Genomic DNA, 288358 nt, shown 5'->3' on the forward strand with positions numbered 1-288358 from the left:
CAAAGTATGTGATTTTAGATAAGGCTGGAAACACTTATTATTGCCCTCTTTCTAGTGCATTTCCTTCCAATTGACATGTGATAGGACTCATAACTGAATGATGATTGGTTTTTAAACTGAATTTGGATCCGTGATAAAAAGTTATAGTTGATGTTTATGTAGGCTTGCTGTGGTTTGCCTCCTGTTTCAGTTTAGTTTTATTTTCACTTTCAACCTTTACTTTCACTGGATGTTTGATTGGATTTATGATCCAAAACTGCATAGATGGCTTTAGGAAAAGGTGCATGTTAAAATATAACTAGTTGGGAGTGAGACTTGTTACAGTAATACCGTAACAGATGCCTCACATAATCAAGGCTAAAGATACACCTTGTGAACATCTCTCAGATACCAGAGGCTTTGGGAAGGAGGACAGACTCACTGACCAGTAAGAAAAAACCTTCATAAAAAAACAACCATTGGTTATTAGCGCTAGTTATTTATTTTATTACAGAAATGAATGTCAATTTAGTCTTAATAAAATGAATATGTACTATAGATCATTAAAAAGCAATCACAGTGTATAGAAACGGTTAATATAAAACACCTGTCAAGATGTAACAATAACTTTAAGGTGGCTCTTTGAAAGATTTATTTGAGGAACTTCAATGTATCATTCAGAATACTTAATTTCCGATTAATACAATGTATTACAATTTTAATAAAAGCTATATTATTACTTCTATAATGTGGTGCCAGTAAAGAGTAGTGGTACTTTCATACTGTGTAAACTCGCTCTTCTCATCATGTACTTTGTTCAAAGGGACTGCAGTCACACCGACATGCTTGTCAGTTTATTTATCGTAAAATGACATAATGATAATAATAATAATAATAATGATAATGTTGTTTGACTTTTGAGAGGTTTTCATACCTAACTGCTGCATGTGTTTGTGTAAAAGGTAGATTAATCACATTCCAGTTTATTTCCCATTAGTGAGTCCCATTGTGAACAATTTCTGTGACAAATCAGTTTAGAATTTGTCAACTTTATTCCCCAAATACAATAACAGCAAATACTGCATTCAAAAGGACAGCGTGTAATCAAATGCTAAAGTCTGAATGGTTTCTCTTAGAGAAGTGAATGAACATTCAGTGTTTTTAAATGATCTGTTCTGTATTTTTCAAGCAGTTTTTCACATCTTAAAGAAATGCAGTTTGAAGCCTTGATGGGAAATTACTTCAGAATTCCAGTGTGCAGACTTTAGCTTCTATTTACTTTTCTGGTATTTTCCAGTATAATCATTTTATAACAACATAATGGTTTTTGTACTTCTAACTACATTTAACAATACTCTAACTTTATGCTTCATTTTTCTTTTTAATTGGAAGCTGAAGATTTTCATACTTAAATTTTGTTCAAGGATCATATTCATGGTGATGTAAAATCCTGCACTGCATTTTTGACCACCTGTTGGGACCTGCTGCTAAATATTTCATAACTTTTCTCCATTTTTAGCCCTTTTTCTATGGCCCTTTGATGTTTTTGTTCCAATTCTTTCCTCCTTTTTCATCCTCTCTGGAGTAGCTGTGGAATAATCCTACAGTTTTCGCCTTTCATGCCTGGAACTTTGCATTGCATTTTAACATTTGTCGAGAGAACATCCTTTTTCTTGTGTCTGAAAGATCATTTCTAATAAAAGTGGAGGGCTAAGAAGAGCTGTAAACCTGTACTAAACACACAGCGCTGAGGTCTCTGGGAGACTGATTAGCATCTGGGAGTCAGTGCATCACTTCTTCATAATAAGAAGAAGAACTGGTTGGCTGCCATGTGACTCCTGCACTAGATGACATTTCCCTTGTCATTCAGGCATCATTACAGCCTTCAATTATTCCTGTGTCCACCCTGGCAGGCAGTCATCACATAACATCTTCACTTGAAAGGCCTTTTCTGATAATCTCACCACCAGAATGGAGATGTGACTGTGGCCAGGGTTGCTCCTGGTATCATATTTTCTACACATATCACACAGCATGGAGAATGGGAGGGGCTTTGTGCTTACCGTCTTACAATAACAAAAAATGTAAAAAGTCATATTTGGCAGGTTTTCAATATTATAACTGTCCAAGTGTAGTTTTAACTAACTCTTACATTAAACCATCTTTGACCATTTTCTAGGGGCATGCATATTACATATCATTGTAACCAAAAAGCAAGGTAAATGTAATTTTTTTTAGCCTTTTGCGTTAGCCCTTATCAGGGCTATCAATTAGTCTTCCTTCACACAAATATCTACAAAGATAAACTACATACAACTACATGCATATATATATATATATATATATATATATATATATATATATATATATATATATATATATATATTCTCAGTTAAGCTTTTATTTATTTAGTGAATTCACATTCTTCTTATTATTATTATTATCATTATTATTATTATTGTGCAGTCAAAAGCCTTAATACCTATGTGCACAGAGAAAATGCATATGTTATTCAGTACAGAGCTGTCGTACACTTTATCCTATTTGGAATATCTGGAAACGGGAATTTAACTTTGATAGGTAAACAATAATTTGCAATCCATTCGCTGTTCTGACATCAGCTTACATTTTAATATGTTTACTTTTATTTCAGTAGAATTAAAAGGAAGAGATATACACTAAAATTGTTGTGTGAAGCATCCAAGGAAACTATAGCAGGAAACTAATAGAAATAAACCTGAAACAAGATTATTTTTCAAAAGCCTCTTTTCTAAATCTCTAAAACTTACTGACAAACTCACACAGTGGCACAATAAATACAAGTTATATCAGATGCCAGATGCACTTTACACAGAGAAAGCTAGTTAAAGGAAAGAATTAGTGGTCATTAACTAGATCCATCTCGTTATCCTGCAGTCTGCATGGCCATTGAACCACAATTAAATTGTCAATATTATGAATTATAATAAAAATTTAAAAAGTTGTATTTTTGACATTTGTCCGGTGATCATTATAGACACCAGCTACATGAGATGAGCCAGAAACATTTAGTTTGGGACATGTTTTCTGAACAAATCAATATTCTGCAACACAAAAACACACAATACACACAAATGCAAAATTATGCACATGTTTAGATTTTTTAGTATAAAAGAATAAAAAAGAAAAATATGTTATTCCTCCTCTGAATGTTACGTAAGAAGCCTCCTATGTAATTATTGCTTTGTGTTGGCTTTGATGTCTTTAATTTGTAACCACTACTTATTGTTCCATTGTTTCAGAGTTGCACTAAAAACAAGAACTACAGTACTGAGGTATAATCTCTGTCATGATGATGACAGAGATTCTGATGCACTGTAACATATTCCTAATGAAATTCTCGAGTCTTCTGCCCTCATGTCAGTCGATCATGCGGTATATCCATGATTTTTCCTTTCTTTTTTTTAAATTCCCTGGACAAAAAAGGGAAAGATCTAAACCTTTCTCTTTTCTACTGAATTTACATCTCCGGCTCATTTCTCCTGCTTTCTTACCAAGAGAATTCTAATGAAGGGCAGAGTCAGATATCTACAGGGATACAAGAGGACCTGGAGACAGGAGAGAATGCAGACACTGATGGCAAGAAATTTCCATAAAAGTACAATCAGGTTGGAATTTTAAAAGTGAATGTTTAAGTAGTCTAAGAGATGGGCTTTGATTCACAGCCTGATCAAACCCAAGACATCTCATTCAGAGAATAATGATTTTTCCCCCGTAATTTTCTCTGTCTCTGTCTCATCTGTGAGCTTACAGGTAGAGCAAAGCCCAATGGTATTGTTTTCCCTCCAGTACTTGAGCACAGGAGCCTTTCTTCTGCCAGATTAGACATGGCCAAAAAGAATGGCAAATGTAGATATGCCACATTATTAGGAGTTGGCTACGCAGTGAAAATTCAGGCCTAATCCGCCAAATACATTGATATCCCATCCAAAATTGGACTGGAAGTAGGTAAATATGTATCTTTTATTTTAGATAGATAGATAGATAGATAGATAGATAGATAGATAGATAGATAGATAGATAGATAGATAGATAGATAGATAGATAGATAGATAGATAGATAGATAGATAGATAGATAGATAGATATTTATATATATAAAATATACAGTGTAAACAGTATTCCTTTTGTGCATATATTCCCACGAATATAAGGATGCGACTGAATATGAAATATCTATTGTTGTTCACAGGAACGATGGTCAAAAACAGCGCTGGAGAAAAATATTGCCATGTGAGACAACCAGTTATCTGGGCCAGAGTTTTAACCAAACAACCTCAACAACCCTCTAACACAGAGAAATAAAAAGCAACAAAGTTCATCAACCAAAGTATTTGTTTAGCTTTTACATTATTCACTGAGTATTTTCATTGAGTTAGCTTTTTCCAACTTAACTTCCTTTGCTTTTTGGATCCAGAGTTGCATTACTTTTTTTTTTATTTAAAAAAATCTGAGATAAAGATAAAAGATCACAAAAGGGAAGAAATTGTGTTACATCAGACTCAACTAAGAGCTACTTAATTAACAGTTATTTTAGCAAAAACACCAACAACTGCAAGATTTTCCTTTTTTTAACGTCACTTAAAAAAACATCCATATCTCACTAATAAAACAATACAAATTGGTATAATGTTGATTATTTTCATCCTTTAGGGTGTGTTTTTTAAATTACATAACATAAATTTACTTATTTAAAGTAAACACACACACACACCAAGAAAAACTCTTGGAGATGTCTGCTCGTTTTAAACCTCGGGGTGTTAAATGACATTTTCCACCTGCGTGATGTTGCTTAAGTCCAGGAAACTTTTTAAACTGGACACAGGGTTTGAACCGTGCATAGTGTAGGTCTATATTTTTTTTTTGTTTCAAATATGATCTGTCAGACATGTGTGTTTTGGCTACAAGATATTACTCTTTCATGGACTCTTTTTGGAGAGAAGGTTCCTGACCAATTATTTTCAGACAGATGCAGGGATGCAGAATGACTAGAAGCATCAGGTTTTTTTTTCCAGATGATGCCTAAGGTAAGGGGAGAATGGCCAGAGGCTACGGCAGCCCTCTGGGGACAGAGAGGGCTTATAAACAGTGAAACTGACATATCTCATCTATTACTCTTCCTAAGTAAACCTTTAAAAAACCTTGACAGTCCTCTGCATGCTTTTACCAGCCTGTATATATTTAGCATTTTATGAATTTGAAGTCATTTTTGAAGTATCGACTGTGTATAATTTTGCGAATAATCACTGATCCAAGGATGAATGAAAAGGCTCAAACTTAATACACCTCCTCATCTGCAAGCTTTCATATTTCTTTTAAGGCACCTTATGTTACTTTTATGTCATACAGCTTTCCAAAATCAATATACTGTACACTTTCAGGATGAAATATGTTTTATCTTATCAATCTACACTTCCTTTACAAACCGCATGCCCATCAAAGCCTAGCCAGTCACAGCGAGTTCTGGTGGTGCAGTTGAAGTGAGTTTGTCGATGTGAAAAAATTTTTAAAAAGCCACTCTTGCCGCTGCCATGCAGGTTCCCTTGTTGACAGGCCCTCGTAAACCAAAAAGCCCTGCAGGGTGCCTCCAGATATGTTCCTTCAGTCACAAGGAAACAAGTCACTAGTTTCCCCCACAAGGTCACCACATCTAATGCTGTCACCTCCACTTAAAGGCCGCAAATGCGATGGCCATCTCCCTGTAACTTCCTCCTAACCTCGCACAGACGTCATGTGTGTGTTATGTAGCCACAGCAGCCAAAGTATAATAAACAACAATGACTGTCTTATTAGAAAATCAGGTAAGTAATAAGAGAAGTTGGTTTACATGCCTGTACATATGCAAGGATATAAACTGTATTTAAAAGATGCATTAAGCAATTTGCTTGTGGACATTCATAGTCTCTGGTTGCCTAGGTCACCCTATAATGTATTCATTACGAGGTCATATGTCAATCACAGGTATTCTTCACTCTCATTAGCAGTCTAATCTCTCACGTGGAAGTTGACAAAACGTTTATCTCGGGCTCTGCCCAAGCCTCATAGTCACTTGAATTTGGGGAACATCACTCTCTCTTGTCTGCGGTTGGCACATCTCCATGTTGTTTCCACTGCATGCACAACTTTGGGGGCAGAAAAGTGACTTCTTGCTTGCAAGTTAAACCTTACAGCAGGTTTCCCTTAACTTCAAAGATATTTTATATTTTCCTTATTTGGTTGGTTTCAAGTTTTATTTCAAAAGAGCTAAGGAGGTAGAAGTGTTTTATGAGAAAGAGCTAGCATACCTGCCCCTGTAGTAAGAAAGAACATGTGGTATTTGGGATGAGATTGGAACAAACTTTTTGATCACCTGGAGCCTTTCTGTGGAGTTTGTGTTTTCTCTTAAAGATTCAAATGATCTGCTTGTTAACTGGTGATTCTAAACTAGTCATTAGTGTGAACTTGACAGCAAAATATTCACTCTCACTCTCTCCCTGGTTTGATCCCAGGGAAACTTCAAATCTCCTTGAAGTTGCATTAGGAAGGCAACATCGAACATTTACACCAAAGAGGTGACTCTTTGTGAATAAGGATATGTAGACCATTTTAAACATACCTTTTAATGCCGGAAACCTGGATATTTTTAATACGGGAGTGTGCGGGTATTGGCCAGTGGACACTAAAGGAACTACAATATTTGACAATTCCCCACTGACTTTTACAGCGCTGGAGGTTTCTGCTTGATTGAGATTTTTATACATGATTAAATGATGAAGAAATGCACCCTGGGATTTGTAGTTCATGTGTAGCGAGTTTGTATTAAATTCTTTCCATTGCTTTATTTTTAAGGTATTATGCATATTAGTTACTGTAAATGTTTCAGCATTAGCAAGAGTTCAACTTTTTAGACTGATTTTGTAACAGGTGTCACATCACATTTTCAATGGGGATTATAGTTTAGGTTTTCCTACTTTACAATACCTTTTCATTCACTATTATTTCTGTACTTGTTTTTTTGTTGTTGTTGTTGTTGTTGTTTTTACAATAAAAGACCATTGGTAATAAATTACAGCTACTCAATATTGGATCTCTGACTCTTTAGTTGCTAAACGTTCATCTTGTAATACCACTCAAAAGTATACTTTGTCTCTAGATCAGTCTTTGAGTGAAATGTAAATAGATTTATAGTTCAAAGTGCTTTGCAACATAAAAAAGAAAATCAATGTTCTTAAGGTCATTCTTATATCTGGGAATACAGTTGTCATTAGGGCAGTATTAATAATTCAGCACACCCCAAGGTATACACTGAATGTCTTGAGCAAAAGATGGACAATACAGGACAATACAATTCCCTAGTAGGCACAGTAGAAGACTGAATTTCACTTGGTAGTTGTTCTAATCAATTACTGTTTGGAGGTTCCCCAGTTCACCCTCTTGCATCTGCTGTCCTTTTTCATTTTGGTCATTTAGTTACAAGAAGTAATAATCCAAACAGAGGTAAACAGACTTCACCAATTCAACCTGACCTCTGGTACACAGGAGGCACTAATCAATATTGCTACTCTGGGTGCCTTGAGAAATACCTTCAGGGCTGGACAACCATTATGATAAGCATCCAAGAGAACAACGAGAAAGGAGTCGGTGGTGGTGGTGGGCGCTTTTAGTGCTGCAGTGCCAACATGTTTCAGGTACACTGAATACAACATTTACCAGCTCCCTCCCACTTCTAATCTTACACTAACAGTCTAGTATGAAAATGCATCATGTACACATAGAAACAAACAGAGGTCACAGACATTTTACCAATAAATCCTACATTAAATACATAAAAACACATTTAACCACATAAAACCAAGTGTATCATATTTGATACATGAGTTTTTGAGACCTCTACATCATTAGTGTGAATACCCCCCCCCCCCCCTCTCTCTTTTTTTGCAATTTTGCATGTACTGCTGGATCCCTTCTATCACACTACATTTTTAAGAAATCCTAGACCTGCCTGATCCCTTTTATTTCATTAATTTTCATTGACACCTTAAGTACTTATTAACTTCTAAACCTTTTGTGTGGTTTAATACAAAATAATGATTTAGGTAATGCTGGCACAAACAGACTACCATGAATAACTGTAAGAATGCAATGTTTGGGAGAACATGTAACACTGCCATCAACCTGAGAAAGAAATAGCCTTGGAGAGAAATGGAGCCAACCTGTAATGATCCGAGTGAGTATCTGGTGTTTTTCTGTGTCCGCCTACAAGGGCAGCGTCCTTGTTCCTTACCTTCTCCTGCCACCTGCGATTAATCTATAGCAATCAGCAGAGCAGCATTTAAGACTAGCTCTGCCTCGACCTTCGAAATGCTTAGCATCTTTTTCGCATCACATAGGGGGATAAATGGAAAACTGCATTCAAAATACCCAGGGGACATTTCAAATTTTTAGTAATGTCCTTTGGCCCCTGCAGTTTTCCAGGCCCCAGAGAACAATATGTTTAGGGACTATGTGAACATTTTCTTTTCATATATTTAGATGACATTCTGATTTTCTAGTTTCTAGAAGAACACAGAGTCCATGTCTGCAGCATGCTGCAATGCCTCCCTGGAAAACCGTTTGGAAGTCAAGGCAAAGAAATGTGAATGTCAGTCACCTTCCTGGGCTGCTTCTTGGCAGGAGGGCAGGTGGAGACTGAGCCGGTGAAGATTTGGGCTGTGAGTGAATGGCCCACTCCCACGTCATTGAAGCATCCCCAACAGTTTCTTGTTCTCAGCATTTAAGACCAGCTCTGCCTTTCACTCTTCACATCTTGGTTTTTCCTCACCAATGCTCAGATTCTACTCATCTGCCATGTAATTACCTGGATTCTGGTCACTCTTGTGACGACTCACCAAGTCATCTTGCAAACTCTTTTCAAAACTCAATTACACACCTCTTGGCACCTGCCTGGCCTCCTGCTCGCCGGGTCACTGGAAATACAAGGTTGGAACCTCATTTTCCTCAGAACCTCACATCATCTATCTGCAAGTTGCACATTAATCTGTATTATGACACTGATGCATCTAATTTCCCTCCTCTAATTCTAGCTGTCCATGACTATAGGTATAAAAATTAGGTAAAGTGCAGTCTCCACTAATTTCAATTAAAGCGTTCACTTGCAAAAAGAGTAAAAAGTTTTTTAAAAAGTCAATGAAATTATGTTTGTCATTCTTAGCGTATGTGAGGAGATAGTTCAGCATTGAAATACAGCCCTTAAAGCTAGACAGTGTGTGTGAGCTTCACTGACTATGGGTAGCTCCATTAATATTTAGTTCTTCACCACCTCACTTCTTCTACAGATAAAAGCAAGCAGAGGCCAGAGTACAAGGAGACGCCACCTCTCCCAGTGATGCTAATTATCCCTGTTTGCTATCTGGGTAGCTTCCAGGCATTCTGATTGGATTTACTTCACAAAATAAATAAATGATCATCATAAAAGCGTAATGCCATCTCTCTGACCTTACTGAGGCCGTGTTAGCAAAGGTATAGTGAAGCAAACATTGTTAGAATCTTTTGTTCCTGTGTTAGATACTTTCTCCCTCTTAAACCATTCTTGATACCTGCCAGGGAAAAATCCTTGTGTGTGTTCCTCACTCATATTCTGCCTGCTGATTCTTGTCATTGCTTCTGTCTTTGAAGACACTGACATGATAAAGCTACGATGAATACAGTATATAAGATGCACTTTTTATACAAGAGCAAAAATTGTTGGCTTGTGTAGCCATCACACCATGTGTCATCATGGTGTGATGAATGAGGTTTTATCTGGTTTTATATAAACTTCTGATAAACTTGATTTTCTTAGTTGAGGGCAGCAGACAAAAGATATGAACGGTGAAACGTGCAAGAAACACTGCTGATTTAAACACTTTTCTTCTTCTTCTGCTTTATGGCTCACATGAATCTTACAGGTGGTTTTATACATGTAAAAATTATTTACCAAAACAGCAGGCTAATATAAAGTATATACTTGTGATGTGACGGTCATCTGGCAAGCAGAGTGTGGACCCACACTCCCTGCCTGACCTTCTGCAGATGGAATTAAGCTCAAAACCAGAGCTTTCTTAATAATAAAATTATTATATAATCACAAAACAGGGCAGGAACAAACTAACTGGAGGTAAAACAGACTAACACAACACAAGGGAAGACACAACAAAGAACAGAAGGAGACCCACACAATATATACAAGGGGGATTAGGGCAAAGTGGGTACTCCTGGGAACAAATCTGAAGAGACTCTATCTAAAAAAAACAGGGAAAGCAAAACTTAACATACCACAGATAACACATGGGACTATCAAAGTAAAATAGGAAATGGGAAAACTGAGACCAGGACTGTGACACGCCAACTTGACAGACAGGACATGGAGAGACCAGACAGACGTGGGGACATGGCTGGGGAGACAAACACGGAGATGAGTCTAAGATACACGAAAGGAACAAGGAACTAGAAACAAAACTCAGAGGGACTAGCAAAAAAGACCCTCAAGACTAAATAAGACAGAACTAGAACATAATTTGCATTCATCTCTTAAATGCAAAAACTCAAAAAACTAGGTTGAAGCTCCAGCGCCATGGAAATGTTAATCTACTAACTTAACAGTTTCATTATAATCTTAATGTTTGTAGTATACTGGTGTGTCTGCATTTATAAATTAAACAGCTGTTACTTGCAAACCTTCATCAATCTGTCTGATGGCAGTCAATCCACATCAGACCACGATTGTTTGGAGACAAGTTGGTCACAGCAACTAGTTGCAATCATTCTCTGACAGCAAAAAAAGAAAAAGAAAAAAAAGTCAATGCATGACTGGGCATCCACCTTTTTTTAAGAGTCCCCAACCATGTGGGTGCACATAACTACATCATAATATGAAATACAGCTTTATTGTGTGGATTTAACTTCTGCTGATGCTCTCACTCCACTGAAGCAAGAAAAGTAGTGGAAAAATATCAATTATGTTTGGAGCAATAAGAATAGAAGCTGAAGTCACTGCTTGGTAGCACTGATTCGTGGGGACTGAAACAGCTGACTTTCCAAAGTCACAAGTAAAATTTTACTACTCCAACATTTTAGTCAGGTCACGCTGGTGAGGTGTAGGTAGTAAGTAAAGATGGCAGGAGTAATCTATTTCTCTCTGGATACGAGTGCAGGTTCCTGATCCTTAATCTGATTAAACTAATGCCTCATTAGATAGTAACTAATGTCCTCTTAGTAAGCCGAATTGGCTGTGCAGCACATCTATGAAATCCTGCACTGATATCACTATTGAGTGCATTGATATCACCTGTCATATACAAATGCAGAAATTATGCTCTCTGTGGGTAAAGAACAATTTAAATGAATCACTTATGTGTTAAATTAGGTGAGTTCACACCAACAGCTAATCAAAATATCTACATTACATGGAATAATAACATGAGTGGAAGACTAATAGACAATATAACACCATTAGGGATTTCCTGGCAACTATTATACAGTAGTTACTGTGTCTCATTTCATGGCAGTTTTAAACCTTTTTCATACTCTGGGATGAAGTACATGAAGTTTTGTTGTGATTTATTTTACAGTGCTGCTGTATAACCTACAGTATATACTATGTTGCAAGAAAATGATGATGTAAATGCAGAAAATGCACAGAATTGTCCCATATTTCCTTCTAAAGGGCTTGTAATAGGAGCTGAGTGGTTACTATGTAACCATATTATATCCACTCGTGCCTCCTTTCTTGTCTCTTGTCTATTTTTCCACATGGCGTTGAATGGTGCCTTTCCGAAAGCCAGTGCTGTGTCATTTATGTACCTGTGGCTTTTGAAACTGTTTTTATTTGCTAATCAAAACCCTTTGTTGCTTAGCATGAAAGGTTTTGATGATCAGGTTTTGACTGGAAGAATTTTAGTGGTCTGAAATGAATGATGCACAGAAGTTGCAGTTTGCATCTGAAAAGTCATCTATTCATTTCTTCTACTCGCCACTGATGTCGGTAATTGGCCCCTCCAATTTTATGGTGCCATGCCTGCGTCAGTATGTTGGAAATACATTCAATACCAGCACCTTTTTCACTGGTAAAGGTGGCAACAGAAGTGGAGACAGGAGGCCAGAAGCAGAACGTCACCAGCTTAAACAAAGTGGCACAATACTTCTTTTATCCTTAAAAGCAGTTAACTGGTTATCACAACATATTAGTAAAGCCAAACCTCTTAAGAAAGAGGGTTTGTTCAATATAAACAAGGCAATCTTATTCAGGATGCTGATGCCACTCTATATCCCTCTCTGAGCAAGCACCTCCTTGGGGTTTTGAAGAGCCTAATAGTGTGACTGCCCAGCTGATCATGAGCAATGTACAGAGGACATGCCTTTGTTTTCCTGTGTAGTTTTTCTTATGAGCAATCCCTGTTACCAGACCTCCCGCCTCGTCTAATCCCCTCATTGGCTCAGCTCGGCTCGAGCTCCCTGAATCTCTTCCACCTGACTCCTCTCAGCATTTTCCTCTGCCCTGCTCAGCTCAGCTTCCAGCCAAGCCACAGCCCCAGGCTCCGAGCCATCAGTCCAAGCCATAGCTCTAATGTTCCTACTACCAGCTTAGCTCTTTTCAGTTCATTCCCCTGCTTTCTGTGTCAGCTTGTGAATAAAACTGCCTTTTAACCAGTTCCGCTGCCTCCAGCCTTGGTGCCTACACTTGGCTTCACTTGCCAAGCGATACAGCTACAGCATTTGACATTTCAATTTAAAATCAGATTTGACAGGAGCTTATCATGGCCACCTACTAGATGCATGCACACAACCTTGATGTGAATAAATAATGTTGGTACAGGTATACACTGCACATTTTCTATTATGTATCAATATTAAAGCTCTTTCTTTTTGAGAACTTTTTACAGAATAAGAGTAATTTAGAAACAGTGACATCACAAAGTTTGTCAAGCGCAACTTCCTAACACCATAGTTTTAATAAGTAACAGCCATATGCGTCACAGTTGAGCAGAAGGCAGTGCAGAGTCAAGCGTTATCACCACAGAAAGCTGCAAAGTCTTCCACTTTATACCTACTATAGGCCAAAAAAAAGATATGTAAATAATATTGTACAACATGCACAATATGGTTATTTTTAAGAGCATTATTAACCTTGCATGCAATAGCTAAGAGCCACCGGGGCCCTTTTCTGCAATATTTCCTGCTACATTGTGTTCTTACATAAAATGGCTGTTTGAACAGTGGTTTCTCAAATGCTTAAACTTAACTTGAAAGTCCTGCTTGTCACTTCTGTCTTCTAGCAAATACATTCATGATGTCTAAAATCTTTGCGCTGGGATGAACTTCCAACAGGAAGGAACCCAGAATTATGTTCGGGTTTTTTGCAAATTTTAAAAAAGTGAGCATTTAATGAGAAAATGGCAGAATGTTGCCAAAGGGTGTGAAGTGCTAAAAGCAAGAAGATGGAGAAAATGTAGGATCCTAACATTTAGTATGCCTGTGATGCTGCAAAAAATGTGTGTTACATACTGCTATTTGTTACACTACACTTATCTTTACTCCATAACGTGGCCTGGGATCCATTATCATATAACTTCCAGTTAACAATAGGAGCCTTTGGCTACAGACCCACGCAAAAAACTAGTTTGCTCATACTAAGTGCAAACACAATGCTGACAGCACACTTTTAAAAAAAAGAGAGAAAGAAGAAAGAAACACAAAGACAGCCCAAAGAGCACTTCACAGTGATTGCTATTCATTCAAAGAAACAAAGATGAGCAAAAACTGAGGCTACAAAGCCACAAGTGTAGCTCCTCATCTCTGGTTCTGTTACCTGTTGAAGATCAGACCTTTATGTTAGCTTGTTGGCTTTGCATTGTATTTGTTTGCACAGTCAGTGTTGTGTTATCAGCAGTCATTTCTGGCATTTGTGTTTCACCATCACGTTGTTGTCTTTCTTGCACCATGAAAATAAAAGCCATGTCCATATTTCCACTCAACAAAAGCTGTAGATCACTCAACAATTTTTAACCCCCCTTTCCACACAAACCAAAATTGTCTGACTGAAATGCAAGTGTACAGAAAAAAGACACATTTGATCAGAAAAAATTCTTTCCGTCTGCCCATCACACAGATAAATGTCGACCCTTTGCAATGTAAGTAAAGGCATGAATGCAACTGTAATATGATTATTGAATTATTACATTGCAGTAATGCATTACTGTAATACTGTAAGATAATTACTCCATTACAGAGCACTGTAATGTGATTAAAACACCCAGTGCTGGTTATTAAAATCTATATTTCTGTTAGATAAGTGAAAAGATGTTGACAGTGGGATGTGGTCCATTAGAAACCTGTGAGTAATGTTATATTTTCAAGGGCCTTAGCTGAATAAGTTTGTTAGCGCAAGGCTAAAATTAGTATATATAGTTTTATAAAGGCCTTCAACACACAAGTCTACATTGAAGAGGGCTTGATAACCACTCCGGGCAAGCACAGCACCAGTTTTATGGCCAGAATAGAGGTCCTTGATATAAATGGTAATAGTAAATGATAAAAAAAAAAAGAGAGAGAGAGAGAGAGAGAGAGAATTGATGAAGACAGTGGGATCATTTTAGGGGGAGAAAAGTTTTTGTCTGTGCCATGAAAACAGGTGAGGGATGTGATCTTAATATAGCTTAATATATAATAATTTCTCCATTAACTCTTAATTAGGATACCCACCACAATCGTGACTTAACACAGATTCATACTCATCACGGAGCAGGAGGGAGGGTGGAAGAACCAGATTGGATTTTGGCCCAGCTTAACACTTCAACTGTCTTGACTGATTATTAACCGTGAGACCAATAGTGTTTCATTACTTTTTTACAACCATTTTTTAATTTGATACAAAGTTTTTAAAACTGACTTTTTTCCCCTTTATTTTTAAATGTTCTCTCAAAATGTATTAAAATCATAAATTTAACATTCGGTCCTTGAGAAACTAATGTAGGCTACTCAAGTAACCTGATCCCTACAACATGTGGACAAAAAATGCCTACTGGCCACTGATGTGAATTCTAGGTAAGTTCAGTTAACACAATTATTTTTTCTCAGTACCCAGTTATCTTCAGCTCGCAGCCCAGAGCATATTTACTGGCACAGGTAAAAGCAGTTTTCAAAAGCTTTTCCAAATTTTCAAAAGTCAAAAGAAACCCTGGAGCCTTACAGCTTTCCACAAGTTGTGGCATTATTAAATCATCAGGACCAGCATTAACTTCTTCAAGGCAGTGATCTAAGGTAAGGCATTGATTTCATATCGGCAGTAGTTCTGTTTGTTTTTTCTGTAAGAATGAACCCTCTTATTTTACCATCCATCCATTTCGCACAAGACCTGTTTCTAGGGCTCTAACAGCTGTGCTATTAGTAGCATTTTTTCTCATTTTATCTGTAATGCATTTACATACAGTTATGATAACAAATACATACATAAATAATGAAGAATATATCTACAATAATAATTTCTTCAATATTTAAAATACCCAATGTACTCTGATACATTAAACCCAAGCTAATTCAGTTAAAAATACACAGTTTAAAAAAATACCTTAAATGAAAATTTAAAGAATAGCTTTATAGTAGTATAATAGTTGCTCACATGACCAGACCACAATTTGTTTTTATATTTAAATAATGTTTTTATTCTGAGCACCAATACTTTCTGGTTATTGTTGCCATGAGCTGATTTTTAAGTGGTTTAAGTGTGAAACTAATGCATGTTTTTTTAAAAAAAAAGGGATATGTTTTTACTAATGTTTTGTATAAAATTTTCATCCTCATCCACCGGATACATTAATGGGATCGGATATAAAGCGTTTTAAATACGTGAAGTGTAGTTTAAAGAACACATGTATTAATGTTTATGTAGCACTAATGGTGGCATATTATTATTTGAGATCAAGCACATGTTTTGAAATTGTAATGGGTCCAAGATATCTCAACTTTCTATCCCGTCTCTCTATCAATATGAGACGGGATGGTGGCTGTGGCTGTGCAGCTTGCATAGGTCACAGGAAAAGCCCCTAGAAGAAGCAAGCATTCACATCACCTGCCTATCTGTCACTCTCTTTGCCTCTGTCTCAGAGGCTCACTTTATTGTCTATGTCAGTCGTGAGCTGGTGGTTTGCCTCCACTCACTGTCACCCCTCTGTCAGGCCCTGACCGATAAAACTACCACGAGCACCAATCTCCGTTCTTCAGCTCTGTTGGCTGCTCCTGGACTCCATTCCACCACTAATTAGCTCTTCAGAGATTTCTCTTCATGGAAGTAGGGGGTTGGTGGTGGGGTGTTGGGGGCTTGACGGGCGGAGTGGGGTGGGGTAAGGAAAGAAGCAGCAGAATGATGCGCAGAGTGATGAGTCCTTTTGGATAGGATGGCTCAGATGACGGTGCACTAGTTGTTGTACTGACAGGTGTACGAAGTGAAGCATAGACAGATAGGTGGATAATCTTAAGGATTTGGTCAAATACAAAGCAATGTGAGAAGTGTCTCGCTAATGTCCATCCTGCCTCTACCGGGCCAACATGACCACTTCAGGTCTTTGGGTGATTAACATGTTGGCAGGGGTTCCTACATGAAAAGACCCCTGTTTCTTTGTCCTCTAGTGTGTAAATATTGTGCTAGCAGAATATGAAAGTAGTGCAACTATAAGGTACAAAAACATAGGGAAAAAAGATCAAGAGTGGGTCTCACATCAAGGAGGACCCCGAGGATGTCTTTGTTGTCAACTTCAGAAGGGGGGAGAGAGGAGCAGAGGAGGAAACTGGCAGAAAGGGGAAAGATGCCAGAGAGAGCTCAAAGGATTCGGTCTGGGCAAGGTGATCGGTATTCCTCGGCAGTCTGCCTTCTGGCTCAGATCAGTGGGAGTAAGCTGGCAGCCAAGCCAGAGGGCATAACAGCACAAACACACCTTCAGCACTACACTGCTAGAGGCTTGGCTTCACAATCTGGAGGGGCGGGAGTCGAAGGGAGAGAAAGAGGGAAGAGCAGGAGAAAATAAATACACTGTAATTATCTTCAAATCATCACCTACTGACATCCATTGTAAATATGTGCATGTGTGTATGTGTTCATATGGCAGCAAAAGCCATCACCTTTCATTGTGTCAAAACAATAGTTCATTAGATGAGACTCAGACGGGTTACGCATGGAGATACCGAGGTCACCAGTCAGGCAGGCTGATCCTCAGGCCAGTGATGTCGTATCTACTTAGATAATCACCTCACTCTTGGACAAAATCCAAAAACCCTCAATGTGTGATGATTGAAGAGACTCCTCTTCAAGGACTTCCTAGCATCATGCTGGGACACAAGCCTAACACACTCCTTGCATTACACACCTACATGGCCCTAGCTGATGTTCTGTTACAGCTCTGACTAAAGGTCTAAACAGGTACCTGATGGGTGGGCACAACTGGGCAGGTCACGCCAATGAAGAGCTCATGCACCCGCAAAGTGTGTGACGGGTACCAGATGTCTTGGCAAGGGCCAACTGTCTCCATGGATGACAACTCCCCCCACCCCCACATACACACTACTGCACATACACACAGCCGCTCACCCACATGTGCGCACACATTGCGTTTGGCTATGATGCGGATCCTATGCAGCCCAAATGACCTGTGGTCTGACATACAGTAAGTGGATTGCCCACATTAGTGTGTGCTATCTCTCTAACTCCCTGCTGCAAACACCTACCTTCATGTAACAGCGCAAATATATTTTGGAGTTATGACAAAGATACGGGATGCAGACAGTTCATTCATCCCTGCGTGCAAAGACAATCCTGCTGGAAGTCAGTCGTTTGATTTCAAGGGGTTTGTTCTGTATTACATGCCACAGCTTGTGATATAATTGCAGGCCAATTTAATGACTTTCGTCCTCAATATAGTTGCACTTGTGTAGTATTTTATAGTGTTATAGTAAAATCGCCCCAACTTTTATGCTAAAATGTTAAAAGCAAATTAAATCTTATAGGCTACTCCTACACTCTGGTCAACTACCATGACACAGTCCAAAAAGGTTTTCTCATAATTTCTGATGGTTAAAATATCCTTGCAAACATGTAAAACATTGATAACTAATCGAGTCTCATTACATGGTCGGCATTTTTCAGTGAAAATAATCGATAGAAAATAAGTTTTTTATGTAAATGTGTAGACTAAACGTGTTTATATAGTCTTTAAACTTAGGTGATGGATTTTGGCCACAAAAACAAAGATTAAATTCTAAAACTATTCTCCTGTTTTATTATTTATTCCAGCTATAATTACATACACATGAAGCCAGACCTTGAGTTTCTGTTACAGCCAACGTGTAGAGAAACTAATTTAGGAGCTATGAATACATTTTTGATGCGTTAAATCCAATACTGCCTTAATGATGAATAATCTTCATCATTATTCTATATCTCTGATAATGCGGTGTTGTAGTTGATCAATATGATGCCATCTTGAACTATCGGTAATGTCCACGGAGGCTTTCAGGAAGATCATCAAGGCTGCGCTGGAGTGAAACTAACGTATCCTCTGATGCTCAACTCAAATTGCCATTCAGCTTGTGCTCGTCAGCCTCGTGAGATCCAACTTCTCTCCTTAGGATGGGGAAAAAAAGAGAAAAGTCCTTGCTCTTTTAAGGTTTTAAGTCGAATCTTAACGTGTGGGGTTTCTTTCTCTACTCAACATCCCTTATATTTCCTGCTGCACAAGGTCAACACATTCACGTGGCAAGAGATGGAATTAAATAAATAAAACTGCAAGAAACAATTAGCAATGCATCAATAGTCAGATCAATAGTGATGTTGGTAATTATCACTTTTGGGATAGGGGAGATGGTCTTTCCTTATTGATGTGCTCTAATTCACGGGTATAACCTGAGGGCCTGCAGAATAAATCAAAACACATGAAGGTAAACCACATCCCCAATTCCTTTATGACAGATGAAAATAAATATTGCCCTGTAACTTAAAATATTAAAATCTAAACTTGGCTTGCATAAACACGGCGTTACGGTCATCACGAGCAGTTTTATATTTTGACACCAGCTTTGATTAGGTCTTTATGTTCCAGATAGATTTGTGATTTATATTCATTAGAAGTGTGGAAAACGTATTCAGCTGAGCCCACAGATGTAATAGATTCATTCGAGAATCTTGTTAAAGATAATTAGATGTTCAGGGAAAATGTTGTCATTTGTGAAGGTTTTTTCTTACAACAGTGAATATTACTGTTAAAATAATGCATTCATTCTTGAATTAATCCTTTTATGTGTTGCCAGATCAGTATTAGTCCTATCAAATTACTATAAGTCAATAACAGAAAAAAAAACAAATAGTTTTTATTTTTTAAACTGAATTCATATTTATTTAATAGCCACTCATTTAAAAACTTCCTGCCTGTGCATGCTATCAAATTAAATGTGAAATTCTATTTAAATTTTAGTTTAAATTTATGTTTTCAAGCTAAAAGAAGATTCCAAATTAACCCTCATCTAGCCAATCACAGTCACACGAAATCACATTAGCCCAGTAAGTAAGAAGTGTGCCCTGCTCTGCTGCAGAAGCATCTAACCAATCACTTGTGCTACAGCTAATTGTTACAGGGTTTCACTAAACTACGCATTAATTAAAAATGTAGCCTTGTGAGGCTGAAATGCTGTGAAAAGAAGTTTTTAAAAATTTGTTTTCATCAGTTGACTTTCTAATGTTAAATGTTTGCTGAATAAAATTAGTACGGTTGCTGCGGGAGTCCAATAACGAAAGGAAAAAATTAAGTCGTGAACTTTTTGTCGGTCATTATATCAATCACTCGTGTCACTTCTGTACATGATATTGTAAAATTAATTATTGATGGTGTAACTAATTGTTATTATGAATGATTCATAATTTCTCAGTTTTTTTTTTAAATTTATGAAATGTGTTTAAAAAGCTAAAATTGGATCATTTTAGGCTTAAAATGTAATTTGTCTTTTAACTGCTCATTAAAGATGTCTCACGTAATCCACGACGAAGGTTTCTAATAATTAAGAGTAATTATTTCCTTCAGTATGCGATTAGGGGATAATACTAGTGCTAAAACTGTTCTATATGACAGCATTGATGGGTCCTATGTATTATTAAGTGATTATCAGGGAGGATTGAAAGAAAGACTTTGAATCAAAATATTGATTTCTCTTCATCTTGTAACCTATATTCGTTTTCTGCATGGTCCCTTTCACCCTCTTCCTGTACAGGTAGCTGACGTGATCCCCGACTAATACTTCTTCCTAACCCATAATTTTAGTTTTGTCCAAACCTGCTTCTAAACTCTCAAAAGAGTCAAACCCTTTGCAGACACACAGGAGAACAAATGTGAGCCTGTGTACCATCTCAGCCTGGGCCCTTCAGGCCCCGTACTGTATCAATAATGCAAACAGGACCACACTGATTGGATGAGACATCGTGTTTAGACGGAGTAAATCCCAAAAAAAGGGCTGTAGCTCTACACAAGTTAAATCCACTCTCTGCCAGTGATTTAGATGTACAACCGGTGGAACGGTTGCTCCGCTTTGTGCAGCTTTGCCGACATTGACATACTACTGCAGTTATGGGTATAAGCATGTGAGTACACACACGCGCCTGCCCGCGCACACGCACACACACCTGCACACACTCAGTCACCCAGGTGAAGGAAGGCACACACAACACCACGGCTTGTTGATGGGTCCATTGATTTTTGAAGGCCTCGCTCCTTCTTCCCTTTTTCTTTGATTATTAATTCACAGAAGCAAAAGAGAACTTGCACAGCGCTTTTAAATCTTAACTGCTCACTGAAGTACCATCTATGGGTTAGATGAACCCTACAGTGGGTAAATACATGACTTTGATATGGGCAGGCAGGCCTTGTTTCACATCAGATGTTTTTTGACATGCACAATAGGGAAAGGCGCAAGTGTAAAATGTGAGCACGTGCGGATATAACAGAGACGCTGTTAATGTTACAGCGATTTTGTCAAAAAAAAAAAAAACACTAAAAATATTCCTTCTGTTACATTATTGTAAAATAGTGGCGTAAAATGGAAACTATACAGAGGCTGGATTTATTATACTTTCATATATGACACACACCTAACCATAAAGTTTAAAAAATGGAGATAAATTATTTAACAAAGAAAAATTAAATAGTGCACACTTTATGAATTTCTCTATCTATCCATATATATATATATATATATTTGTGTGTGTGTGTGTGTGTGTGTATCGGAAATGTTTTTAAAAAGTGCATGTTTAACAGTTTGACATTCCCCAATTACCTAAGTCCAGGATGATGATGAAATCAAAGTGAAAGTGCTGGGGTGCTGGGTTGTGGCCAAAGGGTAAGAAGTGCTGGGTGTTGGGAAATAGCTGAGCTGACCCGCTGAGCTCTCAGGATTTAAGATGTTCTCTGACTGAAGGAGTTTTTGGAAGGAGTTGCCAGAAAATACAGGATAATATTTTATTTTAGCTTAATGAAGAAAACAGCACGTAAAATACAAACACGCAGAGATCCAAGACACTGTCTCGTCTTTTTTTTTTCTTCTCATTCACAAACAATTCATGATATTTCATGATCAGCTGTCCAGTCTGTCATTGCCAAAATGATTCACTAGAGGGAGCAAAAACAAAGCTCCTGAGTCTTTCTCCACTCAGGAGATAAGAATGGATTGTTTGTATCCTTTTGGGTTTTTTAGGTTTGTTTTTTATTAAAATTAAATACTCAGTAGGAAATGATTAAATATCTTTCTAATTCTATTTTTTATAGAAGGCCTGATGCTCCTATTCCTATGCTCAGCTTTTCTGTGCAGTACTTTTTTTATTCACTCGCACTGACAGTTTGAAAACTTTTCATTTTGGATGAAGAACAGTCACCAGTAGCAAAGGGTTAATGAGGGATTTTTTTTCCTCCAAAGCACAGCTGAAGGATGTTTGTGCCTCGTGTGCTTCAGGACTTCACACTGGGCTGTTTTTGATCCGTTGACTTAGCGGTGTTTATTTGTCCGATGTTGGGATGCTGCTGATTAGTGAAGGTGGATTAATGAATCATAAAAAGACTTGTCAGAAGTGTCTTCTCCGAGGGACGCGTCCATTCATCTGAGGAGAAACTCGCAATGCATTTTTCAACTTCCCACTGCATAATTAGACATATTGATGAATATTAACAATTAAGTCTTTCAAATGTCTCATTTTATCTGATGCCAGATAAAGACTGCCGCTCTTAGTGAATTAATGCCTGAGATGCTCCTTGCCGAAACATCTAAGATTCACCCAGAAGGCTGTGCTCTGCTTGCTCCATGCTAGTTGCTCTGGGCTCCCTCATCCACCCCCCCATGCCTGCATCCCCTCAACTAGCACCCACTCTTCTACACTTCCTCCCCCCTCCCATCTATTTTTTTTTCTTTTTGCTTGTTTGATATATTTCTTTCCACCCCACCACCACCACCACAATATTCAAAGACTTATACAATATACATGTTCCATCTGGTCAAACTTGGTGAACTTAAATATACCTGTCAAGTGCAACTTTAAAGTTTCCCTCGCAACCTCTACTGGGTCTCGCCCAATCCACCAAGGCTTTAATTAAAAAGCAGCCCCAGTTCCAGGATGTGCTTCTAAATGAGGGAGTTTGCGCTGGCAGACGAGGAGCTGGGGTCTTGCAGTGGGACCCGGCTTGTGGCTTTCATCACTTCCACTCCACAGCTCTGAAGTTCCGGAGAGGCATCTGTCTGACTTGAATTGGAAAGATGGAGAGATGCACAGTGAGAGAAATTTATAGAGGGAAGAAATTGAAGAAGCAAGAAAGCATAGGGAGGGGTGGGAGGTGGGGGGTTTGTGGCCCATGTGGGGGCAGATACCCTGCTTTTGTTCTAACTGTGAAGAAGAAAAGTGAAATGTTAAAGGTAGAGCAATTTTTTTTTTAGCATTAATGCTGGAGTTTTGCAAATTAGTTTAAGTGAGCGCCTTGCTGTATTACCTTTTATTTGGAGATTGTATTTATGATTGATTTTAATGTTTTTTTTCTCACTACTTTCAGGTGTGGACGCTGTTCAGTATGTAGAGTCCCTTCATAAACCTTATATATTTTTCGTGTTAAAAACACATAAAGCAACACTCACATTTACAGATGTGTAAATTTACATTAGTGTTCAAATGACATTTCTGCCCCACTTATGTAAACCAGCAAAAACACTAACTGAAAAACTGTAACTCTTGGCAACACATGATGTAAAATGCAATATTAGTAATGTTTATATTTTTGCAAGCCTGCTAACAAAAGAACAAACCAGCTGATCAGATTTCTCAGGATATAGCGGATACTCTTTAAAGATTTGCAATCACGCTGCTTGACATCCCTGAAAACCAAGCAACTATGACATCTAGTGGTCATTTCCTTAAAACACAGTTTTACAAACTATCTTCATACCCACAAATGAGCAAAACTTGACCAACAATCTCACATTCCCAGCTTCTTCTTAAAAAAACAAAAAAACAAAACAGGTTAAATTACATTTAATCTTTCCCTGGCATTATAAATTTAAAAAACATTCCTAGAAGTGATCTGACTACCTAAACATTAGACCACCATTTCTAACAAGGTCCTCAAGCGGTTGTAGAATATGTAAAATGTTCAACTTTTATAAAAATCTCATGTTCACAAAGATTTTTAAATGTTGTTTTTCCTTCATATATATATGAAAACAAATCAAAATCCAGAAAGGTTGTTTCAACTCCATCATTTATTTGATATACTTTTTATATAAACTATCCTCTTATATGTTTTTTAATATTCAGGAGGCCCAAAACATCAGCCGCAGCTTGATGACTCCAGGCAGCGAGCCAAAGCAAACTGAACCCTGAGAGAGGTTAGAAATTTCTCACGCATGTTTGTAGCTGGTCTGCAAACATGCCTTTCGCTCAAAGTCTGCGCTTCGGTAATTTATTGCCAATAAGAGTAAGCAGCACAAGATCATTTCCAAAAGATTATACACGCAGCCTTGCTGTTCCCAGTTTGGAGCGGTACGAGTTGTTCTGAAGGGATTACCCAAAGTGTGATCGGCTGCCACAGCTGACTTTAACAAACCTGATGATGATAACCATGTTGCTAAATATACCTTTTTCTTTTAGCATGGAGACGGCTGGTGGATCTGCCATATGTCTTTCTCCCGTGTAGAGTCATTACGCATCAGCTGCTCCTGAAGTGCACAAAGAAAGGGTTCAAATATCAATCTATCTTAGGCAGTTACATCTATTTGTGGATATTTACATGCTCAGAGTTGTATATAATCCGTCTCGGCACCTTTGTTAATTTAGTGCCTTTTTAGGAGAAGCACAAAAGCAGGCTCTGCTCAGCGATATGTGCTAGAATTTGACCGCGTCTATTCCCTATCTTCAAAAGAGGTTAGAAGAAAAACTGTTTCACATGGCAGTGGATAGTTTACCCTGCTGTGGATTTTCTGTTTTCCTTTAAGGTCTTTTGATGTAACATTATCTTATAGACAATGAGGTAACCAGCTTCAATATAGCAAATTATGGTGTTAAACTGCTTTTTTTCATAGTGCGGAAATCAGTAACGGTAAGCTAAATAAAAGAAAAAGTGTAAACATCTATCACAAGTACTTAACAAAGTTTATCAGCAGATAAGCTAAATAGCCAAATAAATATTTCCAACATCAGAGGAAGGTCTCCCCATTTCCACTGCAGTCTTTTTCACATAGCCTTTACGTGATATCTGAAACATCTTTGAAACAAATGCAGCTCAGTCTAGCAAGGAAAACACAGTGTAGTCGTATTTCTTATTTGTTTGCATTAGTATTTTTTCTCTTTTTCTCCAAACTTGTATGTTCTTTCATCTTTAATCCTTCGACCAAGATCAAGTCTCTCCCAGTTAAGTGCCGCCATATGTAAAGTCAAGCAGTATTTAAAGCCGTATTAAAGCCTGTTTGTTAAAAGCCATCGAGGTATTTAGGCTTTAGTTAAATCAGCACTTTGTTGACAGGGGATACGAAATGCAAAACTATGGGAAAGTTGTGTGGAAATTCCCAATCTGGAAGATTTATTGGCAATGAATCTTCTCTCCAGAGATGCAAAAAAATGCTAAGGCTGCTTGCTGACAGATCTGTTGACTGGCATCTCTCAGATAAAATGATAGTTTGTCAGAACCTGCACTCTTCAACCCACGTCAGTCACACTATAGTAGTTTTGTTTTAATTTTTATGAACTCCAGGGCTCACCATATATATAATAAATCACAACAGTCACTGGAATCACTCTGTTTTTGGGGGGTTTTTTGGTCTGACTGGTCAGTATACACAGCCCTGTCTATGTTTCTACCCTCGTTTTTTGCACTGAGTATTTTTGTTATGTTCCTGTTTTACAGTATCTTTTCTCATTTGTTGTTTTAATGTGTATTGTTTTGCACTGAGAGGTTTTGTTTATAAAAAGGATCATTTGAACTAAAGTGTACTTTGGGGACTGCTTACAAGGCGATGGTGTTACTCATTCTGCGGACTGCTGATTGCTCCACCGCAAGTGTGGGTGATACTACAAAATATAACTTTTTAATATGTTGCTTGTGCCTGAGAAATAAATATGCTGGTTCTCATTTGCAGCGAGGGAAAGGCAGCGAACCTAAATGTGTATACGTTATGGTCCTGGTTTGTAATTACTGTCATTTAAAGGATTTTGTTTGTTTTGGCAGGGTTTAAAATGGTATCTGTTGTAAATATTAGTGTGATGCATGGGCATGTCTATAACTGAATGATATGATTCCAAAAAAAAAAAGTGTTTTTACTTTATCTCAATGATAAACAGGAACTGTTTCTTAGATGATACACCCATACGGAGAAACCTTCAGAAATTCTTTACAGTAAGGAAGTGATAATGAGTACAGGCCGTATTTTGACCAATTTAACCTTTTCTGATCTCAATTGGGTTCTCTGTCCTTAATACAGTGTTGTTCTGCCTTATGCACAAAACCCCAGGCCAATTTTCCACACACACACATACCAAAACCCACTCACACGTATCCTTTGTTTCCTTCTACAGTCCCTACAAACATTTTACTGCTGCATCATTCATGTAGTCCGGTGGACTATTTGGAAATTGCAAGACATTCGAAAGAACATTTAGTTCAAACAGTCTTTCAAAATTGCTATACATATATATATATACACACACACACACACACACACACACACACACACACACACACACACACACACACACGCATATACACTACTTTCCTAGTGTAATTAAAGCGCCCCATACTCAGCCCATGGGAGCTCCCTGGAGGATTTGGAGGCCCACACTGACAGTCCCTGCAGGTCACAGGGGTGGCTGTTTTTCTTGGACAAGTTTCATGAGAGTGCTTGTGTCCTCTCTGGGAACCGGGTCCTTTGTGGAGGAACAAAAGCACAACAGTGGAGATCTGGAGCATACACATGAGAAAAAAATGTTGAGAAAAGACTCATCCCGGTCTTGCACCCTAACACCAAGAGCAACTCAGATCTTTGATTGGAGAGCCTCCCAGTGAGTGGCCTTGCATTCACAATATGCTAGAGGGCATGTCAGGTCTGCTCGGGTTCTGTTTATAATTTATTAAGGAACTAACGATTGCAGTCTTTACAGGACACAATCGGTGAGGAGTTCTTGAATTTGTCAGTACTTGGATTAAAGTTGGAAAGCCAGTCAGTGTACAGCAAGTGTACTATGTTACAAAGTTACAAGTAATCCATTTTCACTGGGGTTTTTTCTGTCAATGAAAACAAGCATTGGTAGGCTTAAGAAGGTCACTGTTAGGTTGAGTAAAGTTCATTCTCCCTCCATTAAAAGTATAGTTTAGCATTATTTACTGAAATTTAATGAGCATCACATGCATGATTTACTAAATAATGCATTTAGTTCAATCAAACCTAAAACTTTCAGACTGGTTTTTATGGATTTCTCAGTATTAATCATGGGGTATTAAGAGTTATTAAAGTTTTGCATTTTTCTTAGTTTGCCTTTCGATTTATTTCTTAACTAGTGATTTTTCACAGTTCATATCAAGCAGGTTTGCTTGTTCCTGTTCTGAAAGCATTTCTCAGGAGAGCAATTGAAGACATTAAGAATATCTTTACCATTTTTTATTTTTCCTTTTACTTAACTATAAGGCTCTGGATTGGCCTTTTAATCAAATGATCATTACAGTGAAAGCCAGCATGTTTGAGATTAAGTGAAAGGGTGCCATTATTCATTAAGCCTTAGGAAGTAATATTTAAAGTTTCACAATTCATACCCAGCGTGAGAACCACTTCACCTCATTGACATTGTGAGGTACTGGTGGTTGCGTTTTTGAGACAATAGATGCTAGGTTAGTGAAAATAATGTGACAAAACAATATAAAGAAAGTTTACATTGACCCCTAACTAAAGTCACATGACAGGGTGAATTAGCCACTTTCTGTTACTGAAGAAATGCTACTTGCAGTCAATCAGAAGCAGAGTGTGAAGAAATTCATATAACTACCTTCCACCCTAATAGTTAAGTCAAGTACAGCTTTAAACAAATACCTAAGGAAGTCTTTATCAGAGGATGAAATAAAGCATTTATATACCTTTAGATGCTAATTTTACATTTTAAAATGCTAATTCTTCATTGCTTTTAGGTGTCATTGCTGTTCAATGTTTGAGAAGTAAATGCCTGTAAATACTGCGCTTCCATGGTCTCTAACGCCACATTTTATTCTCTCTATTGTAAGAAACTTTCAAAAATTAGACATCAGGAACAGTGGACCTCCTGCTGAGAAGCAGTGTCAGGTCCATCCTCAGGTTAGACATATTGATGACTGAAGCCCATCTGAGCCGAGATCATGACTTGGGTCATTATCTTGACTGCTGTGGATGGAGGTGAAGGTATGGCTGTAGGCTGCACTGTGATCCAAGACTTCTAAACATGTAATCTATTCTCCTCTGAGAGTCCCTAACCACATGAAGCCTCTCATGCAGCTCTACTGATCTCTGCCTCGTGGCCTCAGCGCACCTTCCAACATGTTCCACCCAGTTTCACCGATAAAGCTATACATCCATGAGATCTATCTTATACTTTTTATGGCACTGAAAAAGTGATAAAGATATGTCTAAATCATGGATCCAGCTTGCCTTCCTGTTGTTTATGATGTCTGTGTTGTGTCTGTAACTCGAGTTGGTCTATTGATTCTTTTTTATTTATTTTCATAGTTCAAGAAAAATAGATATAATCACATTAACTCAAATTGGACTGCGTAACATGAGAGATTTATGAGGTAAAGAATAGTTTTGAGAAGTACAATCTCAGTTGTAAACAACAGTTACAGCAGATGCTGCCGACAACTCAGGAGGGCCCACTACTGTGGCTGGCTTAATGACTAATTGTTGTCAATGCTATTTTATTATTGTTATTTTAATTTGATTCTAATTGTATTTTCTGTGTTTTTCATTATTTCATTATTTTTAATGTATTACTATTAATATTATTATTAGCAGCTGTAATATAAATATAATAATTATATATATATATATATATATATATATATATATATATATATATATATATATATATATATATACCTACTTATCAGAAGGTTGGTGGTTCAGTTCTCCAGTCTGCATGCCATCCTTGAACAAAACTTCCTAAACCCAGTTTGCTCTGTGATGCATCAGTTAGAGTGTGAATGTTAGATAGAAAGCACTTAAGCATAGTAAAAAGTGTTTATATACAGTGGGGCAAAAAAGTATTTAGTCAGCCACTGATTGTGCAAGTTCCCCCATTTAAAATGATGACAGAGGTCAGTAATTTGCACCAGAGGTACACTTCAACTGTGAGAGACAGAATGTGAAAAAAAAATCCATGAATTCACATGGTAGGATTTGTAAAGAATTTATTCGTAAATCAGGGTGGAAAATAAGTATTTGGTCAATAACAAAAATACAACTCAGTACTTTGTAACATAACCTTTGTTGGCAATAACAGAGGTCAAACGTTTACTATAGGTCTTTACCAGGTTTGCACACACAGTAGCTGGTATTTTGGCCCATTCCTCCATGCAGATCTTCTCAAGAGCAGTGATGTTTTGGGGCTGTCGCCGAGCAACACGGACTTTCAACTCCCACCACAGATTTTCTATGGGGTTGAGGTCTGGAGACTGGCTAGGCCACTCCAGGACTTTCAAATGCTTCTTACGGAGCCACTCCTTTGTTGCCCGGGCGGTGTGTTTTGGATCATTGTCATGTTGGAAGACCCAGCCTCGTTTCATCTTCAAAGTTCTCACTGATGGAAGGAGGTTTTGGCTCAAAATCTCATGATACTTGGCCCCATTCATTCTGTCCTTAACACGGATCAGTCGTCCTGTCCCCTTGGCAGAAAAACAGCCCCATAGCATGATGTTTCCACCCCCATGCTTCACAGTAGGTATGGTGTTCTTGGGATGCAACTCAGTATTCTTCTTCCTCCAAACACGACGAGTTGAGTTTATACCAAAAAGTTCTACTTTGGTTTCATCTGACCACATGACATTCTCCCAATCCTCTGCTGTATCATCCATGTGCTCTCTGGCAAACTTCAGACGGGCCTGGACATGCACTGGCTTCAGCAGCGGAACACGTCTGGCACTGCGGGATTTGATTCCCTGCCGTTGTAGTGTGTTACTGATGGTGACCTTTGTTACTTTGGTCCCAGCTCTCTGCAGGTCATTCACCAGGTCCCCCCGTGTGGTTCTGGGATCTTTGCTCACCGTTCTCATGATCATTTTGACCCCACGGGATGAGATCTTGCGTGGAGCCCCAGATCGAGGGAGATTATCAGTGGTCTTGTATGTCTTCCATTTTCTGATGATTGCTCCCAGAGTTGATTTTTTCGCACCAAGCTGCTTGCCTATTGTAGATTCACTCTTCCCAGTCTGGTGCAGGTCTACAATTCTTTTCCTAGTGTCCTTCAAAAGCTCTTTGGTCTTGGCCATGGTGGAGTTTGGAGTCTGACTGGTTGAGGCTGTGGACAGGTGTCTTTTATACAGATGATGAGGTCAAACAGGTGCCATTCATACAGGTAACGAGTGGGGGACAGAAAAGCTTCTTACAGAAGACGTTACAGGTCTGTGAGAGCCAGGGATTTTCCTTGTTTGAGGTGACCAAATACTTATTTTCCACCCTGATTTACGAATAAATTCTTTACAAATCCTACCATGTGAATTCATGGATTTTTTTTTTCACATTCTGTCTCTCACAGCTGAAGTGTACCTCTGGTGCAAATTACTGACCTCTGTCATCATTTTAAGTGGGGGAACTTGCACAATCGGTGGCTGACTAAATACTTTTTTGCCCCACTGTAAATATGCATAAAGCACTTTGACTGCAAAGTACAACAGCTAATTTACAACAGCTATTAAAAAAGGGTGCAGTGGTCCAGGTAGAAGTACAGACCTCTACCTGAATGAAATGCTATGTTGGGAGCTTAAGAGAGCTGTGCATAAACAAATGACCATAAATCGACTGATGCACATTGATCATGAGGAATACTACTAAGCACTGAAAAAATAAATGTGGAGTTTACATCAAAGATTAAGAAATTTTTCTTTCACTTAAATTCTAGCACTTTTCTTTATCTTTTCCCCTCCTTTTATTCTGTGCTCAATTCCAGTGCCTAAATTTTACAAACGTATATAACCCTTTAAAGCCAAGCATATCACATTTGATACATGTGTTTTTCTGAGTTTTGAGACATCTACATCATCTTTTTTTTAACCTCAAAAAATGATATAAATGGCATGACAAATTTTTTATGAATAAATTACATAAATATGGGTTATGTAGAAAAATGTGATACAAATTAAAACTCATATATGCAGATTAAAAGTTGACATCTTTTTATATAGTTTGTCTAAAGGTTCAACAAACACTCCATATTTAAAAAATTAAAGGTTTCTGGCAGTTATTTCATGGTTCGGGTTTTAAATGGATAATAATTACAGGTAAAATGTAGGTAGGTAAGTACCTATGGTGGTAATTTTAAAAAATGAAAACAAAAAATTTAAAAATAAAGCTAAGACTGTGGGTGCTAGTTTAGCTCAGTAGGTGAGTAGCCAACCGTATGCAACACGGCCAGTTCAGTGGTCCAGATTTGAGTCTGACCTGCGGCCCTTTCTGTGTATCTGCACTGCTCCACTACCAAATAATGGCAATTTCCAAAATAAATAAACAATATGTACACTGTAAATCTAAGAAACAGCAAGATGAAGGTTTAATACTGCGTCTGTGAAATCTGTCCTGACAGATGTGTTCAGCTGTCACAACAAGGAGAGTTGTTGCACAGTTTTACAGAGAAAGGGAGGAATGAGTTGGATAAGCCTTACACAACAAAGTTCTTAACAATTTTTGTTCCAGAATTACCGCGCATGCTTTGTTGATACTAGTTTTTGGCTACGGTGCCCACATGACTCTATGTGTACACTAACTCAACTTGCTGGGCAACCAAGGAAATGGTCTGCTTCACTCCAGGCTTGTCTTGGCACGGTCACGTATTAAATCTGAGCTGTTTTTTGATAAGTCTTTAACATTTACCGATAGTCATAGCAGCTCTGTCTTCTGCAAGAACGTTCTGCGTAAACAAGTACAGGAAATGGTGATGACGATGATGATCGCTCATAGTTTTTCAGGATTTCATTTTTGGCACTCGGCTAGTTTGACAGAGTTTATGCCCTTTGCGAATCATGAGGGTGTTGACACGCTGGCCCCCTGATAACACTTGTTCTTGTGTGAATATTCATAGTTGGAATTGAAAGTTTCTTGCTTCTCGGGCCTTAAATAGTCAGTATTTATACTACATTCAGTCTGCCTTTATGGTGAAAATAATTCAGTTTCACCATGTCAACAAATCTCTCAGTAAGGAAAAAAACTTACGCTTTCATCACCGGTTTCCATGAATGCTATTAGAAAACTAGAATAATAATACCTTTAAATAATCAGGTCCTATATCTCTCAATTCATTACTTAAAAAAACAACATTTTATTAAATTTTCTCTTCAAATAAGTGTTTAAATTTTGTCCATCAACAATCTTTATCAACCACGACCACTAAAAGACTCTCAGGGAAATCCTGGAAACTAAATGAACACACAGTAGCGTTATAAAGGCATGGCGCCTGTGCTTAATAACCCAAATCTCCAAAACATACAGCAAGGTACTTGGTAGCCCTGCCCAGGCAGTGCCCATTTCCCCTCATTTGATCATGGCACACAGGAAACATGAGTCAGTGTGAAAGACTGGGTGAGTAAAACTCTTTCTACGCTGAAATTAATTGCATGAGTGATAAGGAAAGAAGGCGGAAAGCAGCTATTAAGAGACTCTGGTACAACTGCATGGCAAAAAAACACATAGAAAAATGTGTCCAAAAGTACACAATTTTTAAGCTAGACATACTGAGATATGTTAATGATTTTCTGCTTTATTTTTTTTTTATGAATGACACACAGATTAATCATGTTGTGACATTTGGGTTCTCAACACTTATCGCTTACTGTAGGGTGCATCAGTTTATCTTAAGGATGCACTCGTAACTATGCAGGACTTTTCTACTTTATTTGAGTTCACTCTAAGTACTTTCTTATTAAAAAAAAGTAATCGTCTGCCATAAAGGGATTTCTGTGTGGGTTTTTTTTATTTCTAATATCTTTATAACCCTGCTCTATTGTACCTGCTCTGTGTCCTACACTCTAATCAATCCAGTCATTTTTGGCCACAATATCTTTATGATATATGTTATGTGTTATTTATGTTGCAATTTCTATTCACCTCTAGACCAGATCTTGGCATGTTTAACATTAATGACAGTTTTATTTGGATAAATGGATAAACATATGAAAGTCACTTTGCTAAAAACTAATTGCAGCTTCTGCATCACGACAGGAATTTACTTTATGCTTAAAATCACTTGATATCATTCACGACAGACATGTTTGACAGCTCAAATACCAGAACTCATTTTTTCCTGGCAGAAAAAATTAGATCTTTTTGGCGTGACACCGGAGATCAAACCACTAACCTTCCATCTAGTAGACAACCCCGGTCTTCCTCTTACAGACTTCTTGTATTGCACTGTCCCTAGCGCCATCATATTAGCTTCTTGCCATTTTTGCACTCCACTGTTGTGAGTTTGCTGTTTCGATTTACCATCACGTGTCACCTTCAGCCACAGCAGTGTTTTGTAAAGCAAGTAAAGCTAAAGGTAAAACTAAAGCGTGAGTATTGAAGCCGAGTCCCAACTGAAGCTAATGTTGCTGCTAGATGGGAAATTGCTAACATGTTTGCCGTGACAGCTTTATAGACCTACGCTGAGTGTTATGGTTATTACTACTGAAACAATCTAGTTTTGTTTTGATTGTAAATCACACATATTAAAGCAATTATAAATATTAATACAATTTAATATGTGCTTTGCAGACAATGAGGCATTCATTCACATTTATTGTCTGTATTTGTGCGTTGAGCCCCTCATGGAGAATCTGTGAAGTATTCCAAGTTAGTTATTAATAACTAATCAACTCACCAGAGAAGCAATTAAACCCTTTACAATATGCTATATCGTAAACTAATTCCACTGAAACGTGTAAGTAAATATTGAAGTGCTGCACATGAGCCGCATGTTACAATTATCGTCTCAGTGCTGGGTGTCAGTTTAAAAAGCAGCTTCCTGGTTTTAATTGTCTACACAGGTGGGCCTCTAAGTATCCTTTGACCCTCAGGGCTGAATAGGGGCCCCATTATGGAAGTCAAAGGTCAGTTTAATGCTTGAGGCTAATTGATTTGGCTAGTGCTTAGATATGCATATTCAATGAATCACAGCAATTATCGTGATTATCCTTGTATTTTAAAGCGAGAGGCCAACAAAGGTTTTATAATTTCTTTATAGATTTTACCGCAACAGTTTTTCACTTCCTGCTTGATAGAGTGCTAAAACAGTACTTTGCTCCAAACAGTAAATAAAGCAAAAATAAACAAATAAATAAAAAATCAGACTATCTTAGCTCAGGCTTTTATTTGTTATCAGAATACAGGACGAACATGCTTTTCATTTTCAGTACAAACACCACAAATAGACATTCACAGCACATCGGGAGTGATATCTCGGCTTCTCTTCAGAGACGTAATCACTGCCAGATGGTGTCGGTCTTGTCTCCCCCCACTAACCTTTGACTCCCCCTCGCTCTGTGCCTTACACATGCACCCGAGGGAGAATGACAAGATTCGGGGAGTTGCCAGAGGAGTAAAACTCAGAAGGAGGTCATAAGGTATGACGTGCCAGATGAGGCCAGGAAATCCCTGTGGTCTCTTAATCAACAGAAAGGAAAAACAAAATATAACCACAAATGGTAATGAATTAATGTGAGAGGGTCTTATGAGATAACTTCAGTCTGCAACACTGCAGCTGTTTGGCAGCATGATGACATGAGACGTCAGAAAACATTTAGAAACACTGTGAAACACAGTACAGACAGACGCCAAGCACACTTCTGCTTGGATGTTGAAGCTGGTCATTTTTATACTGTTCTTTCAGATAAAAGAAAAAATCAACACTAACAATATTCGAGCATGTTCTTAATTTTTTTTTTCTATCCTGTCTTTGGCACTCAGGCCCATTAGCTCCAGCTGAAAAAATCTTTAAAACAGATACAGTGTGGAACGAAATCATTTCCTGTAGTAGATAATGCATTTGTTTTGGACTGTTTTCACTTGTGAATGTGGTGCAGTATTGGATGCTTCCTGCAGCAGTACACCAAATGCATAATTATCATCCATATGTTTTTATTTTCTTTTGTTTTTGTAATGAAAGGAAATAACCCAAAACACTGGGGTTATTGTGTTTGATGTAGAGACTATGAAGATCTTTGGCACGCAGAAACGAGGTACATCAGACATTGGCTGCTTGTTAACAGTGGAAAAACACATAAACACACACACGCATCATCAGCTTTTCCCTTTAAACGTATTCATCTGTGGGGTATCATTTCACTGGGTTTCACTGCCACACAAAAGGTTTGAAAAACATAAAGCATATTTACATTGTATTGCCAAATGTATTCACCCACCCATCCAAATCATTGAATTCAGATGCTCCAATCATTTCCATGGCCACAGGTATGTAAAATCAAGCACCTGATGGATGCTGAGTTGCATAGTGTGCAGGTGTCGCCAACTTTCTGTAGAGTCAATTACTTCCAAACTTCATATGGCCTTCAGATTAGCCCAAGAACAGTGTAGAGAGTTTCATTGATGGGTTTCCAAGCCTCAACACCAAGCATAATGCAAAACATCAGATGCAGTGGTGTAAAGCATGCCACCACTTTACTCTAGAGCAGTGGAGGCGTGTTCTCTAATTAATCTCCTCCATCTGGAAATCCGATGGACAAGTCTGGGTTTGGCCGTTGCCATGAGAACGGTACTTGTCTGACTGCACTGTATGACAAGTATAAAGTTTGGTGTAGAGGGGATTATGGTGTGCGGGTTGTTTTTTCGAAGTCGAGCTAAGCCCCTTAGTTCAGCGGTCCGCAACCCCTCAAACCCTCAAGTCAGATTTCAAATTTAGAAAATTGGAGATGGTCCACCAACCTCAAGTTCAAAATCAAAGGTGGTAGCAGTGCCATTAGTAAAACTGTAAAACTCGGGATGTTTACTGCCGCTGTATTTGTGACTTGCTAAGTAAACCATGCACAGACCACTGACCAGGCACTCCCTTGTGAACATGCTGTGGTGTTTTTGCACAAAAAATGGAAACAGTATCGCAACTCTGAAGTGATGTACCTCCCAACACCCAACTTCTGAGGAAAAGGAAAGCAGCATTGAGTCGGGTATGGGATTACACTGCATTTTTATATGCACAATAAGAGCTGATATTGCTGCTGTGAAATCAGTTACATAGGCTAAAATGCTGAAAATCGAGTAGTGCACTACTCAATGGTCAGTGATTTAAAATGACTTTTCTTAAAGGAGTTCATGTTTAACTCTTTAAAGTCTAAACCATAAAAAAAAAAAGATTTAATGCTAATTTTAAAAAAATAAATAAAATATTCATTTGTATATATACATTTTAATTTACATCATATTTGGTACATTTCAGCATTTTTGTAATTTATTGCTTAAAAATCCAATGGGCAGTTTTATTTCGTTTTATTTTTTTGCTTTTTGTTTTGCTGTTGTGTGTGTGTGTGTGTGTGTGTGTGTGTGTGTGTGTGTGTGTGTGTGTGTGTGTGTGTGATCCACAATGACGACAAAGAGAAGAAGATAAAGTGGTTCTAACTTTAAATCAATACAATCAAAAAACATGGTGCCACTTTTAACCAGTAATAAACAAAAAACTCATATTGTTTCTAATAAAGATTTAAAAAAAAATTGAAATCATTTTTGGGAATGAGTCGCCATTATTGACTTATTTTTATGTTAAACTGGTGTTTATAGTAGTTTGCACCACAACAACCTTTAACTCACAAATCCATCTAAAAACCATCTATAAATGTTAAGCATTCACACACAAAAAATCCCCTTCAGTAGTTTCATAAGGCAGTATAACAGAGGAATACAAATGGGCCCAGTGCCCTACATCAAAGCAGAAAGCAACACTGCTAGCAATCAAGGGAAATGAGTGGAGGGATTAAGTGTTCTGGAGAGAGACGGAGGGCAAGGCAGGAGGTTTGTCTGATTGAAATAGCAACTGTATATATAATGGGCAGTTGGGAACTGATTGGAAGAAACACACGCACAGGTTTGGCAGACAGGAGGGCAGCTCTTGACAGACTGCCATCACTTACATATGTAAACTTACTAGTCGGTGTTTCAGATAGAAGTAAACCATTTTAGGCTCAACCACCTGTAGCTAAACGCACAGCCATTTCATTTTTCTGAGGGCCAGAATAGTTTCCTAAAAAGAAGCTGAAATTGTCGTCTAATATTAGATCATTATCAGGTAACTGACCGGAGCAACATCTGGAAATTCAACAAGTAAATCCCATCAGTCTTTCTTAACGGAGGTTTGTTATCTTCTGTTTGGCCACTTGATCTTTACAGCTGTGTTTACCAGTAGCGTGCCATGTTCAAATTGTCCGCAGATGTTTTTCAAAAGTGACTTAACTGAAGTATAGGCAGCAAACTGTTGATCGCGGCTTCAGTGGCTGTTTATACTGCATTTTGGTGAGACTTGCAGCGCAGTAGCACCACAGCTCTAGGCAAATGTGAAGATTTACAGAGAACATACACAAGAAATCAATAATTTAAAGAATACCAAAAAGAAAATATCTAATAGTCAATTTTATTCTCTAAAGTGTTTACTGGTCAGAGTGTAACGGAGTTATAATTATTCCTAGAAATTTTGAGCATGCACTCATGGGTTTTCTGATAGGGGAAAGCAAAGTGAGATGGGCAGAGACTGAGTTTATCAGTGCTTTGAGCCTCTGTCCAACAAGAGCCAGATTATAAACAGGAATGTGTCTAGGCTGCCCTGTGAGAGACTCCACTATCAGTTACCATGTTGTCTGAGAGCTCTATGTTTAGTCATCAGCACTGGGTTTGCATGGCGTGATGATAGTTTTGAAAATTCATAGCAAATGAAAAGTCTTGTTCAAAATACCAGGCTAAATTCTTGACATATCCAACTTGTTTCCAGATTGATTTTTAGAAAGTTTGGAAAGCAAACACCTTTCTGAAAAGAAGTGCTTGCAGAGTAGATTTATAAGAGGTCGTGATTTAGTCTGGATGCTCTCGCCAAAGAAGTTGGTTTGCTAAGGGGATTTTGTGTCACTTGTAAAGGAACAATTGTCAAATACATAAAAATGCAACTTAAGCAACCCACTTAACCGCATGTTTAACTTAGAGTCACAGGTTTGCTGGAGTTTGTCTCTGCTAACATAGAGTAAAAAGTGGGTTACACCCTGGACAACGCCAGTTAGCTGCTAATAACAGCGCACTATTTAATACTGAGGACTCCACCATTACTACAGCTGCCCATGCAGATTAGCTGCTGATGTCTAGACACACACACCCATACACACGCACACAATCACACTGTCCTAAAGATGTCCTGAACAAAAACTAATACATAAGAAAAAAAGTGAAATCTCTGTATGCAAAAAAAAGGCCAAAAAACAACACTGCATGGCTGTAACCTTGGTGCTCTGCATTATATAAAATATAAGAATAAAAAAAGACAGATTTGATTAAAATGTGTGTTTGTGGACACTTAGTTTCACTTAGAGCAGGTTTTTGCCACTTATAACTCTACCATATAAAAAATAAAACGTATAAAATCAAGCTCGAAGCAGAAAAATGTGCTGTAATGCTCTGACCAATATCTTCAGGTTTCTAAGCAACCTGTGCTGCCAAACGACATCGTTTTCAGAGACAGACTTGCTTATTTCAGCAAGACAATGACAAACCACATTCTGCATGAATCACAGCAGTATCAGGCCAGAGTGGGAGAGCATTTGGCTTTCCAAGCCAATGTCTAGTAATGTATTTCTGAGACATGAATCAGCAAAGCTTCAATATCCTTAAGAGCAAAACATGCTGCCACCTCACATTTCTAAGCTAATCTGAAGTATTCCTTTTATTTTCCTTTCTGCCATCTCTGGGTAAAGATGTACTGTGAGCAAAGTACGGAAATAATACACATATTTCTAGAAAGTGGCTTATAGTTTTATTAATGAGGCAAAAAATCTGGATTACTGTCATATTTTAGTTTACTGTTTTGAGGAAAATGTCCAGTTCCAAAAGATAACGAGCTCCCAGACCCCAACAATTTGTTTTTCCTGCAGATTTAGCATAGCCAAAGTTGCACAAAAACAACATACTGCCACTGCCTCAAGGCCACAGTGTAGAAAGTTTCATGAACTTTAAAACAGACGAGTTCTCACGAACAGATTTTTTCTACAGGCTCTTTTCATCAGCCATCATCATCATCGCCGCTTTGACAAAGCTTCCCTCCTTCTAATTAAAATAGTCTGTTAATATTATATTGATAAATTTCAGATGAAGTCAAGTGCTGGCACTAATCAGACTACAATGAAAATTTCTTCCATCCAGAGTCAAAATTTCTTTTGCTCTTGTGCTGTAACTTTTTGTTTGCGTGAGCCATATGGCCCAAATTAATAAAGCCAGGCAGTATACGGAGCCCTCTTCACTCTGTCGCTGCTTGTCACTGTAGGATTGGCCTCAAACCTATTCTCTCCCTCCCTCACTGCTTCGGTCCCTCTTTCCCAGTATCTCTCTCGCTCCCTCTCTCTCTCTCTGTTCTTTCTGTTTTCACGCAAGTGTCCCAGTTAAGAAATTGCTTACATCCCACTCAGTCTGGGGCTAGATTGAAATTTCCCATAGGGTATGTACCAATATGCAGAGAGCACACTTCGACAGATGCCATCAGAGAACAAGCATATGAATTACCAGGCAGCCTGCCATCTTTGAGTTCAGACAGAATGGCATTAATACCTGATTACGATCCAAACAACAACACAACAACAACATGAAAGCCAAAGCAACTGGGAGCAGGTAAAGGTTTCATCATTTATATATTAATGGATTTACTAACAAAGACTCTACCCCCCACCCCCCCTCCAAAAAAAAGAAGTTAAAAATGTCACAGAAGCTGCCAACAATCAGGGGACTTTGGAGGGGGGAAAAATAGGGGTACGAAATCAGATGCCGTCAGCAAATCACGTTCCAATAAATTAAATATTCGCCACTGCTGACCATAACTAATTCAGAAGCCATGATATATTCATGACTACAATTAAAGAAAACACGATCCCTTTAATTTCAGATGGCTGTAAATATTGGCATTACCCAATTAAGTCACATTTGACTGTAGGAAAAGTACTGGAAAATCAACCATATGTGCTGAAATTATAATTTATCTGAGGAAGCATATATATATTCACAAAATATATATATATTATTGTTAAACTATATATAAATTTGACACATAGTATTAATTTGCATTTGGTAGCAATAATATAACATTTTGACCTCATCTTGGAAAATAGAATATTTTTTTATTAGTTAAGGTTATCAGGACAAATATTTTATAGTGACATGATGCAAACAAGAAAACATTTTGTGACGTGCTTTCTCATAATAATAAAAAACCTTTACTTAACCCATAACTATAACACATTAGTGATGAATCACTTTTGCAAAGAGGTCATTCATCAATTAGTTTGGATGACCGGAGGTAGAAGGAAGCCTTTGTACAAACCTATGGCATGGAGCCTCACACGACAAATTAAAATTCTCAGGAGAAAACATATTTAAACAAAAGAGACTTAGTGGATATTCACTCAGCGCCCTTTGACACCGAAGGTCTCGGGGCCACAGCCAGTCAGTGAGTGCTTGCATATACCATGTGTGCATGTATGTGTACGTTTCACCCGGATTTCTCTTTCTTTCGTCATATAGTGTGTGCTTGATCAACAATAAATATATGATTTCTACAGCATGTTGGACAAAAAACTATTCTCTACTGCTTCTTAACACCTGCGTGTATATGTGTCGCTGTAACGTAGATACAGCTTAAATTTTCCAATAGTGCCCAATAAATAAAATACCTTTGACATAAAGTGCATTTTGTGGCTTATTTCTATGCAAAAGAAAACTTTGGAAAGTCCACAAATGCTCAGAATCAACATAAAACACAACTTTTTGTCGCCTTTTTGCCATTTAATCTATTGAGAAGACAGTTTTTCATTTTTAGCTTATATGCAACTGGTTCTGTATCAGGAATGGCATACAACTGAGTGGTGTTTTCCCCTTTGTGGAGTTGCTGCATCAGCTTTTTTGATATTGCAAAACAGAGATTGCGGTGACTTCAATAGCCTTCTTCCTGCTCTCAGCTCACATCATAAACTATTTTGAAATCTATAATGGACACTGATGCACAAGCACTCTTCTCGCTTGACATCGAAATGGCTTCTTCTCCCATCTCAGGCGTCTGGTTATCTCAGATAGCACTCAGTTTGTGAATTTTGTTTATTTTTCCTCTGTTTTGGGGTTTTTTCCCCTTAAAAAGGTGAAAGAACTTTCCAGTTGATTTAATATTCGTTCATTTAGAAGTCTGGTAATGGAGCAGAACGCTTGTTTAATGCTTTTTCCCTAACTTATCACTTATTCAACAGATATTATATATCTTTCACTCCTTAAATAAATCGAAAGTCAAGAAAGTGTGATGTGGCTCGGCCACCCACACAGCTCATAGTATGTTGATGTAAAGGCTGGCTGATGGTTAGCTCCCACTTCCCGTCTCTGTTTCCCACTCTTAGATGAAACAAACACAACATCACAACATGGACACTGACTTCCTCTTGCCTTCCTCCTTCCAGTCTAATCTCTACTGCCTTTTGTGTGAGGAAACAGTTGTATGTAATGTATACAAGACATATTGCGAGTCAGAGAGGATTGAAAGTGGAGGTGGGAGGGATTTAAGGAAAGGGGCAGATTGGAGGGGCGTTGGGCTCCCAGATGCCCCTGCCCTTGTGTGTGTGTGTGTGTGTGTGTGTGTGTGTGTGTGTGTGTGTGTGTGTGTGTGTGTGGGTGCTGCTGCGCCATGGAGATCACTGTCAGCAGGCGGTGCCTCTGAGAGAGAGGAGAGAGAAGAGAGGAGGGTGATGTTTCCGAAGGGGGCCCAGTCTGTTACCAAAGGGAGGTGGAGATTTACTATCCCACCCAGTCAAAGTGTCTCACTGGTGCTCTGACACGCACACACACACCCACACACATACACATGTAGAGGTACACAAAACCTCAGACTCACACGACTGAGCACGCACACACTCAGACGTACTGCAAACTCTCCACAGGAAACTCTGAGCCATAATGCGAAGGCACCTCAGAGCAGACGGGTGCATTGCTCAAACCAAGTGGGATACGCTGCGGCTTTGATAGTGCGTTAATTACTCATGTGATGTGATACAGATGTCTGGGGGCTTCAGCTGAAAGTTTGCCTGACGCTTTCCAAGGGGGCCAGGCAGACATTTTAGAAGCGGTAGGTGAAAACCAAATGTATTTATTATTTATGGATAGATCAGTTTGCGTGCTGTCACAGATCCCAGCAGTGTCATGCTGATGCTAAACTGTGATGCTACTTGAAGGGCTGGCTGCTAAATAGTTCTTTGTGTACTTGGTGACAGCTGGGACTTTGAACAGGAAGAACTCTGGGCTATAAGAGTTGCCGGTACTGTGACATGATGAAAAGGGCTTCACTGTGGATGTGATAGTTTAAAACTTTCTCTCTTACTCTGATTTTGTCCAGAAAGTTTGTTGTTGTTGTTGTTGTAGGGTTGTTTTTTTTCCTTTTAATAAGAAGAGGGATTCAAGTTATAAACTACTACTACTACCTCTGAGTTCTGTGGGTTTGGGTCTTCATCTGGTTTTTATTTTAACCTGGACTCTTGCATTACTCAGCTAACTAGAAATCAATCCAGCGTGTCTATAAAAAGCTCAGTACCACAAGTCTAAACTTTTTGAAATTAGAAACAGATGGAGAATAATGAACATAGGAAATCAAACTCACATGAAGGGCTTGTTGTCAAAACAGCACAAGCTGACAAAAAACCCCAACGTCCAGCTGCAACATTATCGATACAACCAAGTGCTGCTTCATCCAGGACTGACTGAGAGCAAAACAGATCCCCGACGTGTTCTGTTGATGCCTCATCCTCACTCTAACTACTCCTGGCATCATCCATCTGTGCCCCCTTGGCAAAACCTTTTTGAAGTCATAAAGATGTTGCTGAACTTCCTCATAGCTTTTGAAAGGGACATTAAGGCCATCAAACATTCTCGTCATCTCTGACTTCTAACATTACACTCCCGTCTTTTCAGATTTACTGTGAGCTTTCTAAAAAATAACCACGTCTCTTTTGCTTTTGTTTGTTTTCTCTTCCTACCAGTGATACATTGGGACCATCTTTCTGTCAGTGATATCAAAGCGCTCAATGCGTCCCATAATGGGCTCTCTAGCTGGACATATGTTTTTGCTAATGGCCTGTATGGCAGCCAGAGGAATCTGCCAGATAAACAGAGCTGAAGCGGACCAGGACCCTCTCTCCAGCTTTCTCGTCCACTCCACCCTCCAGTCCGGTCTCTACAGCACTGTCAGTCCAAGCACGGGGCCCAGCATCCACCAGCGGACACAAGCGGTGGTATCTGGCTCTGGCAACGCAACTGCAGTAAAGAAACCACCCAGTTGCACTGTAAATACCTCAATCAACGCACATTTTAAGTACATCAACACAATCATTTCCATTATAGTCTTTGTAGTCGGGATAGTAGGCAACGCCACCCTGCTGAGGATTATATACCAGCACAAATGCATGAGGAATGGACCCAACGCCCTCATTGCCAGCCTGGCCCTGGGCGACCTTATCTACATTGTCATTGATATACCCATCAATGTGTACAAGGTACAGTTTTTTTTTTTTGCTTACTCTAAACTCTTATTTTCACATCAAGGCTGCTGAGTGACGTGTCTCGCTGTGAATATGATGAAATGCAGGGACAGCGAAGGCGATATGCACAGATAAAGTGGAATATTACAGGCAGACTGGAGAAGAGGAGAGAGGGGGGTGAGTGGGAAAGGGCCTGAGTGAGTGTACAAATAGATGGGAAAGCCTAATCAGTCAGGTTGTTATTGTCTTCGTGTAGCGATGAGACAAGCAGTGGTATGGCTGACATAACTAAACATAAGAATCAGGCTGCAGTCACACACATCACTGGCCTTGCACTGACCTGAGACATTAGTCATGAACCCTTATCTGGAATTTGGTTTTTTTTTTGTTTTGTTCTCATCTCTCACTGCTCCACAAGTGATAAATAACTTTTGTACTTATTGTACTTTATAATCCAAATAAAAGTGAGGTTAAATAGGAACATGAGAGCTTATCGGTTGGTCATGTTTGAAATCGACTGGTTTTATTCTTGTCCTTATGAGCATTATAATAATCATTATTAGTTTTAGCCAAATAAGCAGCTGTTAAACATGTTAAACAGTCTTTTAATGATTATCAGCATCTTTAAAAGACACTGTCACGAGAGCACAACCGCAGCTCGTTTTAGTTTGGTTTGACTCGACTCTTTTGTTTACGCTGGGACCTCTTCAGAATGTGAATGACTATGTTAAATCATTACAGGCCCCCTGCCTTCGTTGGATTTCTTTCAGTAAACACTGTCATGGTTTTTTGCAATAATAAAGAATGATGGCAAAATGAAGCGATCAGTCAAGCTGATCCTTTGAGCTCATTATAGGATGTGGTTTAACCAAGAAAAAAAAAGCACCTGGTTAAAATTATCTTGGGACTTTGAGGGCAGAGTGACTTTGTAGTCTGAGCAACACATGTGCAAAGAGGAAACAACAATCCTTCTGCATGGGGGAGAAGTTTATGCATAAACAAAGAAAGAGCCACATCTACAATGTTGAAACCTCCTGTTGTCTTCCTCGGGGCAAAGACATTGTTTCCAGAAACACTGTCTTTTGTTTTGCTTTGTAAAACTTTTGTGCTGCTGAAAAACACTTCAGTGTCCAAGTGCTTACGTGACCCTGACTAATTTTACCAAAGGAAGAAGTAGTAGAAAACAACTGTTAGACACTAGTGATAAAAGTAGAAAGCCAATATTGAGATTTCTCCAATATTGGAAGTGGTCCCTGTCAGTAAAATCCACCAGGAAGGTTTTATATATGCAAAAGGATCCATTTGAGTCGGGAAAACAGTAACAACAGGCTTGTAAAACGCATGTGAAGACAAAGAAAATTATTTACTTTTTAATGATACATCAGGGAAGTGTGAGTTTTGCTGATGTGCGTAAAGAATACGTATTAAATCGGATTTACATCCTTTCCTTTTTTTCTATATTTTCCAGCTCCTGGCATCACGCTTCCCATTCGATGACAGCATTGTGGGCCTGTGCCTTTGTAAGTTTGTTCCCTTCCTGCAGAAAGCATCTGTGGGCATCACAGTGCTCAACCTGTGCGCCCTCAGCGTTGACAGGTCAGTGCTGCCACATCGCCACACTGCTCAGTCACATAGTAGAGAGCTCTTATATGAGGATCTGGCATTTAAAAAGCTCGCGCTGTACATCTGACATCTGTGCATGTATTTGCTTAAGTGTGAACGTCAGTTTTATTAACTAGTGAACCAGTTTTTGCTTTTTCCCCATTATTAAAAGCAGCAGCTTCCCACAGAGCTTACATTCTTTCACCCAGCCAGGTCTCTGCGCAGAAACATGCACGATCATCCGCGTAGGCTTTACTTAGATAGAAAAAGCAGAAGCTGAAAACAGCAGCCAAACAACTGGAAACAAAATTAAACAAATTCGATTTGGCCGACCAGCCGTGCCAATTAATCCATATTGTGCTCGGCACAAGAGAACATTGCTTTAGATTGGTTGCTCACAAATATTTTTTTCTAACATAAACAGGAGATGCTGGAATTAATTTCAACAAAATGTATGAACATTTCGATTGGATTTTAGGGTAATGGCAGGAATGCTAAGAGCATCTGTTCCAGGAAACTTGCTACACTACGTCAGAACTGATTGTGCATAATCACTCAAGAGTCGTCCCTTTACTTTCTTTTCTATCGCTTCACTGCAACCCCCTCAAAAAAGAGACTCTTTACTTCTTTTATGGAGTTGTATATTATATATAAGCTGCACACTTCTGATGTTAACATTAGTCTACAGTATGTTGATTGCAAGCATATTGACAAGTTCTTTTTTTTTAATAGCACCTTAATAGAATTTCCTTAATGAATAATTGATGATCATGAAGTGCTGAAGCTCACGGTCATCTCATATTATCTACTACGCTCAACTTTATAGATAAGAGGCTCACCTGGAGCACCGGGGCTCAGCTATAAGAAGACAATATTAATGACCTCTGTTATGAGAAAAGCCAGGCTGCAGCGCTGTACGGTTGTAGTTCAAGTGCAGATGCTCTCCATTTGTTTCCAGGAAATGTGTAGCATATCTTCATCTGTGTGTGTGTGTGTGTGTGTTCGTGTGTGTGTATTATGAAAGTGCTCGAGTCCCTTCTGTATCTTTTCAATGTTGGAGGAAGAGGAAAAGGTGGATACATTACCAGTTAGTAAAATATAAATGGCACCATGTTGTTCAACAGAGAAATTCAAATGTGTCATGAAAAATATATTGTTTTTGCTATAAAATCTTGATGCCCGATTTTACTAAAACATTTCGACAAGTGGTTTCCATTAATGAAACAAACAAGCAAACAAGTATTCAGTGCACGGGAAACACAAGCCAACACACAGACCCCTCTGCCAACATGGGCCAGTCTGTTTGGAGGCTTCACAAAAATATAAATATTAGATATTTAAAATAAACAATTGATCATCTCTGCTCATGAATTCTTAACATTTTGATAGTGTTTGCTGACTGAGCAGTTTGTTGTGCTTGGTGTGCTGCCATGCATAAGGAAGCTCTTGTTAGCTTTGTCAATCAGGAGAGATGAAGAAAGTGATGACTTTACTTTAATATTACATTTCTATCACACAGCTGAACTCTTGCTGACCTGTTTTAAACATTAAACTGACACTTTATATTCGTCTTACATTATTTGTATCCTAGGGTGCTGTGAGGATAACTGCAGTAATTACAGTCATTACTGCAGTAACTTAAAATCAGCCGGTGCTTTAATCTAACCACCTCATTGTGTATAACAGTTATGGCATGAATAGCCATATGCCAGGTGATAACTTTGTGTCCTGCTGTGTCACAGATACCGGGCTGTGGCATCGTGGAGCAGAGTGCAGGGCGTGGGCATCCCTCTGATCACCGTCATTGAGATCGTGTCCATCTGGGTGCTTTCACTCATCCTAGCAGTGCCGGAGGCCGTCGGTTTCGACATAATCACCTTCGACTATGCCAACAAAACCATGCGCACTTGCATGCTTAGACCCCGGAGTGCCTTCATGGAGGTGCGCTGTTACCACTTTGCCATCCCTTTAAAGAAATTGCATTTTGTGCCCAACTTTTTAGACTGCACTAAAGCCAGGATGTGCAAAAGAATTGTTAAATTCTGTAATGTAGAGACAAAATGATCTGCTGACATGACTGCTGACATGGGACACACACACGTGGGAGAACTACTCAGAGTGTAAGATCAGCATAATAGTTCCATCATGATCATTGCCATCATCTTAAAAGCATTGTATTGTTCGTTTGGAGTCGGTAAGTGGTTCTAATGGACAGCTGGTGCACTGGTGTGCTATTTTTATTATATATGGGCGCATGTTTTTAAAGCATCGGTGCCCCAGTAAAGCATGTTTAGACCTTAAGAAAAATAGAATACAGCCATGAATCCGCTCCAGTGAATATTAAAGGAATAGACCTGGCCGGCTTAGTCTTTCTTAGTGATTATGCCCTGTTTCACAATTTCGGACCACATAATTGATTGCAGGCCAAGTGCAATTACACAGACCTGGGGCCTCAGGCTCAGGCCACATGTGCATACCCTTGAGGTAATCTCTCCCAGATATCAATACAGTGCTAAAGTCTGTGCCATTGTTTAATAGCAATGAAATAGGATATTTTTGAAAGACACCAAATTCTGTTTTGTCCATAAAGCACAAGATACCAAAACCTGAAGTGGTTCTACGAAGAGTCCAGAAAAACTTGGTGTAATAAGGTTTGGTCTGGTTTGTAGGGTTTTGAAACAGTGCATATTTAGCATATTTTTTAGAACCACAGAAAACCAGAGGCTCTTATTATACACAGTGTAATTAGAACGGCTTGATTTCAGACTTGCTACACAGTCTGTGTACAGAGCAGCATTCACATGGACTTCATTAACACTGGAGTACAGGGGGAGGCTGGTAGTGGTGTGAGGAGAACTGTTTCGGTTACAAAAGCATAGATTCTACTATAGCATGAAGTCCAGTTTAATGATTTTCAGTTTACGTCCATAGCCCAACACCACATATGACATCTTATTTAGGCTTTTTTAAAATGTTAGGGCCACGTGAATAGCTGATGAAATGGAACTATAGATTATACTGCAGAAACTGCATAAAGTCTTAAACCCTTTAAAACCTGAACCATGAAATAACCACCAGAAATCTTTCATTTTTTGATAATGGAGTGTTTGTCGAACCTTTAGACAAAATGTATAAAAATAGATAAAATTTGAATCTGCATATATGAGGTTTAATTTGTATCACATTTGCTACATTGTGCTTATGTACAATATTTTTGCAATTTAGTCATTAAAAATTTGTCATGCAATTTATATGATTTTTTGAGGGTAAAAAAAAGTCACGCTGATGATGTAGAAGTCTCAAGACCTCACAAAAACACATGTATCAAATCTGATACGTGTGTTATAATCTGATACTTTTAAAGGGTTAAAAAAAAGTCTTCCATAGGAATTAAGAGGAGACTTGATTAACTGATCCTCAGCAAATGTGAGCACCTTTATACAAGCAGAAATGTCAGCAGTTTGCTGGTCTGGAGCATTCAGGTGTGTTTTAACGCCATGCGAAGGAGTACACACAGTGTCAGAGAGGCAAATTGTTGCTGCTCATTACTGTGGGAAGGCTATTTCTCAAAGAATCTCAAGTCCTTCATTCGCCAGAGATAAAGATTATTTAGAAGTGGAAAACATTTAAGACAGTTTCCAGTGTTTCCAGGTATGGACAGGCCAGCAAATTCACCCAAAGGTCAGATCATGCAATGCTCAGAGAGGCTGCCAAAACCCCAGGAGCTACAGGCCTCAGTTAGCATGTTAAACGTTAAAGTTCACGACAGTACGATTGGGAAAAGACTGTACAAGGACGGCTTGTTTGGAAAGAGAAAGGAAGTGGAGAAAGGAGAAAGTCTCTTCTCTCTAAAAAGAACACTGCAGCACAGTTTAGGTTTGCAAAGTTGCATCTGAACAAACCACAGGACATCTGGAACAATGTCCTTTGATCAAACGAGACCAAAGTGGAAAGTTTGACCATGTTTGGCAAAAACCAAACACGCGATATCAGCACACCTCATACCAATTGTCAGCACAATGGTGGAGTGGTGAGGACTTGGGCTTTTTTTGAAGCCACAGGATCTGGGCACCTGGCAGTCATTGAGGTCAGCACTGAACTCCTCTGTATGCCAAAGTATTCTCGAGTCAAATGTCAAGCCATCAGTCATACAACAGGACAATGATCCCAAACATACCAGAAAAAGCTATAAAAAATAAATGCTGCGGTGGGATTTTAAGAGAACTGTGCATCAACAAATTCGCACAGACCTCAATGCACTGAAGTAACATTGTAAAGGAGAGTGAGCCAAAATTCCTCCAACGATGTGAGAGACTGATAGTCTTCCAGAAAATCATTACCTCAAGTTATTGCTGCTAACAGTAGTTCAACAGGCTATTGAATCGTGGGGGTGTTTTCACAGGACTGTATGTAATCATGTGAAAAAGTACTTTTTCACATTATTGTATGTGCAAGGACAAGCTTAAGGGGCATTAATAAATATGTATGTATGGGAAATGTGTGGAGCTCAGCGGTCTGGAGTCCCAGTAGGTCATAAACCTTCAACTCCCGAGTCTCAAACTCCCAGGTCACAGTAAAACATGAATTTTGCGTCACTGTGTTTGTCGCTCTCTAGTTCTACAGAGATGCAAAGGACTGGTGGCTATTTGGCTTCTACTTTTGCGTACCACTGATTTGCACAGCTATCTTCTACACTCTCATGACCTGCGAGATGCTCAACCGCAGGAATGGCAGCCTCCGGATTGCTCTCAGTGAGCACCTCAAACAGGTTCAACAACATTTCTTAATAGCCTTTTCTCTCTAAATATAATCCCAGTGTTTATTCCATTGCTTTAATATTTGACATTTCATTACCTAAACATCATCTTCAGACTACACAGTAATCTGTTGTTTCCCTCTGCAGAGGAGAGAGGTGGCCAAAGCTGTCTTTTCCCTCGTCCTCATCTTTGCCCTCTGCTGGTTCCCACTGCACCTCAGCAGGATTCTTAAGAAGATGATTTACAACCAGACAGAGAAAATGCGATGTGAGCTGCTCAAGTGAGTTTCTAGAAGAATAGACTTCTGACAAACAAGGTCCTCAAAAATCTACTTGGAAGAAGTGAATGGGAGCGCACGGGCCAATTTAACTCAGGGTGTCGCTAGGCCTCCAAAAATGTTTGAAAATTATTTCATCAATATTTCTCCTGTTCTCTGTTTTCAGTTTCCTGTTGATCCTGGACTACTTTGGCATCAACCTTGCAACAATCAACTCCTGCATAAATCCCATTATCCTCTACTTTGTCAGCAAGAAGTTCAAAAATTGCTTCAAGGTATAGTAGGCATGGACGCAAAATCACTCTTTTTTAATTCCACACACCCACACTTCTTCTAATGTTTTTGGTCAGGCTGGGAAAGCAAACAACTCTTAGCTTGTGATGGCTTTTGGTAACCAATATGTAAAAGCAGCCTGATGATTTATGTACTAATTTTACTGGCCGAGGTCACGAGTTAGTTCATGTCGAAGGGACAGAGACTGAGATTAACCATGTTTCAAGCTTGCATGTAAAAGGAGTTGCAGGAGTAAACGAGAAATGTGATCTACACGAGTGAAAAATCCTGTCTGAAAACGCTGCCATGTTTAAATGTTCCCTTTCCTCTCTTCACATGTTCTCCAAGTCGTGTTTGTGCTGCTGGTGTTACTCCGACAATCAGCTGAACAGCACCGGACCCATGAATGGCACCAGTATTCAGTGTAAGAGTCCAGAGCCCAACAACTTCCATACTGACCGCGGTACCAGAAAGTACAGCAACTGAGGTCCCGGCTGAGGAGTGTCTTTGAAGCTTTTCTGTATCCCCATCAAGCACTTAAAATGTGACCAATACTCATATTATAATACATAAATCAAAAAAATGTACACATTCAGACAATAATCTACGTGGGACTGCAGAAGCAAAACATGAATATGGCGGGCATGCATTAGGAACTGGAATAAAAGGGATGAAAATGGATTGGGGAACTTCAATACGCTGGTGTTTCCTGAGTCTCTCAGCAGACTAAACTTCCTCCAACAAACTCTGTTCCCACACCCACGGACAGTGACTCTAGCTTGTAAGAAGAAGGAGGAGGAAAGCAGGAGGAGGAGAACTTTTAAAGGGAAGCAGCTGAGCCTCACTATAAATTGCTCTCTATCAGGAGCCAAGTGTGCTATTCCTGTAAAGGGCAGCACCACTGGGAAGGATGCTGCAGGAAGGAAAAAGCTGACTGTTCTCCGTCAGAGGGGATGACGAGTGACGAGTCCCCTGGAGTTTGCTACTTACTGATAATGAAAAACAGGAAAGCATGCTAGTGACAGTTGTTGTACAGTATATTTGGCTCATACTTATTATTCCCTGAGCTACTACGTGGTATAAACTAGAGGATGACTTTAAAGTTTATTTGCCTGATGTTTAAGTCCCACTGCTTTTTTTGAGTTATCAAGAAAGGGGTGCACTCTGGATGTATCTGAACAAAATCACTGACAAAAACACAATTTTTTTTTCTAGTTTCTAGTGAGCATACTGCACAGTAGACTTCACAAAAAGTCAGGTCCTCTGTTAAAGCAGCTGACACATCAGGAAACATAGGGTTGCAGGTTTTAGAGCAAACAGTTAATGTACAACAATGTATTTTAACACACGTCATACAAATGACTAACATGCGGTAGATTAAAGAGTAGCCACAAGTCTGACCATTGAACAAAGCAGATTCCTACAACACTGTGAATTTCAACATACAAATACAACAGTTTTCTTGACATCTCTGCTTTATAACCCAATGCAAATATATACTCATGTAATGACCAATTTTATAAAGTGTTAGACTGAAGTAACAATATTTTTACTCAGCCTATCTTACCTTTATAATGACATAGGTAAAGAATGTTTTGTGAGATGATGTGAGATGTGAGACACTCCACATTTAGAGGTGGGTTCGCATTTTGGGAAATGTGTTTACAGTGGTCCCTCGCTATAACGCGGTTCACCTTTTGAGACCTCGCTGTTTCATGGATTATTGTGTGGGCAAATTTGCGTGCTTTTTGTTTGTTTGTTTGGTTGGTTGGTTGTTTTTTTTTTTACAGCACATTGTGTTCTGCGTCCTGTAGATTATTGTCAATCGATCTCGTGCTGTGTCTCCTGCACAGTACAGAATGCGTTCAGCTTGTCAAATTTACATAAATCTTCTATCGCTAGCATTGTGCTGCGGATGCCTTTGGTTTCATTCTATAATACTGCACTTATTTTTCTACAAGGTTTGAAATTTGAGAGTGTTTAAACAACAGTAAAAAGTGTAAAAATGTTCATGCCTGTCTGAGAAAAGTGTATAAAGTGTGTAGTGGGGGGTTTTACAGCCATAAAACATCTATAATAGTTGTAAAAAATAAAGTTAGCTACTTTGCGGTTTTCACTTATCGTGGGTTATTTTTAGAATGTAACTCCCGCGATAAATGAGGGGCCACTGTACTTGTTTTTGCCCGTCACTGTGAAGCTACAGCCAGCACACAGTTAGCTCAGTTTAGCGTAAAGACAGGAAACAAGGGAAAACAGGGGGCCTGACTTGGTCCAAAACCAAAGGTCCACCTCCATTTTTACACATTTTGCCATTTATATAACACATCCATGTATACTTACATGCTTCACTGGTAGAACAAGACTAACTCAAAGGGGTCACAGAAAAGAACATTAAGCTAGCTAATAATACCTCTATATCTCCAAAACATGTTTTGACTTCTTGTTAAATCATAGTGTCTGTTTTACTTTTATAAGTGGTATCGAAAGAAAATAAGAGGTGTGGCTACACTGGCTTCAGATGTTTTCAAAAGCATATTTACTGAAGCTAACGACTAAAAAATAAACTGAATCATGTATCAAGTTTAGCCATGTTAGCCTGTATGTAATAGCTAATTATGTAAAGAACATTCTTGTTCAAATCTGGACTGTTTCTCAACTGTGTGCAGTTATTTCCTAGATGAACTCACTGATCCCACTGCCGATCACTGGTGCCAAAGCTGAGATTAGTTTGCAAAATTCCATTCATATTCCCAGAAATCCGAATCGCTGCTAGTTTCTTCCTGTGTTTACATCCGTTACATTTACAAACTGATGGCTTAAGCTTTGTACTGTATCTCTTTTCAACTCAACCATGCCAGAAGAGTGAAGAGGAGCATTTCCCAAAATGATGATCAAGTACTGTATGTGGAACCCGTGTCCCACCACAAAACAACTATAATGCCTTATTCTATTTGATGTGTGAACACCATTGATCTAGAAGGACCCAAAGACTGAGCAATAAGCTGTAAACTCTCTGCCATCTTACTCACGGGAAGTCACAAACCTTCAGGATCAATAAAGTTTTATTAAATCGAATTTGAATTGAAGGAGACAGGACAGAATAGCCCCTTTCTGATGTTCTACATCTATGAGAGATACCCGTAAACCTGTGTGACTTTGAATGTGCACTATCACGTGTGTGAGTGTGTGCTGTGTCTGCAAATACTACTTCTTTAGGTGGAGTGTTTTGCACACTTATGTATAGATCAGTTTATATCTGCACGGTGTTATTTTACCACTACTCAAAAGCTATTCATAATAATCTGTAGAAAAATGGATTTCGTATATGTTTGTTGTCACTGATTTAACGTGTTAACCTCATGTTAATGCTGCTGCTTATACCAATAAATCAATTTCCATCGTAGGAAACAAGGACGTTTACTCAGCCATTGTGTTGCTCTAAGAAGTCAAGGTCCCCCCTCCCCTCCTGTTTCTCATCTGCAACTGTGAGAAAGAGGTGTCTGGGAGTGATTTGAAACACACTGACCTGCTTGGCACTCAAGCCCTAAGGGTTGCGAATGTCAGGAGAGAGGATGTGGAACGGCTTGGATGGTGGGAATGTGATACTTATAATTCACTCTCTCAGAGGGTAGGGCAGAGGACTGAAAAGTTTGACCATTAGCGGCATAGTTTGCATAGTTGTGCAGTCCTTGTTTTAGTCTGTCTTTAGCATGGCTTTAATTGTCTAAATGCATCTAAGCACTGCTTCCCTAAATCTGTTTTTTTTTTTTTTTTTTTTTGACAATTTGGCTGTGAGCAAATGTGTCAATAACCCAAGATTACACTCCATCACACTCAACAGCAGACAGTTACCAGAACTGTGTAGCTCTATATACAAAGTCAAAATCATCCAAGACCAACAGGCCATTGTAGCAGTCACGGTTTATCAGACATTGGTCTGGTTTATGTTTCAGCTATTGGCGATAAATCTCAGCCTGGTCATGAACTTTATGACACAGTTTCATATTCGTAGCATTATATCACAACTGGTTTCCCATAACTCAGAAGAAATTCCTCAAAACTGCAGTCACTAAAATGTCATATGTTACAGTTCAATGAAGTGGAGACATAAATAAATAAATAAAGAATAAGCCAGGAGAGAATTTGGTGGGAATCTTGTCTTCTGCCAGCAGTGAATTAAATCAAGCCTGAAAACAAATAGAGGATCTGAAAGATCCAGAGTGCTTGTCCAAGCAGAGCTTAACTCTGATTTGGTGGATACAGTAAAAATATGTTAAAAACTAGTCAATTTTCAAGGCAAATATATGTGATGGCTACGTGTTATCAAGACCCTTTCATATAATCTAAAGAAATTCCTATTTTTGAAAGATTTTTCTTAGACAGGATGACACAAACAATGTCATTTTCTTTTAATTTGGAAAGACTCAAGAGTTTTAGTGTCAAGTCTGTGAAGCAGTCATATCCTATATAGTCATGGTAGAAAGAAATGCACATGCTCTTTCAGTCCTAAGGTTTTACAGATCACAAAATAACTTTTTAAAATCTGGTCATTGGCAGGTGTTAAACTTAAGTAAATAATACCTCAGAGGAACTGCAAATCACAGCTTTACACCCTGTTATTGTGTCATTAACAAAAAATAAACCGAAATGCAATCAATGTGTGAAAACAAAAATCCAGGAACACCGTTTGTATCAAGAACTTGACATTATTGTCTTCATCAGTCTCTCACATTCTTGTGGTCTTCTTTACAACATCAGTTCATTAGATTTTGCAGGCTTTCATTTATGCACAGCTCTCTAAAGGTCCCACCACAGCATTAGAATCCGGCTTTTGGTTTTGACTCAGCCATTGCAACTTGATTCTTTTTCTTCTTCATGTAGATTTTCTGCTGTGCTTGGGATCATTGTCTTGTTGCACGACCAAATTTGGCCCAAGCTTAAGCTGTCAAACAGACTTTACATTTGACTTTAGACTACTTTGGTATACAGAGGCGTTCAGTCATCAGTGACTGCACAGTACTCAGGTCCCATGGATGAAAACCAAGTCCAAATAATCACCACTCCCCCACCATGCTTGACAGTTGGTATGAGGTGTTTGTGCTGATATGCTATGTTTGATTTTTGCCAAACACAGTGTTGTCAAACATTTCCAAACAGCTCCACTCTGGTCTTGTTTGTCCAAAACCTAAACTGTGCTGCCATGTAAACTTGATCAGTCTTTTTTTTAATTGTACTGTTATGAACTCTAACATTCAACATGCTAACTGAGGCCTATAGAGTCTGAGATTTAGCTCTTGGGTTTTTTTCTTTTTATCTTTGCTTTGACCTTGAGTTGAATTTCCTGGGACATTCACTCCTGGGAAGAACTGCGTTGAATATTTTCCATTTGTGAATAATCTTTCTCTCTGTAGAGTGATGGACTTCAAATCATTTGGAAATGGCCTTTTAACCCTTCCCAGATTCATGGGCAGCAACAATTGGTTCTTTGAAATCATTGCTGATATTTTTCATCCTTGGCCTTGTGTTAACACACACACACACACACACACACACACACACACACACACACACACACACACACACACACACACACACACACACACACACACACACCTAAAAGACTTCAGGCTAGAAAACTGGCAAAACATCTGCTGATCATATGTACTCACACACATTTGATTATCAATCATTATGATTATCAGCACCTGCCTGCTACTTAGCCTCTTAATTCCGATGGAAGCAGTAAGGTTGTATTTAGTTTTTCATACACAATTTGGCTCAGTTTTTTTTTTAAAATAAATCATAAAATGGTGTCATATCATCTTTTGCTGTTCATCTCAGGTTTTCCTAATTTAAAGATCTGCTAAGAATCAGATTATTGTTATTATATCCTGACACGACAACTTTAAAATTGGAACAAGGTGTACTTCCTTTTTACCATTACTGTGTCCTAATCTGTTTCTTATTTTAACATATGGATATTTTTAAAATATGTTTTACAATATGTGTGATTAATACATTTTTTAAAATTATATATATAGTTGCTTTTATTGGTTCTATTAATAATATTTTCTTAATGCAAAAAAATAAGAAGAGGGATTAGTTACTTTCACAGATATTTATTTAATTATTTTATTTATTTATTGGCTTATGGGATCTATTTACGGTAAGTGAAATCTGTTTTAAAATAACTTTAACTACAAGATCCAACAATAAACATCTCCAACAACTCCAAACATAAGCTTACTGGTTGTATTAGAACAGAGTTTCTTAAAGCTTGAGACCAAGGTTGGATTACTAAACAAGCAAACAACTCCAGAAGAGCAATGTTGAATTATAAGTTGAATTTATTTTCATAAAAATCAATCAAAAATGCAAACAAATAAAAATACAGAGAACTCACAGCAATGTAGTACATGGAAATGAATAAAAATTAACTTGTTTTTGGTCATGTAGGAACACACACACAGACACACACGCACACACAGATAGATAGATAGATAGATAGATAGATAGATAGATAGATAGATAGATAGATAGATAGATAGATAGATAGATAGATAGATAGATAGATAGATAGATAGATAGATAGATAGATAGATAGATAGATAGATAGATGTTGTGTGACTTATAAGTGGTGAGAGTGAGTCTAAACATTTCCTGACACAAAGGCCTTTGGCAGACATATTAAGATAAATAAGTAATTGTTGAACTACTGCAGTCTTACGTATTTCTTTGACAAAGGAGGTGCACTTTGGCTGATGCATCAGCAACCAGACAGTATGTCTCCTTCTTTCTGTATTGATTATTATTATTATCATTCCGCAGACCCATCCATTCTGTTCATCTCATTTGCCATTTATACCGTACGAGATACTGCACTTATGGCTGCGATTCACTTTGACTTGATGGACGCCACATCCTTTATGCTAAAGTATGTTTTTGGGTTTGATCGAACACGGCATATGTTTATCTACCCTGCCCTTACATGGCGCTACCCTGTATGCCACTTTGCATGGCAATCCCTCCAAGCTACCCACCATGGCACTCGCATGCGCTACTTGTGGTAAAGACTATTTCTAATTCATAAAAGCCAAAAGGATCGATACAAAATTCATGAACAATCTGTCCTCCAACAGCCAGTGATTTCTGTGACTGTGGGGCAGTGTAGACATGGTGCGACAGAAAGGAAAGTTCTGCCTCCCCTCATTTTTACAGAGAAACACACTCATACGTCTGCACATACAAATACAAACAAAGAAGAAAGGATAAAAAGAAAAGAGGTCCTTTTAAACTTTTATTATTTAAAGAAAATAATACCCATAAAGCAACTTCCACTTGGTTTTGAAAGTAAATGGAATAAACAAGAGACAATAAATAATCCCAATTTAAAGCATCATTTAGTCCTCTGATATGTTGTAGTCCTGCCCAAATATAGACAGTGCATTTCTATGAATTTAGATAGAAATAGTTTAAAATAGGAACAGAAATAAACCAATAGTTTTGTTCTTAGTGTTGCTCTGGATCCTTTCTGCACAGCCTCATTTGGGAGTCAAACAAAATAAACTCTTTACTGTTCTACATACAGGCCTCTGTATCCAGTGGAAATGGGAATAAATCCCATTTGCCATTTCACTGACACCAATAACCCAAACGTTTCTTAAATAGGCCAGACAAAATTTATGTGAAAAAAATGCCACATATACTCAAGCTCTGTATGTCCTAAAAGTGACATATTTACTATCTCAGCATCAATATTTTGAATCTGTTTCACGTCTGATACCCTACATATAGCAAATGAGCCGGGATCCTGATAATTGTTAATTCACATTGCCATCTGCTGGCGAAACCACACATCATACGGTCATGAAGCTATAGCTCAACCAAACTATCCACGATTCCACCAATCAGGTTGAAGGGTTTAGGTGGAGCTCTTAGGTGAAGCAAAAAAACAGGAAGTTCACACAACAATAACAGCAGTTTGGAAACTTTTTTAATCTCTAAACCTCTCCCGGCTGTAACTTTTTATATTTATATTTTTTAACAACTCTCTTGATTTAGTGTGAATTATAATTTAATGATTTGTGGAGCCTGGTGTCCCGGCAGTATGGAACTATTCCAGCACCATTTGTTTACATGGTGAATCAGCTGACAAGCTAATGTTAGCAGCCTAGCTTTTAAAATTGGAGTCATATGAGCTGGTTGTTATCAAGTAGCTTTGTCCTCATGAATGAATCGCTACGTTAGAGAAGGAGTCGACATACATTTACACATTATTAAATAATTGTTTTAGAGTCGCGGTTAACCGATAGGAGGGTAACAGTATGCTAAGCTAACGTAAAGTGCGCAAAGTGTTGAAGACGTTGGTTCAGGTCTTTAGTAAAAGAAAAGGGTGCCCTGCAGTATCTCTGTGTAAGATGCCGTGTTCCTGTGGGAACTGGAGAAGATGGATCCGGCCATTGGTCGTTGTGTTGTACATCTTGTTGCTCTTAGTGGTCCTGCCGTTGTGCATTTGGGAACTGCAGAAGTCAAAGGTCAGTGCAGTTGTTGCTCATGCTTCTTTCTGGGGAGATCTGTTGGTTTAACACAGAGATAACACTGGTTCTCAAATACTGCATTTGAATACAGTTGTGAGTTGTTACAGTACTTATGTGGCGTTGTGTTATTTTGAGTACAACTGTGTATAAAGACAAACATGTTCCCCATCAACTGGCTACTTGTTATCATGTACATTGGCTGCCGGTGAGCTCTTCATTATTAAGCACTTATTAATGCATTTACAAACCTACCAGTTTGTGCAGTAATAGCAAAGTACAGTGCTGTGAGAAAGTAAGTCCCACCTTCCTGTTTACATCCCCACGTACGTGTTTCGGGTCGTCAAACAAATTTTAATATTAGACAAAGTTAAACCAAGTAAATACCAAATGCAGTTTTTCAGTGATAATTTAATTTATTAAGGGCAAAACTATCCAGATCGATCTGGCACACTGTGAAACAGTAACTTTCTCCCCTTTGTTAAATCTTAAATTAACTGTGATTAACCCCATTTTTTTTGGAACGCTGAGTTCATTTAAACCGACCTGTTAAATCAAGAAATCACATAAATTACACCTATCTGATAAAGCGTAGCAGGCTAAAAATCTCACCTTTTTAGCCTGCTTCATAGCATCATAGCTCGATACTATGAAACTCAAAACAGCTGAGGATAATTATCCAAAAATAGAGAATCTTTGGAGCCGTAGTGAACATTCCCAAGAGTTTTCAGCCCACTAAAATAAGACTGCATTGACATTAAAACAATTCAGCAAAGAAAAGGTTCGCCCAAAATTCCTGCACAGCGATGTGAAAGATTTATTGCCAGTTATCACAAATGCTTCACTGCAGTTCTTACTGCCAAGGGTGTCACAACCAGTTATTTGCTTTGGGGAGCAATTACATTTTCACGTAGAGCCAGGTAGGTTTGGATAACTTTTTTTCCCTTGAATTAAAGAGCTTGTTGTTTAAAAACTGTTTTGTTTTTTTTTTAAATTTACTCAGAATATCTTTATCCAGTATGGAAATTTGCTTGATGATCTGAATCATGTAAGTGTGACAAACATGCAAAATGCTAAATAAGGTATTAAAATATGTTTTATAATTGTTAAGACTGCTGATGTTTTACATATTAACAAGAAACTAGTCAATGACAGACTTTGAAGTCTTGTTTTTTCAAAAGTCATAAAATCTGCTAGAGTAATATAGATGACCTTTTTTATTTTATTTTTTTTTAAATAACTGCCATCTTCATTGTTCTTCTGGTGTGTTCTACTAAAACAGTCTTTCCTTAATTGTACTTTCTTTAAAAACGATCTTTATCCGAGTCATCACACTGCACTGCAATTTAGTTAAACACGTCTCCTTTATACGGGACTTGAAATGAAGTGTTTTTACATGGTTGTAATGTTTCTGTACTTCAGGACTAATACTGCTTTCACCATTGACTTTATATTAAATGATACCCTCCAAGACTCCAATGGCTAAATGACTTAAATGTTGACTGTTTCTTTCCATGTCCCGACAGGTTGGCACTCATAACAAAGCATGGTTCATCGCTGGGATTTTTGTCTTCATGACCATACCCATATCATTATGGGGCATCCTCCAGCATCTAGTGCATTATACTCAGCCAGAGCTTCAAAAACCTATCATCAGGTAAAGATCTTAACAGTCATTTTAGCCACAAATAGGAGCCCAGAACAGATGTTTAACGCTTTTGTGTTTTCTATTTAAAGGATATTGTGGATGGTTCCAATCTACAGCTTGGACAGTGTGAGTTATGTATTTTTTTTAATGAAAGCCATCGCACACCGTTTTATGAGTTTATATATCCTCATAGCTTTTCCTGTTAATGTTCCCTTTTCATCTTTTTTGTTTCCAGTGGATTGCACTGAAATACCCCAGTATAGCAATATATTTTGACACATGCAGGGAGTGCTACGAGGCGTATGTCATTTACAACTTCATGACGTTCTTGCTTAACTACCTGGAAAACCAGTACCCCAACCTGGTGTTGATGCTGGAGGTTCAGGAGCAGCAGAAACACCTGCCTCCCCTCTGCTGCTGCCCACCGTGGCCAATGGGAGAGTGAGTTCCCTTTAAAATTTTTCCTCTTATGTCTAACTGTAGCTGTCAGCAGGTTAAATTCACTGACCCAGAGTTTAGCTGCGCTCAAGTGTTGGTCATACCTTTGCTGTAAAAGCGATATTAGTTAAACATTACCATCTGTTTATACACTAAATGTTAGTTTTATGGACAATCTACTGACGTTTTACTGGAATTATTGGCCATAGTCATGTTTCCGTACTGTCTCAATGAAATGGCCACAATTTAGAGATTTAATCTGCATCGGTCTTCTTGCACAATGTTTTCTCTTTCAATGTATTTTCATTTCAGAGAGGTTTTGTAAATTTAAACAGATTAAACAGGTTCATCTTAATGTTGGAGCTCAAATCTTTTTTTTTTTTTTCCTCAAAGCAAACAAGTCAGTGAAAGTCACAAGCTTCAAATTAGCCTCAGTCACACAACATCTGTAATTGATAATTGGTCAAGTGTGCTGTTAATTTAGCCCAGATTTATTCGGGTGACCTTTGTATATAAGAGACTGGTGTAGATGTATAAAAAGAATTACTAATGGCCAGCATCAGCAACCTTATTGTTTAAATAGGAATACAAATACAATGTGGCTAAAATGGGCCATAACTTAGTTTGTGTTGAGGACGACACAAACTAAGTTCAATGTTAACTGTTATCATCAAGCCGGTCTCGGGCTTCTGCCCAAGTGATCCTGAGATACTTCTGCTCACCGGTCTTGGGCTTTTGCTTGGAATTTCAGACCAATTCACTTCTAATTCAGATGATCAAATTCCTCTGCAGGGTTCTGCTGCTGAGATGTAAACTGGGAGTGTTGCAGTACACAGTAGTAAGACCTGTCACCACTATCATTGCTTTGTGAGTACCTAGTACTTTATTCTTTAACTGTAGTCACATTTTGTTTGGTGTCTGTTGACGTCAGCTGTGTGTTTCTCTTCCTTTCTAGAATCTGTCAGCTGTGTCGAGTGTACGATGAAGGCAACTTCAGTTTCAAAAACGCATGGACATACCTGGTGATCTTCAACAATATGTCACAGCTGGTAATGGTGGATCTAAATCCTGTTAAAGATGGACTAAAAATTGTTACAAGCATTCCCTTCCTTCATTCCCATTCCTTTCTATGTCTTCTTTGATCTAGTTTGCCATGTACTGCCTGGTGCTCTTCTACAAGGCTTTGAGAGAGGAGCTGAATCCAATCAAACCAGTCGGCAAATTCTTGTGTGTGAAAATGGTGGTGTTCGTCTCTTTCTGGTAAATCTCAGTGTTAAAACTTCATGACATGACCCAAATATTTCTGAAAAAGTCATTTAAAACAAGCTCCTTTTTACTGTCCTGGATAAACTGTATAGGCTAGTGAAACAGTGATTGCTGTAAATCTTTTTAGGCAAGCTGTGGTCATTGCTTTGCTGGTTAAAGTGGGCATTATCTCAGAGAAGCGCACATGGGACTGGCAAAGTGTGGAAGCTGTAGCTACTGGCTTACAGGTACATGAGTATAGTTTAAACATTCTGACCAAGGTCAACAGAACTAATATATCCTATGGGACCTAATAGTGCAACACAATGAAGCTGTCCACTTTTTTTTCTTTAGGATTTCATCATATGTGTGGAGATGTTTCTCGCAGCCATTGCCCATCACTTTAGCTTCACCTACAAACCTTACGTGCAGGAGGCCGAAGAGGTGTCTTGTTTTGACTCTTTCATGGCAATGTGGGACATCTCCGATGTCAGAGCAGATATTTCTGAACAAGTCCGCAATGTTGGTACGTGTTCCTGCTGTTCTATAAGTGCTATAGTACCATAAACTAGTTGGTATCGTTGATTATTTAAGCTATTTTTCCGACTGTTTGTATGCAATGCTAGAGTTGAGATCAAAATGAAGAGCCAGTTCAACAATAAATATTGTCTGCAAGATGAGTGCTCGTTACTTATGTGTAACTACTCATTTCTTATGTATAACAGGCTATACTGAGAAGGGAGTGCCTCAGCAGCGACTTTTAAACACAATTTAAAATGAAAACATTCAGAATTTAAAAGACTGTGGAAAAGGTGCATGTTGGAGCCAGTACTTGCTTGACTTCTTTATTTTAGGTTCCCTTTACTCAGTAGTCACTGATTGTACGAAGTCCTGTGCAGTTTTCTGACTGTACAAAATGGTAATGGCAATGACCACGTGATGGTTGTGATCCCATCCAAGCAAAACAGAAAAAACCATCTACAGTACAAAACCATCTGTACTGTAGATGTACCTGTGATAATCTAGAACTGACTTCTACACACTGCTACATGAATAGCATTGTTACTGGTGTGAGCCATCATAACATGATCTTTACTGCATCCTCTCTAAAAAATATTTAAAAGTTTCTCTTTGTCCACATTTGCAGGAAGAACAGTTATGGGTCGTCCGAGAAAGTCCTACTTCAATGAGGCGCAAAGTGATGGTGAGCGATCCGGCCTGCTCTCTTCTGCGTCTCAAGATGCCATCACCGAAGCAGCTTGTAATCCAGTTTCTCCTAAGGGTCACTATCAGGGCCTGGGCAGAACCCCCGCACCGCACTCTTTGTCAGCACCCGCTGGGCTCGGCTCAGCCCTGTGGGAGGAAGGGTGTGAGGCTAGACCTGAAGAAACCCAGGATGAAGAAACTACCAACCAAACCAAAGACCCGACAGAGGCAGATCTCATTGTGATCACCTAGCTTAGGTGTCGCAAACAAACTCTGCCAGACATGGTTGGGCAGGGCCCAATTATAGCCTTGCCACATTTTTTTTCAAACGTCATTGATGCAAACAAGACAAACTCATTTAAAAGGGCACAATGACCATGTAGTAGTCAAAGTCTAACAAAAACATGCAAGACATAATGGACCGCTTCCAGTGACAGCTTCAAGAATGTTTGGTGATTTAATGGCACTAAAAGACTAGTAAGCAACGTCATTTTGCTGTTTTATGTTTTATTAGAGAGTAGGCTAAGCTAGAATTGGTTTTACCCAGGAAAGACACAAGATCAGACAAAACATGGCTCTCACCGAAGAATAAGTGAAATATGGAGAAATGTTTTCCAAAAATGAAACTATACAATTTTATGTGTCATTCATGCCGTAATCTCAGATGTGACAGAAGAGGGAAATATGCAACCTTTTAAACTGAATATCATGCTTTTACTGGTTTTTGAAAAACTGAAAACCTGCACTACTATAACTACAGATATCTGCTGTCGTTTCGTTCTAACTAGTCGATTCAGAGGGGAGAAAAGAGCAACACGATCTTGTACCACAGTTAACTGTGGTACAATGATGTGTACATCACTAGAAAAGGGGTCATAACTGACAATATCACACAGTATCAGTATAAATGTAGTATACTCCATTTCAGAAGAGTACGAATATATACAATTAAACAATCCTAGTATTATTAAAATCACAATTCAGTTTTAAAAAGTACAATCAGCACCTTCTGGTTGGCTCTTATCTATGCTTTAATGCGTACAGCTTACTCGACAGTTAATAGAATCCGCTAGTCTTCGCAGATGCCTTGTTCTGTGTGCTGTGTAACTAGTCTGTTTACACATCCATGTAGAATGTGTTTTATTTTATTTTTCAATCTGGGATCATTTTTATTTGGTGAGATGTTTTCTGTCTCTTGTAAACTGAAATAATTTTGCACCTGTTGCACTAAAGCCATTTGTTTTTCCATAAAGGATCCTTCTTTGTGAATTCACAGATTTGTTCAGGGATATTGCCATCGTTAATGTACAGTTTTGGGATATCAGTGTGTGGCACAGCGAGGGGTAACTGGCATCATGCCTGACTCTGGTATGTCGCACTGCCTTATGGGATTTTCTTTTTCTTTTAAAATATGACTGACACGATTGCATCAGATCCGTCATCCTGCATTTTGATTTAATTCCATCTCAGATATCCTCAATAAATCAAATTAAATATGACTTCGTTTTCCATGCCTTTATTATAAAAATGCAACATTTGTGGGTCAAGTGAATGATGTTTACAAAAAACAACGGAGTCAGTAATTAAGGGCTAATGTTTTTATTATCTACTTACAAATGTAAGTACAAGTCCTTGTGGATCTATTTTCCTTATACAGCAGGCTTTTTACTTAAACTTCTAACAAGGGTTTTTTCATGCAGGGAGTTGCTAAACTGTGATCCCAATGTTTTGAGACTAGTACTACATGAAAAATGTCAATAGAGAAAGGGCATTAAAAATACTAGGAATGTAATATTAGCAGCAGTGTTCTTTGAAATATACTCTCATACGTATTCTGCAGACAGTGCTGAGAGTATTGTAAACAGCAGGCTGTGAACTGCTGGGCAAACATGATGACACAATTTCTACATGCAATTTACCGCAAGCATTTTTTTCTGCAGTATGATCTGTAACAACAAAAATGGCCATCAGACAACAAGTACACCGACTCTGATACATCTGACAGACCAATACTGTTTTTGTTATCAGGCAGCCGATACAACGGTGGGCTGAAATGTATTACAAATAAGCTAAAATGTGAGCGATTATCACTCCATCTGCTGAGGTGTGCTTTCTATATGGGCCAAAATGGAGATGGTGCTTTTGTGAAGCTTCACGGCGAGGCGGACCCACTCTCCTGCTCGTACCTCCAGGGGCTGCTGCAGAACGACGGCGGCCTGCTTCCAGTGAGCAGCCTGGCCGAGGGTGCTCACACTGATCTCTTCGTCCAGGTAGATGTGATACCAGAAGGGAATTGCAGTTATCCTGCCTGTAGATGTAGCCTGGACCTGTTCATTCAGAACCAAAGAAGCAAAGTCAGAAAGTAAAGTGAGGTTAAAAGTTTGTGGGGGGAGACAAATACAGGTCTGACTCATTTCTACTTCTTTTTTCATGCTTGTGAATTTTAATCAGCAGATTTAATGTGTAAATTAATTTTCAGCACTTCAGCCCTGTTCTATCACAGGTGACATTTCTTTTTAAATTTATTTACTTTAAAAAAACATTTTTAATACATGTTCCAGTCATGATGCGATCACTGAAAGTACTGATGCACAACTAACCTTGACTTCTCTGTTAATGTAGTTTGCGTTGGCATCCATGAGGTTGAGAACAAAGAGCTCTACACATTCACTGAGGTGTCTGCACTCCAGTGTGGAAAAGTCCAGAAACACATGGACCGGTACCTAAAAAATATAATAAAGGAAAGGGAATAATTATGTTGCATTTCATTCACCCACAATTCAATCATAGCACTTCTGTTCTATCCTGAAAAAAGCCTTCCTAACATTAACAAATAGTGATCGTGTCAACAAATGCCATAACTACTATAAATACTTATAGGTACTCTAAATACTTACCCATAAATACTATTACCCAGTATGGCCCAGAACAGGCATTTATGCTTTGAAAATGTCACATAAACACCACTTTACCAGGTACATCTGGCAAGTACCAGGTTGGACCCATTTTTCTTTACTGTCATGCATTGTGGTCTTCTGCTGCTGTAGCCCATTAACATGTTATGTATTCAGAAGAAGTCATTTTTTGAAGTACAGTCACCTTCCCATCAGCTGACCTCCAGCATCAATGAGGCATTTTCACCCAGAGAACTGCTGCTCACTGGATATTTTCTCTTATTAGGACCATTCTCTAGAAACCCTAGTGATGGTTATGTGGGAAAATCCCACCAGATCAGCAGTTTCTGTCTGTCACCAACAACCATGCCACATTCATTTAAATCACCTGTCTTCCCCCATTCTGATGCTCAGTTTGAACTTCAGCAGGTCGTCTCCACCGTATCTACATGCCTAAATGCAACAAGCAGCTACCATGTGATTCGCCGATTAAATATTTGCCTTCATAAGCACTTAAAACTAAAAATAAAGTGGCTGGTAAGTATATAAGCTCTAATCTTGTGTGAATCTCACTCATTTACTGGCTCTGAAATTGGCACTTAGTCACCAAACTTTTAAGAAGAAATGTGAGAACCTTTGACATAAACACGTGTAAGTAAGCTTCAGGCAGAAGATTAAAAAAGGAGCTCTTGTTGAATCTTTCTTATTATTTCTTAAAAGAAGAAAAAAACTCTTTACTTCTGCTAAAGGTACAGTTTTATTTTAAAATTTAATAGCAGGCTAAGACTAAAAAGAATAAAGGAACAGCTAAATTGACTCACTGTTGTTGGTCTCAAAAATTAGTTTTTAACCACACAATGTTATTTTCAGCAGGGACCTCACTCCCTCACGGGTTAGCTCAAAAACACATCTTCCACCTCATCCAGACGGGCCGCAGCAGACCTAAAAACCTGCCAGAAAGTGGCAGCACAGAAACTGCCATAGTTTCCTTGACTACAGAACAAAAGAAGCTTTTCTCCTCCCTGTCGCAGTTGTGTAGACCTCAGAGCCCGCTGTTTGATGTGCCTGATGTAATGTGCACTGATGTATTCAGGTAGGAATGTCTTAGGGCCAAGCTATGTGCTGTGTCTTGTGTGACAGTTGTGTTAGGAAGTGCCCTCCGCCGAGGGCTTCAAAGACAACATCTGTTAAAACAAACGACCGTCCCGAGAGAGGCCTCCAAAATTAGAGCGCAAACATCATGCTAGGGAAAGAAAAAATATTTCCAGACCAAATAAAGAAGAAGAAATTCAAAGGAAATTCACAGCTTGTTTCACGCAGCACACTTCAAAAGAGGAGCACAGAAAACAAAGTCCTGGACCTTGGTATTCCAAATGAAGTACTTGTGTGTTTTCTACCAATCCGCCTGATTATCTCTGGCACGTCACATTCGATTGGAGATATTTTTTCTTATACTTTAATAACACCGCACCACGTGTCAGTCCTATTTAAAATAACCCTTTTGTACGATCTTTGTAAATGATGCAGGCTTACAAACATGGCATACTGTATGCGAAAACTGTCAATATTGACTGTTATTGCATCATGAACATGAGACAGAATATCAGATACAAGCAGCCAGAAGTACAAAAGCAAAGTAAAAACTGTTTTATGAAAACTGAAAAAGTCTTGGCTTTACAATCTGGTTTGATTGTGATTCCCTGTAATTTATTTGACCTAATTTAAAACCACTATAGATCGTAAGAAGACGCTTTGTAGCTGAAATTATTAAGCTGTTATAAGTAAAACAACTCATGTCATCCTCCTGTTTAGAAATTAAGTCTTGAAAAATGTTTGTGCCATCCACACTGAGAAGAATATAAGTCGCTTAATTTAAAATGCTAATATAGACAAGGAATCTGGTCTGCTTAAGCATGAATGAAGAAATAATACAAAAACAAAAGTTTTGGAGCATGTTTGAGTACTGATGGAAATGGTGGGGGGGGGTTTCCAAGAAGGAACAAATATGGTTATGGAATAACAGACCAATTCTACATGGCATAAATACCGGCTTGAGATAGTGACTGTGGAAGTCATCTGAGTACAGTGAACTCATTGTGATATTCAAGAAACCAGTTTCGGATGATTTGATCTTTGTGAAGAGGGTGGACATGGTCAGCAACAATACTCCTGTGAGCCTGTGCAAACTGTAGCTTCAGTGTCGTTATTAGCAGACATGTCTCCTCACTGGCGCTCTTCTGCATACCTTGGAAGGTATAAAAGTTTTAAATAATTATATACAAGTAATCTCTGTAAGCTAAAAGCTAAAGCTTCAGACTGTCCTAAATTTTTCTTCTATTACTGGGTCTGGCTGGTGTCAGCAAGAGGGGATTTCCTTATATGGTCATTCTCAGGCAAAACCAGAGGTATCAGGCTAAGCGTAGCATGCACACCTGCTCCATCTGACTCAGAAAGTTTAGCCATACGTTGCAGGTTGCAAATGTTTTGGTGGCTAATTAAAAAAATTTTTTAAAAAAAAGCAAGTCAAATCTACTTTTCAAATAACAGTCGATACTGATTGCCAGTGGGTTTGTCCTTTCACAGGTAATCCTAATTTTTATCAAACTGTGTTTTTTTTCCTGTGGATGTTCACAATGTCCATATTCCAGATTGGATTCAATGTGCAGATGGATCGGAGACACTGCCATTTTTTTTTTAAAACAACCTCCACACCGGCAAGTGGAAAAGATGGTGCACACAAGCACAAGCCAGCTGGAGGCAAATCAAAGAAAGTGGTTTTAGGGAAGGTGGTTTTAAAAAGACAAAAGCTGAAACTGAGTCTGTGCAAAGGTGAATGAACTGAAGGCTGGCATCAACACCCAGTGTAAGATAAATAAGGATTTTTTTTTATTTTTTTTTTACCTAAAAACCACTCTAAACTACATGGAAATAAATATAATTTTCACCCACAGTACATGGAAATTATGATAAATTGTCTGGTACTTACATAGCGCCATTCTACTCAGCACTCAAAGCTATTACTACCAAGTCTCATTCACCGTATACACAGTCATAGTGCTTTTATGTCCCCCAAGCCCTTTTTCTAACATTCACACAAAACTCCAGGTTCAGAAGCTTGCCCAAGGATACTTCAGCACATGGACTACAGAGCCAGATATTGATCCACTGACCTTCTGACTCTGGCCTGAGCCACAGCTGTCCCGAACGATGGAGCTACAAACTTTAACCGGGGCACTTTTGTCTGATTCTGATCAAACAGTTGTTTGAACTTTGCACTACTGCATGGTGCTCTGTACACAGCTTAGAAATCCATGTTAAAGGTGACACACACACACACACACACACACACACACACACACACACACACACACACACACACACACACACAGAGTCATTTACATGCAAAATAAAATACCATAATAAAGTGTTCTGGTAGATTTTGCAGTCATACTTACAGTGAACTGGTTGATGAAAGGAGCAATATTGAATCCAAGTGTGGGCTCCTGACCCTGGACAGCGCTTTCCAGTAGCAAAGTCTCAGACTCCACCAGCATACCATACACCACAATCTTTCCCGGGAAAATACGTCCTCCTTCCTCCAGCAGACATCTGGGATAATTAATAGAAATTAAGCTGACACGTCTAAAAGCAAAGCTCTAAAAACTGAATCAAAACATGCAAAAGCAAAATACTTTATCAGTTGCACACTCCTACCTGGCCAGTGACGCTTTCTCCATCAGCTTCTGCCGTATGAGGCCGCAGGTTTCTACACAGTCCAGGATGATGGCACTCCACAGCTTCTCCCTGGAAGGCCTTTGCAGCATCCCCTGCTCATCCTCCGTGTTGTTTAGCCAGAACTCCAAATGCTGTTCTGAGACATTATTGGAGCGAGCCAGTCTCTTAAGCACTTCCTGTTGCTTCTTCTTTTCCACCGAGCTGAAGGCTTTCACGTGACCCTGGCTGGCAGCGATTAGGGAGAGCAGAGAGAAGCCTTCCGATACGTCCAGCACATAAAACGGGCTCGCGCAGCGTGTGGCCACAGCGGGGCCGGGCTGAAAAGCGGCCCCTCGCTCTTGGTTTTGGCACTTAACCTTCAGCTGGGAGATGAGTTTGGCTAACGCAGTGCAAAAACTCTGATGGTAATCCTGATTGTTCAGGAGCGCCATTTCCGAACATTCCAGCATGCAGAAGTCTCTCGCTTGACTCTGATCAGTCTGAAGACATGCTAATGCACTGCACAGTTCTGCCTCTGGGTTTGGGTTTGAAACGGGATACTGAGAATCCATCAGTTTGTCTAAACTGATTTTATGGCCGTCTCTCAGCACAGCAACACTGCAGAGCCTCAGGTAGGCATCTCGACAGGAGACTTCAACAATCAGCTCATCTCGTGGCTTCAGGACAAAACCTGAGACAAAAAAATTCAATGAAGGAAAATGATCAACTTGATGACAAACAATTAGCTTCTGATTGATGCGATACTCAAGAGATAAAATTATACTGAAATATCAATGTAACCATTAGGCCTTACTAAAGATGCCTGTTTTTGATCATTTTTATTGGTTCGTGTTTGTGTATGGCTTCTCAAACAATCATGAACACCCCTGTGTACCAAAGTATTCTAAAGTAAATATAAGGTCATCTGTCTGTCATTCATTTACAATAATGAGAGACACTGATAAATTCATACGCAAAATGATCACTCCAAGTTCATGCTGTTGAAGCTGCTTCTACAAGCTACTGAATCATTTTTATTTATTTACATTTTATTAAATAAATAGCACCACGTTTTGTTTTTGTAACACTCTGATTCGAACTAAAAAAGGATCTATTTTCTGACTGCATACTATTCAGTACTTGCATCCTTCCAGATAAGGAAACGTCTGCTTTTACATGCTTTGTCTATTCCTTCTCAATCTTTTTGTGTTAGCAACGAACGTCACTTGTGTCAAATCCATTATTTTAAAATAAGTACACATAAACATGATTTATAGACACAGTAAAAAAGAAATAGTTAAAAACATCTTAAAAATATACTGAACACTATTTAGATGGCTGCTGAAATGTGAGAAATGGGCACGCAGGATGGAAAACAAAAAGAGCACAGAGGAGACGAAAGGAACCCAGCAGAGAAATTATAATTCAAGGGACCAGGCAGCGAGAGGATTCCTACAGGAATAACATCTGCTCGTGTCTTCGCGTCAACACGCGGCTCGTCACAGGCGTTTGAGGAAAATGCATATTTATTGCCTATAAGAATTTCATGAACACTAAAGAGTGTCACAGGCGATCAGGGCGCACGTGTCACGGCAGCGGGGAAACGGATGTTGGCGATCACCGGGAAAGGTGGCAGCACCCTTGAGGCTGCCTTCACCAATTAGCGCTGCAGTGAAATGCTGTAGAGGCCTGTCTCAAAGATGATGTACTGCGATGCCAACTGGAACATGTCACCTAATGTCGGAGGCTATTAAGTTCACGCTGGCCTGGGATGGTAGCAAAGTAAAGAGTACGCAGTGCCCTTAGGTACATTTGCCAAAGTTAATTTAAACCTCAGAAAGCAATTAAAACTTTTTAAAAGTCTTGACAGTTTTAATGTTTCATAGTATCCATTTTATGCTACTTTAATAGCCTTACTGTGAGCCTTAAAAATACAGAGACGTGTGCTATTTTTATTTGAGCCGATACCATATTTCTTAAATGGGTCTTACAATTTCACTAAATGTGATTTTTACAGTGTCATTAAATTACATGTTGTAGTGGAAAATTCCCAGAAAATAACAACACAGAAATTATTATTAGCAGCTAAAATGCTTCTTAAAGTTATCCACATTATTAAACAGAGAAGACTTTAACACACACTGCCCTCATCTGACGTAACACAGAAATGCAAGATAAACGAGAAGCAAACACAAGCAGATCAGATGTTTCATTTAAACATGCTCAATTCATGACAATGAAGAAGTGGACTGGTTATGTGCTTAAAATTTACCTTAAGACAAGGCTAACAAAAGTAATGTATGTAAACTACAATAAGTGACGAAGTGTCCACCTATCTTACCCTTGGCACTGTGGAAGGGGTAGATGGCTTGTTCCCAGCAAGTGTCCTCCTGGGGTCCAGTAGACAGACTGTTCTCCTCATCCAGGTGGAGCTGGAACCACACTGCCAAAGCATCCAGCTCTCCCTGCTGAATGACGGGCAGCCGGATCTCTTGAACCTCCCTGGAGCTCAGACCTTCCAGCTCCTACAGGTTACAAAACAAGTCACACTTAAAGCGGAAGCAACACATCTGTGAAGGAGCTAAAATCAAAACTCAATTCAAGCTTATACTCGGAAGGGTTGATAAATTTGACAGATGTTGCTGCTTTTAATGTAATTCAAAGACAATCTGCTTGTTAGACTGAACAATAAGCAGATGTTGTTCGGCACTTTCAGAAATTTCAAGTCTCCAAGACCATTACCACTGTTTTGCTATTAAATCTCTCCTCTCATGCTGCTGGCACGCACTGAAAGTTGCAGTGAGGCGGTTACAGATTATGGCATAAAGCGGGTTGTCTGCTAATCGGATGGTCAGTGGTTCAATAACTGGTTCCTCTAATCTCTAATCATGTGTGTATGTGTACGCTAGACAAAGGCATTTAAGAATTTAATAAAGCACTGATATGAATGGATGAATGAGGCTTGTAGTAATGAGCACTTTCTCCTCAAATTGAGTAGAAAAGCACTACATTAGTACCAGTCCATTTTCATCTATCGCAAAGAGCAGTGTAGTATGCAATACAGCAAACATCATCTGAGATGTTTCAATTCCACCTTAAAATAACAATATTTACTTTAGTGCAAGCATGCCAGTGGATATGTTAAAATAGTTCAAAATTTGAATGCTAACACTAGAAAAATACATTTCCAAGTTGCACTCATATCTATGAAAAGGTGGATTTGAAAGGGAATTAGCAGAGTTCCCTCTAGTGGATAAACTCTGCAACATCAACACTCAAACACAGCTGAAGGGTGTTCCTCCCATCGCTTCTTAATTTTTTTTAATGTAATTTATCAGCCAATATAAATGCCAATAACAATCTATCAGCCAATCTATCACCCTATGGATATATCGGTCTGGTTCTACACATAATAATCATAATCTCATACGCAAGAGGTTCTTAAAGGAACACCTTCCAAATGTTAAAGAACAAAGTGCAGCTGGAAAAGTTTCACTTTCTATAGTTTTCAAGACATCAGCTGCACGTTTCAGCATAAATCTAAGTATCACTTATCTGCTAAAGTGGCAGCGTTTCATCGAGGCGACAGCCCACTTACTACACGTGTATGAATAAATATCCTTTGCCTGTAACGAGGTCAGATCATTCTTTTCTCATTATTAAATTATTCTGGTCATTGCTATGGCAGACAAAGGACACACAAAAGTAAAGTCAAAACAAACTAATATCATACTGGCTATTTCTGAATATGCGTCAGCCCTCATCACCTGCACGTTGTTGAAATCTATGTTGAGGGCTGTGAATGGCTCTGTGAGAGGTTTATATCCTCCTGGCAGTCTGCTGAGTCTTTCTGTAGTGTACGGCTCCATGGAGTCGTCTGGTTCGGAGCTGCAGCTCACTGGGCTGTGGAGCTCTCCAGCTGCAGCCATGGAGAGACCGCCCACCTTTGTCACACACAGCCTGCATAAAAAGAAAAAAAAGACAGCTAGTGAACACAAGTGTTCTTTTTAAGGTCGCTCGAGGAAAAGTAGCCTATACGCTGGAACACAAATGGACTCCCGGGTCTACCTGTGATGCCGGCGGATCTCGCTGCACTCGACAGCCATACCAAAGACAGTGGCTCCTGCGGGGATGACCCGACCTGTGGCAGACTGCTCCCCAAATTCATTCTCACCCCTCTGTGGGGAAAAGGCATATTTGTGGCTAATGCTACTAAGCATTTAATCCTATTAATATTGTTAACACTTCACATGAAAGTCGACTGGATACATTTGGCTTTAACAGCAGGGTAAAACTACTTGTAAGTTACTGGATGTGCTGAACTGTCACATCTCACACTATGAACTCTGATTTTGCATGTGTTATTCTGACACTTAACAGACCGCTCTTTGGCTATACATTAACAGATGCTTGTGCTTACACTGTGTTACCACCCAGGCCAGTGTCGCCCGCATGTAGCTTTTTCTGTGCTTTTGTCATAGGCGGATCCTGCTCTGTAGTTCCTCTTACTCTGCCAACCAATCGGCAAGCTCGACCTGCTTTTGTTGCCTTATTTAAGAACTTCAGGTCAATACCAGGTGACTAGAATTGCATTTTTTGCAGCCCACCGCTGCACCTTTTGGTTGCTTCTTATAAGCTTAACTGATTCAGGCTGAGCAGGCCATAAGCATGCAATAAGTGCAGTTTATCTGCATTTCTGAGGTATTTCTTTTACTGGCTGCAGGCTGGGTCAGGCTGAGCTCTCTCATTCACACAGATACACGCACAAACACATAAACACCACAGCGAGACATTTCAAATGGTCACTTCTTAGACATAGTTATATCTTGAGTGTTGCTTTCATTTTACTTTTATTACTGAATAAGTCACTGTTACTTTGTTAGCCCACTTCTGTCTTTTTATTCCTTTCGCAGATTTGACCGGTCCTCTCCTACTTGCAGTTTTATTGCACCTTTTGTTTTTTGCAAAGCAATAAATAACTTTGCTAAACCAACAACAACTGGTTTTATGCCTGTACCCTACAAACTGGTAACGCTGAGTTGTGACGCAGAGATTACGTCAGAACTTCTTTTTTTGAGCTAAAACACGTGATCGCTGTCTTGATGCTTGTCCCATCAGTTCAATAGGAAGTGTTACTCACTAGAAGACTTTTGAAACCTTTTCTATCTCTGTATCACCTACCTACGTATGTCTTCTGAATTTATGTGATTTTTTTCAAATTAATTACATCCGTTTTATCCACATGGCTCATGTGCAAAACTGTCTAAACTTTTTATTTATTTATGTGGGATTTTTGAGCTACAAACATTGCTTCTTTCGTACATTCAATCGTTATTTTTTAAATCTGATCTCAGACCAAAGCCCCAACCATGGTTCAGTTTGTTTTGTTGTGTAAGATATGTATTAACTTTAAGTACTGAGCGCTCAAATGTGTGTGTTTTTTCAAATAATCTATTAAAGTACTTCACTTGAACATTGGAGAAACTGAACTTCACCCAAACCCAGTGTCATCCCTCTGTAAGTGCATGAATGCATTAATGATTGCAGCTAGACATCTGCAGTTTATTTAATAGTTTATGAAGGACTGCCGTGTTTACAGACTCATCTTTGTGTTTAATGATTAGGAGTTACCTTGGGCGGCAGCAGGAGGTGGTGCCAAGCATGAATCAGACTCTCTATGATGCCCTCTCCAAACAATCCTGCATCTACTGTCTCTGTCACCACCAGTGATACCCTTTGCAGGAAGAATAAAAGCATTTATGAAAAAACCTTATTTTTTAAAAGACTTCATAAAACAAGGATCATTACACCACTACACACTGAGACTGGCTAAACTACAACACCTGGAGGGTGATTAAAAAGTATTTGAGCTACAAAGTGCACCTGTGCGGTATGTCTTTTGGCACTTCCATCTCCAGGGACTTCATATGGAGGATCTTGATGCTGCCGTCCATTCCATTAGCACTCACCACCTCACAGGCCAGCTCATACATGGTCTTTGACAGCTCACAGGCGTACACCTCAGCAGCCCCTGCCTTCTTAGCACACATACTTCACAGAGAGAAACAGGAAATCAGGACAAGAATTCACCTTTGAAGCCACAATAAGAAGCATTTCAAATCACACTGGATAACTTAAGCAACTGAACAGGTTTCAAATTCTAATGGAAAATGTCTCACCCGAGGATTCCAGTGCCAGTACCTATGTCAAGTACAGTGTTGCAGCCCTTCTGAACAGCCTTCTGAATGGCTTGCTGGTACTTCTGGTTTCTCCCGTGGTCATTGAGCATGAAGAAATGCCAGCGCTCCACCAGCCAGTTGGCCACACGGTAGAAGTTCTCTCTGGCCTCTGGGTAGTCTGGTCTCATCTTTAGAGCTTTGTGAAAATAACCTGCAGCTTCATCTCTAAATCCCATTCTGGATGGTAAAGGGGGGAAAAAAGCATAAAAATATAATTTACTGAGAGAATGTAAAATGCTACAGAACTAAGAAACACAAGTGCTTAAAACACAAATCCTATAGTATAATATACTACAAGTAAAGTAATATAATAGAATTTTTTTTTTTATCCATCCATTTTCTTCCACTTATTCGGGTCCAGGCTGTGAGGTCAGCAGTCTAAGCACAGATATCCAGATCTCACTCTCCTCCACTACCTTCTCCAGCTTTTCAAGGTGGGACGCTAAGGCATTCCCAAGCCAGCCCAGAGATGTAATCTCTCCCATGTGTCCCGGGTCTGCCCTGAGGCCACTTCCTGGTAGGGCACACCCAACACACCTCACCTAAGAGGCACCCAGGAGGCATCCTGAACCATTGAGCTGGTTAATTTAGATGTTTAGTAGCAGCAGCTCTAGTCTAGCCTGCTCCCAAATGACAGAGCTCATCACCTTAGCTCTAAAAGAGCTAGACCGCTACCCTGAGGAATGACTAATATATATACATATATATACATAAATGTATATACACATATATACATACACACATATATATATATATATATATATATATATATATATATATACAGTGGGGCAAAAAAGTATTTAGTCAGCCACCGATTGTGCAAGTTCCCCCACTTAAAATGATGACAGAGGTCAGTAATTTGCACCAGAGGTACACTTCAACTGTGAGAGACAGAATGTGAAAAAAAAAATCCATGAATTCACATGGTAGGATTTGTAAAGAATTTATTCGTAAATCAGGGTGGAAAATAAGTATTTATTTTTTATAAGTATTTATTTATAAGTATTTATTTTCCTTGTTTGTCACCTCAAACAAGGAAAATCCCTGGCTCTCACAGACCTGTAACGTCTTCTGTAAGAAGCTTTTCTGTCCCCCACTCGTTACCTGTATGAATGGCACCTGTTTGACCTCATCATCTGTATAAAAGACACCTGTCCACAGCCTCAACCAGTCAGACTCCAAACTCCGCCATGGCCAAGACCAAAGAGCTTTCGAAGGACACCAGGAAAAGAATTGTAGACCTGCACCAGACTGGGAAGAGTGAATCTACAATAGGCAAGCAGCTTGGTGTGAAAAAATCAACTGTGGGAGCAATCATCAGAAAATGGAAGATATACAAGACCACTGATAATCTCCCTCGATCTGGGGCTCCACGCAAGATCTCATCCCGTGGGGTCAAAATGATCATGAGAACGGTGAGCAAAGATCCCAGAACCACACGGGGGGACCTGGTGAATGACCTGCAGAGAGCTGGGACCAAAGTAACAAAGGTCACCATCAGTAACACACTACAACGGCAGGGAATCAAATCCCGCAGTGCCAGACGTGTTCCGCTGCTGAAGCCAGTGCATGTCCAGGCCCGTCTGAAGTTTGCCAGAGAGCACATGGATGATACAGCAGAGGATTGGGAGAATGTCATGTGGTCAGATGAAACCAAAGTAGAACTTTTTGGTATAAACTCAACTCGTCGTGTTTGGAGGAAGAAGAATACTGAGTTGCATCCCAAGAACACCATACCTACTGTGAAGCATGGGGGTGGAAACATCATGCTATGGGGCTGTTTTTCTGCCAAGGGGACAGGACGACTGATCCGTGTTAAGGACAGAATGAATGGGGCCAAGTATCGTGAGATTTTGAGCCAAAACCTCCTTCCATCAGTGAGAACTTTGAAGATGAAACGAGGCTGGGTCTTCCAACATGACAATGATCCAAAACACACCGCCCGGGCAACAAAGGAGTGGCTCCGTAAGAAGCATTTGAAAGTCCTGGAGTGGCCTAGCCAGTCTCCAGACCTCAACCCCATAGAAAATCTGTGGCGGGTAGGGATGGGTATCGAAAACCGGTTCTTGTTGAGAACCGGTTCCCACTGTTTCAATTCCTTGGAATCGTTTGCCATTTTTGCAAACGATTCCCTTATCGATTCCAGTCGCCCCGAATGACGTCACCACGTTGCGGAGCGTCATTTACCTGGCAGGAAACATGGCGGCTCAAACGCTAAAAAGTTTGGTTATACTTTACGGGAACGGATGACAACAGCGCAACTTGCAATACTTGCAAAGTAGATATTTCATTTAAGGGAGGAAACACTACGAATATACAAAAGCATTTGCTCACAAAACACACGATAACCTTAAATAAATGTCGTGTTTTTAATTCCGCTCCGGACTCGTGAATCTCAACCCAGCAGCAGCGGTAACGTTTGCACGTCCTCTCCCGTTAATACGGCAGGTAAATAATCAACTAACAGTGCATATTATGTTAGCGCGATCTGCCTCATTACAAAACCTGCCATTACTGTGCATTTAGGTGACCATGATGAGACAGACAGAGTCTGGCTGGCTCAGATGCTGGCAGTTCTCGCTGCAGTCTACCGGTAGCGTCTCCTTTCAGGCCAGGATAGACGAACGTCACCGAGCAGTGACTAAGTTTGTGGTAAAAGGCTTGAACCCATTTGCCACAGCAGATGCCCCCGATTTTCGGTAAGTGAATGTGTTTAATTGTAGGCAGGGACATTATTGGATATTCTTGTGTAATTGCTACAGAAGAATATTTATTTTATTATTTTACATTCACAATTTTTTTTTCCTGGGGACCCTGTGACACCCCATTGAAGAGCCGTAGGTTGGATCTGTTAAGATCTCACTGTTGGGTTTGTAAGGCCATGTTACTCCTAAATTTCTATCTTGTTCAAAGAGAAGATATAAAACAAAGATCTAAGCTAATCGACCTTAGTGTTCTCCTTTTTTTTTTTAAAAAAATAATCGATAAGAGAATCGATAAAGAATCGAATCGTTAAACAGAATCGAAAATGGAATCGGAATCGTGAAAATCTTATCAATACCCATCCCTAGTGGCGGGAGTTGAAAGTCCGTGTTGCTCGGCGACAGCCCCAAAACATCACTGCTCTTGAGAAGATCTGCATGGAGGAATGGGCCAAAATACCAGCTACTGTGTGTGCAAACCTGGTAAAGACCTATAGTAAACATTTGACCTCTGTTATTGCCAACAAAGGTTATGTTACAAAGTATTGAGTTGTATTTTTGTTATTGACCAAATACTTATTTTCCACCCTGATTTACGAATAAATTCTTTACAAATCCTACCATGTGAATTCATGGATTTTTTTTTTCACATTCTGTCTCTCACAGTTGAAGTGTACCTCTGGTGCAAATTACTGACCTCTGTCATCATTTTAAGTGGGGGAACTTGCACAATCGGTGGCTGACTAAATACTTTTTTGCCCCACTGTGTGTGTGTGTGTGTGTGTATGTATGTATGTATGTATGTATGTATGTGTATATATATATATATATATATATATATATATATATATATATATATATATATATATATATATATATATATATATATATATATATATATATATATATATATATATATATATATATATACACGTGTATATATACATACATACATGTGTATATATGTATGTATGTATATATATATATATACACGTGTATATATACATACATACATGTGTATATATGTATGTATGTATATATATATATATATATATATATATATATATATATATATATATATATATATATATATATATATATATATATATATATATATATATACATATATATATATACACGTGTGTGTGTATATATATATACACGTGTATATATATATATATACACGTGTATATATACATACATACATGTATATATATGTATATGTGTATATATGTATATGTGTATATATGTATATGTGTATATATATATATATATATATATGTGTATATATGTGTATATATGAGTGTATATATATATATATGTGTATATATGTGTATATATATATATATATATATATATATATATATATATATATATATATATATATATATATATATGTATATATATATATATGTATATATATGTATATATGTGTGTGTATATGTATATGTGTATATATATATATATACACGCGCTCACTGTATCTGTGAGTTTGCAGAGTAGAGTACCTGAACAGGTGCTCGCCCATGCTGTTTAGGATCACCTCGTCGTCAGGAAAAAGTTCCAGAGCTTGTTCGTAGCAATCAAAAAGGTACTGAATGCGGCCCAGAGAGTCCAGTTCTTCTGCCCATTTGAAGAGAGTGAACCTGAAAGACTCCTAAAGAGAGGGAGAGATTTCAATGAATATCTTTGGATTTATTTATTTATTGATAAGATCATTGCTGCTAGGCCCAGTAATCATCTCTTCCTCTTTTTTATAGCCTTTAAAGGGAAAAGTTAAACCATTCTCTAGCTCTTCGGTTGTAATATGATCCTCTTCACTGATAAAGGCAGCTGAGCGTTTCCCCTTCTGTAGTAGCTATGGTTTCTTACTTGCCCACAGGCTGTATCCCTTTGTATTTTAAGCATGCTCCCTTCCAGCTCACTTTTCAGAGAAACCTAACTTAGAACCTCCTGTGCTCAGGAACTATGCATCTATATCCAAACTCACTTATTTGTCAAACATTTTGTACGCATTAAAGAAGCACAGTATAAAAACAAGCTCCAGTTTGGGTTTCATCAAAAGATCTCAACTCAGACGGCAATTCTAAAGCTTCAAATCGTCTTTGAATGACATCAGTTCTGTGACACTGTAGATCATTATATCCATAGAGGTCATGTGACTAGGTCAGTACTTCTGGCACACCATTAGATTAAAGCTTATCCCTTAATCAAAAGTTTCACCATCTCTGTAACAGTCTTCGAGATCTAATTTCCACAGCAGTCTTCTGGGGCTTGTGTAGGGTTTGGTTCTAGCACCCCTATTACTCTCTAAGTGCTCGCTGCTAAAGCATAAATACCATTTATCCACAGATCATATTCAGATTTTTTTCTCTGAAATACATCTGCCTTTTGTTATCTGAAACTAGATTTTGCTAAATTTCAGTGCTCAGTGCTCATCAAAGATCAGTCCTAGTCTTTATCTATTGTCTGGGATAAATCTAATTAGTCTTTGTCACTGACACCCATATTTTGTTTTGTTTGACTTCAAGTAGATGACCTGTGATGTGCTTTAACATTACATGAAACTGATGACTTACTAGACCACGCAGATGGTTTCACATCACACTTCTATTTATGTCTCTTTGCCGGCTCTCTGCTCAGCATCAAATTTCTCATTCTTACGTGCAACATGTGCACCTAAATTCCTTCATCTTCACTTCACTCACTCACTGTCTGTCCCAGTGACACCATACTTTCCAAGTCTGGTTGTATGCACTGATTAGGGTATTTTAATTCAGGTTTTTTACACTTTTTTCTTTTGTTTTTCTTTCATATTGCTTTTAATAACTGTGAGTTTTTGGTGATCCTCATTTCAGAAAAGCAGTGTATCAGGAAATCCTGCTCGCTTGCTGTAAAATTTGACCTCTGCGTGTATAATTGTGACTGGTTATCTGTGGACAGCGTTTGGCACAGAGTGCTGGCGGACTGGTTTTTAGCATAGTGTAAACAGTAATTACCCTTGCAAAGTCCTTAAACACAGGTGCGAGGTTGAGCACCAGGAGGTAGTGTGCAAACGCAGTTCCATAATCTTGGTTGAACAAGCACTGCTGGGCACTTTCCAGAGAACTGGAGACCAGCTCATTCCTGGCAGGATCGGCTCGGCGGCGCCTTCGAGTCCTCCTGCCGTGCTTCTGCCGTGTGCTGGTGTTAGGCATCCCTCAAATTAAGAGCAATAAATGGAAATTCTTTAAGAAAGATAATCATGATGCCATATGTACAATCTGAAGCCACTTTCAAGCCACCCCGCCCAAAGCACTACACCCAGAAAAGAAAAAAAAAAAACAAAGGAGCTTTTCTATGTCGTGAAATAGAAGATAAATGCAGAAGATAAATACTGCATAAAAAACACAAATTAAAATGCTATATATTTAATCAGCCATATGAAAAGAAAGCTTTAACAGAACTCTATGCAATCCTGTAAAAAAACTTGTGCATCTTTACAATTTTCGCAGGAATTAAGAGCATAAGAGCAGCCAGGTACAGCTAACTAAATACATTTGATTAACTGATCATCAGCAAGTGTGAGCGCCTCTATGAAAGCAGAGGTGTTGGCAGTGTGCTGGTCTGGAGCATTCAGGTGTGTGTTAATACAGTGCCAGGGAAGAAAAGTGTCAACAATGAGCTCAGAGAAGCAACTGTTGGTCCCTATCAGTCTGGGAAGGATTACAAAGCCATTTCCAAACAATTTGAAGTCAATCCTTCTACAGTGAGAGAGATTATTCGCAAGTGGAAAACATTAAAGACAGACGCCAATCTTCTCAGTAAGATTTCATCCAAAGGTCATAGAAGGGGTGGGGTGTGTGTGTGTGTGTGTGGGGTGTGTGTGTGTGGGGGGGGGGGGCACGCAGACTCTACAGGCCTCAGTGCAATTTGGAAAAAGCTTTAACAAGTGTGGCTTTTTTAGAAATGTTGTCAGGAGAAAGCCTCTTCTATCTAAAAAAGAACAATGCTTAACTTTGCAAAGACACTTGTGAACAAACCACAAGACTGATGGAGCAATGTCCTCTGGAAAGACAAGATTAAAGTGTTTGGTGGAAGCCAAACACAGCATATCAATACAAACACCTCAAACCAACTGTCAAGCATGGTGGTGGAAGGGTGAAAAAATGGGTTTGATTTGCAGCCACAAGGCCCCAGTACAGTGAGTCACTGAGTCAACCATGCACTCTATATACCACAGCATTCTACACTCAAATGTAAGGACATTAATCCAGCTGCTAAGGCTTGGTGCAATGTGGGTCATGGAACAAGACAATGATGCCAAGCACAGCAGTAAGTCTACAACAGAAAAAGAATCAAGTCGTTGCTATTTCAATCAAAGCCCAGATTTCAAGCCGGTGTTGTGCCAAAAACTGATTTTCGGTATTTGCCAAAAACTGATTGCTCGTATTTAAACTGCTATAAGTAAGTTGTTGGGCTATAATATGTGAAACATATTCACCTGCTTGCTGCTACTACTGCACATTCACTCAATGTATATACTATATATATATATATATATATATATATATATATATATATAATGTTCTTCCTCTACCCCCCCCCCCCATTTTTGCACATGTCGAGGAGCGTGTCAGGCTACATTTCACTGTGTGTCATACTTGTATAACTATGCATGTGACAAATAAAGAACCTTGAACATATGTAAAATGCATCCCTCATGGATGACAAAGTCATATTGAGCCACAAACAACATTCGTGTAACAAGGTAGAAGCCGCAATCAGTTTTTGGCAGTGACTTTTACATAACCTTTATTTATGCAGTTAAAAAAATCTCATTAACACTAAAAATGTCTTTTGTAAGAGTAAGTTGGCCAAGAGGACAGCAGAAGTGGCAGCAAATATTACAATAGTTTAGTAAAAATATTTTACGTGGGGATAAAGGACCGGATTGGTTATAATGTAAGTACAATAACACAAAGTAGTAAAGATGGTTGAAAAAACAGATAATTTTTTAATTCTACATATAACCCCTTTGTACATTTTAAATCAGTTTTTGGCAGGCGGCCAAAGAGAGGTGTGCATAAACGAAAGCCTTACAACCTCAATGAACTAAGGCAACTTTATAAAGTTCCTCGACAATGCGAGTCTGAATGATACAGAAACCATTACTCCAGGTTATTGCTCCTGAATCCGGGGTGCAGACCTGTGAAAACTTTCTTTAATGATTGTATATCGTACCTTTCATTTAGTCACACTTTTTAGATCTTCATTTTTTTTCTAGAAATAGGCATGCCAAGTTATCATTATTATTGCCAACATAATATCGGCTTTATAACAGCTATTTAAAAATACTCTTTAACTTGCATCACTAACGTTCACTTACTGTATGCTGGTTTTGTCCACAGGCTGATGTTTAGAAATAAGCTACGGGGATGTTTAAGTGGTGCTGTTAATTTGGCAAACACACAAACGTTAACATTGAATTCACATCCAACACAGTCGTTAGCATGTTTGTTTGACAGTCCGTCTCCCAGCAGCACCCTGAAGATATTCTAAAAGTTGCTAACAAATATTATCCGCAAAAAATGCACATAATCTCATATTCAGGCTCTGTGTTTGCTGATTCGAACGCCAAATTACATTTCTGCTATAAGTCGTGCATCTACCGTTCAACAAGACAAGTGTCCGCGCGCTGAATAGCCCCGAAGGAAACATGTCGCCAACTAGACCAAGGTTCCGAAAGTGCAGCCGTTACACTCGTTTAATTTGATTTGAAATTGTGAAGAGGACAAACGCATTGCAAAAAACGTAATGAATTTTTTTAATCAGTTTATTTGCAGACCGATGTACAAAAAGCGCGATTGCCTCGTACTTTATTCCCGCGGAACTCGTCACGGGCGGATTTTAAGGCAAAATCAAAGACCGTGACAAATCAAGATAATTCCCAGCCAGGAAAATCCCTATGGAAGTTCCCTCTTTGGGTCTTTCTGTAATTTGGCGCTTTTGGTGAATTAACCCAACTGAAACGTTTTATTTTACAATACGGGGGAAAATATAGTTATTGTTTTAAACAAGAATCGGGTACAGACTTTAGTCAGGGCTGCTATCCAATTATCTATGTGGTTTGGGGTTAGACCACACTATCTTTTGTGTTTTTTTAAAATGTTGTATTAAACTTACACATTTCCGACCGAAATACAAAGCCTATACAGTACTGTGTAAAAACCACCCCTCATTTCTTCATATTTTGCTGGGTGCAGGAATTTAAAGGACATTCAAAACTCTTCTTTGGATGTTGGCTGCCCTTTGTTCTGTTCTCTGTCAGGATGATCCCAAACCTATTCAATAATATCGAGGTACGGCTCTGGGGAGGCCAGACCATGACTGATAGTGTTCCTGTGTGTTTTTCTATTTAGATGTCTCACAGCATTAGTATGAGAAATGAAGCTGTTGCCAATTAGATGTTTTCCGCATGGTATTACATAGTAAATCAAAATCTGACTCTACTTTACTGTGTTCATAATTCCATCAGTTTTTACAGGATCCCCAAAACCACTGGCAGAAATGCAGCCCCAAACCATGACAGAGTCCCCACCGTGTTTTAGCCTAAAGATGCCTCTAGACCTATCCTGACCTTTTCTACACATATTGATGACCTGTTCAAATTTGGATTCATGACTCCATCAGACCTGTTGCTGCTGATCTTCAGTCGAGTCTTTGTGTAATTTAGCATACCTTGGTTCTTCCTTAAGAAAATCTTCTGCCACTGATACCATTTTAGTAAACAGTAAATGGATCAACTAAATGGCCAGATGTCAAGTCTCTGATGGATTCCCGCCCCCCCCCCCCCCCCCCCCCCCCACTCATTAAGGGCATGGCTTTCATATATTGATCATTTACAATAGCTCTTTTTTAAAAGCCTTCCACGTCTCCTTCTGTCATCCACTTGCACATTTTATTTTAAATTTTTTTATTTTAAGGACGTTGGTGCAAAAACACTCTACTCCCAGTCAAGCTGTTTTCTATGGCTGCCTCGAGAACATTTTCTTTTTGTTTGTAATGGGTTGCTAGTAACAAAGATCCTATAGATACAAACTGAAAGTGGTCCTTTGTTATATTTGTGCAGACACAACACCTTTTGGTCCCTTGTGTTAGATGTCTTTTATAGGCTTGAATGACTCAGGTCACTCTTGAATGGCTTAAAAAATATTTTCTGAAATTAATTCATTATGGCAGTCCTGGCGTTCCATAGCTACAAGGACTGCAGTTAAAAAACTTGAAAAAGCCTGCAGACCTATGGCATAAAACCAGCAAAAAATAAATAAATCAATAAATAAGAGAAAATGTGTCCCCTTAGAATCAAACTATAAAGAAATTACAGTGAGGATGGCAATCCTTCAATCCTCAGCCCACACAGGACCAGAGGAGAGCTTTGATTTTCCAAAGAAAAACCTGTAAAGTTAGCACCGCCTGATTCTCCAGCGCATAACAACCTTTCAGCCACGTTATAGTATACTACTATTCCTTTTAGTTAAATAAAACCTGCAATTACCCCATTGTTCCCACCACAAAACGAAAACAACGGTCATTGGGCACGCGAAGAAACGACGGCGGAAGTATCCTGACTAAGCTATCTGGCGCAAACCTCTGCTGGCAGAAGTTTGCAACACGCACGCAGATGTCAGTAGCGGAGTTTCTCAATCTGTCACTTTGGCTAGGTGGAGTACATTTGATGGAGGAAGGAAAAAATTGGACACAGCACACTCTGACTTTTTGACCACTGGTGTCAACCGACTTCCGATGAATGCTTCAGGCGATATCGTATCTTTATCACTTCTTAACCGTTATACTTGCTAGCCATTCTGGTTTTATTTGACAGGCGTGGAACAACACCCATGAGCCCGTGTCAGAAGTTACCATGCTAAACAACGTTAGCTGCTCCTGCTACTTCTTCACGTAGCTATGCTTTCTCAGCCCGACTCGAAGACTCCTAAAAAACGACCCGTCATTTAACAGCAGCGACTATTTATTTGCTCGAATTGCAAACTGAACCTGGATTTGTTGTGCTTCTTTTTTTTTTTCCGTGTGTGAGTTTTCCGTTGTTTGAAAACGAAGCTATCAATCTGTCACAGCAATGGGACTACACCCGCTGGAATTTAGTGAGTGCTATCTGGACAGCCCGAGCTTCAGGGACAAAATAAAGTCACACGAAGCAGAGCTGGACAAAACTAACAGGTTTATCAAAGAGCTGTACAAAGATGGGAAGAACCTCATCAATGCAACCAAGCGTAAGTTTGACGTTTTTAATATTCAAATGGCGCAAGAAAATCAGTGAGTCGCAGAGAAATCGAGCAGTCAGCATTGATTAGGTTATGAGCGAGGCTGTTGAGGTTAATTGAAGCTAGGTGTGAGGAATATAATGGACATGTAGAGGAAAAACGTTTTTAGATCTGGTCTGTCAGTTTGGCTCAATTTGTCAACACTTTGCAGTGCCGGGCTTCAGTGCAAATATTTCCTTAGACTTGGGGATGTGTACATGACTGAGAGTCCACTCCCTTCGCAGAGTGTAACGTTTGTGTTTTAATTCATCAAAGTTTGCTCCAGACATATCGCCCGTGTTTAAAAATAATGCTAATTAAACAAACAAAAAAAAAAAAGATAAAAATTAGCGGTGAGACGAATAAAGCTGAGAAATGAGCAAACACACTCGGGGAAAGCACCTGAAATACAAGAGAAGTGAAAAACGAAATCCTAATAAGAAACTGCAGAGCTTGTAGCATCTCTGTTTATGAGGCACTCGTTAGTAGCTGAAGGGTTATTGCAAGACGAGATAATGTGGAGGAAACAACTGTAAGTGTTTGTTTTATTTTATGGGGAAAGTTTTGAGTCGGTGTGAACCAGTGCTCTGGATTTTTTTTTAATAACACCTTACACTATTTGTTCAGTCACACACCTCAGCTGGGTTAAAAATGATTACATTATCTCCTTGAACTCTAATCTCATGGGCTGGGCTTGTCTGTAGGTTGCCCTGTGCTTAACGCCAGGACTTAAACACTTATAAAACAGACTGCTTTGCCTTGCTGGAAATGCTATGAATCATTTCTAGTTTCTGAAACACTCTGTCTGAAAGGTTTAAAATAATCCCAATCCTATTTTAGTGAACTTTTTTTTATGCTGATGGGGGCTAAATTTTAACCTCAGGCTTGCTTTATTGTCTGTCTGTGTCTGTGCTGCTGGTTAGTGTCAGGTATGACTTTCATACTTGCTTCAAGAAAAGCCTAAAGTCTCCCAAAGCTCACATTTACTAGTGTGTTTTTTCATGCTGACTACACAGCGCACAAGCACTGCATGAGCAGACTTTGAGGCAAAGGGTTAATATTGTAAAGTATTAGGTGTCACAAACATAAGATTATATGAATATGAGTTTGGTTTAGTGTTTCCTACAGCAACAAAATATTTTGACTGATTTTCAAAACTGGCTCTCTGATTTTGAGCTTAATGTTTCTATTTATGTCCTAAGCTTTTTTACTGGAAGGTCAAGGTGTGTGGTATGTGAGATATTTAAGTTTTCTTGCATGTACATGAAAACTGTACTCTTGATGCAAACAGTTTGTGGCGTTAAAGTTACCTTTGCATCTCGTCTTGAGATTCAGTCTTAGCCACACTCTAGCTTACAAAAAAGCCTTTGGCGCTTAAAATATTTTAACCTTTTATGTATTTTTAAATGCGTATGGATTGTCTTTTTATTTTAATTATGTTGCTTTAACATAAAGTTGAGGTCGTGCATTTTTTAAAATCTTTTCTTTTGGTTACAAAGGTGCATATTAACTGGTTGTTATGTGGTGTGTGCTTGTTTGTTCATTAGGTCACTTAAATGTGCTTTAATTAGAAAAATTATGTGTGACTCAAAAATAGGTATCACATCATATGTTCATGTTATAGATGTGTATTCTACATGGACTTAAAATCTGCAGTTCAAAATTTCCCTTTCTTTTCCCCCAGAAATTTAAAAAACTTGAAGATTTACATGCAACAAAACAATTTTCATTTCTTTTTACTTTTTTAAAAATTTTAACTTGAATTTTTTGTGGTTTAGTAATGATCCAAATACGTAAATAGGAACTTTTAGCAAGCTATTAAATGCATACATTAAAGGCACAGAAGTCACCAGATTTTGCTTTCTGACTGGGCGGGCCGCGCCCTATGTGTGGCTGCATTGAGCGTGAGTTTTTCCCCTCACAACTGAGAGGTTTGCTGGACAAGGGCTCCGCGCACAATAGTGCATTATTTGCACTTTATGTATAAGAAACTATTCAATAAATTAAATTATTGGACACAGTTTTGAGAAATATTTGCAGATAGTAAAGTTTTATGTTGGAAAGTCCATTTTAAAAAGGTTTTTCTTGATTGTGTCATTACTTGGCTGCTTTTTTGTGCACAGCCGGGATTGTCGGCCTGTTTCTTTGCCTTTTTGAATGTTTCCATGGTCTCATTGGAGCTCTTTGCTACTCTGACCCCCCTCATCATAGTGACTCTCTTGACACTTAAACTTTAAAACTTAGCAGATAAACTTAAATTCTTTCAATCTGAGTAAAGATCTTAGGAGGATAGTTGTGTACCCTCTAAAAGGACATTTTGGTTAAAGTTGTCTAAACATGTTTTATCTATACAGCTGTCACATTGATTGAACATGAAGAAACTGTTCTTATGTTATGTACGTTTAATAATGCCTGCTGTAATTTTTGTGACTTTCTCATGCCTTAGGCCAGAGTTATGGTAAACTGTGGACATGTACACGGACCCCTCAGCTAGGATTTTTACAATGCTACTTTTCAATCCTCTTGGAAAATGGGTCCATAGCTGGTGGCATTGCAGTTGAGGGTGTGCAGATGTCAATACAGTCACATATGCCTCAGACCTTTGCAGATGCTCAAAGTGAAATGTTGGTAGTATTATTATTTTACTTGCACCAACAAAAAATTTGAATAGCCTCCGCAGTGTTGTGGTGACTCACTGGCAGTTGATGTGATGTTGGTGCACTGCTGTGTTGGTATAAACTCGCACAGTGACATAGTGTCTAGTTTCAGTATGGCATGTGGTATCTTGTATTTAGCATCGTATTTGACTGTAGTTTTTTTTTTTTTTTTTTTTTGCTTTGATTTAAAGTAGAGTCTGCATGCTAGCATATCACTGCTTTCACTAAGTCTGTGTTGGTGTTTTTAGAAAATGACAAGAAATAGGAAACCCTGGTCATGCTCTCCCAATGGGACTATTGCAAAATCTGTTTCAGGAAGGAAGTGATGGTTATGTTATGTTCTGAAATTAATGAAGTTTGCTCAGCCTAATTCACTTGGCCTGTGCTGAAGCCTTTAATGGAAACTATTTTGTCAACAAAACTGTTTTTGGTGTATTTTTATCATTCTAATCAGGAGCCATTTACACTATTTGGTAGTGGCAGCAATAGAGCAATTTAAACATTATAGAGCTACTGCAGCAGATTGTTAGATATGGCTTGATTGCTTTAGATGTTATCTAGACTTAAAGCAGCACTTTTTGATTTCTATTTCTATTTTAGGCTGTTCTTTGTGCTGTGCTGAAGGTTAATTTAAAACAAAGCTAGTCTGTCCGGGGTGGAATAGGCTTTCTTCTATTGGTGAACAACAGATGATCAAGAAAAAATTAAGCATCATCAATTTTAATAATTTATCAGTGCCTCAAGTTTGATGGTTGTAGTTCTTTTTTTCTTTTTTGTCTTAAGCAAAATAATATTTTTGTTGTTAGGATAAAAAAAAAATTGTAAAGTAATTTTTGGCACTTAGTAGTAGTATTTTAAAAAGGACTCTTCCTCAGTCTGTAGAAGTTAAGAGTGAGTACCAGCTAAACAAATGAAGTTGATTAATTAATCATTAGCAAGTGTGAGCGCTATATAAAAGCACAAGTTTTAGAAGCTTGCTTGTCTGGGTATTCAGGTGCATTAAGACAATATCACAATATTCCCAGGAGTGGACATATCAGCAAATTCCCCCCCAAAGTCAGATAGTGCAATGCTCAGAGAACCTGGGGGGAAAAACAAAAACAAAAAAAAAAAGCCATACATCTCATTCTCTGCAGTAGGGCTGTTCGATATAACGATATATATCGGATGACGATATAAAAACATCTATCGTTTCATTTTACGTTTTCGTGGTGTCGCAAAATAAACTGTTTACGGCAATTTTTTTTTTTTCATCGTTTATGGTCATGGCAAGTCGAGCTGCCCGAGATTCACAGAATTTACAGAAAATGTTCAAGTTTTGTGATTTATATCGTTTATATCGTTATCCCGATCCCGATATAAGATAGATGTCTTATATCGGGATATGAGATTTTGGTCATATCACACAGCCCTACTCTGCAGCATGTTAAATGTTAAAGTTCATGGCAATACAATTAGAAAAACATGAACACATTTGGCTTGTTTGGGAGAGTTGGCTGGAGAAAGTGTTTTCTTAGATTTGCAAAGAGGCATCTGAACAAACCCTAAGACTTCTGGAACAATGTCCTTTAGACAGATGAGACCTAAGTAGAAATGTTTGGCCGTAAGATACAACACAATGTTTGATGGAAACCAAGCACACCATGTCAATACAAACACCTCATACCAACTGTCAAGCACGGTGGTGGAGGGGTATTGATTTGGGCCTGGGCACCTTGCAGTCACTGAGTTGACTACAAACTCCTCTGTATACCAAAGTATTGCAGAATGAAATGAGGCCATCTGTACGACAGCTAAAGGTTGGTCCAAATTTAGCTGTCAAACAGATGGCCTCGTTTAATTTCAAGGTTGATTTCAAATTGGGCTATGCCAAGCACAACGGTTAATCTGCAACAGAATGGCTGAAAAAGAAGAAAATCAGATTGTTGCAATGGCCAAGTCCTACACCTCAACTTGAATGAAATGGTGTGGTGGGACATTAAGAGAGATGTGTATTTACAAATGTCCACAAACCTTAATGTGCACAGTCTTAAAAGTCTATCTTACAATGATGTAAGAGACTGATAGCCATACAGAAAATGGTTACTTCAAGATATTGTTGCCAAGGATGGTTGTACAAGCTAAACTCATAACATTTAGTTTTAAGTAAACCTCACAATTAATATAGTCCTTTCAGGTTTCTGTCAAACTGTAAGTATGTGTCTGGCTGCTTAGTATAACTGGAAAAAATAAAATAAATTATTACAATTAATTGTAATTTAATGGGTTGTCATTGTAATGTCAGAACTGTCAGCTCAATAACTGAAGGTAGTAGAGTTTGGTGGCCTAAAATGGATTGGAAGCTCTATAGATAATTTTCTACAAATATTCAGATTCTTAAAGTAGAATAATAGATTTAAAGTCTGTCACCCTGATCTAAACTTTTGATCCTGTTCATAGCTGGCATAGCTATTTCTTGGGTGATTTGATCAAAGTACATCGGTTTTCAGTGGGCAGTAGAAAAGTCTTAAGATGCTTTCAAAGTGACAAAATCTGTCTTTCCCGCTCCTGATTTTTTTGCAGAGGTCCTTCATGGATCTACATGCCAGTTGATTAGGTGGTCATTCAGTGTAGTCCAGTACACAGGAAACAAAATGGCTATGGCTGAATGCATCCTAAGTGTCTTTACATCTGTACTGTGAAGCTGTCCACTTATTGCAAGACCACCGAAGTTAATGCTGGGTGTGAACAGGGCCTTTCTCTAAGCACAGGGGTATTACAAAGTTTACAGTATTTTGGGCTATACCTAAAGTTTAAGTAAGGTACAGTGTTGTTAATGTACATTCGTAGGGTGGAGCTCAATCACCGTCTAGCTCTGTTTAGGTGGATACACTCTGATAATAGGGTTACGGTCTCATGAGACACTGTGGTTAGTCTTTTTAGAGAGAATCCTACAAACAATCAGAAGTTTTCTTCTGCGTATGCTTTTTGTAGTTTGCAACTTTGAAGTTAAAAGGGTCACATATCTAGATGCAAGATTGTGTGCTTTTTCTTGATGCGTAGACATGATTTGAGGCCGCTAAGCTGTTTAATCTGCAGGATAAGATGAGCACTATCCGCTTCACAATAAGCTGCAACACTCGACAGTATTGTACAGATGTGAGGTCTGCAGTGAACACTAACATATTTAATCTTGAATGCAATTTAGGTATAGATTTCTGAGTTTCATGATAATTCTTTTTTCCTTTAGTGTTGCCCTCAGAAGGCTCAGTTGTTTGGGCAGTTCAAAGCACAGTTGTTGTTCTAGAAATCCATTCAGTTCTCAGCCTTTCAGCAACTCCCTTGGCTGCTACAGCTGGGAGGATGTGCCAGTATGGAAAGTCCTTGGTTCTGGGAGGAAACTTTGAAGCGGGGCCTTGGGCCAGAGAGGCATGACATGGAAGTGCCCATTAGAGGAGCAGCATGCAGATGTGCTTCTGTTTCAGAGGGTTTCCTCCACAGGAACTGTGTCCTGCCTGTACCCTCTCAGCTACACGTCACTGTTGTCTTTAGTAAACCTCCTTTGCTCCCCCAGGAGGTTTTGAGTTCTCAGTTTCTGAAGAACTTGTTATTTGGGCGTTTTGTCACTGCTCACTTCTCCACTGCCACTTGCAAATTGTGTTTTCTTGTTGTAATAATCTGGAAAACTGAAGTTAGACAAAGTTGCAGCAAGATCAGGCCTGTCTCTTCCACAGCTGGACTTGCTCTGGTAAATTGACCAAACAGTTCAGAAAAACAATTCCATAAGTGTAATTTTTTTGTAGTTTCACTTTTGGTTCCACGTTGAAAGCCCAGCGATGTGAAGGTCTCTTTCTGTCTGGCAGATAGGTTTAAGAGTAGCCTGCCATAGTGTGCTTTGGCTCACTGCTCGTCTCTGTAATCACATTACTGATTCTGCCAAAGAGCCACATCACAATCTTTCATTAAAATCGCATTAGCACAAGACGTGAAGTCATGTGGGAGGAACGCTCCTTATCTCTCTCTCTCCAAGGAAGAGGTCTACTATAAAAGTATATTACATTGCAGTGTTTCAAGGGCTCCTTTTTTGGTGAGGACACCTTTCACTGCATAATGAAAGAAAAGCATTTTTGGTGTCTGAGGGGGGAAGAATACCTCAGACACTGAAATATTGTGATCAGCCTCTTGGCTGTTACTGACAGCGTAGCCTCACCCAGCACACTTGTTTGAGGTTCAGGGATACGTAAATGAAGTAATGCATGCTTTCTGGTCAGGGAGCTGTGGGAGGGGTCGGGCAAGCTGGCTCTGGGGAGGGCAAAGGTGGAAGGCAAGTAGAGCTGGGATACAGCCTGGAAAAGATGGGAGAGTGGAACAGGAAAGACTGTGGAAAGGCGCGGCACGTAAACACTGTGGGCCTGCATTAGGCAACTCCTGACCTAAGTGGCACATCTGGTGAGACTATAGAAATCATAACAAGCAACTTTCCAACAGATGCCAATAAATCCACTGTGGACTTCTTCTGCAACTGACCTTTGACATGGACTTACATTTTATAGTCTGTTATGGAGAAAACCTTAGCTACTGCAGTCCCAACATGCATGTTAAACTTTCTGCTTTAAAACACTCAGCAAGTTAAAAAGGATTTGGGCTAACTGATGTTGATTATCAGTGATGTTAATCTGTAAAGCCCAGTGTAACAGAAAACATGAGGCCATTTTTTATAAAGAGCAGTGGTGAGCGTGCAACCAGTAACTCTACAATCAGTTTCATTAATATTCAACTTGTAAGTGCCAGTATTTTCCAACGGATAGGTTGCTCTGAACAGTTTAATAATATATGTTACAACACAGTGCTTTAAGCAATCAGGCTCCATTAACGAAGCTGTTTGCACTCTAACAACAGACCATTTTGTAGATTAATCAAATATCTTGACAGTACAATGACTCCAAGTTGTTGTTTTTTTTTCCTGGTGTTAGATTCATTATTGTCATTGACTTCATTTTTTTTGCTTTTGTTCTTGTGAATGCCAGTTCTTAAAGCATCTGATATTAATACAGTGTTTGAGAAATTAAATGGATTAATCAGTGATTTTTGGTGAAGGACCAGGCAGTTAGGGAACTTAATATTACTATTGTCCACCAGACCTTTGTCTGAAGTGAGTTATATAGCACAGTACAACATCGAAGTTATCAAATATATTTAAAAAACTTTTTAAAGCTCCCTTTATTTCCGAACTAACAGGACATCATCAATGTGTGATTTTGGTGATACTGTGTAAATTGTATATATTTTTGTAGTATTGGACTTTTTCTGGTGTTTTCCAGTGTTTCACTTTTTACTTGGTCCCAACAAAGTTGATGCACAGCTGGCTCTATAGAGATGAGTGCTTTGTGGCCCAGCTTCCAACTTGTTCACAGTTGGAAGGAGGGTTTTTTTTTTTTTTTTTAACAACAGTTTAGTCATGCTCAAATCAATGGTCCTTATATTTTTCCTCAGAGGCAAGACTAAACATTATTTATTGTCTTGTGTCTTTAAAGTCTTGCTGTTTACTATATCTTTGGTGGAATGGCAAGCCTAAAGTTAAAGTGATGAGCTAATGCATACAGCATCTAAATGTTCTGCTTGCACAGTAAGCACACACCCTTGAATAAGGTTGTGGGTTGCCAGGTTGCGCTGACAGATGTGTTGAAATTTTATTTAGTATGTGGGTTGTGTACATACACTGTGTTTCATAGACTGCCTGGTAAGTTGGGTAACATGTATTTCAATTATTAATTATAAAGCTTGAGGGACATGCAGATTACAGATGTTTCCTGGGAGAAGTGGCAATAGGGTTGATTGGCAGTTATGCATAGTACTTATCACAAGTCTAGCCACACAGCAGCCATCTAGGTAATGCTTAAGCATTATTTTGGGCTGACAATTCAAGACACTAGAAACATGAATAGAGAGAAAGTCAAAACTCTGATTCAGTGAGACTGAGGCATAAAAACTGACTGTCTGTGTAGACTCAACAGTCAAATCTGATTAATTTTTTTTTTTTAAGTAGAGAACTTAAAAAAGATTTTTTTAAGTATGCAAGAGCAGTGTTTCAAAGCATTACTCCATCATTTATGCTTTAATCCAGAGCACCAAGTCAAGCAAGGTCTCTGGTTTATCCCATCAGAGCACTAAACAAATGCCATGCAGTACAACATTCTACGCTATGTGCAACAGCACAATGGGCTTGTGTTTTTTTTTAGTTCAGCTGATATAAAGCAGATGATTGGCTTTTTAGAGGGTGTTACAGGACAACCACCATCTCTGGCTTTAAAATATTTTTTCCAGAGGTTTCTATTAAAGATTCTTCACTCGTTTTGCTCTTTCTTTCTTTTTCTTTTCTTAGTAGTCTTGCCCTTTGATCGGTGACACTCTACAATAACCAGAGTCCTTTAATTCACTACCCTTCACATTTTGTTTATCTTTTCTTCCTGAATGGGCATGCCAGTGCTAATGTCACATAGCTGGCCACTTATTTTCCTTTGCTTTCCGCTTATAGAACAGCATAGCCTGTGATATCAGATACAAGTAAGGTGGGGTCTGTATGACTCACACTGTAAATCCAGAAGAGTGGGGTCTCTGGTGTTCTGCGGAGAAACTAGCCAAGTTTGACAGTTCCCAGGTTTGCTCTGAAATGCCTTGCTTTAAAAGGCAAAAAGCAGACGAAGCTTTTGCCTTGGACTCTTGCGTGCCCTAGTGTGTGTGTGGTATGTGATAGTTGCTGTCCTGAAGGAAAGAAATATCGTTTCGGTCTCTTCTGCAGACCTCTCATCTGACATGTTGTTTATCACTGGACTGATTGTATCCAATTAATCTATGCTGTTGAAACTGTACAGGCAAACAATGCCGTTTTTTTTTTTGTTTTTTTTTTTGTTTGTTTTGTGGGACTGCTTTTTCCCCTTCTTTGAGTGTTGCCTGGTGTTGATTATGTCTGGAGCTTCATGTAACTGGATAACATTCATTCTTTGTGTTTTATGTAATGAAGTCCACAGCTTGGCCTGAACTGTCCACCCTGAAGTGTGTTAAACATGCTTGCAGCCTATGTAATCAGATTGCAGATGGGTGCGACCTGCACTGCACATGTGGCTCTAATAAAAACCATGCAAATCTGTCCGTTGACATCAGTGTTCTAGAGTGCATATTAATTATCCACAGTGTTGTTAGCCCCATATTACCTTTTTTTTTAATACACAAAAGATGTTTCATATCCTAATAAAGTAAAATACAAAAGACCTGTGTCTTTCCCCCCCCCATGATCTTTCTCTAACAGTACATGTCAACAAAAACAGGCTACAACCCAAAACATCTGGAACTCTGTAATTTCACCTTTTATTGTAAATAGCACAACAAGAAGATATTGAATTTCTAAAAAGGTTGTGGGCATAAAAAGTTGCAAACAGCTTTTTGTCTGTTTTTAGGCTAAATGTAACTTTCAAGAACAGAAAGTCTTTGTAATTTTTTTTTTAAATTACTGCAAATTATTGCACCCTGTTTTTGTTTGTATTTTATACATCGTTAGTTTTATAATTAGAAATCATCCCAACCTCTGTTGGAAACTTATTGTGTAAGTTGTTTAAATCAGAAAATGCAGAGAAGCGCGTGCCTCACTGAGAACTGAATCCCTGAGGCAACTTAAACACTGCACAAAAAAACCTCTGTAGAAAACCTGTGTATTACAGCATGCACATTACATTCTGCAGTATAACAGTAACTGCTTGAATGGCATTGATTTTTAGTGACATGTGATTCTGACCTTACGTCAGGTACAATGTAGTGTGTTGAGGCTTTAAGGTGTGGCAGTGTTCAGTGCAATGTTGTCACAACATCTTTTTACTGTGTCTTCCACTCTACATTTATGTTTCTGCATAAGTTGAGACCTGCAGGTGACCAAGGACTCCATAAAGGTCACTCATTACCTATTAAGTAAATACCTTAATGAAAGGTTGGTAATGAGCTATGCTTTTAAAACCTTACATTCTAATACTACTACTAAAGATGACAGCATATAACACTGACCAACACAAAGTTTGTAAGTTTAAAATTTGGGAGGAAAGGTTATATCTAACATTGACAACAAACAAGCAAAGCCAAAAGCAACAGAGGGGAGTGAGCAATAAAAAGCACAATTTTGGGAATAAAAAGAAGCAATGCACTCCAATAAAACTGCTTTTCTATAAAAGGTTTTGAGCAAGGATTTAATTGACAATGCTTGTTTTCCTTGTGTTCCTTCAGCACGGCTGCTTCAAAGCACAGAGACTCATATTGCAAACATTTTGTTGTTGAAGTCATCAAATGGGGATAAATGCATTGGGACGGGGGTTATCTTTTAAAGGATTTCCATGCTGATAAAACTGTTTTCTGGTAACGGCTCCATTCAAAAAAGGTAACTTAAAGACATTAGAAAACGGAGGAAACACCCATCCACTTAGGTGTGATTTCGATGCCTTGTAACCCTATGATGCAGCCTTCGACCAAGTTACATCAACTTGATGTTGCAGAAGTAAAACAGTGTGTGGTCTGTCTGTGGTGAGGGACTGCTTCATTCTGGTTAAACAGTTTAGAAATTACAATAATTAAGTAATAGTAAGTGTATCTCATTATTAAGAAGCTTCAATAAATCTGGCAAATCTCACATCTATATCGCCATTTAGATTTACTGTTACACTCATTAATATGAGAACCTTTTTACAAAAAAATGAGGCAGAAAAGATGCTTGGTAACTAAGAATCTGTGAACACTTTCTGCTTTCAGTGCTTTCAGGACTGTCTGCAGAGTACGTGACCATGGTGCAGTATCAATTGGTATCCTCACTCCAAGTTGCTCACCAGTTAGCTAAACTTTCCAGAAATGTATTTCATGTTGAGCCCATCTTCCAACCATCTGCAAAAAGTTAAAACGCCACCATGTGAAATCAAAATCTGGAAACCTCGTCTGGGCCCTGTAATGATGTATAAGAAATTATTTTTTTACATCTATATATGCTGCAGTTCAGAAGATGCCGTTTTCACCGAAGGCCTTGCTGATTTCAGCACGCCAGTGACAAACCACATTTAGCATGTACAGCATTACGGTGAAGGACAACTCAATAGCATTTGGGGGAAATTTCTGACTAATTGTTTACGCAGCTGAATCTCACTATCCCTCTCGTGGGCTGCCTAAACAGCCGTGCCAGGTCTTCACATCAGAAGACATTGCTTAAGGTTTGCAAGAGGCCAGATCCACAGAGAAGCATTGGATGTTATGCAGTACTGTGTATTACTCAATAAATTATCTATTATCAAAGTGGGTAGCAAATATGTCCTGCCTCTGTTGTTTGTAGTCATTCCATGTTCTGCCAATTAAGGATGAGAGCAGGCTGACCAGAGTCACCTTTTATGGACTTGCACACCCTGAGCTGAATTCTTGCTGTCGGTGTGGTTTAGATTCCTGCTAGATTTACGGTCCCTTCAAAAAAATAATAATTCCAACCTATAGCTTACATGTGTTTGGTTCCAAAATAATGACCTGGCAGTAGGGATGCAACGATACCAATTTTTTCAAACCGATACGATACCGATACTTGGATCTGAGTACTTGCCGATACCGATTACAAAAACCGATACTTCTACCACACACACACACACACACAAATGCAATGAATTGGAAGACAGGTTTTATTTTATTCTCTGCCGATAATAAATAATCTTAATAAAAATGACCACAAAAAAATTTCAAGTGAAAAATAAGCACTTCTCTTTACCTCTTTAGAAAGTTTTGGCACCATTATCTCCCTGATGTGTGTGCGGCTGGGAATTTCATATTGCAGCTCGAGTATGCTGAGAAGACGGTGCAGTCCTATGTTTTCCACGACCGGCATTGGCTGGTCATCCAGAGCAATAAAATGAGTCAGAGCCTCTGTTATTTTAACTGTCCGTGGATTTTCTCTTGACATTTTTCATCGCTTTTCCAAAACCCGAGTTAAAGTTGGCTGTTCCGCTCCACACTGCTGACATTTTGTTTAGCCTAGCTCCAGCAGCCTCCAGTTTCTCTTTTTTTATCTGGAGCCGCCAGTCTCACCCGTCTAACCCTGTGCCTGTTTAGCGCGGGATGTCCCCCTAGTGGCCAATCTAAAAAACTACAACAAAAATGACAATCCACCCTCTGATTAATGAAATAAGTTAGTATCGGTTCGTGGTATCGGTTAACTTTTACGAGTTAACCGATACCACATTTTACAGTATCGTTCCCGATACCAGTATCGGTATCGGTGCATCCCTACCTGGCAGGCTTATATTTGCTATACCTTTATTTTGAAAATAATACATTTTTAACCCATATTTAGAGCACTCACACACATCATTCACCAGGATGTGTTTCCTTCAGGTAGAAGTCACCTCTGAGACAGAATGAAGATTTCATTATAGTAGATTTACTGTGATTCAAGCAAGTTTATGACATCATTTGCCTTCTATAAATATTTGTCTAATAAAGTCTTACAGAAACTTGAGTGATTCTTTCCTGACAATAATAAGGCATCCCGAGCACACCTCCCTCTCGTTTCTTCTGGCTTTATAAAATAAAAGACTACAACCTTTAAAGAGGAGTCAGTCTTTGATACTCCACCGCTGTTCTGTGTTTGCATCTCTTAATGAAACTTGTGCAGTGTCCTATTTATATACATACAGAAAAGGATGACTATGGCTACGTTCACACTGCAGGTCTTAATGCTCAATTCCGATTTTTTGATCAAATCTGATTTTTTTTTGCCTGCTTGTTCACACTACAAATAAAATGCGACAGCAAAGGCGCTCTAGTGTGAACCCTCAAAGCGGCCCACATGCGCAAAAGAAGACGTCACGCACAACGTGCTCTGTTTAGACACAGAGCAAACAATATTGTTTGACTGATGGCCCTTAATACAAAGACTTCGGACTTTACGTTTCCCAATTTTTGCTTTAAGTTATTTTATTTACATAATAATGTAAATAACCTAATAATTATCCTTATTGCTGTTTTAGAGAGGAGCGGTGCTTCAAAGCATAGTTGCAGATTTCAGTCAGAATCTGCAGATTATACAGTACAAATAACATGTTCACGTTTCTCCAACGTTGTCTTCCCAACAGTTTCACTAACATCTACATTGGATGGCCAGGAAGCGTTCGCAATGTCTTCTCGGGCACTTCTCCGGAGCTGATAATTGGCGTCTGTCTTGTGTCAGTGACGCAAAAGACGGATTTAATGTGACATGACCATTCAAACAGCAGTCGCTTTCTAAAACATCGGATGTGTATCGGATTCAGTACCACATGCGAAAGTGACCCAGATCGGATTTGAAAATATCGGATTTGTGCCGTTCACACTGTCATACCATGATCGGATATGGGTCGCATAGGGTCAAAAAAATCGGATTTGATGCGCTTTCGCCTGCAGTGTGAACGTAGCCTAAAGCTCACTTCAATCTTCACGGTGTGACGTTATTCTGTTCTGTGTCTTGCAGTTGTTCAGGGGTCAGGCAATGATCTGTCATTTGCCACAAACAAGTCATGAATCCTTGTGTTTTAGTTATTGTTGTTATAGTATTTTTGCTAAAGAGGAATAAAGTGATTGTGCAAGTTCTGCTTGTATGCATTTCAGATGCTTCACTTTCTGTTTATACTTTTCTCTTACATCAACAATGATCTCACTCACAAGAAAATAAAGCATTTCCTCCAAATGCTATATGAAAAACTACTTAGAGCAAAAACAATACTATAATAAGAAGCTGCCCCATTGTCTGGAAGATCCTTTAAACTTCCCCTAGTTCCACGTCAACTGGCCAGAGGACCCAAACCACAGGTGTCTTGGTTTTAATGTGCCTCATGTGCTTCGGGACAGTACAGATTTAACACTTTTAGAGTGTAGAGTGACCAGCAGTGGGTTTCAGATAAACAAAACGAATAAAGTTGAGGTTGAAAGTGTTAACCTTTTAATAGCTGAGCCACAAGCAAGCCAGGAATCCAAATAACAGTGAAAGACTTTTATTTTTAGTTATCTGCATTGCTTAAGTTTGGTGTTGATTGAGGAATGCTTCATGCTGTTTTTAGGGTATGTTGGGGCAGATTACTATCCATCCGTCCTTCCATCCATATTGGAACCTATCCCAGCTGTCTTAGGGTGAGAAGCAAGTTACACCCTGGAACAGTTGCCAGTCCATTGCAGTGCTAACACAGGAAGAAAGACATTCACACCTCTGGCCAATTTTGCTTCCTTTGCACTCACTGTGATGCAGTAGTGTTAACTGCTGTGCTGTCCTGTTGTATGTGTGATGATTTTAAGTTTCCAGTAATCTTGTCACCTGTCTTTAGTCAGGCAGTAAAAAGCATTGCCAAACAATGTGCTGTAGAAACCAAACATTTTATTTTATTTTCCAAGTTTTGGGGTTCATATAATGTTATTATTTAGGAAAGGAAAATATAATACTGCATTGCATTTGAGAAATCGATATTGTAATTTGTGTATATTAACTTAGATGTATTGGCTTTACGGCTGTCTAGCTTTTAAGCATCACATTGTTAGCATCAAGGCATTTACTCGTGTATTGTGTCACTTGCTAAATATAGTTTGCCCTGTTTTGTGGCAAATGTGAAGCAGTGGTACCTGCACTGCTGGTGCACGAGGGTTTGATGTGCAACAGGATGTAGACAGACAGGATGTTTGCACTGTGGTTAACAGCTAAGAGCAGCAGACCTACTTTTCAAGACTATCTTTATTATGTCACTTTTCCACAGGGGATGCCCAGGATGACACACAGTTGTAGTGTGTCATGATTTATATTGTAAAACCCTTTTTTGATACAATGAGTCTGATGTTTACTATTTTTTTGACATTTCCTTGTAGAGCTTGGGATGGCACAGCGCAAGTTCGCCCAGTGCCTGGGAGAGTTTCAGTTTGAGTACATTGGCGATGCAAAGACCGATGATGAGAAATGTATCGGTAAGTGTGGGCTAACCACCTCATATTGAAGGCGCTAACCATATGTTTTTTGCCAACACGTGCTGTTAGATGAGTGCAACTGATAATTCTAATATCTTTAACCCTGTATGTGTTATTCTTTTTTTGTTTTTTCTTCAGATGAGTCTTTGCAAGAGTTCTCAGCATTCCTCAAAAACCTTGAAGACCAAAGAGAGCTGATGGTGAGAGTGACCAGTTAGAACCTAATTGAAAGCCAGCTGTACCTTTTGTGTGTTTGTGTGTCTAGTGCTATAACTCATAATGTAGGATACTTGTAGCATATTCTCCAGCTGTTGTTGCAATATTGTTAGCGTTTGCACATATCCTCCCCTTCTGGCTGTCTAAGGGTCACTGTCACATGCCCTGCCTGGGCGTGGCTAGAGAGAGAGCAAGAGTCCATAACTACATTACGCACAACACTCATCACACACCCAAACTTTAAGTACCAAACCAGATCAAATAAAGCGCTACCGCCAACAAGATCCACAACAATGCAAGTGTTTATGACCATATATTGCCATAAAGCTATTCTGCCACAGGTAGCAGTATTATAGCTGCCAGTATAACCACAAAAATCACATCTAATAGTGAATTGATACACTTGTCAGTGCTACTAGTTTGAAGCATTCTTACAATGCAGATGCAGACTTTCCAGCCATCCTTTTGTAATGCCTGTGTATGTAGTGTCTGGGGTTAGGGAGTGAACCCATCATCAGTAGCTTGCGGAGATGCCTATTACAGCATCATGCTCAGACCGTAAGCACAGACTTAGGAATCCTCGCAGGAATCCTCAGGGTAAAGTGCGATGACATCACCATGCAGCGTAAGGAAAAGTACTATGGCCAAACAAGTACAGACATGCTTTGTTCTCAGCACAGAAGAAACTCTGGAGTAAAGAAGTTACGTACAGTAACTTTAATAATGCACTACTGGAAGATAAATTTTTAGTATTTAGTAGTGTTTAGAGGTAAAAAACTAAACACTGAGCCGCTCAACTGTTAAGAAGCCACAATGGAGCTTCAGCTTTAAATCTCCACAAAGATTCTATTGATACTGTTTATATAAAGTTACAGCCATCTTGGCCGAGAATGATTGCAGTACAGTTTTTTTAAGATACTTATTTATGTTTTGGGTTGGTTTTTTGTTTTTTTTTGGGGGGGGGGGGGGGGATTGGCAGAGGATGAGCTGGGAATGAAGTCTCGATGTTTACACTTACAGTTCAATGTGATCTTGACTCACTTTGAGCAGAGAAGCTGCAGAGTGTGGCCTTATACTTTGTCTGTTTACCTTGCTAGCATGCTAATAGACAACAACTGGTGCAAAGACAAATATGCTCCAGGTGGTAGTCCACAGTTTTTTCATGTGTCAGTTCAAGTGTGTAAATATGGGCCAGTGCAGCATTATTTAAGTGACCTACGAAGGAAGGACAGTAACGGATAAAAATTCCACATGTTCTTGTTATTGTTTTGTAATGTGCAAATGTCTGAAAAGCATGGCAGCATTATTAAAATGAAAGGATGGATTATGCAACATGGTACAAGTGGCAAGTAACTACAGAGAGCCGCTCGTTCGTTAAGACTGGAAAGTTTTGAATGTCGTGAGTAAGTAAAGTAAGTAAAAGTTTTATTAATGAAGCATGTCACTGAAATGAGCACTAATGAAGGCATTTATTCTCCATAGATGAGGAACATCACAGAAACCTTAATGAAACCTCTGGAGAAGTTCAGGAAAGAGCAGCTTGGTGCATTAAGGGTAAGGGCTTCTCATTCCAAAATCTTTTTCCCTTAAACAGTCTGGTTTTTGTAGGCTTGATGCCCTTAATAACGATAAAAAATGCATTTGTAGTTTCTGTAGTTAATGTTTAATGGATTTTACTACACATACAGCTTCTTACTTTAATTCCCAAAAATAAGGAAGTATTTCTTCTCCTTTAATTTTACTGCTTTTTTTCCCTGTATTTTGTTAAGGCGGAAAGAAAGAGATATGAAAAAGAAACAGAGAAATACTACAGTTCTTTGGAAAAGCTTCTAAATATGTCATCAAAGAAGAAAGAGCCGCAACTGCAAGAGGTATCTTTATCATTGCCTGACCTCTCTATGTGACGTACATGATATGAATTTATTATGACAGTAAGATTATTCAAGCAGATATTTTGTTTAGTGTCCGGTTCTGGCTTTATCTTTCGGTGCCATGAGGCTGCAAAACCTGGTCGACTGCTTTGGGTTTCCACTGGCATGCCTTGCAGCAATAGTTTTCCTGGCTTGTTTGAAAAGGAAATGTGTGCGCTTTTGTACCGCACCTCCGAGGTCGACCGTGGCTGCTGCAGTTTGTGGATCAATCCCTGCTGCACTACCACAAGCTGACATTTTTTGAGTTACGACGAACTGAGCCACCTTTTACAAAACAGTGTTTTTGTCTGTGTTTTGTGATGAAACCCTGTAAAGCTTGCCCGTACGTTAGATCCATCAACCAGGGGGTGGTTAGAACTGTTAACATCATGACTGCAGGGTTTTGTATTCTTTGGGACTCTTATAAGACAAGAGTCTGTGGCACCAATACTGTTTTTTAGCAGACTTGTATAAATAGACCCCATATTTCATTCCTCGCTACAAGGGTCATGAACTCCATCAGCTGTTAGGACAACTCAGTGAACAGTTTATACTAAATATAAACCTGGTGTGTGAACTACAAGTGAGAACTTTGGTATCTGTAGTAATCAGAGCTGGATGTTTACTTGACAATATTGAAACAAACTTGCCGTACTATGAAAATATGTATACTCTATGGCACTTAAAATGTATTTCTAGTATTTCAAGCCTTGCTGCTTTGTAGTTTCTGGATGGTTATGATACTTCAGAGGTAGAGCTGGTCACCTACTGATCGGAAGGTTGGTGGTTCGATCCCTGGCTCCTCCAGTCTGCATGTCAAGTATCCTTGGGCAAAATACTAACCCCAACTTGCTCTCCGATGCATCTATCTGAGTATGAATGTGTGTGAATGTACTTAGAAAGCACTACGTATAGATAAAGTGCTTGTGAGAATGGGTGTGATTGGGTGAATGAGGCATGTTGTATAGAGCGCTTTGAGTACTCCGGGATAGTAGAAAAGCGCTATATAAGAATCAGTCCATTTACCATTTTTCAAATACTAGTAATCACAGAAATGAAATAAGTAGATCTTTTCTGTGTTCAAATTCCCTACTGGTAGAACAAATATATACAAGGTTAGAGTTCAGTGTCCCCCCTTGTTCCGTAGATATGAATACTGGTGTGTCTTTTCTCACCCTCAGTCAGTGGGGTTAGCTCTGGCTTGCAAAGCACAAGAAGCGCAGTGATAATGGCCAGATAGATGGATATCAGATAGATTGTGTTTCTCACTTTATCAACAGTTTGCACATTAAGCTACAAGGAAGGAAGCCGTGGTGTCCTGTGCAGTCTTTGTATGGTCTGAATGACATTTAAGTTCGCTTTGACTTGTACTGCTTTTGCCGTCCTTGAAGACGGATCCCTGCACTTCCTTCACTTTTCGTCTCTTTCCTGTCAAAGTTTTAGCGTGTGTTGCTTTTCTTTGTCCAAAGAGACAAAAAATGGAAGTTGATCACACAGCAAACCTGTTTTTTTTGGTGGGGGTGGTAGAAATTAGCTAAACATTGGTGTCAGATTTTGATTTACTAACTTCAGTATGTCTTCTATACCAATTTAAGGCCATACCAAGGTAGACCTCAATGTCCCAAATTGCACCAAAAAAACTAAAATTGTGATGTTTCGTCTTTGTTTCCGTGCTTCTGCCTGTAACTATAATTATGATGGGGTGTGTTCTCCACCTCTCCAGGCAGACACGCAGGTGGAAATCATGAGGAAGCACTTTCAGGAGGAGTCGCTGGACTACGTGTGCAAACTGCAGGAGATCCAAGAGAGAAAGAAGTTTGAGTGTGTGGAACCGGTGAGTAACTGACCTAAAATGGCATAAAAGCACTGGCGCGGTGTTTCATTCATATCACAATGAATGTCTTAAAACAAAACTGATGTGCTAGTGTATACAGTACATGGGATTAGCCTGATTTACAATAAGAAATGATGGATTAAAAGGTAGAGCTCTATTTCTAGGGGTGCATTTTCAACAACCCCACACTAAATCGAGTTGGTGTCTTTGAAATTTCCCCTTGTACAAAGTGTGCCTACCTTCTAATAGATGTGAAAATATTTGTAAGTAAGGATCTACTTTCCGGGGAAACGAAATCTGTAACTTTAATACTGACTCAGATTAGTAGATTTGTTACAGCTAAAACCACTATGGAAAATTACAGACCCCGGCACTTAATGTCAGATACAGATGGTCATAACAGTATTGCTTTATGACAGAAATCCCAAACCCCTTCCGTATTAAAACCAAAAGGCAATATGTGAAGTCCTACACGGTCACAAGTTTTTGCCTGACTGAAAGTTACTAAACAATTCCATCATATCGTGTCATTATATATATATACATTATAGTTTGCAAGTTTCTCTTTTACTTGCTGACCTTTTATCTCTGGTCTTTTTCTTTGTCTCATGTGTTTTCCTTGTAGATGCTGGCCTTCTTTCAGACAGTCTTCACCTTTTATCACCAGGGCTTTGAGCTCGCCAAGGACTTTGACCATTATAAACGAGAGCTGCAGATTAATATTCAAAATGTAAATAATACTTTTTTTTGCCTAATTGTTACCATGATAGCAAATGTTTATATATGTCATTTCCCTTGCCCTGTGAGAGGAACAGAAGAAAGGTCTTACGTGTAGAAAACAGAAGATTAAATTTTAACTTTTTGGTCAATAAATAGGGAAAAAGGCTTCTAACTAAACTGGAACACAACTCAGTGATTTCATATCACTCCCTTTATAAAAACATCAAATCACGATGAATCTGCCTTCTTTCTACCTTTCATGTTCCGATCTAGTATTTACTTAGATAAACTTACTGTTTATCTTCATTTGGCCATCAACTCCTGAGAAAAATATGTTTTGTTTTCTTTACCGCTTCAGGTCACACCTCTGTTGTTTCGATTTCTCCTATCCTGCAGGACACCGTTTCATTATTACCTTTACATTTATATACCGTAAATTAGCAGCTAATTTCAAAAAGTTGAAGGTGTTTTATGGAAGCCATAAAATACAAGATGTGACTTAATGAGGCCTCTGGAGGTCATCCCTACCAAGTGGCCAAAAGTGACTTCCTGGAGTGTGCGCTTGCTTCCTCTCCCTCTTAGACAAGGAATCGATTTGAGGGCACTCGGTCGGAAGTAAACGAGCTGATGAAGAGGATCAGAGAGGCACCGCAAGAGTACAGACAGACGAGTCCCATCAGTTTTGAAGGCTACCTCTATGTACAGGAAAAACGTAAGACTTGTATTGTTTTTGATCGTGTAATTATATGTGTATAACATTTTAGTTTATAAAGCGCAGCAGGCAGCCAAACTCTGAGCGACAAAAAAAAGCACAAATATAACTCTTCTTAATTAGAAAGGGATTTTTTGTTGTTGCTGCTAAACAAATGTGTAAATGGAGCTGATATATCAGATATTTTTATGTAAATCAGCAGCAACGTTGCTGTAGCGTGACACAAAGTTGAAACACAGGCTTAGTTCCTGAAGTTGCACTTGTTGCTGACACTGTAGATGTTTTAACTGAATTTGCTTGCTGCGTATTTTTTTGTCACTCGCTCGCTAAAAAGGACATTGCGAAAACTGCGATCGTTATCCGGGGAGAACCACACTGGAACTGTCAATTGTGTGTTAGCGTGTTGCAGCAGAACCCAAAAGGGCTTGTTATGACTTAAACCACGTGAAATGTTTACAGTATGTCGTTAATGTTTGTGCTTCATCTAGGGCCACCTCCTTTTGGTTCAAGTTGGGTCAAGCGTTACTGCACATTTGTTAAAGAGCAAAAGATCCTGCACATGGTGACTTTTGACCACCGATCAGGAGGAAAGATTGTGAGTGGCAGTGCCGCACACTTGGAAAAAAAATCTGACTCTATTCAGTCTTTTACTTTCCATTACAACGTTCATTTTGTCATGTATTTCTTTTTTAAATAACCAACCATATTTTGATGTTTTTTTTGTTCCAGGGGGAAACAGAGTCCATCACACTCAAATCCTGTGTCCGGAAAACAACAGATGTGTTGGACCGGAGGTTCTGTCTAGACCTCGATATAACAGATCGGTATATTGTCACTTACCATGTTCTCAAACACACTGTGATAAAATCTTGCTTGTATTAAACTTGTCATTTAATTTGGATTACTGGTGACACATTATTTGTTATTGCCTGCTGGATGACTTTTGCTTGAACACAATGTAAATGTTGTCCACAGACTGTCCACAGAGCATCATAGATCTGTTTTGCTAAAGGGCCTAGCTCCACACACACACTTGGTGTTTGTTGCTATGTGTTTTGGATAGCCGAGGGCAGCACTGCAGGGGTTGTTTTGGAGGACTGCCCTCACGCATCGTGCTGTAATATATATCCCATTTTGTCACAGAACTTAACCCTGCGCCGCCCCTTTTCTGTAGTATTAATAGAAGAGCAATACCTTAAATTTAGAATGGAAATGTCAGTGCACACATCTGTTCACCCTGTAATGAGTAACTTGATACCCATTTGTTCTTACATGATTGGAAGTGTCATAAAACCAGCTGGCCTCTTCTTTGTAGTACAACCAATCTAAGATGTATGTGGCAGAGGGTGTTTTTTTTTTTTTTTTTTGCTTTTTTGCAAATTCATTTCATGCACTCCTTAATATTTTACAAAACTGTACCTCTTATGCTTTTCCTAATACAAGTGTGGTATGGCTCTCTCCCAGGCCAGGAACGGTGCTTACAGTGCAGGCTCTGTCTGAGGATGACCACAAGTTTTGGATGCAAGCCATGGGTGGGAAGGAGCCTGTGAGTCAGCTTTCACAATGTCATCATCTACCACTCACTCATGGAGTTTTAATACATTCTCTTTAACTGCCATCTTGTAGAGAGCAAATACATGTTGCTTTACACCAACATATACTTAGAACTCCCCAAAAATATACTGCGTAAACTTTAAAACTCTATGTCTGTGTTTTGTGGTTGTTACTTTAACAGATTGGACATTATCTTATGAGGACTTATTCTAAAGAACGTGGAAGTAAGGATCCAGCTGTGCCAGACACTGAATCTGTAAAATTATATGATATCACAATTTTATAAGCATTGGTGTTTGTTTTTTTCATCTTCATTTTTTCCCTACCTGTAGTCGACGCTCAGTTGGATGATGTTGGTTTCAGTTTTGTGAAGAATTCCATCAGTGCAATAGAGAAAAGAGGTGAGCTATAAATATATTTAATAATGTAAATATCTGATGCTAGCATATGGGAAATTGCAGGATAAATTGTGGTGTGTTGGTGGATAGTAATAATAGTAGGTAACATGCATGCAAGCCTATATCTGTACACAAGGGGGCAGACTTTCTCCAGTATTGAAAAGGTAAAAGACTTCCCAGCATCACCTGCAGGCACCTTGTACTGAAGACATGCAACTGCCTTTTCACGGCATCATTCTTACTTATTAGCTCTTATCTGGCCACCTCTTCATAAAAAGTTCCTCTAAAAACTGAAATTTTTATGCATGTTGTTACCTCATAATGAACTTGGTTGAAATTGAAACCATGCCACAAATATATTATTTCAATAATTGTCATTATTGTATTGTAAGTAATATGCAAGTAGAGGTGTATTATTTTTATTATTGTTATATTCTAGGCATTAATGACCAAGGCCTGTATAGGGTTGTGGGGGTAAGCTCCAAGGTCCAGAAGCTCCTCTCATTAATGATTGGTAAGTTCTTCATTCTCCTCTTTTTCTCACATAGATTTTTAGTTTTTTAAGTAAGGACTGAATAAAGTTACAAATTTTAATTTAATGCCACTGCACTATCTCTGTGAAATTAGGTCGGCCCTAGTTAGTTGAATATGCTGATGTAATGGATGTGTCTGGATGTGTCTGTTAGGGGTGATATTAAAAAGATAGCGATTGGAAATCATCCCGTGACTCAGCCCACTGGTACCCGTGGCTCTCTGAAGTGCTACAAGTGCCAGTGTGTAGCTTGGCTTCGCTTTCATTCAGTTTTAAGTCCCCCGAGACAACCCGACGAGGTCCATCCTATTCACATTCTTCTGCTTTTTGGCTTTTCCTTCATTAACACGCCAGTAGGATGGCCTCTTGTGTGCTCGCAGATGGCTTAGTCTGTCAGTTGCCTTTCTCAATTACCTTTATGCCTCTTACTCATCTCGAATCCCTTTCACTCAACTCCCTTTCTATAGAACTTGTCCTCTGTCCTTTCCATTGCTCCCTGTCTGCTCTCTGGTTTCCTGCTGTCTCCAGCAGACACCAGCTCACTTTCAGCTCTGTGTTCAGAATGACAACAAACTCAGGCAGCCGCCAGCCTGTCTCAGCTTCCTCTCCAAAAGCTTGCAGCCTTCCAGCCCGCCGACTCATGCGGTAGACTCCATTAATGCTGTGCTGCGGAAGTTTCTTTAAAGCCTTAAAGTATAGAAAACTTCCATCACTAGTCTTGAGAATTTGCATGTTACTCATTTAAAGAAAAATAACGATTTCATCTGTGCCTAAATATTTCTATCTAAACGCAACTCGTATTTTATCCCTGAAATGACTAATATGTATGACAGCAGTTGTGTGTTACTTCTCCACAGACACATTCACAAACATTTCTTGCATACAACAGTTCACAGTGAGTGGGTGAAACAAGCTTTAAACCCTGAAGAAAGACTTTGGATCCTCCCACACCTCCTCCTTTTCATCTCTCACCCACCAACATGGCCACGGTCCAATCTGAGAGGACAAAGTGATACAAAATTCTCCCATCATATTACAGTACAAACAAAGAGAGCGGCACCTATTGAATGACAGACAACAATATAACAGGAAGAAACCTGTAAAAGTGAGCTCCGCTCCCTCTCTGACCTGTCTGTGGTTCAGACAGAACGGGTAGGGCAGCGTGTGGTGTCGGTGGTGATATGGTCATAATAGCTGCTGAATTGGAGGTTTTGGTCCTCCAGATGTAATTGCATAGGTAAATTTAATGAATGCACATTTCCAAGGAGCAAAGTCAGGCATTTAATATTTTACAGTTCAAAGCAAAAGTTGTTAAACACTGAATTAGACCTGAACAGATCCTGAAAAGGTTTATGGTGCACCTTCATTGGTTAAATGGTATCGCTTGATCAATGTGGCCTCTTTGTGCCCAAAAAACCCAGATGATAAAGGAGAGTCATCTGTCACTTGATAAACCAAGCAGGCGGTTAGGACATTTTGCAGTGTGAGTGTGCACAGCGCAAAAATAAACTCATGCAATAGCTGCTCTGAATAGCCACACCTGAAGTAAGAAGGAACTGTGCTGTTATTAAAATGTGAGGCTAATGAGGTGCTTTTTTGACTGTATAATTTACAGAAAATTAATAAATGAAAAATCTTGAGAGAAAATTTAGAACGTACGACTCCTTTCTAGTTTGAATGTCGGCTATTTTTGGTTTGAGACCTTTCAGGAAAGGTGGGGATATAGACGTTTCCTAAATCCACCGAGATAGAGTTATGGGTAAGTGGTTAACCGTGGGTCAGGCACTTTGGAAGAATTACTTGTGAGCTGGTTGTTTGAGAATAAAAGAACAAATCAGTCACGCAGGAAGCAAACACTGACAGGTGCTGCATGTGGTTGTTGCTTCATCTTAATCCTGAACAGCATTTGCTGCCTCCCTTCTTCTTTTTCCAGTTGGCATCAGTTGCACATCTTAGTCTTTACATTTTAGTGCCACTGAACATCCTTACAGCACATACGTCACACAACCATTGCTTCATTTCCAATTTCTGCACATCACTTGTTTGTTCGGGTTTGGGTCAGGATGTGGTATTTACTTATCTCATGAATAGGCTTACTTTCATACTGGTCCAGGCTTTCAATCAGCTTATCCTCAAATTTGAAAGTCTGTGAAGGAGAGTAAGTTCCCTATTTTTATTTAACAAACTTTTCCCTTCTTAATATTTTCTGTATGATGAAAAGTTTTTCTGCTGGTGTTATGTCACTCTGCCGTTGTGCTTATTAAGTCCCCACACAGCACGGTGTTGGTTGCCTAGTCTTTATTGTTGCTAACACAAAAGAAAATAATATAGAACTGAACCTCGGTGGGTGCTGTGTCGTTAACAGTTTTGCATTCAGTGCTGCTCCAACTTCTCCAGCTGTGTTTGTGCATACACCGACCTGGCCAAATCAGGCCTATTTGTGCAAGACTACAGCGCCTCTGCAAACTCCATCAGTCTCACATATGGAGACACACCTGGCTACACATGCTTCCTAAAAACGTTTGCTTTCAGAAGTTGACACTGGACAGGCAATTTTGTGGATTACGCAGACGGAGAGAGACACACGGTCCTCTTGCCTGCAGTGGATAGATCAAATAAAAAAATAAATAAATAAATACATTTCCTATTAACAGACCACCTAACACCCGTGAAGCTAAAGTCTGTGTGGTGGCTAAGACCCTAAGCTGTACATGTGTCAGACTCCAAACACTTCACTGACACATTGCACTTCCTCTGTAGTTCATCAGAGGCTACTTACGGTGTGACTAAAGCCACCCCCCCACCCCACCCCACCCCCCGCGAATTTTCAGCACAACACCCCCTTGGAGTCCCTGTGGAGTCAGTGAAGTAATAAGGGATTAATTAAACTTGTAATGAGTATAAAGCCAGCAGCCCTCTACAGATGCTGCAACTTCCTTCCATATCCTCTGGGGCGAAACTCGACCCCCGAAGGCTAGCAGGAATGCTTTTTATCCTCATATGGCTAATTACAAGTTACATATTTAAATCACATATTTGTTGTGCATAATATGAACAGGGTAGTTAATTGGCGCCTCGGTGCGAATACCTCAGTCAGTGAGTAATTGCAGTGATGCTAAGTTTGTGATTCTTATAGATGAGAAGAGCGACGAAGTGGGTTTGTCAGCCAGCGAAGACTGGGATGTTAAGACAATAACAAGTGCACTGAAGCTTTATCTGAGGTAAGGATTAGTGTGATGTTTTAATGTGAAAGACACGCACACACCTGTGAGTTATTTGTTTCACCAAGCAGTGGCAAGCATTGATACTAAAACATTGCAGCACAGCAAGTGTTTAAATAAGGTAATTGATTCTTCTGATCGCTTTTGCAGTCACTTCAGCTCTAGACGTTACACCTAAACCCTCTGGTTGAATTGTACCTATTAACAAACTTTTAATTAATTCATCTAATTAATTTGAAATATGACAAATAGAGCTTACCGCCATCCCTTCTCAGCAGCTCAAGAGTACAGTAGCTTTTTGTCTTCATTAGATGTTTATAGCTGCACTGGTATTTGGGGGGAAGGATGCTTATTTGGGGGGAAAGACGCTTAGTAGGTAATTTTTTTTTTTTTATCTTATAAACCGTCAAACTGTGCTGTTGTGTATCCAAGCAAGTCTATTTCTGACCCCACGACAACTCCTTTGATGAATGCGGTCCTTTCCGCTTGCTTGAATGCGAAACACTGCATCCAGCGTTGATGCTTTATTTTATAAAAATGCTACAGATTTAATTATGCAGAGTGCCTTTGTATAATTAACTCCTTGCGAACTCATAATGCTCATGATATGCATGTTCCACAGTCAATAACTCCTTCCAGGTTGGCAGCGAGTGTGGGTGAAGTTCAGAGATTAAAAATGTAGTTTGGCTGCAAGAAGATGAAGCGGTATAATTTTAAATGCCAATCTGATTTTGTCGACATGCTGTTGCAACAAATTGAGTTGGCTTTGCTTGTTGCTTGATTGGAGGAAAATTTGCATTTAAAGTTGGGAATTTGCCTGCTTTCTTTTATGCATATTAAAAATACTAAAAAGAAACTAATACAGTTTTTTGGAGTGGGGGGTTTCGATTACTTGTTTTATTTTGTCACTATGGAGGTCTTCAAACAGCCACTGCTATGTAATTAGGATGTAAATGATGAACCTAGTCAGGGGGGTTAAACTTGTGTGGACTGACCACTTCCAAAAAGCAGACTGATGGAGAGGACTGTGGACTCTGGGACATTACTTGGTTGAGAAGTTTTACCTCAGCATTTTAGTTACCATACCCTTATCATTATTGACGTGCTATATTAAATCAACACAGTGTTTTTCTAATTTGTCTTTTACTTCCATGACCTGCTGAAGTAAAACGGCCTCAATCTCCTCAGTTTCCTCTGAGGCTAAGTAGCTTTGGCCACTATCCAGCTGCAGTGTGAAAGTACCTTCAGATGAACTTGGTTATCTCAACGCGTGCACCGTCTAATTCCATCTCCTGGCCTGGCCACATTAATCATTGCTGTGTGCAGACCCTATAAAACAGTGTGCCAGCTATTTCTGTCCCTCTTGCTCACTTTAACTCTCCTTCTCCCTCCCACCGCCCCCCAACCCGTCTCTCTTTCTCTCACTATCTCTGCGAAGGAGCCTTCCTGAGCCACTGATGACCTATGAACTTTACAAAGAGTTCATTAGCCCCGCAAGTAAGTTCTACCGCCTCATGTACCAGCTCTTCATCTGAGCGCAGACCATACGCAAACAGAAGTGTATGTATGGTCCGTATCAGTGCGAAATGGGCATTTTATCAATTGAAGCAGCTGAGTTCATTACTTAGTTCTTCTTCGGGGGGTTATTGAAAAGGAGCAGTGAAGTGAGACACAGCAAAAACACTTTTAAATTAAATTTTACTAACTTTGTTTAAACTTTGTGCTTTTAAGGGAAGTTGGGCAACAGTGGTCACCTTGCTTATGTCTGAAAGCTATTGTGTGGTGTGTGCGTGTCTTGATTGCTAATTATCGCCTTTTTATGTCTTCCTGCGTGGTATCGGTGTGTTACTCGCAGCACTCAGTGCATTTGTTCTTGATTCTAACCCTACCAAAGAGGCTTTCAGCTCCCTTTGGCTTAGTTGCATTTGTCTTTTCATTGTAGATGAGCTTATTCCAATCTCCATATAATCTCTACCTGTTTAACATGGGACTAAATTTGTGGCCAAAAAAGCCATTAAAGATCCTGGATCAAAATCATCCAGTGACCTTGAAGAGGAAAAAAAATAAGGGAAAAAATAGGGTTTTTTTTTTTCTGCCCACTTAACATAATTTCTGTATGAAATGTTTTAAATCAAGCCAAACTTGAATCTTATTACAACAAGTGCTATAATTGGATCAGGTTGACATTTTTATCAGGCGCTCGCAATGCCCTCATAACGAGGGGGGAAAAATGGATTAGCAATGAATATTTTTTTTGATGGATGACAGCATCCATAAGAAGCTTTTGCCATGTTTAAATCCTTGTCGTTCCCATAGTAATGATATTTTGTGTGCCTGTGTGTGTTAGCGTGTGGGCGGTCAGATGCCCATGTGTGAGGAAGTGTTTAAGAGATGATCTTGGGGGTTTTAACACAACCCTTTATACGGTAGCGACAGTAACGTAAAGCTATCTTCTCCGCCAGCATAGTGGTCCCTGCTGCCAAATTCTGGGAGGCTTCAGACCGTATATCACCATCACACCTCTTCTTCATTTATTTGAACTGGGATGTATTTTCCTCTAATGCTTAATCCCATACACTTGAGAGGGATAGCCTCTGATTGTTGCACGCTTAAAGGTCCACCAACTTTTGCTCATTTTAAAACATTCCCAGACTTCCGATAAATACTTTTAGGCCTTTTTGAAGTAACATAGGGCTCTTTACCTTGAAACCTCACTCAAATCAGCAGCGACTAGAATTTTTCATCATCTATTTAAATTTCCTACTGTACAGTGTACCATCTGAGCTGTGCTGGCTCCTTGCCATGCGAGCAGCACAGAGAATTCCTTGTAGTTTAATATGAGTACACGGCTGTTTCTGCATTTGAACAGAGGGCGGTAGTCCCGAGTCTCGCATCCAAGCCGTCCACTGCCTGGTCCACAAACTACCGGAGAGGAATCGACAAGTCCTCGGGCTGCTTATGAAGCATCTGGCCAAGTGAGTGTTCATAGTTCCTTGGTCATAGTTCAGCCAATCTCCACCCCCTCTCTCTCTCTCTCAGTTCTCTCTTTCTGCTCTTCCTGTCTGTCTCCTTATTCTCACTCCACATGCTTTTTCTCTCTCTCTCTCTCCCTCACTCCCACTCTCTTCACTCCCCCTTCCCTGCTGTCACTCCATCTCTTCTCTGTCTACTCAGTGACTGCTGGGTAAGAAAATTGATGCCACTAGCGTCTCGATTCTTTTTTCTTTTCTTTTTTTTTGCTTTTTTCTAAGGTCATTTTGTTGTATATTTAAAGTTGTCGAGGGAGGATTGAGTAGCCTGCCGTACCTGTTCATCATGCTGTTTTGCAGCCCACGGGCGAAACGAAATGAAATAGACCACTCAAATTAAGCCCTCTCTTGAGATTACTGTATACACCCCTGGACGGACCACTATTGTGCATCATTCCATTTGCGAGATTAGATAGGAAGAAAGATTTTAAGAAATAATGTTAGCTAACATTACAAGGTTTTACCTCAGCAAGCTTTTTATAAACTAAATATGAGCAAATTGAAGATAAGTAAATAATCCCTCTTCCCTGAGGCAGTGAAAGTCTGGTGGATCTTATTTCATAGAAACCCGCTGCAGAATCAGGCTGTGGTAAAAAGGCAGCGCTATTGAAATTGAATTTGGATTATCCAGCGTGAAATTCTCCAGACTGGAGAGACTCGAATATTTTTCTGAAGTTGGCGTGTGTGCATGTCCTGCAGGGGAAAGAAGCAAAGCCAGAATTTCACACTCCTATCTGAAATGGTTTCAGAGATGTTATAAATGTGAGTTGTCACCAATGTTTTTGTCTTCAAAGGCATCCTTTGAAGCTATTTAAACTGTCTCTCTGCAGCTGCACTGCATATCATCATATTTGGAGTATGAAATCTCTTCACCTGTCCGTATAACTTTTTCTTCAAATAAAGGTTTTCCCAACTTTCTTTTTTTTCTTGACCACTTAATATAGTTGTACCTACTGAACTCCCAGTTTTGAAATGGATGTAGGTGACATTAAATAAAACTCCAGTCTTTCCTCAATGTAAATATCATTTGGTAAGGTGGATCATCCCCTGGCCTCTTTACATGTCAGTGTTGGCAATATGATGAAGAGATTAATACATACTCGCATTCAGAACACAAAGAGAAAGCTTAATCAATGGCCATGTTGTGTGCTTTTGAAAAGAAAATCTGAAAAAAAATCCCCCAAAATAATTATATGTGAACAAAAATATTAATAGAAAGTTCATAGTAATTAAACTTAATTGTAGTGTCTTTTAAGCGTTTTATATTACTAAAGTAAAAAGAAGACCAAATTATTGAAAGTGTGATTTTTAAACATATAAAATATATGCTTGACTCTGATGCCATCAACAAGTGACAAAACAATAAAAGGGATGTTGTTTAAAGTTTAAAAAAAACAAACAGAACTGATCAGTAATGTGATTGTGAATGCCACTGAGTCAGAGGAAAAGACTCCGCGTTACTTTCAGCTGCTCCCTTATTTCTGCTCCCAAAGGATCAGCACAGCAAATGTATCTGCATATTTGATTTGGCACACATTTTACATGAAATACCCTTAACCTCACATTTATCAGGCTTGGGACCAGCACTAGGAGTTCACGAACAAGCCACCCTTCTTTTAGACTAGCTTCGTGTCTCTTGCCCATCTCAAACCAGGGGTCTTTTGGATGTAAGGTGAATGTGTTAACCGCTGCTATGCTCTGAAAGACTACAGGAGCAAATATTTCGGCAGCAGTTTTAAAAATTCTCAAACTAAAATTGCAGAGAATTTGGGCATCTGAAATTAGTAATTACTTTTGGGAGTCACAACCAGAATCTGTAATGGCATGGGGTTACATTAATGCATATAGCAAGGGTGATTTTCATCTGTGAAGGCACCATAATTATTAAAAAGATGTGCACAGATTTTGCTAAACCACAGTCCAAAATGAAAGATTCAGGATGCTAAACTGGTTCTACCTCCATCCATGAGTCCTTTCCTGACATGGAAAACATTGTAGAGTACATGGATACTGGGTCATGTTTGCATTAGTATTTCCCCTGGGTTAATTGAGAAATGTAAGCATGACAAAAAGAGACACCATACGTGTGCATACTGTGCTTCAAGACTTGTTGCCCTTGTGCCCACAAGCATTGTCAACAGTGACGCTAGAGTAGTGTAACTTCACTCTTTAGTTCCATCTGTCACTGTCACTAGAAGCAGTGTCCCTGTGTTTTCGGGCCTGTGTGTGCTTCAGCTGCCCCTTTACTGAATAAGGAATGGCGATTCTAGATGACAAAAGCAAACATTCAAACCTTTCAGTGAGCTGAACAAAATTTGCAGTCTTAATCGTGTGTTTCTATCTGCTAATGTGACTGCATGCAGTTTAGACTTGTGTTGCAGAGAAAATAAGTAAAAGTCACACACGCCAAGTTGGTAAGATTGCAATCTCAACTGTGGCCAGGGCGCTCATACAAACACGAAGCTGACAAGTTCAAACACCATCAGATTAATGGGAAGGAGTGCATGTCTGAAAGGGCCTATTGGTGTCATAATGAAATTACAAATACAAATACAAATAAGGAGTAAGCTGAAACCCTATCTCAAGCGAGAAACGTTTTGCTTTTAAAACTACAGCAGTTGGTCTCTGTCCTAACTTTTTGGAATTTATTGCTGGCATCAAATTCATTATTTTACATTGGGTTTAAAAATGTCTTTGAACTAGCTGTTGCATAGGCCACCATCTACTAACTTAATGAGCTGGAAGATGAGTGCTTCCAGATCTGGGTGGTTTACCACCTCCAGTTTTGAAGGGTAGAAAAAACTTGTCTTGTGTTCAAGGGCTGTTTTTCAGCCAGTGACTAAGCCTTTATTCAACATTATTTTTGGATTCCCTTTCTCATCTGCTTATGTAACGTTTTTGGGGGGAGGGGGAAATAATGACCCATTACAGTTACGCTACTGGAGCTCTGCCCTTTTTTATTCTTGGACTACCCTGTCTTTGTGAAGTTAAGTTGTTTAGTTGAAATTAAGCGGCTATAATGTGAGTGGTTATTTTCCCCAGCGTGGCGGCACACAGCAAGCAGAATCTGATGACCATGGCCAACCTGGGCGTGGTGTTCGGACCCACATTAATGAGGCCACAGGAGGAGACTGTCGCCGCCATCATGGACCTTAAGTTCCAAAACATTGTGGTGGAAATCCTCATTGAACACCATGAAAAGGTAACACACAGACTTTATGATCTATCATATGCCTAGTGGAGTGCACTCTATAGACTGTATAAGTGTCTACTTATAACACTACCTTCTATATATACTGTGTCTATAGGAATATCCTTCTATTGTATTCTATTGTCTTTTTTTGATTGTACACACGTTAACTGCGTTGACTCTTCACATTGAATTCATCCTGCGAGTGCAACATTTTCTATACAACTGTTTTGCAATTCGCAGTCCACAACTATATTCACTAAAAGCTAAGCACTGTAGGCAGCGCCAGGTAACAAGTGACAGCACGAAATGAAATCTGAGGTGACATGACATCAGTAAGCTTCTCACAGCACCTTGTTGTTTACCTACCTGTGTGGCGCATAATTACTCAGAACTGACAGATTATAAATGTGCTAGTGCAGCAAAAAATGTGTTTGCGAGTCTTTTTTGGAACGGGTCGCTTTATTACTGTTAGAGGTTTTGTGTTTCGCTTCCTAAATTATTATTTGGTACTTCTCTGCTGGAACAGAAGTGCACGTACTGTACTATGTCTGACAGAAGAGTTTCATCTGGATCGAATAAGAGTCTCAATTAGGGGGGATGTGATGCTCTTTTCTTCTGCAGGTATTCTTGTTTTTGGTGAGGGTGGTTTATACGTGTACATTGAAAGTCTTTTTTTGCTTTCTTGAGTAAGTGTTCTGGCAAAAACATGCATCATACTAGATGATGGGGTAATTTGTGGCTATTGGAAGCTTTTCTGAGTTGACATAGAGCTCAGATAATGAAACATGCTTGGACATCCTTCACCCAGTTATTGAGGTGCAGAGAAGCTCGATGTTAGTTTAATTTACATATTTTTGTGTGGCTCTCCAATAGGGGGAGCCCTAAGTGCTTTTACCAGAATCAAGCACATGGTTTTCTCTTCAATTTCAGCCTTTTGATTACTCCGTAGATTGTTGCACACATTTTATTACATCCAGAAAGGCCTGTCTGAATGCATTTATTTTGGTTGTGAGTTGTTTCATAACCTGTAGTTCACAGGATCATGTAATCTCCCCCAGAATGTCATTAATTGGTGTCAATCCTCAAACGGGGATAATTCTCCGTGTCAGAAGAGAAAAAGGTTTGAGATTAGTTTTCTAATCTGTTTGGAGCAGAGCTGCACTCGCTGCATAGAATCAGATGAAACCGGGAGCTCGTCGTGTTTATTTTCCTTCCAAGCTTCATTAAAATGAAGACGAGGCGTGTTGCGAATAATGTCTCCACCCAAACTCACAAATCTAAAACGGGGTGTGAGAAAATACAGAAAAAACAACACCAGCAAAAACAACACCAGCCAGCCCCGCGCGCACCGCTAGTGTCCTTAGACTACCTAGAGGTATCCAGCACTGGCCGGCTGATAAAGGATGTAGTGTTAGAATGCAGCAAGAGCATTTTAGAAAGTACAGCATGTTTGAGCAGGGGAAAAGTTGAGCAGACAGACAGACGGGCATTAACTTCCCTCACAGCTGAGTCCCACTCCAGACTGTTGATACCCCCAGATACCAACAGTAGACTCTGCTTTACATTCACCTCCATCTGCAGAGAGAGGCGAGAGGGGAAGAGAGAGGCAGCACAAACTCTCAGCCATATCAGATTTCTCACTTTTTCTATCTGCCTCTCTCCTACAAACTTTTTCTCTCATGCCCCCACCCCCCTCCCCCTCCTCTATCTGCCTCTCCGTTCACACTCTCGCTCACTTTCTCTCTCTCTCTCCTCTCCTCTCCCTTCCCTACCTCCCTCCTCTCCTCATCTGTGATCCTTTCTGAGGCTCTGCTGAGACTTCCTCTTCTCTGCAGCCCTATTCTCTTTTAACTCCACATCTGAAGTTTATATGTAAACATGGGCCCGGTGTAAACAGGCTTTGCCAGTTGGCCAGTCCTCCTCAAATCCAAACCTTGTTTATTTGACTTTGGGTAAATTTTTTTCGGAGGAGAAACGTCACCTTAACTTAGCCCTGGATTTCTGGATGGGGGAAGTGATTATTTATTTATTTAGTTATTTTTTTAATTTTTTGGGCACACACACATGCGCACACACACACACACACGAATCTGTTCACATGCAGTTTTTAGGGTCCAATCAATGAGCAGCTCAACTTTTCCTAGGAGAACTTGCTGCTTCTGCAAATATCTTTTTCCATCTACAACTACATAAAGAGTGTGAGTTTTTCAAAACACATTGGTTCAGTTGAGGACATGCTGCAGCTCAACAGTCTAGGAGTATCTGCACTGTGTGTGCTGTGTTTTGCTACAGACTTATTCACATGTGTATTCAGATCTTTACAGATGCTCCCGAGTCGTGCCCTCTCTCACCTGCTGCCCCAGTGCTTTGTGCTCCCACGAGGCAGTCCAAGAAAATGAGTCGACAGAATCGGCCTTTGGCTGTCTACAATCCGCAAGCCCTTGACATTCAGAATGGTAAGAGATGTACAAATTTGTACCTGTATATTTTCACATTTCTTGGTGTGTTAAATGAAAGGTGTTGTGAATGTGTTTAGGAATTTATTTATTTTTTTGCTCTAGAAGTTCAAATGCTCCTCACTTTAGCTGTAAAGCACTATAGTGATCCAGCAAGCATCTCACTTAGCATTTATTCATTTGTAGGGCCCAAGAGGTCTTAAGTGGCAACAAATGAGTAATACCTGCCCTGAGACTTTTAGTAAGTGCAAATGAACTGAACATAAATCTGTTATGCTGGAAAATATTATTTTACTTTCCATGTGTGGATATGTGGATACACCACACAGCAGCAACTCAATACATTTAGGCATGTAGATATGGTGAAGATGACCTGCTGAAGCTCAAACCGATAACTTTGATCGTCGCACGGTTGTCGGTGCCAGACAGGCTGGTCTATAGAATATAACAGAGTATTTCAGAAACTGCTGATCTACTGGGATTTTCCCCACACAGTCATCTATAGAGATTACAGAGATGACACAAAAAAGAAACTATACAGTGAGGGTAAAAATGTATTGTTGATGTCAATGGAGAATAGTCATACTGTTTCAAGTTGAGAGGAAGGCAACAGTAACTACTGGTTACAACCAAGGTATGCAGAAGAGCATCTCGGAATGCACAACTCATTAAGTCATGAAGCAGATGGCCTGCAGCAGCAAAAGACCACGCTGGATGTCGGTCCTAAGCTACGAACAGGGAACCAAGGTTACTGCTGGACCAAAATGGAAAACTATATAGACTTTGCCTGGTCTGATTAGTCTAGATTTTTGTTGCAGTATTCAGATGATAGGGCCAGAATTTAGTGCAAACAACATGAAAGCATAGAGCCGGCCTGGCTTGTATCAGTGGTTCGAACTGGTAGTGGTGCAGTGGTACAGAGAATATTTTCTTGACACATTTTGGGCCAACTAGTACCAACTGACCATCATTCAAAAAGCCACTATTTAGCTTAGTATGGCTGCTGACTGTGTCTATGCCTTTATGACCACAGCATGCCCATCTTCTGATGGCTGCTTCCAGGAGGATAACGCACCACGCCACAAAGCTCAAATCGTCTCAAACTGATTTCTTTTACATGACGATGAGTTCACTGTACCCAAATGGCCTCTACAGTAGGGCTGGGCCATATCATACCATTCACGGTAATACCGGTATAATGTTGGGCAACGATAAGAAAATGAAATATCGCAATAGATTATGGGTAAAACGCGCATGCGCAGTGCCTTTGTTTTCATACGCACATGGCGGAAAAAGCATGGTGGCGAATGAGAAGGTCGAAAGCGGATCGTTGAATGAAACGGATGAACCAGAATTGGTTTGTAAAAATGCTGCAACTTCAGTGGTGTGGAACTTATTACTTCAACTTATTACCGTGTTTTTTGGAAAACACGGCACACTTAAAATCAATCCTTTGATTTTTCTGAAAATCGACAGTGCCCCTTATAATCCCGTGTGCCTTATGTATAAACTCTGGTTGTGTTTACTGACCTCGAAATGATTTTATGTCGTACACGGCGCTCAAAAATCTGTCAAATGTTTTAGTATGACTTTGCTAAGCTATGAAGCTGCACCGCTTGATGGATTGTCGGAGCATTACGGCTATTGTAGGCAGGAGCCTCGCGGAGTGATACGTACTGTGCTTCAACATAATATTACCGTATTGTGTGTGTATAACCTCTTTTTAAGTTTTGTTGATATTATACATGGTTATGCTCAGGATATGTTGGCCAATTTCCACTGGAAATGCCTTTTGGTTAAACTGTCAGCGAGGAATTTGCACTGTTACATTTTTATATAACTTTAATGCACATAAAAAACGGCTGCTTGTTTAAATGAAAATACATTGATGGGGGGTTTTTTTTGCACTAACAAAGTTGTGGAGTTGTAAAGTATTTTGTCTAGTGTCAATTATATCGTCAGTTATATCGTTATCGCAAATTTTCAAATGTATATCGTGATAAATATTTTTGGTCATATCGCCCTGCTCTACTCTACAGTCACCAGATCTCAGTTCAATAGAGCATCTTGAGGATGTGCAGCCAAAAGAATTTTCTGCAAATTTGTGACGCTATCATGACCAAAACCTCTGAGGAATGTTTTCAGCACTTTGTTGAATCTATGCAGCAAAAAATTAAGACAGTTCTGATGGAAAAAGGGGGTCCACCCTGGTTCTTTGTCTACACAAGGAAGCTGCCAGTTGAGATTCTGTTGGGGGACAATTTAAAATCCAACATGCATTGTCTTAAAGAACCTGAAAAGGGAAAACTTTAGTGCTAATTTATTTTAGTGCTAATTTGTACACTTACTCCCTAACATATTTTGTGCATTAATTATCATAATAGAGTGTTGCCAGGTTGTGAGGTGCACCAAGGAGGTTAGGCTTAGGCATGTAATACAGTGTTGTTGAACAGAAACACAAAGTCAATATCCAGAATTATCATGAAGTCGAATCAGCATCTTTCTAATGGGGGGTTTAAACAAAAACTAAACATTATCACTGTCGGATGCATTCATGCAACAATATTAGTATCCATTAGTTTGAGGTGGGTGTTACAAATAAACTGGCAACTAAGTGTATTTACCGCTGATCCCTGCTGAGCTCTAAATCACTCACTCTGTCTGTTCCCTTATGAGTGCTATGCAGAATAACAGTGTCTACAGATGACACACTAAACTTAATCACCTTCTTTCTCTAATACTGTTTGAAGGGATTTGCATCTGGGTCTTGTCTGTGTTTTTGTTTACTTAAAAATTTACTTTCTCTAAAGATTGACTGGGAGACTGCAGCATAAGAGAGTCCCACTCTGGTACATCAGGCCTGGTCACCTGACCCACTGACCCAAACACTCTAACTCTAGCAGTTTCTGATCCACAGCCAGTTAAATCTCCCCCCCCCCCCCCCCCACACACACACACACACACAATACCAAAGGAGTCTAAATCTGCTTACCAGATTGCCTCTCTTTGTCTCCCTTGTGCTAGCTTTTACTGTGGGGTATTTTAATATCAGGGATGAAAGGCATAATCCTTTTTTAACCTTTGTGTCTTTTATATGGGTCCCACATAATAAGAGTAAAAGCAATTTAAGAATGCTGAAGTGGGTAAGAGAGAGCAGTGTTTATGTATGCGTGTGACTCTTCTTATGAGTCTACATGCCGTGCTCGGTGTCTGATATCCTCGCAGATGTGACGGCACACCATGCGTAGAGAGGTGCATTAATCAGAGTATTTGTGTCAGGAAGCTTTCCAACAACTATAGTTTACAAGGCTCTTATTCTCAAGATGATTACAGATCACTTGCATGTTTGTTACTGATTTAATTAAAATGTAAAAGGTGCTAAAGATTTAGCTGCCAGTTTATTACTGTTGGGTGTGTTTTGCTTCTTTAATATTTATTTCATCAGATGTGATGTTTTTCTTAGAGCACTTTACAAAAAAATGTACTGTCAAAATCTGTAGATAAAATTATATAATAATGCATAAAATAAATTCAACTCATTCTCATTATAAAGTGGTCTAAAGTTTAATCAATAGATTTTTTTTAACTTTAACTTTTTTCCACTAGAGAAGCTTTGCATGATTTACAGTTCAAATTAATCTTTGGTGCAGACCCTCAGGCCATCTTCTGTCTCTTACAACCAGATTTCTATCCTGACATCACCACATTCTAAGCAAACTTTCTTTTTATGGGTTTCCACCTCTAAACAAAAGACTTGAACAGTAGGCTAGCAGAAATATTCTGCTCACATCAAGTGCTGCGTATAGGAAACAAGTTGTAACAACGACAGCTTCATTTTTCAGCATGACAATGATCCCAAACAGACTGCCGGCGCAGTAAAAGCATACTTGGGTAGAAAAACTCACAGTGTAACACTGTTGGTCATCGATTGGCCTCCCCGGGGCTCGGGCCTCAATATTATTGAAGCAGTGTGGGATCATCTTGAGAGAACAGTGCCAGCAGCCAACATCCAAAGAAGAGCTTTGAATGTCCTTCAAGAAGCCTGGAGAACTATTCCTGAAGCAGCTGCCTAAGAAAGATCAGGCTGTGTTCATACCAAATATTGACTTTCATGTTCATTAGAAATGTACAAACTCTGTTTTTGGTCTATATATTGTACTTCCATGTATGTTTGCACATGTTTCAATAAATCACTGCACACATTTCCTATTTTATTAGCAAAATATAAAGAAATGAGGGTGGCTCAAGAGTTTATCACTGTACTGTACATAAAGCCAGTTCTTAGACATTTTCATAATTGATGTATTTATTGGGGGAAAGATAAATGTTGTATTTATTGGTTTTGTTTTGTGGTTTTGTTTGGTTTTTTTACATTTATCCTTTTGTGCCTCCCTCATCTCCTAAAAGCACAATCTTTACGTCACAGTAAAAGTGAAAAACAAGAGCTCGGCTCTCCCAGCTGTCTCTTAGGTTCCTGTCTATGACTTCACAAGTGTAACACTACAAACAACACAAACTTGGTTGTAAGTCTCGCCTGCTTTGACAGCAGTTTGATTTACAAAGTCCCTTGTTGATGCAGGATTGTTTTCATGTGTTGATAAATTATTCATCTGTTTTATCGTCAGCGAGCTTGAGCAGACTGAACCTTTTACCGTTGACTAAAATGATTTAAAAAGATGTAATTAACTCAAACAAACACATGTTAATTGTTTATCCCAGTGTCAACAGTGGGAGACGGTTCCAGCCCAGCTCCAGATGAGACATCAATGGGCAGCAATGAATCTGTATCATCGCAGTCATCATCAGCCTCGGCCTCAGAGGTGAATATGGAGAAGAGTGACCACGCCCCTCTTAATGCCAGCCTCTCCTCAGGCAGCAACTCCGGGTGAGTTCTTCACTAAGTCTCAAATCGATATGTCACATGCGGGCGCTCAGAATGCATGTTTGTGAGGTGAGATCTTCAGCTAACAGGCCACAAATGAAAATGATTTCAAATTAGTAGTGGTTCACGTCAAGTTATCCCATTCTCAAAGGTAAACTCTGTTTTTAATAACTAATATTTGATTAGAGTGTTTTCTAATTAACTGGTCTTTGCTTCCAAAGCACAGCTGTTAGTCTGGTAATCAGTCTTTGGGCCAATTTCCTCTCACTTAATGTATTGATTCATTTAACATATGAATCGTTGAACTTCTCAGAAGTGTAAGGGATGATTCAGAGGAAAAGGCAAACTCCAAATAAGAGAGAAGGACATTTTAATTGTAGGCTTTTTATTCACTTGCATTTTGTATTGACGTGGTTACTGTGATTCTGTGAGAACCTGTTCTTATGTACAGTTGTGGTCAAAAGTGTACATACACTTGTAAAGAATATAATATAATGGCTCTACTGAGCGTCCCGTTATTTCTAAAACTCTGATTTTTCCCTGATAGAGTGATTGGAACAAATACTACTTTGTCACAAAAAACATTCATGAAGTTTGGTTCTTTAATGACTTTATTATGGGTCAACAGAAAAAAGTGATCACATCTGCTGGGTCAGAAATATACATACAGCAACATGAATTAGCAATTTTGGTGACTTAGAAAGTTGTCAGTGAACTGAGCTTCATAGCATGGCCTCTTAACTGCTTGTGAGTGATTATGAGTGACGACAGCTGGTGACTTCTCTCAGGCCAGTTAAATAGGGCTCATTGGATACAAACGCCCACAAACGCCACAATGGGAAAGTCAAAGGAGCTCAGCATGGATCTGAAAAAGCGAATTATTGACTTGAACAAGTCAGGAAAGTCACTTGGGGCCATTTCAAAGCAGCTGCATGTCCCAAGAGCAACAGTGCAAACAATTGTTTGTAAGTATAAAGTGCATGGCACTGTTTCGTCACTGCCAAGATCAGGAAGAAAACGCAAGCTATCACCTGCTGCTGAGAGAAAATTGGTCAGGAGGGTGAAGAGTCAACCAAGAATCACCAAAAAGCAGATCTGCCAAGAATTTGAAGCTGCTGGAACACAGGTGTCATTGTCCACAGTCAAACGTGTTTTGCATCTCCATGGACTGAGAGGCTGCCGTGCAAGAAGGAAGCCCCTGCTCCAAAAGCGGCACCTTAAGGCTCGACTGAAGTTTGCTGCTGATCACATGGACAAAGATAAGACCTTCTGGAGGAAAGTTCTGTGGTCAGACGAAACAAAAATCGAGCTTTTTGGCCACAATGCCCAGCAATATGTTTGGAGGAGAAAAGGTGAGGCCTTTGACCCCAAGAACACCATGCCTACAATCAAGCATGGTGGTGGGAGTATTATGCTGTGGGGCTGTTTTGCTGCCAATGGAACTGGTGCTTTACAGAGAGTAAATGGGATAATGAAGAAGGAGGATTACCTTCACATTCTTCAACATAACCTAAAATCATCAGCACACAGGTTGGGTCTTGGGCGCAGTTGGGTGTTCCAACAGGACAATGACCCCAAACACACATCAAAAGTGGTAAAGAAATGGCTAAATCAGGCTAGAATAAAGGTTTTAGAATGGCCTTCCCAAAGTCCTGACTTAAACCCCATTGAAAACATGTGGACAATGCTGAAGAAACAAGTCCATGTCAGAAAGCCATCAAATTTAACTGAACTGCACCAATTCTGTCAAGAGGAGTGGTCAAAGATTCAACCAGAAGCTTGCCAGAAGCTTGTGGATGGCTACCAAAAGCGCCTAATTGCAGTGGAAATGGCTAAGGGACATGTAACCAAATATTAGCACTGCTGTATGTATATTTCTGACCCAGCAGATGTGATCACTTTTTTCTGTTGACCCATAATAAAGTCATTAAAGAACCAAACTTCATGAATGTTTTTTGTGACAAAGTAGTATTTGTTCCAATCACTCTATCAGGGAAAAATCAGAGTTTTAGAAATAACGGGACGCTCGGTAGAGCCATTATATTATATTCTTTACAAGTGTATGTACACTTTTGACCACAACTGTATATTCATATTCTTTTTAGTCTCTTGTTAGTGTTTTTGGAGCAGAAATCTTCCATTAAATCAATTGGATTTTAGGTTTTTTGTCTTCCAGTTCAAACTGGTGTAGTTTAATCAGACCATCGGGGATTCGATGCTCCCCTCGTCCAGTTTGAAAATGTCCTTAGAAAAGCACATCTTTTAGCAACATGTTAGCGTTTGTCTCAGGGCACCGTTGATTATCCTCAGCTGACAGAAAATTGAAATTCCCTTTCACGCCCTTTCAGTTTTGCATCATCTGGCTCAACAGTAACTTTGACGCACACTTGCGGAGTAAAATGAAGAATGAAATACTTTGAATATTAGAGCACATATTTCAACAAGAACCTGAAAATAGCGTCTCTAAGCCAAAAGTCCAGCGACTTCTTCCTGTGGACATTATTAAAAAGGAAATTCATGTAAACACTTTGGGTTTCATTCATCATGGGAAGCAGTTGCACTTTTCTGCACTTAGCAGCTGCATCTCAGCTCCCTCTTTACCACTCTGGGCAAAAAGCATACTTGGCAAGATAAAACAATCATTATTAATAATGCACACTTACCTATTTTTGAACATTGTGAATCGTGGAAAACGAGCATCTCAGTTCTCGTGTGAATCACGCGTTTGCTAACCTGTAATGCACATTACGCAGTTGCCATTTTTGAGTTTAATTAAATAACAGATTATTCAAGGTAAAGTGGAATTAATTATTGGAGTGTCAGCCCCATTGTTCTTGCTATTAATCTTTTGTACTAGATGGGAAATGCGTTAATAGCTGGAATGCATTGCCATGCTTCTCTCTCTCTCTCTCTCTCTCTCTCTCTCTCTCTCTCTCTCTCTCTCTCTCTCTCTCTCTCCCTCCCTCCCTCGCTGGCTTCTCCTTTCTGTCCTCACTGCTAAGTCCTTGGTCCTTTTTGTTGTTTCAGCCTATGACTTGTCTTGAATGCTGATGTGAGAGATGAATTATTGGGTTATGCTGCAGATGTTAGACTCTCTGCTGTGTCATGTCTACACATTCACCTTGGAATAGACTTGTCTTTTTTTCCCCTCATTCACTGTCCCTCTCTCCTTTTCCATCAGCTGAAAAGAGTTGTAAAATAAAAACAAATCCTCCTCACACCTTGACAGAGGACAATGTGATTCTTCTCTCTGTGACCTCTGTGGGTGCCTGCCTGCCTGTGAGTGTAGGCATGTTTAGTTTTTTTTTTAAGTTGCAGGATTAGACAGACAAGGCTCTATAGCCCTTATGTAACCAACTCTATTTTTTTCCCCTGCGGGTATTTTATTTATTTATTTTTTTGTGCTTTCCCACATATGTGGCATCATGTTGGAGGACGGAAGGAGCAACCAGGAGGAGGTCGTAAATCTCGGCTCTTATTTGTTTGGGAGACAGGTGGCCGTGCGTTGGCCGTGTAAATCGTATTGACATTGGGGAGATATTCATCTTGTTTACCCTTATAGCCGCAGCCCCTGTCCCTTTATGAAGACTTGCGCCATATGTCACAGGGTGTCGCCCTGGCTTTGTTCGCTCATAAATCTTAGCATGTGAGATGGTAGAGACCTGTTAGCACAGCAGCTCTCTGGCGTGGAACCCAGGGATTCGGCGTGAGTCGTAGCCAAAAAGAGCAGTAGGGATGGCAATTGCTGCATTACTTCCAGCCACTCTCAGAAATGTGTTATCTGCTCTCTGGCGTGCTCAAAGGCGCACCTGGAAAGCAACATATTTTAGTCTCTGTCCTGCAGCATGGCAAAAATCTGCATGGTCATACAAAAAAAATGCATCCTGACTCACTGTATCATACAGTAACTCTTTGTGGGCAGTTGCACGATTTATCTTCTCTGTCTACTTCCATGTCTTGCCTCATTTCTCCTCTTCTTCCTGAATTCACTCACAGCTTCTCCCAACGGCTCGGTTGCCCGAAGTGCTGCCCAATGAGGTTACATTTTCTGGCCTTTTTTTTTCTTTTGTTTTTTTGGCCTCCTTCTATCTCTGTGCTGCTGCCCCACCTCCAGCCCTCCAAGCCTCCCACTGGCAGACAGCTGTGGATCATAAAATGGTGGATCAGAGCTTATTTCCTGCCCACCCAAACTGGAGATTGCTGGGCGAGCAGCTCGGCTATAGGTCTGATCCCACTTTCTACTAGAAACAGTACTAAATCCCACCGCTGCCTTTCGTCCTTTGGTAGAAAGACGGTCGATAGCCCTGCTCATCCCCATGTTAGCTCCACGCCAGGATCAACAAGGCTTGGATCCTCCAGGCTGAAATTCCTGCAGTAATGAGAAGCAGCAGCCCTCTGCTGTGCAATGCGTGATAACGTGTGATAACCCCGATGTTTATAACGATAAACCAGAAGACCTCCAGGTGCTGTTCACTTTGAAATTCCGTCTTTGCAATATTGTTTGAGTTTGATATAATGATGCCCTTTAGTTTTTACAATATGCCCTCTGCTCAATATAATATACATGCACATCCTCACAACTTGAAACTTAATACTCTTAAAGAAAACTCTTGTGATGAATATTACCGGCATCTGAAAGGGGATTTTCATCCAGGCCTTTCATGCACTGCATTTTCAAGTCCCTATTTACTGTATTTAATCATCTTTACAGAAAAAGCTTAGCTAGGCCTGTGACGGGTAAAAAACAACGACGAGCAATTCATGCTCGATGCTATTTTTGCTGAAGAGAAACGGCAAACGATTTCCCTCGCTTTGGCTTAGCTGTAATTGTGAAAGTAATTTTTGGATAAATCCATTTACCTCTGATGTATTTAACAAGTTTCTAGGGCAGCCATGTGGCGTTCCCTGATTTCCCTAACTGTTTATTCTGTTATTATTATTTAGATATCTGTTTATTTTAAAGATCTTCACAGAGCTGCATAATCCTCTTCCCAGCTGTGAGAAACAGTCAGACAGATCATTTAACTTTTCTGAAATATGTGGATGTTGACATTTTCTCCTTTCAATATCATCTAATTTTGGATATGGCATGTATGTGAGTGAGTTCACCTGCTGGTGGGTCAAGTGTTGGCGCTCCTCGGCTCTCCTCACTTTTGGCTTTGACCCAGGCGGACAGTGGTTGTGCCTGGGACCAGGTTAATGAGTGGATTTGCTGCACTGCAGCGCACTGTCCCCCATGCTGATGTGGAGCAGCTGAGCACCACAGTGGCCCCACACTGCTGCAGAGCTATAAATCACCCACAGTCAGGCCAGGCCCAAACAGAGCAGCCACCGCTGGGGATGGACAAGAGCACTGAGAGAAGTAGGGGAAGAAATGAGGGAAGAAAGCAACTACGGGAGGCGAGGGGGTGGCGTGGGACGAAAACGTGAGCACAGCGCTGTGTTCACCTCCACCTATGTCCACATAACATCCCCAGCCATGTTCTCCCTTAAGGCTATCTCTCCCCCCCACCCCTGCTAGTGCCAACGTAACCACTATTCACAACATCCTCTCAACCTCCAGCCCCTCCCCAGCTGCTCCCTCTAATTGCCTTTATTAACGTCTCTATGGGAGCGGCAGCTAGGAGCAATTTGCTCATTATGTGCTGTATTAGCACTGGCCCTGGGGCAGGCATGGAGCACAGAGGGATGCCTGGCTGAGACTCCTTCTCTCCTCTGCTGCACTCTCCCTTTATCAGGACCCTTACCTCAGTCCTTCAGGTTGGCCATAGACTTGTTGGCCCTGACAACGAGTGTAAAGCACAGCTACTACTGCAACAGATAAAACTACAGTCAACGTGTGACTGTGCAGAACCTGCGCTCACTACTGTAGGTACAGGTTTTACCAAGAAAAGAAACGCATAATGGCTTGAGAACATCTTCACGGGGTACACACACAAAAATCAGCTCAAGATGGTGATGTTAACTAATTAAAATTTTCCTTCTGATTTTGCTATATTGTATATCTAAATGTTATATTTAATGGAATCTGGCGAAATAAAATTTAATTGATCGGTATATGTTTAGTTTACACCAAGCACATTTTCCTCACGAAAAATTCGCATTTGAGTAAATAAACCTTTGAGTTCATATATTTCAATTGCATTTATATTATAATGCTGCGTGAACAAGAACATTAATGCTGGTATCGTGTTGTTTTCATGGAAATGTGACCCCATGCTACAGTGGGGCAAAAAAGTATTTAGTCAGCCACCGATTGTGCAAGTTCCCCCACTTAAAATGATGACAGAGGTCAGTAATTTGCACCAGAGGTACACTTCAACTGTGAGAGACAGAATGTGAAAAAAAAATCCATGAATTCACATGGTAGGATTTGTAAAGAATTTATTCGTAAATCAGGGTGGAAAATAAGTATTTGGTCAATAACAAAAATACAACTCAATACTTTGTAACATAACCTTTGTTGGCAATAACAGAGGTCAAACGTTTACTATAGGTCTTTACCAGGTTTGCACACACAGTAGCTGGTATTTTGGCCCATTCCTCCATGCAGATCTTCTCAAGAGCAGTGATGTTTTGGGGCTGTCGCCGAGCAACGCGGACTTTCAACTCCCACCACAGATTTTCTATGGGGTTGAGGTCTGGAGACTGGCTAGGCCACTCCAGGACTTTCAAATGCTTCTTACGGAGCCACTCCTTTGTTGCCCGGGCGGTGTGTTTTGGATCATTGTCATGTTGGAAGACCCAGCCTCGTTTCATCTTCAAAGTTCTCACTGATGGAAGGAGGTTTTGGCTCAAAATCTCATGATACTTGGCCCCATTCATTCTGTCCTTAACACGGATCAGTCGTCCTGTCCCCTTGGCAGGAAAACAGCCCCATAGCATGATGTTTCCACCCCCATGCTTCACAGTAGGTATGGTGTTCTTGGGATGCAACTCAGTATTCTTCTTCCTCCAAACACGACGAGCTGAGTTTATACCAAAAAGTTCTACTTTGGTTTCATCTGACCACATGACATTCTCCCAATCCTCTGCTGTATCATCCATGTGCTCTCTGGCAAACTTCAGACGGGCCTGGACATGCACTGGCTTCAGCAGCGGAACACGTCTGGCACTGCGGGATTTGATTCCCTGCTGTTGTAGTGTGTTACTGATGGTGACCTTTGTTACTTTGGTCCCAGCTCTCTGCAGGTCATTCACCAGGTCCCCCCGTGTGGTTCTGGGATCTTTGCTCACCGTTCTCATGATCATTTTGACCCCACGGGATGAGATCTTGCGTGGAGCCCCATATCGAGGGAGATTATCAGTGGTCTTGTATGTCTTCCATTTTCTGATGATTGCTCCCACAGTTGATTTTTTCACACCAAGCTGCTTGCCTATTGTAGATTCACTCTTCCCAGTCTGGTGCAGGTCTACAATTCTTTTCCTGGTGTCCTTCAAAAGCTCTTTGGTCTTGGCCATGGCGGAGTTTGGAGTCTGACTGGTTGAGGCTGTGGACAGGTGTCTTTTATACAGATGATGAGGTCAAACAGGTGCCATTCATACAGGTAACGAGTGGGGAACAGAAAAGCTACTTGCCTAGCCTACTTCTCTTTTGATTTATGACCTCACTAAACGCTAATTCTAAGTCTAAATGTTTCATTTTGTTCTTTATGGTTGAATTAAGAATTAAATAAACTATAAATTGTGCAATATTCCAGTCAGAGACGCCCCTTTCTCATAGTGTTCAAAAAACAAGTCGTCAGCGGCTAAAGATCCAAAGAGGGAAACCGATGGGTTACATAATGCTGACCATAATTTCAGTCAGTAGACGACACTATGGAATCTGTGGTGACTAAGCTGCTCTGTTTTATTTGCAGATCTGCAACAGCAGCAGCCTCCTGCTCTGCTCCTGGATCGTCAGGAGAGCGTCAAACTGCTGCTACCAAGGCTACTTCAGACAAAGAAAGGCAAGAGGAAAGGTAAGACAGGGCTCTTTGCTAGTTTCTTCTCTAATTTCGTAATTGCAGTTGGTCTCTCTTCCGTGCTGTTTTGTCTGAATTGTTCACTATCACGCTCGCATCATGTTTGAATGTCATGCGGAAAAATTCTTTCACTCTCTTTTCCTGTTTTAAATCACTTGCTCCGTTGCTAACTCGCTGGTCTTATCTTGCGTGTCTCAATCGTCTAGCATCAGCGCAGCTTTTCACATCAATATTTTCCTTCTTTTTCTTTTTAATGTTGTTCACTCTTTCTGTGATTTGGTTACCTTTGATGAATTGAATGCCACACAAGCATTGGCCATAGCAGCAACCTTCTCCTTTGTCAAGCCTCAAATGGTACCTTGAGAGAAGTGGATGGGACTGTGCACGCAGTCAGCCCATTGCACTGATCAATTGCCCTGCCTGCCTCCAAATAAATGCTCAGTTCATTCTCGGTGCCTTCAGATGTTGCTGAGGAGTATGCAAACAGCGTGGTAATTCTATGGGCAATTCATCAATGTTGTTTTCATCTAAATAAAAGTCTTCGTTTTTCCAAATGCGGTTCCACATGAGTGCATTCTTCCAAAATTCTTCTGAATTCAGGAACTTGGCTGAGCATTGTTGTATTGACAACTCTGTGACCACAAACTTTTTTCAGTTTGTATATCTTCTTTCTCCTTTCTCATCCTACATTGTTGCCTCTCTGCAGAAAGAATATGAAATATTTATCAGGGCATCGTGCGTTGAAGGCACAATTTCTACATGGTAATGTTGCTGGCGTTCGAGATAACACTTTGCATTGGTGGGCAAAACAAGCTTTCTGTGGAGACGGTTTTTATGTTTTTGCCAACCGAATGGCATAAATACGTCTTTTTACTAACCTTTGCGGTGCGATGAATATGGTTTCTTTGACGGCGCTCTTTTACATCGGGCTGATTTAAAATGCAGCTTCTGAGCTCACAAATGGGAATTTAAAAGCCGAAGCGCTGCGGAGGGAGATTTCTTTTCTACCTGTGTTTGTGTGCAAACCTACTTTAGAATCCCCCTGCTACTTTTTAATTATCTCACCATAGATGGTTGTCTGCTGCGCAGACCTGATGTGTGCTTTCCTTTTTGGCTGTACAAAATCTGCTGCAAACAGTGCTGCATCCCATTGTGTCTGAGCACACACACACACGCACATGTGCTTGTAGCTTTGTTTTGACTCGCTCCTTGGACTGTCTAGACTAGAGATAGGGCAAGACAAGGCTGTGTAGTGGCCCAGCTCCTCTCTCAGTACTTTTTTTCTTATTTTCTAACCTGGCCCATTTCTGCTGTTTCAGGCTAGTGAGTGAATGAACAAGCAGGCCCCGGGCCCAGATTGAACTGTGCGGTAATCCTTCCCAAAGCTCCGCCAGCTCACTGATTGCCTTCATTTTTCAGTGTCACCAGCAGGAAAGCCAGGGCAGTGTACCCATGTGAGGCTGAGCACGACTCTGAGCTCTCCTTCCACGTCGGCGACATATTCAACGGTGGTAAGTGTTATCGCCTACACCAGTCGCTCACTCAGAACCAGCCCTGGCATATTGGATTTGGAGGAAAACCGAACAGCCAATCTGATCTTCAATTGAACAGAGAGATGAGACAAGGAGGGGGGAGAACAGGGAGGGCTGCGCAGGAGACACAGATTTGGTCTGTGGTGTCTCTGAGTCGAAGCTCAACTGAGCTTTAATCACTCATAGAGGAAATGAGGATTTTTCGAGTCCCTATTTTCTATATTTTTGTGAGAACCCTCCTTTATGAGACACAGATAGTATAAAGTGTATATACTGAATTATGTACAAGCAAACCTGCTTGTGGAGATGCTTTTGATATGACCTAAGAATTTATTGGTTGTTGTGATCACGTAGCTTTACATTTTTGCACTGTTTGAAATGGGTGCATCTGTATTTTAGTGTTGGTGTGAGGAGTACATGCCATTCAAAACACGATTACAGTAACAACACTTAATTTATTATAAAGTGGATTTATAAGTATTAAGAAAATAATAATATTTTAAAAGTCAGATTAAACCATCCTGTGGAGCCTGTTTTATTTTTCTCACGTTTTAAATAACTATTTTGTTGAAGTTGTTTCTTTTGGATTTTAACATAAATCTCCAGTTATCCTGTTAAGAAAGTTTGGGCACATTCTGTACAGCTTTGTTTATTATTTGTGTGTCCTTCAGCACTTAATCTGGCTTCAAAGGAAGCGACTGACATTGTTACATAAATGTTACGTGCCGAGGTTTTAATCAACTAAACATCTACTTGCTGTGTCTTCAAAACCCTTGACATTTTGCTGCACTTCTATTTCTAAATGTATTTGTGGTCTTAAGTCAGCTGGAGCATAGCAGATGTGCAGAAGGTCAAGAGGTCTGACTCTTTACCAAGTCTGTGCATATGTGTGAAGACAAAGTTGACATATATTGATGTTTCCTAACCCTTAAAATTAGCAGAACATATTTGCATTTCTTATTTGCTTATAATTTATTTTCTTCGATTCTTCAATTCTTAGCCACCTTAGAGACCTAAAGTTTTTTGTTGTTGTTCCATTATACTATACAATATATAACAGTTCAAAACATAGTGGATGCAAACAGCCCTTTAACAACAGTCCTTCATTGGAAAGACAGGTCCCAGGGGCAGAGACATGGGGTGGCTATGGCCATGAAAGCCTGAAGTCTTGACCCCCCCTCTAGCCAACCCACACAGTCAGTGGTGGTGGGGTGGGGGGGGTGGGGGGGGCTACATTCACACTAAAAAGAACTGGAGTTATGTCCAGTTTGTTTTATCTTTCCAGCAGAAAGTTTTTGCAGAACTTTTCTCTGTGTTCCATGTTTCCATATTTTGAACACATTTTAGCATTATTTTAAAAGCATGAGTACGATTGAAATTGTTCTCATCCTATGAGTTTTATTGTAGTTTTTCAGTCACGTGACTGCTAAACACGTGGTATTAACTTATCTGCCATTTTGGACGTGTCACAGTGTACGGTCAAGTAAATAAGGCCCCAGTCACACAGATCTAGAGATCCGTCCATGACCATCTGGCAACCGACGATTGTGAGTGGAAAATGTGTGTTCCCTCCACTTCCTTGCGATTGTGTTAGTTGCTAACAGATTGCTGTGGTGGCTGGTGGCTTGCATGTAACATGCCCAGCTTATCTGCAACTACTTTCTGCTTTTATTTTGGAGGCAACATTTTCTGTTTCCAGTTTGTATTGCACTTTTTCCAAGTTTTACTGCGACTTTGCTAGTAGTTAGTCAGTGTTTGCAGACAAGTCGGCATCTACCAAGCACACTAAGGGCAACAATCTGCTAGAGACTAACACGATCACAAGCAGGTTTTTGGTGCAACACCTTCCTTGCAACTGATGTGCTTCCTTGCTACCAGAAACCACTTGTGAACTGGTTGGAGGTTCAGTGTGTCTTTTATATATATAATACACATTCAAGCTTCGTCTTCCGTAATACGGCTTCAACTCTTGGATCAAACCAAATTCTCCCTGGTGTCTTCTCCTGAAAAATGAAGAAATAAACCCAGAATCTTAGTTTCTTCCTCTTCTTGTGCAGAAACATCAGGTTCAGCTCATCATCACTTAATGTCAGCTTAATTTTTTTCACGGTGCATTTTTTAAAAACGAATTTTCTGCAAAAATGCAAGCTGTTTAAAGTGCATATGTTACACAGCAAGTCTGCATCTGGAAAATGTTTAAATTCTTGTCGCTTTTTTCCAATGCGCTCAGTTTGAAATGGTGCTATGATTTAAAAATGAATGTGATGTTGTTTTTTTACAAGAGCTGACATGAGGGATTGGGTCCATAACCTCATCAGGAAAATGCTCACTCAAGTCACAGAGTAAGAGACCTGAGAGGCATGTTTTCATGGACTTTTATTTAGCTGGGCTTTTTTTTTTTTTTCTAGCCCAGCCCCCTGCTGGTCGTTCAACTCATCGGTCCCTAACGTTTTTTGCGCCACGGACCGGTTCATGTCTGACAATATTTTCACGGCCCGGCCTTTAAGGTGTCGCGGATAAATACAACAAAATAGAACCAGTACTGTTACCAAAAAAAAGAAGATTTATTCATAACACATGGGAAAAGACAGAGTTAACAATAAAAATGATTAAAAAATAACACTAAAAACCCTGAAAACCATGAATTTCATACCTGAGCCTCAACTCTCGCTGCCCAGTACCAAACGACTCACGGGACCGCTGGTTTGACAACGATAGGCTTAAAGCTCCCTTTTCACAACTAACTGTTACACCACTCATTATGCACTTCGTTTAATGCCACCACAACTCAACAGATAAAACGTATATGGTGAGGTGATGTCAGATACTAGATGTCGAAAAGGTCGCAGAGATCGCAACAATTTTCTTTGAAATTCCCATTCTGTCCAGGAAAAAGTGAGATATTCGTTTCTATTTCACTTTAGCAAGCCTTCTAAAAGCAGGCTGTTTTGCTTTGAGGTTAGGCAATGACTTAACTTGTCTATACCCATATGAAAGGTTTTTTTTTGTTTTTTTAAGTTCTTATTTCTTTCAGTTTTGAGTAAAATGACTAAACTGAAAGGGCCAAAAGAAAACAAAATGACCATTGGATTTAAAGTAAATTTGTATGGTCTTTTTTTTTATGTTCCAAGGCAGCCTGGAATTTGCTTTCTGACATATCTGTCCTGCTAACAGGGTCACAGTGTAGTTTATTGTAACTGAATAATCGCTGTATCCTCCTTTAAACCTCTGCCCTCCACACTCTCTTAACAGTGTACTCACTGAAGGCCCAGTGTCCTCTGTCTCTCTCCCACCCTCATCCCCTCCCATGCTGTTGTTCCCCCCCGTCAGTGACACTGTGTCCTCTCTTGCAGTGACCCAGTCGAGGGAGCCGGGCTGGCTGGAGGGGGAGCTGGAGGGGAAGAGGGGCCTCATCCCTGAAAACTATGTGGAGATGCTGTAGAACCAAAAGGAAATATTTATGGACATTTCATCACGTTCGCCGAGGGAAGTATGGGAAGATGCACGTGCCTCGATAGCCTCGTTCAATCGGAGCCCTGAATTTTCTCAATCAGTAATGACAACACCATATGATGTTATTGGTGCATTTTTGTTTGTTTGTTTGTTTGTTGCTGGCAAGTAGACTTTACAATGCATTTGCAAGCATGTTTATGTGTTTGTTCATTTTAGCCAAGTGTTCACCTGATTTTTGACAATTGTAATTGCAAAATGGGATTGCACTTCCAGTGCTCTGCTGTATATGAAGATGCTGTAGCCTCTATCCAAGGAACTTAGCAGAACCAGAGGAGAAGCGTCTCTCTAAGCGCCCTCTGCCCTGTTATACATGGTATCCATGAGCTCAAAGTCAAAGGGTGATCTTCAGAAACCACAAAGTAGAATGTCAGCACTCAAAACCACTGTAACATCTGACCCCCTCACAACCCCCCACAGCCCTTGACATTGATCCACGCAAATTTGTTTGAGATACCCTTTGTGCCTTCACAGTCAAAGCACCCAGTGTAAACATGCGTACGGGTATGTATGAAAACGATTGGGCGAACTTTTCATTTATACGATTTTGCGATGTTCTGTTCTTTTGAGAATAGCTAGACATGCAAAAGGAGGCACACTGCTGATGTAATTGTATTTTGTGTAATTGGCGCATTGATTGCACGTTTTGTTTTGTCCTTTTTTTTTCTCATTTTAATTTACAGTGCCGTATCGTTGCTGCCGCACTTTTTCAGAAACGCCTCTTAGCCACCCGATGGAACCTGTTGGGTTAAACACTAACACCTGACAATCAGCCACAGTCGATTTCGGCAGGTGATCGAAACCAAGTGTTTTTCTTCTCAAATCCTCCGTTTGGTTTGTTGTTGTTCGAGTTCAACGTTACTCAGGTTCTTCAGAGCAAAGGAATGAGACACTCCCAGAAAGTCTGAATTTTGACTTTTATTAGTTCTTTATTAACTTATCGGAAATGTGTGTTTTATTGTGAGCGAGACCACGAAATGCAGTACTTTGAAATATTTGTACCATTTCGCATCCATTGAGTGTTCAAAGCCCTAAAGAGTTACAACCAAGTATATTTACTGTGCTAAGTAATGGATGGGTGTTTTTAGGTTGTCATTTAGATTTGGTTTTAGCATGTGCGCACACCATAATACATTTTATCCTTCAGCTGTTCAGCGAAACACTTTCATTTGTCTGAGAGCTTTGGTTCAGCTGATTGTTTGTGTTTGCAGCTGAGGTTACAATAATTTAAGACAATGATTTATGATGTTTGTAAAGGTTCTTGGCTTTTCTCTCTCTTTTTTAAAAATTTACCTTTGGGTAACTTCTTGATCAATGTTAAACAAATAAAGATATCTATTTTTGTTCTTTCACTGCATTGCATATTCTTGTCATGAAAAAACACGATAAATGATTTATTTTATTTTATTTTTTTACAAATTAAGGTCTTTAACGGTTTCTTTAATTATTGGACTAATCTCACAACAGCCTATTAAACGACACACATTTCATGGCCGTATTGTGCCGACTGAGAGTTATAATGAATGTTTGCTGTTTAGATCTTTGTCTGGGAAATGTGCAGCTTTATTAATGTGAAATGTGTGTGGTTTTTTTGCTGATTCATCCATTGTGTCACTGAAAAGGCTCCCAGTTTCCCACAGAGTCTAAGAATAAAATGATGAAATGCGGATTCATCCTGCAGCCACTTCACATACACTGAACCCTGTGGTGTAATGTAATCCTTCCTCTTTATATTGACCTGCGCTGGGCCCCTCCGACTAAAAGCTACTTGCAAAAAAACTTTCCATAAAGGGATTAAAAATAGATGTTAATCTTTTATGGAGGAAAAACACACTAATCCACCCTCCTCACCCCCACCCCAACACTCCCTGATCCATTAACATCTCAGCCTCACGCATGTTAATTCTTAGACTACATCTGTGTAATTAACACACCAAATGGCCTCCAGACCCAGAGCTTCGGCCTCTGTTACATAATTACCATCAGTGCACCCCCTGCTACACTCAGGCCTCCAGTGAATGGGCTGATGCGCTGTTTAGCAGCGTAAACACATGCAGGCTTTTTCCATTTAAAGAAAGGTTTTTAGTGGTTTTAGTGGGTGACACATGTCCACCAGCCCCCCTGAAGCAACTGTAACATTAACATAGGCATAGCTAATGAGATGGGCACAATAGTCCCTCAACTACCACAACCGCCACCACCACCCACTCCTATAGCTCTTCATCATCTTCCCTCCACCAGAATACTTCTGAATCATAGATGTGCGCCCTGCCTGCCTCTCACACTCTGCTTTGGACTGTCAGTCAGAAAGCATGCCATGCTGCAACGATCTGCCTACCTATCTCTCTCTCAGTAGTATTTAGGCTCATCTCTGCTCCCTGCTGCCTCAGCCAGTGATTCACTGAGGCTCTAGTAGTTTCAAAATCAATTAAGCTCCATTCATTTATTAGTTCTCGTCATTGTGTGAAATTGTTGAATAGGAACAGCGTTGGGCTTTTCATATTTGAGGCTTGTTGAGCTGCCCTCCACTGCCACTTAAGATTGAGGTCAGCCTACCTGTGCATGCATTATTCATTAGTGTGCATCAGACTGGGGTGATGTATACATCAGTGTCACAATGTCGACTTACTTGATGCGTGTGAGTAAAAAAATCCAGATAGATGTGTTCATTTCTCACATCCCAGCCCCCCACCGGCTGTGTGCCAGCTGTCCTCTACCTCCCATGACGCAGTGTCCTTCAGCCCCCAAAACACACACACACACACCATGCTGTGACTCAGCCCAGATCAAAGCAGCGCAGCAGTTTACCTACAACCGTGAGAAAATGGCACAACTGCCTTAATACTTTCCTGTGTCTCCATCACGCTTCACACTCGTAGAGGGAATTTGGAGGAAAGTGAATTTCAAACATAAAGGAAAGAGTGTGTTTTCGTGTGTGTGCGGAAAGGGGGTGGGGGGGGACTCCTCAGCTGAGAAAGTGGGCCACAGAAGCCGCCATGTGTGCGGGTGCAGCCGTGAAATCAGCCTGATCCAATAGATTCTGTTTATCTGGCACGACTACAAGTGAAAGCAATTGGAAATCTGGGGGAGATTTGGAGAGGGCTGTGGATTCACAGAGAGAGAGAGAGGGAGAAGGAGGAAAATGAGCAAAAAAAAAAAAAAAAGTAATACTGTCTGCTCTACAGTCTGGCAAAGCAGGCGTGTTTTCAGATCAGCCTTTAACAAGGTTAATGGTGATTTTTCTCCACAGGCGCCGTTTTACTGTAAAAGTCTCACGCTTGCCCGCTGCCTTTTTGTCATTATTCACTCTTCCCTCTTTCTGTTTCTCTTCATCTCCTCTCCTACTGAATAGCATACCTGCTGATGCTTCTCTCTGTTTTGTTTTGTTTTCTTTACCATATTAATATCACCGCCAACCAAATGCAGCTGTTTGAAATACATCCATCAACTCTTATAGTTTGGGGCGGGGATATCAAATACAAGACCCGGGGGGGCAGAATCGGTCCGGCACAGACCGTTTCCTCCTAATAAAGATCTTCCCCTTGGTCATTTTTCATTTTTTCTTCTTGTTGGTCCAGAGTAAAAATGTAGTTTAATCACAGGACAGTCTTGGCAACTACAAGCCAGAGCTTTTTATGTTATGTTGCACATTTATTTACTTACAATTTCAGTTCAACTATATTTTAACAGAAAGAGTGAATTTCAATGGTCACTTATGATCAAAGTGGGCTATATGCATCCCATGATGTAAACGAGTTTTCTAGCTTCTTCTCATTGGTACCGATTTCATCGCACACGCCTTTAAAACATACACGCACACAGTTGCACACAACCCATAAATTCCAACAAATGCTTCAATTTAATGGTTTTTTATTAGAATCTTGCAATAGTTTGCAAACACAAGTATGGCAATATCTGCATCAAGATATACAGTAGTAACTGCTTTCGAAGATGTTTTATTGGTTTATAGTGAGGGTTGTCTACTGTATGTTTGCTGAGAATTATTATACAAAGCATCTGAGTAAAAAAGTCAATTTTCAAATTGGAAAAAGAAAGAAACTTAAAAAAAACAGAAAAAAAGGTTGTATATATTTATAAGAAAATGCACTGCCATGGCTGTGGAGATATGGCTTAGTCTCTCTACACCCGAATCATTATTGTGAACAGAGAATGGTGATGATGGGACTCCACGTACAGTGACTCCACCAAAGTGTACTGTGACACAGCAGTTAGAGAAAAAAAAAACAGACAAATATCCCGAGTTATCCCCAGCCGACAGGGAGGGAGTTCATTTAGGAGCCAACAGCTTTGAAGATAGAGCCGCTCCCCCAAGTACGGGGGTAAGGGTTGATTTTATTGTTTGCAGTGGGCGGTGATTGATGACCATTAAGTAAACAATACATTAATCTTGCTCCTCCGAAGCATTGCCTCGACACTTGGGGGAACACACACTTACAGTCCCTTTTAGCGGAGAGTTAGGAGATGAGATGTTTTGATACCGCTCTCAGTCGGCTGATTTAGAATTCAATTTCCTCAAAATTTACCAGACTGACCGTAGACACTCTCACATCAGCCACAATGCAACTCCACCACGGATGGTGCCAAAGCCCTTCAAGAAATGCCTCCACACGTTGATCCGGGCAGTTATTTTGAATTTGAATGCTCACTGGGACATTAAACATCCAGTGTTTAAAACGAATTGCAGAATCTGCCCCTAAATAACATTTTAAAAAGGTTTTACCTCTAAAAATGATACTTCTACCGTGACCTTTGCCATTGTGCGAGTGCCAGGTCTGTCTCCTCTCCTATTATGCCAGCAGTGGCTCATATTCAAACACTGTGGTCTTGAGCCCCACCTGACGGCGCCTCAAACGACACCATTCCCTGCTGTTTCCCCTTGTTTCCAGTCTTTATGTTCAGCCTAAACAGATTTCTGATTTCAACACTGGAGTGACGCTCATCTTCTTATCTAGCTCTCTGCAAGCAAGCGAACAAGTGCATGTCCCACTAAACTATATCCAAAAGTATTTATCAAAAAAATAGCCAGCTCATATATCAGGAGGACGATAAAGGAGATGGAGCTTGATAACATCATCATCTTTGCATTTTTTGATACTTTTAATTTGAAGGTCCAGAAGAAAGAAAAAAAAGGGGGGGTCATAATTGAAATTGGCTGGATGGTCGGGTATACCGCAGCTTCTCTCAGTGTGTGCACAAAGCCAAAAATAATGTTCTGTCACATAGCCACAATTTCAATAGTTTGTGACTTCTTGATTTTTATTGTGGTGCTCATCAACAATTACCGCCACGGATGATTAGGAAATCATTTCAACAGCAACAAGGATCCATCACTTCATACATCTCGTTACAAAATAAATCCTTTTTTAAATTGTTTCTTTTTTTTTTCTATGAGTCGGGGAACAGCAATGCAAAAAGTAAAAAAAAAAGAAAGAAAAAAGATGCAGAATCAAATAATTTTACTTAATAAGAAGATAATAAATGTTCTCTCTCTAACATTCAGGTAGTAAGTTCCATAAGTCTCTCACGATGTATGATACATTCATTTCTCTGTTTGGCCCTTTCCCTGGTGCCAACCCCTTTCTTGAAATTCTCCTCTGTGATCCGACACACAGGACATGGCGAGTGGGAAACACACATTAAATTTTTTTTTTGTTTGTTTGTTTTTGTCATTTTTTTCTCTCGAATATTCCAACAAGATGGTTAAAGTAGAAATGTTTTATACTACACTCAACATAAGGACTTGCTGTATTATTTACAATATATACTGTAAAACTGTAAATCAGGTGAGATAAAAAGGCACAAGTTTCCCTTTTTTTCTTTTTAAATACAATGTAAACATCTCATCAAAAAGCATGCAATAACATTTCATTTTACAAAAAGGATATCGTTTTTAGACAAAGTACTTAAATATTGTTTTCCAGCAAAATATAATTCTCTCAAAAATACTTTCCCATTCATCCTATGAACCTTTAGACAGTTTTTTTTTTTTTTAAATTTTGAATTCTTGAAAAGAAAAAAGGAAAAAAAAAGACAAGAAGCAAAATAAAGAAACAGTGACAGATCAGAGTAAGGGCACGGCAAAGATGAATTGGGTACTGCATAATGACTGCGCAGGAGAAATTATTATAAAGTTTATGGCAAAACACAAGAATCCTAGCCTTCATGAGTGAACCGCGCCCACACACACACACCAACCTCTATGTGAATTACTGAAAAAGGATTCGGATTTGGGAATGACAAAAAGTTCAAATACCCTGCTTTGCTTTCCTCTCCCCCAAAAATACAGTATCGAATGACAGTCGTGATCCCAACAATGCCAACCTCCAAGCAGTTATGTAAATAAGTAAAATCACCTTGACTGATTTTACTTACTTACTATCTTTTTACACCAACATCCAAGCAATTAATGACGTAAGTAAGTAACAGCCCTTTTCCACTAGTACCTACTCAACTCGACTGACTCAACTTTGGTTGTTTTCCATTACAATCGAGTACCAAATACAGTACAGTAAGTCCCATGACACAAACACAACACAACAATGGAGGATGAGCTACCTGCTGCTCGGTCTAGTTCTTTTGATCAAACTCGAGGACCACAGTGTCGTTTGTTTGTGTAGCCATTTTTCTCCTTGCCGGGTTTCAAAAATTTTGGTGAAGGAGTCGCTGTCATGACTTGTGGAATGACGCCACTGGCTAGGCAATCAGTGCCATGTGGCCTGTTGATGTAACATTTTCGGTTAGCCTCAGATCGCTTGGAACAACTGCCGAGAAGGTACTAAAAAAAGAACCTGGTAGCAGGTACTACCACCTACTCGAAAACCCTTAAAAACCAGGTCAAGTCAAGCTGAGTAGGTACAAGTGCAAAAGGGCTATAAGTAAGTAAAGTTACTTACCTACTTACTCTGTTATGCCAACTTCAAAGCAAATAACAACACAGACGAGACCTCAGATGAGCACGAGGCCACAAATACAGCACGCAGCCACCCTGATGTGGTAATGATGTCGTCTCTAACTTTAGGCCGGGGTGACCATGCAGAACGTTTTGCCCCCCTCCCCCACCCCGCATTATCACAGTTGCTTATCGAAACAGAGAATTCCTACGAGCTGCACTGACGCCTCATTTCACATTGTATCTTCTCTGTGCAAAAAATCTAAATGTGGAAATAGGATAATCCTATAACATTAATGCATAATACCCACGCCGAAAGAGCAGATCATCTATGCACATGCTTGCCAGGAGGAAAAAAACAAAACAAAAAAAACGCACACGCACTCCATACACACATGTAAATACACACTTACAGGGCACGAAAAAAAGAATAGTAATATTCACACACCAACCCCCCCTCACCCTCCCCTTGCACACACGCGCACTCTTTTTCTTCCCCAGCGACTCTGTCGTTTTTCAGTAGCATCATAGTAGTGTTCCACAACCACCCGGAAACCAGTGGGGTGTGAGACGAGCTAATGGTCCAGATGACTGGGCCTCGCCATGCTTTTAAAATAGTAGCACTTGGCCCAAAGATAGGAAAAAGAAAAAAAAAAAAAAAAAAGGAAATAAGCAAAGTGAGGGAAAAGTGATCATACCAACACATCTTCATCAAGCTCTCGTCATCGTGTACCTCAAAAACGTCTTCTGTACAACAGCTGAATAGAGTGTGTTTTTAAGAAGTTAATACCTGTACACATCTGCCTGGGGTTTGATACGTTAGCTGTTTTTACTGTAAGCACTGCAAAGAGTTAACGCTCCGTCTTGGATTATATCGACTTTACAGAGTATGCGTGTTTGAACTGCGAGCCCACGTGGCGTACTGCGTGGACTGTTCTACCAAGTTACTGTACATGTTATGTTTTGCCTGGCTTTTGTAGAAACGAAGCACCTTAAATGTAAAACGACTGGCTTGTCAAAAACTTAAAACCTTTGCAACACACGTTTATTTAAAAAAAATGCTTTTTATTCTTTCTGGGAAGAGTAGATAAGTGTCGGTTCACAAAGGGCTGGTTTCGCTTCATTGTGAGTAAAAACAGACATTTGGACAGCTGCTCTGGAGATAACACAAATAACAGCAATTACTATGGATGCACCTCAGTCAAATCCATTACCAGCGGACTGTACTGAAATTGTTTCCGTAAATGCATTATGTTTTCCCATCCCGCCGCGCTCCTGACCATTTCTGCACAAAGGTAAAAAGTCTCTCGTCAACATTGTCTTTAATTCTACACCACCACGCCTCTAAAATAGTGACTTTATGACATGGGAGCATCACGTGCAAAGCTTTCTTTTACGCGAGAGAGAGACATTTGTGTTTCAAAACAGCTTTAGCTTTGGACTTTTGCATATTAGTTTTGATTGTTTGACTACACATTTTAACTTTGAAAAAGAAAAATCAGCATGTAAATGTCAGTGATGGCTTATATAATACCGATTTTAAAATTGAACCTTGTTAAATTTGATGCGACTATTCAGCTTATGATGATCCTTGTATAGCCCTTGGAATATATTCAAATAGACCTTTGTCTATTAAGTCTAGATTTTCTGTGCCTCCTCATTAATGTCCTTTTTTTTTTTTTGCCCTGCAGTCTCGTCACTACACTGCAAAGCAAATGTAAATATTGGCATAATTTTTTTTCATAGTGCTATTATCTGTGAAAGACTGCATAAGCCAGAGTTAATATTTGCAACAAAACCTTTTCTCTAGATTTGTAAGTAAGGGAGTCCCATTTCTAGTGCATGTGGAGTGCACCTGTGCATTTTGTGTGAAGGCATGTGGACAGTTAAGTGTGTCGATTTCCCTCTACGTGTGTTTGTGTGTGTTTGTGTGTGTGTGTAGTGAATGTATCTAGTGCGCCCTAAGAAATGTATGGCTTTATCTCCATAGAAAATACTGTTATCGTCTTTGGGGCAGGGGGACATTGGTGTACTTCGGGATGCTTTGTCACATTTGTCACAAGTCCTTCTCGGTGTGTCGCGCTCGGCTTCTCAAACTATCCGCAGCTCTAAACCGCTCGTGGTGACTGCAGGGTCAAAACCTTCTCCCCCAAACTTTCTCTTTTTTTTTTTCTAAATCTTTCCATCCAGTACGAGGACGCTGGCATACTGAGCGACACGGTGCGGGCCAGCAGGACGGGCCTTCCCAGCACATTTCTTCTCTTCCCTGAACTTTTCTCGCTCCTCTTTTTCAAGTTCTTAATGCCGCTTCTGTCCCATCTGTGTAAAGAGTCACTTCTTGTGGAAGTAGATTGTGTGAGTGAGGCCTGACTCCACCTTTGGTATCTGGTCACTGATGATCTCCACCAACATTTCAGGGAATTCCACCTTCAGGGCCTGGGACTCACGAAAGGTGTAGAAACAGAAGTCCAACAAGTTCCCCACCAACTGGAGACCACAGAGAGAAAAATATGATTATTAGAAACTGGGTTTTTTCCACTTTATTTTCTAAATTCTAAATTATTTCCTACTTACCAGCGTTGTGCAAAAGTCTTAAGCCACCCCTAATTTCTTTATATTTCGCTAGAAAAACGATTCCACTTTTCTGAGTTCAGAATTCCATACATTTTGACAAGATTCCCAACACCACTGGCTCTAATGCAGTCCAAAACCATGGCTGGGCCCATTCTCTTAACCTTCTCTATATATACTGATGACTTTAACCATAAAAGTCATATTTGGATTCATCTCTTCATCAGACGTGCTGAAAGTGTAATCTGTTTCCTTTCATTGAGAATGGCTTCATGACAGCGTCTAAGGATACACCTCAAACTGGTTCATCTCTTGTGTTTTACACTTGAATTATTCACAGGTACACTCACCGACTGAAAATGAGTGAAAAAGCAGCCAATAAAGGAAGTTCGGAAAGCCTGGAGAACAATTGCTTAAGACCACTTTAAAAAATTGCAAGAAAGTCTGACTCCTTGGTAGCAAAATATAAAGACGCAATACTTTCACACAGTACTGTACTGTACATGTATATTTTTTAAATGTGTGTAAACTGCAACTGAATTTCACTGATTGTCTTTACCACTTGGGGGCACCACTGATTTTTGTCTGGGCAGCCCTTCTTTAAAAGAAGGGTCATCTGCCCAGCACTAACCCCATTCACTCAGTCATTAGGGTCGTTGAATCTCTATGACTGCTCTCTCTTGCTAACGCTCACCTCCAGAGGCTGTGCCTACACTGTCATTCTCCCACGCACTTGTTGACCCGTGCATTTAAAAAAAAAAAAAAAAAAAACCCTCATTTTGCACATTTGCTATGGTGACCAGTGTGAACTCCAATAAACTGCAAGATGATATCGATCCCCCTTTGTTCCATTCACCAATACGAGCCTCATCACTGCCTTTTCCAAAATAACCTTCCCTCAGGGAGAAAATGGGATGTAATAATCCTTATTCCAAGCCACAGCACCATTGAACTGCTAAGTAAACACATTATCCAAATCCACTATTTTGCCATTTCACTGAGAACATTTCCAGTCGTATCAGAGCCCTAAAGTGCATAACTAGACTGCCAAGGGAAGGCAGTACTGTATGCAACTGGCAAAGGGGGGGGGGGGGGGGGGGGGGGGGGGGTCAAGGGTACTTACATCATGCATGGCGTCCAGCAGCTTGGTGAGCTGGAAGAAGCGCTGCCAGGTTTGGCCGGAGTTGTTGGTTGCTTTTCCCACCGAACGCCGGAGCTCTTTAATGTAATTAACCCTCATCTCCTCGAACGCCGCCTGGTTCTTCAGACCCTCTTTGGGAACTGGGAATCAGACAAATCATTACGTCATTGATATGGATGCAATGACTGTACAACATTTATTTAAAACGATTTAAATTTTAATGACCCAATACTAGCAATCAGGACTAAACAGTGGAGACTTCTCTTCTTAAACCTGTTAGCTGTTTTGACATGACTGCAGGGGACTTTGTACTGAACAGCCAAGCCTGTGATTCCATTAGACATATACAGGAAGAAATATTCCCCTAATGTGTCTCTATTGTGCTCTATCTGGGCTACGCTGAGAGCTGCTGAATGCTTTTTAGATAATTAATGGTGTTATCACAATAAATATTCAGTGGGCTGTAGGGTTGGTTTTAAAAAACAGGAATCTGAAGAGCAAGTTAATGTTCAATTTGTCATCTGTGGTTGTATTTTAAAACAGTGAGGGCAATGTGTTAAAGTAATGATCAGGACTGTTGGGTGACAGTGTTGGTTTTCTTCTGTATGCGTTATAAAAGTAGTCAAAAACAGGTGTCACCAGCGTAGTAAAAATCAATCCCACATTAGAAAAAAACGTAGTTATCCACATTTTCTCATCAAGTTGGTTGTATTTGGGATGTTGTGATGTGATGAAATTAAAAGTAAGAACGACTGTACTATGACATCCAAAAAGCTTTTGATTTGAAAGCCTGAAGAACAAACGTTAAAAAAAGCAAAATGTATATTTCATACAGTTTTAGTTTAGAAAGAGAGAGCATATTTCTCCTGTTTTGGCTTCCCTTCATTGGCTTCCTGTTAAATCCAGAATTGAATTCAAAATCCTGCTCCTCACATACAAGGTCTTAAATAATCAGGCCCCATCTTATCTTAATGACCTTGTAGTACCATATCACCCTATTAGAGCACTTCGCTCCCGCTCTGCAGGCCTACTTGTTGTTCCTAGAGTATTTAAAAGTAGAATGGGAGGGAGAGCCTTCAGTTTTCAGGCCCCTCTTCTGTGGAACCAGCTTCCAGTTTGGATTCGGGAGACAGACACTATCTCTACTTTTAAGATTAGGCTTAAAACTTTCCTTTTTGCTAAAGCATATAGTTAGGGCTGGACCAGGTGACCCTGAATCCTCCCTTAGTTATGCTGCAATAGATGTAGGCTGCCGGGGGATTCCCATGATGCATTGAGTTTTTCCTTTCCAGTCACCTTTCTCACTCACTATGTGTTAATAGACCTCTCTGTATTGAATCATATTTGTTATTAATCTCTGTCTCTCTTCCACAGCATGTCTTTTATCCTGTCTTCCTTCTCTCACCCCAACCGGTCGCAGCAGATGGCCGCCCCTCCCTGAGCCTGGTTCTGCCGGAGGTTTCTTCCTGTTAAAAGGGAGTTTTTCCTTCCTACTGTCGCCAACGTGCTTGCTCATAGGGGGTCATATGATTGTTGGGCTTTTCTCTGTATCTATGAAGCGCCTTGAGGCGACTTTTGTTGTGATTTGGTGCTATATAAATAAAATTGAATTGAATTGAATTGAATTTTAGTCTGGCAGTTTGTTCCTGATGTAGCTCAATATACTGACTGATATTACATTAACACCTGATCTTGGTCTATCCCATCTATATCAGTACTGGTACATTTAAACTTACAAACGTAGAGCCATACCAAATTACTATTAGAGCTGGCCTACTGGTATTATACAGCTAATATATATATATTGTTTAGTATTAAGCTTTGCTTGTTCCATATTCAGTTTTCCAGCAAAACTTATTTGAGTCCATAAGAAAAGATTCATTCTTATATCTGGAGGAAGATTTTTTTTTTCAATAAATATTAATGTTAGCCCGCGACTTTGTTCCAGTTTTGAATTTTGGCCCACTGTGTATTTGAGTTTGACACCCCTGTTTTAGAGAGAAAATCCTTTCTCGTGACATTGCTTCCAAATGTTCATCAACTGAAACCTGAGTCTGATTTGTTGTTGTTCCGAAAGCTGTAAGAGTGTATTTAATTTTCAATTTTGTATTCTTCGCTTGAGTTTACCAAAACAGTTTCTTTTCATATATTTATTTGTATCATGTCCTGATATGTAAAACCTCAGAGGCTGTGTTTTCTTATTCACATGACTGTATGCATGCCTGCTAAACCTCTTAAATAACATTCTGCTGCTGCCATACAACGACACATCTCACCTCTCAAAGCTTAAAAATCAGGTGTGCTCTTTGAGGAAACATCTTTAGTTTTCCTAAAGCCAAAATCAAAAAATGATGCTTTACAACACAGTAAAGCCTCAAATTAATACAACATAAAAGCTGCTGGAAGGTCGAGTGTGTTTTGAAAATGACACGTTGATTTTGATACTTCTAAAATATGTCAGTATTAATGGTGCCTTCACAGATGTGCAAGTTACACATGGTAAGTGCAATAATTAACTCTGTTCCACCATCACTGGCTTTTGAACTGCACAGTCATTCACAAACCAGATGGTTCATCTCCTGTTTAGCCTGGAGGATGCAGCATCTGTTATTTTCACAAAGAATTAAACAAATTTTTTTATATCAAACCAAATGACAGCTTTCTGTTTCACTTCAGTCCCTCTTAATTTAGCTCAGGATGAGAAATGAAGTGTTTCTGGATCTTTATATAAATATACATGTGTGTGTGTGTGTTTTCTTTTACATGATGAGTTTTGTAAATGCACAGACAAAAATATGTTGCTCAGGTCATGCAGTGATTTCTGCTACAGAATTATGTGTTTCTAATACACTGTCTAATGACACCGTTTGAGAAAGGGCTCAGAGATCATGGCCATTTAATACCGGTTGTCATCTTTGTCACTTGCATATAGAGATTTATTCAGTTTCTTTTAATCGTTTTACAATATTATGCACTGTAAATGATGACATCCCCCCAAATTCTTTACAATTGTATTTTTTTAACTACATGACACAGTCTTTACACACTGGTGAACCCCTCATTATCTGAAACACTGTCAGCCTCTCAGAACAGCTCTTTTTTTCCCTCCAAATCTTGTTAATGACCTGTTGCTAGTTAACCTAATTACCTACTGAAACATGTTCAATAGGAACACGTTGCTGGCCTCAAGCTCCAAACATCTTATATGAACTTAAGCAACAACGATCAGCTGATAGGGCTTGTTTGAATTCTGCAGAGTGAACAGCCACAGGCAAAGCCGGCATCTTGTCAGTCAAAATTGCAGGTTTTTTAAAACAGATCTTTGAGAGTGTGTATTTTGGTGTGTGTGTGCTCCTTCTTGTCTCTTTCTATGTAATTCTTTTCATCATACTTTTAGGCACAATCACCTCCAGAAAACAGATTGTACCCTGGTGCTGTGATTTCTGTGCTGATTTCATGGCTGACATGATGAGAATGTGCTAAAACCCTTGGTCGCATTTGGACCTTTTGTTTTTCTCCCACTGACCCACATACACCCTGATTAGAAACTGACCTGGCATTCAGGGGCGGTACCATGACCGGCCCTGAAATAGGGCATTTATACCACTATAAATGATGTCAAATTGATTTTTGCTGCAGGTCGAGAGCACCTTCAACTGGGCTGCATTTCTTTTTTGGGAGTTAAGACGCTGCACCGTGTGCACCGCAACCACCGAACAGCTCTTTTTCTTAATGTGTTTCAAAGGAAGCAGCGCATATCTAATGCCGAGAGAAGATGCTCTTAGCATGCGTTGTGCCAAACTACGTGCAGCTTCCTGCTCTCGGTAGCTACATGCCTAACTGACAGAGTGGCTCTTGGTTTCGATTTACTTCCTGATAGTAACCAAGTTTGCAGCTAGTCCTGATTATGACTGCAATATAAAGCAGGTGAAAGTGCTGAATGACAATAAATATTTATTAAAAGATTATGCAACAGGAAAATAACCAGCTGCAATAAAAGGAACACAGTATTTGAGATTGTAACTACTTTAGTCAAAAATGTGTCACACAAAATGCCCCAGTCAGCTCCGCACACACACACACACACACACACACACACACACACACACACACACACACATGTCCCATCTGGAATGAGGCTCCGGAGCCATTTTGGAGAGAAGCAAGATGACGGTTTGGAAAGAAAACAAATGACTGAGATCATCAACTTTGTCTACATCTTTGTAGAGGTGAGGAGCATAACCGGTTCAAGCAGGCCGCTGCTACTGTACCGAATCCAAACAGGGTCATGAGACACCGCGGGCTGACTGAAACCTTAGCCAAGGTCATAGAGGAATAACAGCCCTTGTCTCTTTTCCCTTTATCCCTTTTCGCATGTCTGTTTCACTCGTTTATTCTCTCTCCATGCAGCGCACACATTCCCTTTTGCAAAGCAGCCTAAAGGCACTCGCAAACTCGGTGACTATGTAGTACTTGCTCAGCTGACAAGTTCTGACACCTCCTCTGTAAACATTTCTCCCGCTACTCCTTCCACAAGGCCCGAGTATTATATATGAATGATGGTAACTAAGTGAGCCTCCTACAGCGCCTCAGAAAATCCTGCAATAGACTTTTTTTGAAATTACCCACAAGTGCTCTGCCAAACCTCCGTGCAGTACAGTCACTCCATCATTTTGGAATAGACATGAAAGACGAAGCATTGAATGATTATTTTCTTCCCTCCCCTTCCCTCATTTTTGAATGTTATATTTTGACTAAATCCAATAACTGCAGCAGACTGAGCTAACTGTGAAGCATCTTAAATTCCCTGTTTTGATTCTGCATCCCACTTTCTTTTATCCACACCCTCGCTTTCAAAATTCTAGCCCGGGTTTCAAGGAAGTGGAGAAAAATAGCAGGTCTTGGAGCAATGCCTGGTGCTTGACTGGCCTTTATTAAGTACAGCAGGGCTCTCTGGAAAACCTCCAGAGGACCAGTGAGGAGAGGGAGAGGGAGGCCGCGGCAACAGAAGGACTAGCTCCGCCATCCCACCACTCCCTTTGTCTTCGCTTTCTTTCTCCCCATAGCTGTGCACCTGTCTCTTTCTCACCAACCCTTGCTCCGTCAACTCCAAAGAGTGTTTTCACTCTTTAAATCGAACTTTCCCGTCTTTGGTTTCTCATTCTCTCCGCATCGCCTCGCTCCTTCTTCTCTTCTGACATCCACATTGTTAAAGTCCAGTTAGAGCTCTCCTTCTTTCAGAGTTTATATTCAGGGAAACACTTTCACATTTGTTCTTCCATATGTCGCTGAGCTATAGAGCCAAAATCGGCCTTCCTCTGCTACATTGCAGTACAGTGCATGTTTAAAATACTTGTAGACTTCACTTCCCTTCCATTCAATACTTTAAAAAAACACTTTAATGAAATTCAAAGTATTCACTTCTCACTTAACTAAGTATATAAGTATATTAAATAGAGTGTATAGATGCCTAAAATGATGCTGCAGCTGCCAATTTACAGTTGGTGCAAAGCACGGCAGCAATGCCACCCATAAACACTCATGAACAGAGTACTCCAGAACTAAACCGGCTACCCAATTGTGACAGAATCTAATTTAAGGACATATTGATTTCTTGGAAATCGCTGCATAATATCATTCTGCTTTATATTTCAGAACTCTTAACCTCTTATTCTGCACCCAGGCTGTCAGATCAGAGAATCGGGAGATGTCACAGTTTCCACACTCAGGGCTTAAAGCTAGAGCTCAACTGATATTAGCTATGTGCATATCTAAAAAATTTAATAAGTTAAAGAAAAAAGAGTCAAGTCAAGGCAACGGAAAGACACCTTTAAAACATGTTAAACATATATTTATATATGTCCTGCTATAAAGTATGTGTACACAATCGTGACACAAATATAGCAACAGCAATTAGAAGTGAAACACAAACAAAACTAGAGTTGTTGCTCATGCTCAGAGATGTCTGGTTTTATATATATATATATATATATATATATATATATATATATATATATATATATATATACATATCGTTTGTGTTGTGCTAGATAAAGAGATGGGAAAAACAAAGTTGAACCATGTTATGAGGGTTGATGTTGCATATTTTGCACCCTGCAACTTCCCTGTTGGCAACAAATGTTTTCAAGAAACCCAACAATCAGCTGATCTGGGCAGAGTCGGGAAGGGCATACAACAGTCATCCACGTCTTGTTGTGGCAATAAAACAAGATTATTTTTAAACTGAACTCTCACATTATCTCAGCAAGGACTCATAAATAACTGGGAAATCTGTTTATGCTTAGTGATTTAAAAACACCACATATCTGTATCGATATAACTTAAAAATGTTAAGACGATAAGTCGATAAGACTTAAAGGCTCTACTTAAAGCATTCAAAGTGCTCAATCAGCCCTTCAGTTTCAAAAATCAAACTTTGTCTCGCTTCATAGCCTGCTTTTGTATAACACATTATGGTCTATCTAGTGTACATGTTCTCATTTTGTAGTTTCTATTTTTTGCCAGCCACCTAACTCCAGTTTGAAAAGGTGCTATAGAAATACAGTTTAGTAATATTAGCATTCCTGCTGGATCAAAATTATTCGGTACAACCTGAAGAAGTGTGGGCTACACTTTCTTTGCGCTATTGACATTAGCACTGAAAATATGCTAAAACTGTCCACTGTAGTTGTTCTTCATGCCTTGCATCCATGATACATGAACCAGTGTGTTTGGACTATTGCACTGCTAGAGCCCCTCTGGCCTCTGTGCTGGTTACATTCTGATAATCCTTTTCTTTGTAACTGGAGACAGACACACACATACATATATATATATATATATATATATATGTATGTATGTGTGTGTGTATACATATGTGTATATATATATATATATATATGTGTGTGTGTATATATATGTGTATATATATATATGTATATATATATGTGTGTGTGTATATATATGTGTATATATATATATGTATATATATATATATACATATATATATATATATATATATATATATATATATATATATATATATATATATACGTATGTATATATATATATATATGTGTGTGTATATATATATATATATATATATATATATGTATATATATATATGTGTGTATGTATGTATATATATATAAAATCCTTTTCTTTGTCTCCAGTTACAAAGAAAAGGATTATCAGAATGTATATATATTCTCTGAGCCCTTGGTATTTCTCCAGCTTCGCGTGTTCCTTCTTCCTGATATTGCTGTCATTCGGAACCGCTACATCGATCACTACGGCCGTCTTCTTCTGTTTGTCTACCACCACTATGTCCGATTGGTTAGCCACCACCATTTTGTCCGTCTGTATCTGGAAGTCCCACAGGATCATACATATATACATATATATATATATATATATATATATATATATATATATATATATATATATATATATATATGTATATATATATATATATATATATATATATATATATATATATATATATATATATATATATAGATAGATAGATAGATAGATAGATAGATAGATATATACTTGCAAGTCAGAAATCTGTGTTGCATGTATTATATTCTTTCTGTTTATTTTACTAGTAATAAGTAATTACAGCTGTCGAGTACAAATACAGACTGTGGAGCATAATGTACAATGTTTGTAAGGAAAACTGCAATACTCACAAAAGTACAACTTTATCAAGATTTCTAAGTATTTTAGTAGATGTACTTAATTGAAAGTTTTTGAAAAAGTTTTCATTTAAATAAATAAATTTGTCCAGTAAAAATATATATTAAAAAAAAACCGCCAAGTTTTTTATATGGAAACATGAGATTGCTCACTACAGCCTTTCTGTGCCCTTCTGAATGTGGCACATCTATCGACACCCTACACAGACAAATGCAAGACTGCATCAGGTCTCTGGTGTGATTTAAAGCTTTGTGTTTACCTTTTCATTAATTCAAGTGTGTGTGTGTGTGTGGACAGTAAAGTTTTGATAGACTGCTACTATTGACTTGACCACAGCCACTCACTCTGTTGTCACAGTGAAAAGAAAAAACAGAGGCTACTTTTGGTTTCCAGTTGAGCAACTTGGTCCAACGTATCTTCTCTGTGAGGCTGTAGTGGTGGTGTGTGTGAGGTGGTATCACAGTGAGACCCTCAGTACTGAGCGACACAAGTGTTAATCCTTGGCAAAAAAAAACAACAACAAAAAAAGCAGCAACGGAAAATAAACCAGAGCACAACCGAGAAATGACACCATCTCTCTTTCATTTTGCATACATTGCATTTTGCCACAGGTGCCTGCAACACCAAGTCTATTTTTCACACTCTTTGTCTCTGTTGAAGAATTACTAAGAATTGAACCGTGGGCGCCAGGAAGGCAGATACTGCCAACAGTGTCTCGAAGGTGTGTGGTGAAACTGAACAGAAAACACCTCATCGCCACGTTTCCTTTGTGAGATGGCAACCTTTTTGGTTAAGAAGAAGCAGTTTGACTCAGGCTGTAGCAATCCACATCATGACGCCTTTAATTGTGATCCTGAAGTTAGCGAGGGGGGATTTATATCGCAACAATGACATACGCTGACTGTTCTTAGTCTGATTCTGCTAAAGCTACACTCGCTATCCTTAAATATGAGGGAGGTTTTTTTTAGGTCACAACATAAAATGAAAACAAAGAGATTTGGGATTTGTCCATTTGTATTATATAACGCTGTTGAAAGCACCAACGAAACAGTGCAGTACAAAGAAAGCGTTAGATGCCCGTCAGCATTCCCGGGTTCACAAAACATCGGATTCTTCTCGTCTGGGCACTTTTGGCATCAGCGGAAATGTTGGGAGCCGGGACCCTACGGTTTGAATGCTGAGTCACGCGCATGAAATGTGGCAGGTGTTGCGAGGTACTAGGAAGGTCCAAAGTGGTCCTGAACAGATGCCTCAATTATTAGTGTGGAGTCTATGATAGCCAGGTGTAAGTGGAGTGCGGGCAGGTTTCCAGTCCACTGCTTACCTGTGCTGAGAAGCAGGAGGACCTTCATGGAGAGGAACTCGTCGTAGGTTAGCTGCAATCGCACAAACTCCTGGCTCACCTGCCTCATGCCCAGACACAGGTCGTACATGGCCGACTGCTGCATGCGCTCCCTGAAGAGAGACAGGCAGAAAAAAAAAGAAATTAATAACTAGCAACTGTGTCGGTGTTCTGTTACACTCCTTTCCCCAGTACAGGCTCACATTTATTCTCAGTTCATTCACTGGTTATTTCTATTTATTTATTTATTTTCTTTGTCGATACTAACTCACTAACAGGCTTCCTCGCTCTGTTCCTACCAAAACTAGTTCAGTCCAGTGAAACAGTGTTTCCACACAGTGCAGAGGAGGATCCTTCCAGTCTGGGCTAAGACCAGAATACCAAATCCCCCCAGATTGCAGATTGCAGAGCGCTGCGTACGGTCTCACAGCACAGATGCACCAGTTTTCCAAAGCTGCGACAGACTACAGCTGACCCCGTATCTAACCCCAATCCCCATAAAAAAAAACACACATTTGAAAAATTGTGTGTAATTCCAAACACATCCATGTTGGCAGAAATGGCACACATAAACATATGTTAAGTACGCATGTGCATGCTTACCAATCAGCATCAGTGCCTGTGCACCGGAGTGTCAAAAATACACCAGTTGCGTTGATTTGTCTCACTCCCCTTCTCTTTCACACACATTTTATCGCTAAAATCATCTTGGGTACGTTACACAACTCTCTCTCTCTCTCACACACACACACACACACACACACACACACACACACACACACACACACACACACACACACAAAGAAATGGGACAAAAAAACAGGAAAGCAAGAAACACTAGAAGAGATAAAGCACAAGCCAATCAGAAACACTCTCTGCAGATGCCACAGATTCTCTGGCTTTGGATGCCACTTCACTCTGCTATAAATCACCACCGCATCAGGACTACAGTAATTAAATGCAAGTGGTGCGCCTTGACTTGAAAGAGGTTGGACTTTTAACCACAATGCAGTGACACCACATCATTACACAGGCAGCGCGGGCGGAGACTTATTCTGATAACAACTACATGTAATATTTTGTAGAGGGGACCGGGAGCAGCCGATTGGAAATGGGTGCATAATATTCCCATTAAAGCGCAAAAAAAAAAAAGACACGCAGCGCCTTTACAGTATTTACTGTGCAGCTGTCGGCTTCGCTAAGTAACTGATAAACTGCGTCTGAGCACGCCCGCTTCCCCGCTGTGCAGCGCCGTGTATGTGAGCAGTTTCGCGAAGTGCGGTGTAATATCATTTGATACAACTTTTTGGCTGGAGTTTCTAAAGTCTCCACACGTTTTCTCTATCGCTACCTCTCTCTCTCGCGCTCACTCACTCCCTTCCTGAAATCAATTTTGCTGAATCACTGCCCAAAATGAGCGCCTGGTTTTGGGGAGGGAAGAAGCAGAAGGAGAAGAAGAAGGAGAAGAAAAAAGAAGACAGCAGCAATCTCTCTCCTTCCCTCTTGCTTTCCAATTTCTCTGTGTCTCTGTGTGTCTGTCTTCTTCCTTTTCTTTCTCTGTTTCTAAGGCAAAAAAAGGAAGCACAAGACTGAGGAGAAAGGAGAGTTCAGAGTCTCCTTCAGCTGCGAGAAGCTCCCAAAAATATATTTGCTCACAAGAGAAGGACAAAGGAAATTGTTTAGAATTGAAATGAAATCACAATTAGTGTTCTCTTTTTTCAAACTCTCAAATATCAAATCAACATAATTCCTCGAAAACTTTGTTAATATAATTTAAAAGTTCACAAAAGGGTCTTTGCAGATGCATCACAGGGGCTCATTGGGAGGACTATATATATGTGTTTGACTGACAGCTGAGCAGCCACGGGATCAGTGGCGCAGTTTAAATAACGCTGTACCACTGGCTACAGTTTTACACACTAAGGACGGACAATGAGTCGTTAACACTTGATAACAAAGAATAAAGAGAAGTTTAGATCAGCTGTTTGACTTTAGGTATGTTTTTGAGCAGTTAAACTGTTCGCCTGTGTGCAAAATTTAAATTAATATGAAAGTAACTAGTTAGATAAATAGAAAGGAAACAAAAAATATAATATGGTAACGGATGGATTATATAGCACTGTTACTCTATTTGAGATGTGCTTTATGCGACATGTCACAGTTATCCATTCACACAAGCACTTTTTTAATTTTATCTTAGTGCTTTATATCGAACATTCACACTCTGAAGAACCGATCAGGAGCAACACGGGTAACTCAGTATTTTGCCCAAAGACACTTTATCATGCAGACTGGAGCAACCAGGTATTGAACCACCAACCTTCTATGCTCTACCTCCCGAGCCACAGCCACCTCATATATTAACAGCTATAAGCAGAATAATTTTTATACATCTATGATGCATGCAGTTTCCACATTTTTACAAAGTAAAAGCAACTGTTTGCACTCTATCATTATAATGTTTGAATCTAGGGCAATTGATTTGATCTGACTCGGGAATTTACTGATAATAATGGACAAAATTTGACAGATGTACATAGCTTTTAATGTAAAATGAACATCCATGCTTGCTGTATTTAGACTCAATTGCAGACAGCTAAGTGAGGGGACGGGGTGCTCAATAAACGCTTTAATGCCCTAGGCCAATGAGCACTTTGTTGCTATAGAAACAAGTGGACACCGTCCTCTGCCCTGAAGACTGACCGGAGCTCGAAAAGTTATGGACAAACTGTGTACCCATATTTGACCTCAAAACAACAACAACAAACACGCACAAACACCTTCGCTCAGAAAGACTCAACAGGAATGGCAGTGACATCCAGGCTGCCCTGATAGAGCAGCAAGCATGTGACCAACATCCAGGCCACCACCAACAGCCAGTCTACATCTCCTCTGCTCTGTCAAGCTTAATACCAGGCGCATCTGTCAAAGGGAAGGGCTGCTGTATAGAAACCAACACAGCAACTGCAAAGTATATATATATATATGTTTATATATAAATGATTAATAATCATTCATTATACTCGTGCTATTAGTTTTTTTTTAAACATCTTTTCTCTGTGTTAGGACTTATTCAGAGCTGAATGTGTCACATAAACCATTCGGTTTCTATCACAGCCTAAGATTTTCCCCCTAAAACTGATTTCAAATTAGGAAACACAGTTCTTAACCTACTGTGTCTCATTTGGCGCTAAATGAAACTCAGGATGTGAGCTAAGCACACAATGATACAACACGTAGGTCCCAAAAAAAGGGGCTTTTACTGTAGCTGTGTTGCACAAAAGAGTTTGTGCTCCTATTTGGTTGTTTGTGTCTCTGTATTTATTTATTTGGAACAAACTGACCCAGTGACATTGACTTATACAAGCTATTAGTTTGAGCTTTTAAAGCAGCCTCTGACTGAACATGCTCCTCTACAGCAGGCTGCCTAGAGAGGTTACCGTTCTCCTCTTTGATTAATTCTACAACATTCAATTCATCAATGGCCACGCACTGCAGCTCCAATCAGAAAAAAAAAAATATATATATAGCGTATATATAGCATACCTTTCCTTTCTGCCTGCTCCCCTGTTCAAACATATTAACACAGATCAACTGGGCTATTGACTGCTCTTTCCAGGCTTTGATGGTCTGTGCCTGATGCAATTAAAGGACCATCAGAAAGTACAAACGTGTTTTCTTGTAAAGTGCCAGAAATCTGGCGCGAGATTATGACCTCGTTTAAAGTACATCCTGACTTCCTGAGAGGAAAGTCATTACCACAAAACCTCATTGTGGCCTTTTAGTAGCTTTTGGGTGGCTTAATAAAACGCTTAAAATAGCACAGACCCAAAATGCACTGCTTACTTCCTTATGTTTATGCATAAATTTGAATTTCATGAGTGGCTAAAAATAGAACCAGCCACTAATAGTGTAAGCCTGGCTCTTCACTCAATTACTATATCGACTAATTAACTACTCCAAATTGTGCTTTTTCATGTCTTTAATAGATGCCTGAAATGGTTGATAAAAGGCATATCTCCTCACTGCCTTAACACATTTAGTGTCAGTAGTGCTACCTGCTAACTGTTACGGCCAATACGATCTAATAACATGAGAGCCATGTGTGCGTTACATTGCAGATATGGAAGTGTGGACCTACTCGTTAAAGATGAGGTCAGGGGCAAAGTAGAGCATCTGTCCATTGGTGTGTTTGTAGGAGCGCCAGCTGAGGCAAAAGGAGGACAGACACATCCATGAGTACTGGATCAGGGTGATTTGGTCCTCAATGGGCAGGCTCCGGAAACCTAGCGCACATGAACACATGCACAGCAGACAGAGAAAACGTCACGTTTTAAATACAGCAAGGAACACTGAGTTAACGCATTTGGACTTAAGCAGCAACTTAAAGAGGCCTTTATCTAGCCTGCCACGTGTGTGCGAGCGTGCGTGTGTTTACTCACGTCTATGCATTAAGCGGCGTGTATCTGTGCTACAGCGAGTAGTTTTGTGCCAGTTTTTTATTTAGACATGATAACCACTGGGAAGTATTCACCCATTCTTGTTTCATGCAAATCCCACAAGGCCTCCAGATATTGGCATGCCATCTACGGAGCTCCAAAAATAGACTCAAATAGGAAACTTGCCAAACTCTCAATCAAACTCAGGCAAGGAACCCCTCCTTATCCGAAACACACAGGCCAACTAAGGACACCCAAGTGACTTATCAGGGCTTAGGGACTATTTCAGTCTATATGCGTGTCAATCTGCCAAAAACAATGATTTGTATGAAAACATTTGTGGGAAAGGTATGTCAAATGCCTGGCTGTCAACACTGTTTAGTCAGTTTATATCACGTTATGAGGGTCTTCTCTAAACTGTTACATCTGATCTCTGTGTGTGTGTGGGTTTTTATAGGCTGCTTTAAAGTTAACATCAGAAAAGTATGTGTGCTTAATGACTAACATAACAAGAGACTGGGCACATTGCTGTTACTGACATTGCTGGCCCGTGTTGCCTTGCGTGTCACTCTGCCCCATCCAAATGTAAACTGAATGCCGGCAGGGGGCATATCTGAAAGTCGAAGGTGCTCATTTTGACCCTTCTGTCTGGCTTCTATTTATATGTCCGGATATGGCAAGCAGACACCGTGGAGGTATCAAATATTTGCAATACAGCAAATTAAACAGGCTCAAAGAGCTACCTGTGAGGCATCTTTCATTATGTCTGCCACTGACTGGAATTTTAGGGGAACGTGTTTATTCCTTCTCAAACATTATTTTCTCTCAGCTTCCCGTACTCTGGTGTATATGAAAAAATTAATGAGAAAACTGTTCACATAACAACTGGCAACACTGATGTAAATTAGTTTTGTTTTTTTTTCTTCTATAAGAAATCCTAATCTTGATTTTATGAAATGGTAAAATAGGATTCATCTCTAATCTTGTTGAAGCACCGCAGAATTATTTCCTGACCTAATATTTAAAATCAAAATTGGGTGCTCTGACAAAACTGGCAGTGTTTTATCCGAAAAAGATCAAAAGTGAAGATGTTGGCGTGTTATCTTCATTAAAATCCCTCTTTATAATTACAATATAGAGTCCCCTCTGATTTATTAGGCTGGTATTTTTACCAGCTTACCACTTTTTTTTTTGATTCAGCCATAAATAAAACTGAATATCAATTCTTTTGTTAGCAGTAAACTATAAGGCCATGCACATATAACCTACTTCTCTTACACATGTCTTTAGGGACTGCTTCCACTCTTTTCCAACATTCCTAAACATTCCTAGCAAACATTCCTAAACAGCACTTAGGCTTCAGCCCTCTTGCATTAATGGTCACTAACCTGGAAGTACTTTGGCCCATTTCACCATGCGTACCATCTGCTTTCCAGCCAGGCGGTTGAGACTGGATAGCAGGTGGTCAGTGGTGTCAGGCTGTGAGTTGTCATAGCCAGAGTACACTTCTTCGGGCTCAATCAGCTCCAACACGCTGCAGATGGAGGGTGGCAGAAAAGGTGTGACCACCCCAGGCCTGTGGGGCACCAGGGCATTGGCAGCACTGGCATTCAGCTCCTTCTCTGAGGACAGGTAGCCTCCAGCGCCACCTGTAGCAGTTTGGCCATCCTTAGAGCCCTGCAGGTCCTCGCTGACTCCCTTCAGCTTCAACTTCTTGGATTTCCGTGCTGCGGGGTACAAAAGAGCCTTTATTAACAGTGTTAATGGTGGTATTTTTTCTATTTATGTGGCAGGCACTCTATGGGTATAAATAAAATACAAATACAACAGGATGTACTACTTAAGTCAAACATTTATGTCTGCTGTGCTGCTATCACATAAAACGTGTTTGTTCAATTTCCTGTTTACTCACACAATCATATAGTTTTTTTGGAAGGTGGTAAACATTAAGATGCAATACAGTCACCTACACTGCACTGTAAACCACCAATACTATCATATAAGTGTTATTCTAATTTCCTTTTAAAATCAAGGTTAGTCAGTAATTTAACAGAGCCTGCTTCTGCTGGAGCTTTCTTCTGGCTTAAACTGAGTTTTTCATTTCCACTGTCGCCAAGTTCTTGCTCATATGGGGTCATCTGATTCTTGGCATTTTCTCTTGTTCTCTTAAAACTCTAACATATTTTGGCACATAAGCCTTCATAACTTCTCTCGTCATGGAGCTTTTTAAACAACAGATATAAGCATGTTTAATTTTACCCCTTTCTGCCATGTCTAGGGTGTAAAGTCTCATAGTATATCAAAAATCAACCATTTATGGGAGCACAGCTGGTAAAAACTTAAACTGAAACTTAACTAGAGCCAATCAAAATGTGGGACGTTGTCTGACGAAGGACAGGGTATGACAATTCTGTGCGGTCCTACATAAGGTGGGACATCTGGCCATCCTACTGCTGGTATAAAAAGTTCCTGACAGGCACTCTTGCTATGCCAGTGTGACTTCTCTTCAGATACTCCAACTTCCTCCCAAAGCCAGGTTTGTTTGGTTAACTGGTAACTCTAAATTAACTGTAGGTGTGAATTTGAGCATGAATGCAATCTATCACAAGGCTGACATAAAGAGACAGTCTTTCACCCTGTGACAGGTGGCATAGGCTCCAGCACAGCCCTTATGCTTTTGTTGCTATAACCACCTTATCTCCATGTATTGCGGTTTCATTGTGTATCATACATCACAGTTCTGATGACGAGCCTAATTACATTGCCATTAGCCAGACAGACAATAATGATGGCTACTTGTAATACCTTGAAATGTAACACTTTCCTTCTGGGGAAGTAATTCCCCCAGACCCTCGTAGTATAGGCAGGTTTTTACCTTCCTTATTCTTTCTCCATTTTCATCCCTTAAGTATTAAAGTGTAACATGTTTATAGAGATCAGCTGAGTCTGAATTTTGCTTTCTAATACTGTCTCATTGTCAGGATTTTCATTTTTAAAACAGAGCTTCTAACCAATAAAGGACATCTGACCAGTAACAATGTGATGTTAACTCCTTGGGCCTTTTGTGTGACAATGTAAATATTACATGTGTGACAATCATGGTGACGATGTAGGATCAAGAGAACAAGACCCGAGTCACGCAGGACTAGAGACCAGTCCGCAACCATCTGTCAACCACCATTTGTGAGTGAAAAATTAGTATTTCCCAACAGGTTGTGAGCGGTTGCTGGAAGTTGTTGGCAAAAAAAAAAGTATAAAGTCCCAGTAACACAGGCCTACAGAGTGGTCAATGACCCCTGGCAACCACCTGTTGTAGGAAAAAAGGTATTCCCCAAGATGTTGGCAAGGACTTGGCAAGGACTGTTGTGGTTGCTAGTACATTGCTGCAGTTGCTCAGCATTTTTCCTAATATTAAAGGCAACCGTGGCAAAGTGCTAGCAACCAAAGCAATCAAAAAATAGTTTTTCATTGTAGGGCGAGGGTGGGGAACTCCAGGCCTCCTGGAGGTTTTAGATATGACCCTGGGTCAACACACCTGAATCAAATGATAAGTTCATCACCAGGCCTCTAGAGAACTTGGAGACATGCTGAGAAGGTAATTTAGCCATTTAAATCAGCAGTGTTGCATCAAGGACGTATCTAAAACCTGCAGAACACTGCAGAACACTACCAGGGGTTGGGAAACTCCATTGAGGCCTGGAGTTTCCCAACCCCTGGTAGGACCTTCTCTGCAACCAATTTCACTTAGCAGAGCCACAATTTTTTTTCTGGGACAACTTCACCTACTTCCAAGGCGCATGGAAAAGATGACGTGTGGAGTCCAGCGACACTTAATGTATTTGCGAACAACTTTTTTGGGTGACCAATGCGTTTCGGCTTGTGGCCTTCATCAGGGTCTGGACTTAGCCAGGGCCACCAACTTCCAGGAACCTATACTTGTCAGTCCAGGAGATACATGTTTCCTTGATTGAACCAATAATTGTATCACGTCCAATATGGCAGACAACTCTTGAGGAATGTGTGCATAATCTCGTGTGGGAAACCTAAATAGCAGCGTTTTGTTTGCTCCAAAATGTCTGTGTCTTTACACACTTTCTTCATCGCTCCAGCTTAAACTAGCACGCGAGTCTTTGTGATGATAATTGGAAACGGAAAGTACAGTAAAAGCCTTCTGTTTTCTTTTACTAGAACAAAAACCCTCACGCTGTTAAATTATTCCCTCAAATATAAATGAAGCATTTCAGTTCCACTGATCTCATCGTGCATTAGACAGCTATGCTTCACCACATATTTACAACAGCTTCCTCATCATTAGGGAACCAGACAAAAAAGTCTATCTATTTAATTTCAACTTGCAAAATGCACCTTTTTTTTCCCCTGCAGGTATTACTCTCTCATTATATATCATACTTCTCTAATCGCTCTGTCATAGATGTTAATCAACAGCTCCAAACATGCTCATAGATAACCCCACGAGCAATACCCGACAATGTGTTGCGTGTAAATGTGCAGACACGCCAGTTTAACAGCAAACAAGTTTTAATGTAAGCATACATGGCTTGAAGGAAACAGCATCTTTTTGAGAGAATCGAGAGAGAGCTTCAAGGCTTGTGTGAAAAACAGGTCGTCCCTAATCAGCTCCCACATCTGTTCTTTTTATATGTTTTAGCCAGAGTTGTTTTAACCCGTAATAACTGACAGAACTGGTTTATTAGCATGTAAACGACATTAACTACATTTTAAAATCAACACCCCAGCAGGTTTTCTCTGACCAGGCAATGTCCTCACCTTTTGTATGGAGTCCATGTTTGCATCCCTGATAATAAGTATATTTGTGCAGCTTACGTGGTTTTTATTTTGCTTTTTCAATATCTTACTTTATTCCGTCCTCACGATCAAATTTATCAGTGCATCACTGGACGCTGCACTACATTTACGACTCCGATGCTGATTCAAATCGGCAGCTCCGAGTGCGCTCACAGCTGGAGTTAAAAAGCGCCTTTAAGACTTTAAACCAGCTTCATAATGGCCTTAATAACAGTAAAATGTTGGTTTCAGTAAAGCCGGCTAACCCAGAGTTCAATTTGCATCATGATGCCAGCCCCAGGTCTCTTGTAGCTGATGCTCTGCCAGCACTAGAAAAATGAAAAAGACTGCTGTCCTTTAACATGAAATTGTTTTTCCTTAATGTTAGCTTTCAGGCAAACCTCACTAAAACGGTTTTAAATGCAGCAGCTTTCTTTACTGGTCATCACAACAGAATTGGGGACAAACAGCTGAGGCCTCACTGGTAACCTTAAGTTAATTTTTGAGTCACGGTTATGTGATGCCTTTCAACACCTCAGCACTACAGAAAGAGGATATGTATATTCCAAACTATGTATGCTTAAGGTGACAATTGTTTGCTTTTAAACTGGTGTCTTGCTATACTCGCATGCGATAACATTGCTGGTTTTACATCTGTTGCCTGTGGTGAGGCCTGAGGTGCATTATCAGAGGGTAACCATAACTGTAACATCTGACTGGAGTCAGACACTGTAACCGTTTTGTTTCTTGTAGTTTTATGTGCTCTGGTCTGGTCTGATCTGTGTCTAAATTTTACATGACAGATTCAATGAAATGGAGTAATATACTTAAACCTCGAAATTTGTGTCTATTGTCTTGTTGTGCTACATTTCATCAGACACCAACACAGCTGCTTCTGACATATTAGAACACACCTTCATCCTTGCACCCACCTATCTACTCCTATTAGCCGGTGAGGTTGCTTATTACTGACACGTTCGCCTCTTCTCAGTGCATAAAAAATGTGTTTGCTTTCAGATAATATGTAAAAATAAAACAGTCAGTTTTTGCATTTCTTATCACAATTATAACTGTTTTTTGTTACATCACACAGATTTTTCTTATCAGTGCATGCAGTGTAATATTTACAGACACCATTGTAAACTATTGAGTGTTTACAATATTTCAATTCATATCAAGCCTCTTTCTTTTACTCAGACTATTAATTACATGGAGAAAAGGATATTGTTTGCTAACGTTAGCAGCTAACGCTCCACCTTTTTTTTGATTCCTGAGTTCACTTGCTAGACGTAACTGCATGCTGTTACTTCAAGCTAGTTTTCCTGGCTGCCTATTGTTCTCAGCAATAATGAGTTCTCTTCCAAAGCTGTTTTTACCAGTAACATATATGGCACTCTCAGACATACCCAAAGACAGTATAAAACACGGTTCTAGTTTCCGGTTGGAAAAATGAGCGCCTTCAACCTGCACTTTACCCGAAGCCCACCACATAGTTAGTTGTTGATAGTTGTGATTACAAAGAGCCTTCCCGTACTATAGTTCACTGTAGGAAAATAGCTTTTTGACTTGACCTCTGTAAGCATTTTTCTGCTCATTCTGGGTTCATGCTGAATTAAATATTACATCTATTTTGTAAATCCAGGTGATACTATGTTTCAAAAAGAGGATTCGCCACAATAAGCTCATTTGCTTGTGATTAACAAGCCATTAGCCAATTAACAACTGGTTTTACAGACAGATCCGCCTCTCCTCACCACTGTCTGTTTTTTTCTTCTTTTTATTCCAACCAAGACGAGGACGGTGAAATTGCTAATCTCGGGGCATCAATCGAGACTATAAAAATCAATGCCGTCTACGACGACACCTCACAAAACTGTTGGGGTTACCACAGCAGGTAGTTCCCCTATGTTTCATTTGACAGATTTTTTTCCCTCTTCCTGACTCCTTCCTGATTTATGTCTCATCCTGGGATCAAACCAGAGCTTCACTTGTTGCCAAATGTATAAACCACTGTTGAGCTACATAAAGCTGTTGCTACTCTTTAGCTAATAAATAAATGTCTATAAGCTAAATTTTCAGTGGTATTTCAGGTTTGTTTTAACGATAATAAATATCACATATTTGATACAGTTACCAAATTTGCTACTTCTTTGTGCTCTCCGCTCTCACTAGGTTGGTGTAATTCACATGAGCTGCTTTAAATTTATGTAGCTAGTCAATTACTTTTTTCTTAAAGTTCTTTAAAATGATGCTAATTTGTTGTTTTTTATAGTTGCTTTCTACATATTTGCACTTACTGTAGCTGTGGGCTGAACTCACTAACTCGGTGGTGCCTGTACGATAGAGCATGATTAAGGGGTTATCCATCTGTGGTCTGATTTATCTGCTCGAATCACTGCAACTCATCCTTCACTCATGATTCTGATAATGTTGCTTCTGGTCAACTCTGCCTCTTTCGCACGGAGATGCTCCAAGTTAAAAGAATCAGCCGATAACTAGCTTAATGTTGCCAGGACAACCAGTGGTAGCCAAAGTGAAGGCAGATGACTTCCAGATTGAACGTGCGTCATGGTACAGATCCCATGTCTCTTGTAAATGATGCTATAGCGGCAGTAGGAATAAATATTTATAAAAGGGACTACTTACACTTTACACAGCATGAAATAATATTATCATATTTGTTGGCTGGAAGGCAAACTTCACAAAACGAATAAACAAAAACAAATTCTGATATTAAAAGAGCATTACAAAAATATGTCTATTATTAAGTTTTGGGAACATGTCAGCTTTCTTTACTGGTCTTCACAGCATACAGTAATTAGGTATAAACAGATGAAGTCTCTTTCAATGGATTACGCTGCTGCTACTCAGAAATACACTTGCTGGCAACCTTAAGTTTTATTTATTTGTGACTCATGGTCATACGATGCTTTTCAACACCTCGTAGAAATACTGAAAGAAGAAAGAGAAGAGTGTTCAAGCTGTTCAAACTACTTCAAGCTATGAGTGCTGATACATTGCTGGGTGTGAAAGTATTGTATGTGGCTAATTACTGGAGGGTATCTGTAATCAGACTACTTTTTTGGTGCCATTTTCCAGTCCCACGTGTGCTGAACTGTGCTGAAGGGCAGTGTTTAATGTGACTGAATGACTAACACTTTATAATACTGTGGCTTCTATCTCGCTCTGGTATTCTGTTTTAAAATCCAGCTTCACCCCTGCATCCACCTATAAACTTATTATCCTCGTATACCCGGTTCTTCACAGACAGTGAACATTGTGTCTGCTCTCAGACCGTTATAATACCCACCAAAACAAAGTGGGTTCTGTTCCTATAATACACTAGCAACTCACTATTACATCCATTTCATATTATTTTGTTGTCGGAAATATATAGAGGCAAATTAAATTGTCTGTGGAAAAGTAAGCTTCCAGAAGTTTATAGGACAGAAAATGGATCTTAAAATCCTTTTCCGAAATTGATTTTTCTAATCAGCGTCTGTTTATGTGAGTTTTGTTATACTGTGACTTGGTTGGCCGGCTTCCTGGATAAACTTTGTCCCAAATATTGGATGTACCGCTTCAAATCATAGGCCTTATAACAAAATAGGTCGTACTCTCATTTAAAATGTTTGGCATTTCACTCTTATTCTGAGGAGTTCAATTCAAGTGGCCATTCTTATGGTGTAATTCTGAAGGTTAACATTTTTATACCATCAAAAGTTATCATATTATAAAAATCCCTTTAAAAAAGAGTATAATGATTCATTCAGAGCTAGAATTTATTTTACATGGGTTCAGTAGTAGTTGGTGAATATTTAATTGTTTAGTAAACCTAAAACTATTTATCCTATTTTTAAGGTGCTGAAACTTCCCTGAGTTTTTACAATATCCAATATGCCTTTATGCATATATTTCATTGTTTATCTAGTAAATTGCTAAAATCCTAAAATGTGTCTGTACAATTTTAAGCAGAGTCTTTTTTTTATGTGTTTACATTTGTGGTGAAATTCACTTCCCTTTGGGAGCGTAGAATTGGAAACCATTTGTAATTTCAATCTCTCTAATGGAGTGAAAATCTATCAAGTGTGCTTTTAGCTTCGCGCGTTCCACTGTGACCCTGAATTGGAATATGCCTGTGGCAAAAAAAAATGAATACATTTCACTTAAAAGAATAAATAAATAAACAAAACACAAATTTTCCCCGCTAAAATACAGTGTCATACTTCCTTATAACACAATGCTGCAACTTGTCTGCAGGCTTTTTTTTTAGCTTGTACTGTATATAGTATTGTTGAGCTACACCTGCTGTAGATGCATTATGCATATTATATTCAGACACATAATATAAACACAAACATCCTCTGACTCAGCATCCCAGGGCCTCTTGTGACTATATACGGACCTACATTTATAATTTCTATGAAGCAAACAGAGGCTGACTTAAATGCCACATCTGAGACAAGTGACCGGGCAAATGTGTAATGAGGATGTGACTCCTTACCTCCTAGGTTCATCCCAGCCTGGAGACACTTCCGTACACGACACGCTGGACAGTTTTTCCTTCGGATCTTGTCAATGATGCAGTCGTTTCTCCCAGCGCACAGGTAGTTATGCTGACCTACAAGGAGACAAGACCCTGTCAGTTTGATGATGACAATCCTGAAGCTTGACACAGAATAATAGTGATATTTTCAAAGTTTTGGAGAAAACAGGGTTTTTTTTGTGTGTTTTTGTTTTTTCTTAGAAGAAAAAAAAGCGAAGCAGGAGATGGAAGCCCCTTACTTATAGAGGAAGGATAATAGTTCTGAACATTTTCCAGGAAATACACAACCAATTACATGAATGGCAGGAAATGTTTCATTCTAATGTCAGATCTCTGTGAGCCACTGTAATGTAGGTCATCAAGGTAAGCTGTAAAAAAAAAGTGTGGCAATATCGGTTTTCACGACTGTGAAAATGATTAAAATAGTGATTATTCCGCTCTCACCTATGACTAATAGTGCATTAGACAGTAAATAGCATGAGAGTTTTTAGAATTCGCCGGAGCCAGGACTCTGACTGCAGCTAGACTATTCCTGACAGTGATGCTAACATGGCGAGAATCCCTCCTGCCTCCTGCCTAGCCCTGAGCTAAACCCAATGATCTCCCATTTCAGAGAGCTTCCTTCCGCTCCACTAGCTCTTCACTGTACAGCTCCGCTCTCCTCCTCCACTCTTCTCCTTCGCTACGCCTGCGTCTCCATCCCTCCTTTTCCACACGTCCGCCAGCCTCAGAGTGCCATACGCCCACACACAGACAGGCTCATACACATGCACACATACAGTCATTCACTCTCACTATCTCACATGCGCACACATGCACATACAGCCAAAGCTGCTCCACTTGGCAATTTCAAAAAATAAAATAAATAAATAATGCAAATCTTGTATCTGATTCCACAAAGAAATAAACACACACACACACACACACAGGGACTGAAATCACAACCCAACCCGGATGGAGTGGTACAGTGTGCCATTGTGACCCTAATGACCTAAGTATAAGGCTTAGCTCCCTCAGGGCTTATGTTAAAACTGTGTGTCCCTCCCACAAACACATACATGGTTGTGTGCATGCAAATGCTTGCATGTCTGTGCATATTGCTCCGTATTTTCCCTTGCACGTTTGTTGTCAGTTGTTTGTTTCTCTCAAAGTACGCACAATTTCTGTCGGGGATTGCAATGCTTTTAGTACGGGAGCTCGCCGTGTGGCGTTCACATGCAGTTTATCTCCAGCAACAACGCTGCTGTGCATTGCATTTTGTTTCACCTACAGTACAGTATCTGTATTTGTGTGTAGGACTGAGTAGAAGTTGTTTTCTGAGCTAGCGGGAGTAGTGCGCAGTGTGTCTGTCTGGCTGCTGCCAAAAGCCAAGGAACCGAGCTGCAGGAGGAGAGGCAGCAGCTGTAGCCCCACCACTATTTCTGGCTAAATCACATGACCGTTACATAAGCCCATTTTTCTTGCTCTAAAAAACAGTAAACTGCGACACAGGATACACAACGCAGCCATCCCATCCCCTGCACCCCCCATCCTCATCCACACACACACACACACACACACATGCTTACAGTATACACAATCACACATTTGCGCCTCTTTAGGCCAGACCGAAAGGCAGTTCCGAAACTCTGGAGTCCTCGTGTCAACTGTTTGGCTCATTCCTGTGAATCTTGTTAATAATTGTTAGAGTGAAACACACTTTAAGAGCCAGCCAAAGTCGCAGTCCGATGGTGGATACGTGTGCAACTTTGTGTGTGAGTATGTGTGTAGGTGTGTGTGTGTCAAGAATGAGAATTTATTTATGCACACTGTGCATGCGGTCACATATACTCGCGCAACATGTTTATCTTTTAAATTACCTCTTGATTCGTGCAGAATGAAGAGGAAACTCCCATAATAAAAACTGTGAAATTTTAAATATTTAGAAAATACGAACGTAAGGAGCAATGCATTATTAGGAAATTCTTCTAAGAAGGAAATTTTCTTTCCAATCGACCTACAGCACTCTGGCCACTCAGGAAGCTACAGTTCGTCTGCTCTCGAAAGCGAAAATCAGCTTCAGGCCTTTGCTAAAATACAGCCTTTAACCTGACATATTTAAATAGCCAATAAACACAAGTGGTCAGACCCCTGTTTGTGACAATAACCTCACAAATACAGATGCAGACGCACATCGATAACGGCGCCGTGCCTCTCCGAAGGACACTTGCCAGTGGACGCACACTTCTTCACTGGGTACCGTTGCTGTGGACTTAACTAAAGAACGCAATCGTGGACGACAGTAATTTCATTATTGACGAGCAAAGCATTTGGCCAATTCTGTGATCACGGTTCATTGGTGTTTATGCAACCTATCATTACACAGATACCAAAATAGCAAACACAAAAAAAAACCAAACAAAAAAAACAGAGATGTAATTGTTGTCACCAGTGAGCCAGCAGTATGCAAATCACTGCCTTGCAATGGCATCGCTACGCCGCTTCTTTGGACAGCACACAAACAGCTGTGTTGGATGAGGCTTTACACAATTAGGATGGTGCTCTTATTTAAAACTACTAAATCTAAATCTCAGATGCCAAGTGGTCCCAGCTTTTAGGCATTTTTTCTTGCAATATAACTATGTGAAAACTTAAAAATAATTCTCTGCAAATTGATAAGTATCCTGAACGCCTCTGCAAAGGATGAAGAAATTTTTGCATAATTGTGGTGGTATACCTATTTTTAATGAACAGAGCAGGAGCTGGTACGGCAAGCATATTTGCAGCAGCACTTTATAACGTAACGCCACTCCCTTAGTGCTGTATCTTTAAAAAGAAAAAAAAGAAAAAACAATTACCAGTGAAGACAGTGATAAAGCCCATCAGATTGGCGGCCCTTATTTGGTTGAACACAAAAGGTGTAACCCACATTGAAGTCACAGAACAAAGGTATCACCAGGGAGCAGGAAGAGATGGAGGTCAGATTATATCCGCTGGGGAGACATGCAGGTCAGCTTAGGCCAGAGGAACTGAAGGCATGGAGGAAGTAGTGCGAGTTATATCATCACACAAGCACCAAAACATATGGTGTACTTGTTAGTGCCACAACAGGCTTTATAGGACAGTAGACAGTGTTATGTATGTTGTTTTTATTGCTAAAATGAGGCATTAAATAGAACATAGTGAACAACGACTTAAAGAAGAATATAATATGTCTGTAGTGCAAGATGTTGTTCAAGTGCACAATTTTAATATAAAAAATAATTTGTAGCCCTCATGTATTGTTTATGTATATGAATATTCCTAAAAGAATGCATAATTTAACAGTATTTAATAGTGTAATAAGATATCCCTTCTAATATCATTACAGCTCTATTTGCAATCGGGGCGACACACATGCTTAGAGTAAGTCATTTTTACCCCGAGCCGTACACCTGCATTTCTTTCCTCGTGTGCCTCCGGTTGTGTCTTTGCTATGCAGTTTCTGATTAAAGGATGTGTGATGTGGGGAACATGTTGGCAAGCTGAGATCGGGACAACACTGACTCCAGCCGTCGTTACATGAGCTCCTTCACACACAACCTGAAGCATTCACCGAGGAGGCACTGCAGGGAGGCCTTTCTCCCTCCGCCCCAAGCCTGAGCTGAGCAACGGGATTGGACAGCAGAGCTGCCAATCCAAACAGAAACCGGGCAAGACGTGTCCTCAGACGACCTCTTCCTCTGAGGAGGCAAAGAAGAATGAGTTTTTCAGATTGACACGAGCGCCACGGAAACCACGGCCCAGTTGGATTTTTAGAGCTGAATGAGGGCGTTGCAAGGTTGAGTAATTTCTCGTGTATCACGTAAACCCAAAGTTAAAAAAAAAGAAAAAGAGGAACAGTAAGAGCAGCTAGTGAGCTCCAAGCGTGGCCTGGTATTATTACGAGGAGCAGACATGCCAAGCCACTGATGACATGCGAATAATAAGTTGGCGCTGAACGCTTCAAATGTGCGCCACATGGAGCCGTTTATTGAGTGCAGCTGTCTTGTATCAACAAACTTGTCTTTAGAGGAGTGAAAGCAGGAAAGAAGCACATATGAATGCATTCAGCTATTTCCACATTTCATTAGCAGCGATGGCACATATTTACAAAGCGTTGTTTTATGTCAGAGGGTTGTTTTCTGCAGCGCAGGACTAATCAATAACCTGAAGAGTTAACTGCAAGACATTTACTGCAGGTTTGCATGACAGTTTAGTCAATAACATAAGTACAGCTGCCTTGTGAGCTTCATAAGTCATTCTATATTTATTTATCGGACAATTAACATGCCAGATGTAACGGTAAATACAGTAAATGTCTAACAATAGCTGCCATTCTCTAAAAGATAAACTGGATTATTTGTAGTAATTGCTTATCTATGTACTGATATTTTGGTGTCACAGCACTGTGTGAGAACGTAGTTACTAAATACTACTGAGATGGTGTTTTTTGTTGTGTTTTTTTTAAGATGTTACATTTTGTAGACAGTTTCTACAGGCTAAATGCCAACATTATTTTGGCCTTTTAGCCAGAATAATCCAGAGTACAGTAGTTTTAATAATGCAGTTTTCCCACAGACTGAGATACTTTTTGTGTATTATTAAAAATTAAGATCCCGTGGACAGACTCCAACCTTATTGGCTTTGACTGCAGCAACCAACCATATAGTCTCTGTTCTGCTCTGCAGTGCTGACACATGAACTATCTTTCCACCTTTGTCAGGTTCAAGTTAAAGTGGCCCGAGGCTCACAATGAATCTCTGCAGCACATCTTATTTGTAGAAGAAGGGCTGTCATTGCCAACTGCAGTCCAAGACAGCGGGACGAGAAACAGCCAAATGATAGAAACAGCTAAATGAAATCGAGGTTTCTCACAAGGCGTCATATGCACATTGCTCTAGAGTTGTCTGCCATATTGGAAGTGATACAACCACTGGTTGCTAGGGAAAAATGTTTTCCCCGACTGGTTAGCGTCAGAAATTGCTGTTTCTTGCTTCGTGAAATCAGATGCAAAGAAGTTGCTGCACCAAAAAAAAAAAAAAAAACACTAACCAAAACAAACTTTTAGCAATTGATTTGGTTGCTAGCAGGTTGCCACGGTTGCTTGTAGTTCTTCACATTGGTCTGCAAATAGTGCATTTTGGGAAAGTGCGATGCGAACAATCCAGAAGTGGAGAAAGTTTACCTTCAAAGTAAAAGTTGTGAAATATGTTAATTGAAAGGGAACCTTCTACATTTCTGGTTTGTGTCACACTTTTCTGTTTCATTAAAACTACAGCTGCAGCTGGAGTAATATACCAGTGACCGAAACAACCACAACTAGGCTTCATGTGTTTGTCATATGGTTGCAGACCAGTCTCTAGGCCTGTGTGACTAACCTTTTCGCTTGGTTTTACATTGTCACCATGATTTATGTCACCAGTGGTATCACGTTCTTAAAAGGACAAAAATGATGCTGAGTGAATGGTGCTAATGCAGCTGCATGGCTAATCCAAAGTGAACACAAAATGTGTAGTTTGAGCTTAATTCGCAGTACTGTATACCACAGTGTTTAAATATAATTTTGCTTATCAGTCATTGTGTTGGGTAATTCTAATCTATGAATGGCAGCAGCAGCAGGTACTTTAATAAGTTATTGTTGCTGCCCTCTGTATTCTAAAAGGAAAAGGTTTGCCACCAGCAGCCAGCAGGGAGTTATTTTGGACTATCTAAATGAATAGTGATATAGCTGTAATGTCAACAGCCAATTTAACAAGTTTAAAAAATTATTATTTTTTCCTCCCGCAGGTTATAATCGCTCCACATAAGCACAAATACACGGCATTGTGATTTAATTAATGGCTCAACCCCGACTGCCAACACAGCATCTCGTGGCGCTTTGATGCCTCATCCCACCAAAGAGCTTGAATAAATGTACTGCTAATTCACACTACTAACACAGTAAGTCAAGACAAATGATAAGAGCACTTATCTACATCTGCACTACGAATAGAAACGTTTGCCCCCACACGGTACAAAGTGTCGTAAACTTCAACTTTTAATGTAGCAACTTGATTGGCTTATATGTTTCCCAGTAATCAGCAAAATGCCCGCTTTGGCGTGATGGACTTCTCCCACTGATTGCTATTGGGGATTATGTAAGTGCCATGTGTTTCTCATGCAGTGCCTCTGATATACATTTATCCCGTGAGCGCTAGCAGTTAGAGGGTGTGTAATGTTAATATATAATAATAAATACATTTTAATAAATCATTTTAATGCATACTGTATGTTGTGAGGTAAGAATGAACCGAGGGCTGTTTTTTTTTTTTCCTTTGGCAAACTGGGTGCCAGAGAGTTCTCAACACCTAATTTAATATTAATATATATTTCACAGGCTCATGGTTATAAACTTTATAGTGTACAGTTGGCAGCACCTTCTGGTAGATATGACAACATTAAGTGGAATGAATATTAGTCCTCTTGAGGAGAACTGTAAGTGAACAGATTTGGACAGTGAAGGGCCCATGTGGCCAATAGATATTCCAAACAGATGGTCTAAATGCAAATCTAAAACGTAGACTTCAAAGGGATAACCGTGCTGAGGCCCAGTGATGTTAAAAAAGAGAAGAAAAGCTACCTAGCAATGACCTATATGACTCGAGTAAAGAGAAAACCAGACTCTTCACAATCACAGAATATCATCTGATTTGTTGATGACTTCAGAATGCTAGCTCTGTAGTAAAGGCTGTGAGCCAGTTAGTCGTCTAATGAGCTACAGCCGACCGAAAACTTGTGTCCCCCGAGGCAGGCCGTGCCAAAAGAAATTAAGCATGGGCTGGATTATTCCCCTTGTACAGATGCCCACTCTCTGCAGTCTTCTTTTATATCTCTCATGCCAAGTCTAAGTTTTTAACTTTGAGAGAAAAGAGGAGGAGAAGGAGGAGGAAATACTGGGAGAGGGGCGGAGTGAAACGTCTCCTCACGTCCTGACTTACACCTCTCCGGCACTCGCTGCTGACACATCATTTTCCATCCCTCTCCATGTTACTTACTCCCAGCTCCTCCTCTCTTTATCTTGGTCTGCGTCTGACTTTTTCTTTGTCCTTCCTCCCCCTCCTCCCTCGCTATATCCGTTTCACCGTCCTCTATCTCTCTTCCCTTTGCAAAATCCTTCTCTCACTATTTTCATCCTTTGCTTCGCTCTCCATCCACCTCAGCAGCAGCAGTAGCTATTGAGGGGGGTCAAGTAAGGTAAAAGCTCACATGTCTCATGCAAACTTGATGACATAACACCACTCTAGGGGTTGCTTTCATAGTTTGCACAGTTGCCTTTTTTTCTTTTTTTGGTTGTGCAGAATCAAGAGGAAATTCCCATAAACCCCCCCCCCTGAGAAATACTGAACATTGAGAAAATATGAATGTAAGGATCACCGTGTTAAATTTGAAAGGCATTATGCAATCACTGAAGCCTTTTCTGTGTTTTTATAAGAGCAACAAATACGGTTTTAGCACCGTAATTACAAAGAGAAGTGAGCACTTCCCGGTGCCTCACCTGACTAGCGCTCCCGCACAAAATCCGATCTTGAGTGTCTGCCGCCGGCGTTGTGCCAGACAGGCTTGAAGCAAGAACAACGGCATGTCTGATTCGATAACCCCAGACACATAATCTGGTTTTAGGTCTCTACGTAATGACGGTGTGTAAATATCATCAAATTAAGGCATGATTTGATTGGGAATGAATGCAATTCCTTCAATGGTCAGGAAAACACCTAGAGGGCCTGACGGCTGGCTGGCTAGCAGCCTTGTTTGCTCCTGCTTTTTTTTCGCCCCCCTGCCTTCACTGGGTCTGTAAAAGTGTGTTTTGCATTCAAACACTCATCTAAATGAGTTAGGCCAAAGCCTCAGGCAACAGGCACAACATGAAAAGCACATTATGACTGGTGCTGATTTTCCCCAAGCTAAATATAACATAAAGGGCTGCTGCTGGAGACTAACCTACTGAATTGCTTTTTTCTTCCCCGATGACTCACTCTATAAATGTAATGCCTAATTTTGGTCATTTTAATGATATTTTAGGAATAAATAAACAGATGGTCTAGTGAGATTAAACAGTAGTTTGTTGCATACATGCAACAGTGTAGTGGAAATTTTAAAAAGCAACTATGGGTAATAATTCTTGCAAAAAAGTACAGTGTGCTGAATGTGTGGAAAGAGCAACTTGCCACCATGTCCTTGTTTAAGTGATCTCTTTAAAATGTTGTTGTTACATCTGAAAATGACTTATTCCATTTTTCTCATTAACATTTTCCCCAGCTCCTACCTAACATAAGAGGCACATTACAAAGTGAGATTAAAGTCATCAGTCTTTTTACCTGGATAAATCACCGTGGTAACTTGTGCTGGACACATAACCTGGCAGGGTTATGCAGTTAGTGGGGTTAGGTTAATTGTTGACTCTAAATTGCTAATAGGTGTGAAGTTGAGTGCAAATGGTTGTCTGTCTCTCTGTTAGCCCTGCGACTGTCCAGGGTGTACCCCGCCTCTCGTACTGTGAAAGCTAGGATAGGCTTCAGCTCGCCCCACGAAACCCTGAATTGGATAAGTGGAGGAGAATGAATGGATGGGGTGGCTGTCGCTCAGGAGGTATAGGAGGTCATCTACTAACCAGAATGTTGGTGATTCAATCCATGACTGCTCCAGTCTACATGTCAAAGTACCCAAGTTGCTCTGAATGTAAGTGAATGTTAGATAAAAGCACTTCAGCATAGAAAACAAGCTTGTGTGAATGGGTGTGAATGGCTGAATGCACTTTTCTGGTCTAATTCCCATCTTATTTGTTGTGTATTGCATTTTACTGTTATATTTTGTGTACCTTACAGAATTTGTTGAATTTTAATTTCACCACTTTGTCATCGCCATTTAACAGTATCTCTGATTGGAGTAGGCGACACTCATAAGGATAGTCTTGTGTAGAAGAAGAGTCACATGATGCGTGAAACAGAAAGCACGGCTTAACAAAGAAAGATGGTTACCATCGATGCCATACCTATTATTTCAGACTGGGTTTGAAGTTTTGTTAGTGTCCTTCATAGCATATCACTCTGGTATAAGATCCTCCAAATAAGCAGAATATTGACCAATAAGTCTGAGAGTTGTAATTGTCAGTGTGGCGGGGCGTGGTCTGCGGTGCCGTGCAGGGAGGGCGGACGCACCTGCACGGCATCTGCAATCACGCCTGCCTAGTTAAAAACACGTGGACTCGGGGTTTGTGTGGGTGTTGTGGTGAGATGTAAATAAAAGATGGCTCTGAATGATACTCCGTGGTCCCGCCGTGCCTTATTCTCGCCACAGTCAGTTAAAGCGATTCTCTTCATTTATCTGATATTGAGTGAAATAATTAATTAGGAATTCCTGCAACGTAATTGAACAGTATTAATGTGTCTTTTCTTTTTTTCAAGAAAAGACACATTGTCCAAAGCACAGCAACGAAAAGAGGCAAACGGAACTAGCATCTTAGGCTACGTTCACACTGCAGGTCTTAATGCTCAATTCCGATTTTTTGATCAAATCTGATTTTTTTGTCTGCTCATTCACACTACAGATAAAATGCGACAGCAAACGCGCTCTAGTGTGAATCCTCAAAGTGGCCCGCATGCGTAAAAGAAGACGTCACACACAACGCGCTCTGTTTAGACACAGAGCAAACAGTATTGTTTGACTGATGGCCCTTAATATAAAGACTTCGGATTTTACGTTTCCCAATTTTTGCTTTAAGTTATTTTGTTATTTACATAATAATGTAAATAACCTAATAATTATCCTTATTTCTGTTTTAGAGAGGAGCGGTGCTTCAAAGGATAGTTGCAGTAGAATTTCTAGAACATCAATTAAGAAACACATTCGCAAATTTGAAAACACGTAAGGCTGCATATGCTGCAGATACAAAAACACTGACGTCAACTAATCATCAATGTTGTTCCAAAAGAGCAATCAAAAGATAATGGCTCCATACTTGTTCATTATTTTTTGTGTTGCCACAAATGCGGTTATTGGCTTGTACCAATTTCTCTGTTTGCCTGTTTCCTGTACTCGCTGTGTGTTTCTTATGCTGCATACTGTGTGTGCTATCAACTGGTCGATATGTTTCTTGATTTGCTTGCTGTTTTACTTATTATCTTGTCAGAGAGGTGGTAATGTTTTCTTGCACTCCCTTGTGTTTGCTTAATCTGCAGGGTTTTAAGCTCAAGCCAGTGACATCTCATCTAAACGTGGGATGATGCCATACCTTCCACAGCTCTTTTGAAGAAGACCTTGCAGCTTCCGCATGTTACGACGCCGTAGTGACAACCCGATGCCTCATCTCCACAAACCAGGCACACTTTGGCCGTCGAGGACGGTTGTCTCAGTGGTGAGCTGAAAGGACACACATAAGAGTTCTTCAGACGAGGCATAAATTAACAAGGAATTCAAAGTCAACAATAAAACCAGGGCTGACTGTCCCCTTCCACGGCATGATGCGCACTGTGAAACATTCTTGGGTTTTTACAACCCACTGACAGTAGCAGCACAATGTGGCGAGCCATAAAAATGTCTGCCAACCGGGAGAGGAGGGCTTTACGCTCCCTGGATTTATGGTTTCTCCAAGCTTACCAGGATGACACTGAAAGAATTATAGAGGAGATTATTTAAATTCAATAAGCAGAGAGACACAGAGCAGGGTGTCAAATTTAAGTGGGACCTAAAACACCTCTTCCCTGGCATGAAACCGGATTGGAAAAAGAGTTCAGAGGTGGACTAAAATGTCAAAAATCACGGTGGAACAAAAGCCCTACTGTGTTATAGGTAAAACTATATATTGAGTTCAAGGCCAAAGATCACAGGTGTGAATCAGCACTGACATGTGCTGTACTGTAATTAGCATGACGTATTGAATTTACTCGAAGCAACGCAACAAACAGGCAAGACAACACGAGTGATGAGTCTGCTGATCTAAGGCGTTGTTTACTCTGGCATCATTTACTTCTTTTACCACTGACTGATTCCTGCCATTACAGGCTCATTAAATCCCAGGATAAACAGTATGTTCTTACTAATGCGCTGTTAAATGGGAGAATTAGTTAAGACTTGCAGTTTACCCACTCCTGAAAATGAGACCATGGGGGTCATGGCGAGGAGTGTCACTGGTAAAACCTGATGTGTGCTGTCAGTTTCCACCTGAAGAAAGGTCATTATTTTTATATAATGTTTCTGTCTGCCAAGCCTAAATGTGGACCATTCCAGGAAGATGTTGGATAAAAGATTGAGAATCGAGACGGTAGAAGCTAATTAGTGATTCTAAATTGGATGTAACTTTTTTTTAAAAATAAGTTTACATCTGTAAATACGGGCCGGTGGACAGATTCACGAGGTGGAGTTCTAGACCCAAATCTCTTCTGATAGAAAAAAGAAACATTTCCATAAATCTGATATATCGTCACCACGGGCAACTGTGGATTATCAATGAAGTAACACAAACATTTTTCCCCATCATTTAGTCTCATTTAAAAACCCTATCCAGTTCGCAAAAGACCACAAACTATAATTTCAAACTAAAAAATAAGTCCTGTCTTATATATGTATTGAATTCACAGCATTTTAATATAAAATTTCAATGAGTTTTAGGTGTTGCTCTTTGTTCTGCAGATTTGATAGTTTGAGTAAAACTGGAATGGGTCTACATTAATCAGCTGTCTTATTGTAACCACCAGCACAGCTGTACTATAGAGTGAACCGGTTAACATTTACGTTCTACGTGCACAAACGTTTTTGTCACGTCTAGACACAGGAGAAAAAAAAAATCAGGACATTCACTATAATCTTTAACAAAACGTTTCCCTTCATGCTCAAACACACAAAGAACACAATATGTAGATTGGTACAAAGAGAGAACACCTTGTATCAAAACATTGAAAGTGGCCTCAGCTTCCCCTTCTTTTCTGTGCTAATTACCTCTCTTCCATCTCAATCAATAAGATGCAAGGTGATTGTCTGGTTAACATTCTCCGTACATCCTTCATCAAACCAGCTGCCAAGCGCTCTCTTTCTCTCTCTCTCTCTCCCCCCCCCCCCTCCCCTTTTCTCTGTCTCTTTCCCAGTCTCTTTCTCTCATGCACACGCATTTCCTCCAGGGGACGAGCTGGAAAGGGGTACAGCAACAGCACACTCAGATACAATCAGGACCACTGATCTAATTCCCTCTTGTCCATCTACACACACATTCAATTTGTTAGGACGCTTAGAGGAGTCTCTGGTGAGGTGTTTGTCTGACTTGATCTTTCTGGCAGCGGGCCTCACGGTTTCAGCTTAATGTGAGTGCAAGTGTGCGTGCACGAATACGTATCAAGATGTGTTTCCAGCATGTTTATATGCTGAATATTCCCCCCATACATTGGCCTTTTCACACCATCACCAAACTGCATTAAGGGAAAGACAATCCAATCCAAGAAAAACAGCCCCGGAAAGTTTCACGGCCAAGAGCAACACGAGGAGCAGATGAGAGGTCTCTCTAAAGTATGCCTCTAATATCGAGTCAGTGGTCAACCTTTTAATAGTGCCGCACATTAAAGCCTTGTCGCTGCGTGCCAGCCTGCCTGCCTGCTGGTCCACCAACAAGGTGACTTCCCCTCCCTCAGAGAAGTATATAGGTCATTTGCTCTCTCTGCTTATGAAACCAGAGCAGACAGGCCAGGCTGCAGTGACTGTGCACCAACGTCTGCCAGTAGCCCAGAACTAAAAACGAGCAGCCAGACATTCCCAAATCAGCCGCTTTTAGCAGCCTACAGTTTACACGTACAGCATATACAAAGAATATTAGCAATTTTGTAACAATTTTTTATAAGCTTACAGTAAATGCAATTACGGCCCCTAGCTGAAACCAAAATGGGGATATAGTGGTTATATTTTGTGTGTGTGTATCTTTGACTACTGGGCCACAAGAACACAACAAATGAATGAATTTCCTTTTTTTTGGCCTGCCAATTTAGTGGCTTGAAATATTAAGTGGTCACAGTTTATGTCTGCTTTGATGAAACTTAAATGATGATCTGCAACTTGGTGAAATGTCTTGTTAAAGCTAGATGTCTAAAATGTTAATTCCCACAGCCTCGTGTCACATTTCATCTTGAATGAAGACAAAAAAAACAGAGTCAGAAAGCAGAGTTAATGGTGACTTAGTACAGATGTTCTTTTTTTGGGGGGTAGCCCTAATAATAGTTCTAAAACAATGCTCAGGATGATTGTTTCTGCAAAAAGTTCTGCAGGCAACTGCTGTGAACCGGGAATGGGACCTTTTTTTTTTTTTCTTGACCCCTGTCTTCTCTATTTCTGGGTACAGTCTCAGACTAACTCAATGGGACTGACTGCACAGATCAAAGGTCTCATTCTTCGCTCCAGTTGCTTTTTTTTCCCTTCTAACTGAAACCCCAGGGCAGCAGTTTCATTGTTTTCAGTGTCCTTTCATCTTAAAAGATAACACACAAAGCTAACAACTGATTTAGCTGCTGTGTATTTCCCATGAGGGCCCAGATGAGTACAAGTACATAATGCCCGATTCTTCCCACCAAAATGTACAAACAAAAATGTGTGTCTTCTACTTGCTCTTGCTCCCTCCTTATCAGACCAACGTGCTGCTTGGGGAAGATATTAATGAAAAAGCCAAAAATGAAAAGAAGCATGTTATCTTGAAGGCTGAGAAAAGCCCACTGCGCCCACCAAACTCTGTGAAGACCAAACCGCAGGACAGATGTTGCTCAAATTGGCCTCGTGTTTTTTTTTTGTGGGTTTTTTTTTTTTACGAGTAATTCGAATGTCACACTGAGAGCATTCTTCAAATGGTTCAAATATCTCCACCCTCTCTCAGCTGCAGCAGGAATGCTCAGTCATTAAGAGCTACGGCCAGGAAGGATGGTCATTTTAGCCACAGATTTATCAGAATCCAGAAAACTGATAGTGACTGCAGTCACTCACAGCTGGTCTCTCTTTTTTTTATCAGGGAGTCTTCTTTGGCCCTAGCGCATATCCTCTGATAGCCATAAAAAAAAGGTCAATACAGGTCACAACAAAGGGGCAGCAATCATTTGACTAAGGCATAACAAGAACAATTAGTTGCTATAGAAACCACGCCGTCGAAGAAAACTAACGAACGAGGGAGACATATAGAGGAAGTCCAGTTATTCTGGGTTTATCAAGATAACGTCATTATGGGTGAATAACTGGGCACGAAGCGGCTTTATGATGGACGACAGCGAGGCTTCGTGGTTAGAAATGAACCCTGTGACCCGCATGCTGTAAGTACATTAGCATGACAGCGTCAGTAAACAAGCGAGTGAACCACAGACAGGGCACTGTTATACAGAGAAACAATGTCCTCATCACGCATGTTACACCGCCTGTCGCACACAAACACGCGCGTGTGTGCTGAACTTTGTTTACACCACTGTACAGCCGGCCGCCTACTGTAAAGATAAATGCACTGACTCGCTCATTCTAGAGGCTGATTAAGTGCCACGGCCTCCCTGAACCTGCCTTTCATGAAAGAGAAGCATCCTTGACTCTGGAAAGAGAAAAAAGGGAAAAGAAAAAACAGCTTCCACGGTACAGTACCTCTCTACAGTCTGGCCTGCAATATTTATGTAATACACACCCTGGCATGCTGAAAAACCTTAAGCTAGACCAGTTCAAAGAATATTTATGTAACGCATAACTTGGCATGTTGGGAAAGGTAAAGGTAGATTAGTTAGAAAGAGGACGAAATGGCTTACATAACCATGAGCAGACAGTATAAACATTAGGCTGACACCCACTCGCCGCCTCTCAAAGGGAGAGAGGTCTTATGGGTAGTGTTAATGAGCCACGAGGGATTTATTTTTCCTGGTGAAGGTGACCCTGGCATTGGGCAGAGAGTACCTGAGCATACAGAAATATGAGATTTCCTCTTTGCTAGGCTTATGTTACACATGTGTTAAGGTTACAGTATAATCTACTCTGACTGCTGCTTTTGGTTAAGAAAGAGGAATCAGCCTTAAGATGTTTAGCACACCTGTGAATGTTTATTGCCTTTACTTTTTTCTTGCTACATTACAATTGATAAAGAGTCAAACTACAGGGCTTCTCTGAGTATAGCAGCAGCAAATAATATGTATTATGTCAGCCGTGTTTGCATTCCTCATGTTAAACCCAAAGCTGTCATGTTGTCTCACCTCCATGGATTATTCCCGCAAACTTTAGGTGACCTTACCCATGAGAGCGAAATCACATTTATCTTCCTTTTATAAATCCACTGTTTTGACTGTAAACAAAGGCGTAGAAATGCACGCACGCACGCAGACACGCCGCCCTCTTAAGGCGTTCACACCGCCTTGGTCGACGGGAGGGTACAGACGAAGCTATCGTTCTGATCTACACAGTATCCAGTTTGGACTCAACATGTCTGAAGCTGTACCTGTTTTCAAATTCCATAAACAACTTACAAGCATCAACATCACAGGCGCTTTTTTTGGCCCAACTTTAACCTTTTCTTTAGCGTGCAGCTGCAGCTGAACGGCCCAGAGGCTTTGTTTTTACACAAGCAGTGGGTACCTTTAGAGCAGCGGGAGGATAACTCACCGGGTTTAGAGTGGCCGGAGCCGTTGAGCATTTCAACCTCATCTTAATTCCTCACCGTCACCCGCATTGAATGAAATTAATCACCTGAGATATTTTGGCTAAGTGGTAAAGCATGCAGGCATGAATCTCAGAAAGATGTGGCAGGCTGTTATTATCTGGTGAGGAGGATTATCATGGCTGGAAACTCCCGTAATTCGTGCCTGCTGAGGACAGAGAGGGACTGATCGCATGCATCCAGTATAAAATTAGACACTGGGAAGCCAGCGGATGCCCAAACCTTCATTCATGCTTTTTATGTTGCACATGTATACCCTTTATTTTAGGTATCCAAATTTCTGAGGACTTCTCCTGAACCAAAAGCTCAGGCTTCAGGCTACTCTGATCTTGCCACACATTTCTTTATATGGTGATCTTCTTGTATTCATAATCTAAGTTGTATTATAAGCAATTAAATTATCCCAGCATGCAAATAACTGTCGGTGTGTGGTGCTAGCATACGTTTGTTTGGTGACAACAGGAGAAAAAAAAAAACAAAAAACATTTTACTAGCTACATTACCTTTACCTTTATTTAAGCACATTTTCCACACTTACACCTATTTACAGCACAGGGCAAATATGTCGTGCATCAGGTAGCGAATGTTTTGTTTACCGAGCTGAGATGTGCTGCTTTGTCTTTGTTACTGTGAATATTTGTGCTGCTCACTCAGATCAGGTTTGAACATTTATGGTTGGGTTTGAGAAGTTGCCAGTTTCCACTCAAGTAAGTGAAAATATATTACTTGGTTGCAGGGCTTAGTGCTGTCGCCTCACAGCAGCGAGGTCCTGGGTTCAAATCCGCCAGCTGGCTGGGGCCTTTCTGCGTGGAGCTTGCAAGTTCTTCCCTGTGCTTGCGTGGATTTCCTCTGGTGACTCCCACAGTCCAAAGGCATGCGTTTTAGGTTAAATGTTAACTCTGAATTGGCCGTGAGTGTTGAATGGTGGTCTTTCTCTGCATGTTAGATAGACAGACTGGCAACTTATCCAGGGTATAATCTGCCTTTTGCACTATGACAGCTGGAATAGGCTGCAGCCCTCCCACGACCCTGAACCGGACAAGCAGTTAAGAAGATGGATGGCTAGCTGCATAGTGATTTTTATTTAGGAACCTTCACACCAACCAAAGGATGAGTTAGCGTTCACGGGGTTAAGGTGCTGCCCCTTGGCTGGCTTCCTGAAGCTGACCAATCAGAATAAAGCTGACCTTTAGAAACGATGGCCTAAGGAGCCCTAATATTGCCTCTTTCCAGGCAGAGGCTCAACTCAGGAGCTGCATAACAGGCAGAATGAGTTAAATAATCTTTTCTCTCTTTTCCACTCTCCTCTCACCCAGACTGGTTGAGGCAGATGGAGAGCCTTCCTGAGCTTGGTTTGCTCTGCGGTTTATTTCTGTTAAGATTTTTGTCGCCAAGCGCTTATTTGAGGGAATTTTTTTCTCTGTATTGCAAGATTACTTTACATTACGTTAAAAAATGTATTTAAATACACTGAATAGGTAAGGATTTTTTTAAGAATAAACTGTAAATCATTTTATAATATGCAAATCAACTCACTTTCTACTGCTCACCTTCACACGATAGCAACCCTCAGGTATACATCATCCAATATTAAGTCTTGTTGTATTTGTATTCATATTATGGCACTATATTTATGTTATCTAAGTCTTTTTATGTGCCATGTGAGGGAGTATTGCTTAATTTCATAATTTCATTATGCTTGCATAATGAAAATAAAGAGTCTTGAACTGAATCATGCAAAGCCACAATTGTGGAGTCCCAGAATAAAAAAACGAGCGTGATATGTTACGCTTAAAGTCTTTGTGAGCCTTGGTGAGCTGCTAATGAATATTCGTGTACATGCTTTCCATACTTTTCAAACTCTACATTAAAAGTTTGTGTAGTCGTGATAAAATTCATCTTTACATAATGCTACACGAAAACTAGACAGTTCCTATAGAGTTCAAGGGGTCAGCACACCCACTCATTCATTTGGCCACACGCAGTCCACCGAGTTCACGGGGTAACGCGCAAAGCTTGAACCAGGCCAAAGAGATCCAGGACTGCAAGAAACTTAATTTAGATGCATCTTGCATCCCCTGCCTTAGAAATTATGTATACGGACAACGGATGAGCAGAAGTTTGGGTGCAAGTCCCACATCTTAAAAACTTTCTCCACTTGGAGTGTTCTTTTTCAGACTTGAGTGGACTCGCCTTCAGAAACCTGTAAAATGTATTTTTCAATAACCCCGCAACAGAAAACAAGGCAACAGCTTTTACTATGCTGAATTCATTCAAACAAAACAATCTTACTATTCATTTGCTGAGCTCTACAGCAGCTTTGGCAAACCACCTCCTCGAGTCCCGCAGCATTGTCTTTAAAGCACTGGAGAGCTTAAGTTCCTCACGTGCTCCTCACACCAATCTGTTGCTGTTTCGCTAATTTTTATGTTTTTGAGCTGCCAGTTTTCAAAGCTGCTCTGGACTGGAATCGGAAAACAGCCGCGAAACAGCTGGGAACACAATTCGGCTGACATGTTGAGAAACTTCATTGTTGGGCATCAGGTTGACTTCCAGACATGGGAAATTGAGAAACAATGCAAACAAGGGGCCAGTGATAAACACAAAATGTTCAGCACACAAAGGAACATGAAATTCCACGATTAGAACCCGAACTCGCATTTCCCTCCCCAACCTAAACCTATGTGATAACAGCAAAAATAAGCAGGATAGTTGGCTTAAATCTAACTAAATACACAAAGGGGAAGTTGTTTTCGTCACCTTTGTGAAGCACGGCTCAGGAATGACTTGAATCAAACTCACTGCCACGAAGGAAAACACAAATGGACCACTTCAAAGTCACGCTGATAAATCTGGTTTTGTTACAGAAGCAAATCCTTTGATTTCAGTGGCATGAATAAACTCTAGCCCCGACCTCCCTTAATGTTCATGTTTCAGCTTTATTTCCTGCTTACTGTGCTCTCTCTCACTCTCTCTTCCACTAACTCCGAGCAGTACCTGGCTCCTTACGTACTATTTGTCTATAGCCAGATTTGGGCCCCGTTGCCTGCACAGGAAGTGACCTCCAAACTCAGCTTAGAGGCCCTAGGACAAATGAGAAAAACAAATCCCTAGACAGGGAGATTATCTTTAAGGGATCAGCCCTGACCCGAGCCACCTCCATGCCACAAACTCATTAACCTCTGTTCTCCACTTTCTAGCAACAGTTAGTACGCAGCTGACTCCTGTTTACATTGACCTTCCTGTGAGCAAGAAGGGTCTACTGAATAAAATGAAAGTATGTCATAGGCCAAAGGTTGGCATTTCAACTCTAAAGCATGTAAATGTAAAAGAACTGAGCTTGTGAGTGCAGAGAAATGAAATGTGCCAGAATATTTTATTCAAGAGATGACCTTTTCCTTTCCCTAGTGATTCAAAAAGGCCTCACTCTGAATGTAGGTTAATGTACACTGGCGCTAACACATGTTGCCAGCAACCCTATGCATTGGCTGTCACATGTGATCATCCTTAACACCCACCAGTCATTTACAATTCTGCCAGGACAAATGTGTCAGATGAGCAGACAGGGAGTCCAGTGTATATACAAGGGGAAATGCTGCACACACAAGCCATAGTACATTAAGATATATACTGAGGGGTAGAGTTAGGAATGGGGCTGTCAAGTGGATCTATTTAGGGGCTTTATTGTATGTAGAGCTAATAGTCAAGCGGCTCACTAAAGTCACAGGGTATGAAACCTCAACCTCAAGAAGCTGGCTGTGCACAGGAGCCAAAACCAAGTCTGGGGTTGGCCGAGATCCAGGTGGTTAACACCACAGCTTACATTCTGCATGTCGGCTGCTGTGAGCTCCTCTCCAGTCAGTCAGCGTTTCTATAGCATCTGACAGGTTCAACAGCAGAAGAGCAGTCTTACGAACTGCTCGGAGTCTTCTTCCTGCCTGCTTTCAGCCACTTAGTCAAACTCCTCCAGATAGCAACAATCAGGAGCCAATCAGGTAATGAATGTATATGGATAGAAGAAACAACAACAGTGAAACCTCACATATTTTCTTTAGACTTCTATGCACCTAGGAACAGTTCAACAAGGTAGTCGGTTAGGAAAGTTTCCATATTTCACAGTTTTGTGTTTCCTTTTTCTTCTCCAAGACAATAAGCTAATGCACATTAACCAAAACTGTAAGCGGATACAATGAATAGTTCAAAGAATCATGTCTACAGTTTGTCCAGGAGCACTGAGCCTGCTCATTATAAATGTTTACTCCCTAAAAGGTCAACTTAACAATTTGGACTTCACAAGTACAAAAGGTCCCATACATTTGGTACACATGAACACACACACACACACACACACACACACAATGTTGGTGTTCATCTCCGAAGGATTACAGGCCCAGATGGTCTCTGGATGAACAATGCAACACCTGCTGACGGACATAGTGCAATTAGGTTCTCACATTAAAAAAAAAACCTACTGCAAAAAAGGAGAACCTAAAGTGACTCATCAAAGGTACACATATGCTTGTGCTGACTAATCTCACTCTCGGCTAATCTCTGCATGACAACAACCCTAACCACGGTTTAATCCGACACCCAGTTGATCTTTGATCAAGGTCAGCCCTTAAAAGCTAAAACCAATAGACGCCTATTTTCTTCTGACTCTCACTTGGTAACTTTATTCACATTCGGCGAGCATCTGCAGCGAAGATAAAGAAGTATCGCGTGTCATGTTTGTGAAGCTGTCTCACCTTGTTCCTGCTGTTATGCTATGAAATGTTTTAAGCAGCGTGACAAACAGCAAACAAATACTCTCTGATTTCTCATTTCAAACAAACTGAAACTTGACCAGACAGGCTTTAACGAAGAGGAAACAGAATAGCTGAATGATTTCACTTAATACTGTTTTCATGAAAAAAGAAATACGAGGAGCTCAGCGGTGCAGGTGTAATTACATGATTCAGCAAATCAAGCATATTTGCCTCTTGCATCTCTATCATGCACCAGATGCACCCGGCCATCACTGCCCAGTACCCGGACTTGCTCTAATGCCAAAGTCTATTTCACATGTTGCACAAAGAGATGTGTGCTTGCTGTGTGCAGAGACTACAATGAGGAGTGGGAGGGTGTGAGTGGCTGAAAAATCAAGGGACACTGTTTTTACCCACTGTTATCAGCATACATCATCACTGCACTTACACAACTTGTAAAACGCATGGGATCCCAATTTCCTGTTCAAAACAAGAGGTTAAAAATAACATCAGTCATTGTAACCTTGGCTCAGGTGAGACTGGCTTCACAGGTGTAGTTGACTATAGATCTATATTTAATAAGGTGAAAGATTTGCAGTGGTGCATGTGGCTGCCCTTTCAGAGCAGGCGCTCATGTCACCTTTTATGGCCAGCCACTTCCGGGGATGATGATGAGTGATGATGAGGCACAGGAAAGGAAAATGAAAGGTAAAAAAAACCATTCAGTTCAAGCTAAACACAAGATTGAACCTATTTTAAATCAATCATTTTAAAATTATAAGTGATTTTGGATATATTTCTCAGAATGTTTGTCAAATAAAAAAGGCAAACAGTTTAGTGTCCAAAATATAGTGCATGTTCCCCCTTGTTTGTATAAGGCTAGCATTGCCAAAGGGTGGCGGTTATGGACCTATAAACTATTTGCCCATTGACATTAAAGAACAAAGACAGAATCTACTAACGACCAACCTCCAGAGCAGAATGAAGTTAACATTGAGTATTAAATATAGTATACTCATTGGCTAATGACTTATGCTTGACAATTTGTTAGCCAATGAGCAAGTGCTCTTACAGTGTCATGCCCCCCCTTTTGTAATTTCATACATGGTGACTGTAATAACGCTACTCTCACGGCTTCAAAGTTGCACTTCAGAAACAACAGGTACATAGTTACCATGGCCATATGTGCATATTTTATACCGTCTATGAATGCAGCATGCTAACCTAGCTACCTAGTGTTACCTAGCTTAGCGCTCCACGCTTTTTCGTTAAACGGTAGCATCTGGCTCCCAGAAGTCATTAGCTTCAAAATGTAGATTGACAGGTAAAGTGTGTGTGACACTGAGAGACTGAATGCTACTGTATAGATAAGAGAAAGCTGGAAACCCAAAAACTACTATAGCCATAATAAATTAAAGCGTCTGCACCAAAGATGCAGTCTTTTTTTTTTTCAAATTGAAAAGCTTATCTGTGGTAAACGCCGTGTCAGGTATTACAGATTGTTCTTTTGGTATTTAAGTGCAAGAGAATTATTATATTATTATTATAATAATATTATTATAATAATTATTATAATTATTTTGTTAATATATTTCATTATAAATCTCATATATTGCCAAAATATAATTCACTTGAATTATATTGGATGGATGGATGGATGGATGGATGGATAAGTTGTCATATAGTTTATAACTTCTGGCTTCTCAACTGGTTCTTGTCTTTATCTTCGGGATTATCGTGGAGAAAAACTAATATTTAAAGAAATTATGCCACTAGAAACCAATATATATTTGCATTTTCTGACAGTAAGTGGATTCATTAGTAACTATTAATTAAATTCAGTTTATCTACTTACATGAACACATAGCAATAACATACTACATGATGAATATATCCATATAAACCCTATGCATAAAAGTACAAGATACGTGCACAAGGTAAAAATCTCCTTCCATTTTATAATTTCCCTTCATGCTGCACTTTTAATAAATTGTCAGGTTTTACCACAAAGATGTCCTGTTCCAATAACACATTAGCCCAACCAAATACTCCAGGGGCCCAGAATATCTCCCACATTTTCCATGTGTGGGAAATACTGTTGATTCAGAGGTTCTCTCTTTCCTCTCACTCCCTGCTGCTCTTCCCGTCCCCACATTGTGTATACACTTCATGTCATTGTTTGAGGTGTATGAAACTGAATTTTATGGTAAATACATAACATTTTGGGCTCATTGCATAAATATTTAAGAACAGGAGACAGGCCTCAGGTGGAGAAGACGGTGAAAGTCAGCACAGTAGCATATGGTAAGGGTAACTTATTTGAGAGGTTTTTGTTATTACGAGGATTAAGAAAAAAAAATAGAATTAAGAGTGTAGCTTTTCTAAAGATAGATCTTTTTCTTAAGGAGACTACTCAGAGTCCAACCTGAGAGGATTTTAAAAAATATTTGAATTACATTTTTTTGTCAGCAGCCGTTTAGTCTCAAGTGACATGCTGAGCTCTTAAACAGGAGGCCGTGGGGATTTACACAGTGAACAAAGGATTCCCTATTGAAACACTGCTTTGTGCAGCAGAAAAGCAGCTTGTAGCTCTACATTTTCTATCTATTCACTGTTCTGCTTCATGTTGCGAAGCCCGCCAGCACTAATGAGTACCTTTATAAAAGGAAATAGAGCGTAATTGCTTTTTCTGAGACATGAAGAGACTTGGGTGAAATTGGGAAAGATGTCTGTCAAACCCACATAAAGCACATATATTCACATGCAAGCATACTATACCTTAATATACAGTACTATGCAATAGTCTTGAGGCACCCCTCTTTATATTTCTTTATATTTTGATATGCAAGTGATATCCAAGTGCAGTGATCTATTTAAAAAGTGTGTAAATATACATAGAAAAGCAGTATATAAGACAAAAAACAGAGCTTGAGCAATTCTAACGATCTTAAAACTGAATATTTGGCGTGACCACCTTTATCTTCTATATAGCCTGAACTCTCATAGCAAGTTTTCCTCCTGTTGAACTTCTTTAAGAGTCTTCAGGAATAGGTCTCATGGTTTCTTGAAGGACATTCAAAGCTCTTCTTTGGATGTTTCTGCCTTTTGTTTTGTTCTCTGTCATGATGATCCCACACTGCTTCAGAAATGTTGAAGTCCGGGCTCTGAAGAGGCCAATCCATGACTGATATTGTTACAATGTGTTTTTTTCTATCCATGGATGCTTTATGGTAAATGGTAAATGGCCTGTATTTGTATAGCGCTTACTTGGTCCCTATGGACCCCAAAGCGCTTTACACAACCAGTCATCCACCCATTCACACACACATTCACACACTGGTGATGGCAAGCTACATTGTAGCCACAGACACCCTGGGGCGCACTGACACAGGCGAGGCTGCCAGACACTGGCGCCACCGAACGCTTGCTTTACTGCATTGGCAGTGTGTTTGAGATCATTGTCAAGCTGAAAAATGAAGCTGGTGACACTCACATGCTTTTCACATGGTATTGGATGGTGGATTAAAATCTTACGATATTTTTGTGGCTCCATTTTTCCATTAATTTTGCAACACCAGCACCACTGACTGAACTGCAGCCCCAAACCATGACAGAGCCTCCATCATGTTTTACAGATTGCTTTAGACACCCCCGTTGGACCTGACTACCTCTGTTCATACTAACAATGATTTAAACCCCAAAATTTAAATTTGGATTCTTCACAACACCTGTTGCCATTGATTTTCAGTGTAGCTCTTGTGTAATCTGGAATACCTCCAACTTATCTCCCTATTTCCCTTCCTATAGAATGGCTTTTTGACAGCCATCAATCCACAGAGACCGTTTCTGATGAGGTTTCAATTAACAGTAAATGGATCAACTGAAGGGCAACGTCCATCTCTCAGGTCCTGTTATCTTACATGGACTTTTTCCTATTGCTTAAGGACTTACAGATACTGGTCATGTGCTTTTTAGGCCTGCCATTTCTTCTTTTATGCAGCACATGTTGAGTTTCCTCAAAGTTCTTAAGGACACACAGCAGATCATACCAAGATATACCAGGTTTTCAGCTAGCAGATCTTTGGGAATCACCTTGGCATTTTTTTGAAGATGATTTTGAAGAAGATAGAGATATCATTTCAATGTATTTTTTTTGCAAAGTTGTGTGTTATGTGTACACTCTTGAGTTAGATGTCTATTTATTCTTAAAACTTTCGAGGTCAGTGTTAAGTGGCTTAACATACAAAAAATCTTCTGAAAATGGTCAAGTGCAAGGATCAGACTAAAAATGAACAAAAAAGCAGCCAATGTCCAAAGAAAAACTTTGAAAGACCTTCAGAAAACCTGAGAGAACTGCTGCTCAAGACCACTTTGAATTTGAATTTTGAATTTGCCTCCTTGGAGGCAACTGGTTTGACTGGTTCGTCACATAAAGATTTTTGACACCAAACTAACAGCCGATCAGAGTGCCACTAACTCCCCTTTATGTAGATTTCCCCCACCCATCCTCTGTCTGTCCACACAGGCTCTATATGAGGAACCCTGTCATAACAGCCATTTTGAAGGGTGAGGCATGCCCCGTTGCACTGGGATGGCTGGCCAAAGTATACAAACCCTAGTTACTGTAAATTCAGAAGAACTGCTATGCTGCTCTGAACAGATCTGTCACCATCAAACTCCACTGGGAAACAGAGGTCATGATTTCCATTTACACCTACTTCTCCTACACATAGATGTTATTGTTTAAAGCCTTGCTGGTGTAAGCAAGTTAATGTAAAGCAGGCATATGCTTCTGTCTGTGTGGGTTTTTGTTTTTTGTTTTAAATACAGAAGTTATAATTCCCAAAAGGCTGAGACTTGAAGGCCCGCTGCTCCACTGTAGAGGCCGTGCATTTCCTTTGAGGTTCAAGATGAAGGTTTCTCTTCTGTTCTGAATAAATCAGAAACTGCTTGCCCCGTCATTACAGAGAAACAACGTCTCTCTGTTTCTGTAGTTAACTCGCGATCCTCTTCAGCAAAAGACAAAAGCTTAACTCTTCAGAAAAGAAAAATGTTTTCTTTTTTCTTCCCAGATGTGAAACAATTGCCATTTCACCACATCTTTCAAGCTTTTTAAGCCCTCTGGTTCAAAAGAAACTTTTATTATTTCATCATACTGATTTCTCCACTGATGTTCTCCTGCCACCTTTTTTGTGTCGAGGACTGACTTTGGTATGCTGCTGAAAGGTCCTTACCCCAGCTGCTGCTCTTTAACAGTGCCTCTGTAAACAGTCCTGCTTCCTCAGCTGTTCTGTCAGAGGCTCTCTGCTCCTTCGCGTCTCTCCTCTCGTATGAACAAATCACACTCCGTGCATTATCCCCGTAATCTCGCTCTCCCGCTGAGCAACTTCTTCTAATTTATGTGGATTAAAGCCATTTGTTGAAGATCGCAAAGTGTGCCATCACGAAGCCAAACATCAACATTAGCCTCATGCTGAAGACTTAGATCTTCTATTGTATACCGCAAGCATTTTAAAAAAATCCATACATGGTTAGTTGAGCTGTCTCTTTAAACTCATTGCAACCCCGGAGCCCTTCTGTGTCTGGGTTGAACGTAAAAACGACTATTTAAAAACTTTCCGTTTGTTTGTTTTGATAGCTTCGTGTTATTAACGTGGTGCAAGCATCGCGTAAATGAATCCGTTGAAGCTTCGCGCCCTCGGCCCTCATTCAGAACTAATACACTCGCCGCCAATTAAACGGGGTTAGAACGGCTGCCACAATGCAGTACAACGATGCTACATGCCATTCACTGAAACTGTTTCAGTGACCCATTCTTCATTCTTTTGTTCTCTTTCCTTACCTGAATTTGAAACCCGATCATCAAGGAGGAAGAGTGAGAAAACTGTGAAAGAGTTTAAGCCATCCCACGGCTTGTGAAGTTGTTCCAACAGTCTTGCACCCTAGGGGGCTGTTCTAGTCACACCAAATCTATCCAGAGAGACAAAAGTTGACCGAGAGTAAATATGGGCTTTTGCAGGTCTGTGCAGCATTAGCATGTATTTCCACTCTTTAGCCACAATAACAGGACATTCAGTTTCCCTGTTTCCAGCTACTGAAATCAATTGGTGGAGTTAGGAATGGCAGAGTGGGGAATGATACACACTAATTCTCTTGGAGAGGGAGGTTAATGTGAAGTGCACAAGGTCAGTACATTTGTAAAGGTAACCTTGGCTTTGCCTGTGACGTTCTCTTCTTTGTTTCTCCCCTCTGTCTTTTTCTTTTTCTCACATGAACACACATGGAGCCACAGAGTCCCTCAGTGGTTGCTTTCTCCTTCACTTGTTCGCTCTCCCCTTCCCCTCCGTCTCTTTCTCCCTCCCACAGCGGCTGTCTCGCACAGCCTCTCTGACTTTCCGAGTTTTCTGTCTATTTCCCCCATTTCCCCCATTCCTTCTTCTCTTCCTCCTCTCGCCTGCATGCTAAGGAGGTGTCTCTAAACACATAAGAGGGGCTCAGAGAAAGCTGTGCTGCAATAATTGGATTATTGAGCAATCTGCAAACAAATGTAAGACACAAGGCAAAGGATCAATGCGGTACGCTTGCATCATTTGTGGTGGTCAAAAGCAATCAGTGTAATAAAGCCATCAAACAAGTTGCTGTTCGGGATTAGTAAGTTTAGGAGGAACTTGTGGTGATATGTCAATAATTGCTTATTAGACATCAAAGGAATCTTTCCTCCATGCAAACACTCCCTGTCCAGCGCGGTCTGGTGGATTTGGATGAATGTATGTTGGAAGGCTTAAAGTGAGCCCTGCAGTGAACGTCACAGTCTGTCCGTAGCCGGTGAAATGGCTTTGGGTTCCTATTGTGTATTAATGTCCAGATGGACAGTTGTGTTGTAATCTGCAGCACTTCTGTTTACAGCCAGGTAGTGCTATAAACTGGCTAAATATAGCAGCAGCTTCAGTGAAAGGAAGCATAAACCGAGTGATTGGAAATAAAGAAGAAGCCATGGTAAGAGTTTCACTCTGTAATGTAGTCTGTGTAACGAAGACTATTATGTTTGACCTTTTTAAAAAAAAAACTTAGACTTTGACTAAGGATGTTTGTAATCATTTATTAATTTGATGAATCTCTAAAAAAATAACCACTAAAGTGTTGATGAGTTTAACGGCAAGACATAACGGTACAAATAAATTAATAACTCTACACAGTATTTGCACAGTATTCTGTCCCCACCTATGTTAGCTCAGAAAGTTTTCCCATCCTTTTAAGGAATCTTCACAATATTAAAATACCGAATCAGTGGGAGCCACTAGCCCAAAAGATCTCACAGATATTTTGACTGACTAGTGTTAGCAAAATTCAGCTGGCTAGCATGTCAGCAGTGAGCCAATACAAGATAGCTGCTGTGACAAACCCATAAAAATTGCAGAAGTAATGGCAAATTTAGCTTTCTCACTATCCGGCCTTAAATCCAGCCAATTAAACTTGAGATATGAGAAAGAAAAGCTGCAAGGCCTCGCATCCTATTAGCTATAAGCAGAAAATATTTAGCTCCTTGCTTCAAAAGCAGCTAAAAGGATTACTTATAATCCGTGACAATGATATTCATTTTCTTTTAATTATCGACTTGATTAACTTCTTAATTTAGTAATATATATGATTATCGGACACCTGTAATTAGGGAAAACCTGTTCTACCGCTCATTAATGCAAATATTTGATCAGCCAAATCACATTGCAGCATTTAGGTACGCAGAAATGGTCAAGACAAAACTTCAAAAGTTCAAACTAAACAGCAGATTTAAGAGAATTTGAATGTGGCTTGGTTGTTGGGATTTAGAAATTAGTTTTTTCGGTGTCAGAAACCATTGGGACTTCCTGGCACAATCATCTCTGGTGTTTTCAGAAAATGGTCCAAAAAGTGAAAATATCCAGGGGGCAGCAATTCTCTGGGCGAAAATGTCTTGTTGATGCCAGAGGTCAGAGGAGAATGATCAGACTGCTTTCAGCTGATTGGAGTAACTCAAATAACCACTTGTTACAGCTAATGTATGCAGAAGAGCATTTCTGAATCCACAATATCTTGAAGCTACATAAGCTACAGCAGCAGAAGACCACACCAGGTGCCACTCCTATCGGCCAAGAACTGGAACCTGAGGCTATAATTCACACAGGTTTACCAAAACTGGACACCAGAAGATTGGAAAAATGTTGCTAGGTCAAATGAGTCTCGATTTCTGCTGCAACTTTCCCGTGATAGGGTCAGAATTTGGCATAAACAAAATGAAATTATGGATCCATCCTGCCTTATATCAATGGTTCAGGCTGCTGATGGTGTTGTAACAGTCTGCGTGATATTTTCTCTGCAAACTTTGGGCCCCTAAGCATCAATTAAATGGCACGCCCTACCCGAGTATTGTTGTTGACCATGTCCGTCCCTTTTTGACCACAATGTTCCCATCATCTGATGGCTGCAAGATAGTGCAACACAGCATAAAGCTCAAATGATCTCAAAGTGGTTTCTTGAACATCACAATGAGTTCACTGTACTCAAAAGTCACCAGATCTCAGACCAATAGAGCAACTTTGGAATGTGGTCTAACAGGTGATGTGAAGCTGACAAATCTGTACAACCATCTAAAGCTAACATATTAGTATGAACCAAAATTTCCAGCACCATCCTGAATCGATGCCATGAAGAATTAATACAGTTCCGAAGGCAAAAGGTGATCCGACCCAATACTAATAAGGTGTACCTGATAAAGTGGTGAGTGTAGTGTAACTCCAGTAACAAGGTGGTATTTGGCTTGTTTGTTAATTGGGGGGGGGGGGGGGGGGGAAGCAATAATAGGAGCTTTAACACATCTTTTTTACTGACAGAATAAAGCCATCACCATTCCAGTACACTGCTTGATGTAGAAGCCCCCCAAAAAGAAAAATATATTTCCCCCTGAGATTCTCCAAAACAACAGCAAATCATGCAGTAAATAGCTTACATGGTACATTGTGCACCCACATGCAGTGTATAGTTCCACTATAAAATCAAAAATTACTTTTGACTTCAGAATATGTGCACAGTTATAGCAAGAGCTTTTTCTAGGTCAACTGAATAAATATTGCCAGTCTCGCATACTTCCTTAAGCAGCAGACAACAGGGGGTAAAAGAAAGACTTCCTCCGAAGTTTGCCAAAGAAACCTGTTTCAGTAACCCCGAACTTCTGGTGTGGAACGTAAAAAGTTGAGCTCTTGCCCGCCTGTCAGGTTGCTGTGAGGAGCGTGTCGATAAAAATGTTATATCGAAATTGACGTGCTGGCAGTCCTTCTAACAAAAGCCATACACTGTCATTCCTACTTTACTGTCTCTCTGAGCACACAGTCACTTAGACCCTCTCGCTGCTTTCTTTCTTCTGCTCCCTCACCCTGTTTTGTGCTGCCTCCCTCCCTCCCCCTTTCTCTCTCTCTCTAAAACCCTTATAACATCCTTCGGATTTAAGAGCTTAAATGTCAGTCTCATGATATCAGTGCCACTCAGATTAAGCGCCTTAAATACGATGTAAATGTATAAATGTGGGCCAATGAGTGGGCACCATTCAATCCAATTAGTCGTAATGAAGGCAGTCTCAAGCAATCTGAAAAGCAATAATTTCTAATCATTTTTTTTGTGGCTTTTTGTCTAAAATACTCCAGATAGACAGCTGAAAATATTCTAGCTTCGTATAGAATTTTGTTCCAGTTTATTCTGTGAGGATGTATGTGGGCACTTTGAGCACCACCAGGATTTCAGTCTGAAAGCAGCGCAGCAATAAAACTAAACAAGGGGCCGTGTGGTGGGTGTGTTTTGCTCCAGGTGCTGGCTTATCAGATGCCAAAGACTGGGCAGTAGGTGGTTATATAATGAGGAAAGATTTTTAAAGGTTAACATAGAAACAATCCTTTGTCTTGACAGAAGTGAAGAGTGAAATTACCACATTCGCATCTATCAGGACAGTGTGTGATTGCACACATGATTTGCATACAATGTATAGTTTTGCACTTCCAGTTATTCTCAGGCATCTCACTGTTGCATCCTCTGCTTACATCCAGCTCACAGTGGAGCTTCATGTTCTTTCTTTCTTCACTCATTCAGTTTTTGGGAATTAATGTTTTCATTTGTTTTTTTCCCCCCAGTTTCATCCGCAGTTTATTTCCAGATTTTTAAACAAGCCGCTGCCAATATCTTATGAAAAATGCATACAGGACATAGAGCAGACTGTCCACTAATCAGAAGATCAATGCTTCAGTGCCCTTATCCAGCCTGCATGTCTTGGGCAAGACTTCAAATTCCTCTTTATGCATCTACCTTTGTGTGAGTGTGATAAATAAATCACCTTAAGTGCATTACTTTAAACTTTTCTTTCCCTTATTTTAGCTCATACTTCAAGGGGAAACCCTCCAGCACAAGAAGAACCTTTGAGTGACGTGTACGCTGATTCATCTCAGTGTACGTTGAGAGGTGCAGCACTTTCAAGTCCCATTTTAAAGAATATCAGCATAGACATTTTATAAAAGCACATGGCCCAGCAGTACAATCCAGGCTTTATTGAATCTATATGCAACAGAGGAAATACAAGGTGATTTTGACTCATCAAAGCAAAATATTTTTAAAACCTTAGCTACAACTTCCTCTTAACTTCCAAACCCATTGCACCAAGGGGATAAATGAACCAGAGATTGATTTAAGTAGACCAAACAGATGTGAAATCAACTTTACTAGATGCTATCCCTGGTCAGATTTGACTAGCATGTGCTGGTAATATTAATCAACCTTTCGGACGCCATCATAAGCGACTTGTGAGCTGCAGTTCGATGGAGGGAGCCTCTAAGGTTAGTGGCTTATTCTATAGCTGACAAAACACAAATCTGAATTCACAAGTCTTCTAATTATGTTGGAAACTTTGAAAAATGCAACATCCACCTGCTTGCTGCTGCTGTAGTCTTACTGCTGCTATCCCAACCAGCAGCATAAACCTTCCTATTGGATATACAAGTGCAAAGAGAGAAAAAAAAACCCTCGAGGTTATGTAGTTCTTGGGGGAACGTCACAGCAGGTAGTTACCCTCAGGAAATCCCCAGTAGCTACCTTCAAGAAGTCAAGGAGGACTCGAGGCATTTCTAAAACCTGTTAGTATACAAAACCTCATATTCTTTATTTTCAGTCAAGACAATGCAAAAGGGCAAATCCCACACCGCACATCACATATACTGTGTGGTCAAACCTTTGCTTTGATTAGGCATTGTGGTTTTATATCTAAATATGAGTCTTTCCCTATATTATACACCCTCTAAACAGTTGTTACAGTTGATTGGCGGTTTGCACTATTTGTGGTTTGCTTCAGCTGCAACCCACCAAATTCCACATCTTATTATTTCCCCTAAGGTGTACTTGAACAAATTAAGTGTCAGATTACTTTAAATTTTCATCTATCTGATGTAATCTGGAGGGCAGTGCAGGGTTTTGCAGTTGGGGAGAGTGTGTGCTTGCGTGCATCGCGTCTGCCAATGGAAGCCTTGGTTTTTGGAGAATCAAATATTAGTAGGCTGCATTGATTTTGGAACAAACCTCTACGTTCTTGTGAGAGCTCAGTCTTCCTGCCAAGTTTGTCTGGTCTGTCTACTCGCTCTTCCTCTCTAAGCAGTCATTTCTCTGAACTGTTCAATATGCAGAACAACAGTCGCTCCATATATCTATTTCTTGTCGCTCTCTTACGGTATTAGTAGACATCAGGCTAGGTAATAAAAAAATCATTAAAATATCTTGTTAACAATAGCGAGCTACCAACTCTGCTCAGATGTGGATGTTCATTTCACTTCAAAATGTCAAAGGAAAGCTAAATCTTGGTCTTCGGTGACTCACCTTGAGCTGCAGCAAGCCGGGCTGTTTAATGTTTAAAATTCAAGTCTGATGCATAAACTTAGTGACAAGTCTCTGGCTATGAGCCAGAAGGAAAAGATGACAGGAAGGGCAAGAGACTTTGTTTGCCTTACATTCCTTTCTCCCTTCAGGCATCCACTGTAAAGGGTATTTCCTCTTGCTGTTTAAAATTAACAGCATACTGTACATGGCCTTAATGCTTTCTCTAATGGTGCTTCTCATGTAGCACAAGGACAAAGCAACTTATTCATACTAATTTGCTTTTTTCAGACCCATGTCTCATTTTAGCAACTGTAATCATTACTATTAGGTACATGCATTTCCTGGGTAAATCAATTTTTACATAATTAAAAACACGGGGATACGTTTACTGACATGTGGGTTGATATGTGAGGATTACTTATGGTCATGTGGGGTACTTTATTGGTATTTTTTCAGGCTGAAATCTCAACAATATGGAATAAATTAAAAGGGGACTTACAAATGCCCTTACCCGCTGCTCTTTTGTCTCTCTGATCAGTATCTGTCCATCCCTGTGCAGCACTTCATCAGTTTCTATCCATTTTTCTGCTCCTCTTCATTTTCTTTTCACTTTAAATTAGGCTACATATCCTTCGAAAGGCACTGTCGTGAATTAAGTGAGACACGTTTTTAAAGTTATTTCAGTACTTAAGTTTTATGTGGCTCCCATAATAAATGACAAAGGAGGACTTATTTCACGTTTTTGAACGAGCTTTAATTTAGTCTGATTCCCTCCTGCATGCAAACGCTCGCCGTGCAGTTCTGTTTTACTGCTTGTTAATGCAAATATCTAATCAGTCAACTGCATAGCAGAAATCCAATGATTTAGGCATGTAGACGCGGTTAAGACAACCTCCCGAAACTTAACCAGAGTTTTAGAATGTGCGAGGAAGGTGATGGTGACTTTAAATGTGGTTGATGGTGCCAGACGGGCTGGTCTGAGTATTTCAGAAGCTGCTGATCTTCTGGGATTTTTCTGCACATCTATCTCGAGGGTTTACAGAGGAAAGAGAGAATATTCAGTGAGCAGCAGTTCTGTCTTTTTGTAAGGATACAGTAACTCAAATAATCACTTCTTACAACCTGGGTATGCAGAGGTGCATAGATGCAAATGTCGAATCTTGAAGCAGATGGACTACAGCAGCAGAAGATCACACCAGGCAGCAATCCTGTCACTTAGGAACGGGAAGCTAGAAAAATGTCCCCTGATTCTGCTTTTCTATTCAGATGAACGGGTCCAAGTTTGACATAAACAACATGTATGCATGGATTGATTCTGGTGTGGGAGGTATTTTCTTAGCACACTTTGGTGCCTTGAAATCAACTAAGGATCGTTCAAGGGTCACAGCCTACCTGAGTATTGTTGCTCCACCCCTTTGGCCACAGTGTGCACATTTTCTGATGCCTGCTTCTAGCAAGATAATCTGCCATGGCACAAAGCTCAGATCGTCTCAAATTGGATTCTTGAACATGGCAATGAGTTCACTGTACTCCACAGTCACCCAGTAGAGCACCTTTGGGATGTGGTTGAATGAATAATGAATGCGCAGCTGACAAATCTGCTGCAACTGTGTGATGCTATCACTTAAATGTGGACCAAAATCTCTGTTTCCAGCACTTTGTTGAATCTGTGCCACAAAGAATTCAGGCAATTTTGAAGGGGAAAAAAATCCAACCCATTACTATCAAGGTGTATGCGTGAGTGTGTATAGCCCACTCTATGTATAGTGAATGGGTAATATCATAAGTAGTATAATTTTATAATGCTATTATATATTTTTTTACCACTACAATTTAATACCACTCTTTGATCTGCATTACTTTTCTTAAACATTACCAAATTTCTGTTGTGAAGCAAATCCATTGTATTCATATTCTACCCACCAATATTGACAGTGTGCAATATTAATAAAGCCCACAGAAAATATAACGTATCTGGATGAAAACATTTATAGCGGTGATAGAGAAGGTAGTCTTTCCCAGGGCACCATGGGGGTTGGTGGTGATATCTTAGAAAAATGAGGACAAAATACTAACACTGGATGTAAAATAAGATCTTATTTGCTGAAAAAAAATGGTTTTATGTAAATGAGATGTAGTGCATATTAATCATTTGCCCCAGAAATTCCAAAGCACCCTCTAAAGGATCCTAGATGTGTATAGAAGTATTAAACTTTTTATTTCTTCCACCTAAAGTGTCGTTCAGCTTCTTTATTTTTGTAGAAGCTTCATTTGAGCATAATTTCCTGCATTTTTTTGCACCTTCTTTGTGTCATATGCCTGCAAAGTGATAGTATGCTATAAGTTAAACCATGTTCGCATAACACCTCCCTTTTCTCAGTAATGCAGAGTGTTATGCCAGTGTTACAGAGGTGCAAAAAGCATCACAATAAAACAACATAAGATCAGCATAAAAAAACATAAGTACATTAATTTAGCTACTCAGAAAGTGAGGTAACATGAGAGCTACAAAAAGTACAATTTCATGCTTTTTTTTCTAGTGTCTTTTCAGCAGGTATTACTGTAACTGCAAATCCTAATTTTGGAAAATGAATGTCATGGAGAAAGAACTAGCTATCCATTAGATTGTTTGTATTCTTCAGATAATCTGGCTTACTTCTTCCTCATCCTGTGGAGTACAGGTGTGTTAGCGCACGTGAGGGTGCAGCAGCGCTCCCCTTGGCACACTCCTTTATGTGGAAGAGCCTAATCTGACTTTAATACACTGCAGGGTTAACTGATGCTGGAGGCAGAGAGAGCTCAGCTCTGCGAGGACAGATTGGATCAATTACCCGATCCATCAATAGACAGAGAGTAGAAACTACCCCGCGCTGTCCGAGCTTTAGCTGAATATATTCCCTTTTAATCAGAGTCACCGCAACCTTTCATCAATGCCATCTTCCCTCTGCCCAATGAGGTGTGAAGAAAGAGGAGTTGACAGGTTTGAATGTCCTTCAGTATCTGTCCTGTATCATTACCCATCTCTCAAAATAGATCGAAGCCATCTAAAAAAAGAAGCCCGTTGTTGTGTCACTGTGTTTGATGGAGCTTTGAGACCTTGGTCAGACATTGCTCTCGAGTTATAGGTTCATCTCTTATGTTTGTGTAGATGTTACTAAATAAAGGTTCAGCATCATTTGAATCCTGTGATCTAACAGTTACACCACAGGATTTGTTGGCATCTCAGGCACAGACGTTTACCTACATTTCTGTGATCGCGTTGGCTTCCTGATGTCCAAATAATTACCTCAGCCATATTCCCTTCCTACCAATGCCAAACCCTGCAATAACACTCTGCTTCCAGAATTGCTTCCAGAAAATTCTCAATTGCATCACTCACCAAAAAAAATAAAAAATCTTAAGAATCTTTTACAAACTACATTTGTTCTCTCAGGATACAACATAAAAGAGCACAAAACTGAGAAGCAACACTGAAATATTTACATGTCCGCTAAGCAGATGTGGTTGTTTACAAGTGTGCATTTATTTATGTGTGTCTGATGGTGTGTGCACACCCCAAAAGGGAGCCACAAGGGGAACAAAACCAAAGGGAGACCACTGAGGGGAAATAACTAAATCATGCAGCCCACAGATGTTTGTTAAATGCCACAAAGAGACAAAAAAAAGAGGGGTCCAAAATTGTCAGATTGTTTTGTGATGTGTGTGTTTTTTTTAATCAAATCCTGTCTGACCACTTGTTAGAATCCATTAGACAGATGTGAACTGAAATCCATCTCCAAATCCATTTGATAGTGCCTTTGTGCAGTACTATCAAATGTAAATTAGACCACAGGAGGACAGAGAGGCGCACACAAACGTGACAATGAGATAACTGCCTTACTAGCGCAAATGAAAATTCTGGCAAAAAAAGAAAAAAAAAACCTTGAGCCAGAATTCAAATCATTTCAACTCGTGGAAGATGCTTCATGATGAGATTGTATACACAGCAGGCGGTACAGTGATTGAGCCTTCGGGCCATCTCTGCTGAGGCCACTGCATCTCCGAACGTGGCAACATATGTGACATGCCCTCATTTTCAACACCATTAATCACAGCGGGTTTGACTCAGCATTTTGCTGTGGAAGTGATCTAAGGACTGTAAATGGGGGTGAGTGCTGAGTCGTGGTCTGAAACCGAATAATCGTGCGCACTGATTATATGAATCAGTACTAGGGCACATGATCGAGAGGGGAGGCCTTAAAAACAATTAAAAACACATTAGTTAATGTGCAGTTGCATTCAGTTAGGTTCATATATGTTTGGACAGAGACAACCTTTTCCTAATTTTGGTTCTTTACATTACCACAATGAATTTTAATTGAAACAACTCAGATGCAGTTCAAGTGCAGGCTTTCAGCTTTAATTCAGTGGGTTGAACAAAAAGATTGCAACAAACACAATCCCTTCAATTCAGGGGCTTAAAAGTAATTGGACAAATTAAATAACTGAAAATAAAATGTTTATTTCTAATACTTTCTGTCCGAATAAACTTTGGACAGAATAAAACTGTGAAATGAGCTGTCCCACACCTTCTCCATACTTTTTCTTGCCATCATTCTGGTAGATGTGGATCTTTGTTTCATCTGTCCAAAGAATGTTTTCCAGAACTGTGCTGGCTTTTGTAGATGTTTTTTAGCAAAGTTCAATCCAGCCTTTCTATTCTTCGGGCTTATGAGTGGCTTGCATCTTGCAGTGAACCCTCTGTTTTACTTTCATGCAGTCTTCTCTTTAAGGTAGACTTGGATATCAATACGCCTGCCTCCTGGAGAGTGTTGTTCACTCGGTTGGCTGTTGTGAAGCGGTTTCTCTTCACCATGGAAATGATTCTGCGATCATCCACCACTGTTGTCGTTCACCAGTGTTTTCTTTGTTTTTTTTCTCAGACTGTATCAAAGTGTAGATTTTGCCACTCCTAATATTGTAGCAATTTGTCAGATGGGTTTTTTCTGTTTTCACACCTGAAGGATGGCTCGTTTCACCTGCTCCTTTGACCGCATGTTTTCTGTTCACAGCAAAATCTTCCAAATGCAAGCACCATACCGCCAATCAACTCCAGGTCTTTTATCTGCTTAATTGATAATGATGTAACAAAGGAATTGCCCACAGCTGCCCATGAAATAGCTTTTGAGTCAATTGGCCAACTACTTTTGGTCCTAAACCCTTCATCCAGTTTGATTGTGGATACCCTGAAATGAAAGCTGAGAGCCTACACATTACGTCATGTCCATTATATAACTATAACTGGAATATGTTTCAGTAAACAAGTAAAAGAAAATTTACTTAACTTGTTTCAGTGTCCAAATATATGGACCTAACTGTACTTTATCCCTGCTGTAAAAAAAATCTTTGAAATGTACTTTTAAGTTTCCTTTAATTCTTTCAGAAAAAAAATTCTCCCATCCTTTCACAACAACTTCCTAACTTTCCTGCTTTCCTAACCACTACTACTCACACGTCTTTTTTGAAAAACCAGTCACATTTCTTTGCTTAAGAATCAGAAAAACTCCCTTTAAACGATGCAGTACATTAAAATGTGCAACAATCTTCTCCTTCTTTCCGCCTCAGTCTATATTCTTTATCTCGCTCCTTCTCTCTCTGTGGCAAACGCATCAAGTGTCGTACTTTTACAGCAGGTTCTTCCTGTCTTGGTATAGTATGGTAATTTTCCCCTGTTTAGTTTTTTTGGCACCTCTCCAGCGTAATCGCTAAGGGGAAATCGCCCCTTGAACACTTCTGAGTGTTTGTCCCTTAATTCATATTTCATGAAATGAGCATGGAGCTCTGTTCACACAGGGAAAACAATGCCATGCTGTCGGTATAACTTTTCTAATACAACCCACAGATGGGAGCTCTAATAACTCATAGCAGGGCCAGGAGAATAAAACAACAAATAAATGGGACCTGTACCTAATGTGACAGCACCTGCTAGTCTACAGACGGGAAATATTTAATATACGGGGCACACGCTGCTCTACATTGTTAGCAATTTGTATTGGGCTCATGGCACCTACTGATAATAATCATAAAGTTACTTATTTTAATCTCTGTTCTGTATTTGACTATAAACGAGGACTCATTCAGCATTTTTTAATTGCGCTGTTCTGTTAATTATTCACCACTACTTTCAGTGATTTGATCAACACTGATTTTGTTCCCAGCAACAGTCTTATTCTTACGTAAATGGAGCTGTGGTTAGTTTGTTTCCTCAGTGGTAAAGTGGCTGTTTCATTCGCGCTAATGCTGGATTAAGTGAACAGTAGGTCACGAGGACAAATCAGGACAGCATTAAGGGAAAAAAAAACCTTAAACCCTGAACTTTTCTCACCATTACTCAACATTAAAGAAGAATACAAGAGAACAACTTAGATCAGATGGTCGACTGTCTCCATCCCACCATCACCCCAGTACACTGTTTTCATAATATATGAGACTCAGGCATGTATGTGACTTCACGTTTAACTACTTTGTTAAAATACTTAGTAACGTGCAATGCCAGCGAAATGTAGCCCTGGCACACATCAGCACACCTCTCTCTCCTGCTGACAGGAAGTTGTAAACAAGCAAGATGTGAAGTGAGACAGATGACAGCCCCGCTAACCAATGTGGTTCTCCAGCACTTTGATGTGGAAAATTGACCGTTGTGTGTAGGCTGTGTCAGAGGGAACTGGCATATAACCAAGGCTGCTGGTGCCTACAATGCTAACATTAGCCACGCTCAGCAAACTAACTTGACGTTGCCCGTGTGCAGCGTTATGCACCCCAAAAAGAAGCCACACACTTAAGCAACTTTTAAGCTTAGTTTACTGAATGTGAGCACCAGTTTCAAATGGCTCTTATATACAATATTTCAAATGACTATATTGAACTTTGCCTATTGGATTTTGCACAATTTGGGCTGTTTCGCTATGATCAGTCTTATTTTTCCCCCCCAAATCAAATACTAGCTGGCACGGATCATCCTGAGTGGGAATAAAACCGGTAATTCATAGCCGTGTGTCCTGCCCCCTGCTTGCACTACCAAGGTTAACATCCAGCAATATTTTTAGCAGTGAGAACGCATCTGCCACAGGCTATCTCCTGGTCTGTGCTACATGTGGGGAGGGCAACTCTGTATGATGTCCTGACCTGATTTTCCAAACTGCCTGAAGTTTAAGTATAAAAAATGGTTTGTGTTAAGTTTCCTCCTCTAAAACGTGAGGCTGATATTGGCTGGGTAATATAACTGGCTGATTTAAGCTATTTGCCAATATATCGGTAAATGTACTTAAAACACCTGATAAATACAAATTTTAAAAAAGGAGGGCTCTCTGGCAAGACATGGTTGGAACGCCACAAACACAGCAACGTGCAATAGTCATATATCTCGTTTAAGCACAGTTGTTTAAGTACAATGGTTTGCACTTACAATAAAAACAAATTAAAACGCATTGCCATGTTATCTTAGTAAAGTATCATAAGTAGGGCTGTGCGATATGACCAAAATCTCATATCTCAATATAAGACATCTATCGTCCCGATAACGATATAAATCACAAAAATTTAACGTTTTCTGTAAATTCTGTGAATCTCGGGCAGCTCGACTTGCGGGAAGTGTTTCCAGCTGGGCGTCATGTACCTGGAGTTGAGTGTTTTAACCGATGCGTTAAAGGATGCATTTTTAGACATAAGTTGCAATGGCCGCCGTTTTCTTTGTATTTATTACACGGCGTGCTGCGGGGAAAAGCCTGTTCTAACGTTTGAGTCTAAGGTTTATTTTTTACCACCTGATGGCTTTTTTTTTCTTCTCATCCGTAAATACTATGCATACTCTTTCACGTATTCCGTTTATTTTGAAAAGTCTCAACATGATCTTGAGCTTTATTGTGAAAGGTTTACGTGGAAAATAAACAAGCGGATACGCGATGGTTTTACCATCATTGTTGCTAACGACAACGCATAAAAGCAGGCACTCATCTGTCCGTAGTGTGGCTATATTAAATATAAGAGAAAGAGAGAACTTTAAGAAATGAACATAGCCACTACAGTGACCATCAAAACATGAAAATATGTTGCCGTAAACAGTTTATTTTGCGACACCACGAAACAAACGATAGCGTAAAATGAAACGATAGACGTTTTGTATATCATCATCTGATATATATATATATACACACACACACACACACATATATATATATATATATATATATATATATATATATATATATATATATATATATATATATATATATATACACATATATATATCGAACAGCCCTATTCATAAGTAATAAAACATACAAAAAAACATATTGACCAATAAATTAGGTTTTTAAATCACCAAATATCGGTGATGGTATCATTCTTAAAAATCACACTGGTGCAGAAAATTCACATTTCAGTACTCACCTCAGTTTTGGAATTGAATTTTCGACATGTTGTCAAAACAAAAAAAACGGTAGAGTGCTAAAATTTGGCCACTGCATACTGCCAATGAGATAGGATTTTTATGTAATAAAATCAAGTAAAAAAAAAAAAATCCATTAAGATCAGTGAAACACATTCATTCTACATTAAAAGCCAGCAATTCCAGTTTCAATTTTAAAACATGCACAAAGTAGTGCTTATGCTTTCTCTGTATGGTGGCAATGAGAACACAGTAGCCTTATTTGAACAAAGTTTAATGGAAGCTTCAGCAGACAAATGTGTCCATGGTTTATTATTCAACCTAAAGGGAAGAAACATTTCTTAGGCTTTTTTCAATGGCTCTCCATAAAAGTAAATTCACGGCATAAAAATCTGACCTTTTCTGAGAGCAATTTTAATTCTTTGTGCAAACACTGACACACATACTTTGAAGTGTAGTCATTTGCCTCGTGCTATTATAAACTCAATGTAATTTCCCGCCTCACTATTGACCAAGGTTAACCTGCATGCAGCAGGTCATATGAAAAAGTAGGTCATCACTTTTCATAATTTCCTCATCTTCCTTTTTCTGCAGTTGTGTTTCTATTTTAGACATGCTCAGGTAGGCAGTCATCTTATCAACTCATCAAACATACCACTGCAAAGGTAGTTAAAACAACACAGCATCGCACCAGCATCGAGGCAGTGAAACAAGTGTGAGTAATAATACTGGAATGAAGAAAGAACTTCAGGCATGTAAGCAACAATCACAGGATAAGATCCTCCTTTGCAGACAACCCAGAAGAAACTAGATGCATTCAATGACAACTGGTCTTTCGTTCCCTCTTCCATATACAAATTGTGCTGAAATGGCAATTCACTGTCACCTTTCAACATTAGCTTAGCGTTGTGTGAGAGGACAATGCACCGGCACAATGATAGGAGGTTTAAAATGTAAACTTGCCAGCTGAATGCAACAATGATTTCTGACCATCCAACACATAAGGTATTAAATTATACAATAGTGAATGCACACAGAGACACTGTATGCACTCCAAGTGCTATAAGTGTAGCTCAAAAGCTCATTTGCACAGCCATTTATTCTGCAACAGCTTGTAACATTAGGATTACAAATCCATAATGAGAAAAATAATATTTTATGGTGATGCCCATATTGACAGTGTGATTAATCAAAATTCCCTCTATGCATGCTGGTAGTGAACCATCTTAGATTGTAGATTGGGGTAAAAGAAAAAACAATCCAGTTCAAATTTTAGTAAAAACTAATGTGAGGCTTTACCAGTCTGAGTTAGCAAAGCCTTAATTTAATCAGTCTTCATTTCTAATTATAAAATGTGCCTACTCTCACGGACGATGCTTACTTTCTGCAATCCAGGGATACAGTACACCCTTGTAGCTGGATGCAGGGCTGCAATCATTGCCACAAAGGATTTGACAGTCTCAGGCTGTACGATCAACCTCAATGTACATATTACATGAGAGATCACTGAAGTGTTGGCAACTAGTCGGAATGAATAAACTCGATAACCTGACTCGTGCTTTACATCACATCTTACACTGTGTCTCTTTTATTATCTTAATGCCAATCTCACATTTTAACCACACTAAGGTAGATATCAGTCTTTTGGAAAGTATGCATGTGGTCAGCCAAGCTAAAAAAAATTAAGTTATGAATGTGACATTCCACCCTTTTGCGTCTCTTAAAAGTCCGACATTACAGTATGGTGGTGAGTCAGCTTCTTTTATTTTATCCAAGGTCCAGCAGCTGAGCAAGAATGTGAATAAAAAAGAAAGCTACTGCTTAACAGTCGAAACCCAAAACAGCCCCAGACTGACTTTGTTACAGTGAAACAGGCGGTCCTAGCCAAGTCAGAGCGAGGCAAGCAGAACAAAATGCAGACACAGAACAGTGGCAGGTTTGTCTATGCCAGGTACAGTGCAGTAAAATCTACCAGGAGAACAGTAAGATCAGAGGATTTTCCAGAGCTGCAGAGTTTATGCTAAATCAACAGTGTCTTAATTGTTTTTCCTAAACACTCAACCAAACTCAAACACATTCTAGTGACTATAACATCCACTATTCATTAGAATAAAATAAAAGATAGATAAACAACCAGCTTTATCTAGTAAGATTTCAGTACTGCTGGAGGTAAGTAAATATGCTTTGAGATTCACTATAACATTCAGACGTATTCATGCTAATATAATGACATTTTTTAATGGCAGAAATAACACCAGAAGTACAAAAATATATATATTTAAGTGGATACATTTATGACTTGAGTCAAGAATTGTTACTACTCATTACTTGTGAGTTAGAAGAGATAATAACCATTTTTTCTCCCGCACCCGCCTTCACACCCATACTGCCAGAAAAGGCCTGAAAGTTTGCAGGGCTGCCCTGCTTTTTCTTCTTGTTACACCACAGCGAAATGTGTCGTAACAAACACATCAAATGGGCTGGGCTTTTTAAAATTTTCTTCTGTTTTTTAAACAAATATGGGAAAATATGGGAGGATGCTGGAGGAGAATTTAAAAAAAATACAGGTGACAAAACAAGGAAGGTCGACAGGTATGACAATGAAAACTAATTCAATACCTAGACAAATGAAACTAATACTTTCTGCATGACTAGACACAACCCAAGGTCATGAAAAAAAAAGAGAAAGAAAAGTTTTTGTTTTGTTTTCTTGTGTCTGTAATTTGAACGCTGACCCTTTAATATCCCTTCAATTATGGCTTTTCTTCTCTCCTCTACAGAAAACCAGGCTCATATTACACTTCCTGACAAACATGTTTACCCCTTTGCAGCACCAGACTAGTGAATTCTCTCTTTAGCAACAGGTTCAGTTATAATATAGTATCTTTTCTCTGAGCTGCCACTTGATCCTCGGAAGCTTCCTTTTACTTTCTGGGTCAGTGTATCACAGGAAGCTGCCCCATCCTCAATCACAGGGGTTTTGTGGGAACGTCTCATATGGATTCTTCTAAATGCTTGACAGAGGACACGCACAAATCATTTAATGTTTTTTATCCCACAGCAAAGCAGGAAGCCCGGGGTACCCACTAAACATGTTTTTCTAGGTCATGATGGCAGCCATTTTAAAGCTTCACAAGTGTGAACACGACTAGTTACTAGTAGCTACACTGCTAGATAGGTAGTATATGTAGTTTGTTAAATAGTTCAGTGCTTCACGTGATTTAATATTATTCGCTATTAAAGTTACTTTGATAAACTCTTGAGCCAGTTCTCATTTTTTAAATGTTTTTCTAGGAAATGAGAAATAGGTGCAGTGATTTATTGAAACGTATGAAAACATAGAAGGAAGTAAGAGTATCGAAGGCAAAAACAGAGTTTGTACAATTCTAACAACCTTGTAATGTAATATTTGGTATCACCACCTTTATTCGGTACAGGCTGAACTCTCTCAGGAAAGCTGTCTTCTAACTTCTTTAAGTAGTCTTCAGGACTAGTTTCCAGGCTTCTTGAAGGAGATTCAAAGCTATTCTTTGGATTTTGGCTGCCTTTTGTTCTGTTTTCCGTCAAGATGATCCCACATTGATTAGATCATGTTATTGTCCAGGTTCTGGGGAGGCCAGTCCATGACTGTGTGTTTTTATATCCAGGTATGCTTTTACTGAACTGGCAGTGTGTTTGGGATCATTGTCATGCTGAATAATGAAGCTGTTGCCAATTAAAATACTTTACAGTTGGCTTTGCATGGTGGATCAAAATTTGATGGCACTTTTTGGGAATAATCATTCCATTAAATTTGACAAAATCCCCCAAAACACTGGCTGAAATGCAGCTCCAAACCATTACAGAGCCTCTACTGTCATTTACAGATGAATGTAGAGAATCACTGTTGTACCTCTCCTGACCTTCTCCATATATATTGATGAAAATTAATCCAAAAATTTCCAAATTGGAGTCCATAAGACCTGTTGCCACTGATCCATTTCTTGGGTACGTGGCACATGTCAGTCTTTTATCCCCGTTTCCCTTACTTAAGAATGGCTTCTTTACAGGCGTCCTTCCACTGAGACCATTTCTGATGATGCTTCAGTGAAAGATATATGGATTAACTGGAAGGGCATATTCATCTCTTGGGTCATGTATCAGGTTTTTGATGAACTTTTTATTGTTAAGGACAGGAATTACACATGCTGTTTATATGCTGTAGATCAGGGGTGGGCATCTTGAGTGCCAGTGTCCTGCAGGTTTTAGATGTGTCCTTGATCCAACACAGCCGATTTAAATGGCTAAATGACCTCCTAAACATGCCCCGAAGTTCTCCAGAGGCCTGGTAATGAACTACTCATTTAATTCAGGTATGTTGGCCCAGGGTGAGATCTAAAACCTGCAGGACACCAGCCCACGAGACCTGGAGTTCCTCACCCTTGCTGTAGATAGTTTTCTAGGCCTGCCAACTTTCCTTTTGTCTTCCACTTGTTCAGTTTCCTCAAGGACACAAGGCATGCCCAGCCAAGATACATCAAATTTTAAGCCAATGGGTCTTGGAAATCAACTTGTTTGTGCACAAATACAATTTTATGCCCGTCAAACTGTGTTTCTCATAGATTCAACAAAATCTGGAACAAACTTGTGTTTTTGTGGAACGCTGGTGGGAACAAAGCGCCTAAAATACAATTTAAAAATTGGTTCTTTGTTAAGTTGCTTGTTATGTATAGACACAAGATCTGTTCATCCCTTGAGGTACAGTAGATGCTGAAATGATTCCTCTGAAAATGTCCAGGTACAAGAATTGGACTGAAAGTGAATTAGAAAGTGGACAAGGATCCACAGAAAACTTTGAAAGGGCTTGAGAAAGCCTGGAGAACTACTGCTCAAGACCACTTCTAAAAAATTACAAGAACATCTCCTTAGCAGTAAAATATAAATAAATCTAGAGTGAAAACAAGACTAAACTAATATCTATGAGGTTCACTAAAGAGGCTCAAGTTCAACTTGTTACAATTTTCGATTCAGAAAATCGATCAGTGCTCGCTGCTTACTCAGATTTTTCGCATTTGTATCTGTGAATGTAAAATCGACAAAGTTATGGTTTTAAGTCACAGTCACACTTTTCTGAATCACGGGTTCTGCTGATGTAAAAGTGGATGCACCTCATATGAGTATCTATGTTTGTGTGTGTGTGTTTTATTCAGGGAAGAATGAAAGTGTTATGTAAAACGCCCAGAAGCCCCCCCCCCCCTCCCCACCAACAACAACAACAACTCCGCAACACACAAACGCAGTTCCTTTGGTTTATTTGAGCCAACTATGCATGACCTACTTTGGGAACCTTTCAAGCTGAACAATTAACATTTTTTGGAAGTGTCTTCCTTCATGGCATCCCTTCCATGGAGAAAGTGACAAGACAAACACCAGGCTTAAACGTAAGCACTCTGGCACAAATACTTGGGCAAGCTCTAATTAAACATGAATGATAAAGGCATGCCTTGTTTGCCTAGTCAAATATATCAGGATACAAGAGGAACACAATTATATGCTGAGAGAGTGAATCGAAATGGATTCTCTCTGCATCCTCTCCACCAAAAATGAAATATAGATCTAATTGGTTTTTATAGCGCTGAATGAATAATATCCAGCTAGTGAAAGAGACATCACCTTGCATTTAGATCAACAAGCGGTACTTTCTTTATTTATGACAATAGCAATAGGCTCTTATGAGCAGTTAATCTCTATAATTTGTGATTTAATATGCGCATATTTTCCTCTAGCTGCGGTGTATGACTAAATCGCCAAACTGACCCACAAGGCTCATGACTCAGGAGATGTTCAAGAGCACTTGTGAGAAATCATTGAGACTTCTTGCATGCTAGGTAAACAAAGTACTTGGTGCACAAAAGACGGCCACAGCATCTCACACAGCGGCACGCCACAGAAATCAGGGCAACACACAGAAGCATGCACTATGCTTTGTTGCAGCTCCGGTATTTAGTTTCCACCTCCTTTATGCAGTTTGTTAATAACCTCAACAAAAGAAGGGAATATCAGCGATAGGTAATAGAGGGTAGATCTCCAACTACAGGACCGGCCTAGTGGAAATCTGGCCCTCTGTCACCAGACTGTGTTTCAGGAAGAAGTTCAAGTGAGGACAAGACAAGCATTGAAATCCCAGGAGCCTTGGCCAGCAGTAACCACACTTTTATTGGAGTGTCAAGTCCGGCCTAGAATGTGTGCTGTTGTTCTTGCTGTTGGCGACCATGGTGGCAGCGTTCTGTGCTTGTATGTGTGTGTGCGCGCCTTCATGGCTGTGTGTGGGAGAGCCTGAGTGGGAACTTTTAACATGATTTCTTTTCTGTGCAACAAAAGCATCCGACCATTGTGCTACACAGTATCATCTGGGTTCTTTTAAAAAGATTACATCCACTGTATGCATCTACTCCTACACTCTGGTAGCACGAGGTAAAAAACATATCCATTCATAAAAGCTGGGAAAGAAAACTGTCTTTCACGTTATCCTCATGGCTATGCTTGTTAAAATAAGGGACGATATTCTGATCACATCCGTACCCAATTTAGAGCTGTTTTTAAGATTATTTTATAGCCAAGTAAAAATAGCTAAACTCTTAGCTAATGTAATTTTGCTCTTCCGGCAGGAGCCGACAAATGAATTCAGCGTTACTGTGTTGGAGCAGTAACAGTAAAGGAAGTAATGGAAACAGAGCGTTGGACAGAGCTGCTTGCAACACCAAATCTCGTAGAAGTGAAAGTAGAGATGACAGAGGTGAGAATATGGCTCTTTACATTTTAATGGTGACCATTACTTCCCCCTTATAGCACCATAAATACAGTTTGGGCAGCACGACAAGCCATAAACATAACACCGACATATTATCACCTTATAAAGTTGTTGCGGTGAACCTCTTAGCAAAAACTACCAGGTTATCCAGCAAATGCAGACATATCAAACAAATGAGCTTTTGTTTGATATGAGAAATCTCAACATTTACGCCCTTTTAGCTCTGTTTGGGTATACAGCCACACCCAACGAGATATGTGGATTACTTTATGTGTCTGCTCACTGCTCCTGAGAAACCAGCTGGTCTATCAGTTTTTTGTGGAAAAGAGTGGCCCGCTGCTGCTGCTGTAAACATGGTTCACACAGCCTGAAAGACCACACCAGGGACAGTTAATAGCTGAGAGCAACTGCAGCACAGCAATAGTTGGCTGTGATGGGACTAAAATTGCAAACACTACTGCCAAGTCAAGTTGGTGATAATTTAATGTCCTCAAAATGCCTAAATAATTGTGATCCAATTGCTTGAGTGATACCTAATCAATCAGGAAAAGCTTGGTGATGATTATTCAAAACTTACACTCGTTGTCTTATAACCTAAATGAACACACTGGCCAAACAACACCATGAACATCTGACTGAACTGAGGATATCCGCAATACTGAAATTCTGTTTTGAAAAGAACAAAACTGCTTCCAAGCATAAGCTCATAAAACGGTTAACTATTACACAGAGAAAAGGCCAACAACATCACAAACACAGGTTACGATACAAAAAAATATGTACATTCATAGTCGTACGAACTCCTAAGTTCCATAAAATACATTTTCACTGCTCTTTACAGGTTTTCCTGAGCCGAAACGCCTCACGGAGAGCTTTTACTGTCACTTTTAAGGATACATTTTTAGACTTTAAGAACTGTAGACAGCTGAATTCACCACTTGGACCAGCTCTTACTATTCATACCTTGAATGCTGCCTCTCGACTCTGCTTTACACAGCCTCCAATCCACCCACACCAACCAGCGCTGGGCTACCCAGAAGACAGAAAAGAACTGAAAGAACTGGATCCTTGTGGTCTCTGCGTGTTCATTAATTTGTGTGTTTCTGCACATGTTTTGTTTTTTTCATTTTTTCTAGACATTAATGTTATTTTATTTTCATGCATTTCAATGCATTTGTTTTTACATCAATTCAAAATAAAAGGGGATAAAAATTTAAATACGTATGATGAGGTCACAAAAAGTTTCAGGCAGTAACACTCTGTGGACTTGACAGACACTGTGTTGATTTGTATTTGTGAGCTCTACATTTAAAGTTGATTTGACTTAACAAATCTTATTATACTGAAAATCCATTTTGCATCTACAAGCCGCGGTATCCCACTGCTTTATTTTATTAATACGATTCACGGGCTGAAAATCTAAACCTATTTAGACTACTCTCTGTCCTTACTTTATTCTGTGCACAGTGTGACGAGTGCTCGGCAGGACTGGTTTAGTTAAATGCTGCACTGAAGCCAAGAAGACAGAAAGCCCCGTACACGGATGTGCTTGTGCATTTTAGCATACTGTACTTTACTTTATTTTACGTGCAGCATTTAACTTCATTTAAAACACGTGTAAGTCGATTGTAGAAGGATAGGCTGTCTACCTGTCTTTTTATTTAAGGATTATTCTGTATGCTGTGCCAGCGCTGTGGCTAACACATTTTGATTAAATTGGTTTTACGTAATGCAGCTTCATTTTCTTCTAAATAAATAGCGCGTATCATTTTCCCAACATCCTTTGAGAGCCCCTTTATAGTGGGCTGTTAACAGCTGGTTACACAGTGTCGGGGAAACATTTCTTCCTAAAGCACCAAACATATGTAGATACATGCTACAAATATACATATCTATTATTTTGACATTATTAGTTATAGTTTTAGATCTAGTTTGTTCTTTATTTATCTATTAATAGTTTTTGTCTACACGTGACAACTAAAATCTGCATGACAACATGATGTCTTCAATCCTCATAAAGCTAAACCCAGTGTATTAGTTAAAAAGTTCTACTATGCTATTATGTGCTAGTTACACACATATATACATATATAAATATGATAAATCTCATCTTGCTCACGAGCGCATAAAACAGCACTCACGCTCGATGAGTATCAGGGCTGCACTTGAGACGTAGTTAACAAGAACTCGTACACACTCAAGATTAAGAGTTTTTCTAAAGCAGCCTGACATTCATTACATTTTATTTCACAATAGAAGAAGAGCAACACTAATACTCCAGAAATCTGAACTTGCTCCTTGAAGTTTGCCAGAATAAGTGGTTTAAATGATATCCAGCACAATTAAATGATCATAGTCTTCACTTAATTACTACAATATAATTAAATATTCACCGGCACACATGAGAGTGCATATAATTAAAACGCAACAAAAGACAATATCTCTGCCACACTGTTATGTCTGCTGGGCAGACACGTGAGAGCCGAAGCCATTCCCCAGCACCTTCACCTGTAACGTCCTTTTTCACAACCCAAAGAAACAGCTGTCCGCTTCATAGTCAGGAACCCATAATGCACCGGGAGCCCCTGTGCATGCCTGGTGTTGGGGTTTAATTGGATATTAGTATCCAGCAGTGTCTGAATTAATCAAATCATTTCCATCCATTAATTTAGTGGAGGAACATACAATTAAAGCCTTATTAGCGCGCTCTCAGGAGTATGCCTTTTCATCCCTCTGCAGAACATTGAGAGTTGGCCAGAGTCCAGCGTGAAGCCTTCTCCTTGCTCGAATCCGGTGCCTCTTCACGACGTGCTCTCGTTTAATCTATAGAAACCGGCTGCGAGTTTAAAACAAATGAAAGTGTCTGTCAGCGCTGGGCAACTTTCCTGTTGCTGGGCTGAAAGCTACAAGTTTCAGGAAGGGCTTATTTAAATTGAAAAAATCATTGTTGGCTTCGAGTTGTCGGATTATGAAATTATAAGGTTAGCACTGACAAGTTTTAGAGAAATTCTATGTGGTGAAAAATTGCTGTGAAAACCAACACAAAAATGCCCTAAATAGGGTGAAAAGAGATTTGGAGATTTAGGCTGTGAGCAAACATAATCCAGAGCCCTAATGTAGGTCATTTTATGATCATTACCATATTTATATATCTTCAAAACTGCAGTGCACTCTATTTTTTTTCTCAAAAAAAAATTGAATAAATACAGAAATGATACATTTATAACACATATATTAAATGAACATCTCTGCAATCAAGCTTCTAATAACATGCGATATTCCATTCTACTTTATCCTAGCATTAGGTTTAAATTAAACATCACGCAAATACAAATATTCCAGGACTCCTTTTTCCCCCTTCCTCCTCTGTTCTGAATCTAAGTTAAAACATTTTGCACAAAGTAATCCAGACTGCTCAGATGAGCAGCCATTTTAATTAAAACCATTTACAGAGGAAACCAAAGTGAGAAAAAAAGAGCCAAGGGATTTAACACTCTGTCATCCAAGGCTTCAGCGGATCAAAGAGTTTTAGTTGTGCTTTTTAATGGTTACGTAACATTTTTTGCCTATGAAATATTGGGCCCTGGTACCGTGCAGTCAGTCCAAAGCCTGACGGTACCACAGATTTTTCCTGCAGTGCTTTTTCAAATTTCAGGCAGGACACACTAAGCCTGTGTTTATGCCTAAGTATAGCTGTCAATCAATGCAGCACCAGTAGTACAACAGGAAACTGAAAGAAGGCAGTAACCTCTGAAGAAAAAAAGCAGTCTTGCCTTCTGCCTAATGCATATATATATATATATATGTATACAGTATGCGTGCGTGTGTGTGCGTGCATGTATTGTATGTACACATGTATATTTGCATCTGTCTGCTTCCCTGTCTGCCTGACTGCCTGCCATGTGGCCCACCTCGTACTGTCATCCTGTCTGACATTAGGGCTAAGCTGGATCTCATTAGGACCAAGGTGGCAGTGATCCCGTCAACATCGCTTTGGCTCCTGCCATATGGGTCGCCTCCAAGGTAACGGGGCTGTATCAGTCTCCTCAGAGCTGCAAGCCTTGTTATAGCACATGCACAAACAAGCAGACGCAGTATCTACTTTCTAGACAAGTGTGTACGTATGGCGCTGAAAAGCGCGTCAAGCGGGAGAAAGCGTGTAATTTTGATATGATAATCAGGCCAAATGTTTTAGATGAAAGAGAAATAAACACTGTCACAGATACACACAGGGGCAGGCACAGAGCACAGAGTGCTTGCTATCTATGTTTAACACATAAAAGGACAAAAATTACACCAAGACAAAAACATTTTTTGTGAACAAGGTTAAAAGGAATTCATCAGGTTATCTTGTGTCACTGAATGATGGTTATTATAAGTACATAAACTTTTAATACAGGGGTGTCAAACCCATCGTAGATCACAGACCACATGCAGCCTAATTTGATGTAAGTGTTATATTTCTTTCAGCGTGCATTGACTAACTATTCATGTTTAATGAACCCTCCATTTACACAACAGAACATGAGCAGATTTTTAAGGAATCTTAAGAAATTTAAGTGCAATTTCAACGTTTTTTTTCTGTTTTTCACATCAGTCGGTTTGCATTGATTAGAAACAAAACACCAGCGTCGGCACGGCTCTTTGCCTTAACCACCTTCCCCTGAAGGCGTATGGCTGGCTAAGGGTAACGTCTTTGTCAGTAAGCAGGCTGTAAAAACGATGATGTTTCAGATCTTTGTCTCCGATGAAATTAACAGTCCAGACAATCACTCCCACAACATGAGCCTATCTTAACGAGCTGCAGACAGAATACTTCCTGGTGCAAAGTGCGCTGAAAAGTGCTGCTCTCCTTCTCCACGATTTTCACTTCCGGCGGACCCTTTCACGAGCCTGTTCTGGCCCGCTCACCTTGTGTTTGACACCTCTCTTTTTAAGGTAAATTCTAAACAGAACAATCAACCCCTTAGAAGCAGTAGCAATTTTATAGATTACATTTATATTCTGCAGTAAATCATACTTCTAGTGATGACCTAATTGAATATCCAGTGATCAAGCACTTTATTATGCCAGCTTTTCCTAAAATAATTTCCCTCCAATCTGAACGATAGTAACTGAGCTGAAGAAAATGATAGAAAACGGCCGAGAAATCAAAAAGATCTGCAGAGGTTTTTTTTGTTGTTGCTTTTTTAAATTAATTCAATCAAGAAAACTTTTGATCTAATACATGTCCATTACGGGGTTCTGTTCAACATCTCGGCCCGAGCTCAGCTTGGACTTGGCATGATCAGTCAAACATAGCAAAGCAATGTACATCAAAATCCCAGCGGAGGCTCGGATACAGTGCTGCACTTATCTTACAGCAAGCGTCTGACTTTTATCAAAAGCGATCCAAGTAAGCAGGAAGTCATTTATGGTTTTGTTTAGTGCGTCTTTGCTCGAGCTCATAAAACCTGTGAATTTATGACATCCCCAAGCATAAATAGATTATAGCAAAGTGTATTTTATAAAGCACTAGGAGGCACTCGCTGTTATTTAAAAACATTTATAATACGTGCAAATTCTCCATATACCACAAACCATTCTTTGATTTACTGTAAATAGACAGCAGCATCCGTCACTGTTAGGCGAATATAGCAATGTATTTTCAGCAACACAACCGTGTGTTTTATGGCTTACGGTTGTGACATTCACTATTATTAATCGTGCTGATAATTCACCTCCTTCACATGCAGCTGGGACAGTAGAATACACTGGAACCACAACAACTGTGTCAAAGTTCCACTATGTCAGATTGGCGGAGATTGGCGGCTGTTATAGATTTTTTTCCCCCCCTTTGGCCTGTTTGTTTTGTTCCACCCCCTCCACCACCACCACCCTCACAAAAATCAACTGTTTATTTCATCAGTTTGGCAACCAAAGCCTGTGATCAATCATTCATAATTTATAATGCTGCCAAAGGCCTAGGGCCCATAAAAGCAGATATTTGCATTACACAAGGTCTCAGCTAGACCTTCTGATAACAGACCAATAAATTTTGTTATTGTACGTACACACAGGCTCCTGATAAGAAGCAAACTTTGCCTCTGTTTTACAGTAGAAGACAGGCCTGTAAGAAGAGAGACGATGATGTTGTGGTCACATGCTGCTACAACAATGACCTGGACCCTGTCCTTTAATTCCTGTTCCCCCAGCCAGCATTCCGCTGCCTTTCCCAAGCCCTGTTGTTGTTGTTATTATTTTGCACTTCTCAAAGCAAACACCCTAAATCCCCTGTGCAACAGGAGTCCCATTACAAAAAAACTAAACAAAAAACTGGCTCTCCATCTATGGGAGACTCTGGAGAGGCATACTATTACACAGGTACACTGAAGGGGAAAAAAAAAACCCAAACATGATTTGATATTTACACAAAACAGGCACACACAGAGACTGCCTAAATACGCCTTCTTCTTCCTTACCTTGACATGCCGTCCGAGATGCAGTTCTGACCCGGATATCCTTCACCTCTGGCTGCGAGAGACCCCTGGGATATGCCTGGGTGAGATTTCCACGACTCCATTAACGCCGTTACGGGTGAAATTAGATTCAACAAAGGGTTGGTCTGGTCCCTCACATCGTGCCGCGTGAAAGACATTGTTCCTTGCGCTCCAATCTGGTAATGGAATGAGTGTCCACCGGAATTAACTCCAACAATGGCGGATGTGGACATGCTGTTATTCTCTTGGTAATAGCTGCCATCTGTGGCTTCCTGCTTAACCCCTTTAGACAGGACATTGTTGGAGAACACATCAGACTCATAGTTCCCATTCACAGAGGAGACTGGGGGTCCTAAGATACCAGAAAGACTGTATTCATCAATGTTATTCCTCAGGGACAGATAAGTGGTCTCAGACGCAGAGAAGAGGCCAATCGATGGTGACTGCTCACCGTAGGGCTGTTGATTCATACATCCCTCACTTTTGTTTGGTTCACTCTTAATCTGTGTGATAAAGGGCGTGTTGCTCGCGTTACATTTGGAGCTGCCTAAACACATGCTCCTGAAGTCAGTCCCAGGCTCGTTCTTTATGTACTTAACCATCCCCATCTGATCTAAGCCGACATTGAACACCTCCCCGTCTACCATCTCTACTTTAGGGAACTCGAAATTCTTGAAGTCCGTTTCTCTGGTCAGCCCTGCTTCCGGGCTGCTCGTGTCATTCTGCACCAGACCCAGTCCGTCAGCAGGACTGGACACAGGAAACCCGCCAGAGGAGGGGTTCTGTGGGCTGCTGACAGTCATGTTGCCTGCTGTGGCCGGACTGGAGATGGAGGGCATTGCTGTGTTGCAGTTGTTGGTAGTTTTGCTAGAGCAGCTGCCAGCTGTTGGGCTTGAGACAGAGGACCTAATGTTACATGTAGTGCTGCAGGATGGAGGGGATCTCACACTACTCATGCTCTGAGGACTGGACATGGGAGACCTCATGACATTGAGCGGGCTGGTGAGTGGCGGTGAGCCCACGGTGCTGGACTCCACAGGGCTACATGTGACTGAATTCCTGCGCTTGATGTTGGCTAGAGTTGCAGCACACGAAGTCTGGCTGACAGGGCTACTGACAGATGAGCACAGAGGCGCAAAGCACGTAGGAGGACTGGTGGTAGACGACACCATATTGTTGCTGCCTCCGGGGCTGGAAATGGCACTGGAGGTTTGGGGACTGCAGGACAGAGAAGAGGCCAGCATAGATGCTGAGCTAACCGGGGTCCCCGCGGTGCATTCTCTAGGAGTCGCGCTAGGCTGCTGGAAACCAAATGGCTTCAATTTGGGGCTCTTTGTGGGACCACATTGGTTCTCCTCTAAAGGCCGTCCACATGCTGGATACAGCTTTCCTGGGCTGGTATTGGCTCCCTGCTGGTTAAAAGCAAAATCTGCCTCCCTGGCAGCATTCATATACAGGCCCATAGACTCAGCCACAGTCTTGGAAAGCTCTTTGGAGTCCATTTCCTGCTTATGACCAAGGAGTGAGTTGTTGAAGTGTGGGAGAACAAATGGCTGGTTCTGGCTGAGCTGCAGCATTGGCTGCTCCTGCTTTTTTGTATTGTTGTCTTTGCAGTCGGTGGCCGGGCTTCCAGCAGGGCAGTTGACATTAACTATGTCCATCAGGATATCACTGCCAGTCAGACTTGAATCCTCTGTACTGCAGCAGTACTCCATAGTGCCAGGGACCTGAGGCCATCTGTTCTCTGTGTCCTTTCCATCAAAGAAACTTTGGTATCTTTTGGTCTCCATTGCTGGCTCATTGAGTTACCTAGTAAACATGGCAAACAGACAAAAAACAAACACAAAAAGGGTCAGTCGAGCTACAGTAGTTGGCAAAGGTTTTTAAGAGTATTACTTTCTGATAAAGAGACTATGTAAGATTACGTTACATATTAAAGGATTATGCAATTTTATTTTCCTTTAAAATCTAATCAGTCTCCTGTTTATAGCTTATAAAAAGTTGCACTTAAGTGAAACCTAACAAGGCAAAAAAAAAAAAAAAAAACAATGTGGAGGAACTGAAAAATTTCTCAGTGTGAAGCCTCTGTTTGATTGTTTTATTTACACGGGCAACATTTTTTAACATTAAAGTGTCTCATATTTTTTTAAAACAAGTTAAATCTAATAAAGTCCAAAATAAATCTGTACAGTATTTCTCTCTCACACAGGATTCAAACCCTTATCGGCGCACTACAGGGAATGCAGCGATAACTTAAAGAAACACAGACCACAAGGGTTAATTTATCTGTATGTGACGTTGCCTGGGCTTTTTTTCTTTTTATTCCCACCTCTACTGCGTCTCTATTGGCCAGCTCGGCCAGAAATCCAGCAGCTTCATCAGGCCCCATTCATGGATTGGCCCGAAAGCTGTCACTCAATAGTTATCGCTCATGCAGCCACAACATTGCTGCGACACAACTTGAACTGTTGTTTTAGGCGGCCGGAGCGGCTTCCCTGTGTGCTTAAGACGATTCAACATCACTGGGAACAATCGGACGATAAAACACAACAAATTGCATTGATTTCTGGCTGGTTTGGGGTTAATGTTCAAGCTATTTATTTTGCATGCAACGGTGCAAGTCCGCGAAGGGCTCGCAGCGAGCGGCCGAGATATCGGCGTTAAAGTGTTGCTGTCTGCAAAAAAATAGGCTGCCCTGTGCACATGTGCAGAGAATTTGAAAGTAAAACAAGAAAAAAAGGGGGAAAAAAACCCAACAGCTGTCAGACTCATAATTCCCCTCCTTGTTGTCCTGCCGCGATCCCTCTGCCTTTGCAGGACATGCACAATTCTGCATTTTGCGTGTGCGCAGAATACAAAAAGTAGATGAAAAAAGAAGCCAAAAGCCCGTCAGTCTGCTATATTGTGTCCGTTTTTTACTCCTTTTTTCTTTCTTTTTGCTTTAAAATTCGCATGTATTGCTTTTGAATGATTACGTCCACTGCGATCAAAGTATGAATTATTTAAGCCACTTTTTAGACAGAATTTGACATCCCTATATATCACTCTCCGCAGACAGGTGAGCGCATGTACGTTAAATCCACGAACGCTGCTCTAAATCACGGTGGCGATTTCCTAAAGTGCATAAACTTCTTGGCCACTTTTATTAAAGAGCAGACACGGAGGGGAGAGGCTAACGGTCCCGGTTAAAAGTTATTATATTTCTCCTCCACAGCACCAAGGCCAGTGTCCGTAAGTATCCAGTTCTCCCGACTCCAACTGCGAGGGGGACTTGCTTTCATTATCACCTCGAATTAAAACTGTACAGTCAAAACACAGGGCTCCGTCCGTCCTTACCTTAATTACGACATTCAGAGTTGTCAGGTGGCTGTGTTGCTGGGCAGCGATAATCCAGAGGACAGAAAAAGAAAAACGCAAAAAAAAAGAAGCAAAGTCAATAAATATCAACCAACGTGCTCTCCGCCCCCCACCTCCTCACCCCTCTACTCTTTCCAATACATTGTTGCCAGTTTGACAGCTAGACACACCGGAGAAGTCTACTGCGTATTATCACTAGTAATCCTCAACAGCGAGCCGCTGCTCCTGACAGGACGAAACGACAGCGATGGGTCGGACGGCAGCGACGGATAATCACACTCACATTATGGCCGTAAGAATTTTTTTTTCCAAGATTGACGATTCTGGAAAAGAAAAGAAAAAAAAAACAGAAGAAGAAGAAGAGTAATTAAAAAACAAACGAAGGAGTCGAGTCGGACTTGCAGTCAGAGCGACGTCATTCTGTGCACATGGACCCTCCTACTGCAACGAGTGCAACACAAACTCCGAGGAGGAGGGAGGTGGTGGAGGTGGGGGGGAGAGAGAGAGAGAGTGGTAGAGGGGGAGGGAGGGGCTCGGAGCGCAGGTAGACGGAGCCGTCTGGAAATAGGGCACCGAGCTGTGTGAAAGAAACTCTCGTGTGATGGCGACAGTAAGGCTTCCGTGATTTCATTTTTTCTTCTTCTTTTTTTTGTCTGTTGAAGTCTTGCAAGTTTGTTACGTTATATTTTCTCTCTCTATTTCTCATTTGTGACTTTTCAATATTAGTCATTTCTGCCAACTGATACTTCGGAGATCCCGTCACGGTCACGCACAGCAATTTTAGACCACAGGAAAGTATTTCAGGTGCTTTCCCCGCACGACCTCCCCTCCTCGCGCACGGTGAAGGTGGAGCTCATGAGACCCTCGCGAGTGCTGAGAGAAGAGTGAAATCAAGTAGGTGAGAGCGTGACGGCTGCCCCCCACTAGATGGAGATGCTGTTCAGAAACAAATTACAGAGTGGTCAAGCTGTCGCTTGATTCCGTCCATGTCAAACTATATTAGTAAAAACAAAAAACCCTTTCATCTCTAATGAATCCAAATGCACACTTTCTGCTTTTGCGTGTTAGACCCGTAGCTTTCTTTCCACATCATCTATCTCCATGAAGAAGAATATAATAATAAAAGCCACAAACAATGTTTCCTATCTGAGTGTGGACATTCGGATACCTTCTTTCTTTTAAAATGAAGTGCAAGACATCCACTCATCGCTGATGGTGACACATCCGAGTCCATCTGGTCACTGCGTGTTCACGCTGTCTCGCTGGCATGTCGCACCTGACATTCGGTGATGAGATGATTACAGTGCATGGTTAACGTCCATAGGTGCCTTCACTCGAAAGTAAAAATAATTAAATAAATGTTCTCAAGTTCGAGATTTGTGACTCTGTCATCTGGATTAAGCTGCTGTTTACATTTCACGACCCACATCTCATGGTGTTGACTTTGGTTTTACTCCAGCAACATCCAATAATCAGTTTAATCTGTGGAGTTGTCAGTCACACTTTGTAGGGATTTTTTTTTTTCATTTGACTGCATAACAGGCGTGTAGGGGTTTCCACTGTGAGGGTGGCACTTTATACAGTAGAATAAAGTTCCAGCGTTTCTCTTCTTTGCTTTTCTGGATACTCCATACCAGCCTGTAGCCATTTCCCAAGCCAGGCAGCAGCAGTTAGATTAGTCAAAGCCAACCAAGCAACACTGCCCGCCTCCCTGATCTGCCTGTTAATCACCCATGAATGGGGACCTGCTTCACAAAAACGGGGGAAAAAAGCGTAGCAGAATTGAGATATAAGCAATGTTTCCCACACCCATTCATGCAGCTCCCACTTGTCCATTGCGCATAATGGGTGCCAGTCAAACACATCATGGGCAAATCTAATTTAGCTTTGCACCACAGATTTTCCTTCCACAGTCACAAAGTCCTAAGAATTTGAAGACTGACAGCAGAACACGGCTGATAAGAAATCAGTAATAATTGGCTCCCTCATTGGTAGAAATTGAAGGGAGCCCCCTTGAATCTCTCTGAGCTTCCAAGCACTGTCATTTTAGACAAATCAATGATAATCGCAATAGCCTGAAAACACTGTACATATATGGGAGTTTAAAAATAGCTGTGTTTTGAAGTGATTGGGGGGAGGATGTGTGTGTGTGTCTCTGTGTTTGTGTGTAGGTTTCTCTCAGATGAGTGATTGCCATGATTAGGAGCCGGCTTCCACTCCAGTTTAGACACATAGCAGACAACTCCAGTAGCTGAAAGGCCCGGCTGCAAAACAGAGAAGTGGATGCTGCGCCTCATGGGGACAGGTGAATTGGAGCATGTTAACTCTGAAACAAAACACTCGTCAACTCAGCAGAAGACCCTGTCCCCATCGTGTGGTAATTACAGATGTAGTTTTTAATCAGAGAAGAAGTCCATCACCGACACCCTCCCCCAATCCGCTTATTGTTTCAGTTCAGTTTTCCTTGAGGGTCATCCATTCACAGATAAAGCGATAATGCAGTCGCTCTGTCAGTTACTAAACTATTCCATTACCACCTTTTTTTTCACAACTCTGACTTCATGGGTCGAAATGATGATGTGTTGACTTTATGTCCAAGAAGTCCATCAGACAAGCGTTTGATCGAGCTTGGCATTTTTACATCCCGGATTCAAAAGCCTTTTTCACACAAGTTGTCTTTGAATATCCGATAAATGCAAGCACTGACTCTCCTTTTGGCTCTACTTTAGTCTCCACCAAGCCCTGAGGGAGATACGTGGCTCTTTAGCTGCAGCTCTGCTCACCAGATAGTTGCAGGTTTTCCTCCACCTGTTTTCTCGTGCTGTTAATTAGATTTAACAGAGCGTTTCCACTGAAAACAGCTGACTTTTAACTGCTAATACGATTCCTGAGGTTGACACCAAAGCAATGCAGTTTTTGGCTGCAAGACCACCACCACCACCACCACCACCTCAAGAGAGCTTAAAAACAATAAAAAATAAAGCTGAGGTGAGGGGAAATGCAATTTCTTTTCATTACTATAAACTAAAGGGTGACTATTCACTTAACATTTAACACTTAAGCTTCATTTCTTGCCTCTGTGCAGTCATTATGATTGTGTTCAAAGCATCCATAATGTTTCCGCGTATTATGTCCGTTTGTTCAATGTCATGTGGGAGCAACGGGGCAGAAAGTTGACCACTTCTCATCTGCATAAAGTTGAGGGGTAGGTGACTGTATACAGGAGTGTTTCCCTTAACCCTTACCTCTGATCATCAAAAGATTTTCCAAATAGGAAAAGATATTCAGCAGCTGCATGACTCTTGTTTTAGATGTTTTTTTAAAAAGGATATTTTACTGGATTACATGAAAAAGTTTGCAAACAGCTCCCCATGTTAGTTTGGTTTGAAGCAGACAGTCCTTGAGAGGCAATCAACCAGTCAGATGCAGCTCAGTGTTTGTGTGGTAGCAGACTTTAAGGCAGGGAGAAACCGGTCAGGCACTGTCTGGTAGCTCACAGTTCATTAGACATGTCTACTTGCCATAGTAAGTTTCTTATAACTAATATGATTGGATGAAAAATCCGTTCTTTACTTTTGCCGATGCAGATTTCAAGATGAGGAGTACATGCTGTCGTATCTGGCTCCCAGACTGAATAACCTCACAGTTGGATGATAAGCCTGTGAAGGTCAGACACAGGCATACATACCATTGAATTTTAAATGGGGTTGTTATGGGAACTAGCATGTTTTTGTATCTGAACTCAGCAGCCATGGTCAGTGTAGGCAGGATGTGAAAAAAGTAGCCTTGGGCTACTGCAAATGTTAATAAATGTGAATTAACACTGGGAATGAACTCTTTTACATTTCATAACAATAAAGAGAGTTTATGGAGTAAATGCAAGAGAGAAAAAATTGCGAAAATTTATTTGCTAACTTTATAGGGATTCATGCTTTTCAAAGACGATTGATACTTTTATTCACAGTTATCGTGTGTAGTTAAACATTTAGAGGCAGCTAATTAGATTTAACTAACCGGTAATCAAAGTTGACCAGTTCCTGAAATAGTTCATTTAACAGAAATCAGATCTCCAAACTGCAAGCATTTGAATAAATGCAAAGTTGAAGAGTTACACAACCAACTTGGCAAGATATTCATTAATTCACCCAAGGGTATAATTACATACTGAATCATTCAAGTATGACTGTATGGGTGTGAAAATTTACACTTATTTAAAATAAAGGCATATTTTACTGATTCTAAGATAGATAGATAGATAGATAGATAGATAGATAGATAGATAGATAGATAGATAGATAGATAGATAGATAGATAGATAGATAGATAGATAGATAGATAGATAGATAGATAGATAGATAGAATGCTATTACGAGTAACTTGCATGTTATGCAAAACCTTAATATGTCTGTTATAACACAGCAGAAATAAAGCTATCTTCCAGCTCCACGTTTTGACACAGCTCACCTTAAGTTGGCCGACTGCACGGACGGCACGTATCGTTTAAATCCTGAGCATGTTCAACCAGCCTCCCTACAGAAAAGTCTCTCGTACTATGTGTACAACACCTGGGGTTTGTTCACCCTACTTAAGCAATAATGACAGACAACACGGCGATGATTAAATAACATGTTTACCCTCAGTGTGGTCAGAAATACATATTCAGTGGGAACACGGCGTATAGGCTACAGCCTGACTTCAGATCAGATTATTAACATGCAGAAAATTATCACTAAATAATGTGTTGTTCAACAAAACTGTGTCAAGTACATTATGAATTCATATTCCTGGTGCCTGCTTGCACCTACCCCTCCCACCGCACCCAACTCCCCCTCCCCCCCACCTCCCGCAGCATTTAGATGCCAAGGTAGAGTGAGCTTTATGAGCAAATGCCCAGATTGCATTGTGTACATCCGAGTATGCTTTGGTGTTGAAATATCACTTGATTCTGTTGCGCAATAAATTTGATGCGTTTTCTAATTGGAGATTGGAGATATATATAAAATATGACATTGTTTTGCAGATGTGCAATAAAAGATGCTAAGCAATAAAGGTTTGCATGCGTTAACACCTTGTGAATTTGGCAGTTTTTGTTTGTTAATCAGCTTTAAATATACTCACCACAGACTTTTTTTTTTAATACACCTATCAGGTATCAGCTTGGACCCCATTTTCAGAACTGCCTTTAATTCTTCGTGGGATAGGTTCAACAAAGTTCTGGAAACGTTTGGTTCACATTGGCATGATAGCATCACACTGTTTCTGCACATTATGAGAATCTCCTGTTACACGACATCTCAAAGTTGTTCTGTTGGATTGAGATCTGGTGACTGTGGGGTTCAGTAAAATCTTTGTCATGTTCAAGAAACCAGTCTGAGATGATGGTACTAAGGGACCCATAGCTGGACTGCATTTGCCCGGTATGCCCGATGGTGATTTTTCGTTTTTATGGGCCGATGGGTTTTGTTTGGTTTTTTTGTAGTTTTTTTCCCCCGTAACGGTATAAACACTGAAAGGTGGTGGATTGGCCAGATGCTGGGAGATGTGTAAAAATAACTCAGTTGTTTGGTGGTGGCTATTGCGGAGCTTCCACAGATTCATTAACATTAGCAAGTGGTGGAGGCCAGCAGATGCAACACGCTGGCAGGTGGATGACGGTGTTGTGCCAAAAACTGATTTCCAGTATTTGCCAAAAACTGATTGCTCGTATTTAAACTGCTATAAGTAACTTGTTGGGCTATAATATGTGAAACATATGTCAAATGCATTCCTTATGGATGACATAAAGTCATCTTGAGGCACAAACAACATTCGTGTAACAAGGTAGAAGCCGCAATCAGTGACAGTGACTTTTATATAACCTTTATTTATGCAGTTAAAAAAATCTCATTAACATTAAAAATGTCTTTTGTAATAGTAAGTTGGCCAAGAGGACAGCAGAAGTGACAGCAAATATTACAATAGTTCTGTAAAAATATTTACGTGGGGATAAAAGACCGGATTGGTTATAATGTAAGTACAATAACACAGAGTTGTAAAGATACTTGAAAAACTGATAATTTTTTAATTCTCTATATAACCCCTTTGTAAACGCTGTTAACCGAAGTCTATTTACGAACATACGTAAAGATATTACACATTAAAAATACACAGAAACATTGGAAATCAGCTTTTGGCACAACAACGGAAAGGCAGGAGGAGCAGAGACCTGAGGCGGTGAACTGAACTTCAGGTAAGAAGTTATGACCTGCAGTCTATCTGTGTCAGATATAAACCAAGTTTAGGTGGAGTTTATTTTCATTACACTGACTTTTTACAGTCAGTTACAATAACTCGTACTGCATACTAGCTAGCATGACGGAGTTTCTATACTGCAGGGTGGGTGCTATGATGTTACTGATGTTGAACTTGTTTTATCTTTATATGCTGCATAGCTGCCTCTTCTCCTCTCATTCTCTCCCCCTCTCACTCCTGTTTCTACTTCAATCATGAAACTGATCAATGATCAGCTGGTCGGCTTTTCTCTCTTGTTTGTTTATCGCCCACTTTGCGCCAGAACGGGGAAACCGGCGGATGTCGCACTAAACAACAGCAGCACGTTTAAGCTTGATCAGCTAGAATTTATTTAATATTAATTTCTAGTATCAGCTGATGTTTGCTGGAGCCACAGCTGTAAAAGCTGCTGGTCATGATATTGGTTTGGTTATCTGGTGAGAGGGAAACATGAAGATGAAACCAGGAGATGTCCTTACTGAATCATCAGAGCTGATGGAGAAACAGGTTTACCTTTTAGGTGACATGAATGAGTTGAAGGGAAGTTATGAACTGTTTCTGAAAAATAACACCAGGATCCTTTTCTAAGTAGCTGACAGCTGGCAACTGTGCAGGGGCGGGTCTAGCAAAGTTTTGCCAGCGGGCAGTTAGGGCATTAACAGGGAAAGGGGGGCACAAAGAAATAATTTCTTATTCTTATTTAAAATTTCTCACTTTTAACAAATAATTAGCTGAATCTTACAACAAACGTTTTCATCTGATGTAAAACGTATAGAAATCCATTATTGTACTTAGTAATTTTTTTCAGGGTCCCATCATAATTTCTTCAGAAGTAGCTAAGTACTGTATATGATGCCAGTATTTTCCCGCATTTTCTAGATACTGTACCAGTACTGTGTGTAAAATACCATCAAAAAGTCAATTAAGTTTTATTCTTTCTCACCTGTCTTTCTGTCTCCTTTCACTTATTAAAGGTTGCCATGTTAGAAAAAAATATTTTGCCCTGCCATGCTGTTTATTGATGTGGCAAATGAATGGTTTATGAAAATATATCTAAATCTGTCATCAGTAATCAGTAATGATCATGTCTCACCTCTAGTCTTCTCTGTCTTAATTTCAGGTTTTCACCATGTGTTGTAGATAGTTCAGGAGGTTAACTCGACCAAGCAGTCTACTTTCGGGTACTGTTTAGAATACCAGAATAGGGAGGATGGTGTAGGTTTAAGTTTATTAGACTGATACATATATACCAGCAAGACAGTGTACATCACTCTGACAACAGCGTTTGTTTTCATTCAAAGGATTTATGGTTTTTCCTATAATACCATGGTGGGCCGGTCACCAGTCAAAATGCCCGGGCCGATTTTTTGTCCCAGTCCAGCCCTGAAGGGACCCCATGTTTGCCATATTTTGACCCTGCTATCTAAATAAGACTGATCAGAGATCAATACTTCTATTGTCGAAGCTATCAGCTTAAAGCAGTCTGGCCATTCTCTGGCATCAACAAGGCATTCTCACTGCTGCGCTCGCTGGATATTTTCTCTTTTTCAGACCATTGCTGAAAAAAATTCATGATTGTGTGGGAAAATTCCAGCAGAGCAGCAGTTTCTGACAGACCAGACTGTCTAGCATAAAAAACTGTGTCACATTTAAAGTCACTTAAATCAGCTTTCTTTCTACTTCAGCAGGTCATATTGACCTAAGGCTGTGCAATATGACAAAATATATCAGAAGACAAAATTACAAAATCTATTGTTTTATATTATGAGCTATCGTTTGTTTCATGGAGTCACAAAATACCCAGTTTACGGCAACATTTTTTCATCGTTTGGATGGTCACCACGTGGATGCAGGCACAAAGGATACCAGCATGGCCAGTGAAGATGAGGCAGAACCAGGTAGCTCCAAACAGAAGGACCAGTCAAAACAAACCGAGGCCCTTATCCCTAAACAAGGGACTACCTCTGTAACATGGACATGGTTTAGTTATGAAAAGTCTGACGCGGACCAGAAAACTGTACTATGCAAATTATGGCACAAACCGGTCCCCACCACAGACTCAAACATGGCAAACCTCTTCAACCACCTACACAAGAATCACGTGAAAGAGTATGGAGAGAGTTTACGGATGAGAAGCTGTCAAGAGCTCAAAATAAACCTTAGACTCAAACGTTAGAACAGGCGTTTCCCACATCAAATACTACAAAGAAAATGGCAGCCGTTACAACTTATATATGAAAATATATAGTTTCATGCATCGGTCAAAACACTGGACTCCAGGTACACAACGCCCAGCTGAAAACACTTCACATAAGTCAAGTTGCCTGAGATTCACAGAATTTACAGAAAATGCACTATTTTGTGATATATATAGTTATCAGGATGAGAAATGCCTCATATCGGGATATGAGATTTTGGTCATATTGCGCAGCCCTATCTTGACCAACTTTATGGGCTGGAATCCACCTCTGGTGCTTGTGGACTTACTTCTCTTCCACCTGGCACACACAACATATCAATATCAGTCAGCTCTCTCTCTTTACAACTCAGAGTCCCCACATTTAAAGCCCCTCCTCTCACCACCACACCTCCACCTTTTCTTCTCTCTCACTGTTCCCGAACACACCTTCACCCCCTTTCTCTTCCTTTGCCAGCACTAGCACAGTTTCCCTGGCACCCTGTTGACCAACAGCACCAGAGGCAGTTGTTGTTAACATGTCAGAGCTTGGTATCTTAACAACAAGACATACTTTCTGGAGTGGTTGTGAATAATGTTGCAAAATGATCTTTTCTTTTCAACCCAAACAATGATCCTTTCTGAACCTTTCCAAATTCAAGGTTCAAGGTTCAAGTTTCTTTATTCATTACATGTATAGTCATACAAGTATAATACACAGTGAAATGTAACCTGACACGCTCCTCGACTTGTGCAAAGGGGGGGGGGGACATTATATATAATATATACATTAGGTGAATGTGCAGCAGTAGCATGTATGCAGCAAGCAGGTGAATTCTGTACATTAAGTGAATTAAATAACAATAGACAATCTGACTATTTTACAAAATACACAATATGAACATATTTAAAATTAAAGGAATTTGAAATGTACATTGTGCCGGTGGGTTTAGAGTGTCTAGAAGAGAGTCCTGTCTCATTCACTTATGGATGATGTGAGAGGGCGGGGGGGTCCTTAACACAGCTGTTCCCAAACCAGGATGTGATGTTCTGTGTGAGGATGCTCTCCACATATAGAAAATCCTGAGGATCTCTGGAGAGACCCTGAACTTCCTCAGTTGTCGTGGTGGTACAGGTGCTGCCTAGCCTTTTTGGTCTGGACCTGAATGTGGGCAGACCATGTCAGGTCTGAGGAGATGTGGACACCGAGATACTTGAAGGACTGCATCCTCTCCACTGGAGCTCCATTGATGATAATGGGCTTGTAGTCTTTGTGCTGACTCCTTCTGAAGTCCACCACCAGTTCCTTGGTCTTGCCAATGTTCAGCTGGAGATTGTTGTCCTGGCACGATGATGCCAGATTCGCCAGATCGTTGTTGGAGAAGGCGCCCAACACCACTGTGTCGTCAGCAAACTTCACAATGGTGTGTGAGCCGTGGGTGGCCACACAGTCTGAAGTGTAGAGGGAGTAGAGCAGTGGTGAGAGGACACATCCCTGTGGTGCTCCTGTGTTGATGGTGATGCTGCTAGAGACGCATCTACCCACCCTCACCACCTGAGTTCTGCCAGTGAGGAAGTCCAACACCCATGCATACAGATGGCTGTTGAGTCCCAGATCCCTCAGCTTTGTGAACAGTCTGCTGGGCACTATTGTGTTAAACGCTGAACTGTAATCAACAAACAGCATTCTCACATAGTTACCCTGTTTCTTGTCCACGTGGCTGAGGGTGGTGTGCAGGACGTGGGCGATGGCGTCCTCTGTAGGATCTGTTGAGTCGGTAGGTGAACTGGAGCGGATCTGTGGTGTCTGGGATGAAGGAGGAGGTGATGTTCTTCAGCAGCCTCTCGAACACCTTCATTACTACTGAGGTCAGTGCAACTGGCCGGTAATCGTTCAGGGATGAGGGTTTGTTGTTCTTGAGCACAGGGATGATGGTGGATCTTTTGAAGCATGTGGGGACCACAGACTTCACCAGGGACTCGTTGAAGATGGAAGTGAACACACCTGCTAGCTGGTCAGCACAGCGGAGCTCACGGGCACGTCACTGCAACCCCCCCTGGCTTCTGCTCCGTGGCTGCTGAGTGACCCCTCATCTGGGACTCTCCTCAGCTCTTTCTGGGACAGTGGCACGGCTGCCCCTCTGTTGGTCTTCCTTGGTCTCTTGTGTTCTGGGGGCCTCTGGATGTCTGGAGTTTTGATCTCCTCCATACCTGCTTCATGCCCTGGAGGACGGGGCAGTGGCCCCCCCACACCCTCTAGCAGATCATTACATGAAGGAACCTTTTAAAAAAACAAGCGCGTGCATGCTCACAGGTGTACACACGGGTGATCACACACACAAACTACACCCTTTTTGGCTCCTACCTCAAAGCACACTGTGCTGTCGATCTTACGTGCTGCACAATAATGTTTAATATTTAGTATTTACTGTCATATTCCCATATATCATTGTGATGTTGTTTATTCTATTACTCTCGTTTTCTTCTGCTTGTTTTCTTTTTTCTTTCTCAACAGGTGATCCAGGTGATCGATATATGTATTTTTTTTCTGCTTATTCTGTTGGTTTTTGTTTTTTGCCCTTCTCCCCCGTCCCACTTCTCAACTGTTTTTCTTTCCCTCTTTCTTTCTCCCTTTTCTCTCCCCCAGTCAAGTCTGTCCCGTATTCAGCAAGTGAAAATAAAATAAATAATAAAAGGCGAATCAAATGGACCATTACGGCAAAGCTGGGATGGTCAATTTGGTAAAGAAAATCCGTTGGGCATCTTTCTTCGCCTTTAGACAATAATTCTGATGGCAAAAGAGCCAAACGGGACAGGCAAAAAAAAAAAAAAAAAAAAAAAAAAAGCTGGTCAGCACAGCAGCGCAGCAGACGGCCGGTGATGCCGTCTGGCCACGCCGCTTTCCTGGTCCACACAGGACACAAACCCCAACTCCTGGGTGAAAATTTTTGACCTATTTATCCAATACTCTGGATGGACTTTCCGATATTCTTTACACTACTTCTCCCAGTATTGTACAGAAAGTGCTTTAGTATTTTTCCAGCCTGTGTCTGCTGCAACACTATTGGGTTGTTGGAGTGATCAGAATCAGAATACTTTATTAATCTTAAAGGAAATTATGTGTTTACAGTTGCTCCAGGACCAGAAGACCAGTAACAAACAAGTTACAGCATCAATATAAAATTGTACAATATATTAGAAAATAGGTCTAATAATACAAATATCTCTAATATATAAATATCCCGATATAAAGGTCAAATGGAAATATAAAATAAAGTTGAAATTGAGCTGGCCCTCGTATTATACCGACTGTTATTTTGTCTGTAGAGGGTGTGCAGATATTAAGGGTGTATAACTTCCTCAGTGTATACTTGCGCTTTTAAATGGAAAAAGGGTGGTGTGGCAGCAATTTTTCACACCAGCCTATTAATTAACGAAAGACCAAGACAGACTTTTAATTCATTTGAAAGCCTGATGCTTAGCCTTGTCCACCCCAGCTGTAAAACTCTGAAACCAGTCTTACTTGTTATCATCTATCGTCCACCTGGGCCTTACACAGAGTTTCTCTCTGATTTCTCAGACTTCTTATCTGATTTAGTGCTCAGCTCAGATAAAATAATTATGGTGGGTGATTTTAACATCCATGTAGATGCTAAAAATGACAGCCTCAACATGGCATTTAATCTATTATTAGACTCAATTGGCTTCTCTCAAAATGTAAAAGAACCCACTCACCACTTTAATCACACTCTAGATCTTGTTTTAACATATGGCATAGAAACTGAACATTTAACAGTGTTTCCTGAAAACCCTCTCCTGTCTGATCATTTCCTGATAACATTTACATTTACAATAATTGATTACACAGCAGTGGAGAGTGGACTTTATCACAGTAGATGTCTTTCTGAAAGCGCTGTAACTAAGTTTAAGAATATAATCCACCCACTGTTATCATCTTCAATGCCCTGTACCAACACAGAGCAGAGCAGCTATCTGAACGCTACCCCATCAGAGGTCGATTATCTTGTTAATAATTTTACCTCCTCACCACGTACGACTCTGGATACTGTAGCTCCGGTGAAAACTAAGGTCTCTAATCAGAAGTACCTGACTCCGTGGTATAATTCTCAAACACGTAGCCTAAAGCAGATGACTCGTAAGCTGGAGAGGAAATGGCATGTCACAAATTTAGAGGATCATCATTTAGCCTGGAGAAATAGTTTGTTGCTTTGTTGCTTAACTTCTTTCACAGTTAGTAAATCCCCTTTTTAACAAATGTCTCAAGTATGTGGCTTAAAGCAACACAGATAGTTTTAAAAATCTTACAGACACACATAAAAATATGCTTAACTAATGAGTTTTAAAACATACCTTCATTACTGTAAAATAATAAGTGGTTTGGCACATTAGTCTTGCTAGATCTGGTAAGACAAGTAGCTTATGGTGGCCATTGTTAGCTAATATTGAAAGCATAAGAAAACCCTCCGCAAAGCCAGAACATCTTACTATTCGTCACTGATTGAAGAAAATAAGAACAACCCCAGGTTTCTCTTCAGCACTGTAGCCAGGCTGACAAACAGTCAGAGCTCTTTTGAGCCAACCATCCCTTTAATGTTAACTAGTAATGACTTCATGAACTTCTTCACAAATAAAATTTTTATCATTAGAGAATAAATTGCGAATAATCATCCTACAGATGTAATATTATCTACAGCTACTTTTAGTACCATTAATGTTAAGTTAGACTCTTTTTCTCCAATTGATCTTTCTGAGTTAACTTCAATAATTACTTCCTCCAAACCATCAACGTGTCTTTTAGACCCCATTCCTACAAAACTGCTCAAAGAAGTCCTGCCATTAATTAATGCTTCAATCTTAAATATGATCAACCTTTCTCTAATAATCGGCTATGTACCACAGGCCTTCAAGCTGGCTGTAGTTAAACCTTTACTTAAAAAGCCATCTCTAGACCCAGCAGTCTTAGCTAATTATAGGCCAATCTCCAACCTTCCTTTCATATCAAAAATCCTTGAAAGAGTAGTTGTCAAACAGCTAACAGATCATCTGCAGAGGAATGGCTTCTTTGAAGAGTTTCAGTCAGGTTTCAGAGTTCATCACAGCACAGAAACAGCTTTAGTGAAGGTTACAAATGATCTTCTTATGGCCTCTGACAGTGGACTCATCTCTGTGCTTGTCCTGCTAGTCCTTAGTGCAGCGTTTGATACTGTTGACCATAATATCCTATTAGAGCGATTAGAGCATGCTGTAGGTATTACAGGTATTGCACTGCAGTGGTTTGTATCATATCTATCTAATAGACTCCAATTTGTGCATGTAAATGGAGAGTCCTCTTCACACACTGAGGTTAATTATGGAGTTCCACAGGGTTCAGTGCTAGGACCAATTCTGTTTACATTATACATGCTTCCCTTAGGCAGCATCATTAGAAGACATAGCATACATTTTCACTGCCATGCAGATGACACCCAGCTCTATCTATCCATGAAGCCAGATAACACACACCAATTAGTTAAACTGCAGGAATGTTTTAAAGACATAAAGACTTGGATGGCCGCTAACTTTCTGCTTCTTAACTCAGATAAAACTGAGGTTATTGTACTCGGCTCTGAAAATCTTAGAAATATGGTGTCTAACCAGATTCTTACTCTGGATGACATTACCTTGGCCTCCAGTAAAACTGTGAGAAACCTTGGAGTCATTTTTGACCAGGACATGTCCTTCAACGCACATATTAAACAAATATGTAAGACTGCGTTCTTCCATTTGCGCAACATCTCTAAAATTAGAAATATCCTGTCTCAGAGTGACACTGAAAAACTAGTTCATGCATTTATTACTTCCAGGCTGGACTACTGCAATTCATTATTATCAGGATGTCCAAAAAACTCACTGAAAAGCCTTCAGCTAATCCAAAATGCTGCAGCAAGAGTACTGACAGGGACTAGAAAGAGAGAGCATATTTCTCCTGTTTTGGCTTCCCTTCATTGGCTTCCTGTTAAATCCAGAATTGAATTCAAAATCCCGCTCCTCACATACAAGGTCTTAAATAATCAGGCCCCATCTTATCTTAATGACCTTGTAGTACCATATCACCCTATTAGAGCACTTCGCTCTCACACTGCAGGCCTACTTGTTGTTCCTAGAGTATTTAAAAGTAGAATGGGAGGGAGAGCCTTCAGTTTTCAGGCCCCTCTTCTGTGGAACCAGCTTCCAGTTTGGATTCGGGAGACAGACACTATCTCTACTTTCACGATTAGGCTTAAAACTTTCCTTTTTGCTAAAGCATATAGTTAGGGCTGGACCAGGTGACCCTGAATCCTCCCTTAGTTATGCAGCAATAGACGTAGGCTGCCGGGGATTCCCATGATGCATTGAGTTTTTCCTTTCCAGTCACCTTTCTCACTCACTATGTGGTAATAGACCTCTCTGCATTGAATCATATCTGTTATTAATCTCTGTCTCTCTTCCACAGCATGTCTTTATCCTGTTTTCCTTCTCTCACCCCAACCGGTCGCAGCAGATGGCCGCCCCTCCCTGAACCTGGTTCTGCTGAAGGTTTCTTCCTGTTAAAAGAGAGTTTTTCCTTCCCATTGTCGCCAAAGTGCTTGCTCATAGGGGGTCATATGATTGTTGGGTTTTTCTCTGTATCTATGAAGCGCCTTGAGGCAACTTTTGTTGTGATTTGGTGCTATATAAATAAAATTGAATTGAATTGAATTGAAAAAAAGCACAGAGATGTGACCAGAAAAAAATCCAGTGAGTAGTGGTGGGATAAATAATTAGACTTTTTAAATTATTGCATGCGTACACAGAATCTGAACACACAGCACTCCAGTTGTTTAGGGCAATTTGTGTTTTTGCTGTATTATTTGTTTTAGCAGATATGGAAAATATAAATGTTCTGCTACTGATACAACATAATGATACAACACAGGTGGTTTTGTCCTGAGATAGGTTGATTATGAAAATCATCTTAATACCCACTGTAGATATATTATTATAGGCAATTTACTGTGTATGCAGTACCGTTTGTATAAAAATATAGATTAAATTACCTAAAGCAAAGTGTCATCACACTTATCACAGTGCTAACACACAGTCATTACTGTAGTGGTTCTTTCTTCGCTGCTGTCTTGAGTGGAAGGAGTGAGGCGGGCAAAGCCCTGAAGCAAACAGAACATCAGAACAGTAGCCAAAGAAATGGTCGAGTTCAGTGTGTCACTCTGCCTGGGATGTAATGTAGTGATACAGTAGACAAAAGAAACCAGACAACAGGAGGAGAGAGGATTAGAGGAGCCACCTTTACTCTGATACACTGTCTAGCTGTTTGTGTGTCATTTGTAAAGGTTACCTTCTGCTACTCTGTCTGTCACGTACGACACACACGTCCCTAGATGCCTGTAGTTTCACCAGAGGATAAAACACATTTCTAAACAAATCTACACAGTGAATTAAAGCGGATCCCGCTTAAAAACTTTGATCTAAGAATCTGGCCTTTGCATATGGAAACAACTGTGCTGTATGTTAACGGCGGGTCTCTTGTGACTGTCATATGTTTTTCTGTTTGTGTGCGCATGTGTTCGCACATATGGCTCTGTGCTGATACTTTGTGCAAACATGTTCTGGCCTATTTACAAACTTCTTTCCCCTGCTATTTTTTCCCTGTGCATTCTGTGTTGTTCTTTTCCTCAGATGCAGGTAGAATCGAGCAACCACAATCAGAAGTGATTGTGATGCACTTTATGTAGTCCTGTGTTGATTGTCTGTTATATGTAGCCCCATGGTCTCGGAGGAACACTGTCTCGTTTCACCACTGTACATGGTTGAAAAGACAATAAAGTCACTTGACTCATCATATTTGGATCTCCACATGCACGTTCACCAGGACAGTGGAAGTGTGTAATGATACACTTAGGGTTTTTCAAACACATTTTGGTGAATTCCAAAGACGTTTTGAGCAAAAGCCACGAACCAGCATTGTAAAAAAAAAAAAAAAGTATATTTTGTTATATTTGGGGGAATTGCAGTTTAATATATTAGAGAATTAATAAACAATTTTTCAATTAGATAATAGAACAAAACAAAAATGGCAAGAATGAGGTAACACTGACTGCCTTTATTGTGCTTCCATACCGCACCTCAGGAATATGTGTGGGTCATCTACCAAACTGAAGGCCCCTCATCAGGGCATCTTTTATGGTAATGTTAAATAGAAGCACTTGTGTGATTTGGTGAATGAGGCTTGTAGTAGAAAGCGCTCAAAGTATAAGTGTGTTATATCTGTGGTCAGACGCTTACATATACGTATTATGGGCATGAATTACCATTGTAATTTTGGGCTTTCAATGATTTCTTTCAATTGTTCTTTCTCCAAGGTGGAATTATTGTACAAATAATTTATTTTGGATTTTCTCTAATGTAATCTAATCTAATCTAATCTAATCTAATCTAATCTAATCTAATCTAATCTAATCTAATCTAATCTAATGGTTATCATTGTCATGTTGGAACAACCAAATGCATCAAAGTTTCAACATCTAGCTTAGTCCTTTTTCTTCATTATTCCATTTGTTTTGTGAAATGTATCCATACCACTGCCAGCGAAACAACCCGAGAGCATGATGCTAACACCACCATACTTCACAGCTGGTTGTGTTCTTGGGTTTGAAAGCCTCCTTCAAACACACCTTTCAACGTGGCAAAATAGCTCAGACTTTGACCATGAAACTTTTCTCAAGAAGGTATTTGGCTCAGCATGTGGGCTTCTTTCCTGGTCGCCATCCTCTAAGTCCATGGTGATTTAAAACTTGCTTCAGCAAGCTTTTGCATAATTCACACTGAATCTTTGAACACTCTGCTTGGCAGAATCTGTAGAGTTCATTTAAATTTGTTGGTAGTCCACAAATTTTCAACATGTGTGAAGTTGAGATTTTAATGTTAGCCTGCTTTATCCATTCCAAAACCAGTTTTTATGTAAGCGTGGGCTCATTGTCCTGCTGCAACACCCAACCATGTACAAGTGTCAGCTGGTTAGCTCTTGATTTGTCACTTATCAAAAAGGGACAGTAATGCTGGTGTTCCTGTAGGCTTGAGCCTTGGTGGGTTGCTCCTGAACATCATAACCAATTTCCCTTTCATCTCAGGGTGACAATTACGGTCCAGACTTTGGCAAACAATTTTCCTTCTTAGGTTTTCATTGATTTCCTTTTCATTTTTCATTGTTCATGTGTTGGTCAATCCAAAGTGTGTTGTCAAACAAATACATTTTTATGCTGGCAAAGAGAAACTACCAGCTATAGTCGATCATGATCACTAATGGGAAATTAATAGAACTTAGCATTGTCAAGTTAAAAGCCATTGTAGAGCCTTTAGCACACATAAGAGTTGACCCTGTGCAGATTAGAGAAAATCTAAAACAAATTCAGATTGTTAAATGTATGTATGTTGTACAATTCAATTCAGTTTTATTTTCAAAACGCAATCAAAACATCAGCCACCTCAAGGCACTTTATATTGTAAGGTAGACCCTGCAGTAATACATACAGAGAAAAACTCAGCAATCATGTGACCCCCTATGAGCAAGCACTTTGGTGACAGTGGGAAGAAAAACTCCCTTTTAACAGGAAGAAACCTCCGGCAGAACCAGGCTCAGGGAGTGGCGGCCATTCCACACTGGAAGTAGAACAGCTCAAAGAAATCATTAAAAAAGCCCAAAGTTTCCATGCTATGCCCATGATATGTGTATGTCATGTATAGACAGGAAAAAAATTGATTATAATAAATCAATCAAAAGAAAACGGGCATCCCGACCTATGTGGTTCGTGTCACTGACCATATAACTCCAACCTACATTGTTTAAGTCAGGGTGATGGCTTTTTCTGTTTTACTGTTTTTTTTTACCCTAGTCTTACTTTCTCTGCTATCACACAAAACAATATAAAAATGCACTGGGAAAAAATACAAAGGATAAATGTTAAATAAAAAAGGAAAATAAGCTGAGAGTACCTCTCAGTACTCTAAGGTCCAAAGTCTGTTCTTCCAGGTGCACTCAGTGACGCACCTGAGCTTGAGAGCAGACGGGAGCTGAGGCTTTGGAGAATAGCTGAAGCAAAGATTTAAAGTTGAAATGGTCTAAAATAGCTTAATGGTGCACTTTGCTGGAAAAACATAAGATACATCAGACAGACCTGAAGCAAAAGCCGTGCACTGTTCTCTTTAGTCGTGTCTCAAATGGGAAACAAGTTTTCTTTGTGTTTTCCAAATGAACAACTCCGAGACATTACACTTTGAAGCCAGTGGAAGATCAAAGCTAATCGCAGCCACACAAATGAAAAAAAAAAATAAAGGGAAAAAAAGGACGTCTGTATGAGAGGTAAACAACAAAAAAGTGAGATGTCAAATCAATTAGCCTGCGTCTCGTCCCAAACTGCTTGGCTTGTAATCATTTGCCACCGAGGCAGCAAAAACCTCTTGAAATGAGCAACCGGCTCTCGTAGAGAGGTTTGTGCTCTGATGAGCTGCATGTCACATTAATTATGCCAGATATGGGTGGGCTGCGTTTCTGGAGTCTCAGTTCATCTATTTGTAATAATAAAGTAACAGCGAGGGTTTTCTGCTAACTGAAAAGCAACTGTTTATGTTATGCGTGGCAGAATATACTGTAAGCTCTTTCCAGTACAATGCTGCGTTTATAAATAGCTCTCTAGCCTTCTATGAGCTACTGTGGGCTCACAGCTGTTTGGAATTTGTGTGGAGATACACTCGTGCACCCTTGTTACACATGAACTCTTATATTATTTCCCTCTCCGTGCCCACAGCCCCTCAAAGTGAAAACAACCTCATCCTAATAGTTGGAAAATAATTAGTTCCAATTTCTCTGTCTCTCCGCACTCACTGTTCTCCTCATCTCTCACCTGACATTAGTTTTTAAGGCGCCTCGTTATTATTAAGACATCAGTGTCTAATCAGTATTTGTGTGCATTTGGTTTATTAATTACATCGGCTGGTACGAACTCGGAGCACTTGGCGAAGAAAAAAAAATATCAAAAGCTGACGCCTGTGTCATGATTAATTTCGCAGTGAACAGTCTCCGCGATGTCAGTGGTAATTAGGCATCACCCATTGCATAACACACCATGTGTCAGGGTGGGTGGCATGTGCGTGTGTGTGTGAGAGAGAGAGGGTGTGTGTGTGAGAGAGAGAGAGTGAGATAAAAAAAGCGAAAGAGAGAGGGAGAGAAAGTGAGGGGGGGAGACAAAGAAAAAGACATGGCTTCAACTACTTGTTTAGCGAGTAGCTGTATTGCACTTACAAGCCAGGGACTCCTCAAGAAAATTATCTGTCTATCTGGTCTTCAACATGGAAATGCAATGTGTTTATCAAAGCATTTTAATGCACAGGGATTTGAAATGAAGAAGAAAAAAACCTGTGGAAGAGTAGCTGCTGGTGACTGTTATTTGGGATCTGAATAAAAAACACAATAAACATCAAGGAGCGCCTATGGGAGTCCAAATGTTTTCACCAGGTGGTAGAAACAAATGCAAAATTACTTTTATCTGCTCAGCATGATTACTGGCCTAGATAGTGTCGTTTTTTATTTATAAAAATGCTCCATTTATGAATTAGCTTCATTTGTGCACAGTCCACGAGGTATTATTGTCTCGTAGCTATATAAAATCTTTATGTCGCCAGGTTAGACGCATCTAATTTTCAGCAGCGACCTGCAGCATGTCTGGCATGGTGCAAAAACTTTGGGGGAAAGCACTCAATTAACTACAAAAGGGTTATTAATCCTGCGAGTGAGCTTTTTCTCTCTTTCTCTCTCTGTCTCTCTTTCTTTCTTTCTTTTTTTTTTTCAAAAATAAACAATGGCCCATAACACTCAAATTAACACAGATTGGGATTTGATGTGCTGTGCAGCCAGATGGCTTGCTCACTCACTCTCTGGCGGGCTGGCAGTGCAGCTGAGGACGCAGGCACTTCCAGAGCGGATTTGAAAGAATCTAGGCCAGAGAGAGTGGGGCTGCTCTCGGAGACTAGCCGCCAGTGCTGTCATGTTTTAGTGCACATTTTCTATTTGAGGAAGGAGCCGCTACAAAGATGTGCACTGAGTGTGTCTCTGTGTCTCTCTCTCTCTCTCTCTCTCTGTGTGTGTGTGTGTGTGTGTGTGTGTGTGTGTGTGTGTGTGTGTGTGTGCATGCGTGCGCATATGTGTGTTTGTGTGTGAGAGAGCAGTGACTGGAAGAGGAGAATTGCCTTGATAGAAATGAAGGGAAAGAAGCTCATCTTCGAGCTGTGTACACAAGCTCAGTGCGCATTTTTCTGCTGTCCACCTACAGTATTTGTGCAGTGCATGTACACACCTGACAGCAGAATGCTTGGAAAAGTGAGAAATATTCAAATACCTAAAAAAAATGTGAGAGAAGAAATAGTTCTGGTAATTTAACGCGAACTGATGTGAAAATAGTTTCTCCTAACATAAATCCATATTCAAATGAGGCGTAAATGTGTTCTTGAGATTGATGTGTGAGAAAGTTTACTGTGCGTATTGTGACTTCAGCACCGGTGTAGGGATCAGCACTTTTGTAAACACTGTAGCACAGAGATTCAAATGCAACTTTTAGAGCTAGTCATTATTCAAAAGCCTAGCCTCCATCTGGAAAGTGGCAAACTTGGCTGTTTTCCTGGTGTTGCTGTGGAGGAAAACTGGGTCTGTGTGAAATTGCAAGACTCATGATACTTGGCTAAGGTGTAAATTTGTCTGGCTTTGATGATCATTTTCTTCACAGGATTAGTTTTGCCAATGGGGAAGGGTTAAAGTTGTTACAAGACTTAGAAACTTTTCAGGTTGTGAACACGAGTTCACAAGTTCTGTCTTTGGTGTGTGATTGTAGAGGAGTGAGCAGAGAGAGAAGGGTATGAGTAGGAGAAGTAATACCACATTGGGCACACAAACTATAAAGTAGACTTAGCAGAGGTAATAATTTGCACCATTTGACCGCCACACATTCCCTGATATGAGATCAAATGATTTCAGCAAAAAGTATATGCAGTTTTCCTTAAAATTCCCTGGGACTGCAAAGTGAGACATGCCCATGGAGGAGAGTATGGCGGGTTAAAGGTACAGTCAGTCATTTTTTAAGGTTATTTAATAAGAAAAAAGGACACTGTTTAATTATGTCTTCCATCAAATTGATGCATTCTCATAAACTTAGGTTTAATCTATTAAAAACACATAGAAGCACGTCCTGGTTTGTCGAATCTGCCATGTTGCCCTGGTGTTGGTGTTGTTACTACATCAACATAATAATTTTTCATGTTGTTGTTATCTCATAGCATTCCATTGTGTGTGTGTGTGTGGGGGGGGGGGGGGGGCATTTCACGTGTTTAAGTTCTTAATTTATATAAATTAATATAAATTATCAAGTTAGATTTGCTGAAAATATAGATTACTGATGTTGTTTGCTAGTGATGGTTTTTAAAGGCATTAGCTAATTTCTTAGCTAATGCTAACTGAATGCTCAGACATCACTAGTCAGTTGGGATGTTGATCCTGGATCAGCATTATTATATAGGGACAACACCAGCACAAGGATATCAGATTGTACATGTTGACCCACCTTCTTGTAAACAGTTGCCAAAACGGACATTGCAGTTATACCTAATCACATGTTATGTATATGGCTTGAAGTCATTTGTTGCCATAGAGGCAAATTTTAATCAATATCTGCAAGTAGACTGAAAATATGAAGGATCATTACATTTGCATTCTCACATCATATGAGATTTTATTCACTAAGAGTCCAACGATGTTAGATCCACTTGAAAGGGAGTTTTACTAACACCGACTAACAGTAACTAACAGCTGCTAACAGCTGCTAACAGAAGCTAACAGCAGCAAAAGCAGCAGCTCTCATAGACAGAAACCTTACCTCAGTATCAGTGTCATTGGATAGAGGTGAGCTTTACTGACTCACCAACTCCAATCAGACTCCTTTGACTAAGTTTTACACCCTCCTCCAGAATAAATAGAGGTGAACACATATTGGCAGCTGAGATAAACAGCAGACTGACAGCCTACACTCACTACAGATTGTTTGTCCTACAAAAGCCACGTTTGCTAGGATTATGCACTTGAATTGGGAGGGGAACTCAATGACTGCAATCGGCATTCTGCTGAAATCTAGCGGCGATACCGTACATACTGTCACTTTAGGAACAACACAAAAAAGAAATAGTCAGTATTTCTGTCTGTGGCTCTGTATTTTATTATTATGGCCTAATTATGGCCTATTTCTTTGACTGATTCATTCATTATTTTGTTTATGTTAAAATACCAGATTTTATAGTCTTGGTCCCAAAAGATTTAGGATTTTATAATGACGTGAGAGAATTGCTCACATTTATGAAGGTCGAACTGACAGATATTCAGCAGTTTTTGCCAAACTATCAAAATTATATTTTAGCTGTAGAATAATTTCTATTATTCAACAAATTGATTCAAATGCTGTTCATTTCTGTTCTTTTATGATCCTTCATAGTGATCCTTAACTTTAAACAGATGTATATATTACTCCTGGTAAACACACATGAAGACATGGCAAAGAAGCATCACGACTTACAAAACAAGCACAGTGAAACAGGGTGCATCAAACTCTAACAGCAGATTCATATTAATTACAAACTGGCAAAGTTGTTAATATAACTGCTCTCAAAGCCAGAAGTCTGTGTGAATGGCCCGAAGTGCCAGACAACACTTCTGTTTTCAATCGATGGCCATCAGCATGCACACCCCCTTAGACAAGCAAGGGCTGCTCTGCTATATATACACACACCAGCCTGCCTGGGAGGAATCTCCTCTCATAAACTAACTTTTTGTTCTTTTTAATTTTTCTATTCTTTTGCGCCCTCATTATCTCTGTGTTTGCAAAGGCTGCAGATGTGCTTGTGGCGTCACACAGGAAATTTTCTCATTTTTAAACTTAGGATTAAGACAAAGTCAAAGGAAAGTTCTCCAGCACAAAGCAACAAAAGCACACTCGTGTGTGTGTGTTTGCTTTTGAAGCATAGGAAATAAAACTGCAACGTGGAGGATGGAGTAGGAACATATGTGTGTCCTGACAGTAAGAATATCAAATCAGATTGAACTGGGTTATCTGTAATGAGTAAACACATTTTGCCCGAACACAAAAAATACCATACTTAGAAAGACTGCAGCATGATTGTGTTCAGGTTTTATATGAAATTAAAAGCAGTGGTTAGGCTATAAAACTGCTAATTAAATGACCACACTACAGCGTGTCTGTTTGCACAGTTTCTTAAAAGCAATGAATGCCTTTTTGTCTGCAAGAAAAGTTACAATTTTCAATATTATTGATAGCTTTTTCCAGAGCAGCCAAAGATTTCTTTTTTTTCCCAAGGCATATATGCCCTCTTGCCAGCCACTGGGGTGATTTCACAATTTTCCCTTTTTTTTCTCTTAATGCTGGCTTATCTATCCATCCATCTATTGTTCTTTTAAAAATTACATGATCGTTCCTCATCAATGGAGCCCAATAACAATGGATCTGTTGACATGCAAACAAATAGTAAATAGTTTTGAGTAAAATTTTAAACCAACAAACTTCAGGATAAGTTGTTGTTAAGTTTCTGCTAGCTGATGGATTGTTTTTTTCTTACTTTTTAACTTTGCTTTGCAATTCTCTCAACTGTAAATGCTGTACTTACGATATAGCTGTCGAGTCCGATGACAAGATCAATGTCATTCTCATATCTAAATGTGAAACTACCACTATCAGCTTTGAGCTTTGCAGGTAGCACCAATATCCAAAACAGCTAGGCTTTGTCCAAAGCAAGCAGCTACTGCTGGAACTGACAAATGAAGCTGAGAAAGACCCCGCCAGAAATTTGCAGTTCTTCAAATAGCAATTGAAGCTGGTCCCCAAAATTCCCAATATGTTCAAAAATTGTAAACAGGTGCAAAATTATGTTGACGCATGCTCAATCATCCAGCTAAGTAAATCCCAAAAACTTGATTCTGTTAATCTGGACGTAGTGTTTTCAGTGGGAGAAATGTTTTGTCACTCATCCAAGTGGCAGGTTTCCCCATCCTTATAAACAGTACATTTGCACAATGACACTGTGTGCAGTGTCACTGATTACACCCAACAGTGGTGACCACTTGTGATGGGAATCGAGAACCTGTTCTTGCAGAGAACCAGTTCCCAGTATCCCAGTAGCAAGTGGAACCAATAAACGTGATCGATATAACAACTGGCAACTGTGGCTAAGGGAAAATGGGTAAAATGGGTAAAATGGGTATATGGGTATAGAAATTGAGACCAATTGCCAAAAGTTGTGCCTCATGCAACAGAAACTAGCACGTATCAAACGCACAACTTTTACTTTAGGTGAACATTCTCCAGTTGTCATCACACATAGTTTCACAGCCAAGTTTGCATCTTCCATTCAAACTATGGCTGACCGTGACGTTCTCCTTGCAACCAAAGACACTGCAGGGAGGTTTTCAGTAGAGAACCACATGCTCGTTTGCTACCAGTTTCACCATGACAGCCAAGCAACTGTCCAGGGAATACAACGTTTTCCTAGTACCCAATAGTTACCAGGGGGTCACTTATTGTTCTCTGGGCTGGGGCTGACTGGGGCTTTAGCAATCAGGTCAACAGTGACTGTCTACTAGCAGCTAGTCGGGAAATATTCATTTTTCCCTAGCAACCAGTGGCTGCCTTGTTTAATATACAGTCTGTGGTTCAAACACCCAACCTTAAGTGTATTTCTAGGTAACTTTGCTGTGAAGAGCAGAGTACACACTAGCTCAATTCCTCTACCAAGACACATGGCGGTCCTTTAAAGTTATGTCTGAGCTAGTAGTAGTAAGCCCACTCTGCCAACTCAGCATGTGGTTGTTGTGGGAGAGATGTCATGAAAATGTGGAACGAACATTTGAGTTTCCTTCTAAACTCTGTCAATCACTGTGTGCATAAAGAGTTTGCAAAGTGCATTCTATCTGAAGATTTCTTGCTCCTTAAGTATGAGGTTACTGAAACTCTATTCGGTGGTAAGGAAAGTAATACAGAGAGAGTCACAGCTAAACACTTCTTCTATTACTGATATTTACTCCATTGTTTGTCGCAATGTAACATGATGAGCAATGGAACCTATTCTACTTGTGAAGAACTGAAATAGTACCTTGAGCTCCTATCAACTGCTTGCTTTAATCCAGTGTCAAAGGCTATGAAGGTGTTGTGAGTAAATTTTGTGAGCATTTTAATCTAAGTACTATAGAAAATTAGGTTTTGCAGTCTTTAGTTCCTAGACACCTTCAAGGAGTCTGACCGAGTGAATATTGGCAGGTGTTTTACTGACTATTGTTTACAGTGTAACCTCTTTTTGTTGCCTGTAGATGACTTTATTAGTTCAGACTGCAGAAGTTTTTGGGTACACTGGAGTAATAAGTGAAATTCATATATTTTTCATGGACCCTAATTGGTGTGGGGCAAGCTAGCAATCTGTCACCTTTTTGGTTGCATTCAAGTGAGTCAGGAGTCACCATCACCCTCCTTCCTGATGCCTTTATTTAAAAAATGCTGTGGCAGACTTCCAGCACATCTATGACCAAATATAAGATGGACTCAGGTACACTGTGCCATTGGTAAAACAGGCCATTTAAGGTTTGAACGTCCCGACTCTTTAAATGTTAACAGCAATGGCTGTAAACCATTGCAAACTGTTGCCACAATACTTGTTGACATTTAGCATTTGATTTTATTGGTCTGAGGTTACTAAGATGGACAAGGAAATGCCTCCTTTTGAGACTGCCTGAGAAAACTGCTTGGCAAGTGGCCTGACATATGATGCCTTATTTGTCAGTGAGGAAAAAAAAGGAGCATATATAAGTCATGATTCATACTTGTGAAGTCCTCAGTCAGATAAAGTGCTGATATTTGCAAAATAAATCACATGCCAACAAGGAGAGATCATTTGGCTGAACTGAACATGATTTACTGATGTACAGAATTTGATTAATAAGCTATCTGTTAATTAGACTAGGGGTAAAGCACACAGTATAGTGACTGATTGGCTTTCAGAAGGTGGGCAAGAGAATGAGTGGACTGAGTTAATAATGTTAATGAAGTCAGTATTCAGATTGTTAGTGCGGAAAAGCAGACATGATGTATAAAGAATATATTGGTAATCTGAACACCCAGGATATCAGGCAGATGAATGATTTCAGATCTTCCTACTGAACTTACACCTGAGTTTCATTTGAATGTAAAAGCACTTTTAGCTACTTGCCCAATTTACTTTAATGTGTTAGGTAAAGTGGGCCACATTTCTGATGGATCCTCATATTAGAAATAATTGATATCGCTAATATATTTTATTATTGCGTGCTTTATTATTGCCTTCCTCATGTTTTCTCTTCTAAGTAGTTTGCATATGGTGTGTGTTTGTGTGTGCTTAACTACATTTGTATGTGCATTGTATATATTCACAACCATGCACTAACATGCACATGTGAACATAGTCATGCGAACCATCTCACACTCCATGAACTGGAGAGGAAGAAAGAAGAATTGTGATAAAGAAGTGATAGATGCTGAAGTAAAGTAATGTTAAACTATTCATTGCAGAGAGCACATCAAAAAGGACTGAACAGAAAAGAGACATGAAGGTCAGAAAGTAAGAGAAAGAAAACAGGATGCCTGCAAGTGATGGGAAAAGAGAACTACCAAATCAGGGTAGAGGAGAGGCGATTGTTACATTTTTCATTAAACTGATGTTTTCAAGCTATTTACATGCAGTGTGACGTTTCACTTTGCAATTTGACTGGCCCATTTTACCTGATCATTCCTCATCCTGAAAAATGTGGGACAGGTGACGCTTTAAAAGTTGCAGGGGAAAAAAAATTATATTTTATGTTGTCAGTTTGACTCAAAAACATTAAAAACAACTAAGTTGTTACTAAGAACACAGTTATATGTCTTGTATTTACCCTAGGATAAAGAATTTAATGCCTTTAAATCAAAGCAATTTAAAACATTTGTGTAACAAAATCCTACAGTTGATGGATATCTATAATTTAGCACATCTTTATACTAATAATGATAATAATGCACAATAAAACCTCTCACAAGAAGTCCTGTTAACATTGAATATTTTATGTTGCGCAGAGATTTGATATTTTTAATTGATCAAACATTTGCATGTTTACATCTGATACTGTCTTCATTATAAAGCCGTCATCTTCACCGTGTTGTGCATCCTCGGTCCCACTTTGACCTACAGGAGCATATTGCTACATGAATTATCTCTTTGATTGCCTGAGTAGGAGGAACATTTACAGTAACGAGGACCACGGGAACAGGATTTACCGTTCCATATGCCCTCCAATGACATTACTTCAAGTAATGATGATGACAGACATAAAGTGGTCATGGTGGCACACAACAGATGAAACCTGCATGGATTTTGTGTTGTTCGCTGCTGCCCAACCAGGCCTTGCTTAACAAACCATTTAATCGCTTTCAATTAGACCATTACTATGTGACTCCTGCGATAAAATATTACAGCAAATTGCGTCAAACGCCTGCCACGCCGATTTAAACTGTATCCACAGTTTGCACTTCCTTGCTGAAATATTTGGGAGGAATATTCATGGGAATGTCCCCCTCTGTACTATGTTGTTTTCAGCCTGTCACTCTCCATCTCCCGTGGAGGCATCATTCCTCATCTACTCTGTCATCCCAGCACATGTTCCATTTACCATGCATTAATCTCACTCAGCTTCACATTGCTCTCACTTGCCTGGTCCCTTGGGATACAACAACAGACAAGCATGCTCTGCTTGCCAAAATGCAATGCAGTTGCAGCACTGAACGTTAAACTAAGCAGGAACTTACTGCAGCAATCAGGATTTCATATCACTTCTAAATGGCATCCAAAAGTCAGTGCTACAATGTACTCTGTGTCCTGTGTAGCAGTGTCCCAGCAAAACCTTTATAGACTTGTCTCAGTGCTCCTGAGCTAACCTTTTGATAAGCCCTTGAGACAGTGTAAATTAAAGGCATTAAATCATGATTTGGTGTTGTGTGAGGGTGCTCATGGAGACATCCCCTTCACAGTCTAGTGGTCAAGGGGGGAGGTGTGCGGTGGTCAGTGCAGACAGGTCATCCCATAGCGGTGACTGATGGCTTTCATCAAGGGGCCCATGGGCTCACTGGGGAAAAGAACATGGAGAACGCTGCCAAAAGAGCTGATATTCATCTACCGGCAGCCCCACAGGGCAGGGAGAGGGAAGTCAGTAAAGACACAAGAACAAATCTGCATGCACTGTACAAACTAGTAGTGCCAGGCAAATGAAATGTGGAAATCAGGGCTAATCCTAAGTGTGATTTCAGCTGAGAAACATGTATTCCTACAACATGCCTCACAGCACTCCCTCACTGCTCTAATTCAATAGCAAATGGAGACATCCTCAGATTGAAATGAAGCCAATTAGCAGAGGCACAGCTGATTTTAAAGCACTGATTAGGGGAGATGTGTCGTGCTGGTTCTGGGATCTATTCCCTCACTGCGGACCTGCTTCAGCTTGGGCTACCATTAATATCCCATGAGGCACTGGGGCACGCTCCTGGCCAGCAGCCAGATTCCCAGTTATCTGTTTAAACAATTTTGCAGGCTATTTCAGGAAGAGGAAACTCGCTGCCCATGCCTCTCGGCGTTGTTATGGCAACAGCCCATTTAATCTTAAACGTAACATGGGGAGGTGACCCAGAACCCAAAGCTTGAGAAGTTGGATAATGTACGTTTAATAACATTTTACACTATTGCATTACGCTCATGACAGCAATGACATATAACCCCAAAACATGCGTTACATATAGCTGGTTGTGGAAGATAGATTGCATTATACAATACATGGCACCATGAGTAGCCAGCTACATGATCAAACTGTGGTCCAAGGTCATTTTTATTCATCGCAAATTACACTAATGCAAGTATTTTGCTGGCAGTCTGATAAAATAGAATTATATGGTCATTACGACAGAGCCCTGCTTGAGAGACTCTAATTTGAATTTGTTCGGTGCTGAAAATAATTGCTTATCTCTGTAACTGCTCCTAAATATAGGATCCCTTAATCCTTGGTAACTGCGTAATTGTCGCAGGATTGGAAATGCAGGCGGTACAGTATAGAAATGCATATGCATATTGTGATGTTAATGAATGGCACCTAGGTTAATAAGACTTTTCAAGCTCTGCAGCTCACAGCAGTATAAAAGTTACAGCAGTGAGAGGCTGGCTGTTATTGTTCATTATGTACACCCAACGTACTTCTGCAATTTTAATAAAAGAGAGTTGTTGTTGCTCTTCTGTAAATCTTGGATTTATAAGTATTATTTTACATGAATCGCAGGTCCCCCATTTCTGAAAATAGGAGACTTTGCGCATGTTTGGTACTCCATCTGTACGTGAAGATGTCCAGTGCTGTATTCCACGTCCTTGGCAGGGGGGGGGGGTAGCGTCATCGTCACGTTTTCCTTCACGCCCACACTGAGTGAAGCATGTAGCTTACATGCCAGATGACTGCTTTGAATTTGAGCCTACAGTTGTCCTTGGGCACAGACGTGAAAGCCATGAATTAGCTTTAGCAGCTACATGCTGACACGGTCACAAGATCAACATCTGAACTATGCCGTACAGAAGTGTCATTCGTTTTGCTGCCGTTTTGTTCATAAACCAAAATCATGGTCTGGCTTGTGATCGGTGCAAGATGAAAGGGCGACAAAATAAGCAGAATTCTTACAATCTGAGGGTATTATTTAACAGTTAGATTTCTCTAACTGTTAAAAAAAAACATTTTAGTTAAATCCAGAAATGTCAACCTCATGGTGATAGACCAAAGTCATTAGGCTGCACCCTCTGGAGTCCATAAATATTCAAAGCCAATCAACCAGATGTTGGAATTTTTCCAATCTCCACCAAACTGTACCACCGAGAGTACCTAAAATATTCACACTGATAAGTAAACAGTTTAGAAAAATGAGGCACAACTGAAACGAACACATCAAACTAATATTGTCATGATGTTGCGCCCGTCTCTTGTTTCCTGTGAACATTTACATGCACCGTTCTTCTCTGCCAGCGCATTTTGTAGTGTGATAATTGAGACCCCTGCTGCTGTAAATACTTTTGCGGTTGTCGTAATTGATGTGCCCGCAATTTGTGGCACCGTCTCTTTGACCACTTTAGAGCTCCATTAGTTGCTTCACGCTGCTCAGAGAAGTCACATAAAAGTGGCATTTGTTAGACCTCTTTTAAAGGTGACCCATAATGCTAATCTTAAAATGACACACCGCTGCTGCTTGCTTTGCTTACGTGCTTGGCGATTGGGATTCCTTTTGCATTTGCTGCTGTCAATATTTGGTCCAGTCAATCCCTCTAATTTAGGCTATCATGAATATTTCATGACAAGAGCTGAAAATTAAGACGCACAGTTGATAAATAAGAGGTAACTAAAGGCAAGCATCTTTTTCATATTCACTTAAAGATGTAGTTTAATAGTGTCACGACGATACTGAGACTGACTGAAGAGGCAGATAGGTCTTTCAGATCATTTCAGTTTAATAGTCTGCACTGTGCCGAGACCTGAGGCGCTGCTTAGAGCTGTATATGTTCTAGGCTTTTGTCTGCAACTCATGTGAACACTCACACCTTACAAAAGCTATTAAAATGAGCATGTCACTAATTAGCTCCCAGTGATTCACAACCTGCACACAACCACAGTTCAAACTTCTCAGTAATCAGCAAATATCTTTTAAAGCATCTTTTTTTTCCTTTTTATAATGTAACAAAAGAATTTTGCATATTTAGACACTAATCGGTACTAATATTTACCCTTTGGTAGGTTACTCCTTTGAAACAGTATTGTGCTCTCTTCACCTTCAGCGGAGACACAACTTCACACAGCACCCTGCAGACAGGCAGGCACATAGGCCTTCCCCTCACTAGCGGCTGAACTACTAGAAGTTCACAGCTCGGACGGACACTTTTCATTTTGAGAGGTCAGTAAAGCTTTTAAACAGGTAATGTTGACTGTTGAACTATTAGGATTTACCTGAAAGCCACAAACCCAGCCTTACTGGGGGTTTGTGATTCAGGGGGGGAAACCTGAATCACAAACCTATGTAACCTATGTAGTAATCTGACTCCTTGGAAATGTAACTATATCGAGTTGATACTGTGATTGGCCTTTTCAATACTGTCAGTTCCTCCTGTGCAATTCTAGCTATTTTTTATTAGTGATATTTATCATATTCATCAGCAGTCTTCTTCAGTATAAGGAATAGTAAACAGTATAATACTCACAAATGTCCAAATGTCAGTAAATCCCTGGAGGCAGATTTCCAAAACTGTGGCAGCGGATGTGAGGGAATGTACAAAGAAGTGGAAAAGGTTGAGGGAATAAAGTCCTGGTATATTTTTTCCCACCTGGATACACCACAAGGTAATTAACATGTAATTACCACACACAACCATAAGTGCTGGCAACAATCTGGGCCACTTACATAGGTGACATTGTAAGCTCTACAAAGAAACACAGAAATAAGCAAGTATACTGCTAGTGTCAATCACAAGCTTAGATAATTGCAAAGGCAAATCAAACTCTCAGATTCATCTGCTGTGGCACCTCCTTTGGAAATAAGGGAACAGTGGAAAGCATCTTTATCCAGTAGTTACATTTTCTGTCTATTAAGTTATCATTAAAACAGTGGCTATAATAATAAAATTATAACATTAATTTTTGGGCTAGGCAGCAAACGTTATCAGCCCTGCATCTGTAATTGTCTAATATGTTCCATTAATTTAACAAGATTACACAATTATTTGTGTTTAAAAAATGTTATGTGTCTCTTAGAGTCTCAGATTGAAGCTGAGAAAAGCATACCAGCAACTAGACAAAAACAGTGGCAGCCTACTTTACCAACTCTGGTTGATTAGCAAAGAAAATATGATGCCAAGTCACCAGATGCACACCACTACCTCAGTTAACCTGAGAATATTGTTGACTTTTTTTTGTTTTTTGACACTACAGTCTTAACATTTTGGCATATATATATATGCCTTACAGTTATCTCTATCTATCTATCTATCTATCTATCTATCTATCTATAAAAGCTCTTTATTTGTTTACTTTTTACTGACACTATTGTTTGTATTCACAAGGGATCACCATAGTAGATAACACTACACATTTATATATATATGGGCAGAGTTTTACAGCAGATGCAAAGAGGAAGGGATTTTTATCTCCTCGCAAGATTGAATGAAGGATCATTTACTTATTAGGCAAATGTGTAACCCACCCCTATATTTTTTGCCCCACAGTATAAAAATGTATTTTGCATTTTCCTGATTTCTGGTATCAAGCTTGTATTGTGATAACCCTGCTTCTAGCACAGCTTTCCTCCCAGCGTGATCTCTCCTGTTTACCATGACCCTGGCAGTTTTATTGCTTCACATTCGATGATCAACTTTTTTTCCAAATGTGTTGGTTAGATTTTTTTTTTTACATTTAATTAACATTAAATGTAATGTGGCGCTGAATATTATAGCAAACAAAATGAAAATGCGGAGACATTACAGTGCCAGAAATCTGAATCCATGCAGCTACCCAGACAGTACCAAGGAGTTTGAATTTCACTCTCACTAAAACTGATTACCAGCTGCCCACACATGCAGAGAAATACAGTAGCAGTAATACACACAACCACACACACAACACACGCATCCACGCGGGTATTGGGAACAAGAAGCTACCTTAGACAGAGGAATAGACAGAAAAACCTGGTGCATTTTTCATTTTTGAAACCAAATTCAAAATAAAGATTGGATTCAGAGGAGGTTTTAGTATTTTCTTTTTCTTATTTGCACTTTTCTTGTCCAAAGAAAAAGACAGTAATATAATCCTCACAGGTTTGTTTTTTTTAAGGTGAACTAAGGCAAAAACAATGATCATAATCATGCAAGCTTTAAGGGAATGTGTTTGAGTCAATGCAATGTCATGTCCATGTTTCATGTGTGCATATACATACTGGGCTTCATGTGTTGGTTTGTGGGAACTGTATGCGTCCGTGCTGGTGGGCGGCAAATTCTTCATTTAAAGCCAGGAAGTCTGTGCGCCCACTAACATGATCGCTTCACAGGACATGCAAATCATACCTCCAAAGAGGCTTCTGAATCTCCATTTTGTCGTTTTTGTTTTTTTCTCCCCTTCCCTCCACTAATTGTGTCATTTTCGTCAAAATGGTAAGGTCACATTTTCAGTCCGACTACATTTTCAAAGACTCAAAGCTTTTTGCACACTGGCAGCTGTTCAGTATTTGAAGCATGGTAATTTCTTCAGCTCCATTTTATTTTATGTGGGGTTTTTTTTCCTCTTTGGATATGTTGGACAATAAAAAATAGGTTTGTACAAATAGAGGAAGGCAGTGAAGCTTTCTTGAGTACACCTACGATCTGCCGTTGTGTTTGGTAAAGCTTCCTTTTCCTAATGGAAATTATTCTTTCTTTCTTCCTCCATGCTCTCTGTGCTCCTACAGCTTCACTTGAGGGAGGGAAAATATGTTTTTTTTCTTCTGTGTTTTAATTTAGGCAGTGAGTTCAGCTTGGCTTTGCTTGATACTAAAGGGAACAGGTCTGCAAATTGACTCTTCCTTCACCTTCTCCTTGAAATCCCTCCCCTCTTGCCTGGGTGAGGACCTTTGTGTCTGTCCACACCAGTGAGCTGACTCATTCATTTGGCATCGTGATGTGAAACTTTCTCAATTAAAAAAACAACAACAATACGTTTAATGAGCACCATGGGAGGACTAACAATTAGCCAATCGTAGCTGCAGGTGGGATTAATGCCATGGTCAAGGTGCGTTCTGCAAGTGGGGTGTTTGAAACAGTCTCCTCCTGTTCCCAAGCACCCTCAAAGCATAGCTGCTGAATGACAAACAGAGGAACATGCTGAACTGTTTTTGTTGTTCCACTATTAAAACCCAGATAAAACCACTACGTTGGCATGGCTACTCATCGGTGTTGAATTAAACTGATTCAGGCGCATGTAGGCATATAGATCTAGTTAGATGGGGACTACTGAAACTGCTCTCTGCTGGAAATCTGTGTTGGAGTGGATCAAGTGTCAGAGTGAAGATGGAAGTGAATGCAATGACTTGACGCTTTTGTCTCATATCGGGTTGCCTCCCTTGGGGCTACATCACTTGTCTAATCGGTACTTGTCATGCAATATAAGAAAAAAAATCTGCATGAGGCTATAGTCAGACCTAATTATTACATTTTCTTAACCTACTAATTTTGCACTACAGCACAAAGATAAGGTTCTGTTTTTCACATCACATGTGGATTTATAATGCCCTAGTTTGTGTCTGTAACATTAACTTTTGCCTCTTTTAGCACATTTTCACTACAGGAATGAAAAAACAAAACAGGAAACAATGGTGAATCTAGCTGAGTAATGCCGTTACACAAATAGCTCAAACACAGCAGCATATAGATGTAAAATCTGTGTGGTGTCAGACACCTCTCTGATCGTCTCCCTCATTTGATGATCGACTCTTATGTGTTACCCCTCGCCATCTGAGCGAGACCTTGAACCAACTCTCCCAATGACAGGAGGCCAGCTCCATAATTACAGCACAGAGGACCTGCTACGCATCAAACTCACAGCACTTAGATTGTTAAAGCACATATGTCAGCTGTTGAATCTGACTCAGATCCAAGGCTTGCCAGTAATGAAATAGGGGGATGAGGGGTGAGTCAGCCACTGGCCTTTGTTAATTGCATGTCTCACATCATCCTGGCCAGGACAGTTAATTGGAAAAGATCAAGGGGATTTGCTGTGTTAATGAGCTTCCCGTGAACCCAAGTCATACTTTGGATACCAAAGGAGCCTTTACAACTTTTCATTTCTGGAGCAACGTGGTCATAGTCGACTACTGCCTCATCTCCTGTGTTTGGTAGCGTCAGCTCAGAGGGGAATAGATGGTCTATTATAAGCACAGCACCATTTAAGCAGATGTAATCAGTCATCCATTTCTATGTCCATGTCACTTTGCATTCAGCATGCATTACACTGTGCGCTTTCTTCTGCTGCATATTCATGTAAGCCTACTGAATGCAATACCAAAATAGAAAATTTTAAAAAGCAGGAAGAATATATGATCCATCACATCCTAATAATTCAGTATGCATATTCCTGTTGAATTAAGTACAAAATACAGTTAGCCACACTGTGCAGTAAATTTCCTGCTAACAATGCTTTTACCATTAGGAGTCTGTGCAGTTTTTGATCATGCCTCTGTCTCAATCTGCCTGCTCTGCTATAGAAACCGCATAATAGACAATGAACTGTATGATTTTTGAGAAAGAAAAATGCTTACCTGGACCTAAATCATTATTTTTGCTGGAGCCATTTATTCTTGGCGTTTCCTGATGTGCAAAATGAGTCGTGCTACAAAACTTTTAGCAAAAAACAGATTATATAAAAAATTCTAGTTCTAGATACCCAATGACTGTGTGTATATGCACTCACTGGGCACTTCATTGGGAATGCCAGATTGGACTCCTTTTCACTTTCAGAGCTGCCTTAATTCTTTGAGGCATAGATTCAAACAAGATGCCGGAAACGTTGCTCAGAGATTTTGGTTCACGTTGACATGATAGCAGCACAGAACCAGAGCTAACTGTTGTGTTCAAGAAACCAGTAGGACCCAAACGCAGGACTTGGAAACAAAAGGGATAAACAAAAGAAGCAGCTCTATTAGCTGTAACACAATGCACTTAAACATAAACATACAAGAATACAGAAACTGGGAACTAGGAACTAGAATTGAGGAAAAAGGAGATAATTGGGAGTAGCGAGGGAAACAAGGAGCTCAGGGAAACACACAGCAAACGGGAAACCGCGACAAGGAACACAGGGACTTAATACACACACAGGATGATGAGAGGATGGGCAACAGGTGGGAACACAGCTGGAGGTAACACAGACTAAAGAGACAGGAAGCAAAACTGAAAACAATGCACACAGGACAAGAGACTGCCAAAATAAAACAACCGAGGCGCAGACTAACACACGTGGACTTGACACTAGGACAGGGAGAGGAGAGGGAAAGGGAACATTAAACAGAGACCAGAGATAAACATGGGGAGAAGAGTAAAAAAGAATGGGACGAGAATCACAGGGAGGCATTTTAACAGAAACCTAAAGAGTAGGTAACATAAGACCAGAAAATACACAAAATAATTAAACGTACCAAACCTAGAATATTAAATAAGCCAGAAACAAAATAACAAAACAATTCTCAGTAGATGCTAAGAAACCCAAAGTGTGCCAAAAAAATCCCCCACACTATTAAACCAGCAGCAGCCTGGATGGTTGATACATTACAAGATTCATGCTTTTATTTTGTTTACACCAAATTCTGGCCCAACCAGTTGTTGCAGCAGTAAAGCTGAGATTCATCAGAGGAAGCACTTTTATTCTATTTTCTAATTTTTGGTGAGCCTGTGTGAATTGCAGCCTCTGTTTCCTGTACGTAGCTGACGGGAGTGGCACCTTGTGCGGTCTTTTACCTCTTAAAGATGCACATGATACTCTGCCTACTCTGGCTGTAGTGAGACGTTATCCGGGCTCAAGAACTGCTACCCACTGGATATTTTCTATTTCAGACCATCTTCTGTGAACCCTAGAGATGTTGGTGTGGGAAAATCCCAATAGGGCAGCAGTTTCAGAAATACTCACAAGAGCTGGATGCTGGAAAACTTGCAAAGACTTTAATTTACACTTTTTAATTCATGACCTTTAACAATTTTCAACTTTTCAGGATGTTACTGATGTTGATATTCAAACAGTGGTCTTGTAGGCTCAAGTTTAGTTACCACAGGCTGGTAAGTGTTCACTGTTCCCACTGGTCGCAGGCACAGGTCTGTCGTGGTTATTTTTTACAAGTGGAATTTGCAGGTAAGACTTCTCTGTTTTCAACAAACGTATATACTGGGAATGATTCACTTTTTCTCCACAGGCTCTGGTTTGTGAGTGAGAGTGGGTCAGGCAGGTTTGGCCAGAAGCAGGGAAGACAGGCACACCAGGACTGAATATGTGACAAAGAAGAACAGGTCAGGAAAGTACACAGCACAAGTTCACAGGTTAGCAAGCAAACGAGGTATCAAACTCAGAAGACTGAAGTACTCTGCCACACTGAATAATTTAATGAGGGGTATATGAGAACCAGGAGGAGGAGAACCGGGGTTAGATACAGCTGGAGATGATAGATGAAGATCAGGTGTGCCGGTGGGAACTAGGGCAGCCACACCTATGAGTTAATACTCACGCCCACACACATGCTTGTGACAAATGAGAGAACAGACAGAGGAGAACAGAAAAAAGGAAGGTCAGAACCGGGGGGAGGGGGGGAGACGTGTTGCTGAGTACTGAAATATTCACAGAAAAACAAAAGTGAAGGATTGATAAAGTATTTCTGATTCTGATTCTCAGATCTCTGATAAAATAATTTGTATTAAGTAACCGTTAAGTAATTCTTCTTTATTACCTTGTAAATCATGCACGTACTTCATTTAAATCTTTTTAGTGTTTTTAGGCGACTCTTCAGCTTCTTGTGCATTGCAAATACACATTTTAATAGTTTGGAGTTTAAATTAGTTTTTTGGTTTGTTAGCATCAGCTATATTTTTGACTATTTTGCTTCTTTCTTCTTCCTTGTTTGATTGTTGCACCATCAGTGCCGGTTGTGTTTCCCTGTACACCACTGACTGTTAAGTTTTTTAGGAACGTTTCTGTGCACAAAAACGCAAAAAAAGTTGTAAAACTCGTCGTCAGGTAACTCATCCTCTGAATCCTCGTATAACACCTTTTGTGATAGAGGCTTATAGGGTGAGAAAATGTGTGAAGCGACAGCACCAGATTTTAATAGTTATGTCAAATAAAAAAAAATTTATTATGGGAAGTCTTGTCGGGAGCATGACTCATATTGCAGGCTATAAGTCAGGGTGTGTTTTAACCATTAGGATCAAGTCTCCAAACTTTATCAAATAGTTCTAAAATACTGATCGAGTGTTTTTTACTCTACTGTTACTCCACTGAGAGCTATTCATATATGACTACAGAGTTAAAACTCATCAATACACAGTGTTGGGAAGGTTACTTTTAAAATGTATTCCATTACAGAATACAGAATACATGCCCCAAAATGTATTCTGTAACGTATTCCGTTACGTTACTCAATGACAGTAACGTATTCTGAATACTTTGGATTACTTAATATATTATCATGCTGTTTACAACTACATGAATGTACTATTTCTGTGATTTATTACTGTTACTGAAGGTCCGCGGCTCCGAACCGTAGTAAAGGGACCTTTGACTAATACGGTGGGTTCTGTGTCGGCTCGTAGCTGAAAACTAGCTTTACTTTGTTGTCTGGGTCAACTTTGCTAGCGAGAGACAGAGAGAGGCGTTTAAAGGCTGCTCCAACAGAACTTATTGTTTTTGGAGGAAAACACGAACACGGTGTACAGTCGAGTCTTAATAGCTTACTTACAGCTGGGCTCGTCAGGCTCTCTTCTTGGCTGCAGTGGTTATTATTATATTTACATGCTTCCAGCTCCCGTTTCTGCTCGATGACAGCTCGTACTTTTCCTTTTTCTCCCTCCCTCGCTCACAGACACATAACGGGTATGGCAGTCCATTCTCCCTGCAGCACGGACTACACTGCCTATGATGCTACATTCTTTAGAGCTATACCTGTAGCATTCTGCCTGTTAGCTTACAACAGGCGCTCTCTCACCAACAACAGGCGCTCTCTCACCCAGGAAACACGCAGAGAGAGAGCGTCACCCTGTAACCATGGCAACCGTAACTCTGCCGCCTGGAACAACAGAACGTAGCTGTCAAACAAAACCCAAACATCCCTGACCCGCCACAATATGAAACAGGGAAGTACCACCGTGTAATCCATTTATTTCAACAAAGTAACTGTATTCTAAATACCACCTTTTTAAACGGTAACTGTAACGGAATACAGTTACTCATATTTTGTATTTTAAATACGTAACGGCGGTACATGTATTCCGTTACTCCCCAACACTGTCAATACAATATTTCTTTAAATATGTATTTTAGTGTTTATGATGGAGTTTAGTAATAAAACTCTACAGGTTTTCATCATTGCTCAGTGAAGAGCCAACATTACAGCGATGGTGAAGGCTGTATAACGTAAAAATAAATTATCCTTCAGTACTTTATTTGACTGTAACAGTTTTCTAAGATTTAAGTTAAACTAGCTAACCAAACTAAACCTGCTTATCGGTCTATTAAAAAAACTGCTGAATGTGATTAAAATGCAGCAAGCATCTTTGAGACTTGAGGTTTTACAACTCTAACCTCACTGAAGCAAGCCTAAAGCCTTCATGATGAGATGCAGGCTGTCTCTCTCTCACATATACACATACACAAGATGACACATTATGAGCATGAGCATCTTGCCATCGGCAGTGACAAATAAGGTAGGTCTACAGTAAGAATTATGAAAGCTAGAATTCAATGTGATCTGAACGACTGATGAATATTCATAAGAAGGCTTTGCAGACTTTTTATTATAGTATAGGCATTAAAACTGAAATGTCTATACTATGTAATCAGCCAAGCACATGGCAGAAATTCAACGTGTTTTGGCAAGAGAACCTGCTGAAGTTCAAATGAGCATTAGGACCACTTTAAGAAAAAAAATATTATTGATCATTTTGAAAATAAAGGTGAAATTTCAAGATTCAAGAACAGCTGTTGTTTCAAGGCAAACCGCCATGTTTGCTATACCCTCTACAAAGTGCCTCATGTAGATGAGTTAGTGAAACAAATTGATCACCCGTCTCGTGACACGATATACATCCTCTTTATTGCACGAGGGTGTAACCATCGATAACATCGCACCTGCCAACATTCTGTCTGTCCAGCAGCCATCTTTTCAGTGTCCTTCTACTCATCACCACATTGTGTTTATGAGCTAAAAGAGAAATCATTTCCTTCCTATCATATCACTAACTCAGAGAGCATAGCAACCGTGCCAGACAGTCTTGAAACAACTGTAATCTTCACATCAGCTGATTTCCCCCTACACATCCAGCTGTTAGGTCTCATATAGGGTGTGTGTGAGTTATTTATCTTTTAGCTTTCTCACATCTGCTGTGCATTTACAGGATGCTTTGCAACCCACCTGCACCCTACCACTTCATTTTTCATGCTGTCTGATTGAATTACTGTCATATATGTTGTTATTGATTGTTGCTCTCCTGGGTCTTACTGCTTGCTTTCCACAAAATACAATTATTGCAGCTAGAGATAGAAAAATCTGTTTCTGACTGTAGTGGTTCTTGCTGACGTACGGTAAAGGTCAGAATATGAAGCTTGAGTGACTTCATGTGTGTACGGTGTTCAGGTTTTTGTGAAGCTCTGTCCATAAGTGAGCAAAAAAATTACGAGAGCCAATTCAAGACACCAAGGAATAGACAGTGGTCTGCAATACATATATACTACTACCATAGTATATTTAAAGTAATGTTAACAAATAATAACATTAGAGGTAAGAATGACCTTTCACTTATGTTATTATTTAACCAGAATAAAATATAAAAAAGGCACCTAACTTAAGGATGTCTGTCAAGAAGCCATTCCTAAGGAAGGGAAACAGGAAGAAAACCTTGAGCTATGCCAAAGTACACAAGAATTTGACTGAATTTGACTGAAAATTAGTGGCAACAGGTCTGATTTGAAAATTTTGGTTAAACTGTGGTCATTATATGCGCTCAGTAGAGAGGTACAACTGTGAGTGTCAGACGTTTGTAAAACACGGTGGAGGCTCTGTCATGGTTTGGGGCTGTATTTCAGCCAGTGGTGTTGGAGACTAAATTATGGAAATCTGCAAAATTCTGTGAAAAATACCATGTGGAGAGAGTGTAATTGCCAAGAGCTTCATATTTCAGTGATCTCAAACACACACAGTGGAACATCACCAGTCATGGATTGGTCTTCCCAGAGCCCGGACCTTTAAATTGTTGAAGCAGTGCAGGATCATTTTGGCAGAGAACAGAAGAAAAGGCAGAAACATCCGAAGAACAGCTTTGAAGGATCTTTAAGAAGCCCTGAGAACTATTCCTGAAGACTGCTTAAAGAAATGTGATTCAACTCTTCCCACAGTAAACTTGCCCATAGACAGTCAGCAGCCACTGAGGAAAGACTGCTGGCGCAGATTGCGAACACAGTACTGTATTCCACTTGGTTCGGCAGCCCTGGGGGACGGTTGTAGTGGGGAACACAACACTAATGGAGCGCAGCACACAGGCTTGGACTCAGTCACACCATTCAGCCTCTCTGATTTGAAATATTCAAGCCGGCGCTCTTGTCTGTCTATTAATATTTACTTCAACAACTACTACATGCAGTCTGCTCATGGGGCTTTGTGGAAGCATGTGACTTTTACTGTTGCTGGCTCGATTAAAAATGATTGAATAAATATACACATTAAATGCAATTATTTTTTTATAGAGACGAGCCTTGAACAGTTTTTACTGTAATCTGCATGTTAATATTATTGCCAATCAATCGCAATTACCCGGAGCCCAAAGAGCCAGCTTCATTTTTTTCAGCCAGTAGGCCAAGGCCACAAAATAATTTCTAAAATAAGATGAAGCTTCACGTTGATCACGTCCACGTCAGTCGTTTCACGTCTACTTGTCAGCGACTTATTAGTAGAGCTGTGACTTTGGAGCATTACAAATATGGTCTGACTTGCTAAAAATCATAAGACCACAGTTTTAAGCTGTTTTAACTCAGCCACTGTGAAAAATGGAGGCCACGGGTTACCTGGCAGCATTTTCGGACTGCCTTTTTCACTCCCATTATGCTGACATGGGTGACAGATGCCAGCTCTCCTGCCAAAGGCCGCATCATTCTTTGCACCCCCCACCCCCACCGCCTCCATTGCCTGCCATCTAGCCATTACTGCTGCTGAAAATGCAGCATTCATGAATCACACTGCAGCTGTCACAGCTCTCTGGCCCCAGCCTAATTAAACAATTAGGGCATTTGGTTAACAATCAGTCATCGTCAAAGGACAAATGTAGGCTAAATGGAGTCAGTCATACGGCTGTGCAGAGAGTGAAAGGAAACAGGTATAGATATATAAATCTAGGAAAAAAGAGGTCAGATGTGGGGGATTTTTTTTTTCTTTTTTTTAAAGAATCTGGCAAATTGAGTGATGGTTCTGCAGAGATCAAACCTAATGGCTGAGATTGAACAGGATATAAGCAATGTCAGGACTAAATCTTGAACTATATGCCCACCACTGCTGCACCAGCAAGTTGCAAAAAAATTGAATAAGGTAACGCTGGACGGCAGGTTTTTTGCTTCGATATGTTCATCTGTCTGTACAGCACCTACACTACATTAAAAAAAACATTTTCAAGTTGTTTAAAAGAGAAACTTACGAGAGCACTCAGAGGGCACATCTACACCAATGGCAATCTCCCCAGTTAGCCTGTGTTTTCAGTCACTGAAGCATTGCCAAAGTAAGCTAACTATGGTCTAATGGTGGTATTAATAGAAAGGTCATGAGGTGGCTAAAACCACTAGATTTCCCCCTGTTAGGAGCACAAAGATAAAAACCAGACACAGACAGTTGCAACCATAAATACTCCATGCTCCTTGGTAGAAGTGGTGAATAAATCCCAATAGTGCCAACCTGCCATTTGACATAAAAAAAAAACAAACCTGTTTACAGTTACTTGGTGTGGCTGCAGTTAAAGACGGTTTACAAGAGTTTTGACCAGACTGTTGTTGTGTATACACAGCCTTGAATTCAGTGACCTGTGTCTCCCTCTGTGTAGGTCACCAGAGGTAGGGAGTGGGAGAGAATGAGAATGATGAGGGAGGCAGAGGCAAATATGAGGGTGTGGGAGGAGGGGGACGTGGAGAAAGAGAAGGAGAGAGATTTTTTACTGCAAACAGGCCGGAGGGATTTAATCACAGTAAAAGACGGAACTCTTATTGGGGGTATCAAAATTTTTTACAAGAGCAGCTGTGCCAAACTGTAGCACCACAACAGTGTCCCAGTCCAAAATAAATCTGCAGCCTGCTCTATATCAGCTTATGTCTCAAAAAAAGGTATTTCCTCACCATCAAGGTCAAAAATCACAATCTTTACATCTAACGGTACCTTCGATCTTAAATGCTGGTTTGGGATATGGAGTACTCTGCCCGTGTCATTTACATGTAGCCTGTACACACTTGTTAAAATGTGGTGGTAAAAAGATCTGCAGTGATACATTTTGAAAGCTACACAGCCACCTCTGCACCATGACGACCTGGGAAGAAGACAGGCCACACATACAAAACACAAAACTCAAGGACACCATTCGCACAGTGGGAGAAGATGAAACCCTCCACATGAGGGAAGAAACTTACAGGCAGTGATGCCAAAGGTGCTGCAGGAAACTTTATATCCAAAAGGTGAGGAATAACTAAGTGAGGGACGGAGAAATCCTCACCTCATCATACTTTGGATAGTCAACAGATCACACTTTAAACAATTTTAAACAATTTTGGATTTTCTGCTAAAGAAACACAAAACTTTTCATAGCATATTCTGGAGATGATCCATTAGGCCAATTTCTAAAAAGAGGTGATGTGACAAATTTTTTTGCACTGTGTTGTTTGTTGTTGAGAGCTGGGAGGACCACAAATGAAATACAGCTACACTGTATTTGGGTGGCAGCACAGGTCTCGGAGACTGATACTACAAGTAAAACTAGAACTCTGTCTGTCTACAGTCATATGACAAAAAATATCCTCTTTCACAAAATGTTTGTCAGAAAATGTTGTTTTAATGATAGTTATCTAAGTTTTTATGTGCCAGGTCATAATAAAAAACAATCATTTTTTTTCTATGATTGTTTTTTATTATAACAAGTCTCTAAACTAGAATCTTGTCTATCTGCAATTAAGGGCTGGTTATCGGATAATTTCTTGCTCCTAAATACTGATAAAACAGAGTTGATGGTCATTGGGCCACACAAATTTCAGCACTTGTCCCAAAATTTCATCTTGAGAATTGATGACAGTGTCATAAATTGTAGGAACAAGGTAAAAAACTTGGGCGTGTGGTTTGACACGAGTCTCTTTCGACTCTCTTTCGAGTCTCATGTAAAAGAGATAACAAAGACCACCTTTTATCATTTGAGGAACATAGCCAGAATCAGACAAGTTTTGTCAAGCAACACTGCAGAGGTTCTTGTCCATGCATTTGTGTCCTCACGTATTGATTATTGTAATGCTCTTCTTTCAGGGCTACCAAAGAAAAGTTTCAGAGGTCTACAGATGGTGCAAAATGCAGCTGCTCCTATTTTAACAAGAACTGGGAAATTTGAGCACATTAGCCCTGTACTAAGATCTCTTCATTGGCTACCTTGTCAGGTTTGAGCAGATTTTAAGGTCCTGCTGCTCACCTACAAGGCTTTAAATGGACTGACACCTTCATACCTCTCCAACCTTTTACATCTTTACGTTCCATCCATGCTCTCCGATCTCAGGACTCTGGCCTTCTAAAGGTTCCCAGAGCCAGAAAAAAGACAATTGGAGAGCATGCTTTTTCTTTTTGTGCCCTGTTTCTGTGGAACAACCTCCCTCAAGATGTTAGGCAGGCATGCTCTGTGGAGGTTTTTAAAACTAAGCTGAAGACACATTTGTTCACCTTATCTTACAAGTCTTAATTCTATGGCTTTTAGTTTTTAAATTTTTACTGTTTTTAACTGGTATTGTGTCTTTTACCTGTATTGCTATGTATCGCTTTTATTTTTATTTTATTTATTTTTTTATCTTTTTAGTTTCAAATAGTTGTACAGCACTTTGTTTGAAAGTGCTTTATAAATAAAGTTATTATTATTATTATTATTATTATTATTATTATTTGGTCTTTACAGAGTTCTGAAATTATTTAAATACAACCTGAACAACAGGTGACATGTTACACTATGTGATTATTTATTTAACAAAAACGGAACCAAAATTCAAAAGTAGTTGGTGGGAAATTAAGCACGTCCCCGTGATTCAGCAGCTTGTAGAGCAACGTTTAGCAGCAATAACTTGAAGTGATCATTTTTTGTATGACTTTATCAGTTTGTCACATCATTGTGGAGGAGTTTTGGCCCACTTTCCTTTACACTGTTGAGGTGTGTGGCCATTCTTTTATCCACAGCTCTCTTAAGGTCCCAGCATTTCAGTCAAGCTGAATCAGTCTTGCTGATATATTCATTTTAGAGACAAGAGGCATCCCTTCCAACTAGCCACACTTGTTCATTAGCTTTCTAATTGTACTTTCTCATTGAACTCACTAACATTTAACATGCTAACTGAAGTCTGCACAGTCTGACATGTGGCTGTTAGTTGGGTTTTTTGTTTTTTGTTTTAGTTTCTTTGAGCATTGCACGGTCTGATCTTGGAGCGGATTTTCTGGGACCTCTACTCCTGCAAAGATTGGCATCTGTCTGGAATGTTTTCCTTCTGTGAATAATCTTTCTGATAGACTTCAAAATGTTTGGAAATGGTCTTGTAACCCTTCCCAGATGGGCAGCAACACTTTCTGCTCTAAGGTTATTGTGGATGTCTTTCTTCCTTGGCATTCTGCTAACCAACAAACTCCCAGTAAGCAGAGACTTGTGCTTTTACAGAGGTGGTCACACTTGCTGATCATCAGTTCATGTGGAGCATTTGATTAGCAGGCCCTGGCTTCTAATATCCCTTAATTTCTTTGGAAGCAGTAAGGCTGTATGTAGTTTTTCATACACTGCTTCTGCATTTTGGCTCAGTTTTTTATTAAATACACACAGTGCAATATGTCATTTTTGTAGTTCATCTGAGATTGTGTTTATGTACAAATATGCTAAGGATCATATTATTTTTCATTATGTCCTCATATGAAAAACTGCAGAATTAAAAGTGTAGTGGATCTACCACTACACTCGGGTGAACAAACTCTGCAAATTGTGGTGTTATGGTCATGTCATTTGAGCAATGTTAAATTGCACGGTACTTTCTGAAATGGTGTTATTGCTTCACAATTCTCTGATTATGGCAAGCCACATTTTTAATAGTTAATTCAAACACTAACCCAAAGCTTCAAAACATGTGAGGTTCCAGGGCCAAAATGCAATGGACAGATATGAAATGAGCAACAGATGGCTGGAACCGATGAGGAGAGGAAAACAACACTATTGAGCTGAGCCGGAGAGGCATTTGGGCAGATTTCAGTGCTGCCGTCTCCATCATCATAAACCATTCATTTGTCTTGAAGAGAAGGGCTCCTCAAAAACAAGTGCCAATAACTGCTCATTACACAGAGATTTACCATGGATTATATATCCCCATACACTTGTACACTTCACAAACAATAAGGACCTCTTCTGACTTCATGCAGAAGAGGATTTGATGCAGTGCTGTTATTTTTCCTGATTTCCTAAAAGAGGAAATCATATTAACAGCAGCAGCAGAAGTAACTAACTTAGTCTTTCATTAAAAATAAAGGAAAGTAAATTTACAGACAGAAACTAGTCAGCGTAGCTGGAAGTAGCAACACACCAAAGGAATTATCACTTGACTCTTTATTTCTCTTCATTTTCTCAGTATTCATTCCTATATATAAGAAAATGATTGGGCCTCGGGTTCTGAATAGTGAAGCAAGTGAAGTGAATTAAACGCACAGTCTCTTTAATGGACAGCAGAGTCATTAAAAAAAAAAGAATTGTAATTGAAGTTTGTGGGAATATGAGCGTACGTTGCATCATATTTACGACAAAAGCAAACATTTACCTCATGGGTTCAAAGTTTCAATTGTTAGTTTCAAGTCTTTTCTAATGTCTAAAAATCATTTTGCCACTTAGAGTAAAATAGATAAGAAAGAGTATGGAGGTGATTTCTCAGTGAGATCCACCCTTCATTTGTTCAGCATTCAGATGTAGTAAAACACACTTTAAGAAGTCAGCTGTCAGTTTTCTGGTAAATATATTTTTTAATTCTCCAGGAAATCAGGTCAAGTTAGTCTGCTGACTTCTTCAGATTTTTTTTTTTGTGTGTGTGTTAATCACAACAAAAACAAACAAGCTAAATTGTTGTCAGACAATAGCCAATGGCTATGCAATGTGTTTCAACGAATGCCATTCCTCTTTTGCTTTCCACACAAACTACCACCTACCACCAAAGCTTGCTCAACCGTAATTGGTCAATAGTACTTGAACCATGAGTGGACTGCAAACAGAAACTAAAAATCTTGCTTCTTGCCTGCACATTTGACTTATGCATATGCTGCTTAAAGAGATTTGTTTTCTCTGCCATCCCAGTTAATATCACCATATATAACAAATGCTCCTTGTCAGCATCGTTAGATAGAGAGCCAGTGCTAATCGTGTTGCCTTCCTATGTAACTGAGGTCACATTTGGATTCAAATATGGGGCGATTGTGGTTCAAGAGTTTGTCTTGTAATCGGAAGGTTGCCGGTTCGACCCCCAGCTCGGACATTCTCAGTCATTGTGTCCTTAGGCAAGATGCTTCACCCACTGCCTACTGGTGGTGGTCAGAGGGCCTGGTGCCGCCAGCGTCCAGCAGCCTCGCCTCTGTCAGTGCGCCCCAGGGCGGCTGTGGCTACAATGTAGCTTGCCATCACCAGTGTGTGAATGTGTGTGAGAATGGGTGGATGACTGGATGTGTAAAACGCTTTGGGGTCCTTAGGGACTAGTAAAGCGCTATACAAATACAGGCCATTTACCATTTACCAAATAACCAAGATGGAGACTGGATCATCCCTAATATGGCCATCGTTTACATTCAGCTAATTAATTCGTTCATCATTAGTTGTTTCCAATCATCATCCAATCAGACAAGGTTAGCAAGTAAGTGGGGAACATGCACTGTTTCAGCAGTTGGTGTTGATCATCATAAGAGAAAAGAAATGCTTCAAATAAATACAAATTGATGGTTAAAGTACTCCCCATCACTTTTTGTAAAGTGATATGAGTAGCTGTGAAAGAAGGAAATGAAGAAATGGTAACTGATCCAATGCCAACTGGCCTAGCAAAGGTTCTGCAGTTAGTCACGTTAATATAAGAGATGATCCTACTATGAAAAGCAAAGTTGTTTCCATTATTGTCCGAGTCAGCTCTTAACATTTACCAGGACACCGAAGTTGAAGCAAGAAATGATATTTATTTTAAAAATGTGTCCTTTTCCTGCTGTGACCATTCTGAAAAAGAGGGGGTGGAGGGATACATCCTGTGAGTATTGATGTTAAACTTCGCCTATAGCAGAGGCGCATCACGTCAGAGGATATCTACTTCTACTGTAGTCACTACTGTCCATGTAAGGAGTGATTCACTGAGCAAAGCTTGCTTCGCTGGGAGCTTACGGTACAGACTATGAGGAGACCCGTTACCTAGCAACCATGCTGATTGTCTCATGCTCCAGGTGTAACTTCCACGAAGAAGGTAGCACGATGTGAACCAAGTGGCTGCTATGCTATTTGAGACCCTGCTATTCGTGTGATTGAAGAAACAAAAGGAAACTGAACAGACATTGTGTTTGTGCACTATGAGGTTTCAAAAAAAGAAAGCAAAGAAAAGAAAGAATGAGCTGGTGAGCTTCAAGGTTTAAGAGAGAATCTCATGAGCTGAGGCGGTTTTCCCTGTCACACTGACTCATCAATCAAGCTTCAGCCTTTCTCTCTCCCTCCACACTTTTCCGTTCTGTGATCAGTGTTATAATTAATCAAACAACACCACGCAGCACTCTAATTAATCTCACCGCTTACTGCAAGTCTTAAACCAGACGTCTTTGCAGCTGTCAATCATCTGCAGGTAGATCAACTTCAGGGGGCACCAGTGGAAATGATTTCATTTTCAATATGCTTCTGCAGGTTTGTCTGAAAGCATCGGTTTAATTGCACTCACAAGTCAAAGTCCCTGATTTTTTTTTTTAAACTCGCAGGCATAAGACATTTTTTTAAATTTTTCATTCAGACAAGAAAAAAATTGTCTCACAAATCATTTAGTTGGCTCCTCCATCTCCTTCTCTCCTCAACCGTTGCACATCCCAACTTGTATTTTAACAATATTTCTCCCTAAGTTACACAAATCAACATTTGTTCACCCTGCCGCCTTTCTTACCTTTTTAAAACAGGCTTTTGAAAACCTTTAATGATTGGCAGTGGCAGCAGACCCATGCTACTTGTTGACGTCTCTGAATGAGCAGCACGATAAAAAGTGACCGTGACTCTTCCAGGTGAAAAAGCAATTTAAGTCACGATGGTAGCTATATATACCTGCACATGCACATGCCATTCCAACAAAGCTGTGAACTGTTTGAAAATACTGCATGTAAAAATATATTGGACCATGCAGAGAATATCACTGGCATGTCTGCACTGACTTATAACACTTTTATAATCACAGCATAAACGCATGTTATTGCCTATAAAGCTCCTTGATCTTTATATAACTTTCATTTTGTGTGTGTGTGTGTGAGACCAAGATCATCCATCTCAACCAAAACTGTTATCCAATCCTCAGTTATATATTTTGATACAATGAGTGCAGCGATGTTTTTGATTCAGTGGTTGATATTGCTTGAAATGGCTCCAGGTATGCTTTGGCCAAGAGTCTGTTCAACATTTTAGAGAAGTGGGTTCTAGACAGAACAACTCCAGGCTCCCAGGAGAGGTGAGAGAGAGAGAGAGAGAGAAATGGAGAGAGCTGTGCAGCAGTGAGGAGGACGGTAGGGAAGCCAAGGCCTGGGAAACAGTGCCATCTATTGAATGTACTTCTCCTACCATATATGTTATCGCAGGAATGGTAAATCATTTGGAGCTGACAGCAAAGGTTTAATAGAGACGTTTCTTTCTCCGCTGAACGTCTATATTTCCCTGCATGTCACCGATGCCAAGCACATAGCCAACTCAGTATTTAAAGACAAGCAATATTAAGAAGATGCAGCTATTAAATCATATATATATCCTGCAAATATATAGACATTTAATCTATAGGAAAAACATCCATGTAGATGCCTTTTTTAGGGTGATGCATTGTTGATTTTCAGGGTTTTTTTGTGTTTTCTGAGGAGAATAATTGCCATTCATTCGATGATATATTAAACCTTTAAGGACATTAAGGGTATGTTCTCTTCTATGCAGTATATATGGGTGTAGTGTATACAGTTTATAACTATTCCACTATATTTAAAGACTGGTAAAATCTCTGTACACATCAGAGTGAAAGCCTGGCTCTGACCACAAAAAGTGTTTGACAGCTGAGAAATGTATGTTTTTTTAGTCTGTTTAACACGGTGTATGTTTTTATAACATATTCTAACATATTCAGAATTTTTAATACTAAATTTAAATGTTTTTTATGCAAAATAAATATTTTGTATGATTGGACCTTTGTTTCAAAATCCCATCATCTGTACTTATGCACTGGTTTCTACTAATGGGTAACTAATAACAGGTAAAAGTACTATATATTCAAACCTCCTTGTACTTATAGTTATATGTAGTTTTCAGGTATAGTTATGCAATGGTTTTAGACTTAAAATGGTCCTTAAGGTGACTTTAAGTGTTATTTATTTGTCCAGAAGTACAAAAATCTAGAGTACCAGCTAACCCCAGTTGCAACAATCACTGAGATGTAACCACCACTGAAGCAACACTGTATTAATATTTGATCATATTCAAATGTTGATTTGTAAATGAGTAATTTTAGGCTCTAAAAGAGTTAAATGGTGGTAAGAGTAGCAACAATGTGTAATAAGCACTCACCACACGCTGAAGTGAGTGGACCTTGTAAATTATCATTATGACGCTTTATTCACCAACAGCTACTACTGCCTACTGTATTGTAAGCTTTACCAGGATCCTTTTAGCCCGATGAATGTATTTAACAGCAGTCATGCTCATGATAGCGTGAACCTACAGACTGGCTCTGACATCATAGAGGTCTGTAGGAGTTTGTGACAAGATCAGATGAGAAAGGACTTATTCACCAGCGCCGTGGTTGATATTCACAGTGAAAGACAACCGTCAATGCCCAACTGCTCACAATGCTAATTTCTGACACATCTCTGTGAATTTTATGCAAGATCTGTGGTGACATGCAGTGACCAGCGAAACCGCATCATAGTTCACGTTGGGTAATTGTTGCACGGAGGGTGGTAATAGCGCAGTTAATACTTGCGATGGAGTCATCTGTTTGTAACAGTTCACACACACTTATACCCTAGTTAAATGTACTATTTAAAGCTGTACGAATTATGACAGTTTTTTTTCCGTCATCCTGTGAAAAGCATCCGTGAGACTGGTGCTAGTTGTGTAGCATTTGAAACTGAAAAGATGATAAGAAACTGTTTGTTTTTTTTTTCATAGATATCAGCATTTATGCCTTTCTTGTTGCCAAATACAAAGCTTAAGAAATTTCACAAGTGTAGACATTTCTGCCTCCGTAGCTGCTTTAACACAAACATGGGGTATAATAAAGCTGATGGGCCAGTATGACAGATCAGTGCCGGTGTTTATAGTCCTTATGTCTTTGGAATGGTGCATGCAGCTTTTCACAATAGTGAGGCCAGAGGCCCGGTGATTTCTCTGGGGAGGAGCAGGATGTCTTGGATGAGATCAGGCCGGAGCAATGCCTCGTTCTGACATGTGTCAGCCTCGATTAGTTTTGACTGTTCAATGGGATGACCCCTTCAGCTGTAATCTACCAGTACCAGCTCTGACAGATTAACAGTGCTATTAATGTCTAGATGTTTTTTGCTCCTGCTGAGGATCTATTGATCAGAGGTGTGTTTTTCTTCAGTGGGAAACACTCAATGAGAGGGGAGTGTGTCATGTTAGGTCAAGGCCAGAACATGCAGTGGCACATAGTAGCATAGCAGTGTGGGGGTTTGAAGGTGGGCTTTTTTTTTTTTAAATAGAATATTGTGTGGGTGAATATATACAGAGAGATGAGGAATACCTTCCTTGATACTTCAGCTCAATTATTGAGATTTTACTCCTTTAAATAAAGTGATAATTTTACAAATCAGGTCCAGTTTCCCTGCAGGGACTCGACTCTTTTCCATTCTGTTTTTTCCCCCCTCCTCCAGATACTCTCCGCTCTTGCTTAGAGCCTGAAAACTCATCTCTTCGAGACATATACCTCATGTTGGTCTCACCTAACTGAATCATGTCCCTTTTCTCTGAAACATATTATCTTCCTTCTCTACACCCTTGCAAATAAGATCCTTCTGCAGTCTCATTTGCTATTATTTTTATTTCAATTATCATTTCTTCTGTGTAAGAAAAAGAAAAAGGAAAAGAAAGAAGAAGAGACATGGGAGAAATCTACCCTGACTCAAAAATTTCTAGTTGATGGCAGGTGTATGAATATGTTCATATGCTCATTATTCTGATGTATCCATCAAAGTCGTTCTCTGTCATCTTTTATAACATGAAATATAAGAAGGATATCACTGCAATGCTGAAAAAAGAGAGGTACAATGGAAGGTGTAAGACCCCCATCTTGTGGTCAGACCTATAAACTGCTGCCATAAAGAGAAAGTCTCCAAATACCATGTACATTTCTATTATACACTTTATTAACCATACCACATAAAAAATATCTGTTCTCTGGCCCGATGAGTCTTGATTTCTGCTGCAACATTCAGATGGCAGGTTCAGAATTTGATCTAAACAACATAAAAGCGTGAGTCTATCCTGCCTTGTATCAATGGCTCACGCTGCTGCTGTTGGTGTAAGGGTGTGGAGGATATTTTCTTGACACATTTGTGTCCCTTAGCACCAACTAAGCATTGTGTGAATGCTACAGACTACATGAGTGTTGTTGCTGACCATGTACATCCCTTTATGATGACAGCTACCTGTGATTGCGTCCAGCGGGATAACACACCATCTCTCAAACATCATATCATCTCAACTCGGTTTCCTAAACATGACAATGAGTTCAGTGTGTTCAAATGGCCTCCACAACTCATCATAGATGTGCAGCTGACAAATCTGCAGCAACTGTGTGAAGCTATCATGTCAATATGGATCAGAATCTCTGAGGAATGTCTCCAGCCCCTTGTTGAATCTATGTTATAATGTTATAAAAAATTAAAGCAGTTGTGAAGGCAAAAGGGGGGGGGGGGTTATTTTCACATTGGCTTTTGGGATGCATGTTTTTTAATATATGATGTCTCTCACAGTTTTTTTTATAATTTCTTCTAATTTAATAAATTGTCATTTACAGCCATTTGACATTGGTAAAACATTTCACAGATCTTTATTTTAAGTTGGATTTTAAACAAAACAGCACCACAATGGTTTTGCCTTAATGTCTTGTATGACGATTGGGTCCTTCAGAATGACAATCACGGTATATCTGTAAGCGTGATTACACCTTGCAATCAAGTATCTACACTGTCTTATCAACTGCTCCTGCACCCAGACACAGGCATCTAGCTGCTGCTCACTTACAGCAACAGCTGACCTGGCAGCAGTACTTTGTGCCTTACCTTTAACAGAATGTGAGAGAATTGGGTCATTGTGGGTAAACATGGGCCCTCAGAGTCACTGCTGCCAAATGGTGTAAAACCTGACGTGACCTGAGATAACTGAATTTGTTTTGGCTGCAAAAGAAGTGCTGGGTGCATTTCAGACTGTTACCAAAAACAGACCTGCAGCTGACCAATATTGTCCTTGTTTTCATGATGGGCTCTGTGTGTGTGTGAGTGTGAAAGCTGTGGTGTGGGCAAATCACCAGATAAATAAAATGCCACTTGTCCTTTTACACCAGGAGATTAACTTGGTGAAATTACAGAAATAATTTATGACTCTCACATTTATTGTCCCCATAAAAGCCTCCATGTGTCAAGGCTGAATTTTTTATTTCATGCTTGTGGCCCAAAGTGTGGACTTCGCATTAAGGTGACAGTTGTGGTTTTTACGACGCTGCTCGTTAGCATGCAAATGTGGTCTATGCTGCTTCATTTATTGTTCCACCACATGTCTACATTTTCAATAATATGGCAAACAATAAATGGAAATGTCTCATAGAAATGTGGATTTTGCAAGTTTTAATAGAATTTCACACTCATCCTTAACATCATCAATTTCTTTCTTTTTTTTCTGTAAAATAAGACAAAACTGTCAAAACTGCTTATTGTAGCATAAGGTACAGCATGCCTGGGTATCGCTGGTAGCCGTGTTGCCACAGGCATCACCTCCTTGCAGGGGCTCCCGAGGTCTTAGGTGAGGTGAAAATAAGAACAATGTCTTGGAAAACTTTTATTAGACATGCCAATCACCTGCTACTAAAGTCAGGCATACCACAGTATGAAGGTGAGGTCATGATGCTACCACTGCATAGATGCACAGAAATCTGTGGGAGAGAACTTGAGAATCCACGGCCAATCCTTGTTTCTTAGGGAGGGATGGATACATGGAGTCCCAGCCGGCCAGAGATTTTCTGGTGCTGGTCAAAGCTCTAATCCAGATTCCCACTAATCTACAACGCTGATGAAAGAGCTAATCAAGCTAGCCTGGAGCTCTGCCAGTTTAATGCCTTGTCATCAATTTTATTTGTGATTTTCACACGCAGATCCTCTGGGTGCAGCGGAGGAGCAGGGTATGTCTGATTGGGTAACCTAAGACCCCTTGTTTGCCAGCGATCTCGTCAGTGACCTCGGCTTGGCTGAAGTCTAAAGTCTAATGCAAAACTGGTGCAGTTTGCAGCCAAGCGTGAGGAAACTGAAATTAGAGTCAGCACCCTCTGAATCCCTGATACTCTGCCACTGCCTTTGGTTTAGGAGGTCAGGCATAGAATTTCACATTCTTGTTCACAAGAGAGTGTCACGGGTGTGTGAGATCAGTAAGGGCTGGCAGGGATGGTCATATTGTTGAGGACTCTTAGAGCAAAGAGGAGCTGCATGAAATCAGGATTTAATGAAACTCTGTTGGCTGTTCTCTCTTTTATGAACATTTATATATGCTTATACATAATATACTGTATGCTGGTCACTTCAATTCACCGTGGCACTAATGTTCATTCACCAACATGATGATTACATCATGCTTAAAAGTCGTTTCCGAGGTAAAACTGTTTGTATGACATATTTCCTGTGAATTTTTATGCAAAATGTATTCAGTAAAAAGTCATCAAAGCAAAATACACACAATATACAAAGTTGTCATTAAATGTTCAGTGTTGAACACCTAGAGGGTGACAGAGTTATTTTCTCCTCAGCTTCACTAGACTGGAATGGAAATCCTTTAACCTTCACATGATATTTTGGGTCAGGGTTTCCTGTTTTTAACATTTGACCTGAATTTTAAAATGTTCAGTGTGTCTAAAGTTGTGATGTATAGTCTGACCCATATGTTTCACAGATCTGCCTCTCTCTCCATTAACCTTTGGCCCCAAAACCTTAAATCTTCATTTTTATTGGCACATCAATCTGAAATTGTGTGAGTGTTGTAGCAGCTGCAGTGTAAATAATGCACAGAGTGCGGGTGAGTTTCCACATGGCTTTGATACAGTTGCTGTCATGATGTGGGTATCCCCATGGACCTATGTAGCACTTAAGAAATGCCACTGTGCTAAATTCAGTTGTAAGTACAGTGTTAGGCTGAGCTGTTACAGCCAAAGCGCCTCATCTCTCTAAATGAATAGCTCTCAGTATGTTTATATGGCTTGTGGTTTGAACCTGAAACCAGCAGCGCTTTGTAACTGATTCACACGCTTTGCTTTGCATTGTTTTGTTAAGACTGGATTGTTTTGCTAAGTGATTTCATTACAATCCCTGTGTGAGAAATATCCCCCAAATCCCTTATAAACTTCACTGTTGTCATTAGCAGCTGGCCAGAAAGTATCGAAAGAACCGGTTCAGGGGAGGATTAAGCTTTATTGTCAACCTAATGTTATTTATATTTTAGATTAAACGGATTTTTGTCATTGAGGGATTTTATGCTTTGTTCATTCTGTACAGGATTTCCTCTGCCGGGGTTGATTCCTGCTAAACAACTTCCTCCAGAAAGGCTGCTCAAACAATGCATATCCAAAGCGGCTTCTCATCTGAGATCTTACTAAAGTCTACGCATACTGGATGTATTTTAAGTTTTCATTCTTCGCATTCTTTTCCATGTTCATATTTGATGTGCTTTTCTGACTTCATGTGTCAAATAATTGTTGAGAAGTTGTTCATCAGCCTTAAGTGACTTATACCAAAAGTTAGACTCATTAGTTTCTGTGGCACTGGCTTCAGGAATGAGGCTACAGTGTTTTAAAAGTGGGT

The 288358-nt window shown here is 39.9% G+C and overlaps 5 protein-coding genes and 1 long non-coding RNA gene across 13 annotated transcripts; 4 read left to right on the plus strand and 2 right to left on the minus strand.

Moving 5' to 3' along the window:
• The first annotated feature begins 41772 nt into the window (after window positions 1-41772).
• On the plus strand, window positions 41773-53818 carry ednraa (endothelin receptor type Aa). Its single transcript, XM_085163163.1, has 8 exons — window positions 41773-42090; window positions 42998-43510; window positions 44964-45091; window positions 46840-47038; window positions 49713-49865; window positions 50001-50134; window positions 50298-50406; window positions 50753-53818. Exons 2-8 carry the CDS (start codon window positions 43043-43045, stop codon window positions 50888-50890), a joined length of 1329 nt encoding a protein of 442 aa, XP_085019289.1. The 5' UTR covers window positions 41773-42090; window positions 42998-43042; the 3' UTR covers window positions 50891-53818.
• A 4502-nt stretch (window positions 53819-58320) lies between these two features.
• tmem184c (transmembrane protein 184C) lies at window positions 58321-64974 on the plus strand. The gene is made up of 10 exons (XM_085163162.1): window positions 58321-58938; window positions 60465-60595; window positions 60676-60712; window positions 60822-61027; window positions 61817-61891; window positions 61980-62073; window positions 62172-62284; window positions 62418-62517; window positions 62624-62795; window positions 63417-64974. The coding sequence occupies exons 1-10, from the start codon at window positions 58822-58824 to the stop codon at window positions 63725-63727; spliced, it is 1356 nt and encodes a 451-aa protein (XP_085019288.1). The 5' UTR covers window positions 58321-58821; the 3' UTR covers window positions 63728-64974.
• Window positions 64975-65058: 84 nt separating this feature from the next.
• Window positions 65059-84839, minus strand: prmt9 (protein arginine methyltransferase 9). Its single transcript, XM_085163161.1, has 13 exons — window positions 84393-84839; window positions 82024-82223; window positions 80533-80681; window positions 76263-76499; window positions 75967-76134; window positions 75715-75817; window positions 74152-74261; window positions 73851-74043; window positions 72425-72608; window positions 70084-70774; window positions 69825-69978; window positions 66076-66198; window positions 65059-65802 (listed from the first exon to the last, which is right to left on the minus strand). The coding sequence occupies exons 2-13, from the start codon at window positions 82219-82221 to the stop codon at window positions 65563-65565; spliced, it is 2550 nt and encodes an 849-aa protein (XP_085019287.1). The 5' UTR covers window positions 82222-82223; window positions 84393-84839; the 3' UTR covers window positions 65059-65562.
• A 1797-nt stretch (window positions 84840-86636) lies between these two features.
• Window positions 86637-148211, plus strand: arhgap10 (Rho GTPase activating protein 10). 5 transcript variants are annotated; one of them, XM_085164129.1, is made up of 23 exons: window positions 86638-87297; window positions 102855-102950; window positions 103089-103150; window positions 104649-104720; window positions 104936-105037; window positions 106800-106910; window positions 107536-107640; window positions 108213-108342; window positions 108831-108937; window positions 109072-109166; window positions 109807-109888; window positions 110078-110120; window positions 110229-110297; window positions 110734-110808; window positions 113963-114047; window positions 115486-115544; window positions 116917-117022; window positions 120119-120278; window positions 122584-122725; window positions 127445-127610; window positions 135467-135568; window positions 136991-137082; window positions 140457-148211. In XM_085164129.1, the coding sequence occupies exons 1-23, from the start codon at window positions 87144-87146 to the stop codon at window positions 140543-140545; spliced, it is 2304 nt and encodes a 767-aa protein (XP_085020255.1). In that variant the 5' UTR covers window positions 86638-87143; the 3' UTR covers window positions 140546-148211. The 5 variants fall into 5 exon arrangements, with proteins under 5 accessions (XP_085020253.1, XP_085020254.1, XP_085020255.1 ...); XM_085164130.1 differs by having other exon boundaries at window positions 127454-127610; XM_085164127.1 differs by lacking the exon at window positions 140457-148211 and having other exon boundaries at window positions 86637-87297; window positions 136991-138329.
• A 1036-nt stretch (window positions 148212-149247) lies between these two features.
• On the minus strand, window positions 149248-231862 carry nr3c2 (nuclear receptor subfamily 3, group C, member 2). 4 transcript variants are annotated; one of them, XM_085164123.1, is made up of 10 exons: window positions 231708-231862; window positions 231404-231442; window positions 228050-229876; window positions 184337-184464; window positions 174028-174144; window positions 166106-166444; window positions 164420-164564; window positions 160261-160391; window positions 151218-151375; window positions 149248-150010 (listed from the first exon to the last, which is right to left on the minus strand). In XM_085164123.1, exons 3-10 carry the CDS (start codon window positions 229855-229857, stop codon window positions 149855-149857), a joined length of 2982 nt encoding a protein of 993 aa, XP_085020249.1. In that variant the 5' UTR covers window positions 229858-229876; window positions 231404-231442; window positions 231708-231862; the 3' UTR covers window positions 149248-149854. The 4 variants fall into 4 exon arrangements, with proteins under 4 accessions (XP_085020249.1, XP_085020248.1, XP_085020251.1 ...); XM_085164122.1 differs by having other exon boundaries at window positions 231595-231862; XM_085164125.1 differs by lacking the exon at window positions 231404-231442.
• Window positions 231863-231959: 97 nt separating this feature from the next.
• On the plus strand, window positions 231960-239831 carry LOC146517112 (uncharacterized). Its single transcript, XR_014874735.1, has 2 exons — window positions 231960-232034; window positions 232151-239831. It is a non-coding gene; the product is annotated as an uncharacterized LOC146517112 (long non-coding RNA).
• Window positions 239832-288358: the final 48527 nt, after the last annotated feature.

This window comes from Neolamprologus multifasciatus, chromosome 6 (assembly GCF_963576455.1).
Source record: "Neolamprologus multifasciatus chromosome 6, fNeoMul1.2, whole genome shotgun sequence".
Lineage (NCBI taxonomy): Eukaryota > Metazoa > Chordata > Actinopteri > Cichliformes > Cichlidae > Neolamprologus > Neolamprologus multifasciatus.

What these genes read in the sequence shown, in the direction of transcription:
- ednraa (XM_085163163.1), top strand. Translation starts at nt 43,043, where the DNA reads ATGCGTCCCATAATGGGCTCTCTAGCTGGACATATGTTTTTGCTAATG. An exon ending in TCAGTGAGCACCTCAAACAG is followed by an intron (nt 49,866 to 50,000) that starts GTTCAACAACAT and finishes TTCCCTCTGCAG; the next exon opens with AGGAGAGAGGTGGCCAAAGC. An exon ending in ATGCGATGTGAGCTGCTCAA is followed by an intron (nt 50,135 to 50,297) that starts GTGAGTTTCTAG and finishes CTCTGTTTTCAG; the next exon opens with TTTCCTGTTGATCCTGGACT.
- tmem184c (XM_085163162.1), top strand. Translation starts at nt 58,822, where the DNA reads ATGCCGTGTTCCTGTGGGAACTGGAGAAGATGGATCCGGCCATTGGTC. An exon ending in GGGAACTGCAGAAGTCAAAG is followed by an intron (nt 58,939 to 60,464) that starts GTCAGTGCAGTT and finishes ATGTCCCGACAG; the next exon opens with GTTGGCACTCATAACAAAGC. An exon ending in CCACCGTGGCCAATGGGAGA is followed by an intron (nt 61,028 to 61,816) that starts GTGAGTTCCCTT and finishes ATTCCTCTGCAG; the next exon opens with GGTTCTGCTGCTGAGATGTA.
- prmt9 (XM_085163161.1), bottom strand. Translation starts at nt 82,221, where the DNA reads ATGCCTAACACCAGCACACGGCAGAAGCACGGCAGGAGGACTCGAAGG. An exon ending in GAGAAAGCGTCACTGGCCAG is followed by an intron (nt 69,979 to 70,083) that starts GTAGGAGTGTGC and finishes TAATTATCCCAG; the next exon opens with ATGTCTGCTGGAGGAAGGAG. An exon ending in CTTTCATCAACCAGTTCACT is followed by an intron (nt 66,199 to 69,824) that starts GTAAGTATGACT and finishes TATATTTTTTAG; the next exon opens with GTACCGGTCCATGTGTTTCT.
- arhgap10 (XM_085164127.1), top strand. Translation starts at nt 87,144, where the DNA reads ATGGGACTACACCCGCTGGAATTTAGTGAGTGCTATCTGGACAGCCCG. An exon ending in ACCGATCAGGAGGAAAGATT is followed by an intron (nt 108,938 to 109,071) that starts GTGAGTGGCAGT and finishes TTTTTGTTCCAG; the next exon opens with GGGGAAACAGAGTCCATCAC. An exon ending in TCCTCAGGCAGCAACTCCGG is followed by an intron (nt 127,611 to 135,466) that starts GTGAGTTCTTCA and finishes TTTTATTTGCAG; the next exon opens with ATCTGCAACAGCAGCAGCCT.
- nr3c2 (XM_085164125.1), bottom strand. Translation starts at nt 229,857, where the DNA reads ATGGAGACCAAAAGATACCAAAGTTTCTTTGATGGAAAGGACACAGAG. An exon ending in ATCTCGGACGGCATGTCAAG is followed by an intron (nt 184,465 to 228,049) that starts GTAAGGAAGAAG and finishes GTGTCCTTTCAG; the next exon opens with CTCACCACTGAGACAACCGT. An exon ending in ATGGGCCAAAGTACTTCCAG is followed by an intron (nt 164,565 to 166,105) that starts GTTAGTGACCAT and finishes CATGTGCGCTAG; the next exon opens with GTTTCCGGAGCCTGCCCATT.